The following is a 249,734-nucleotide window of genomic DNA, read 5'->3' on the forward strand; positions in this document are numbered from 1 at the left end:
TGGGGCAGGGGAGAGGGAGAGAGAGAGGGAGAGAATCTCAAGCAGGCTCCATGCCCAGCACACAGCCGGACCTGGGGTTCCAGCTTATGACCCCCAAATCATGACCTGAGCCAAAATCAAGAGTCATACTCTTAACCCACTGAGCTATCCAGATGCCCCTTATTTATTTGAGAAAAAGAGAGAGCAAGAGAGAACACACAAGCACATGCAAGTGGGGGAGGGGCGGGGGGAGGGAGAGAATCTCAAGCTGATTCCCCACTGAGCGTGGAGCCTGACACCGGTCTCGATCTCACAACCCTGAGATCATGACCTGAGCAAAATCAAGAGTCAGACATAAAACCAACTGAGCCATCAGACACCCCTCTAGAGGACAATTTGACAAGTGGTTCCCATGGGACTGCAGAAGGAATAATATCCGTCCTTCTGCCCCCACCTCAACTCAGCAGCAAGGAGACTCTGTTATAATCCAAGACGCCTCATGGCTCACATCTACTCCTCTCCCCAGGACCCTCCAGGAACTCCCAGCTCCCTGAGAGTAAACTCTGTCCATGTCTCTCTGGGTCTCTGCCTTTAGCGATCTTGTCCCACCACAAAGGGACCTGAATACCTATCCCCAAGACCTTGTATGACCCACTCCCAGTCACCTCCCCACCAGTCCCACTTGCTGACTCCATTCCAGCCACACTGGCCTGCTGGCTCACACACACACACACACACACACACACACACACACACGACACACTCTGGCTTCAGGGCCCCTTCTGTTCCCTCTGCCCCGCTGGCTCTCCCTCCAGATCTCCCCGGGGCTTCCACCTCTGCTCACCAGCACAGCCCCTCCAGGGCACTCAACAGAGCATTGCCTTCCTGCGCCATCTAGAACCTTGTGTCTGGCTTGCTCATGGCTGGGTCCAGCCTGCTAGTTTTACTTTCCGTCTCCAGGAGTGCCCTCAAAGCCTGCTAACACCCCGAGTCCCCTTTCCAAATGCCCAATCTCTCCTTCAGCACCACAGTCCCCACAATGCCCAGCCAGAGCCCCCGATTCCTCCCGGAGGCCCCTGTCCCCCCTAAGACACACACAGACAAGACCCCAGCACTGGAGTTTATTGCCTCCATGGCAGAGAGGAGGCATTCTGGGGCCAGTGCCCTCAGGTGAGTCAAGGGCAGGGGTGGGGGGGTTGGGGTGGATTTCTCTACGGTGTGGTATGAGGCTGGGATGGGGCATTGAGGTGGTGGGTGGAGGCTCCTGGAGGCTGAGCTTGGTTTGGGAGCCCCTCCCTGGTCTGGGCTGGGTGATTTTACCAGTGAGAAACGGATTGTTCACTCACCCTTGGGGTCTACGAGACCCCTGGGGGCAGGGTGGGAAGGGCTGGGAGGGGCTGCAGTGTCTTGGAGACGTTGACCTGGTGGGTCCCTGAGAGCTCAATGGCAGAGGGACACGGGTGCGGGCGTCCACTCCCCGCAGGTCCAGACAGGGAGGGGGGGCCTGGTCACAGGGGGCCCCTCTTCAAGTCATCCCCTGGGGCTACAAGGCTGTAGCACACACATGGGGGGGTGGGCTCACAGCTCATCGTGGTGGCGTGTCAGGTCCTCGCCGTAGTTGGTGGCCTGGCTGCCCACAAACATGTTCCAGTTACTGAGGATCTCGGCCTTGCTCAAACGCCCATCCTGGAGGGTCAGAGGGCAGCAGGAGTGAGCAGGGGCCCTGCCTGGAAAACTCATCTCTGAGCCTTAGTCTGCCCCCCATCCGCGGGGGGGTGGGGGGGGTCTCTGTCCACCACCCCTTCCCCCCCACCACCCCTTTCCTCATTCGTCCCTGGTCCAGCAGGACCTCAGGGCAACTCCAGGTCAGTCCGGCCACGCCCGCACAGCAGCTCCCTATGCGCACCTTGTCCGTGTCACTCTCATGCAGCAGGTGGTTGGCCTCCACCAGCGGCTGGTCCTGGGCGGGGGGCAACACCCAGTGGCCCACCTCACTGCCATCCAGCCTCCCGTCCTTGTTCAGATCGCGGAAGTCCCGGAACTGCTCCCGCTCCGTCTGCACCCAGGCGGGCTCCTCCTCCCCGGGCTCGGCCGAGTACAGATCCGCTGCGCGGGGCGACAGGGGCGATGTCAGGCTGGGTTCGGGGCCAGCGGGCACCCCCGGGCTCGGTCCCTGCCCCGCCGCCTCCCGACCGCAGGTACCCCCCGCAGCCCAGTGCCCCTGCTTTCCGGCCTCAGGCTCCTCCTCTGCCGGACCAGCAGGGGTAGGGTGAAAGGGACTGGACGGGTTGATCATTTCCTTGACCGGCTGTCAATCTGTTTGCCTGGGACAGGGGCCTGGGCCTGGTGAGGAGATACTAAAAAGCCACCTTTCGAACCGCTCACTCCACTTTAAGAAGCTCCCTTGGGACACCTGGGTGGCTCAGTCAATTAAGCGGCTGCCTTGGGCTGGGGTCATGTGGGGTCATGATCTCAGGGTCCTGTGATGGAGTCCTGCATTGGGCTCCCTGCTCTGCGGAGAACCTGCTTCTCCCTCTCCCTCTGCCTGCCCCTCTGCCTACCTTGCTCTCTCTCCCTGTCAAATAAATAAATAAAATCTTTAAAAAAAAAAAAAAAAAAAGGCGGCTGCCTTCTGCTCAGGTCATGATCCCAGAGTCCTGGGATCAAGGCCCACATCTGGCTCCCTGTTCTACAGGAGCCTGCTTATCTCTCTCCCTGTCCCTCTCCCTCTGCTCTTCCCCCTGCTTGTGCTCTCTCTCAAATAAGTAAAATCTTTATTTAAAAAGACTTATTTGACAGAGAAAGAGAGAGAAAGAGAGAGCACATCCATCCAGAACATTTTCATCCTCCCAAAGGAGACCCCTTTCCCACTGAGAAGGGACCCCCCCTACACCACCACCCCCACCCCAGCCCCAGTCCATGAATAATCTAATTCCTGTCTCCATACAATAAGAGTGTGGCCCTCTGTGTCTGGCTTCTTTCACTTGGCACAGTGTTTTTATTTTGTATTCAAGTGTAGCTGACCACAGTGTTACATTAGTTTGGGGTGTCATAGGTTTGGGGTGTGAGAACTAGTTGACTAGACTTACCCACACTGTAGCCGATGAGTACTTCCTCCCCTTTTATGGCTGAATAACATCCCATTGTACAGCTCTCCTGCCTTCCACTTAGCATTCATCCCCCAGGGGCATCTGGGTTGACCAGAAGTCATTATAGGAGCTGGGTACTCTACTCCCACCATTTTTAAAATTTTTATTTATTTATTTGTCAGAGAGAGAGAAAGAGCACAAACAGGGGGAACAGCAGACTCTCCACCAAGCAGGGAGCCTGATGCGGGGCTCTCCCAGGACAGTGGGATCATGACCTGAGTCAAAGGCACATGCTTAACCTACTGAGCTGCCCGGGTGCCCCCTCTACTGCGGCCTCTACAGGTAAGTACAGGTTGAGGAACTCATTTCCGGACCCATGGCTGGGAGGTGGCAGGTGGGAGACACAGCACACTTGTTCTAGAACCTACACTCTTGAGCACGGTGCACCCCCACCTCTCCCACCTTCCCGGACACACCACCCACCTGCTCTCCCAGCTGGGGTCAGAGCCCAGGACGCCCCCTCCATCCTCCTGGCTCATATCCTTCCCTCTATCATCCAACGGTTGTGCAATTACATTACTCTGGGGAGTTCTGAGGTGCGGCCTATGTCTGTCTCCCCAGAACCCCACAGGGAAAGGAGAGGCCCAGGGGGCAAGGGTAGGACCTCCGTCTCTGCCTGCTGGGACTGCCATCCTGCTCCACCTCAGCCAAGTATCTACCCCTCAGGCCTCAGCTTCCTCATCTGTGAAAAGGGGTGATAACACCCCTCTTGTCGGTTGCCACGGGGATGAAACCAATTTTCAAGCTGCTCGCCACTTAGGACAGAGCCTCGCCTGTGGCAACAAGGTGTGTGACTCAGTGATGATCCCTGAATTTTTTCTGACCAAAAAAAAAAAAAAAAAAAAGACTTTTATCTTTCTCACAGATGTAAGGAAGATAAATTATGCTTAAATAAAAATGTTCTGCCTGAGGGTTTGTTCCATAAAAACAGGCCATAGAAAAGTGTTTTCCAGCTCGTACAAATATCCATGTTTAACAGCTTTCCCCTCAACCAAATTCTTTGCCCCCAGAGGGCAGGGGTAGAGGCAGGGCCCAGGGGAAATCTGGGGGTGTTGTGAGGGGCCTCCCAGTCCTAACAGGAGACACATTCTTTGCTGTGCAAATGCCAGACTCAAGACAATCTCCTCATCCCCAGCCAATGTAGCCTCTGAGGCCTAATGCTGCAGATAATCCAGACTCTCCCAGAAAGGAAGCCGGTCTGTGACATTCTCTGAGACATTCTCTGCTGTGTCCTCAACCACAAACATGCAGTATTTGCTCAATACATGTTTCCTGGACCTGGCACACAGTGGGCGCTTAATAGTGGTTTTTTTGGTCTGGCCCACAGAAGGTCCTGGATAAATGTTTCCTGGGCCTGGCACAGAGTAGGTGCTTGGTAAAGATTTGCTGGGCCTGAAAAATATACATACTCAACCAATGTTAAGTTAGCAGGGCCCCCCACACAGTGGGTGATCGATAAATACTTTTAGGGCCCAGCACACAGGAGGTGCTCAATTAATGTTTGGTAGCTACCAGAACTAAAGCAGCGTCCCCGCTCCCACTTCAGAGGGCTGCTGCTCTCCTATGGGTGGTATACTCTGGGCTGCCTGGGGGAGGACACGCGTCCTCAGGGAGGGATCGGCTTCCACTCACCGATATACTCATCCACTTGGACGTAGCCATCCTTGTTCTTGTCCAGATCCTCCAGGGTTTCCTGGGGGAAAGAAAGGCATTGGGGCTGGCTCCTGAGCAGGGCTGGGCCCCTGGGGCTGGGATGTGAAGTTCTCTCAGGGAATCTGGCTCGGGCTTGGCTGTATGGGCAGGCGTCAGAGCAGTCTCAGTGGGGTCTACCTGTCCCGGGTAGGGGTAGAGGTTGGGTGGCTTTCTAGGGCATATAATGACATGGGTTCTACCTGCCCTTAGTGGGTGAGGGTCAGAGAACCCAGATATCCTTGCTTCCACCCAAGAAGACCTGTCCTGCCTCCCTCATGCTTTCCTCACACCCAACAGCAAACGCTCTCCAAGGGCAGGAGCCCCTTCCTGTTTAGCAGAGCCCAGACCCCAGCTCCATTTTACGTCAGAGCAAGACACACTTGGTGGCCCACTGTGACCCAGGCTCAGTACCTCTCTGCTCTCAGTTTTCTCTCCACTTCTTGAGCAAACAGCTTCTGTTCCCCACTTTTTAAGATGTGTTTGTTTATTATTTGGGAGAGGGAGTAAAGGACAGAGGGAGAGAGGAAGCAGACTACCCACTGAGCTGGGCCTGAGGGAGGGGCCGATCTCATGACCCTGAGACCTTGACCAGAGCCACAATCAAGAGTCAGATGCTTAACTGACTGAGCCACCCAGGCGCCCCTGTTCCCCCACTTTTATATTCAAACTCACTGTAGGATGGGGTAGGGTCTAACATGCCACTATGCCTTCCTCACAAAGAAAGCTCCAACATTTTAGGGTTGTCAGAAAAAAATGCAGGATGCTCACTTATGTCCAACTTTCAGAGGAACAACTAAAAATTCTTTATCTTTTTTTAAAGCTTTTATTTATTTATTTGACAGACTGAGATCACAAGTAGGCGGAGAGGCAGGCAGAGAGAGGGGGGGAAGCAGGCTCCCCCCGAGTGAAGAGCCTGATGTGGGGCTTGATCCCAGGACCCCGGGGTCATGACCCGAGCTGAAGGCAGAGGCTCAACCCACTGAGCCACCCAGGCACCCCAATAATTCTTTAGAATAAGGACGCTCCACACAATATCCAGAACATACTTATACTACTGGGTACAGTTAATTTGAATTTCAGGTATTTTTTTAAAACATAAGTATATCCCAAATGTTGTGTGGGACATACTTATACTAAAAAAATTGTTTACATTACTTGTTACATATTCAAGTATAATTGAATGCCCTTTGTTATTTGGTAAAGCTGGTAACTCTGTAGCACTTATATATTGAAATTCTTGTTATTTTTTATAAGTGATTTTTGTTGTTTATTATTACTTTTTTTAAGTAGGCTCCATGCCCAGTGTGCCTCTTGAACTCCTGCCTCTGAGATCAGGAGTCACATGGTCTGACTGAGCCAGCCAGAGGGCCCTCTAAGTGACCCTCGATATAAACGAATGCAAAAGAGGACAGCAGAGTTTAGACAAGGGCTCAGCAAACTTTTCCCAAAAAGGGCCGGAGAGGAAATAGTTCTGAGTTTGTGTGCTGTATGGTCTCTGTTGAAATGACACATCAGCTCTCTGGTTGTGGCACATGGAAGCCTAGGATCGTGGCCATGTTCCAATAAAACTTTATTAGCAAAAACAAGTTGTGGGCTGGATTCTGCTATGGGTTAGATAGTTTGTTGACTGTTGGTGTGGATCATGGATTCAATTGCCAGGGTTCAAATCCGAGCTGGGGTACTTCTGGTCTGGGTGATCTCAGGCAAGTCTCCCCATCTCTCTGTGCCTAGGTGTCCTCATCTATAAAATGAAGATGGGAGGGGCGCCTGGGTGGCTCAGTGGGTTGGGCCGCTGCCTTCGGCTCAGGTCATGATCTCAGGGTCCTGGGATCGAGTCCCGCATCGGGCTCTCTGCTCGGCAGGGAGCCTGCTTCCTCCTCTCTCTCTCTGCCTGCCTCTCAGTGTACTTGTAATTTCTCTCTGTCAAATAAATAAATAAAATCTTAAAAAAAAAAAAAATCCAAAAGCCTGGGTGCCTGGGGGGCTCAGCTGGTTGAGCCTCCAAATCGGGTTTGGCTCAGGTTAAAAAAATAAATAAATTAAAAAAATAAAATGAAGGGACGCCTGGGTGGCTCAGTTGGTTAAGCAGCTGCCTTCGGCTCAGGTCATGATCCCAGCGTCCTGGGATCGAGTCCCACATCGGGCTCCTTGCTCAGTGGGGAGCCTGCTTCTCCCTCTGCCTCTGCCGGCCATTCTGTCTGCCTGTGCTTGCTCTCTCCCCCGTCTCTCTCTGATAAATAAATAAAATCTTTAAAAATAAAATAAAATAAAATAAAATAAAATGAAGATGGGAGGGTGCCTGGGCGGCTCAGTTGGTTAGGCGTCTGCCTTTGGCTCAGGTCATGACCCTGGGGTCCTGGGAGCCCCCACATCGGGCTCCCTGCTCAGCCAGGATTCTGCTTCTTCCTCTCCCTCTGCTCCTCCCCAACTCATGCGTGCGCGTGCAGTGGGCTCTCTCTCTCTCTCTCTAATAAATGAGATCTTAAAAAAATAATAAATAAAATGAAGATGTTAGCCCACCCCCATATGGTTGCCATGAGGATTCACTCAGGCTAATACTTAGGTCAAGGTGTTACCACGGTGCTCCTGGTACACAGCACATGCTGTCAGGGTCTGTTAAATAATCTCAACTCAGGGGGCCCCTGGCTGACTCAGTCAGTAGAGCACGTGGCTCTTGGTCTTGGGGTTGTAAGTTCAAGTTCCACGTTGGAGGTAAAGATTACTTAAAAAACAAAATCTTAAAAGAAAAAAACCTCGACTCAGGGGCGTAAAAGGTATTTCAACATTAGCTGCTATAAAAAAAGGACTTTGGGTCTTGGAGGGTGGGGAGTCTAGTGGGTTCGAAAAGGCTGGGTTAATGACCTCTCTCCTCTCTGGATTGTAGTCACCTCTGGAATGGGCCGGAAGGACCACCTCAATGGTGCACACATTGGGTCAGTAAAATGCCTGAGAAATATCGGAAGCAACTGCAAACACACATCCCAGTGGGAGCAGGGATTCTACTGCTGGAAGTTTTCTCCCATAGCTATACTGACACATGTATGCAAGGTGAAGTAAGGAGCATTTATCACCAGTTTTGTAGGTTTATGTGTATTAACTCATCTAGTCCCTACAACCAGCCCTGATGTAGGAATAGTTATCAGTACCACAATTTTACAGATGAAGAACAGGCCCAGAGAAGTTAAGTAACTTGACCAAGGTCACACAGCCAGGAAGCTGCAGGGCTGGGACTTGAACCCAGGCCTCCTAGCCCCAGAGCCCTTGATTCTAACAGGCTTGCCACAGACCCTCACACCAGCTGTGGAAATGGAGCCACAAGAGAGGGGTTTAGGGATAAGGCCGAGGAGATGGGAAAGGTAGAGGGTTATCCAGTTTTCTGGGGTCCTTTGGGCATTTAAATACATTAGTATGTTAGCTATTTTATGAACCTTGAGAGCTTGTTTGGAGGTTCTAGCAGGGGAGCGCAGCTACTCGTATACCCTTGACCGAAGAACGGTCCTCTCCTCTATCGGGGAAGGTCGTCCTCTTCGACCGAGCGCGCAGCTTCGGGAGAGACGCACATGGAGCGGTGAGGGAGGAAGGGGACACCCGCCTAGCCAGCCAGATCAGCCGAATCAACCCTGGCGATCAGTGGGGTGACAGATGTCGTAGCCAGATCGCCCTCACATCCAGTATGTTAGCTATTTTAGACATTCAACTACATTATTTTTTTTTAAGAATTTATTTATTTATTTGACAGAGAGAGATCACAAGTAGGCAGAGAGGCAGGCAGAGAGAGAGGAGGAAGCAGGCTCCCTGCTGAGCAGAGAGCCCGATGTGGGACTCGATCCCAGGACCCTGAGATCATGACCTGAGCCAAAAGGCAGAGGTTTTAACCCACTAGGCCACCCAGGCGCCCTCATTTTTTATTTTTTTAAAAGATTTTATTTATTTATTTGAGAGAGAGAGAGAGCAGAGGGAGAAGCAGACTCTCTGCTGAGCAGGGAGCCTGACGAGGGCTTGATCCCAGGACCCCCGGGGTCATGATCAGAGCCAAATGCAGATGCTTAACCAATTGAGCCACCCAGGTGCCCCAAAACTACATTTTAAAAATAATTTTTAAAATAATAATTTTGGGGGACGCCTGGGTGGCTCAGTTGGTTAAATGTCTGTCTTCAGCTCAGGTCATGGATTGAGTCGTGCCTCAGGCTCCCTGCTCAGTGGGAAGCCTGCTTCTCCCTCTCCCTCTGCTTGCCATTCCCCCTGCTTAAGTGCTCTCTCGCTCTCTGTCAAGTAAATAAATAAAATTTAAAATAATAATAATAATAACAGTCAGTGAGAATTTAGGCATGGTAGAAATGGGTGTAAATCCTTCCACAGAGAGTGAACCCTCATGTGAACTATGGACTTTGGGTGGTGACGTGTGGGTTTTGGTCTGTCCACTGTATCGAGAGTCCCACTCTGGTGCACGATGTTGATGGGGGGAGGGTGTGCATGTGGGGGCAGGGGCGGTGTGGGAAATCTGTGGACCCCTTGCTAATATGGTCTCCTGGACCTAAACCTGCTCTAAAAATTAAGGCCTGGGGCATGTGGCCGGCTCAGTTGGTGGAAAATGTGACTCTTGATCTTGGGGTTATGGATTTGAGCTCCAGATCAGATCTGGAGATTATTTAAAAATAAAATCTGGGGCGCCTGGGTGGCTCAGTGGTTTAAAGCCTCTGCCTTCGGCTCAGGTCATGATCCCAGAGTCCTGGGATCAAGCACAACATGGGGCTCTCTGCTCAGCAGGGAGCCTGCTTCCTCCTCTCTCTCTCTCTCTCTCTCTCTCTTTTTTTTTAAAGATTTTATTTATTTATTTGATAGAGATCACAAGGAGACAGAGAGGCAGGCAGAGAGAGAGGAGGCAGCAGGCTCCCTGCTGAGCAGAGAGTCTGATATGGGGCTTAATTCCAAGACCCTGAGATCATGACCTGAACTGAAGACAGAGGCTTAACTCCCTGAGCCACTCAGGCGCCCCTCCTCCTCTCTCTCTGCCTGCTTCTTTGCCTACTTGTGATTTCTGTCTGTCAAATAAATAAATAAATAAAATCTTAAAATAAATACATAAATAAATAAATAAGTACACCTGTCCAGCTCAGTCGGTGGAGCATGGGACCCCCTTAAAAAAAAAAAAAAAGAGTCTGCCTTCAGCTCAGGTCATGGTCCCAAGGTCCTGGGATCAAGTCCCGAGTCAGGCCCCCCCGGCTCAGCAGGGTGCCTGCTTTTCTCTCTCCCTCTGTGTGTACTCTCTCACTCTCTCTCAAATAAGTAAATAAAATCTTTAAATAAATATAAAATAAAATAAAACCTTTTAAATTAAAATTAAAAACTTAAAGTCTGTTGGGGGAAAAAATGAAGGAGAAAAAAATCCTTCCACTACTGGGGAAGTTGGGTGGCTCAGTTAGCTATGTGTACAGCTCTTGATTTTGGCTCAGGTTATGATCTCCAGGTCATGAGATCGAGCCCCAAGTCAGGATCCACATTGGGCATGGAGCCTGCTTAAGATTCTCTCTCCCTCTCTCTCTGCACCTCCCCCCTTTCTCTCTAAAAAAAAAAAAAAAACAAAAACATAACCTGCCACTATAAAACGGAGAAGGAATTGGGGTTGGCACAAAAATTATAAAGGAATAAGAAGATAAAAGGGGTCAGCAGAAATGGCCCCAGAGCAGACACTCCATGTGCGGGGTTGGGGTTTTTCAGGGGTTTGGCCAGGATTGGGGCTCCCCGAGGCACTTCTGGGGAATGTGTTTTCAGGCCGGGGGCCTGGACTTCAAACGTGAGGAAAGGAAGGGGAAGGCAGACCCAGGAGAGATCAGACATGAGGAGGTCAGGCGATGGGCAGGGGAGAGGTTGCCCTCCACGGATCTGTTTGCAGGCTAGGTTCCCTGGGGAAGGTGCTTGAAAACCAGGAAAACACTGGTGGGCTGGGCCTGACCTCAGAAGCCTGGGTCCCAGAAGGTGGGTGGGAAGTGGAGAGCCATCTCCTTGGGCCCCAACTCACAGCAATCACGATGTCCCGCATGTGAGGGAACTCCTCGGGATGCAAGAAGGCTGTCAGCTCCTCCCTCGTGGCCATCGAGTCCCCATCCTGGTCCGCCACCCGGAAACGCCGCTCGTCCCGAGCCAGCATTTTCTTGTAGGTCTCCGCGTCCTCCACGTCATGAAATTCCTCACCTGGGGAAGGGGACAATCTCTTTCAGCTGTGTTTTACTGGAAAGAATACCAGTCAGGTTGAGGGAAAAGACAAAGGATTCAGCTCAGTAGAATCAGGGCAGGAAGGCCCCCACAGAACTTGTAATAATTAATATATATTCATTGTTTACTTATATTAGCAACGTTGTCATGAAAGCTTATTATATGCAAAGCTCTTTCCCTACAAAATTGCATTTAATTCTCACAAAAAGTAAGTCAAGAGTCTTTTCATCTATTCTCACTTTATGAAGGAGAAAATGGATTCCCACAGAAAAGAAATAACCAGCCCGAAGTCATGCAGCCAGGAAAGGAGCTCTGAGCTGACACTGGCCCTTTGGGCCCCAAGGTCACCCTCTGGTGCTTTAAGGTATACAGACTCGGGTTATAGGACAGAGAATAGGAGAAGGGGGTTTTCAAGAAAGGAAAGGGTATGAGCATAATGTGGAGGTTTGAAGAGCTCCTGAGTTCAGGGAAACTACAGAAGGTCCACTTTGCTGGCCAGAAAATGCAGAAAAACACAGCCAGAGGGGTGGGCCAGGCTGGGCTGAGGAGCTGGGTGTCTCTTCTGGAGACCCGGGGGGAGCCATGAAGAGCAGCGAGCAGGGGAGAATTAGGATCAACTCCATGGGTGGGAAGACCCCTCTGTGATATATGAGGGACAGACTGGAAGAGTGGGGAGGGAGTGTTCACAAGGAAGAAAACAAGAGCAGTGGGGGTAGCCGGGCTGGGGCATAGGGACAGACAAGAGGGAACGCAGTCGGGGCATGGGGTAAATGGATTTGAGGTTTTTTGTTTTTTTTTTTTTTTAAGATATTATTCATTTGATAGAGAGCAATAAAGCATAAGCAGGAGGAGCAGCAGATGAAAAAGGAGAAACAGCCTCCCTGATGAGCAATGAGCGTGATGCAGGACTCGATCCCAGGACCCCAGGATTATAACCTGAGCTGAAGGCAGATGCTTAACCTACTGAGCCACCCAGGAGCCCCAGGATTTGGGGTTCTGTCAAGAGATCAGCGGTCAGGATGACAGGGCATGGGAGGTAGATGTCCCTGGCAAGGATCCCCCAGTCACGGTAACAGAGGTCGTGGATGCCATCACGAATGAGAAGCCAGAGATCAGCGATTGGGAGTTTCCGGTGATGGAGTACTGGAAGTGGGTAGAACTTGATCAAGGGTTAGAAGCAAAGGTAAGGGATTCTGTTTCGTAGGCTAAAGGTTCTCAGAATGAGGCTGTCAAAAAGGTCAAGGTCACAGTGTGTGTGTTTTCGGGGGAGCAAGAGTCGGGATCTCGCCGCATACCCGGCGCGTAGTGGCCATAGGTGGCGTTGCGCAGCTCCTCCCAACCCACGCGCCCGTCGCGGTCCGTGTCGTACGTGTTCCAGGCCGCGGTCACCGAGTCCCGTATGTGCCGCTGCTGCGTGTGAGCGATCCAAGCACGGAGCTCGGCCAGCGACACCCAGCCGTCCCCGTCCCCTGCACGATCCATCCGGTCCACGATGCGCCTGCGAGTCGGGGCGGGGCACATGTCAGTCGCAGACTCCGCCCACCAGGAGACACGCCTTCGCCAGGCTCCGCCCCGCACACGGAGCCACGCCCCCATCGGAACACCAACACCCCTCCGCCCCCAATATAGGGTTGATAAAACGGTCCCAGAGCTGCCCGCGCACGGAGGGGAGACACGGGTCAATCCCGGGCCACGCCCAGGAAAGAGCTCCGCCCCCTCAATCCAGGCGCTGCGGTCCTCCACACACCCTGGTTGGGGGAAGGACCTAAAGCAATCCAGAGCCACACCCGTCACCCCGCCTCCGCGCCTGGGCCCTCACTTGCTCCCCTCTCTCATTTGTCCGAGTTGGGGTGGGGGCAAGGAGGAGGTGCCACAGCGCACCCCTCGCCCGCCGGTCCCCTAGGCCAAGACTCTCTCTGAACTCTTTTTTTTTTTTTTAAAGATTTTATTTATTGGGGCGCCTGGGTGGCTCAGTGGGTTAAGCCGCTGCCTTCGGCTCAGGTCATGATCTCGGGGTCCTGGGATCGAGTCCCGCATCGGGCTCTCTCTGCTCAGCGGGGAGCCTGCTTCCTCCTCTCTCTCTCTGCCTCTCTGCCCACTTGTGATTTCTCTCTGTCAAATAAATAAATAAAATCTTTAAAAAAAAAAAAGATTTTATTTATTTATTTGACAGAGAGAGAGATCACAAGTAGGCAGGTAGGCAGGCAGAGAGCGAGGAGGAAGCAGGCTCTCCGCAGAGCAGAGAGCCCGATGTGGGGCTCGATCCCGGGACCCTGGGATCATGACCTGAGTCGAAGGCAGAGGCTTTAACCCACTGAGCCACCCAGGCGCCCCTCTCTCTGAACTCTTGATGGCCACGGCCACGCGCACACCCGACCCCTCGCCCTTTCAGGCGCGTTGGGTCTTCAGGTCATCCCTTCCAACCCCCCCCCCCCCACCGCTGCCCCGCCCGCCTGGCTGCGCGGGCCTATTTCAGGCCCCTCTACCTCCCGCCCGACCCCGTGCTGTGTCCCGCCCCTTCCCCCACTTCCTCCAGACAATCTCAGGCTTCGCCCGAGGACCATCACCCGCAACACCACCATCAGTTCCTTCCTCCTGCTTCGGCCGGATCATGGGCACCATGCGGTCTATGAAGCCGCTGAAGGCCGTTCCTCGCGCACCTTCTCTCGGGCCGCTCGGATCTGCTCCCAGGCCTCCTCCCCCGTCCCCTGGCCACTCCCGCCACCGGTTTGGGTCCTTACCCAACCGCTCACAGAGCCCACAAGGAGCGCTCCTCTTGGTCACCGTCCTTAAACCCCGCAACCCAGTTCCCAGGGTCGACTCCCACACGGCTGTGCCCAGATCGCCAGCCCCTGCAACCCCCGCGCGACAGGCTGTGTCTGCTCTGATCAGTCTGGAGCTGGAGTCCCGGGATTCCCATGCTGTCCTGAGGTTCAAGCTGTTGTTAAGACCGTGGGCTCCACGGCAAGATATTTTAGGTTCAAATCCTATCGCCTCATCTTGCTGGCTGTGTGACCGTGGGCAAGCCACTGAAACCTCTCTGTGCCTCAGTCTACCCCTCTGTAAAAGGCAGATAAATGATAGAACCTACCCTTAAGTCTGGTTGTGGGGATTAAAGAAATTAACCCTTGTAAAGCACTTAGAACAGCACCATGCATTGCAGCAATGCTACGCCAATAGTGAAGCCTGTTACGCTGCCTTTCTTCCTCCCTCCTTCACCCAGTCCCATCCACGCACAGTCTCCCAGCCAGCAGTCAGCACCACTCTCTCCATCCTGATCTAGTCATCATCCCCTCCTGTCTTCCAACTGCACCGCTGCAGATGCTTCCTCACCTAGTCTGTTCCCCAAAATGCAACCAGAAGGATTCTGTTGAAACCTAAGTCAGCTCACACCCTCCCTCTGCTTAGAGTCCTCCCATGGCTCTCATCTCCCTCAGAGAAACGCTGAAATCTTCACTGTGGCCTGAAGGCCCTGACCTCTTTTTCCCTTCTCTGCCATCACCTTCCGCATTCTCCTCTTCAATCACTGGGTTCCAGCCACGTGGGCATCACTGTTCTGCAAATATCAGGCCTGTTCCTGCCTCAGGGCCTTTGCACTTACAGTTCCCTCTGCTTGGAGTGCTATTCCCCCGTATATCCACACGGCTCAAATATTACCTTCTCACTGAAGCCTCCCTTCACTTCCCTGTTAAAAATTACAACCCTGAATCCTCCCCTCCGTCTCTCTCCTACCCCAGACGCGCTTGGCTTTCCTCTGGGCTGAGCTGGTCGAATTCCTTGGCCACTTCTCGTCCCAGGAAAGCCTCATGGTCGTACTGGAAATTCCCGTGGGCGTCATCATGAGGAGCCTCGCTTAGGGGGGCCGCCTGGTGTACCCTCCCCTGGCCATGAGGGCCTGCATCAGGGGATGGCTTGCCCTGGGCACCGCGCCTCAGCAGCAGCAGCAACAGCAGAAGTGATGGTTGCCACATCATCAGTCCCTAGGGAGCAGTGGAGGCTAAAAGTCAGGGGTCACAGGAAAAACAATAGAGACAGGACAGGAGAATGGGGGTTGGGGCGGAGAGACCGAAGACAAGACAGAGAGATGGTAAATGGCCACAAAATTTAGGGCTCAAGAAGGGCCGGGGGTGGGAAAAAGGGGGGCAGGGTTCTCAGAGGTAAAAGCAGAGGTAGTGACTGAATCTTCTGAGGGAGTCCCAGACGGGTCCCGGAGCTGCTGGTGGGGGGTTTCCAAGCGCTAGACGTGGCGCACTTCCCACGCACACTGCGGGGCGGGGTCGTGTCCAGAGAGCAATCATGCAGGCCCCCAGGCCTTATTTGCAGCCCGGACCCACTTTCCCGGCTCGAAAGAACCCGGACCGTCCTCCCTGGGCAAGCCACCCGCCCTCACCTCCCTTTACCAGTTTAGCCAGCTTCACTTCGCTCTACACAGTGGGCTCAGCTTTCTCTGAAAAGATGCCCAATTTAGCGGCTCTCTAGCGAGGCCCCACCTCCAGCAGCGCAGAGACCCCGCCCTCCTACCAATGAGCGCTCAGAAGGACCCCAAGGGGCGGGGCCGATGAGCTCCGCGAAGGCCGCGGGCCCCGACGCCACGTCCACAGAGAAGAGCGCGGCCCCAGAGGTTCCGCCCGGCTTCCCAGGGCAGGCGGGTGGGCGGCCCGGGAGAGACGCGGATGCCCAGAACTACAACTCCCGGCAGGCGTCGCAGCGCCCAGCCAGACCACCGACCACATCCAGCGGTACTATTTCCCCAAGCCTCTTGGGAGGTGGTTTGGGGCTTTTTGGAGGTTGGGGTTGTTTTGTTTATTTATTTATTTATTTAAGTACTCTCTACACTGAGGGCGAAGCTGGAGCTCACCACCCCAAGATCAAGAGTCGCATCCTCTTCCGACTGAAGCCAGGCGCCCCGGAGGTGTATTTTTATCTTTTCCTTTGTGAGCACGGTTTAAGAAAGAAGGGAACCAAGGGGCCGGAGGAGGCATCCCCTTCCCTCAAAGAGGGAACAATGCTTCTCTTCCGCTCCACCCAAGGTGACAGGTCCAACTCCAGCCAAGAATTCCTCAAAATGTGTGGCACAGTGTCGGCATTTGGTAAATATTGGTGAAACTTATGAGTGAAAAGATGTGACTTGGTATATAAAATTGGCATATTCCACAACTGGCAATTGCCTCCGGAGAGATATGAAGCCCAGGGCTTATGTTCTTTATCCCTACCCCCTTACGAGACACACACACGTGTTCTCCTAACCTCACCCCCACCCCAAAAGTCGAAATGATAAGAACACAATAATTCGGGCCCAAACTCGTGTTTATATGTGGAGGTGGAAAAGAGCCATGATCATCAGGAGGGGAAACTGAGGCAGATCACACAAGAGGCGAAATCCAGAAGATCATTGGGCCCAGAACTCTTTCTGGAGGCTCAGAAATACCAGGATTCCAGGAGGTCTCACAGCATGATAGGGGCCTGACTACATTAGCTGGTGGTAGCCAGGATGGAGGGTGATATCAGCGGCTGAGAATGAATTTACGTGCTATGAATCGGCATCCTTGGGCACGCCGGGAGCGGGCAGGAGGGCCCCAACATCATCGTCCCCACGGAGAGACATCCAAGGGGCTGAGGGAAGAGGAAGTGGGTGGGGGAGGTCATGAGAATCTCTGAAATCCCCTGGGGTTCCTGACTGCCCCTCCCCCACGTGTGTCTGTCTGTCTTTCCCAGTCTCTGTCCTACTCCACAGGTTTCTGTCCCCCCTCAGAGCCTCTGTTTCCTCCCTCCCATCCCACTACCTCCCGTGTCCCTGTTCCTTTCTGTCTAGATCCGTGGGCCCCCCCGCCCCCACTCCAGATCTGTCCCTCTCTGAGTTCTTTCCCTCTTCCTGCTCCACACCTGGAAGCCCCTTTCTCATCCTCCTCCACAGCAGAGCTCCTCCTGCGGCCACTGCCATGAGCAGTAAGAAGCCAACAACGATTCCGATCACGGGCACGGAGGATCTGGCTGGTGATTCTGCAGCCAGAGAATGATGTGAGATGCAGAGGGAACCCTCCGGCCCTTCTGAGCCAGGGCCAGAGCCTGGGGATTCTCAGTCCCTCCCAACCACACAGATCACAGCATCAGGTTTTTGGGGAGAGGGTGTGGACAGAGGGAACGCTGGTCAGCTGATGTTCTAGATCTGTGCAGAACGCCCCCGCTTTGCATAGAAGAGTCAAGATGGGTCCCAGCCCCACTGGCCAAGGGACCCAGAGCAGCAGGGTGCATGGTATTCTGACTAGGATAGAGGAAGGGTGGTCACAGAGCAGTAGCCCATCAGATTCACAGAGGACCGGCTATGGCTGAGGGACAACTGGCAGCAGCAGACAATGAGTGGTCAGACTAGCAGCAGCAGCAGAGAAGGCAGACTGGCAACAGTGCAGTGGGGCAGAAGGCGGTTGCAAGGCAGCCAGAGACAGAGTATCAGGCCTCCCCAGGACCTTACCCAGCTCCACGGTGAGGGGCTGCGGCAGCCCAGCATGCTGCACCACGCAGCGGTAGTGGTGCTCGTCACCACTTTTGACCGTCAGTGAAGACCAGGCATGGAAGGAGCCGTCACCATTGGGGCCAAAGTCACCTTCTCCAGAGCCCACAGCCAGCCCGTTCCGGAGGAACCGCAGTTGTAGCTCCGGGGGATAGAAGGAGAAGGCACTGCAGGTGAGCACAGAAAAGCCAGGGCTCCCAGGTCGGGCCTTCAGGCGCATGGAGGGTGGCTCTGCGGACAAACAGGCAGATAGACCTAAGCCCTGAGCCCATGAACCCCTAGCGCCAGACCTGGTGAGGGCCGGGGGAGGACGTACAGAAGCCTCCATTCCTTCCACCATAGCCAGCAGGCCCCGCCCTGTCCCCCACACTGTGCTGAGCCTGGAGGACAGAGTGGCAAAGGTGAAGGGACATTCCTGAGGGGATGGGACCCCCACCTATCCACAGTGAGGATATCCACCGCTCATCCATTCCTTCCTACAACAGACACACACTGAACATCAACCATGTTCAGTGCCAGACACTCTTCTAGGCACTCAGGACACAGCAGTAAAGACGGACAAAGGTTCCTGTCTTGGGGTGCCTGAGTGGCTCAGTCAGTTTAGCATCTGCCTTCAGCTCAGGTCATGATCCCAGGGTCCTGGGATTGAGTCCTGTGTCCAGCTCCCTGTTTGGCAGGCAATCTGCTTCTCCCTCTCTCCCCCATTAGTGCTCTCTCTCTTTCTCCTTCTGTGTCTGTCTCAAAAAAATAAATAAAATCTTTTTAAGCAAAAGTCCCTGTCTTCGTGGAGCTCATGTTCTAATGAGGGAAGAGAGATAAATATTTGTGTCCAAATAAATGAAAAGGAAACAGACCGTGAAAGTGTTGTGATGAGAGAAAATAAGACAGATCCTACGGTCGTTAAAGGATAGTAAGTAGGGCGCCTGGGTGGCTCAGTGGGTTAAGCCACTGCCTTTGGCTCAGGTCATGATCTCAGGGTCCTGGGATCGAGTCCCGCATCGGGCTCTCTGCTCAGCAGGGAGCCTGCTTCCTTCTCTCTCTCTCTCTGCCTGCCTCTGAGTGTACTTGTGATTTCTCTCTGTCAAATAAACAAATAAAATCTTAAAAAAAAAAAAAAAAAGGATAGTAAGTAGACGTTACCGTCAAACCAGTGCATTTGAAATTGAAATGAACTGGACAAATTCCTAGGAAATGCAACCTTCCAAAACTGACACAGAAGAAATAAAAAAACTTGAGTAGTCCTATAATGATTGAATAATTTTAACCCATAACTTAAAAACTTTCCAACAATAAAAGTCCAGGCCCAGGTGACATCATTGGTGAATTCTTTTTTTTTTTTTTAAGATTTTATTTATTTATTTGAAAGACAGTGATCACAAGTAGGCAGACAGGCAGGCAGAGAGAGAGGAGGAAGCAGGCTCCCTGCCAAGCAGAGAGCCCGATGCAGGGCTTGATCCCAGGACCCTAGGATCATCACCGGAGCCAAAGGCAGAGGCTTTAACCCACTGACCCACCCAGGCGCCCCTCATTGGTGAATTCTTAAAACAAACAAACAAATAAACAAACAAAAACAAGTAGCATATCTACACCTAATTTAGGAAAAAGGCATCCCTGTAATTCCATGGAGGAGACAGGAAGGTGGTCTTGCAACAAATGATGCTGGGTCAACTGGAGATCCTCGACGGACAAATGAACCTAGAACCCTTACCTCACACCCTCACATGCAATTACCTCAAGATGGATCACAGTTACATGTAAAAGTTACTTATCAACCAAGCTTCTAAAAGACCTAGAACCTTCATAGCTTTGGGAGAGGAAAGATTTCCTGAAGAGAACACACACAAAAGCTATAGAGAAAAGATGGATGGGTTGCTCTTCATTAAAATTGTTTCATCAAGGGCACCTGGGTGGCTCAGTGGGTTAAGCCGCTGCCTTCGGCTCAGGTCATGATCTCAGGGTCCTGGGATCCAGTCCCGTATCGGGCTCTCTGCTCGGCAGGGAGCCTGCTTCCCTCTCTCTCTCTCTCTCTCTCTCTGCCTGCCTCTCCATCTACTTGTGATTTCTCTCTGTCAAATAAATAAATAAAATCTTAAAAAAAAAAAAGGTTTCATCAAGAGGGTGAAAAGACAAGCTGCACAGCAGGAGAAGTTATTTCCAATAGAACCATCTGACCTAGCCAAAAGATTCATATCCAGAATATATCAGGAACTCTAATAAGAAAAAGAGATAAAAATTCCAATTAAAAAAAAATTCCAATTAAACAATGGGCAAAAACTCTCACACAGCCACTCCAAAAGAGTGGACACTCCACTGTCAATAACATGAAGAAGTTCCCCGTCACTAGTCATCAACTTGCTGACTTGAATTTTTTAAAAGATTTATTTATTTGAAGAGGGAAGGGAGAGAGGGAGGGAGAGAGAGAATCCCAAGCAGACTCCCTGCTGAGCACAGAGCCCAGTGCAGGGCTCGATCCCATGACCCCGAGATCACAACCCAAGCTGAAACCGAGAGCCAGAGGCTTCACCAACTGAGCCACCCAGGTGCCCCTCACTGTTCTGATTTTGTCCGATTTTGCCAAATCATGTATATGATGCTCATTTATCATCAGAGAAATGTAAAATGCTTCACAGTAAGACACCATCATATACCAACTGGAATGCTTCAAACTCAAGACAGACGATATCAAAGTTTGGCAAGCCTGTGGAGCAACTGGAGTTCTCAAACACAGCTGGTGGGACTCTGAAATGGGCTTAACCCCTTTGAGCAAAGTGTTTAGCTCTACCTGCTATAGCTAATCTGGGGCCTATACGCAAATGGGCTCATGCTTAAGGTCATCTGAAGTTCAAAATCAGTCAACACCATGGTGATAAAAATTGGGTCAGCTGTTGCCCTTGGGAGGTATGGAATGGGAGGGGACACAAGGAAGTCTTGTAAGGTGCCAAAAATGTTCTAGATCTTGGTACACAGGCATCCATTAAACATAATCAATGAACTTTAGGTAGGTGAGTTATACCTCAATGAAAAAGAAAAAACAGACACTGTAGTGAATAAATGGACAAAACAGTGGCATGGGACAGGGTGCCTGGATGGCTCAGTGAGTTAAAGCCTCTGCCTTCAGCTCAGGTCATGATCCCAGGGTCCTGGTATCGAGCCCCACATCGGGCTCTCTGCTCAGCAGGGAACCTGCTTCCCCCCCCCCCCCGCCTCTCTCTGCCTGCTTCTCTGCCTACTTGTGATCTCTGTCTGTCAAATAAATAAATAAATAGATAGATAAATAAATAAATCTTTTAAAAAAAAAAAAAAAACAAAACAGTGGCATGGGAGACAGTAATGGGGGTGGTATGGGGACACACTTTAACCAGGGTGATCATAGAGGACCCAGTCATGGCAGGACTCCAAGGAAGAGAACTGTAAGCAGACAGGACAACGGGTGCAAAGGGCCTGAGGAGGGCAAGAACCTGACAGTTGGAGAAAGGGAAAAGAGAAAGCCAGCATGGCTGGGGTGTTGTGGAATTATAGTGATGGAAAACAGCCAGGCCCAGCCACTGGCGGGGATGGGTGGGCCACAGAGTAGAGGCAGCATTGTAGAGTGAGAATAGAGAAAAGCTAATAGTTTTAGGTAGTGGTGGGCTAGGAACTCATTTATGTTTGAGAGCATTCCTCTGGCTGCTAGGCAGAGCATGGTCTCTGGATGGAAGTTGGGATTGCAAGATGGGGACAATGAGGACAAAAGAGCCCCCGAGAATCCCCCGGCCATGCTCGGAAGTACAGCTGGGACGTTTCTGTGTTTAAGCGGGGGGGTTTGGGGGGGTGTGTGTGTGCTCGAGGGTCAGGCAAGGCATCATGGGGATCCAAAAGAGGCAAGCATAAAGCCTCTCGGGCTACAGGAAAACCTCCCCGGCTGTGACACCAGAGGAGCAGATAGACAAGGGCAGAAGTGGAGAAAGGGGAGGGCTGATGTAGGCTCAAAAAACTCTGGGTGATTGTGTCTGCCTGAGCCAAGCAGGTGCAGGCTGAGGGGAGGGACAGAGGCCACTGCCCCTTGGGGACTCCAGGCCAGGCTGAGGGATTCGGCTCTGTCCAGAAATCTCTGAGCTCCAGGGGAGGGCTGTGTGTGGGAGAGCAGAAGGGACAACTCTGGGTGTGGAAAGACCCTCTGAGACATGTCAGAGAGGGCTGCAGTGGGGAGAGTGGAGGCCAGGAGGCCAGGAAAGAGGCTGGGGGAAGAGGAGGAGGCCAAGCCTGGGGGTCTGGGGGCGGAGAGCTCCATGGGGACCAGGGATCCCTCTGGAGGTTGCTCACCCTTCCACTCCAGGTTCCCACGGCCCCTCTCCAGATGGCCCAGCAGCCGCTGGGGGCAGGAGTTGAGCAGGAAGGTCCTCTCCTTGCTGACCGCCCCCGCGTGCTGCATCCACGTCTTCTGAATGGTCTCAGTCTCAGGCCAGTCCCCATCCCAGGTGCCCAGCTTAGGGTCGAAAGTCATGAAATCCTCGCCGTTCAGAGCAAACTTGGCCACGGGCACCGAGGCGTTGTCGGGGCCCAACTCACAGCCCAGCAGGCCCTGCAGGGTGTAGGGTCCTGGGGTGCCCACATACAGGTAAGCAGGACCCAAGAGCAGGGGGCCTGGCCCCTCCACGCTCTGACCCCGGGAGTCCGGTTCTTACCTCCTTTCCCCAAGGCTTTGAGACCTTCAAGAAATAGCTCCTGCTTGCTCCGCAGGTCTGTCGTCTCTTTCTCCCAATACCAGGAGACCTGGTTTTCCCAGACCCAAGCCCCACATGGCTCGGCCTCCGTACGCAGGTTATTGTAGCTCAGGTACTGCTGGGGACCCAGCCAGCCGGACACCCAGAAGGCAGGGGCCCCAGGGGCAGGAGAGGACACCGCGGTGAGGTGGTACAGGAGCGAGAGATTGCTCTCTGCAGGAGGGAGACAGAGGCCAAGAGAGCAGATGCGGGGAGGACCTAGACTGGGAGCAGGACCAATACCCTAAAAGAGAAAAGACTCAACCCCAAAGAGGAAGGACAGACCAGACAGTGGGAGACAGCCTGGGGGCGACAGGGACATGGGACAGACGCAGAGAGGAAAGGGGCAGACTGGGGAGGGACAGACCCAGAGAGAGGGGCCGGGGCCACATTCAGAGAGAGGGGACAAGCTTGGTGGGGGACAGACTCCCAGAGGAGAAGAACAGATCCACGAGAAGGACAGATCCACGAGGAGGACAGACTTGGGGCGGAGGGGACAGAGTGGAAGCGGAAGACGCAAAAAGGACAGGAACAGACCCAGAGAGGGGGGGCGACAGACTCAGAGAGAAGCGACCAGGTGGCCCGCAGACGCAGCCACGGAGGAAGAACAGCGATAAAGTGACTCTCGGTGAAGGTCGGGCCAGTCCGAGTGAAACCTCAGATTTCGCTTCGCTTCCCTAGTCCCTTCCCGGCCGCCGGCGCCTCCCTCCTACCCCGCAGCCGCCTCCCCTCACCTGCGCGCACCGTCGGCAGCAGGAACAGCAGGAAACCGAGCCCCCAGGACCGAGGCCGGGGGACCCACATCCTGAGCGGGAGACCTGGGGCGGGAGGGGGCGCGTGACTGCTCCGACCCCCGCCCCGCCCCCTCCTCCCCCAGCTCCCGAGGGGCTCGGCCAGCACGCGCACCCGCGCCTGGGGGCCCCGGGGCTCCGCGACCGCGGCTGGCCACCCTGCCCTCCACCCCGGCGAACTTTCACCCCTTCATTTGATCTTTTTGGGTTAATTAATTACAGAGCTTGGATAGGCTGAGAGTTCTGTCTCAGCGCTCGGCTCCGCCTCTTCCTCCTCCCTCAGACCCTGGAATCCGAGCCCCAGCTCCTCCTCCTCAGACCGAGAGCGCGGGCCCTCGGCCCCTCCTCCCTCAGACCTGGGAGTTCAGGCCCCCCAGCTCCTTCCTTTCTGAGACCCAGGGGTCCGAGCCCCCAGCCCCTCCTCACTCAGACCCAGGGGTCCAGCGCCTCCAGCCGCCTCCTCCCTCAGAGCCAGGAGTCCTCACCCCCAGATCCCTCCTTTCTGAGACCCAGGGGTCCGGGCCTCCAGCCTCTCCTTCCCCAGACCCAGGAGTCCCCAGCCCCCTCCTCCTTCAGACCCAGGGGTCCAGGGTGCCTCCACTCCCGCGCCACTCTTCCCTCAGACCCAAGAGCCCCTGTCCCAGGGCCCCTCCTTCCCCAGACCCAGGAGTCCAAACCCCCAGCCCCCTCCTCCTTCAGGCCAAGGAGTCCAGGGCCTCCAGCCCCTCCTCCCTCAGACCTGGGAGTCCAGGCCCCCCAGCCTCTCTTCCCTCGGATCCGGATCCGGGAGTCCAGACCCCCAGCCGCCTCCTTCCCCAGACCCAGGAGTCCAGGCCCCCCAGCCACTGCTTCCCCAGACCCGGAAGTCCAAGTCCCCAGTCCTCTCCTCTCTCAGACCGAGGTGTCCAGGCCCCTTCCCACCGCCCACTCCAGCCCCTGGCACCCTCCTCCCTCAGACCCGGAGTGCAGGACCCCAAACCACTCCTTCCTCAGATCCATGAGTCCCCACCGCAGCCCGTCCTCCCTCGGCCTGGGCCCCAGCTCTGCTCACAGCAAGCGAAGTTCCCTTCCAGCCTGCAGCCCGAGCTGGCTCCCGTGACAGGAGACCCCAGTTCCTCTCTCACATCCTGTCCGGAGACTGCTCCCTGACTTCGGGAATATCCAACCCCGCCCCCCAGCTGCAGGGCACACCCCAGGCCAGGCGCCCAGCCTCTGAGTATTGTCTCTGCCTCGCTCTTGAAAACTTTTTTTCTTTGTTTCTTTTCCTTTTGGTCTTTCTCGGTTGCTCCCTGTTTGTTATTTTGTGGTGGGAGCCACCCAGCAAATGCATGACACAGTTGAGAGACTGACACTGTCCAGACTTGGGAGTTTCAGGGGGTCCTCTTCTTACCTCCTTGTCCAACCACCCCCACCTCCCACCCCTTCACCAGCTCTTGCTTCCGTGAATGTTCCCCAGACCCCTTCTAAATTTCCTCCTTGGAACCCGTCCCCTAAGTGTCCCCTTAAAATGCCTTTACACTTCTTTAGTATCTTCTGGATTCAGCGTCAATAACATAGTCCCAAGATACATTGTTGTCTGTCGAGGCCCCTCCAGTCCCCCGCCCCCTGCCCACACCGCGGCCGCTCTGCCTTCATTACATTGGAATGTTGTGCATACATAGAAAGAGACTTATTTTAAGGGATTAGCTCTTGTGACAATGCTGGCTTAGCAAGTCTAAAATATGATAGGGGGTGACTGGCAGCCTGGGGACTCGGGAAGGAGTTGCGGGTCCCACAGCAGGAGGCTGGAGAAGCAGGGAGAGTGGATCTTGCTCGGGAAAGTCTGAAGGCAGTCTGCCCGCCTGGGGGAGCTCCGTTTTGTCCTTCTCTTCAGGCCTCCAGTCGATGGGCTGCAGCCCACCCACGTTCTGGAAGGGCAGTCTGCTTTCCTCCAAATGCCCGGACTTTAGTGGAAGTCTCATCCCAAAACATCCTCATAGAAACCTCCAGAGTAATGTTTGACCCAACAGCTGGGGCCCAGACCCTGCCAAGTTGACACACGAAGTTTACCGTGACACATGGTCCATCTGTATTCAGCTTAGCTCTGGATTTCTTTTCGTTCCTCTCCTTGGTCCTGTTAGAAGGCCCACTAAGATCCACCCTCGGGGCCTCTAATGGTGCTGAAGAATCCTGTGTTCATGCCCCCACAAATCCTGTTACAGCACCCTCTGTTTTCTCCTCAAAGCCTCCAAGGAAACTGCCAGCCCCAGCTGTCCCCCTGCGTCCCTAGGGATCTGGCTATGTCTCTAGGGGACCGTTCCAGCAGCCCTGGGGCTCTCATTTTAGAGACCTCAAGACCAAAAACAAGCAAAGTGAATAATAAAATAAAGGCTCAGGTCCTTCTTGTGATGTTCCTTGAACCCTGGTATAAAAGGGCCAATGTCTTGTGACAGTGCGCCCCAGGACCCTGCTTTACTTTCCCTTGGAGCCTGGAAACCATCGCCCACATGTCCTGTAGGACCCTGGCCAGAGGCCTCTCCTTGGCCCCAGGACTCTGATATCTCAGGTCCCCACCCCCATGCCCTTTGGGTCCCCTGATAGAATCCTGAGGCCCAGACATAATGTCTGCAACAGCTTCTGCTAATCTCATTCTTGGAATTGGCCACCCCACCCCTGGGATCCTGCTAAGCCAGTCCTGAACGTTCTCCCTGGTGTGACCCCAGAGGGGCCTCAGCCCCAGGCCCTTGTCCCCTGCTACAACGTTCCTACCAGCAGCAGCCCTCCACATTTCTCAGGGACTTGCCATCAGGCCTTTCCCATACCTCCTCATCAGCTAGATTGTTGCTCCCTCACCCAAGAGGGAACCACCCTCAAGGGCCTGGGGACCCCACTGAAAAGGGGCTCTGAGGTCTTGCTATGTGTGTCCTCTTTAGGTCCCTGAGTCCTACTCTACTGGTTAAGAAACCTCCACCCACCCCACACAAGGGATCTTCTCTATAGTCTATATCCCTAAATAATGCCATAAGGGACATGCCCTGGGTTCCTGCCACAGTGCTCCCGGGACGCTAGGACATTGTCCCTGGGGCTTCCATAACACTCACGTTTTGCCTGCCTTTCCTTCAGCTCCTTCTTTACCCCTCTCCGGGTATCTGTCTCCTCTGGGTGTCTTCAGTCCTGGTACAATGTCCCATCAACTGTCACTGCCACACCTGTCAGAACACTGCTCTAATATTCACTGGGTCCTACCGAAAAGTCTTTGATGGTGGCGGGGGCCAGGGGTTGCTGGGTGGCTCATTTGGTTAAGCATCTGCCTTTAGCTCAGGTCATGATCTCAGGGTCTTGAGATCAAGACCCACACTGGGCTCCCAGCTCAGCGGGGAGTCTGCTTCTCCCTCTCCCTCTGCCTGTGCTCTTTCTGTCTCTCTCTCTAATGAATAGATAAAAATCTTAAAAAAGAAAAAATAAGAGTGTCTCCTAGCTCTACCATGAAGTCCTGCTTAAACACTCCAAGATCCAGCTAGTCTGTGTCCTCCGGACTCTGGGAAAATTCCCGCAGGGTTTTCCCCACGTGTCCCAGGGTCCTGCTTCGGTGGCCGCCGCCCACGGCCCTGGATCATTGATTTCCCACTGCTGCTGTAATTCAACCATGAACTCAGCAGCTCGAAACCACACAGATTTTTGATCTTACACTTCTGGAAGTCAGACATCTAAAATGGTCCACAGCTCTGGTTCTTTCTTAAGGCTCGAGGGGAGAATCCGTTCTCCTGACTTTTCTGGCTTCTGGAAGCTGCGTGCAGTGTCATGGCCCCTTCCTCCAGCTTCAAAGCCAGCAACACAGCTGCTTCTCTCCCTTCTGACCTCTGTGTGCGTGCGGCCATCCAGCCTCAAATCTCTCTCTGACTCTGATCTTCCCACCTCCCTCTTATTTTTTTAAGTTAATTTTTATTAAGCGTTAAGAACGACTATGTTTCTCAGCCTGTGTGGGGAGCAAGCCCACAACGGTGGTGTTGTGTCATATTCTACCCAGCTGAACTAACCAGCCAGCCACTCGGCCCCCATCTTCCTCTTACAGGTATTCTAGGGATTACATTGGTCCCCTGGATAATCCCAGATCACCTCCCCATCTCAAAACCCTGAATTTAATTGAATCTGCAAAGTCCGGCTTATCATATGAAGTAACAGATTCCCAGGTTTCAGGGGATTACGGCATTCATATTTGGGGGAATGTCAGCCTACTACAGTCAGGAAGGATGCCCTTCTTTGTCCCTGACCTCCTCTGCCAGGGTTGGGCAGTGAGGGCTCTCAGTCAGCCAGAACATTCCCCATAACATCCCTCCTTCCTGCTACAACAGAGAAAGCCTTCAGGGTCACTTAGGACACACTGGGACTCCCTTCTAGGTGTTCTAGGGTCCTGTTTGTTTATAGCAACTCCTGGGTATCCCTTCTCATCTTCCCAGAGTCCGTCTCTAACGATCCTAACTGTGCCCTCCAGAGCCCCTGGGCTCCTGCTGTTCTCCAGGGGCCCACTATAAAGAAGATGAAGCCCATGGCAGGACCAGTTACGTAATTTGCAGGGCTTGGGGCAAACGAAAATGTGGGGCCCCTCGTTCCAACTTCAAGACGGTTCTAGCAGAGCACTGAACCATTGAACCCAGGGTGGGTCCCTTCTGAATGAGGTCTGAAGCCGCCTTGGCCCTGGGGACTGTGCACTAGGATCGCGCCCTCTGCACCTGCACCAGTAGTGCCCCCTACTGATCCCGAGAGGTAATCTCGCCTGAGTTCAAAACCAAATTCTTCTTCCACGTTGGTTTTTCCGAGCCCTGTTTTTTTATCTATCAAGTGGGGATAACGATTCTGCCAACCTCAGGAGAGAGGCTTCAGGGAGTCAAGGACTGGGCATGGGGCAAATGTAGGGCATAACAGTAACATGTTTCCTTTAATGTGCACCCCTCCCTACCCCCGACTCCCAGCTGCTGTTAGGGTCCCAGGGATCTGAGACGCCATGTCCCAGATGTCTTGGCTCCCTCTTGCATCTGCAGGGGCCAGCACAGTAAATATTGGTAGAATGAATGATGGCAACCACGAAGGACCTTGGGCTGGTTTGATAAGCCCCTAAACCTCTTCTAGAATAGCTTTGATGTCCTGCTAGAACATTCTAGCAGAATCTCTGCTGGAGCCCTCTGTGATAATGTATAACAGAGCTGGGATCTACCAGAATGTTAGACTCCCAGGGATTTGCCATGATAGACTCTGGGATGTTGGGTAAAATGCCCCCAAATGGGGCAGCAGGATGGCTCAGATACATACAAAAGCTACTTCAAGTTCCCCAGACTCCACTCACAGACCTCGGGACCAGACCAGACCAAATGATTTCAGGTGCCTGCTCCCACAAGTCCTGCTACAGTAGAATACCACAGAGGCTGCAACAATGATTGCCAGGGGAGGGGGCCATCGTCACCTGCTAATGAGCAGCAGAGCTGGAAATCAGCACAGAGCCTGTGGTCACCATGCTGTCACTTGGAGGTATCTCTTCATGTTCCGCTGAGCTCCAAGGACAGGCCTGCCTTGTGGGATGCAGGATTTAACTGTTTACTCCCCTGAACACGTATGGGTGCTTCCAACTTGTCCACGTGCTGGGGATGCGGAGCTCACCTTCCAGCGGTTAGCGGGTAAACAAACACGCTCCATCACAGGGGTTTGTGCAATAAACATACAAATACACAAGAAATGGGGCTTCATCTGTCTCTGCAGGGCAATCAAGCCAGGAAGGGCGGTTGGGCAGCTTGGGGGTTTGGCTGGATGGCAAGAGGCTGGGGAGCACTACAGCCGAGGCAAAGAAGGAGGGAGCCAGGTGGACACCTGAACGGAGAGCTGCCAGGCAGTGGGCACAGCCAGTGCGAAAACTCAGAGGGAGGGAGCAAGTCTGCTGGGCGCTGCCTGCTAAGCAGTGCGGAGGGTGGAGGGCAAGCGCTGAGGCTGTGACAGTCTGGACCTAGGAGTGGTCTCTGGCTGTCTCCTGACTCTAAAAAAGGGTAGACTCGGTGGTCACCTCCCTCCAGGCACAAGTGGCGTGGCCCCAGGGCGTCTCTCCTTGGTCTTTGCCACATGACCCACCAGACCCAGCACACACCAGTCAGGGACCCCACCTGCGACTATGTACCCTAACACAGTGGGGTGCCAAGGAGACACCCCAAGACCACTGGGAGGGAACAAGGTAGCTGGGCTGCTGTCAACAGCGCAGCCCCACCCCAAACGGAAACACCTGTGGTGGGGGGGCTCCTAGGGCCACCTCAGAGCCCTTCTGGGTCCCAGGCCCCTCCCTCGGGGTCTCTGCCCTCCAGCACGGGTGGGGTGGGGCAGGCTTACAGGCTGAAACTCCGGGGCGGTGCCCCCTTCTGACCTGTCCCTGCCCCTTCCTGCCCCCTTTGATGCGGCCCCACTTCCTCTGGCAGGAACCCCCGCCCTCACTGGGTCTGGGTAAAAAAGGAGCCGCAGAGCCGGTCCAGAAGCAGTGTCCCTGGAGGTAGCAGCTCCTCTCTCCTCTCGGCCCTGTCTCCCAACCCTTGTACCAGTGCTGTGCCTCAGTCCCTGGTACAGGTATGGGGGGCAGGGACCTGGGGATCCCAGCAGCACCAGGCCCCGAGGGCTGAAGCCATCAGGTGCCTCCTTCTCCCCTGGCTGCCAGCTTCAACGACGGTGAGGGTCTTTCTACAGCTTCTAAAAGCCACCCCCCCCCCTCAATCCTGCCACCTTGTTGCCCCCCAGGTCTATCATCTTGAACTTGATTTCTTGCTCAAGATCTGTCTGGTCTTGTTCTGAAATCTGAGTCTGTCACTACCTGTGGTCTCCAACCTTGCTCAGAACCCAGCTGAGTCCCTTTCTGGGTCTCTAACTGATCCTTTTTCCCTACAAGACTGCCTTTCACTGTTAGGATCAAACTCTCTCCCTTTCCCACATTTTCCTGACACTCCGCATCACCATCTGGCCATGTCAGAAGGCTATTTCCCTGACCCTGTCCACATTTCTCTCCTCCCACAAGGCCACCCCGACCTGGTCAGTCTCCCTTCCAGGGCCTTTCCTAACCCACGTCTAGCAGCCTGCAAGCGGGTGCTGCTAAGGTGGGTCCCAGGCTGGCTCCAGCTTGCCTCGCTAGGGGAGGGACCTTCAAAGCCAGTTTCCTTGGACTTTCAGGCAAAGTAAGTTTCTAGAACCTGAGTGAGACCTGGAGCTGAGCTGCTCACCCAGGGGAGAACCTGTTGCGACAGATGAGTTTGCTCATCTGCAAAGGGGCATGGTGCTCACTCAGGAAGGGGCAGCGCGGCCTGGGGCTGGAGGGGGGAGCTGCCTGGCCTCCATGCTCCACTCCTCTACTGTCAGGGGGGAGACAGAGAAGCCCAGGCTGAAGTCAAGACCCCTGCAGCTCAGAACCAGGTAGCACAGGACTCCACAAGCCCATCCACCAGCCCCCTGCCTCCCCCTCCCCCACTTCCCCAACCGTAGCCAGGTCCAGAGGGCCCTCCACCCTCACTCACTTCCTCCCAAGAGACTGGGGGGTGGGGGGCACACCCCACCGCCAGGTAGAAGGGCTTACTGACAACAAGAGGTAGCATGGACCAAAAGGAGACGCAAAAAGGGGAGCAGTGTCTCAATACAGGTTCCTATCTTCACCCAGAGATGTGAGGACAGGAAGGATGTGGCTCCCGGTCCCTCCTTTATACTGGGGTCCAGAGAATGAGAGAACCCCATTTTTTGCCATCAACCCCATTCCACTCCCATGAACAACCCCTCTGGCAAAGGAGCAGATACCCTAGGCCAGGTTCCCGACTGGGAAAATAACTTTATTTTCTTCAAGGGTGTGGACAGGTGTCTAGTCTCAGAATTTCTGGAACTGCTTCTTGGTGCCAGCGGCCTTTGTGACTTTGAGCACGTTGAAACGCACTGTCTTGCTCAAGGGCCGGCACTCGCCCACTGTGACGATGTCGCCGATCTGGACATCTCTGTGGAGGTGGGCAGGGGCTGTGTCAGAGGCTGGCCTGTCCCATGCAGGCCACTGGAGGCCGGGCCTCTCTGCTTTGCTCCCCACCCCCCACCCTACCCAAGTTCCAGTTTCACCTGTCCCCGGTCATTATTTATTGAACACAAACTGTGTCCCAGGTACCAAACCCAAACTGGACAGAGGGCACTCCAAACCTTTCAGAGGTGTCTTGGGGCAGAAGACCTCCATCGATCCCCTCCACTATACCCAGACTGGAGGCTCCTGAGGACATGTGCTTGGCTGCACCAGTGTTCTCACACCATCGCCAACAATTTAGTACCCACACAGTGGCCAGGTCCTGTCACTCAGCCTCGGGGGCACACCGCGCCCGCCTCTCTGCCTGGGAACCTGAGGGCCCACTGTGTTCACCTGAAGCAGGGCGAAAGGTGGACGGACATGTTCTTGTGGCGCTTCTCAAAGCGGTTGTACTTCCGGATGTAGTGGAGGTAGTCTCGGCGGATGACAATGGTCCTCTGCATCTTCATCTTGGTCACCACACCTGGGGGGAGGGGACAAACTGTAGGTCGGCCCCACGAGGAACGGGGGCTTTGGGCAGCCCAGAGTGTGCTGGGAACTGGGAGCTACCTAGGTAGGATCCCAAGCCCTATTGCTGACATCAGCTGTGCCAAATGACCTTCTCAACATGCCCATGGTGGGTGTCTGAAGACCATCTTGAAAAGACATCTGCCAGTGCCCCCGTGGAACCAGGAGTCCGCCCATCCCCTCCTCACCCAGGAATCTGAGCAACCCCGGGCTCATCATCCCTCAGATCCAGAAATCTGAACCCAAGCACCTAGGTGCCCTCACTCACCAGATAGAATCCTCCCTCGGATGGAGACATTACCAGTAAAGGGGCACTTTTTGTCAATGTAGGTGCCCTCAATGGCCTGAATAAGGGAAAGAAACGAGCCTTAAACAAGGACTTCCTGAAATAACCAGGGGGTGTGGCCCCGGGTCGGGAACTACATTTCCCACCAGCCCAGGGACCAGCCACCCAGCTGTGGCCAAGGTAACTGGTTTGCACACACACACGTGCAGGAACCCAGGGGTCTCCTTCCTTCTGAGGATAGCCCCCATACCTCCTTGGGCGTCTTGAAGCCCAGACCGATATTTTTGTAGTATCGGGGAAGCTTCTCCTTGCCAGTTTCTCCAAGCAGGACCCTCTTCTTATTTTGAAAGATGGTTGGCTGCTTTTGGTAGGCACGCTCAGTCTAGATGGACGAGGAGGCAGCTGGTGAGCCTGGAGACTGCAACTCGGCCTGGAAGCCCTCCCAGAAACCCCAGAACCCATCCTTCCTAGCATTTACTCCCCAAACGACAGACTCCCAAGCCTCGATCACTACCACTGAAAACACTCACCCCGAGTCTCTTGAGTTGAGATTCAACTCTGAACCAGCGTTTACTTCAGCATTTATGCTCTAAAACACCTCCCGTCACCTGCAGCACTCATTCCTTAAAACCCAGGCGCACAAAATCATTTCTCTAACAACGTGAACATCTTTCAGCAACTACTCTCCAAGCCACAAGGACACCCACCCAGGATTCTCTCCGTATATATAACACATGCGATTTCAGAAATAAATACCAAAACCACGGGCTTCCTGGATTAGCCCTTAGGGCTCAGTTCTCACAGGATTAACCCGACGGCCCAAGGCCTCCGGAAAAACCACCCAGTAAACCCTGAGTTTTAAGAAGATAACTCCAAAAAGGCCTGAGCCGCCACTAAACCCCACGCGGGGAGCCCCCGGGACTTAGGACGCGCTTATCTAGATTAATTCAAAGACACGAGCCCCCGAGGTAAAGCCTGGGAAATCGAGGTCGCCTGGTATCAATCCTCAAACTGGGGCGCGGGGTCTTTCTCTCCGGGACGCGCCCCTGAGGCCGAGGGTGGGCCCCGCAGCATCCATGCCAGCCCCGAGCCCGCACCTGAATGTCCGCCATCTTCCCGGCCGCCTCAAAAAAGGAAAGCCGGAAAGGCGTCCGGGTTTCCTTATCGACTGCACAGGGGCAAAGGAGGAAGTGATGAAAGGGGGCGGGAACACGGTTTGGGGCGGGGCTTCGGGCGCGACTGTGATTGACGGGCGTCCCAAAGCCAGCACGGACGCCCCACAGGATGAAAGGCTGGGGGTCGGAAAGCGGCGGAAGCGGTCTCGCCAAATTCACGCCAGGAATGCTCTGGTCCTGCTAGTTCACGTTGGCAAGGCGAGGCCAGCTTCTAGCCCCCTAACGTTATCGCGAGAGTTATAGAGAGGCGGGCATGTTTCGACGGGGCTAAGATCACGTGGAGTATGGAGACCTCGTGGCTGTGCGCCTGCAGAATTCAAACGGGATGCGGTGGCGGCCATCTTTTTGCGGGGCGGTCGGCGGTCTTAAGAGCATGAGCCGACGGCGCTGCCATTTTTGTGAGGGGCGGGGGTGGACCATGAGTTTTTTTCCCCCGAGTAATGAAGTTGTGCTTTTATACCCTGTTTCATCCCCAGACCGTGGTGGTTTAGTGAAAAACAAAACAAACACCCCCGTGCTGATTTTTTGTCTGTAACAGCACTGTCCATTTGAACATTCCGCAGTGATGAAAATGTTCTATTATCCGGACTATCCAACACGGTAGCTGCTTTCATTTCAAATGTATATGAGACTGAGGACCTGAATTTTTTTTTTTTTTTAAAGATTTCATTTATTTATTTGACAGAGAGAGATTATAAGTAGGCAAGAGAGGTAGGCATGGAGAGAGAGGAGGAAGCAGACTCTCCGCGGAGCAGAGATCCTGATGTGGGGCTCGGTCCCAGGACCCTGGGATCATGACCTGAGCCGAAAACAGAGGCTTTAACACACTAAGCCACCCAGGCGCCCCAAGGACCTGAATTTTTAACTTAGTTTCATATTATTTAACTTAAATTTACACAGCTACATGGAGCTAACTAACATCTATAGCATTGGGCGGTGCAGGTCTATAACTGGATACAAATTTGTTATTTTGTCACTTGTTAGAAAGCAAAGTCTTAACAAAGCACAGGTTTTAATATTTTTTATTCTTTTCGATTCGGCTGACAAAAAATTGATCTCCCAGGGTCTGAAGGCTCGTCTCAATTTGTGTACTTATCCTGTAGCATGAGGCACTGGTGCACAGGCCACATTTAGTGATGAGGCGCTTCCATTTTTTTTCTTAACTGCAGAAAGCTCCTCCTCTCCTTGCTGCTTCTAAAACTTGTAGATCCATCTGGGCCTTGGGACTTTTCAACTTGCTGTTTCTTCAACTGAATTCTTTTTATTTATTTTATTTATTTTTTTATTTTTTAAGATTTTATTTATTTAGGGGCGCCTGAGTGGCTCAGTCAGTTGAGCTGCTACCTTCAGCTCGGGTCATGGTCCCAGGGTCCTGGGATCGAGCCCCACATCGAGCCCCGCATCGAGCTCTCTGCTCAACAGGAGGCCTGCTTCTCTTCCTCTCTCTGCCTGCCTCTCTGCCTGCTTGTGATCTCTGCCTGTCAAATAAATAAATAAAATCTTGTTTTTTTAAGATTTATTTATTTATTTGACAAATGGATAGAGACAAAGCACAGGTAGACAGAGTGGCAGGCAGAGGGAGAGGGAAATGCAGGCTCCCCACTGAGCAGGGAGCCCATGCGGGACTCGATCCCAGGACCCCAGGATCATGACCTGAGCTGAAGGTAGCAGCTCAACTGACTGAACCACCCAGGCGCCCCTTCAACTGAACTCTTTGTTCAGCACCTCACCTCTCAGGCAGGTTCCCGAGGAAACTAACCCGCCCCTCCCCCCAGATTCCACACTGGTGACCCACTATGAAGAGGGTGAGATATCTGGGGCGATTGGTGGCTCAGTCAGTTGATCGTCTGCCTTCCACTCTTCCACTTGGTTCACCGACACCCCCCCCCCCCATGCTCTCCCCAAATAAATACATAAAATCTTTTAAAAGAGTGTCGGGTGTCCATAGCTCTGCTCTCAGGCTGGATTTTACATTTATCCCGTTTCCCTTTCTCCACTAGAAGGAAGGCAGGAATTTTTACCTGCTTTGCTCTCCAGGGCTTTCTGGCAGCTGTCATGTGGTTCAGTGCTCGATTCATACTTGTTGACTAAATCATCAAATGAATGAAGTTTGGATTGGGATATGCCAAAACGCCCACCCTTATAGGCAGCTCTATAAATCAAGGCATGTCTCCACCACGGGATACTCTGCAGGCAGTTAATAAAGGGGAGGGAGCTCGATCGATGGGGAAATGAAAAGATTGCCAAGCCGTATTTCATTGTTTTAAATGTGCAGTTGGTTCTGAATAGGTATTTCATGCCCACGGTGCAAAATTCAAAAAGTACAAAAATGAATGAATCTTTCTCCCACTCTTCTCCCCAGACACTGATGCCTAGTTTCCCTCTCCAGACACAACCACTGTCATCCTGTTAGCTTCCAATGGGTCTTCAGGCTGTTTTACCTTGGGTTGAATTTGTACATGGACAAAGTAAATTGCAGAACAGAAGGCATACTATGACCCATCTATTTTTAATATTTATTGATAGTCTGTGGGATGACTGCCTTTTCTTTTAAATCTCCTTATGTGATATAAATGTGGACTTTATAGATTTCAAACACTGTGTTGTTCAGTAACTTAGCCAGTAGTTATATGTGATTTTTAAAAATATTTTATTTGACAGAGAGAGAGAACACAAGTAGGCAGAGTGAGAGAGTGGGAAGCAGGCTCCCTGCGGAGGAGAGAGCCCAATGTGGGGCTCGATTCCAGGACCCTGAGATCATGACCTGAGCTTAAGGCAGAGGCTTCACCCACTGAGCCACCCATGGGACCCTATATGTGGTTATTTAAATTGAGTGACAGGGTGTAGCTCAGTGAGAGAGCCCATGCTTTGCACTATGAAACCCTGGCTTTGAGCCCTGGCACCTCCAACCACTGGCTTTTCATTCTTTAAGAGATACATTAAATTTAAATTGATTTTAAATTAAATTTAAATTGAATACAATTTAAAATTGAATTAAATTAAATTAAAATTCAATTAAATTGAATACAATTTAAAACTCAGTTCTTCAGTCACCTTATTCAAAGATCAAATGCCCAGAAGCCAGATGTGGCTTCCATATTAGAAAACATTCAGAGTATTTTTTTTTTAAGATTTTATTTATTTGAGAGAGAAAGAGAGAGAGAGAGAGAGAGAAACCTGAGCAGGGGGAGGAGCACAGGGAGAGGGAGAAGCAGGCTCACTGCTGAGCAGGGAGCCCAACACGGGGCTCCGTCCCAGAACCCCAGGATCATGACCTGAGCTGAAGGCAGACATTTAACTGATTGAGTCACCCGGCACCCTGACTCAGAACATTTTTATCAACACAGAAAGTTCTCTTGGACAATGTAGCTATAGAGTAGACTGTTCATATGTATATGGTGTCTTTTATTTTTATTTATTTATTTTTTAAAGATTTTATTTATTTATTTGACAGAGCGAGATCACAAGCAGGCAGAGAGGCAGGCAGAGAGAGAGGAGGAAGCAGGCTCCCTGCTGAGCAGAGAGCCCGATGCGGGGCTTGATCCGAGGGGCTTGATCCCAGGACCCTGGGACCAGGACCTGAGCCCAAGGCAGAAGCTTTAACCCACTGAGCCACCCAGGCACCCCTGTATATGGTGTCTTTTAAGTTGTACTAACTTCGAAGATGTAAATGCTACTAACTTACAAAAATAATTCGAAAGTTGAATTGCTTAAATTTCTTTCACACTTAATAGCTTTGTGAATTCTTTTTTTTTAAGCTTGTGAATTCTGAAACATTGTATTATTGTGTCAGCATTCTCTACACCTACTGTGGGGCTCAAACCCACAACCCCAAGATCAAGAGTCTCTCTTGCTCTGGTGACTGAGTCTGCCAGCCTCCCCTGAATGAAACATTTTTAAAAAAGATTTTATTTATTTATTTGTATTTATTTGACAAAGAGATCACAAGTAGGCAGAGAGGCAGGCAGAAAGAGGGGGAGAAGCAGGCTTCCTGCTAAGCAGAGAGAGCCTGACTCGAGGCTCGATTCCAGGACCCTGAGATCATGATCTAAGCCGAAGGCAGAAGCTTAACCCTGAATGAAACATTTTTAACTGTAATTGCTTCAGTCCCTTTGGGGGTACCATTCAGAGGGAAGGACTTTTCATTTTTCTTTTTTTTTTAGTTAGTTTTTTTTTTTTTTTTTTTTGACAGACAGAGATCACAGGTAGGCAAAGAGGCAGGCAGAGAGAGAGGAAGCAGGCTCCCTGCGGAGCAGAGAGCCCAATGTGGGGCTCCATCCCAGGACCCTGGGATCATGACCTGAGCCAAAGGCAGACACTTTAACCCACTGAGCCATCCGGGTGCCCCGACTTTTCATTTTTCTGTTTTAAAACCTTCTATGTCTCCCCCACCCCCGACCTTGTAGTAGCTTTATTTATTTATTTTTTTAAATTAATATTTTCTTTATTTATTTGACAGGCAGAGATCACAAGTAGGCAGAGAGGCAGGCAAAGAAAGAGAAGAAAGCAGGCTCCCTGCTGAGCAGGACGCTGGGCTCATGACCTGAACAGAAGGTAGCGGGCCTTAACCCACTGAGCCACCCAGGCACCCAGTAGCTTTATTTTTTGAAGACATAAGTAATTTCTGGAGTTTTTGAACGACTTGATAAGGATTTATGATATTTAGTTTAAAAAAAAAAAAAGGCAGGGCCTATAGCTGTTACTTGCAGCGTGTGCTAAGCTAACAAAAGTGACTTAGAAAAAAGCCTGGAAGGAAATGCATGACTTTGCCCCCGTGGTTTGCATCTCCAGGTGGTGAGATTAGGTGTGATTTCCTCTCTGGTTTTTAAAATGCTCGGTATTTTGCAAATGGCTCAGAATAGCTGGTGAGATTTTGATGATAAGGGAAAGCAAAAAAATATATATTGCTTCACAGTGAAGGGGGATATGGGGGCAGTTTGGAGATATTTGGGCCCACAGCTTTTAATGACCACAACCCACAGTAGGAAATATGGTTGCATCGTGACCAAACACCTGTTTCTCTCTCTTCTTTTTATTAAGTTTACTTATTTAAGTAATCTCTACACCCAACATAGGGCTTGAACTCATGACCCTGAGATCAGGAGCTGTATGCTTTCCCAGCTGAACAAGCCAGTTGCCTCCTTCCTCTTGCTTTCTAACTCAACTTTCTCCTTTCCTTCCTGCAATATACTGATTTTTCTCCTTTCTGTTTCTATTCAGGTTTGTTATCATTTTGAGGCTGGTTACAACCTACCACATCGACTTTCTGCCCCACAGGGTCAGATGGCCTTGACGCCCAATAATGAACTCCAGCCAGTTCCAGGGATGACCACTTGACAGTGTTTCTGGCCTCTGCGGGATTTCAGACGTACTGAACCAGGGTTTCACGACCGAAATGCAAATGATGGTTGACCTGGGGAAGCTCACGTTGCCATGTGCGCCCAATGCTTAGCAAGGTTAAGACCCTCCCTTGGGCCCTGCTATGGACCAGGATGGGAAGGTGTGCTAGAGCTCCTAGGGAGGAGTTGGAGATGCGCTAGGCCCGCCCACGTGCTGTGGGCGGGGCGCGAGACAGAGCTTCGAAAATGTTCCTGCGACTGACCGGGAGGTTCTGAGCCTCAGTGTCTGCCCCCGAAGGGGGGATGACTGGCTGATGATGAACAATGTTGAGCACCTTCTAACATGCTTATGGGCCATTTGTGTATCTTTGATGAAATATTTCTTCAAATTCTTCCCCAATTTGTAGTTGGTTTTCCTTATTATGGAGTTTGGAGGTTTTTGTTTTGTTTTGAATTTGAAAGAGAGGGAGAACACAAATGGGGGCAGGAGCAGAGGGAGAAGCAGACTCCCCACTGAGCATGGAGCCTGATGAGGTGCTCCATCCTGGGATTCCAGTATCATGACCTGAGCCAAAGGCAGATGTTTAGCTACTGAACCACCCAGGTGCCCGTTTTTCTGTGTATGTGTGTGTGTGTTTAAGATTTTATTTATTTATTCGACAGAGAAATCACAAGTACGCAGAGAGGCAGGCAGAGAGAGGTGGAAGCAGGCTCCCCGCTGAGCAGAGAGCCCCATGTCGGGCTTGATCCCAGGACCCTGAGACCATGACCTGAAGGCAGAGGCTTAACCCACTGAGCCACCTAGGTGCCCATTTTTTGTTTTTGTTTCTTAAGATTTTATTTATTTATTTGACAGAGATCACAAGCAGGCAGAGAGGCAGGTAGAGAGAAATGAGGAAGTAGGCTCCCTGCTGAGCAGAGAGCCCGATAAGGGGCTTGATCCCAGGACACTGGGATCATGACCTGAGCTGAAGGCAGAGGTTTTAACCCACTGAGCCACCCAGGCACCCCTGTTTTGTTTTTTAATATATCCAGGAAACAAGTTCTTCAAAAGGGGTGGGGTTGGCAAATATTTCCTTCCAGTCCGTGGCTTGTTTTTGAAGTGGAAAGTTTTTAAGTTTATACAGTGAAATTTATCTTTTCAAGGGATCATGTTTTCAGGGGACTATATTAGTGCTGCTTTAACAAGCAGTTTTGCTAAACTTAATACTTGATTTTGGCCACTTCTGGAGGCAGCTCCTGTGGTGAGGGGGAGCCCCAGGACGGGTAAACACAGCACCCATTTGTTAAATGATTCTGAGAAAACAAGTCGCTGTGGCATCTTGGGCATTTTGGGAAGACTAATCGTGACAGATATGTGAGTTGTCATCTGCCCCCTAAATTAAAAGTAAAATGCCCTGGGGAGCCTGGGTGGCTCAGTGGGGTAAGCCTCTGCCTTCGGCCCAGGTCATGATCCCAGGGTTCTGGGATGGAGCCCCGCATTGGGCTCTGCTCAGCAGGGAGCATGCTTCCTCCTCTCTCTGCCTGCCTCTCTGCCTACTTGTAATCTGTCAAATAAATAAAATCATTTAAGAAAAATGCCCTGGGGCACCTGGGTGGCTCAGTGGGTTAAAGCCTCTGCCTTCAGCTCAGGTCATGATCCCAGGGTTCTGGGATGGAGCCCTACATTGGGCTCCCTGCTCAGCAGGGAGCATGCTTTCTCCCCTCTCTCTGCCTGCCTCTTTGCCTACTTGTGATCTGTCAAATAAATAAAATCTTAAAAAAAAAAAATCCCTGTTATAGTAAAATGTGTATTACATTCATCTAGTTTCTCTGTGTTGTTAGGCATTTGAATATTGAAATTCTAAATTATAAACTTCCAAGTGGGAGGTGCCTGGGGTGGGGGTGGGGAGGAAGTGTCTGCCCTGGGATGGAGTCCCACCTCTGGTTCCCTGCTTGGGGGGGGGGGGGGGGGAGACTGTTTCTTCCCCTCCAGCTCACCCCTGCTTCTGTTCTCTCTGTTGCTGTCAAATAAAGTCTAAAAAGAGATTTATTATTGCCTACTAATCTACAAGGGCAGTATGAAACAGGTGATGGCAGAGAGCTTGGTACCTACTCAATGCTCCCTTTACTCTTCCAGATCGAAGTCTAGTTTCAGGGTCACCTCAGGCAGGGAAGCTTTGGACTCCGTTTCAGCTTAGGTCATCCCAGGGTGGACTGAGCCCTGCCTTGGGTTCTGTGCTGGGCATGGAGCCTGCTTGATTCTGTCTCCCCCTCCACCAGGTCTCTAAAGTCTAGCTTTCCTCTTCTGAAGCATTAGATTTCACATTCCCATCCCCACTGCCTAATGCTACTCACCTCCCTGTTTCTTCACACAATGCCCAGACCACTGGATGTGGCACAAGACCAGAACAGCCCACCTACCCTTCAAGGATGGGACTGGTTTTAAGATGACAATTCCATACTTTGCAGCTGAATTAGTGAGAGTTAAGGTCCACTGGGCAACCTCAGGCCATGACGGTTTTGAGAAACAAACCTATACAGGATTCTGAAGGAAATTCCTTATGTGGTAGATAAAAACTCCACAGACAGGTCATAATCCAACCACTGCAGAAAGTGACCCGAGCAGGGCTCCCTTTGCTTGTTGCCAAAGGCCTGCCTCCATAGCAGACACACACAGCAAAGACGCCAAATTTCTTTAAAAATAATTTATTAGTTTTGGATCACAAAATACAGGGAAAGCACAAGGGCAGTGCCTGTGAGCCCTTGGCTGTACTTCCCAGGCTACGCGTCTGGAACCACCGCTGTACAACCCTAGGCTTGGCCCCAGCGCCCTCACACCCTAACAGCTGCAGAGTATTAGCACCCAAGCCTGCGGCAAGTTCAAACACACCCACATTCACAATGCAGGGCTCCCCTCCAATCATTTTCCAATCTCTCTAAGCAAACACTGAAATAGTTGTCAATTTCATTGAACTGTCAGGAAGGAGTAGGTCACAGGCAATTATGCCTCAAAGCTCTTAAAGAGGTTTTTTTTTCCTCCACCTTTTAAGAAAGCTTTTCTTAACAGAAATGACTAAAACCCTTTCTGTGTTCCCAGCACTCTAAGCCCCAGGCTGCCTGTGGCTTGAGGACAGCAGCCCTGGGGAGTTCCCCATATCCTAGGGCGGCGATGGAGGAAGGGCAGGCCAGGCCAAGCATGAGGAACAAACAGTCAATTTTATTGGGCTCAGACCAGGAGTCCATGGGTCTTGAGAACCTCTGTGTATTTGTCAATTTTCTTCTCCACATTCTTTTCGGCCTGTTTCCGTAGCCTCTGTGGGGTGAAAACGACAGATGGCGGTCAATTGCTGCTGCCCGGGAACCCACTTGTGCTCTCTGCCCCAAGCTGGGCCTCAAGCGGAGGCCCCTTGGACCAAAGACACGGTGTCCAGAGAGTTCACCCGCAAGGCCCTGCCCAGGAGTGTGGTGCCCTTAGGTTCTGGCCCATCCTTACCATGAGCTGCTTCTTCTTCCGATAATGCATCTTGGCCTTCTCCTTTCTCTTCTCCTCCAGGGTGGCTGTTACTGCCTGGTACTTCCAGCCAACCTCATGAGCCAAGCGCCCCAGGTAAGCAAACTATGGGGGAGGGAGCAGAAAAGCTGTCCTATAGGACCCAACTTTCCCCAGCAGAGACCCACCCACCCACAGAGACAGTGCCCCTGCTGGCATCAGCTGAGCCATAGGCATTATCGGCACCGCCCACAGTGGCATCCGCAGACCATCGTGAGAAAGAGCCATCATCTGCCAGTCTCGGGCCTCAAGGCTGCCCCCTAGCAAGACAACGTGGTGAAACCTGGAACTCACCTTCCGTGTAGGCTTCAGGCGTACCACCTTGAGGGCAGCAGGAACCACCATCCGCTTTTTCTGTTGGAGAAGGAGAGGGGCTTAAGAGCCCTGGAGTAAGGGACAGGCAAGGCAGAAGGCTGGCTGGAGCAGCGTCTCAGCCAGGGCTGTTCTCATGAGGGTCAAACAATGTAGGTACAACTGCAACATCACGGACGCCAGACACACGAATGCTGCGCAGCCGGCCGTCGAGCTCACCTTGTCGTAGGGCGGCGGGATCCCATCGAACACCTTGAGGCGGTCCAGGGCAGCCTGGCCTCGCTTGGTCTTGTGCGGCAGCATGCCTGTTGGTGGGAGGCACAGCAGGCTCGCTCTGCGGGGCTCACAAGGACCCCACCTCACCCCCCCAAACAGGTAGAGGGGTGGCCTCAGATGGTAGTGCATGTGGAGTCATCTCATGGTCTGGGAACTCGAACACAGGTGGGAGAAGTCCTCATCACTGGCCACCCATCCCACCGCCCCTTGCAGTCCTCAGGCCCAGCTCACCTCGCACGGTCCGCCAGAAGATGCGGCTGGGTGCTCGGAAGTGGTAGGGGCCGCGGGATGGGTTGGTGTTCATGCGCTTGCGGAGAAAGGCCAGGTACTTCACTGGGGAGAGAGAGCGTGCGAGGCCTCAGCCCCCAGCCACATGCTAACTTCTTCAACACACACATCCATACTCCCAAGGGCCTGTTAGGGAACGCAAATGAGCACTTCCCACCACTAGTGGGCTCACTTTTGGAGCCAATGAAGGCCAAGAATCTCCCAGGTCCACCCTCTCCAGCCCTTCTCCCAGGACCTAACTTACACTTGTTTCTGTAGAAATTGCCAGAAATGTTGATGCCCTCACAGCGCACAACTACAACCTTCCGGCCTAGAGGAAAAGGAAAGTGAGGCAAATAAGGACAAAGACTTGGAAGCCACCCAAGGGCTCTACCTACAAACTGGCCACCATCCATCTGCCCAACTACTGCTGTGAACCACAAACAGGGTTTTGCCCGTGTGGAGCTGACCACATGCACAAGAAACCCAAGACCCCAGCAGAGCTCGATTTGTGCTTAAATTAACAGCGTGATGGAAAATAATTTTCCATCTCAGAGCCCTAGATCCCAGGAGAGGGGGTAGCTGCCAGGTCTCAGAGCGGTGCATGGGATTGATCTCACAGTCGTGAGACTCAAACGAAAGATGGTGATTGTTGCTCATCACTGACCGCTGGTTGGGACTCATGACCAGGGGAGCTGAGGACAGAGCAGACTTACCTAGAAGCACCTGTTTAGCCACGATGGCCGCCAGGCGGCCCAGGAGATGGCCTCGGCCATCGAGCACCAGGACCTGGTGGAAATAAAGTAAACTGCTTAGATGCAACCTCAGGTCTTACTCCCCCCCAACCCAAACCAAGCATGGCTTTTTACTTGTTTCTTTCACCATATCCCTCAATGTACCTCTTACCCATGAACAGCCCTGGAAACTAGGACTCAAGGTCCACTGTACAGATGTGGCCAAGAAAGTGAATGGCTGACTCACAATTTCAGTGAACGGACTAAAACAAGGGCCTTTCCGCACATCTCAGCTGCCTGAAGGGCCGGAATTCTTAAGCCCCAATTATATTCAAGGGTGAGAGGATGCGCTGGAATTTGAACAAAGGTTGGCAACACTCTGTCCTTCGATCCAGCTAGAATGTGTAATCCCTGATCCAATTTGTGGAATCCTAACAGGCTAATTCTCTCAAGAGTATTAGTTTCCAGCACAGAAAGATCAGTAAAGGAACAGGTTCAGCATAGGTGAGGCCCTGCAGAATAGCTCGGAGCATCTCCTCTACCTTACGCTGTATTCAGCTCTGGATCCCTGACGAACTGCTCAAAACCAAATCCTCAGCTTCCTCACGAGTCATGTCCCCACTCTTACCCAGCGCTTGTTAAATACTTGTGATTGTTGGAAGGCAGAAGGGTACAGAATCTAAAGCCAGAATTCCTGACAATGTGACTTTGGCTAAAAATCTCCAGCCTCCTCACCTGGAAGATGAGGATAACAGTATCTGCCTCAGGAACATTCTGCTAAGTCAACCGAATGACACCAAACAAAGCCAACTGTACCAGGTACTCAGTGAGGGCACAGAACACGTGTTCCGAGAACTCTACCACCTTCCCGACTCCACTGTCGTGCCTCTTCCTTCGTCTACCGCTGGGCCTCATTACACCCAATTCCCACGGACACCCTTTTCCCCAGCCCTCCCTTCCCCTGCATGGAAGAAATCAGACGAGGAGTCCAGGAACTCGGAGCCAAGCTTCTGCTGCTTGCAGAAGCAGCTTGGGGTAATTACCCACCTCGAGGGCCCCCAAGTAATTACGGGCAGTGCAGCCTTTTATCAGCTCTCTCGCCTTTAAAGCATCCGTCAGCCCCAACGAACAAGGGAAGACTAGCAACGCGTTCCTGGTCGTCCTGTAGGCAGGAACTCGGAAACCACCGGGTAAGATCTCCCACCACAGCGACCAGAGCTGCAGGGCACGGACCAACACTCCGCGGGCCTGGGGCAGGGCGGGAGCGGCCTCCATTTTGGCCGATCCTCGGTCTACTTTATCACCTCAAGGCCGCCCAGGCGCTTCCCGCGCGCTTCCTCGCTGCTGTGGACACACGGGCCCGATTCAACCAAGGCTTGGCTGAGAAAAAGGCAAACGAGGCCTAATTTTAAAGTAACTCTCCTCGTCTTGGGAACCCCCACAGTCGCCCGAGGAAGAAATGATGCCGCGTTTTAGCCAGCCCCGGGTCAAAGAAAACGTCGCGATATTTTCCTATTCCACTGCTACAGACTTCTTTTAGGCCCAAAGCCTCACTTTTCGCTCAATTATCGAGTTTAGGTTTCAGAACGCACCTACGAGGGAAAAGAGGGCCCAACCTTGCTCCGGCCTGGAACCCACCCCGCCCCACGCCTCCCCGGCCCGCGCGGAGCCCGCACCTGCCCCTCCGCCATCTTCGGCAGCCGCCTGGGAAAGGAGGAAGGTTCGGCGCAGGGTTTCTTATCCCTTGAAACAGGGGCGGAGGAAGTGACGCCGTAGGGGCTGTACGGGCAGCTTTCCGTCTTCTCATTGGCCCAAGTGTCTCGCGCGTGCGCAGAGGGGCCCCGCTAGAAGGCGGTTCGTCTTCTAATTGTCCAATCCGGGTTCAATCCTTCTCGTCGGCTCTTAGGTGTCCATTGGTGTGCCGGGCGAGAGATCACGTGGGGTAGGAAGCGGCTCTACTGAGGCGGGGCTGGCCCGCCTTGGCCGCCATATTTTTGAGGGGCTGCTAATCTCTCGGGGGTTGCCGGGGTGTCTCCGGTGGAGGGATGAGCCGTCACTCGCTAAAGCGACAGCAGGCTGCAGGGCTCGTGGTGGCCCGCAGGGGGCAAGTGGGCTCTCCCTTCAGCGCTCAGTCTGGGCTTAAACGTCTGGATTCTGGTGCCTGCGCTGCCTCCTCCTGACCTGGGCGAACCCCGGCCCTGTGTGGGGCTCAGTATCCCCACCTGTAAAACAGGTGGAAGTAGGTTTTCCTATGAGATCTAAGAGTGTGCGAGGGAGTGACTTCCAGATGACTGCTGGATCTTCTCTTCGACTGTACCCCTTGCCTCGGATGGCCCCCCTCCAGCCCTACCTTCTCAGATCTGACCTCTCACAGTCCCAGGACTTTTTGGCTCAAGAGTCCTTTCCTCCAAAGCGCGTCCTGGGATCTCGGGCTGGGTCAGGTCACCCACCGCGGGCTCCCGGAGTGCCTGGACTGCTGACATTAGAACGTGTGTCCTGCTCAACCGCAGCTCCCTGGGTTGCGAGTCTTCTCCCGCATAGATCAGGAGCCCCGACAGGCCAGCTTCTGACCCGGTCAGGGTCAGCGCTGCAACGCACTGGCTCAGGCCCCTGTCGGGGGTCTCTCGGTACCGGATGAAACTTTGCATTAACAGAAAAACCAGGACTCACACCCCCTGTCCCATCTACAGACAGTACCTGGCCAGAGCTGGTAGAAAAGGATGATTTATATACAGTTTCCTGGGGACAAGGACTTTGTACAGATGGGGATAGTTGGGGCTGGGGCTGTGGGCTGGCGTTGCCTCCATCCTGGGGAGAGAGTGAGCGGGGCAGCGCTGTCGAGGAAGGGACCAGTCTCTAGCTGACTTCCTCGGAGTTCCAGCTCTGTGTCCTGTGGCAGGTGACTCGTCTCGCTGGGCCTCAGTGTCCTCCTCTGTAAAATGGGATGATAGATGTGTCCATCTCATTGGGCCCTCTGGGGATCCGTGGACAGAGGAGAGCACCAAGCTCAGCGCTCTGCACAGACTCAGTACTACAAACAATTCCATTTCCAGTGAGTGCCCACTATGTGTCGTGGCATCACTGTCCAAGAGAACTTTGCAGAGTTCTGCAAAGATGGAACCTGTGAGATCCGCGCTCTCCCACACAGCCACCCAGCAGCCCTGTGGGAATACTGAGCACTCCAAATGTGCCCACGGTAACTAAGGAGATGAGTTTTACATTTACCTAATTTAAACTTAAACTGGTAGTGTGCTTATTAGAAGAGCAGGGAAGCAGAGTGGACAGGAGCAAGGATATGAGGAAAACTTCCCAACTGGCTACCCTTTCCCAAAAAAATTGTAATAAAAATTACTGTACAGAAACAAGTGCTGAAATGAAAAATCACTTCAACTTAGAAACTGATCCTGGGGGTCCCTGGGTGTCTCAGTCAGTTAAGCATCCGACTCTTGATTTTTTGGCTCAGGTCATGATCTCAGTGTTGGGGGACTGAGTCCCACAGGTGTGGAGCCTGCTTAAGATGATCTCTCTCTCTCTCTCTCTCTCTCTCTCTATCCCCTCAATCCCCCAAAGGAAAAAAGAAACTGATCTTGGGTACTTGGAAAACTTGTTTCTTTCTCCTTTTTTTTGAAAACTTTTGTTTCAAAACTTGAGCAGGTCAGTCTACTTTTGCAAATGTAAATTTCAAGAACTCTAAGTAGAGGGGAAGTTATTTGTTTTCTTTGTTTGTTTGTTTAAGTAGGCTCCACATCCACTGTAGAGCCCAAGGCAGGCCAAACCCATGACCCTGAAGTCAAGACCCAAGCTGAGACCAAGAGTCAAGACGCCAACTGATGGAGCCACCCAGGTGCCCCTGGGGAATTTTTTTTTTTTTTTTAAAGTAATCTCTATGCCTAACGTGGGGCTTGAACTCACAACCCTGAGATCCAGAGTCACATGCTTTACTGACTGAGAGAGCCAGGTGCCCCAATTATTCTAAAGTTTTCAACAACATATATGGCTTGTGATTATTTCCGTTGTGTTCTCTTTAAGGGCTTTGCATGCACTTAAACTTCCAGATGGCTCTATGATAGAAAGACTATTATTAGAGTCTTTTGTATAGATAAGGAAACTGAGGCAGAAGAATGAAAAGTTTAGATTTCCAGAATGCCCAGAGTCAAATCCTGGTTCTGTCACTCATGTGCTCAGTGACTTTTGGCAAATTGTTTACCTCTCTGTGCCTTGGTTTCAGCCTCTGTGAAACAGGATAATCATGGCACCAGCTTCTCATTTAAATTAATTTGTAGAAAGCCCCAGCGTAAGGGCTGTATCACTGAGGCATTGTATGTGCCAACAATTATTGCAAAATGTTTCTTGTTAGAACCTTCTGGGCCCATCAAGAGCCCACTAGGGCCTCTCCAACTTCCTCCTTCCTGGCCCACCTGCCTCCTGCCTCCACACCTGTCTTCCATCACTCACCTCCCCTACCTCCCTGCTGCCCTGGGCAGGAAGTCCCAGCTCCCCTGCTTGATGTTTGAGGCCTAGACTTTTCACACCCACACTCACACCCACCCCGGGCTGAAGTTACTGGAACACCCAGAGCTTTATCACACCTGGAGAGCTTTGCAGAGGTGGTTCTCTCCGCCTGCTTCAGGAGGCCACTCTCTTCAGGCCTGCAGACTCCTGTAGCCAAATAGCTCCCCTGGGGACCCTCACAACCTTCCCCATCCCCACTGAGCTCACCCTCTTTCCCTAATCTCTCTGCTCCCCCCCCATTTCCCACTGGGCCAGACCCAGGGTCATCTGTGCCACCTGCCCAAGCCTATCAGTCTCCAGCCCTGTCCTTTTTTTTTTTTTTTAAGATTTTATTTTATTTATTTATTTTTAAAGGCTTTATTTCTTTATTTGATAGACAGAGATCACAAGTAGGCAGAGAGGCGGGGAGGTGGGGGGGGGGGGGAGGAACCAGGCTCCCCACAGAGCAGAGAGCCTGATGCAGGGCTCAATCCCAGGATCTTAAGATCATGACCTCAGCCGAAGGCAGAGGCTTTAACTCACTGAGCCACCCAGGTGCCCTAAGATTTTATTTTTCTTTCTTTTTTTTTTTTTTTTAAGATTTTATTTATTTGACAGAGATCACAAGTACACAGAGAGGCAGGTGAGGGGGTGGGGAAGCAGGTTCCCTGCAGAGTGGAGAGCCAGATGCGGGGTTCCATCAAGCCTGGGATCAAGCCCTGTGTTGGGCTCTCTGCTCAGCAGGGAGCCTGCTCCCTGCCCCCTTGCCTGCCTCTCTGCCTACTTGTGATATCTCTCTGTCAAATAAATAAATAAAATAAAATCTTAAAAAAAAAAAAATAAGAGTCATATACCCCACTGACTGAACCAGCTGTGGATCCTCCAGCTCTGTCCTTCTTGATCCCTGACCCCTGACTCTGCCTGACCGTCCTCTCCATCCACATGATGCTGGTCCTAGCCCTGACTCAGGCCTTGTCCTCTCACCCTGGACCCTTAGCCAGCCTCCAGTCTGTCCTCCCTCCTGGCCCCAGCAACCCTCACCCCCAACGAAGTCCAGGGTTCTCAGCCTGCTGAAGGGTTCACCAACACGAGTCCACACTCCACGAGCCACAGGGGCAGGATATCCTGGAGACTGGAGGCACAGGTCACCTGTAGCTGCCAGCCCCCAGACTTCCCCATGCCCTCTGTCCACCTGCAGACTCACCTGCTCCCCAGGGTAGGCTGTCCTCTGCCTCCTTCTCTGCCAGTGCAGGCACCAGGCAGCAGCCATCAGCAGGAGAGCCACGGGCAGCGGCAGCAAGAGCAGCAGCAGGGGGGCCTGAGGGGCTGGCAGGGCTGTGGCCTCCAAGGCCCCGGGACTCCTTGGGGGCAGCAGTGTGGAAGAGTCTGAGGCAAGAAAAAGAGGCTGGGTGACTGAGGAGAAGGTCTGGGCCAGACAAGGGAAGGAAATAAAAGCAGGCTTGGTGCTGGCTGTGTGACCTGAGGTGGGCCACCTGCCTCTCTGTGCCTCAGTCTCCTCACCTGTAAAATGGGGGTGTTCATTATACCCACTGGGTAAGGTGGTCACAAAAATTAAACGAGTAGCCACACAGGAAGTTCTTAGAACAGTGTGGCACCAGTCAGTTTGCATTTTCTTTTACAATTTGACATATGTATTTCTAGTGCTTATGTATTGACTAGTTTATTCCTTTTTCCTTCAGTGGGCTGTGAGCTCCCTGTGGGCTCTGGGGTCTTTGTGCCCTCTATACCCCCACCCTGCTACTCTCTCTTCCCCTCACTTGCCAGACTCCAGGCACATGTGCCTCTTCACTGTTCCCTAAACATGAAGGCAGGTTTCTGCCTCAGGGCCTTTGCACTGGCTGTTCTCATTTTCCCAACCCTCAGCTACGTTCTAGCCAACCACCTCACGCCATGATTCGATCACCCTGCTGTAATTTGCCTGCATGGGGCTCAGTACACTCAGATCTTTTCCTGTTAATTACTTGGTTGCATGTTTGTTGCCTGTTGCCTCAATTAGCATGTCAACCCTACAAGTGCAAGCACCTGGGTCTCATTCTGAGCTGTGTCACTGGGTACCCAGGAGGTGCCTAAGAAAATGTGGTCGAATGAACAAACAGTCATAAATGTAAGTACAAATGAGCAATGAAGCTTAATATAGAGGGCAAGATGATCGGAATTATGGGGAGACAGTAAGAAAATTAGAGGGGAAGGTTTTTAAATATCTTTCTCAGGGGTGCCTGGAAGCTCAGTCGGCAGAGCATGCGACTCTTCACCTCACGGTTGCGAGTTTGAGCCCCACCTTGGGTGTAGAGATTACGAAAAATAAAAATAAAGATGAGAACTCGACAGATGCAGTACCAAACACAAGGACAGAAAGCTTCCGAATAATACCAGGGTAAGGTGGGGAGAATACGTTCACACAGACTCAACCCTGATCCTGCCAAGAAAATTAATCTCATTTTTTCTTTTCCTCCTAAGACAGGGTCAGTTATAGAACTTGTTATGGACTTGGCCACAAAAGTAAACTTTTTTTTTTTTTTTTAAGATTTTAGGTACTTATTGGAGAGAGAGAGAGAGAGTGTGCGCGAACACACGAATGGGGGTCCAGGAGAGGGAAAAGCAGGCTCCCCGCTGAGCAGGGAACCCAACGCAGGACTCGATCCCAGGACCCCGGGATCATGACCTGAGCCAAAGGCAGAAGCTTAACCAACTGAACCACCCGGGAGCCCCAAAGTAAACCTCAATATGCTGGGCCAAGTCAAGTATCCACAGCGCATAGTCTCTCACACACTCTGATGACATCATTTCTCATTGATCCCTTAGAGCCGTGGTCTCTGTTGACTCTGAATTCCCACGTGCCATCCTTGTTAAATACACACCTGTGAGAGAGACTTAGTAGGGGATAGAGGATGTAAAATATCTTACTAATTAAAAAAAAATACTTTAAATCTTTAAAACAAAACAAAACAAAATAGAATCGAAAACACAGTATCAGGTATGTGTTCAAATAGTACTGCTTTGGAGACATTTGGTTAAATATGATTTGTGATTTCAATGATGAATTTTTTTTAAAGGTTTTATTTATTTATTTAACAGGGAGAGAGATCACAAGTAGGCAGGGAGGCAGACAGAGGGGGGCGGGGAGCAGGCTCCCTACTGAGCAGAAAGCCAGATTCAGGGCTTGATCCCAGGACTCTGGGATCATGACCTGAGCTGAAGGCAGAGGCTTTAACCCACTGAGCCACCCAGGCGCCCCTGTGATGAATTGTTTATTTATTTATTATTTTTTAAAGATTTTATTTATTTATTTGACAAATAGAGATCACAAGTGGGCAGACAGGCAGGCAGAGAGGAGGAAGCAGACTCCCTGCTGAGCAGAGAGCCCGATGCGGGGCTCGATCCCAGAACCCAGAGATCATGACTTGAGCCGAAGGCAGAGGCTTTAACCCACTGAGCCACCCAGGCACCCCTCAATGATGAATTATTAAGAATAATTTTAAAGGGGCATCTGGGTGGCTCAGTCGGTTAAGTATCTGCCTTTGGCTCAGGTCATGATCCCATGGTCCTGGGATCAAGTCCTGCATTGGGCTCCGCGGGAAGCCTGCTTCTCTCTCTCCCACTCCCCCCTGCTTGTGTTCCCCCTCTTGCTGTGTGTCTCTCTGTCAAAAATAAATAAATAAGTCTTTTTAAAAAAGAATAATAATTTTAAAATTATGAAGCCAATAGCATCGTTCTAAAGGACTGATTTGCTGCTGTCCAAGGCTAAGGGTGGGAATTATTCAAAGGGGGTCAAGTTAAGTCGTGGGATTGCAGTGGGGATCACAAGAAGCCACACGTATGATAAAATTGCAAAGACATCTATGCTTTTAAGGAGTGAATTGTGTCCCTCAAAATTCTTACATTGGAATCCTAACGCGACCTCATTTGGAGATGGTCTTTACACCGATAATCAAGTTATAATGAGGTCATCAGGGCGGGCCCCTCAGCCCATATGACAGGTGTCCTTATAAAAAGGGGAAATCTGGACACGGAGGCGTCCACAGAGGGAGAAAGCTAAGTGAACGTGAAAATGGCCATCAGCAAAGCCCAAGGAGAGAAGCCTGGAGCAGAACCTTCCCTCTGAGCCTTGGGAAGGAGCCAATCCTACCGACGCTTTGATTTCAGACCTCTGACCTCCAGAATCTGACATAATGTACGTCTGTTGTTTCGATCACCCAGTTCGCGCTACTTAGTCCCGCCAGCCCTAAGGTACCAACACGCGCGGGCACACAAGTGCGCATGCGTGACTCGTAAACTGGGCATCAACTCTGGACTATAGGGCGGGACTGTACCCTGCCGTATTTCTGGTGTGGCTATCGTGCTATCAGGAATGGGAAGCATGGGTAAAGGGCGTCCAGGACCAGCCCCCCACCCCACCCCCTGTACAATTTCTTTGTACCCTCCTTTAAATCTGGAATGATTCCAAAAGAAAACGTTTTAAAAACAAGACCATTTTCTACAAAAGTAACGACCGTGAACATTCAATTGGGGGTGGGGTGGGGGAGTGAATTCACTTAAAAAAAAAACAACAAAAAAAACCCCCAAAACCTTTAAAAACCTTGGTCGTTAGAGGGACCCATGGATGGCTCGTTGGTTAAGCCTCTGCCTTCAGCTCAGGTCATGGTCTGAGGGTCTTGGGATAGAGCTCCGCATCGGGCTTTCTGCTCCGTGGGGAGCCTGCTTCCCCCCCACCCCCACCCCTGCCTGCCTCTCTCCCTACTTGTGATCTCTCTCTGTGTCAAATAAATAAATAAATAATCTTTATAAAAACCAAAAAACCTTGGCTGCTAGAGAATCTGCACTTACACAAGCGGTTGCAATGTTTCTACAGGACAGGGCTGCCTTGGAGAAATAGGCAGGGGTTATGGTTCCCTTGTCAGAGGTGAGGAAACTGAGACCCAGCTAAAGGACCGAACTTGGGGGAACACGCCCAAAGTCACACAGCCAGTGGGAGCAGAGTGGGGTCTGGGCTGGCCAGGACAGGGTATGTGAGGGGCTGTGGGATGGGGGAGGGGAGGGGGGCTGGGGGATGCTGGGGGGGCTTTTACCCGGCTGACACTGCAGCTCCAGACACCCAGAGAAATTCCTGCGGGTGATCCAGGGTTTCAAGGCTGCCAGCTGCTGGGAGGTGTCCTGCAGGAGGTGGGAGATGTTGGTCTGGACGAAGCGAAGACAGCTGGGGAGGGGCTGGGGGCAGGGGAGGGAGACGTCACCAGGGCTTCGCCCCCACAGTCTGCTCAGGCCAAGGGCCTTCCCTGCCTGGCAATGCCTACCAGGGGCCCTCCCTTGGAGGCCTGGGTCACAGAGGGAGTTCGGACCACTGCCCCCCGGGGTTGCTAGGGGGAGAGAACCCCTCTGCAGCGCCCAGCAATAGAACCTGAGAAATAAACTCGGAATCGGTGCACTGGGCCCAGGACTCCCGCCCTCATTTAGTCTCTGGAAAAGTGTTAATTCCAGCAAGGGGATTCCCAGGGGGCCGGGGGTTCAAGCCCCACCTCCCCTGGGTTGCTAGTCAAAGGAAATCTTCAGCAAGGTCTAGCATAGCTTGGCTTCCAATCCCCAGGAAGGCAACTCGCTCCCCTAGCTTGTCCCCCAAGTTCAGGGCTTACCTGGAAAGCACATAAAGTGACAAAGTGTATTTCCGTGTTGACGTTCTCCAGTAGAATTTGCATGTGGGTCCCGGCCACAGCCTTGAGCCGTCCTATCCAGTGCTGGGCCAGGACCAGGCGCCAGAAGGCCCCGCAGAGCTCGTCCTGGGAGAGACAGCCCCAGCTCGGGTCCGCCCGGCAGAGGTGGCTGGGGGCTTGGACTGGTGGGGCAGGAAGGGTGAGGGGCTGGGGCTGGGAGTCCTGCATCCCCGGGATGGGCGGTGGGGGAGGGAGAGGAGGAGGAGGAGGAGGAGGAGGAGGAGGGGACGGCAGCCGGTCGGCCTACTCTTCCCCCCGAGGGGCGGTGCTTCTCAAGTTTCTCCTTCCCACCTCAGCCCTAGCCCCGCCCATCGGTGACTCACGTCCTGCAGGTTGGAGGCGACGGTGACTGGATAGTCCTGAAGCAGGTAATCAGACTGCGGGAGAAAACAGGGTCAGGCCGGGCTGAGGACGGGAGAAAATAGAACTATGGGGACGCAGAGGCAGAGAAAGAGGGGGACAGTGAGCCGAAGGGGACAGAGACCCACACACAGAGGGGACAAATGAAGAGAGCCAGGTACAGGGACTCACAGAGAGGGGGACAGTGGGCCAGAGGGCGGAGGACAGGGACCCAGAGAGAGGGGGACAGCGAGCCAGAGAAAGTGCGGGATAGTGAGCTGAGGGGCACAGAGACCCACAGAGAGGGAACCAATGAAGAGAGTATGGGACAATGACCCAGAGAAAGCAGGACAGCAAGCCAGAGGGACACAGACACAGGACACAAGGACAAGGACACAGAGAGTGGGGGACAGGGACCCACAGAGAGAGGGGGACAATGAACCAGAGAAAGGGGACAGGGAACCCTAAAGAAGGACACCTAGACGGGGAGGTCGGTCCCAGTGACGGAGCCGGGGCCTCAGGCAGGCGCCCGGGGAGGCCGGGACATGCCCCTCACCAGCTTGTGGATGGTGGCCGAGAAGGTGGAGGAGATGGGGCTGTGGCTGAAGGAGCAGTCAGGGGTCCCGCGGAGGCCAGGGCTGAGCAGCAGCAGCAGCAGCAGGGAGGTCTGGGGGCGCGACACGGGGCGGGGGCGCCCTCTGTTGGCTCCACACGCACCCCTCGCCTGCGCCCCCCCAGCCCCCATCTGTCTCTCTGCCGTCTTTCTCCTTTTCCAGGTCTCATTCCTTCCCGTCCAGGGCTCGGCCCTCCTCCTTCTGGCTTCCGTGTCCCTCTGAGAGCAGCCTTCCCGAGTCTCCTCTCTGCCTCTAGGCTGGCCCTTCTGGCTCCTCTCCCCATCTGCCAGCTGTGCCCGAGGCTCCCATCTCTCCTTGCCTCAGCCCCAGGCTTTCCCTCTCTGCTCCTCTCTCCCGTTTCTCTCTCCGCCTGTGTCCTGCCTTCCCGTTAGTGTCCACCTCCCTCCATTTCTTTCCCCCACCCCTGCCCATGTCCCCCTCTGTCCATGCCCCTCTCCTCTGTCCATGTCCCCCACCCCTGCCCATGTCCCCTACTCCTGTGCTGTGCACATACCCTGCCCTGTTCGTGTCCCACCCCGTCCATGTTCCCACCCCTGCCCATGTCCCCCCTCCTCTGTCCATGTCCCTTTCCCCTGCCCGTGTTCCCCACCCCTGTGCACGTACCCTGCCCCACCCATGTCACACCCCTGCCCATATCCCCCACCCTTGACCATGTCCTCACCCCGTGCATGTTCCCCTGCCCTGTGCATGTGCCCCACCCCTTCCTTCTCTCCCTTACCCCTGTCCTTGTCCCCCTCCTCTGTGCATCTGCTCTCTCAACTCCGCCCACCTTGGTACTGCTCTGCCTTTCCCCCGCCTTGTCCCCCAGGTATACGCACTGTTGGGCTCCCGGCTGGCGCCAGCACTATCATCTCGGCCAGAGGCCCCTCATGCCTATGGCCGGATCTTGGAGGGGACAGAAGAGGGAGTCTCAGACCCTCACACCCCAGCCCCTTCCTCACCCGCCCCTTCACCTCCCCACCCCTCCCTTGGCTCCTTGATGTGGCTAAGTTTCCGCCTCCTACTCCCTCGGGCTTCCTGCGTGAGCCCCAGTTATGGTGAAAACTCATCTCCCCTTCTAAGAACCCCGACGTCCGGTCCTCGGAACCCTTCCCAGGCCAGGGACCCAGCGACCTGACCCCCATCCCTCCTCCCTCATCCAGGAGAGGGACCCCAGCCCCGCCCCTCGGGGACCCAGAGTCCATTTCTCCTCACGCACCAGGCTTGCCCCGGCTGGGCGTGGAAGGGGCCAGACCGGGTGACAGCCAGAGATCGAAAGCGAAAGGAAATTTTGGGGGGCGACAGTGAGCTGGGGTGGATCTGGCTGAGGCGAGGGGCGCCACCTGGTGGTGACAGGTGGCGGCCGACTCGCACCCCCAGAGTCCTGAGCTGGGTGGAAGCTCGGCTGTGACACATGACAAAGGGGGAGCTGCCCCCAGCCGGAAGCAATGCCTGCAGGGCAAGGAGGCGGCCAGCCTGGGGACTTCATTCTTGCCTTGTATAGGGAAGACTGGTCGGAGATGGACAGAGGCGCCAGGAGGAGGAGGGCCGGGCACTGGACGGAGTGGATTGGAACCTGGAAAGAGAGAGACAGAAGGGGGTCCAGGCGGGGTGGGGGGATGGCAGGTGAAGGGTGCGTGCGGGGCCAACAGGGCATCCCCACCCCGAGCCCACAGACCTCCCTGCTGTTGCTGTCCTGCCCTGGCCTCCGGGATTGCCCCTTGTGACATAGCCTCATCACCATCTTGGATGTGTGGGCTAAGGGTAGTTTCTGGGGGGCTCCAGGGATCCTTGGCTTGTATCTGCATAACTCCATCCCCAACTCTGTCTTCACCTGGCCTTCTTCTCTAGAAGTGTCTCTCCTCTGGGTGTCCCTTGTAAGGACACTCGTCATGAGATGTAGGGCCCACTTGGATAACCCAGGATGATCTTTGCTCAAGATCCCCAACTTTATTATATCTGCAAGAACTGTTTTTCCAAATAAAGTCACATCCATAGGTTCCAGGGGTAAGAATGTGGACATATCTTTTGGTTGACCATTCAAACCACTAAGTTCTCACCAGGCTGTTTCCCACCTCTGGGCCTTTGCACATGCTCTCCTCTGCCTGGACTGCTCTCTAGCCACATCAGATCCTCATGGTCCTTCTGGATACAGTGCACGCACTCATCATCAGGGAGAACCAAATCACACCCACAATGAGATCACCACACACCAGTTAGGACGATCACCATCAAAAAGATGGAAGTGTTAGGGGGCCTGGGTGGCTCAGTCGATTAAGGTCTGGTGGCAATGTAAGTGGATGCAGCCACTATGGAAACTGGTATGACGCTTTCTCAAAAAAATACTGTGAAAATAATAGAACTACCCCATGATGCAAAAATCCCACATCTGGGTATTTGTCCCAAGGAAATGAAATCAGTCTCTCAAGAGGTATCTCTTTGTTCACTGCAGCCTCATTCACAATAGCAAGATAAGACCTAAGGGTCCACTGATGGATGGGTGAATGGAAAAAGAAAATGTGGTATACACACACAATGGAATCTCTTTCGGCCATAACAAGAAGGAAATCCTGCTGTTTGCAACGACGTGGATACATCTGGAGGATGTGATGCTAAGTGAAATAAGCTAGAGAAAGATGAATCTTGTAGGGTATCACTTATATGTGGAATCTAAAAAAGGCAATTCAGAGTGCGAGTAGTCCCAGCCTGGGGCTGGAGTGTGTGTGTGCAGGGGAGATGGGGAGATGTTGGTCAAAATTCACGAAGTTCTGAGGATCCAATGTACAGCATGGTGACGATAAATAACAATACTCTATTGGGGCGCCTGGCTGGCTCGGTTGCTTAAGCATCCAGCTCTTAATTTCGGCTCAGGTTACGATCTCAGGGTCGTGGGATCGAGCCCTGCATCAGGCTCTTCACTGGGCGTGGAGCCTGCTTGGGATTCTCTCTCTCCCTCTGCCCCTGCTCCCTCTCTCTCTCAAAAAATAATAAACTCTAAACAAAACCAAAAAATCAATACTGTATTGTCTATCTGAAATTTTCTAGAGGTTGGTTTTTGCTTTGCTTTTGGGTATATCTGAATTTTGTTTCCAGTTTGATTAAGACAGTGTTTTCATCAGGCACAAAAAGGTAACTTTGTGAAGCGATGGGTGTGTCCATTAACTTGATCACCATAACCATTTTACAATGTATGGGTATATTAAGTTACCATGTTCCATACACTTAAAAACCATGTTGTATATCTAAAACATATATAATCTTTCCTTGTCAATCATACCTTAATAAAGCTGGAAAAAAGCTTCAACACTCATGGCAACTTCCTCTGGAAGGTAGCCAACACACATCTTTCCCTCCCTCATACACACACACACACACACACACACACGCGCGCGCGCGCGCGCGCTCACGTAGTTTGGGCAGGGTGCCATCTCCAAGCACTCCACGTGCCCTGAGTTTCCTCTGTTATTATAGTACATGTCACTTTACCTTCTGTCTTCCAGTCAGAGCTGAGCCTACCTCTTCTCTGCTCACACACCTTCTGTGGCTCCCTATTGCCCTTATGACAAATTTCCAGCCCTTCTGCCACAGGGCCCACTTTCCCTTCATCTCTTCCCTTCACCCCCGGCCCCGTATGATAAGATCCTCAGTCCTTAGCTCCAAATCCAGCCTAGAGCGAGGGCTCCTCTGGGTCCCCCAGTGTCCTGCGTCCCCTCTACAGATGTACAGATTATGGGTTCCCAGCACAGGCTGGGAGCTTGTTGGATTGCTGGGTCTGACTTTTCTTTGGGTTTCCAGCTTTGCCCTGCCAGGGCCAGGCACACAAGAAGACCCAGGAGATATGTCTCATCACGTCAGGCCTGGCAAGAGTCGCTTCCAACCCTGGCTGGGTCATTGCGGGAGCTTGGCCAGCCCCTTATCCTCGCTAAGCCTCAATTTCTTCAACTCTAAACCGAGGGCTGAGGTGGTAAAAGAAAATATGAAGTCCCCTCCACATCTGTGCGTCTGGGAATCTCTTGCTTGGCTGTCCTTCCTTGTCCTTCCTTGCACCCTGCTGGGGGGGGGGGCGGAGAACCTCAGGCACGGTCACGTGACTCATTTTGCTCAATGAGAGTGAGAGTGAGGACAGTGACAAGCTCACTTCTGCATGAGATTAACGGGGCAGGGAGTGGATCTTTAATGGCAGAAACCACGTTGAATCCGGCCTCTGTCAGCCCAATTCACGTGAATCACGTCAGCAGAGCCTGCATGGCTCTGATGAACAGAGGGCCCCTGCCACCCACAATGGACAGCTAGTGTGAGCAACCAATGAACTTGTGGTTGACGACCACAGAGGTCTGGGGGTTGTTACTGCAGCAAAGCCTCGCCTGTCCTGTTACACCTGCTATCTCTGCTCCCTGCCCTCTTCACTTCACGTTCAGCCTGGCTTAGCTCCCTTGTTGCACTGAACAGATGCTTCTTTTTTTTTTTTTTTTTTTTAAATTTTTTTTTATTTATTTATCAGAGAGAGAGAGGGGGAGAGAGCAAGCACAGGCAGACAGAATGGCAGGCAGAGGCAGAGGGAGAAGCAGGCTCCCTGCTGAGCAAAGAGCCCGATGTGGGACTCGATCCCAGGACGCTGGGATCATGACCTGAGCCGAAGGCAGCTGCTTAACCAACTGAGCCACCCAGGCGTCCCTGAACAGATGCTTCTTGATTATTCATGTGCTTTCAGTCTATCTCCTCTTGGGGTGGGCAGGATACCTGGCCCCGGAGAGGTCCACTGGAACCTCTGACTGTTCCCTTGCATGGCCAAAGGGCCTCTGCAGATATGACTTTGTTAATTATCTTGAGATGGGGAGATTATCACGGGTTGAGTAGGTCGAGTGTCACCACAGACGGATTTGGAAGGGAAGGAGGGAGGCGAGAAGATCACAGTCAGAGTGATGCCATGAGAGAAAGACTCTAGTGGCCACTGTTGGCAATGAGAAGTGATGCAGGGGGTGCCTGGGCAGCTCAGTTAAGCGTCTGCCTTTGCCTCAGGTCATGATCCTAGAGTGCTGGGATCAAGGCCCACAGTGGGGTCCTTGCTCAGTGGGGAGCCCCTGCTTCTCCCTCTGTCCCTGTTACTCTCCATCCCGCTCATGCTCTCAAATAAATAAATAAATGAATTCTTAAAAAAAAAAAAAGTGTTAGGCGGTCATGCACCAGGGAAAGTGATTCTCCCTCCCCTTGGGCTCTAGCTAGCAATGCAGTCCTGCTGACACCTTGATTTTCTCTCAATGAGACCCACTTCAGACGTCTGACGTCTAGGACCCTAAGATAATACATTTGTGTTGTTTTACTTAAGCCACGAACTTTGTTACAGCAGTGACAGGAGCCTAATACACCTGTCCCCTGCTAGCACATAGGCTCCTGCGGCCGGTGGTCTCGCCAGCACCTAGAACAGCGCCTCACTCACAGCAAGCGCTCACTGGGTATTTGTTGCCTGATTGGAGTCTGCACAGACTGGGTCCTCCTGCCCACCCCCCCGGAGAGATGATTGGCTCAGAAGCCGAGGCCTGACCCAAGCTGGCCAATCAGATTTTCTCCCCCTGGAAACAGCGCGGACACTTGCCTGGGCTCTGGGCTGGGGGGTTGTGGACCTGGCTGGCGGTCACCTTCTGCTGGTTAAATCAACAGGATTACTAGGAAGGACACTGAGGCAGCCCATGGGATCCTGGGGGGAACTGTCAAACCACAGATGGGAACAAGAGCCTTCCAGGGACTTCCCTCCAGCTCTCTCATTCCTTTCTTTTCCAGACGTCCAGATCCTGGGAGAGGTAATTATTCTGCCCAGCCTTAGTCAGAACCTGACAGGAGGCTGGCTGCCTATTCCCATTTGCCTCATGACAGAATTAACCTCTAACAAGCAGCAAGCATTCACAAAGCATGTCCCGTGTACCCACCGGGTCAATCAGTCTGGTTGGAACTATTAGTCCCATTTTGCAGATGAGGAAACAGGCGCAGAGCAGTGAAGAAGCTTTCCTAAAGTCACATCGCTGTAAGAGGTGACAGAAGAAGACAGGTAGGGACAGAAAACTCCAGAGATGGGACGCCTGGTTGGCTCAGTCAGTGGAGCATTGGACTCTGAATGTCAGGGTCATGGGTTCAAGCCCCATGTTGGGTATAGAGATTATAAAAGAAAATGAAGCTAGGGGCACAGGCGTGACTCAGTGGGTTAACCTCTGCCTTCAGCTCAGGTCATGATCTCAGGGTCTTGGGACCAAGCCGCGCATCAGACTCTCTGCTCAGCAGGGAGCCTGCTTCGTCCTCTCTCTCTGCCTGCTTGTGATCTCTGTCTGTGTCAAATAAATAAATAAATAAAATCTTAAAAAAAAAAAAAAAAAAAAAAAAAAAGAAAGAAAGAAAAGAAAAACCCCAGACAGAGTACCTGGGTGGCACATGGTTAACCGACTGCCTTTGGTTCAGGTCATGATCCTGGAGTTCCAGGATCGAGTCCCACATCCGGCTCCCTGCTCAGCAGGGAATCTGTTTCTCCCTCTGAACCTCCCCCTCTCATGCTCTCCCTCAAATAAATGAATAAAATCTTTTCTTAAAAAAAAAAAAATACTATTAAAAAGAAAAAGAAAGAAAGAAAAGCCCCAGAGATCAAAGAGAAAGAAGGAAAAAGAAAAGGAAGAAGGGAAAAAAGACCCCAGAAATCATTTGCCTCCAAGAAAGGACCGGTCCTGGTTCCTGCGTACTTTTGGTTTCTCCAGGACCTGGGGCCCCTCAGATGCATGTCTTGCCCTGTTTTCTGTGGGAGGTCTCTGCAGCCTTCCTGAAAATTCCCTCTTATCCTAAGCTAGCATGAATGGGGTCCTGGCATCCCAAAGAATTCTGAAATGGGCACTGTGCCAGAGCCACTCAGGTGGGTTCATGGGAATGGATGGTTAAAAATTCAGGAATTTTGTCAGTCTGTTTGTTGTTCAGTCATCTGCACGGGAAATCTGACATGGTGGGAGCATGTCCCAGTTCCAACGGGAACCTGCGAGTGTTACTTACCAGGCCTTTATCCTACTCCTGAGAGCCACTGTGCTTTTACTCTGTACCAGCACCCCACGGATCCTGAAACGACGCATTGGCAGAGCAAGTCAAAGAGTGAGAGCCTTAGGATGGAGAAGACCCGGGGGAAAACAAGAGGCCCTGGGGTCCTGTCCAGGGCTTCTCAGAGTTCCCTTTATCTGTTTGACAAACACTGTGTTGTACCAGAGCCAGCCCACTTGGCTGCTGAGTCTCTGAACTCAGATGGCCTCGAACAGACCAGAAGTTGTTACTCCCCCACTTCCTCCCCTCAGAAGCACAGCCAAGGTTGGTTAGAGTTTATTGGAGGACATGGAAGTCCTAATAAAAGAAAGTTCCAGGCTTCTGGTGTCTGTCAGAGTCCATCTCTCCTCTGTCCAAGGTGGAGCGGGAGGCACTCGGGCATCAGTCTCCCATGGGCAGCCACAGGGCCTTGGTCCGTGCTGCCCGCAGCCCCAGCTCTTGGCCTGCCCCCTGGGCCTCCTGATCCCAGGCGCGAGGGCAGCCCCGGTTCACCCACACCGGCTTCAGGTTTCCAGCTGAGGCCCACTCCACAAACTGGGAGCCCTGGCACGAGAAGAGGGGGATCAGGACTTCTGCCAGCTGGGATGCCAAGCAGCTGTGTCTTATTACTGAGGGGCCTGACGGCTTGACCTAGGCTCTGTTTCAACAATGCTCGGTCTGTAGTCCACAGACCTTCCAGATGCTGAGGGAAACAAGGCTGACCTTTGCGGCTAGGGCATTTCCTCCCCATTAACAGCCCACATTGAAAGGAATGGGGCCTGGGTTCTTGGTGACAAGGAGTTCCCCTGTTATCATCAGGAGGGTGGACAGTGGGCCTCTGGTTCTGCTACTAGGGTGTGGTCCTTAGCAATGGGTCGTCCAATGAGATGAAGTTTTTGGGCCCTTGTTGCTATGCTAAGGAGATTCTCTTACTTAGCAACCTGGACTCTAAAAGGGCAGGCAGGACCTCCTAACCCGGTTGCCGAGGAGTCTGTGCTCCCTAGTAACTGGAACTCTAAGGTGGCAATGCCCTGATTCCAGAAAAGGGAGAGGCTGTCGGTGAGGTTCGAGATGGCAAAAAGACAGCAAAGCAAAGGGTACCTTGGCAGATCCAAAGTACCACAGGGCCTGGACATCCTGGTGCAAGGCCAGGCAGCGGGTCAGGTGGTCCCGGTCGCCAGTCACCACATTTACCAGGCCTGCTGGCAATAAGGCGGCCATATCCTAGGGGACAGTAGAGAGGATTGGGCGGGAAGGGAGTCAGAGACCGGGAGGCAATAGACTGGGTGAGGAGTGAGCATCGGGGAGAGCCCTTGGGGCTCCTGGAAGGAACGGGACGCAGGTCATGAGTGGCGAACGCTTGAGGCCTGGACAGAACGGTCCCGGGGTGGATGAGCAATGCAGGCTTGGATGTAGGCTTGGATGGGGGTGGGGTGGGGGTTACCATGGTTACCAAGGGGGTGGGGTGAGTGCAAGACCGGGGCACCTCCCATTCACCTGCTGCCCCAGGGGCTGCTGGGAGCTGCAGCAGGAAATCGGGAAACTGTACCTGACAGACCTCCAGGGCGGGGATGGGACAGGCCCCGCTGGGCACCAGGACCACAGTGTTGCCATGGGCCAGGGCAGCAGCCAGCAGGGACACGAAGGCAAGCAGGGGCCACTCGTCAGGGCAAACAATGGCCAGCACGCCCAGTGGCTCCCGCAGCCGGAGCACCGGGCCTTTCAGCTCTGCCACCTGCGGGGACATGCAGGAGGTCAAGGGCTGGGCACAGGAGCCTCATCGTCTGCCCCATTCCTCCTCTCCCCACCTTTCCTTTTCTGTAACAACGCCTGTGATGATTCATTGGGTAAAAGTGCAGAGCCGACTGGAGCCAGGCTGTGGGCTCTACCACTCACCAGCTGTGTGATCTCGGGGGAGTTACTTTACCTCTCCTGGCCTCAGTGCCCCATCTTTCAAATGAGCCAAATGGTGCTTCCCTCAGAGGTTTGTTGTTGAAATGAAATAAATTGTGTGCAGAGAGCTCAGAACCTGGCCCGTGGGTTTGTTTCTATGTGCATGTGTATAATTTTTTTAAAACTTTATTGAATATAATTGACATTCACTAAACTGCATGCATTTTAAAGGTCATAATTTGTTATTTTTTCTTTTTTTTTTTTTTTTGAGTAACTTTATGCCCAACATGGGGCTTGAGCTCATGACCCTGAGATCAAGTTTTATACTCTACCAACTGAGCCTGCCAGATGCCCTCAAATCGCTTGAAACCATCACTACAATCAAGATAATGGACTTCACTCCCCCAAACCTCCCTGTGCCCCTTAGTGATCCTTTTCACCTGACTCCACCTGAACCCTCTCCCTCCTCAACCACCCCTCTGCTTCTGCTCACTACAGTTTGTCTTTTCTAGAATTTTCTAGATACAGAATTATATAGGCTGCACTGTTTCTAATTTGGCTTCTTTCACTCTTCAGGGTCCCTTTGAGATTCACCCACAGGACGCTGAGCAGGGTCCCGCTGTTACGGGTGAGACACGCTTTGTTCGTTAACCTCCCAAGGGACGTTTGGATTACTCCCACTTTTTGTTTTATTTATTATATTTATTTATTTGTTTTAAAAATAAACTCCAGGTGCCTGGGTGGCTCAGTGTGTTGAGGCCTCTGCCTTCAGCCCAGATCACGATCCCAGGGTCCTGGGATCGAGTCCCGCATCCGGCTCTCTGCTCAGCGGGGAGCCTGCTTCCCTTCCTCTCTCTCTGCCTGCCTCTCTGCCTATTTGTGATCTCTGTCTGTCAAATAAATAAATAAAATCTTTAAAAGAAATAAAAATAAAAATAAATAAATAAAAATAAACCCCATGCCCAAAGAGTGGCTCAAACTCACTCCCCCTGAGATCAAGAGTCACGTGCGGTATGGACGGGCTGGGCATGAGACCGTTTCCAGTCCTCAGCTATTAGGAATAATGTCATTATAAAATTGGGGCATAAATCCCATATGGATACATGTTTTCACTGTTCTCAGATTAAAACCTAGGAGTTAGGAGTACCTGGGTGGCTCTGTTGGGCTTTCAACTCTTGGTTTCGGCTCAAATCATGACCTCAGGGTCGTGAGATCGAGCCTCCTGTTGGGCTCCTCGCTCAGTGCAGAGCCTGCTTGAGGGTCTCCCTCCCTCTGCCCTCCCGCTCGTGCTCTCTCGCTGTCTTCCCGCAAGTCCAGCTCACTCCCAGATCCTTGCTCTGACTCCCACCCCAAGCTGCCCTCGCTGTCTGCCGGCTCACACGACCCTCTCACCTGCAACACATGGCCCTGGGCCTGGGCACGGGCGCCCCAGGCCCGGAGCTGCCTGGCGCTCAGCTTCACCTCCGCCTGGGCGTCCTTGAGCGTCACGCCATGCCTCTCCAGCCTCGAGGTGAGGGCAGACTCCCGGCGCTCCAGGGCAGCTGCGAGGGCCCACAGCAGGGTCGCCCGGGTCCCTGGCGACTGGCCTACCCAGCTGGGGGGAAGGGGACACAGTGCAAATTAGGGTCAGCTTTCTGGTCCTGGATCCTTCCAGATATCCCTCCTCTGTCCACAGTCCTGATGATGGGGCTCCAGGCCCCATAGCCTCATCTGCCTGCAGAGGGGAGTGAGGGCCATGACCCGTATCCTGTCAGCCTTGGGAGCTTGGACCTCACAGCCCACCAGTTCCAGACCCCATACGCCCGCAGCCCTTGGGGGTCTCAAACCACTCTTTCTAACGCCCCATTACCTCTGGGTTCTCCCACGTGACTTCCTTACCCAGGGGCAGCCTGGTGAGCAGCCTCCACAGCCCCTCGGACATCCTTGGCTCCGCCCTCAGCCACGTAGCTATGGAGATTGCCTTGCAAATCCTGGATGGGTCTGGAGCTCCGGGACCCCGGAGCTTGGAAACGGCCGCCAATGAAGAGCCCATAGGGGGCTGCCGGGCTGGAGGAGGGTGAGGCGTGGGTGTGGGTCCTGGGGTCACGTCTCCTCAGATCCCATGCTCCACCCCGCTGTGCCTCTGGGAGAGCACAGTCCTTCATTCAGCAGAATGGGGACTCTCCTTAGAAGAGGGAGTCAGAGTGGAGCCACACACGGGGACCCCTCAAGACAGCTCTAATGAACCCCCCGCTCCAGCCCACGAGGAGCCAGCCCCAACCTCCCGTCTCCCCTTCCCCACCCCGGGGGGATTCTGGGAGTTGCAGCCCCTGAGACAGCTCACCTGGGTCCTGTTTCAGTCCCTGCTGGCAGGGTGGAGGGGACAGAGAGGCCAAAGGTGTCATAGTTCAGATTCTCAGAAAAGTAAGACAGCCGGGCGGGGGTTCCTGAGGGCCGCAGATACTCATACAGACCCTGGGGGAGAGGCAGTGTCAGAAGGATGCAGGAGAGGGCGTGCAGTGGCTGAAGGGGGTGACGATGGGGCGGAGGAGGGGCGCACTCACGTCGGGGCCCCCGTGCCAGGAAGACCCACTCTCCTTGCAGCCGCCTGCGGGCACCTGAGTGTTTCGCAGGCCGTGGGCATTGATCCAGACGGTGCCCATCTGGAGCCTGTGGGGAGAGAGGGGGATGGGAGCAAGAGTGGAAGGTGGCGGGGGGCCTGGAGTCAGGGAGGAGGGGCGGGCAGAACTCCAGAGAGAGGGGATAGAGACCTCAAGACTGAGAAAAAAAAGCAGAAGCTGGGCGCCCCCCAACAGGCTGCCCCCTGTGGCCCCCACAGGTGCCGACTGACCCCCAGCCCAGCTCCAGGGCCTGCCCTAGTCTCTCGCTCCACACACTGGCACTGGCTCCTCGGGGCGTCCCGTTGGCCACAGCCAGGGCCTCCTTAGCTGTGCGGAATGGGGAGGCCACGACCACGGGCCAGGGCACCTGGAAGGGTTGAGGATGGAGCTCAGGGGGCCCGGCCAGCTTCTCTCCCCAACATCCATTAGGGGAGCAGCTTCCAACCGTAAGCAGCCCTCGGACCCAGACCCAGGGGTCACCCCACGGGGGCCTCGGCAGGCGGAGTCTTGCTGCTCAGGTCTGGCCGCAGGTGGGTGGCTGGAATAGGATCTCTGGGGCCTTGGAGGGCTCACCTCTGCCTGTGTACACGGGGAAGCTGGGGGTAGGTCAGAGACCAAAGTCGGGGGGAAGAACGGGCTGTCTGAAGGCACATCTCCAGCCTGGAACACCTGAAGAGAAGCAGATCAACAAGTTCACTTCTGGCGCCTCCTCCCTCAGATCTGGGAGTCCAGACCTCTAGCCCCTCCTCCCTCAGCCCCAGGAGTCCTTGCCCCTTGCCACTCTTCCCTTAGACCTGGGAGTCCTGGTCCCAGCCCCTCCTCCCTCAGCCCCAGGGGTCAGGTCTCCAGGTCCCTCCTCCCCTGGCATCCTGGAGTCTGTGGCCCTTGCTCACCTGTGCGCCCTGACTTTGGGCCTCATGCACATAGCGCTGGGCCAGGTCATGTGCGGCCACCCCTCGAGCCCCCATGTCCACGGCCCCATCCAGTCCTCGACCACCCCGAAGCCGGGCCATCCGCTCCCGGAGCCGCCTCATTGTCTCGTCCCACACAGACTCCTGGATGAGGAGCCTGAGTCCCCCCTGCGAGGGAAAGGGATGTCAGGGAGGGCAAAGCAGGGCCCACCTTTAGGGGACAGTCCCCCACAGAGGGTCGAGCCTTGCTCCCCCCACAGAGGAGTGTCAGGGAGGAGTGACTGGGGAGCCTAGACACTCACCAAGGCGCCACAGTCAGGGAGGGGGGCAAGTTACAGAAGAGGGTGACTCAGAGTGAAGACAAAGGTTGGAAAACTAGGGACATGCACACTCAGAAAAGTGCAGAGAACCTCTAAGAACAAGAGACATGAGCCCCTGCAGAAACAGGAGGGCCGGGACGGGGAGATCCAGGAATCTGAGGCGAAGAGGAGCCCTGTGTTCCTCTTGTGCTGACACAGAGAGAGAACATGCGACCCAAAACACTGAAAATTACAACTGGTGGAGAGACAAGAGCCCCTGAGGTCTGGAGACGGACAGGCATGACCCCCAGGACTCAGGGGAACCTGAGCACATGGGCCTTACTGCATTGCGGTCGGACCAGGCCGCATCCACGACACCCTCCACAGCTGAGTCCACATCTGCCGCCTCCGTCAGCACCAGCAGCGACTCGGCCCCCAGGGCCAGGCCCAGCTCAGCACCCCTGCCTGCCAGGCTCCGCCGAAGGGCACGTCCTTCCTGCAGGATCCCCACCGAATTCAGCTGAGGGAGGGGCCTTCCGGCCTCCCAGCCACGTCCTGTCCCCCTCCCAGCACCGAAGATACCTCGACGGTTCCACAGAAGGTCACCTTCTGGACTCTAGGCTGGGAGGCTAGGACGGGGCCCAGGGAGGCAGGGCCACTGACCACATTGAGGATTCCTGGGAATGAGTCTAGCTCCCCTGCCAGCTGGGCCAGGAGGAGGGGTGTCGGGGAGGCTGGTGGCACGAGGACCACTACAGTACAACCTGGAAAAGGTGGGTAGCTCAAAAACCCTGGAGTCTGAGCCCCCAGTGCCTCCTTCCTCAGACCCTAGAGTCTGGGGCTCCAGCCCCTCTTCCCTCAGACCCTGGAGTCTGGGCCCCCAGCTCAGACCCAGGAGTCTGGGCCACCAGCCCTCCTCCCTCAGACCCAGCAGTCCAGGCCCTCAGTCCCCTGCTCCCTCAGACCCAGGGGTCCAGGCCCCCAGCCCCTCCTCCTTCAGATCCAGCCCATCAATTACCCACAGCCAGGGCTGGGCAAATCCTCCACATCATCTCAAGGAAGGAGAATGTAGGTGGCAAGATGAGACCAATCACTCCTGTAAGAATAAATAAGGGGACTGGGGCAGGTACTGCTAGGTCATGGGGGAGAAAGGGGCTGGGGGCCAGGACTCCTGCTTCTCACCCATGGGTTCCCAGCCTGCCAGCACCTCCTCCTGGGTGGACGCCTGGATGGCATGGTACTGGAGCAGCTGCTGGGCCAGCGGGACATCCCCATCTCGAACCTCTCGAATGGCTCGCCCAGAAACCAGGGACTCCAGGGTCCATAGCAGCCTCTGGTGTTTCTGGATCATTTTGGCCAGCCTGCAGAGAAAGCCGGGGACAGTCATTTCCCTCTGCCCCTCAGTCACACAGTCCTGGAACACCCGCTGTGTACTTGGACTATAATCCCTATGATCTCCTGGGGGCATCCCTATCATTTGCCAGGGGTGGAGAGCACCCCCCCCCCCAGAGATTTATGGGAAATGTAGTCTGAGCAATTGTTCTCTTAGAAAGTGCAAACTTTGTCTCTAGTTGCCCCAAATAAGAGAAAATGGAAAATGGGCATTGGGGTGGGGAAAATGGGAGGCTCAGTGAGCCCTGGGGCTATTCTGGAGAACAGAGCTTTCTCATATTAGCCCTGGTGTATGGGATGTTTTAGCTGCTAGAGGCTTGAGGGCGTGGAGCCCACAGGAGCCTTAGCATGCAAGTAATTCAGCAAGCTAGAGCTCTCGGGAAAGAGAGTCTCTGTTTCCACAGTCTCAAGTAGATGCTGGGGGATGGAGTCCTTCCCCACGTCCCGAGACCCACGCCTCAGCTGCGTCACCTGACTAGGTGCTGGGCCCGAGAGGCTCCAGGGAGTCCGCTCCAGGTATCAAACGCAGTCCCTGCTGCCTCCACGGCTGCCACCACATCTTCAGCCTGTGCCTGGAGGCAACTGGCCAAGCTCTCTCCTGGGGAGATGAATGGAGGGATCCCAGATGGGAAGAGTGGGGGAGCCCGTGTAGAGCTGGAGGGGGCTGAGATTTCCAGAGCCCGGGCGCACCCCAAGGCAGGAAAGCTAGTCCCCAGTTCTGTGATGACTCTGTTGGTCATTGCTCTGACTGTCTCCAGTAATCAAGGAAGGGATCTTAGTAGAGAGTGACTTCAAGAAGCATCCACACGGGCTTGGAGCAGTAATTAGGATGACCATGACCAGAAAGAGCCAGAAATCTTGGCTTTCCCCCACTGTCTATACCCTGCCCTCAGAGCCCTGAGCAAAGGGAATGGGGCATTGTTGTCGGTCCAGCTGGGGGTGTAGATGCCTCTCCCTCCCATAGCAGCTGGGGGACACCTCATACCTGTGATGGGATCCTGGCAAGGCACTGAGTTCCTGTGTTCTGGCTTCAACCACTTCCCGTTTACATAGTGACCCAAGTGTCGGTCCTGGGTGTCCAGCCAGGCCTGTGGGAGATGAAGACAGTTTGGAATGGGGTCTGGAGGCAGCTGGGGGAGCTCCATCCCTGCCTAGAATCCTCTGGGAGAGGACACCTGCACCCCTCTGCCCCCCTGCTCATTCTTTTCCTGTGTAGAAGGAAAATAATCCCTAAACATAAGATACATTATAACCCAAAACTCATCATGTTAAGAATTGTAAAGGATACAGTTCAGCAGCATTTAGGACATGCCACCATCACCAGGATCTCCTTCTAGAATACTTCCAACCCCTTGCAAGGAAACTTTGTTCACACTGGGCAGTCACTCTTCCCTCCCCCTGTCCCTAGCTTCTGGCTACCACTGATCTGCTTCCTGTTTCTGTGGATTTGCCGACTCTGGATATCTCACAGAAAAGGAACCTTACAATCTGTGACTTTTTTTGCCTGGCTTTTTTCATCCAACACCCTGTTTTTAGGGGCATCTGGCTGGCTTGGTCCATTAAGCATCAGACTCTTGATTTTGGCTCAGGTCATGATCTCAGCATCATGAGATCGAGCCCTGCACTGGGCTTCGTGCTGGACATGGAGCCTGCTTGAGATTCTCTCCCTCAGTCTCTCCCCATCTTCTCTCCCTTTTTAACAACAACAACAACAACAAACTTATTTTTTTTTTTTTTACACGCCTATACAATATTCCATTGTCTGGATAAGCCACATTTTGTTTCTCCATTTATCACCAGTGGATGCGGGTTCGATCTGTCTCTGCCTTCTAGTTATTGTGAATAGCGCTGCTTGGAACATGCACACACGAGTTTTTGTTCCATCACCTGACTTTACTTCTTCTAGGCATGTGGACCCAGGAGGATCACAGGTCAACTCCACGAGTAACTTATGGAGGAGCCCAGCAAGCTGTTTTATGTTCTCACCAGAGATATACGAGGGCTGGCCTACTGACTTTGCTTTTTTTTTTTTTAAAGATTTTTCTTTTTTAAAATTCACTGGACAGAGAGAGAGAGCATGCGAGCCAGCACAGGTGTGAAAGCTGGAAAGAGGAGGGAGGAGCAGAGGAAGAGGGAGAAGCAGACTCTCTGTTGAGCAGGGACCCATAACTGGGGCTCGATCCCAGGACCCTGGGATCGACCTGAGCTGAAGGCAGTCGCTTAAGCCACTGAGCCACCCAGCCGCCCCTGTCCTATTGACTTTGAAATGTGGCTTAATAAAACCCTTTCTCCTCCATGGAGAAACGACCTGGGCGAGCTTCCTGTTTCTCAGGAATCCTAAGATAATTCCACAGCATCACCAGGAAACAATGACTCCTGAAGGATCCACCACACCTGCCTGGGAAAACTGGGAACACTCCATAGAAATCCAACAGGAGGCCCGAGCACTGGGGCTTTCTGGAGCACCCTACGTTCCTGAGATTGGGCACAAACCTTGTCACAACCCTGGAGGCAATGCCCGTGGCACTGTTATCAGGCAGTAACGGGTTCTATTTGGAAGGCGGGGTGGCTAAGCCAGGTGGCTCCTGCACCCAGCGGCCATCACTTCAAGGGGCAGCTCAGACCCCCGCTGTAGACACAGGCTTACCAGGTGCAATTTATTTGGCTGCGATGTGTCTACCTGAGCCCAGGGCAGAGCGGAGAGGCACTACAAACGGTACAGTGTGGTGTGGAGTCTCTGGGGCTAGGAGACTGAATCTTGGCTCTAGTATTTATTGTTCAACGTCAGCCGGGGTGTAATAGTACTTTGGCCATCTGGAAAATGGGGATAAGCACAGCCCCTTGCTACTTCACGGGGCTGTGGCAAGGATTAATTAAATGCATCAATGCACATCAGACACTCAGAGCAGTGCTAGGTAGGATTTCCTCTTAATCTCACTGCACCTCGCCTTCTATATCTGCACCATGTTTCTCTCCCTGGTCCTGCCTTCCCTAGATCCTGGCGAAATCCCAGACCTGCTTTCCACTCTTTCCTTCTACAACTGCTCTCTTCTTCTTAGCATCCCAAAGCCACATTCTCCCGATTTTCCTCTTACCCTGCCAACTGGCCCTTCTGCTTTTTCTCTGAAGTCAAAGGGTGAGTCAGAAGTTTCCCACTCAAATACCCCCAGGGAAAGACACATTTTGGAAATAGTTGGAGGTGCACGAACATGAGCTGGGCATTGGATGATATTAAGCAATGAGCGCTGGGATGCCTGGGAGGCTCAGGTCATGATCTCAGGGTCCCGGGGTCAAGTCCCACCTCAGGCTCCTTTCTCGAAGTTGAGCCTGCTGCTCCCCCTGCTTGTGCTCTCTCTTTTCTGACAAATAAATAAAATCTTAAAAGGAAAAAAAAAAAAAGTGACTGCTAATGTGAAGTGTGAAAAATGGCTAGGTGGGGTTGCCTGGGTAGCTCAGTCGCTGAAGTGTCTGACTCTTGATTTTGGCTCAGGGTTGTGAGATTGAGCCCCTTCTTGGGCTCTGTGCTGGGCGTGGAGACTGCTTAAGATTCTGCTGCCCCTCCCCCTGCTTGCACGCTCGCTGGAGTGCTCTTGCTCTCTCTCTTAAAAAAAAAAAAAAAAAAAAAAAAAAAAAAACCAACTTAAAATGGCTAGGTGATTATGTTACAAAACTAGTCTTTATCTGTTAGAAATGAGAATTCAAATATTTCTTGGAAGCTAACAGGACATCGGGGATTTAAATCGTTCCAGAAAAAAGAGAAAACAAAAGAATGCAACACTGGACCACATGTCTGGCAATTCCTGAAGCTGAGGGATAGGTAAGTAGCAGTATTAAGTATTCTGTGGAAGTTTGCAATCTCCACCCCACCCCACCAACCACCGTTCCCCGCCCAAGAAAAACAAAACCATAAAAGAATGTCCACAGGGCCCTGGGAAGTCATGTTAGTGTGAGGGGCTGGTGGAGATAGGGAACTCATAACTTGTCTAAAGAGAAAGTCACTATTGAATCCAGATGATTTTTGTCAGGGAATGTGAGCCAAACATTGCCAAATTTGGGTTTTTATTTTCAAAAGAAGCTGGACTCCTCCTGGATGTTTACAGGGAATGAGTTGACCACTAATTCACATTTTCAAAAATAAAATGCGGGCCAAAAAAACAGTTTGTTGGTTGACTCTGGCTCACACATTGGAAGGTTGAGACTTTTGCTTGGGAGGCGGTGGGGGAACCATGGGCTGTGCAATCCTAGGGCTTAGGTTCAAATCTCAGCTTCGCCTCTTTTAAACTGTGTTAACAGTGGGCAAATTACATACCCTTTATGCCTCCCTGTGCTATGGCTAAAATAATGACAATAATCCCCTCTCACAGCTGTTCTGGGGATTAAATTAGATCACACTGAGCACAGAGGCTGGCACAGAGAGCTCCCAGTGAATATAAACTATGATTACTATTATTGCTATGATTACTATTAGCTATTATTGCTATTTCAGTATATTCCATCTCTAGCCAAGCTCCAAGTGTGGGAATGCTCTGTCCTCTGATCCAGATCCTCACTCCCTCAGTTCAACTATCTTTCCACATTGATGACTCCCAGGTCCCTGTCTCCAGACCTGAAGGCTTGGGCCCAAGTAGCATTTGATGCCTTCACAAGGCCAAGGCTGTCCAGGGTCCCTCACACCCTCACCATGTGATAACCAAGCTCAGGCCTATCTGCGAAGCCCCAGTCCTCCTGGGTTCACCACTAGTGGTGGTGGTGGTGAGGGATGGGGGAGACACGACGACAGAGACAGCCAAACCCGAGACACTGCCTTGCCCTCTTAACTCCTGACACTGGTCCTCCTGTATCTCTGCCTCATCCCCTCCTATCTATCTATCCACTTCCACAACCCGCTCCAGGCTCTGGCCTCATCTTCCACTTGGACCACTGTCTCAGCCTAAGCTTCGCATTCCGGGGTGCTAGAGACCCTGTGGGATGAGGAGAGCCCATGAGAGGAGTTCTGAGGAGCCTGGATAATTATAGAATATGCGAGGCACCCACAGGAACCACAAGAGGTTCTGGGGGACCCGGAGGGATCCCAGGAGGACTTGAAGGGACGCTTTAGAATCATGGGAGCCCCACGAGGGTATTCTGAGGGGCTGTAAGAGATTACAGTTAAGTTCTGAGGTATCCTGGGGTTCCCAGGATACTAGGAGCTCCGCAATGATTGATGGGGGCCCTGAGAAATTACGGGGGACCCACAGGAGGTCGGCGGGGTGGGGCTCAGAGAGCCACGCAAGCCACAGGATGTTCTGAGGAATCACGGGAAGTCCATGGAGATTCTGGGGGTCCTTGGAAGATCAGGGGTGCCCTACAGGAATTCCGAGTCCCTGGGATTCAACGGAGGTCCGGGAAGGGGAGGCTGAAGAATCACAGGAGGCCCTTTGGGGGCTCTGACGCATCGGGGAAACACTGCCGCAGAGCGGAGGTACGAGACCGGCTCCAAAACAAGAGAAAAGACTCAAGGGTTAAGAGGCAGCAGCCGCAAAGGCTCAAGGGAATGCCCTTCAAGGGTGGGTCCTAAGGAGTAGCCAGAGTCACCGGAACCGAGAAGGGCGGACCTGCCGCGGTGGATCACGGGAGTCCGCGCGCCAAACAAGACCTGGAGGCCTGGGGAGGGGGATGGGCAACAACGAACGGCAGGCCCTCACCAGTGCGCATGCGTGGCTCTCAGGCACCGGTCCGTACTCCAGCGTGGCGAAGATCTCTCGGGCGCTGGGCCTTGCACGCGTAGCAGCCATCACCCTCCCGGGCCGCTTTCCACCAAGAAGTGCCGGGCGCTCTACCCAGAGGAACCTTGAGGTCGAAGGGCGGCACCGCCCCCTCTAGTCCAGGGGGCGGGACTACGGGAGATAGAGCGTAACCCCGCCTTAGACCCAGTGGCCCCGCCCACACGCTCCAGCTGGCAAAGTGGTTTGGAGCATGCGCAATCCTCAGAGCGAGGCGGGGTTGGGGACGGGGACAGGACAAAAATGTGTGTGTCTTGCAAATAGGAAGGCTCCAGATTTAGAAGCGTGGCCGTATTTGTGTATCTCCTTTCCACCCTGTTCATTCTGAGGGCAAGGAGTTCAGCTTTTAGTCCGAAGTAAATTTACTAGAGAATCGACTCTGGGACGAAGCGATAGTTTAGAGGTCAGAAGGGAGTCTTTTAGGATGGACGTTTAAATTAAGGTTTTGAGTGTGCCGGTCTGGACTGCCCACCCAGAAGCTTGGCCAGATGTAGTCGGGAAAGAGGAGAGTTACCGCTTTAATCGACCCAGGAAGTGTAGCATTCAGAAATTAGGTTCAGGGTTTAAAGTTTTGATTGGTTGGAGTGAGAGGCGTGGCTCCAGCCTTAGACTATGATTGGCCGGAACGTAGTGGGCTCCCCGGATTGGTGTCTGAGCGTTTGAGGGGGACGGAAGCCTGGTCGGCTGAAGTTCTTAGTTACAGAGGCTGGGAGTGTGGCTGTCGTATACACGTTCGGCACATAGGGCTTAGAGAGCATCTAGAACTGTTGTCTCCAGCAGATTGGACAGCCGTGTCTGGCATGAGTGGAATTGTCTCAAGCCCAGATTCTTAGATTTCATACAGAATAGTGGGTGTCGGGCAGCAGGCCACGGAGTTCTGATCCTGGCCAGGGTCCCTCCCCGCCCCCCGCCCCGCGCACGTCGGTGTTGCTGAGGACGCCTAGGTCTCTTCTTCAGGGCCATGGCGGACTCGAAGCTGCTGGTGCCGGAGCTAAGCGAGGCAGAGAAGATGGGCGCTGAGACCGCGCGTTTCGAGAAGCTGCTGCTGCAGGTGAGGACTGACCGACTCCATGGTTCCTGGGTATTCGGGGGATTTGTGTGTGTGTGTACGCGCGTGTTCACGCACACGTGTATGTGCACACCCGAGGGTGCTCAGGGATGGGACTACATTCCCAGAACGCACTACATGGAATTGTAGTTTTTTAACTCCCAAGTTTTCCAGGCTCTGGAAGAAATCCAAGTGGGGTTGGGGTTGTTTTTAGCGGTCCTCAAAGGAGGAGCGGGACATAGTATGTCCTATTCTGTGTACATCTCATATGCATAAAATTTCTCGACAAACCTTTGAAGAACAAAGGAGGGTCTGATGGCCCAGATGCCAGCATGAAGGTGGTTGTTTTCCTTCACACAGGCCTCCAAGGAGCTCCAGCAGGCCCAGACAAACAGACCAGAATCTACACAGATCCAACCACAACCTGGTGAGAAAGGCAGAAACCCAGAGAGAGGGGGATAGAGTTGCAAAGAGAGTGGACAGGGGCTAGGGGTATGGGACACAGAGATAGGAGGCAGGAGAGAGACACAATAATGGGAGTACACAGGCCTTGGCGGGGGTTGTGACAGAGATCCAGAGAGAGCAGGGAAGGGACTAAGATCTAAAGAGAGGAGGAGGACAGGCATGACTAGGGGGAGAGAGACTCAAAGATAGAGAGTTACAGAGGGGGCGCCTGGGTGGCTCAGTTGTTAGGCACCTGTCTTCTGCTAGGGTGATGGTTCCGGGGTCCTGTGAGTGGGCCCCGCATCGGGCTCCCTGCTCAGTGGGAAGCCTGCTTCTCCCTCTCCCACTCCCCCTGCTTGTGTTCCCTCAAATAATAAATAAAGATAGAGAGTTACAGATCCCATGGGTGGGGCGGGGAGCAGATTCAGAAAGCAGAGGACTGATCAAGAGAAGGGGACAAAGAGGGGACAGATCAACAGAGACTGAGGAGGGAATGAATGGAAACCCAGATGTATGCAGAGGCACACACCTCAGGACAAACCTACTTCCACCAGGTTTCTGCATAAAGACCAACTCCTCCGAAGGGAAGGTGTTCATCAACATCTGTCACTCCCCTTCCATCCCTCCTCCGGCCGACATGACAGAGGATGAGCTGCTTCAAATGCTGGAGGAAGACCAAGCTGGGTTTCGCATCCCCATGAGTCTGGGAGAGCCTCATGCTGAACTGGATGCAAGTCAGTGCTCTTGGAGGACCCAGGGATCTAGCTCCCTAGGTCCTTTCTTCCCAAGGATCCAAGATCCAGGGCTTGGGACCCTCCTCCCTTAGGACCCAGAAATCTGGCTCTCCTGACCTTATCCTTTTCTCTGTGATATATGCCTAGCCTCCTGGGCCTCCACTACTTGCTACACGGGGTGGTCCTGGTCCTGCCCGCCTGGCTAGGCTGGCCCTTCTCCCTGCCCTACCCCATGGTGAGGGAGCTGGGCAGGTGTCCTCATTAGCTGGCCGGACCAGCTCTCACTCTTGTTCCTGTTTCCTTCCTCACCCTTCTCCCTGTGTCTCTATCTCTCAGCCTTGTCTCACCTGTCTCTGTTGAGTTTCTTTCTCTATATGCTTGTCTTTCAAATCACATATGTTCCCCTGAAGCCTCCTGGACCACGTTTTGGGCAGTGCCCTGGGGAGGAGGGACTGATAACCCAGAACTTGCCCTTGAGACACTCCTAGTCTTAGGCGACGGTGGTGGGGACAGATGCGATTGCAATATGGTATGATTTGTGCTGCTCTGGCAGGGGTAGGGGAGGTGGGGGGGGGAAACCTTCTTGGAGGAGGAGGTGTCAGATCTGAGATGTCAAGGAACTGGAGGAGTTCATCGGGCCAAGACAGAGAAGAGGGTTCTAGGCAGAGGGGAGAGAGGAGTCCAGAAGCTGGAGAGTGATTGAATTGGATTGATTGGTTCCGTCAGTCATCGGGAGAGACTGGAAGAAATTTAAACGGACCAGGTCCCCAACAGAGAAGTGAGCTTCTCTCCAGGTGGGAGGAGCAGACCATACAGGGTCTCCAGTGCCACGCGGAAGGACACGTACCTTCGTCTTGGGGCTGGGGAGCTTTGCAAGGGCTGTGTGCAGGGAAGGGGCAAGGTCAACGCTGGGATGTGGTGGGAAAAGACACGAGGGAAAGAGACGAGGGTGGTGCGAGTCTTGAGCCATTACTTTCTAATTGTCTCCGGGTCTCTCTGGTTCTTGCGGCTTCTGGCCTTTATTGGTTTTGCCTTGTCCCCACAGAAGGCCAGGGTTGTACCGCCTACGACGTAGCCGTCAACAGCGACTTCTACCGGAGGATGCAGGTTGGGGGCGGGGCTGCGGGTGAGGCCTGGGCCGGGGCCTCTCCCTCCACCCGGAGCCCTTCCGCAGTCTCCCTCTCTTACTCCTAGAACAGCGATTTCTTGCGAGAGCTTGTAGTCACCATCGCCAGGGAGGGCCTTGAGGACAAATACAGTCTGCAACTGAATCCAGGTGAAGGGCGGGGCCTGGGCCAGCGGGGACTAGAGGGGCGGCAGCAGCTTGGGGACAGCCCTTGGGAATGGTGGAGCTAGTGTGGGCAGGGATTTCCTTGGTCCCTAGGCTGTTGATTACGAGGAGAAGGCGGGGCTTCCCGAGGTTGGGGGCGGGGCAGGGGCGGGTCGTATCAAGAAACCAGATGAAGGGCGGGAGTCTGGATAGCCAAGGGGTGGAGCCAGTTGCATCTCTGGGCGACAGATTGCAAAACAGGTTGGCTAAAGTGGGCCTATTTCCTAAAGCCAAACTTGGGGGTGTGGCTGGATCCCCGGCTTCCTCCGAGGGGCGGAACCTTTCTCCTGAGGCTCTTGCTGTCATGACTCCTAAGGAAGCAACGGGAATCCCAACCCTACCACCTTTGACCCCGAGCTTCCTACCCGCAGAGTGGCGCATGCTGAAGAATCGGCCTTTCCTGGGCTCCATCTCCCAGCAAAATATCCGCTCCCAGCAGCGTCCTCGGATCCAGGAGCTGGGAAACCCGTACACCCCTGACTCCCTGAGACCCGAGGAAGGGTGGGCCTTCGATGGGTTCTCTCTGTCACGTCTCTCCCTCCGCATAGGAAGCAGTGTCCTGGGGGCTCTAGGAACCCAGAGAGGGGAGAAGCAGCACTTCCACCCAGAAGGCTCCCTGAGGCAGTAGGGCTCAGAGGCGGGAGAAAGGGAAGGATGAGCCCTGGCGAGGACCTGGTAGGTGCTCCTCAGTTTGGGGTTTTGTTCTTTCCCAGCCCCGAGAAGCCACACCTGAGCCTTTGGCTGGAAGCCCCTGACCTCCTCTTGGCTGAAATTGACCTCCCCCGACTGGTGAGTGCACGCTTGACCAGAACCAGAGAAAGGTCTGGAAGGGTTAGGATCTCTGAGGGGGAGTGAGCGGGGCTCGTTGCCAGACCTGTGGGAGCCTGGTTAGCACTGCCCCCTGAGTATAGCTGCCTGCCGTGGGTCCTTCAGGCCCACTTTGGGAGCCGTCCTGAGGGTGCTCTGGTCATTGTAAGTGCTCAGTCACAGGGACTTGCAATTATGGTCTCTCATCTTTTTCCTGGAAGGCAAGACCCTTTTCATATGGTATCCCAACACAGGAACCTTTTCTCCCTGGTCCCCGTGATTATTGCCCTGTTGCTGGGAAGGGAAGGGTGAGCTTATTTCTCTCTATTCCCAGGACGGAGCTCTGGGGCTGTCACTGGAGATCGGGGAGAACCGCCTGGTGATGGGGGGCCCCCAGCAGCTGTACCATCTGGATGCCTATATCCCCCTGCAGATCAACTCTGAGGAGAGCAAGGCAGCCTTCCATCGGAAAAGAAAGGTACCTGGGGAGATGGGGGGAAGTGTGCAGGGAGTTGGGGCACTCTGGGGGGCCAGGACTCCTTGTCCTGAATACTTATTCTGTTTTTTCCTGTCTCTCCTCAGCAACTGATGGTGGCGATGCCCCTTCTGTCAGTGGCTTCTTGATTGGATTTCTTCTTTCTGTGCTTCCAAGTGGAGGAAGAGGCTGGTGGGGGGCTTCTCTGAAATTGAAATAAAAGATTTTTGCCTTTGTTCTGTGTCTGGCTAGGAGTACATGAGGAATGGGAGGGAAGAGGGACATTGGACTGGGTCCTAGAGTCACAGAGAAGTCACTGCCCCAGCTGTGGCCTCAGCCTCTCCCTCTCCAGATCCTCTCCCCGGGCTCCTGGTCTCCAGTCTCTCCCCTCTTATCCCACAAGGTCCCATAGCTGACCCTCCCTTCTCTTTTTCAGATCCCCTCCTTGGCTCCCTAGTGCCCCAGGAGAAGGTCCCAGGCCCTCAGCCTAGCACCCCAGGCATGTTTGGTGTGGCCCCCTTGTCGCTTCTTTTTTCTTTTTTATTAGAGCACAAGCAGAGGGAGGACTAGAGGGACTCCCTGCTGAGTAGGGAACCCAATGTGAGGCTCTGTCCCAAGACCCCACAATCATGACCTGAGCCAAAGGCAGATGCCCCTATGCCTCATTTTATTCCCGTCCTTACTCTCAGTCTGTTTCCTCCAGTAAAACCCAGGAAGTGTCTAATTGTCTTGCCCTCCCAGGGGACCTTTCCTGAGTCCGCTGGTCATCTGATGTGTGCCATCATCTCTAGCCTCTCTTACCTCTCATCCTGACAAGCTTCCTGTTCCTGGAATGGTGCTTCAATTCACAATCCCACCAAACTATGTCTCATTTCATGACTCTGCAAGTACTGTTTCCTCTCCTGTGGGCCCTCCCTCCGCCCCCTCCCAAGTCATCCCTTTCATTGAGCTTTCTCTGGGAAACTTTTCAAACTTCAAGCTTTCTCTGGCTGAGTTAGAATCTGGCCGTGTCTGGCATCCAGGGTTACCTCGTTGAATGTATGCCCCTGTGGTGTGATAATGCTTTAGAATTAGAAGGAACTCAAGAATGTTGAGTTAATGCATGATTGACACCTCTCTCCTTCCATGAGTCCTAGGAGGATAGGTAAGTGGAGGAACCTCAGTGGTAAATGTTGGAAGAACAGCGAGATTTGTGTCGTTAGAAAGGACTGAACTGGGTAGGGAAATAGGAACAGATAGATGGTGAAGAGGTGGAAAGGTAGGGGGATAACCTCCAATGTGGGGTCTTTGGACCTATGAAGGACCGAACGTGGCGCTTCGTCCACCAGAGGGCGTCTCGCAGTCTCGGCCTGGTGTCTCAGAAAACTACAACTCCCAGCGGCCCTCGGAGAGCGCGGCTCTTCCGAAGCAAACGGTGAGCTCCAGTGGCCACTGGGACTTGTAGTTCGCACGGGGACCCTCCGTGGGCGGCCGAGGAACTCATTCCCAGGTCCCAGAAAAGTGTGGAGCTGGGTCCTTTCAGCCTTCTTTGGTCTCCATGGTGATGATTCCGGCGAAGGCCCGAGATTTGGCAGCGGCCGGCGCCCCCCTCCTACTCCCTCCTCTTCACCATCTGCTCCACCTTCACACCTGGCCCGGAGCCGCGGCCGCCGCCTCCGCACCCGGGTCGGGAATTCTGCTGCCACAGGGTGGTGCTAGTAGACGGCTCCGCGGGCTACTCTTCCTCAGACCCAGGAGTCCAGGTCTCCAGCCCCTCCTCCCTCAGACCCTGTGGTCCCAGCCCCCAACCTCCCCCTACCCGGGAGTCCGGGGGTTTCGCAAACATAGGCAAAACGGAGACCCAGAGACCCAGCGGGACAAGGCGAGAAACGGGAGGCCGTGGCGGGCAGTGGCTGCTGGGCCACCGGGTCCGTGGCGCCCGTCCGCCGCGCCGGCTGCTCCCTCCCTACCCCCGTGAGAGCTTGTGCCACATCATGAAAATTTAATCCCAAATGCATTTGCGGCCCGACTCAGGGAGGCGGTGAGGAAAGGAGCACCCTCCCGGGGCTTGGATCTGGAGGTGGACTCAGCGTCGGGGAGAAGGGCTGGTCTGGCGAAAGGAGCAGGGGCAGGACCTGGGCGGGAGAAACAGTCCGGGTTCAACCCCAAAGGGGCAGGGCTGGCAGAGATGGAGTAAGAAGGCGGGGACAGACTCCAGCAGGAGGGGACACAACTCAGGGGGCGGGGAAAGAAGTCAGTGGGTGGGGACAGAACTCCGACGGAGCGATTCCAGGGGGAGGGGGCAAAAATTAGGGCAGGGACAGATCTCAGGGGAGGGGACCGAACTCAAGGGGCGGGAAGAGAACTCGGAGGGAGTAGGCACGGAACTCAAAGGGTGGGATAGATTCCAGGCTGGTTGGGAATTAAGGGGGTCGCTAATGGGGACGGGCGTGTAACTGAGAGATGGAACTCAGAGGGGAAGGAAATAGATGAAAGAATCAGGAGGGGCATGCGCCCCGAGAGGAAATAGAATTGGAAGGGGATAGAATTAAAAAAAGGAAAGATGGAAACAGTGGATGGAAACCAAGAGGGAAGAAATCGGTTGGGGGAAGAACTGGAGGGGACAATGGGTGGATCGAAATGGGGGTCGGAATTCAGGGGGAAAGAATTCCCTGAATGGGAAAAGCACCCTCTGAATGAGGAAGTTAGAACTGAGGATGGCGAGGGATGGGGATGGAAATCGGGGGGGCGGGATGTAGAACTGGAGGGCACAGAAACTCGCAGGGATGGGCTGGGAGGATGAAAACGCAGAAGATGGAACCGTAGGGGACGAAAAGCAAGGACGAAATTAGGGCGAACTAAAAAGGAGAGGGAAACCTCAGGTGAGCAAAGAGAACTCGGGAAGAGAGCAAAGAAAAGGAGCTGGGGGGATGGAACGGGGAAGTAACTCTGGGAAGCGATAGAACTGGGGCGATGCAACTCAAAGGAGCGGGTTCAGAGCCCAGAGGCGTGGTCTTGGAATGAAAGGGCAGGGGCAGAACGGAGCAGGAGGGCTACGAAAGGGGGCGGGACTAGAACTCAAGAGGCGTGGTCTATCGGGGATGGGCGGGGCATCGCCACCGCCCGCCCCGCCCCCGACGCTGAGTCCAGCTACTGCCCCTAGGCAGCCAGCACACGCAGCCTCCTTCCCCCCGAGCGGAGCTGCGGGGCCGGCCGGGCCGGGGCGGACCCCGGGAACCCGGACGCGGCTGCCCGGGCCCGCGGGCGGGGGGATCGGCGGGGGGACCGGCGGGGGGACCGGCGGCAGGGGCAGCCACCATGGAGTTCCGTCAGGAGGAGTTTCGGAAGCTAGCGGGTCGTGCCCTCGGGAGGCTGCACCGGTGAGCGTGGTGAGGGTCCTGGGCGGGAAAGAGCCCGAGGGTCCGCGGAGGACGCACATTCCCACCCGGGCCTGGACAGACAGATGGACGGGCGATACCCGTGGGTGGGGGTTCCACCCATCTGTCCGGTTTTCTCCCTCCTTTTTTCGTGGTCCCCTCTCCTTGGTCCAGTCTCATCCATCACCTCGTTCATTTTTCCGTGCCCCACCCCACCCCAGACTTTATCCTTTTTTCCTCTCCTGGGTCTCTGACCCTCCTCCCCACTTTTGCTCTCCGTTTACTTATCTTCACTCTGCCTCCTTTCTTCGGATCTCTGCCCCCTTTTGGGTCTCTGTCCCCCACCCCCCAAGTCTCTGCTGCCCTCTCTCTAGGTCTCCGACTCTTTCCTTTTGGGTGTCTGTCCCCCTTGCTTTGGGTTTTTAATCACCCATCTTGTGTGTTTCCATCTCAATGTGTCTTCTCAGTTTCCATCTCTCAGAGAGTTTAATCTGAAGCTAAAGCGGATTGGGGCCCATTGGTCCTTGTCCTTGAGGAGAGCTAAGCTGGGAGGAGAAGCCAAGGTATCCTGGGTTTCTGGGGGAGAAAGAAGTTGCAGGCCAAAAATGAGGCTCCTGGGCGATCGTAGACTTCCCAAAGGATATAGACTAGAGCTAGGAAGGACTTCCTTTCATCCAGGGAGATGACTCCAGTGACCTGAGTGTCTCCAGGGCAGTCTGGACACCTCCCCCCAGCCTCTCACCCCCAACCCCAGCCCTGGCTTCAAATCAGAGAAATTACTCAGCTGCGGAGAAGCCTAAAAATATCTGGCCATAGTGCGGGGAGGAGAGGGCCCCATCAGCACCATGCCCCTGCTGCCGTTCCCTCCAACACTGTCCCCTTAGTCCTGACCCTATCTTTAGTTGACCCTCAGTCCATCTCCTTAGGCTGTGCAAGTCCTTTTCTAAGACGAACACTAGTCCTGCTCGCCGCAGGTCACCTCCTAGCCCCAAAGGTCTCTCACCCTCTAGGAACTGGAGAGATGGGAATAAGGCTGGACAGAAGGGAGGGGGCAGGAAGATGGTGCAGTGAGGGGAGGGGGAGCTGAGATAACCTCACCCCTTCTTTTCCCAATCTTCCAGCCCCTCCCCACCCTTTTTCTCGCCTCCTTTCACGAGTTTCTCAAAATACATCAGTGCGAAGTCAGGAGAGGGAGAGAGACGTGCTGACGGAGGGGGCTGGAAGGGGGGGGTGGCAGGAGGGATGTGCTCCGCAGGCCCCCTCCCTCGGTCCCTGCTTCTCATCTGTGTCTGGGTTTTTCTCAGTCTGTCTGTGCCTAACTTTCACCTCTCTGAGCTGCCTCCTGAGCACCCCCCCCCCCAACCCACAGACCCCAGAGCTCAGAGCTCCCACCAGGACACTCACCAAGGAGGTGGAGTTTGAGAAGATCACTGCATCTGAACCCTGGGGTTGCCCCATATCGGGCATAACTCCCTGATTCCATTCAATCCTTTAGACAAAACTGGGGAAACTGAGGCTCAGTTCAACAAGGGGAGAAATCCACAGATAAGTACAAGTGCTATCATTTGAACCCAGGGCAGCCCCTCCCAAGCTGGGGATGGAGGCTACAGTTTCCTCGAGATGAGATGAGTGATCCCAGAGTGGGTGGGGAACTCCCTCAGCCCAGGAAACAGGCAGTAACCCAGAGTGACTTGGGGCAAGGATGCACGAGGAAGGGGGATACAGGAGAGACAGGCACCAAGGTTTCTCCTTCTTGAGAGCCAGGCCTTGACTGGGGCGATCCCGGGGGCCAGGAGATGATCAGGACCCATAACTACTCTGGTGTGTGACCTTGGACATGCTATTTCTGCTTTCTGAACCTCAGTTTTTCCTTAGCTGTGCAATGGGAAGACAGTACCAAGGGATATAAGGGAATAGAGGCTTGGGGCAGCAGGGGAGCAGACAGAGAACCCCAGAGAAGCAAAGACAGAGACACAGAGAGGGAGACTGCGACATCGTCTTCATTTTGGTGAACTGCTTCCTAAGGGCAGCTTCTTCCTCCTCCTCAAGTCCTCAGACCTGAGTTCCAGGCTCCCAGAAAAGGGAGGAGGATCTCCCTCCAGGCTCTCCCCTCTCTCTGGTGGGGAGGGGAAGCACTTGGGTCATGTCATCTCTGAGCCCCTGGTTCTCCTATCCTGAGATGATCAGTATCACTTGGAGGTTCCCTCTCCGTAACCTCACATTCTACCCCTGCTCCCATTTTCTAGGTGTGGGAGCCCCCACCACATCCCATTTAGAAAGCCTTGGTCATGGGGTGCGTGGGTGGCTCAGTCAGTTGAGCGTCTGTCTTCTGCTCCGTTGTGATCTCAGGGTCTTGGGATTGAGTCCCGCATTGGACTCCTTGCTCAGCGGGGAGCCTGCTTCTCTGCCAGCCGCTCTCCCTGCTTGGATTCCCTCTCTCTCCCTCTTTCTCTCTCTGACAAATAAATAGATAAAATAAAATTTAAAAAATAGAAAGCCTCGGTCAGAGATCCGGACACAATGGAGTATTAGACTGAGTATCAAATTTCAGGGGCTATGAGCACCTCCTGAGTGTCAGGGTCAAATAGCAACCACAGGGTTCTGGGTCAAAGTCTAATCGCATTGGCTGGCACGTTCTGAGTTCTGACTTGGGGTGGTGGGCGGTCCCCACCCCGCGGTGGGTGGGGACCGCCCACCACTCTGCACTGTCCTTCTGGGGCATTTATTCCCCCTCTCTCTGGCTCTCATTCCTCTACCCTCCTGGGTTCTGTCCACTCCCCGAGGCTCTTTCTCCCACCCCCGTTTCTTAGCGCCCCCCCCACCTCCTTAAGTTCTAGGATGGGGAGGGTGGCTGTGTTCTCTCATCTCTTCCACCCGCCTCCCCCCAGACCGTCTGGCTGTTCTTTCCTCCCCCGTCCCAGTCTCCCTCGCCTCCATCTGTTCTAGCCCCTTCCTGGGATCCAGCCCGATCCCCTGGCTGCGTACCCGCCTCAGAGATGGGCCGAATCTCACAAATCACGTCTCTCCTCGGTCTCCCAGTCTCTCCATCTTTCTCTCAACGTTCTGGTCTCTGCATCTGTAGCCTCTCTTTTGGGTTTCTGTCCCCACCTATGTTTGGGTCTCTGTTCCCCCTCCATCTCTGAGTTTCTGTCCCCTTCCCTCCTAGGGTCCCTGTTCTGTTCCCTCTTTTCTCTCTGGTCTCTGTCCCTCCATCTGTATCTCTGATCTTTTTGTTTCTGCCTCTGTCCCCCTCCCATCTCTGTCGCCCTCCTTTTGGGTCTTTGCACACCTGTCTCAGGGCACCTCTCTTTCCCGGCAACCTCTCTCTGGGTGTGAGGTGGCTCTCCAAATACGCTATCCATCATCACAGACTCAATCCCCGTTCCAGAACGGGCGGGGGCGAGAGCCACGCTGGGGACTGAGCCAATCCCCCTACCAGGGCCATCTGTCCCTTGCCAGGACACCACCCGCCACCCCCCCTCTTCCTATCCCCTAGCTGACAGCCTGAACTCAAGGTTCCCCAGGGATGACTGGCTGGGCTGCTGGATTCTAGGGACCCTGACTTCTCCCCCGCCCCAAGGAATGGGCTTCTGGTGTCTGAAGGGCATCAGCTGGAAGTCAGCCCCACACCTGGGGCCTGGAAGCCGGGAAGGGCACGCCACTGGGGGCAGGGGAGGAGGGCGGGCGGTATATATAGCAGACGTGGCTGAGAAGCATCTGTTCTTTTGACACCTTTGCTGAAGCATCTCCTTAGCGCCTTTTGCTTCCTCAAATAGACTCATATCTGGGAGAGGGGGCTGGAAAGAGTCTCTGGGCCTCATGGTGGGGGCTGGGGGCACAGACTCTTGGATTACCAAGTGTAGTTTGGGGTCTAAAACTCCCGAGTCCAGAGATAATGGGACTGGGGGAAAGGGGGATTGAGGACCTCCACACCTGAGTCTGCAGGAGAAGGGGGCTGGCAGCGTGAGTTTCTGGTCTGAAGGGGATGGAGAGAGGGGGTCCAGCTTCCTGGATCCCGGGGGTGGGGGGAAAGGAAGCTAGAGAAGTTCCTGGACTCCTGGGGAAGGAGGGACTGCGGGCTTAGGATCTTTAGGATCTTGAAAAGCAGCAGGTTTTGCCCTGGACTCCCGTGTCGTGGGGAGGAGGTGGCCAGAGGCTACCTGGACTTACGAGAGTGTTGGACTCTTGCTGCCCCTCAGCCTTCTGGAGAAGCGACAGGAAGGTGCAGAGACGCTAGAGCTGAGTGCCGATGGGCGCCCAGTGACGACGCAGACCCGGGACCCGCCTGTAGTGGACTGCACCTGTTTCGGTCTCCCTCGTCGCTACATTATCGCCATCATGAGCGGTCTGGGCTTCTGCATCAGCTTTGGTATCCGCTGCAACCTGGGCGTGGCCATCGTCTCCATGGTCAACAACAGCACGACCCACCGCGGAGGCCACGTGGTGGTGCAGGTAGTTAAAGGGCGTGGCCTGGCACGCGGGCCCACCTAGCTCTGCCCACGCCCTCTGATGACGTCACGCTCCCCCGGACGAAGCCCTGGCCAAGCCCCTTCTAACCCCAGCCTGAGCAGCCCCGCCCATCTGCGCGTCCCCCTATGGCTGGCTCCCTTCTGCCTCAGGGCTCTCCCCTTCCTAAGCCTTGCCCCAGACCTAAATGAAGCCCAGCGCCTATTTAGTTCAGGCCCATGATTTACAAATGCAGACTCAGCGCCGGTATTGGGGTTCCTGCATGTTGCCCCTGCTCCCTTGTAAAGCTCCTAGCAACTTTGCTCCACCTGCCACCCACGCCTGTCCCAGCGTCACAACCTAATCCCAGTCCCATCGGGGGCCCCACACTGAAGTTTGATCCTGGCTTTTCTGAAGTTCTGTCTCCGCTACATCCTGCTTCATCTGCTCTGGCCTTTACCTGAAGGCCGCCTCACCTCAGACTTTCTCCCTATTTTTTTTTTTTTTTAATGTAACCTTTACACTCAACCGGAGGCTCGAACTTGGAACCCCAAGATCAAGAGTTGCATGCTCTACGGAGCCAGCCAGGCGCCCCACTTTCTCCCTATTTTAACTCCGGTGTAGGCCGTGCCCCTACCTTAGGAAAAATTCCCGACTTAGGCACGGGTCTACCTCGCACCTTCACACCTTCAGCTGCTTCTCATCCCTGACTAGACCCCCACCCCCGCCCCAGTCACTCCGCAAACAGTTCGTAGGTTGGTTAAGAGAAGTAAGTGGAGACACAGTCCCCACCCCATTGACGGGCCCCCAGACATTCAGAGAAGGGGCCCTGGTCCCGGGAAGCAGGCAGAGCGAGGGTTCCAGGCAGGGACAGGCCTGGCTGCTAACTGTAGTGCAAGGATCCCTCTGGGTCCTTGTTGCTGATTGGCTGAGGGAGTAAATCTATCTGTGCTGATTGGTGGAAGGTCAGAGCCTGGGCCACTGGTTTGACATGCCTTTTGGCCCGCAGAAAGCTCAATTTAACTGGGATCCAGAGACTGTTGGCCTCATACACGGCTCCTTTTTCTGGGGCTACATTGTCACCCAGATTCCCGGAGGATTTATCTGCCAAAAATTCGCAGCCAACAGGTACATGGCTGGGTTCTCAAGGTGGGCGGGAACTACTTAGAAGGTGTGGCCTGGCATTTCCGGGCGGGAGGGGGGATAGGAGGGGCCTGGGTTGGGGGCGGGGTCTTAGAGAAAGGCGGGGTTTGTGGTTGTGGGAGGTAAGATTTGCAACGAAGGTGGGGGCGGAGGTTCTGGGGGATCACAAGGCCTGGCCCTCCGCGGTTAGAAAGAATAGAATCCTAGCTTTGGTGGGATCGCTGGACCCCATTCTTGTACTATGGACTCTTCCCACCAGGGTTTTCGGCTTTGCCATTGTCGCTACATCCACTCTAAACATGCTGATCCCCTCTGCTGCCCGAGTCCATTATGGCTGTGTCATCTTCGTGAGGATCCTGCAGGGGTTGGTAGAGGTAAAGCCCTGCTCCATACTGCCCTGTGCCTGTTCTCACTCCGCCTCTTCTCGTTGACTTTAGCTTTCTCCTTCCTAGGGGGTCACGTACCCTGCCTGCCACGGCATCTGGAGCAAATGGGCCCCTCCCTTAGAGCGGAGTCGCTTGGCAACAACAGCCTTTTGCGGTGAGCAGAAGGGGCTGGGATCTGGACATGCGGGTCTGAGGGAAGAGGGACTGTGGCCTGTACTTCTGTGTCCCCGGAAGGCAGGGCCTGGGAGGCCCCATTCCCAGATCTGAGAATAGATGAGCCTGGTCTACACATTGCGTCCTCCCCCTCAGGTTCCTATGCTGGGGCGGTGGTCGCGATGCCTCTCGCTGGGGTCCTGGTGCAGTACTCAGGATGGAGTTCTGTGTTCTACGTCTACGGTGAGGGGCCCCGAACGCCTTGGTCTGGGTGGCACAGGGGTGGAGCGAGGCCGGTCGTCACCTCGCTTCCATCCCTCTCCTGACCCTCCCCAGGCAGCTTCGGGATCTTTTGGTACCTGTTCTGGCTGCTCGTCTCCTATGAGTCCCCGGCTCTGCACCCCAGCATTTCGGAAGAGGAGCGCAAGTACATCGAGGACGCCATCGGCGAGAGCGCCAAACTCATGAACCCGGTCACGGTCAGGGCCCAAGCCTGCGGGGGCGGAGGCGCCATGGGGCAAGGAGAGATATTCAGGCAGGGAGGCAGGAGAAGAGGAGGCTTCGAACCTCCACAGTGTGTAGACCGTGGTGGGTTTCCCTAGACTCTCAGAGGAGACCAAACTGGGAGGTGCGGTGGGCGGGGCTAGAACCTAGGAGGCGGAGCTAAAGCGCGGAGAAGAAAGGATTAGCAGGTGCTGAGGACAGAACCCATGTGGGGCGTGGTTAAGCCAGCAGAAGCGGGCTTGAATGTGGAGGATTCACTCAGACCTTGGGATGAGTGAGGCTAGAATTAGGCGGTATAATGGAATGGAAATAGATTCCCGGGCTCACATTTACGCGTCCCTGAGGGTCATCGTGGGGTCCGGACACCTATGCACCTGTGGGGCACTGCAGAGGCGGGACACCTGCATGAAGGGATCTTCATGAAGGGTCACTATGAAGTGTCACTGTGAAGCTAGGATGCCGAGGTCCCCACAGGGACATGGTCAAGTTGGCGCCCCTGCGCCCGTGGAGGTTTTGGTGAGGTCGGGAAACCTGAGTCTCTGTGGGACTATGATTGGGTACCTGAAGAGACACGGAGATAGCCCAGCCCAGGTCTCTATCTTAGCGACCTCTCCTCTCCACCTCCCCGACCCTCCACAGAAATTTAACACACCCTGGCGGCGCTTCTTCACGTCCATGCCAGTCTATGCCATCATCGTGGCCAACTTCTGCCGCAGCTGGACGTTCTACTTGCTCCTTATCTCCCAGCCCGCCTACTTCGAAGAGGTGTTCGGCTTCGAGATCAGCAAGGTTTGGCCCAGGAAGGAAAGGCAGGGGGCGCAGCGGGGGGAGATGGAGCAGCGGGCCTGGATCCCAAGAGGTTGGAACGAGGGGCAGGGAGGAGCCAAAGGTACAGGAATCGGGTGGAGATGCGGGCCAGCCGCCCCTGAGCCCTCGCTCTGTATGCTTTCTGGCGCAGGTGGGCTTGGTGTCAGCGTTGCCCCACTTGGTCATGACCATCATCGTGCCCATCGGCGGCCAGATCGCGGACTTCCTGAGGAGCCGCCGAATCATGTCCACCACTAACGTGCGCAAGTTGATGAACTGTGGAGGTGAGTGGGGCGGGGCCCTGCGCACCGTCTGGGACAGTCGGGGCGGGGCGGGATCCCCCGGAGGTCGGAGGTGGGGTCAGGGGCGTGTCCAAGAAGGCGTAGACCGGGTGAGGCCCATCTTGGATGAACAGAATCTCCAGCGGCCCTCTCGAGGCCCACCAGGTGGAAGGACAAGGCGGGTGTGACCATCGGGTGGAGCCCCGAGGAGACCAAGTTCGGTCTGGCAGGGCGGGGCCTACACGGGCGGAGCAGGACGGGAACTGGGCTATCTAGAGGGGTTATGAATGGGGGACCTGGAGAGGTCTGCGGGGCGTGCTGCCCAATCAGTGAGAACCGAAGAAAGGTGGGGAGGTGCACGGGTGGGGTTTGGACCCTGCGTCTTCAGCGCGCGGCCTAGGTAGGCAGTGGGGCCATGGAGGGCCTAGCCGGGGCCGTGGTGGCTCTGGGGCGCGTGGTCGCGGACGTTAGGGAGGTGAGGTTTTGGTTAGGACGGGCGCAGGCGGAATGCTACACAAAGAAGGCTGAACGGGACAGGCATGGAGGTGGTGGCCGGCCTGGGGCTGGAAGGGCGGTGTGAGGCCGCCGACGCTCAGAGGACACGGCCCTCCGGCCCTCTAGGCTTCGGCATGGAAGCCACGCTGCTGCTGGTGGTCGGCTACTCGCACTCCAAGGGCGTGGCCATCTCCTTCCTGGTCCTCGCGGTGGGCTTCAGCGGCTTCGCCATCTCTGGTGAGAACCGCGAGTCCGCAGCTTGGCGGACTCGGGACAGTTCTGCAGGGAACTTCCTGGCTCAGGAAGGGGACCTCCCAGCCTGGCAAAAGGCAGCCTGGAAAGAGCAGGAGGGACGGGGGAGGTTGCGATGGGAGGAGGTGCGTTTTGGCGGCGGGAAGTCTCCCGAGTGTGGTTCAATGGGGAGTGATCTGGAGTGACGCCTTCTGGCTGCCTCCCCAGGGTTCAACGTGAACCACCTGGACATCGCCCCGCGCTACGCCAGCATCCTCATGGGCATCTCCAACGGCGTGGGCACGTTGTCAGGCATGGTGTGCCCCATCATCGTGGGTGCCATGACTAAGCACAAGGTCCGTGCGCCAGTCCTGACCCACTTGCCCTCCCAGTTTGTGTATGGGACCTCCCTGACCGGCTTCACCGTCGCTGGCCTCCATCCCTGCCCTCTCCTGGTCTCTCTGCTTCCCTCTGGATCCCTGCCTCCCTCTCTGTGCACTCGGGTTGTTTCTCTGTCCTCTGACCTCACCTCCCCTTTGTCCCCCCACAGACTCGGGAGGAGTGGCAGTATGTATTCCTAATTGCCTCCCTGGTGCACTACGGGGGTGTCATCTTCTACGGGGTCTTCGCTTCCGGGGAGAAGCAGCCATGGGCGGAGCCTGAGGAGATGAGCGAAGAGAAGTGTGGCTTCGTTGGCCATGACCAGCTGGCTGGCAGCGACGAAAGCGAAATGGAGGATGACGCTGAACCCCCTGGGGCTCCTCCCGCCCCCCCTCCTTCCTATGGGGCCACACACAGCACATTTCAGCCCCCAAGACCCCCACCCCCTGTCCGGGACTACTGACCATGTGCCTCCCACTGAATGGCAGTTTCCAGGACCTCCATTCCACACATCACTGGCCTGACTGACTGTCAAGGAACCCCAGTTCTCTCTGTCCTGCTGCAGGCCTAAGAAGCATTTGCCCTCTTCCCCAGTGCGGTCAAGTCCTCTTCCCCTCCCAATCGCGCCTCTCAGGGGTAGTGAAGCTGCAGACTGGCAGTTTCAAGGATACCCAAGTTCCCTTCAAAGGTTTTCCTTCTCCACTTGTTCTGCCTCAGTGGTTTCAAATCTCTCCTTTCAGGGCTCTATTTGAATGGACAGTTCAATCTTTTACTCTCTCTTGTGGTTTTGAGGCACCCTATCCCGGCTCTTTCCTTTAACCACCCCCCCAACTCTCGGGCTAACCCCCACCCCCACCCCCAGACTACTCAGCCTTCCTCGCCTTTCAGAAACATTCAAGGTCTTCCTCTAGAAGTTACAAACCTCTCCCCATTCCATTTTGCATTTTCCAGGTTGGATTAACCAACCGCCCATCCCCGCCATTCTAGGGATCGATTCTCACCAGCGTTTCTGAGGGAGAATGGCGGTTTCAAGCCCCCTCCCCCCTCCCCGCAACCCTCTCCCTTCACCAGCAGGTTCTGCTGAAGCACCAAATTCCCCAAGACCTTCTCCCTAGCTTAGCACAATGTCTAGGGAAGCAAGATGACGGTTTTAACACTATGCCTCTCTCCACCCCCACGCACCTTTTTCTGACATGTTTTCAGGTCTGAATAGTGGCTGCTCAAGACCATCAACTCAATGGTGTGAAGCCACCATCATTGAACTTCCCTGTGGTGGTTTCCAGATGCCCCTCTTCCCCTTAATTCCTTGCACTTTATTCTCCTGGGTGGTTTCGAACTACTCTTGTTTTCTCAGTGGCCATTTGTTGTGTCCCTCAGGGGCTAAACGACTCAAAATCTGGGATCCTTCCCTTCTCAGACTCCCCTCTTTCGGCTTAGAATTTGGGGACCATATGCAGGAGGAGTCATGGAATCCCAGAAAGGGAATGGGGCTGGGAGAGAGGGGTGTTTTCCCCTGGAGCAGGGTTGTGTCTTTGTGTCTCCGTCTCTGTGACTGTAAACCCTGCCTCACTCCCAATAAAATGCTTTGGTGTACACACTCAGCCGTCATCGGCCTTGGCGGTCAGAGAAGCCTGGGCCCCCAGCTCCCTCATCCAGTCAGACCAAGAGTCCCGGGGCCCCAGTCCCGTCCTCTCCCAGGAAGCAGGCCAGAGTAGGGGTCTAGTCAGAGGAACACTTGATTTATTCGGCCTCAGAATGTGTTCTCCGGTCACAGCGAAAGCATCTCAGTGTGTTGAACGTCCTATCCGAGAGGACTACTATGCAGCAAAGCGTGCCGGGAGGAAAGGACCTCTGGGTCCTATCTCCGTGCGGGGTGGCGCGGGTCTGGCAGGACGCGAGTGGGGCTCACACGAAATTGTTGGGGAGCGTGGCGGGGGAGAGCGGCTCCAGGCTCTGGGGGCGGTTCCCGCGGGGCGGCGGGGGCAGCTTGGGCGGCAGCGGGGGGGTGGGCGGTGGCTGTTTAGTGGCGATGTGTGAAGGGACCCAAGCATCCGGGGCATAAAAGTAAAGGTCGTAGGGGTCCTTCGGGGCTTCCAAATGCATAACTGTGGAAGCAAAGGGGAGAGGGCATCACTAGGCAGACAGGGGTCCTGTCCCCTCTGCTGCGCCGCTGGCCAAGGAGAAGGCGGGAAAGAGGATTCCGATTGTTTTCTGGGCTTGGGTTTTCAAATTAAAGGGCGATGCCCCCCAGAATCGAAGAGGGGTGCGTGGCGTCGGAGCAGCAGGGCGGGGCCTGCAGTGGAGAGGGCGGGGTATACAGGGCTCCTCTGGGAGGGGGGAAGGGGCAGGGCTTGTGGGGATCCAGGGATCCCAGCCTGTTGCAATTCCCAGCTGGACTGGGAGCGGCGCTGGACGTGTCGCCGGGAATTGCGGAGAATTGGGGGGCAGAATCATGGAAGGGTCGGGACTTCTATTGACCTTGGTTGGGGGACCTGAGTTTTGGCAGGGCGCCCTAAAGTGCCAGGCAAAACCGCGTTAAAGAAACATGCAGTCATTCAAGGAGAAGGGCGCTGTGAGGGGTCGCTCACCAGGTTCATCTCCGTCGTTTGGAAGTCGGTGGTGTGTGAAGGGCCGGTGTCGAGCCGCCCGGCGGTAGAGACACCAGAGCAGCAGGAAAATGCCGATCAGCAGTCCGGTCCCCGCGAGGAAGAGGCAGAGGGCCCCGCCCGTCGCACCCCGGGGGCGCCCCACCAGAGTCACGCCTGAAGGACCAGGGTTCAAGGATTGAGCAATCTAAACTCCTAGCCTCTACTTCCAGAGACCCAGGAGCCCCGGCCTCCCTTCACCCTCACATCCCCAGACGATCCCTCAGTCGCCTCCTGCCTGGCACTCAGGAGTGGGAGGCGGTGGGGGAGGGAGGGAGGTGTTCCCTAGGCCGCCTTCCCTCAGACCAGGAGTCCCGACCCCCAGCCCCCTCCTCCCTCCGACGCAGAAGTCCAGGTCCTGGCCCCTCACCGGTCTCCTCCACTCGTTCCACCACGATGATAGTGCTGACTCTCTCACCTCGGCTACGCCGCTGGGGGGCCCGCGGAGTGGCAGGGGCCGGCTGACTGGGGGAACCCAGAGGAGCAGGGGGGCCCGCAATCCGGGCTGAGGGAAGAAGGGCATCATGCCCTTTCAGGCTAGCGTTCTGGGAGGCCTTCAGCTCAACTGTCCCAGGAGAAACTGAGGCGGGCAATTTAAGGGACTCAGGCTGGGTCACTGCAGGGGTTTCTGGTTTGGGACTCAGGGGCAGCTCATTTGGGTCAGTAGCTTTGACCTTGAAAGGTGTAGTCGATTCTGGGTGAGGACTGGCGGAGATCTCAGGGTCAGAGGTCATGGGGTTCTCTGTGGCATCTTGGTACTGGGGTGTGGGGGATTCTGTTTGGGGCATTTCAGTGGGGCCGAGGTTGTGAGTTCCATGGGATTCTTGGTGGGGGATCTCAGTAGAGTTGGGATGGAGGGTCTGGAGGAATTCAGAGTTTGGGGTTTGGGTGGTGTCAGGGTTATGGGTTTCTGGAGATTTGGGGTGAAGAATCTTGGTGGGGCCAGGATGTGGGGTCTCAGGGACTTCTGCAAGTGAGACTTCGGTGGAGTTAAGTTTGGGAATCTCTGGGGATTCTTGGTGTGGAGTTTGGGTAGGGTCAGGGCTTGGGGTCTCAGGAAATTCTGGATATGAGGTTTTGGAGGGATTAGGTTTGAGGGTCTCAGGGGATTCTGGGTGTGGACGGTCAGTCGCGTCAGGTTTGGGGGTCTCAGAAGGTTCTGGATCTGTCATTTCGGAGTGGTTAATTTTGGGAGTCTCCAGGGAGTCTGCTATTGAGGTATTGAGTGAGTTAAATTTAGGGTTCTCAAAAGACTCTGGGTGTGGGGTTTCTCGGAGGTCATGGTTGGTAGTCTCAGTGAAGTCAAGGCGGGAGGGCTCAGGGGAAACTGCATGAGGTGATTTGGAGGGTTCGGGGTAAGCAGTCGCAGGGGAGTCTGGGTTAGGCAAGTCTCTAGTGGCATTCTCAGAAGCAGGAGGGGAGGTCTGAGAGGGGTGGCCCATCTCAGGGAAGTCGAAGCCTGTAAGCGGCGAGGCCGAAGGGTCGGCCTTGGAACCCAGCCGGGCGAGGAGGAAGACGAGGAAGAAGAGGATCGGTCTGAGGGATTTCATAGTTCTGGGAGACGCCTATGGCTGCGGGGGAGGGAGAAGAAAAGGGTTAAGATTGGAAGCCTGCCGGGAACCCCGGCCCACTCCCAGAGGCCACGCCCACCGATGAGACCACGCCCCGTTCCCCAGGTGGGCGGAGATCCCTCAGAGCTCCGCGCCCAGGAAAGGAGAGGAACCCAGCTGCAACTCCCTGAAGGTTATGGGGCCATATCTGCCGTAGCTAAGGGAGACAGAGGCGCGGGGCTTCTTGGGAGTCGTAGTTAATTTCCTTATCTGTTTCCCCGAGGGGGTCGCAGAAAAATTGGGAAGGACCTCAGACCTCACCGGCCTCAGACTTCCTCTACTTCTATTTCAGACGGTGTAGACCTCCAAGGGGACATAGGATCCCTTCCTCTCCCATGGCTGCGGACACCTTCACCACACAGTTGTTTACACCAGAGGAGGCTCAGAAGGGAATGGCTGTGGGCTGCGGGCCCGACAGGCATGGATCTGAGGGAGGAGGGAGACTCCTGGGACCTGGGAGAGAAGACTGCTGGGGGTTCACCCCAGTTTCCAGAGGGTGGATGGGCATTGTGGGTCTAAATTCCTAGGTCCTTAGGAGAGCCCTGAAGGTTCAGATGCCTAGAATTTTGAGGGATTAAGATTAGGGGACCTGGATTACAGGGTAGAAAGGAGACTGGAGGGACGCCTGGGTGGCTCAGTTGGTTAAGCAGCTGCCTTTGGCTCAGGTCATGATCCCAGCATCCTGGGATCGAGTCCCGCATCGGGCTCCTTGCTCGGCCGGGAGCCTGCTTCTCCCTCTGCCTCTGCCTGCCATTCTGTCTGCCTGTGCTTGCTCTCTCGCCCACTCTCTCTCTGATAAATAAATAAAATCTTAAAAAAAAAAAAAAAGAAAAGAAAAGAAAAGAAAAAGAAAGGAGACTGGAAACTCCGAGTCTTTGGCCCTCAGCAGACAGGGGTGTAGGGTTCTGGATGGGGCAGGACTCTGGTCACTCTGTTTATTGAGGATGGTGCTGAGATCCCAGACTCTCAGGATTGGTCTGGGGCAGACACCTAGGTTTGTGCTCAGGTGGAGGTGGGGGTGCCAGATACCTGGGTGGGGGTGCCATCCCCAATGGGGCCTGGGGTCTCTTACCTGCTTAGTGAGGTCCAAGATAACAGCAGATGAGCAGAGCTGGACGCAGAGATCGGTGAATGCTGCAGAATGGCTCCGGGAGGGGCAGCAGGAGGTAGGGTCCCAGGGGCGTGGGTGACGCACCTGACCCTGTCTCTGGGGATCCTGGGAACCTGGCTACAGCCTTGTGTTCTTAAAGGGACAGAGATAAAGAACATTATCTCTGGAACAGGCAAGGGAGTTGGGATTGGATCATCTATCTGGTGGAGGGATATGGGCCAACTAAACTATCTTCTCTTTGAAACCAGGCGTCCAGGGGTGCCTGGGTAGCTCAGTTGGTTAAGTGTCTGCCTTTGGCTCGGGTCAGGATCCAAGGGCCCTGGAATTGAGCTCTGAGTCTTGCTTGTGCTATCAAATAAATAAAATCTTAAAAATAAAATGAAGAAGAAGAGGAAGAGGAAGAAGAAGAGGAAGAGGAAGAGGAAGAAGAAGAAGAAGAAGAAGAAGAAGAAGAAGAAGAAGAAGAAGAAGAAGAAGAAAAGAAACCAGGGATCCAGGACATCTGCCATCTCCTACATGCAAACCCAAGTCTAGAACCATGGGTTCTTACTTGAAGACCCAGGAGTCTGGGCCTCCAGCTGTCTCCCTGTAGATTCAGGAATCCAGGTTCCCAGGCCTCTCCTCTCTGGGGAAATAAGAGTCCAGGGTCCCATGTCTTGCCAGTCATGTACCCAGATTGCTACTGCCCTTTAGGACTTCTGAACCTTGGTCCACCTCCCCCCAGTGTGTAGAGAGCACCCTCTTAAGAGCCAGTGTGAGGGGACTGGGCCTTCACAAAGCCCCCAAACTCCTCCCCAGGAAGGCTTAGCCTCATGCACAGGGTAGCCTAGGGGCCCTGGCCTGTCTTTCCCCTCTTTGCAGATTTGCCTGTCACTTCACCTGCCTTCAGCCCCACCCCCAGCCCCCATTACATTTTGCCTTCTTCTGCCTTTCTCCCCCTCCATCTCGCACTCTGTTTTTTTGGTTCTCTGCTGCCTGGATTTCTCTCTGGGCATCCTTGTGCTAGCTGGCTGCCTTTCTATCTCAGGGCTTTCTCGGAGCCCCTTCCCTCCATCTCCAACTGGCTCTTTCTCTCCCCTCCCCCACTTCTTCTTTCCTTCCTCCTCTGTTGCTCCCTTTCTTCCCCTCTGTCACTCTGTCTTTGTCCTTCCCTCTTATGGTTACTTCATCTATGTGTCTCTGCTTCTCCCTATCAGTCCCTCTGTTGCTTTCCCTGTCTCTTTCTCTGTGTCTCTGGCTTCTGCTCTGATGGTCCCTCTGCCGGTCTCTATTTTTATCCCTCTGACACACCTCCTGTGTCCACTTCTCTGTCTGTCTGTCTCTCCCCCTCCTGCTTCCCCTCAGGTCCCAGCTCCTGGTCCCAATTAGTTGGTGGCTGCCAAGGCAGAGGCAGGGCCCCCACTCCTGGCTCCTCATTACCGCTGGCGGCTCCTAATGAGCCTGGTGGGGGGAGTTGACCCAGCGCCCCCAGCCCCCTGGTCTGCGTCACTGCCCGCTGCGGGGGCTGTGGAGGCGATATAAGGGGGCTGCTGCCTGGCTGTCCGAGCCCACTGCGCGGTAGCGGGCCCTGCAAACGGGCGCAGGAGGTGGGTGGGTGGTGGGATCCGGGGTTCTGGGCCAGGACGTGGGCCTCACTGAGCTCTTTCCTGTCTCTCCACAGGTGATGGAGACCCACCAGGTGTCCAGGAGCCCCCGGGTGCGGCTGCTGCTGTTGCTGCTCCTGCTGCTTTTGCCCTGGGGCGACCGCACAGCCTCAGGAGTCGCCCTGCCCCCAGCTGGGGTTCTCAGGTACACGCGGCGCCCGGGACACCCAGGGAGGGGCGGGGATTCAGACAGGTGGGACCAGACCCAAGGAGAAAGGGGCACAGAGCAGAGGAGGATGGAGAGGAGGAGGACGGAAAGGAGGACGAAGACCAGGGGTGGAGAGAGGTGGAGTGTGGACAGGGAATCAGCGCGAGAAGAGGTACAAGAAGATTCTGAGGAAAGCGTTGAGAGATTTGAGAGGAGCCGAAGCAGCAGCGATTTGTTCCTTGAGCGAAGTTTACTGGGTTCTTAGTGTGCATCAGGCCGGGCGCTGAGCGCTGGGGGTGGACACAGGCATCGACTCCGACTCTGTACTCGGGGAGCTTCGAGCCGGAGGCAGGGGGACAGAGGACAGACGCCGAGCCACTCCACAGACAGTGCAGGGACAGGGCTTCGAATTAGACCGCGGGAGGTACAGGTGGCGGCGGGCGGGGGTCCGGGACCCGCGGTAACCGACTCTTTTGGTCTCCTCGCAGCCTCCGTTCCCCCGGCCGGGCCTGGGCGGGAACCGCCACCCAGCTGTCGCGGCGGAGCCTGGCCCTGGCGGACGACGCGGCCTTCCGGGAGCGCGCGCGGCTGCTGGCCGCCCTCGAGCGCCGCCACTGGCTGAACTCGTACATGCACAAGCTGCTGGTGCTGGATGCGCCCTGAGCGCCGCGCCCGCCCCACTTGAATAAAGATCCTGCAGTGTGCTCTGGTCTGCGTCTCCTTCCTGCGCCCGCGGTGTGCGTGCGGGATACGCGGGCGGGGCTTGCGTCGCTACTCCGGTGTACCTCATCTCCCCAGTCCCCTCTCTCTTTTCTTCCCACCTCCTCCTTCCCCAATCATCTTTCCCTCCCTCCACCCCTATTCTCTGTCTGCCCCCTGCTCTGGTCTCCCTCCATGCCCCAGCTCTGTCCCCTCCTCTCGCTCTGGGCTTCTGTCCCTCCCCACCCGCGTCTCTGCTCCCACCCCACTTGCGGGTCTCCGTCCTCTTCTCTGGGTTTCTTTCCCCTTCTCTTGTTCCCTGCAACCTACCAGGTCTCTGGTTTCCCTGAGTCCCAGTCCCCTTCTCTAGGTCTCTGTCCCTCTCTGGGTGTCGGTTCGCCATCTCTCTGAGTCTCTGCACTTCTGTCTCTTTTCACCCTCCCGGCTTCCTAATCCTCTGCCTCCTCTCTCTCCTCTTCTTTCTGCCTCTTAAACTCTTCCTTTCATTCCTAATCGCTTTCTTTTTTCTCTGCCTGATTCCCTCAGATCTTTTCTTTCTTCTGTCGTTTCCCTCTCTCCCTCTTCCAGCTCTTTCCTCGAATGTCACCTTTTCCGCTCTCTCCTCACTTCCCGACTTCGCCCTGGGCGCAGTGGAAAGATGGGGCGGGGGTTGCTTCTGGGGCGAGATGAACCTACAATTCAAGACCAGGTTCCCTCAGACCTCTCTGTGTGGTATTGGGAAGGGCTGCTTAACCTCTGAGCCTTTTTTCCCTCATCCGAGGATTAACCGATACACCATGAGACAACTTCAACCCAGCGCCCGCGAAGCAAAACGCGTTTGTTAGAAAAGGGTTTCTGCACCTTTAGCAGCAGCCTCCAGAAGTTTGTTCAGGGTTTTGACTGCGCCCGTCCCAGGAGACCGCTGGGGCGGGAGGACAGGACAGAGGGGACCAGGCGTCAGGCTCCCGGAGGCACAGGGCTGAGGCGCTGGTGAAGCGAAGCAGCAGCCAATCAGAATCCGTCTCCTTTTCTCTCTGTCTCGCTCCCTGGCTGCTCCCGTCAGCCCTTCAGTCCCAAAGCTCAATGGTGACCATGGCAACCCACTCTGAGGGGTACGCAGAGGGCTCCAAAGAGCGCGCCCTGGGCGCGGCTCGTGCGGATCGCGCGCTGATTCGTCTAGAGAAGAGGGCGGGGCTGGGCGCGTGGGCTCGCGGGAAGGGGGCGGGGCTGGCGCCGGGTGAGTGGCAAGCCGTCGTGTGGGTTGTCTGACTTGGAGGCGGACCGCGCCCTAATTGGCCCTTAGGCTGTAGGGGTGGGCCTGCTTCTCACTCAGAAATACTGAATCATGTAGTAATAACTGTATTCCTCAACACCATCTAGAGTTGGCCAAACTTCATAAGTAAGACTCTGAAAGTCAAGAGTAATTTCCCCAAGTTGCCGGCGCCAGTAAAGGACAAAAGGGTAATTGGAACGCAGATCTGTGTGACTTCTAGTCTAGACCTTGCCATTACTCTCCTGGAGAAATGGGAGTAAGGTTATGAGCAGTTACCATGGCCAGGCCCCCGTCTAAATCTTGCACTCCTCCTGGCTCTCTGAGCCAGCCTCACAACAACCCCGTGAGGAGCTTCACGGCTTTTGGCTGGAGGGCCTGCTAGCTGGGTCTTTGCCTGAACTCCTCCCATATTTCCTCCCTAGATGTCTTCTGTATGTTCGAGGCTTTTCATAAAATGGTGCCTGGAAGCCCTTCCTACTCCACTCTACTCACCTCTCCCCAAGGAAATTTCAGCAATTCCCAACAGGCAGAACCCCATCTCCAGACTGTGGGCTCAAGCCTCAGGGCTCTAGCCACTTATTAGAACACTGACATTCACCCCATCTCATTTGAGCTTGGTGTTCCCCCAAACCTACTCCTTCTCATGGGTTCCCATTTTGGAACCAGTCACTGGGTCAGATCGATGTGCTGTCCTTGCCCCTTCCTTCAGCATCCTCCTTCACAGCCATCAATCTCTGGCTCTGTCCTTCCTGCCCTGCCTCTCTCTGCCCTTCCTCTTCTTCCCAGCCACATGCCCAGCTCAGCTCAGGCCTCATCCTCTCCCAGCTGGACCAAGCCCCAGCCTTCTCCCCACCTCCTGCCTCCTTTCATATTCATCCCCCATGCAGGCTCAGAAGCTCTCTTCCCAATCCTCCTTGCCCAAATCCTCCTCTTTTAATCCCAGCAGCATGGTGGTTTCTATGGCTCTTGGCCCACAGAGGTGCTTTCCCACCACCTGGTCTTCACACTCACACACACACAAACACACACTATTATCTCTGCCCATGACACCCTCCTTTAGTCCCTGCTCAATGTAACAAACTTTACTCATATTTAAAGACTGCACACAGATGTTACCTAATAGGGACAAAATCCCTATCCTTCCAGGACAGGTTAAGTGCATTTTCTGGGTTCCTATGGAACCTACAGTTACCTCTATCACTATCTGCCTTTATTTTTTTTAAAGATTTTATTTTATTTATTTGACAGAGAGAAAGAGATCACATGTAGGTAGAGAGGCAGGCAGGGGGGGGGGAAGCAGGCTCCCTGCTGAGCAGAGAGCCCCATGCAGGGCTCAATCCCAGGACCCTGAGATCATGAGATCATGACCTGAGCCGGAGGCAGAGACTCAACCCACTGAGCTACCCAGGTGCTCCCACCATCTGCCTTTAAATAGGGGTGACTCTGACCCTCCCTTGCTCAAAACTCTCCCAAGGAACCCTCTTATGGTGCTGAAATTGTTCGTATCTTGACCCGGGTTTTGGTTTTGTGGTTGTTTGCATATGTGAAAACTCATGCACCTGATACTTTGATTTGTCCATTTATCTGTATGGTTCCATTTTTAGTGTATGCACTACTGAAGCGAGCATATCCATTTATCTGTATAAAAGTTGTGTCTCAAAGCATAAATAACAACAACAACAAAAAGCAATAAAATCTCTGAAGTCTCCCATCATCCTCAGGAGAAAACCCGGGCTCTTCAGCCCGGCATTGGAGGGCCTGTTTTTCTACAGATTTATCTTCCTTTCTTTAACAAATAATAAATTTTTGAAAGATTTTATTTGAAAGAGAGAGAGCATACAAGCATGAGTGGGTGAGGGCAGAGGGACAAGGAGACTCCCTCCTGAGTGGGGAGACCTTGCAGGGCTCCATCCCAGGACCCTGAGATCATAACCTGAGCCCAAGTCAGACGCTTAATGGACTGAGCCACCCAGACACCCCCACAGCTTTATCTTCTAAGGTCTAATCACGGCACATGAATGAACAGTAAGTGATGAGTAAGCTACTGGCACACGGGTCCACTTCCTGCTGGCTGTTTACCCTGCAGGGGACATCTGTGATGTATGCCTGGCCCATGTGTCTCTTTCCCTCTTTCTGCCAGGAGAGCAGAGAGGAGCTCAGTCTCCCAGCCTCTCTTGCAGCTAGGAGGGATCATAAACACTTCTGGCCAATGAGACATGAACACAGGTCTGCTGCTGGCTCTGGGAAGGCCACGTCTTTTCTTTATAAAGAAAGGAAGGGACAAGTCCCCTTCTTCCAACAGATGTGATGTATGAAGCCACACCTGCCAGCTCCTGAGCAAGACGGAAGGGCTGAGAGGATCACAGAGAATCATCGTTCCCTCATTCCCCAGGCTGTGGAGACTCTGAGCTATGGGCTCATAGCTGCCCTCCTCCAGACTTGTTTTAGGAGAAGGATAAACCCCTAGTATTTAACCCATTGTTGGGTGTGTTTTGCTATTGCTCAGAAATGTAGTTACCAGTGTTACAAAACCAAAAAACTTCACATAAAAACTCAACACAGGACTGTGGATCCTGGAGCACTGTATCTAGCGTCCCTGAACCGGAGCCCTCCCAGCTAACGGCACAACAATGGTAATAACAGTAGGATTCCCCGGGAATTCTCTGACTAGACCTTGCTCTGAGTGGCTCACACTGGCGGGGGCTGGAGGTAGCAGAGCTGGAGGTGGGGCCAGGTGGGTGGCGGGGACTGGCCCAGCAGCAGGACGGACAGCAGCAGCAGCAGCAGCAGGCCCAGGACGGGGGCCGGGATCAGTGGGGGCCGAGTGATCCTGGTGGGAGGCAGCCCAGCGCTCAGGGAAGGCCCCAGGGCGGGGGGCTGCTGGGGCTGTCTCAACTGGGGGCAGTACCCCAGCGTGTGCCGGCCACCTTCATTCTGGAAATGCCTCGGGGCGCACCTGAGTGGCTCAGGCTGCAGGGAGGGCAGGCAGAGCTGGCCCCATCTGGGGCTCCTGATTGGGACCAGCTCTCTGGGCACAGGCACCAATGCTTGCTGCGGCTGGGGCTCGGTGGGGCTGCTGGACAGAAAGGAGGGCGAGGCAATCACGCTGACCTTTTCCTCCGCCTCCAGGCCCCTTCCAGTCCAGGTGAGTCCTGTTACCTCTCAGGAGGGCTTCCCAGAACATCTCCATGATGCGGGTCCGCCAGAGGGCTGGGGAGATTGGCCTGGAGGGACAAAGGAAACAAACTTGAGACTAGGTCCTGGATTGGGAGAGGCCCTTGGTTCAAGCCACTGGACAGAAGTGACCACATGGAAGGGGGTGGAGTGCAGTGTGACACCCCACAGGGTTGGGTTCCCAGCTCTGATGCCTACAGCTCAGGAGAGAGATCATCCATCAAGTCAGCTGTGAGGAAACTGAGGTGGGTCCCATCTCCTTGGAGGGAAGGGGGAGGTAGGCTTTGGGGTCAGGCTGCTCAGAGAGACCATCTTGGAGGGTTTGGACCCCAAAGGGGCCCAGATGCCTGGCACACATTCAGGCTCTCATATTCCTACCCTGAGGACCCCGGGCTCCCTGCCTCTCCTCCCCGAGCTTCCCTCACTTCCCCTGCCTGAGAATGGGGACGGGCACCCGCAACCACACCTTGGGGCTTTGAGGAGCACAGCAGCTGGTGTGAGTGGTGCCAGATGGGGGAGCTGTGACAGGCGCTGTGCCCCAGGGAGTTCTGGGGCTGGCTGGGGCTGGCTGGGGCGGGCCCACCCCCTTCCTGTGCGTGGGCGCATGTGCGTGTGCATTTTCGCATTCCGGGGGTGTAGCCACGTCTGTGAGGCCTGGGGCTTAGCCGTTGCGGCCCTTTGTGTGTGCTTGGGGGGTCCCCTGGGAACATTCTGGCCGCCCACTGGCCCGAAGGCCTCCCCACACGGCGCTGTCCGCTCTCATTAGCTATAGCAAGGGCCTTGTTATCTCTCGGCCAAATGATTTTTCTGTCTGCTGGGGAGAAGAGGGGGTGTGGGTAAGGGCTGGGAAGAGCTGCCATTGTGTCACCCTTCTCAAGACCCCAGAGTGGGTGGGGACTGGGAGGGGGTGCTGGGGACTGCCTACCATGATCTGGGGCACTGCTTCCTCCTCTTCCTCTCTTCTGGGCAACCTGGGGGGGATAACAGAGTCACTGCAAGCATCTTGCTTCGGCCTGGCTCCTGTTCGCCCACTGTGGGGCTGGATGAGCCTTTAAAGCAGGGGTCTTAGTGGGGAGTGGGCATCACGGATGGGCCTGGGGGTGTCCTGGAGCCCCATGAGCAAGCTGTTGTGCATATTTGGCAGGGGAATTGTCAACAAACTCTCAAAAGAGTGTGTGACCCCCAAAAAGGGTAAGAGGCTCTTTTGATTTTCTCTTCCGCTATCTGATGCTACAACTGGGAGCTGAGGCTTCTGCTCTCTTACTCTCCCAAACACCAGAGTCTCAGAGCAGAGACTCAGGGCAGGTGTAGACCCGCCCCCCACTTCGTGCCTGTGGGGTTGTGCCACTTTCATTGAGTGTCAGTCTTACTGGGACTTCCTTTAGGACCGAGATTCCAGAAGCCAACTATGTGAGCAAGTTGCCCTACAAATCATTTCTCTTGGGTGGACAAGCCTTCAGCTTCTAACCCTCTGAGGGTTGCAGCTGCCCGAGCCCCTGAAATACCTCTCTGGCCCATCCCCGACTCAGACCTCAAGCTGCCCAACCCAGATGCCCCTTGGAGACCTGGATGTCCATACCACAGGCTACCACCATCACTGGGGACCAGGGGTCCAGCCCTCCAGCTGCCGCCATCTGATACCCTCAGGACACAGCGCCCAGCGCCTCTCAAGGTCCAAGCCCTCACCCTGGTCAGGTTTAGGGGTCATCGGTTTCACCTCCTCCTTTGCTTCCAGCTTCCAGCTTCCCAGTCTGTGGGTCATACTGCCCTGCTCCTGGGAAATTCAAATGTCCAGCCCCCACCCCCGCTGCTGCTAACCCCCTTCTCCCTTCCCTTCCCCAGTGACGCAGGGTGGGGGGGGGTCCTGCCCAATCTCAGCTTTCTTAGACAAGTCCAATTAGAGGCCAGTGGCAGGCGGCTCATTAGTTGTTACAGCCGAGAGCTTGAAGGGGGTGCAGTGGGAGGCATTACAGGAAACCACAGGCCCCAAGGCCAGGCCTGAGGAGGATAGGCCCAGACATCTCATGCTTTCTCTCTCCCCAGAGGCCTGCCGCTGAGCTTCCTAACAATCACAGGGCTGGGGCTCTGGACAGTAATGCTTACAGCACCCCATCACGGGATTTGAACCCAGGCTGTCTGATTCCGGAGTTGCCGACTGTCTCCTAACTACCTGGGTGTTCTCCCTGGGCCAGTCTGGGCTTCCTTCATCCCAGGATTCCTTGGGGGCTTTGGGAGAGGTGTGTTCAGTGACAGTGACCCAGTGACTGAGCTGTCCCATCAGCCAGACAACTGTCTTCTTGTCTAAGAGTCTCCTATATGAGTACTGCTCCTATGGGGCCCCATTCAAGGCATCATGTCCCCAGAAAGCCTTCCCCCAGTTGGCTCGAAGTGCCAGATGTCCTCCCAGAATAGCCTGGGTCAGAATCTGTCTCCCTCTAGACCAGGAGATGCTGAAGGCAGGGCTGGGGGTGGCTCATCCTGGTTCACAGGCCAAGGATCACTTCAAGGGGAGGGAATGAATGAATGAAGGAGGGAATGAGGTGCAACTCCCCCCCCCCCCAGGGCTTTTCCAGTCTTTGCACAATGTCCAAGAATGTGGTGTCACCCCAAGCCAGGGGGATGGCTCTGGAAGGAACAAGCTTCTTACCACATTGATCGCTCCTTCCTTCCTCCCTGAAGGTGCACTATCTCTCCCTGCAAGTGTCTCTGTGGGAAAAGGCGAGGGTAAGTCTCCTGCGCTGTGACCCCTGCAAGAATTACCCACCTGCTGCTAAAACCTGCCCTCCTCTTGGGCTCCCTCCCTGGGTCGGGGGGGGGGGCTGGCTCTACATCCCCTCAGGCGTAGAAGCCAGACTCCTATTTCCTCAGCACCCAGAACTCCAGGTTCCCCAAACCTCTCACACTCCCACGAGCTTCTCTTACTCATGTGGACCGAAAGGAAGCCCGGCATTTCCTTCCTGCATCCCCTTCTCCTCCCAGGTTCCTGGTCTGGGGGCAGCCCTCCCCTCCTCCCCCCGCTGCCCAGCTGTTCTCTCTCAGGACCCAGGTCCTAGTTTCTCCTCCTTCCCTGCAGCCTCAGTCGCCAACCTGACACTGTTTCCTACATACATCCCTGAGCTCCAGGCTTGTGCCCCCACTGACCCCAGGTAGCTCCCTGGCTGTCCCTCAGGATCCCATCTCACTAGGCTGCAAGGCAAGTTGTTGTTGTTGTTTTTAAGATTTTATTTATTTGTCAGAGAGAGAGAATGAGCACAAGCAGGAGGAGGGGAAGAGGGAGAAGCAGACTCCCCGCTGAGCAGGGAGCCTGATGTGGGACTCAATCCCAGGATGCTGGGATCATGACCTGAGCTGAATGCAGATGCCCAACCCACTAAGCCACCCAGGTGTCCCTGCAAGTTGTTTGATGTCTCTCTGTCTTCTCCCTTCCTAGCACCCATCTCTCCTACCCCACTTCTCTCTGCCCATCCCTCCTCCTCTGTCCCAAGGCCCTGGCCTGCCTCAGGCTTTATTCCTCTGGACTCTTGCCCCAGCCTCCTTCCTGGCCTCCCTGCCTCTAGTCAGTCCCCATGCTCTCCATATAGGCTTCCCACTCCCCCGCCCACACCAGGGATCTTTCTAGAGGGATCTTTCTATATTGAGAGCTGACCATACCCCCTCCCTGCCCTCAGTCATCCTGGGACTCGATGGAGAAAAGTACAATCTCCCTGCTTGATTTATAGGTAATTCCTGTTGTGATCGGGCCCCATGGCTCCCCAGCCACCCGCCACTCCCTCTGCTGCCCAACCGTGTTGTATGCTTTCATGCCCCACATCATCGTGTGTGTGCTTTCCCCTGCCAGGAAGGCTTCTCTCTCCTGACACCGCTCAACTTCTCTCTCTTCTCCGAAATAAACTCAAGTGTCGGTTTCCCAAGTGACACCTCTCCCAGTCTCCCACCTGACCCAGGTCTTCCCTTTGCTGGGCTCCCTCAGGGCCTGGCCCCCACCTCTGCACACCCATCACCCTGCATGGGGATGGCCCATTCGCATGATCTCCCCACCAGGCCCCGAGAAGCTTTACACCTTAGTTCTAGGACCCAGAGCTGGTAGCACCCTGAGGCCTGGGTCAGTGCTCCTTTGGATGGGGTGTCGAGCGCTCCCAGAGGAATTCACTCTGACTCACACTTCCTCAGAAGGATGTGACTCTGCCACCCATAGGCTATGTGACTGGGAACGTGTGACCTCTCTGAGCCTCAGTTTCCCATGGGTAACAGGATGAGGAGTGAGAATGCCTACCTTGCAGAGATACTGGGGGAGGTAAATGAAAAATCAGGGGCGCCTGGGTGGCTCAGTTGGTTAAGCTGCTAAGCATCTGACTCTTGGTTTCTCCTCAGGTCATGATCTCAGGGTGGTGAGATGAAGCCCCCTGTTGGCTCCGTGCTCAGGGTGGAGCCTGCTTGAGACTGTTTCTCCCTCTCCCTCTGCTTCTCCCCCAACTTGTGCTCACACGAGCTCTCTCGTTCTCTCCAATAAATAAACAAATCTTAAAAAAAGAAACCAAACAGCACAGGCATTGAAGGGAAATGCAAAAGCTTCTCTCAACCCAGGGAGAAGGTGAGCAAAGAAATAAGTTTCTCCTTTAAGAACGGTGAACAGTATAATTCTGAAGCAGTCTTATTTTTAAGACAATGCAGTTACAGAACTGTTAACAATATTTCCTTTAAAAAAAAAAAAACCAAACTAGACAGACAGAGAGGCTTCTGGCACTAAAAGATTAAAACCTCACTTTTCTGTTGTGGACACTGAAGATGAGTTGTCTTGGTTGTTTTGAAGGATGTGGAAATACTGCTCAGGTAATTACAGAAGTCATAAAACAACTTCCATGGCTGAGTTCAAGATTTCCACATGGGCTTTCTAAGCTGTTCTTATGGTGCCTTCTATCCCCAAAGTAAAAGCTTAATGTATCTTTATGGTGTCCGGAGGAATGATTCACTTCGTGACTTCCCCCCGCAGGACCACTGTAAACGCAGGGCTTCCTGACAGTGCTTTCTCAACGACAAAACTACCACTGTGCAGTTTGCATTCGCTTTGTTTGCTCTTGTCTACTCCCCTGGAGGGCCAGTCCCTAGAGGGCAGGGATGGTGTCCTGCCTGGCTCGGGCCTGTGTCCAGAAGGCCCTCGGTCAATGTTTGCCCATGGAATGGGCAGCAAGCTCATGGCACATGGGAGTCCCAGGGCCCTCTCCCAGCTCCTGGACTCTGGCGGTTTCGGACCACCCCCGCCCCCAACCCATGCTCACCAGTGTACCAGCTGGGGCTTCAGGCAGAAACTCCACTTCCTCATCTGTCTCAGTGATGACCTCCTCCCACTGCCACACTCCACACAGAGGGCTGGAGAGAGCAGCGGCTGCCACTTCTTGTTTCTGGGAGAGGAGAAGCTGTTTCTGAAGTCAGGAGGGCCAGGTGAAGGCAGAAAATGGGTCAGAGATGGGGATGGACACGTGCTGAGGCAGGGGTAGGAGAAGCCAGGTTGGGGGCTGTGTGGCGGGGGTGAGGCTGGGCTGGGGAGCAGGTGGAGGCAAGATCTGGGAAGGGTTTGGCAGCAGGACCAAGGATTGGGGTAGGAATGAGGTAAAGTACTGAGATGGTCCTGGGGGGAGATGAGGTGGGTGAGAATTAGGGCTGCGTCATAGCTGTGGCCGGCAGTGGGTTGGGATGTTCCCGAGGAGCCAGGCCTACCTGCCGTATGGCCTCGATCTCCACGCCCAGTGACGGGGGCAGCAGCCTGGTCCAGCCCACTCTTCTTGCCTGGGCCCCTTCCAGTAGCCTGGCCACATGGTCAAGAAGGGATGGCTCTCTCTGCGCCTGCCCCTACGGGTCAGTCCACCCACTCTAGGGTGGCTGCTCTGCCCACCCTGTGGCTGGAGGTTGGGGGCTCCCTGCCTTTGGGCTCCCCTCCTGCCTCCTTTACTGATGTTCCTGATGTTCCACTCACTCATCCGGCCCCTCATGGGTCTGACTCAGCTGCTCCTCCAGATGTGAGATTTCCAGCCTCAGTTCCTGCAAAGGAGGGAGTGGGGGACCCCTGTCTTTCCATTCTTCTCTATCTCCTGGCCTTGGGCTCCTCTTACAGTCAATTCCACTCCCCTGACTTCTTTGGGCTCCTCCAGACATATAAGCAGTGACAGAAACTTAGGGAGCCAAAGAGAGACAGAGAGCAGCAGGAGCAGAGAACATAAGCCAGCAGCCTGGGAAACTAAGAACAAGAAACATGGACGGACACAGACTCAACAGAGAGGCAAAGACATGCGAGGGGCAGGAGACACCTAATGATCAGGGACCAATGGAGGGCAGAGTCACCCCTGGAGACAGACAGACTAAATCAAGGAAAGGCAGACACACAGAGAGATGGGCAGGGGAAATGCATTGACAAGACCCCCACAGAGAATGAAAACGGACCGGAGGTGGAGATACACAGGGTGAGAGACAGAGAGAGAGAGAGAGAAAGGAACAGAAGACAAGTGAAAAGGCCAGAGACACACACACTCCACAAGACAGGGGCAGAAAGAGGCAGCGAATGCAGAGATAGCAGAAGAGCAGGGCCAGGCAGCGGGCCGAGGGCGAGAAGGCAGCAGGCTACCTGGGTGGTCGTTCTGTACTCCTCCAACGTCTTGGCCAGACTCTCCGCATGGCGAGTGCGCTGAGGAAGCCCAAAGCCCAGTAAGAGGAGGCCCAGCTCCGCCAAGACGCAGAGGCAGGGGTAGGTGAGATGGGCAGGGTGAGCTTGGGGGAGGAGCTATGGCCTGAGGGAGAGCATCAGGTTTCTAGGCCCTGCAGGGACAGGCTTGCCAGGCCAGGGGAACCCTCTGACCTCTCTGGGCTGCTTATCCAGGGATAAGACCCAGGCAGGACTCCCACACCTTAGGGCAGGAGCACATGGAAGGCAAATGTCCCCTTGCCACCCCCGGGCCCCTCACCTCTGAGAGGACGGCATCTCGTTGGCAAATGAGGCGTTCACACTCATAGAGCTGCCGCTGCCGAGGAAGGAGTCCGTCCATCTGTCCAGCCTCCCAGGACTGGCCTCAGCGGGTGCTGCCCTCCCCAGTCCACCCAGCTCTCCCGAGCCCCACTCCTCAACCTCCTGTGATGTCTCTGGACATCAGCCACCCAGAGAGGGATTTCAGCCGAGCTGCCTGGAGCCCTGGGAGCCTGATGGCTCAATGAAGGAAGGGGTGGCACCTTCAAAACCTCCTTCTCCGTGGCCAGCTCCTCACTCCTCCTTTTGACGCCATCCCGCTCCGCCAGCAGCTTCCCGTTCTGGAAGAAGGAAGGACCAGTTAGGCCAACAGCAATGTTAGCGCCCGCAGCTGACATTTCCTGATCACCTGACCGGCAACAATGAGCCTAGTGCTGAGCACGTTATGTATTTGGGTCCATTGAATCCCTCCACGCCCCCTACGAGTTCTCAGCCGGGATTTCTCTGTGTGTCACGGGTGCTGGTCTGAGGAGACAGGACCCACTTCACGGAGCTCATAACAGTATCTGCGAGCACGTCTGAGCACCCTGCCCGTGTTACCTCATGTCTCCTCTCCCATCGTGCAGATAAAGGCAAGTGGGGCACAGAAAGGTTGAGCCCTGCGCCCCCAGGCTGTACAGGAGGTAATTCATTGCAAACACACACTACTGTATGTTAATAAGCACAGAGCATTTAGAACAGTGCCTGGCACACACAAAAATGTTCAGAAAATACAAAATATATATTTTAAAGATACTTTCAAAACTTCACATTCTAAATATTTTCACACACATGTGAGTAAAAATACCAGTATAATGGACTCCCACTGCCCACCAGCTAGCTTCAATAATTATTTATATATTTTCCTAGTTTCTTCCCTATTCTCCAAGTTTTTGTTGTTGTTGTTGTTTAACATGACTCTAAACCAAACGCCAGGTAGCCTGTGATTTCTGCCTAGAACAACTCTGGCATTTTAACTTCCTATTTAAATAATTGTTTACTTTACCAAACTCACACCACCATGATCACGCTTAACAAAAGTAATAATTCCTTAATCTTTCCTATATAATAATTTCTATAATCTTTTATCAAACTTGTGATTTTTCTTTGCTTTTCTTTTTTTCCATTTTGATTGTCTCGCAAAGGTCTTGTCACATTTAGTTTGTTCGTAGGAGGATCCAAACAAGGTTGACTGTGGCTTTCGGTTGAAATGTCTCATTTCTTTTCCTCTGACAATGGTCGCCCACCTGTCCTAATCCAGGTACTTTTGGGGGCACGTCTTTTGGGGAATAAATCAAGTTATTTGTCCTGTATAATTTGTGCATTCAGATTTCGCTTCCGGAGTTCTCATTCCCTCCATAGGACGTTCATCATATTTGTCCAACCTCTTCATTGCCTTGAAACTGGTGGGTAGATCCAGGACCCTGTCCAGGCTCCTGTTCAATTTTTGGGGGGAGGAAGATTTCCCAGGTGCTGCTGGTCACGTTGTGCCGTTTGGGAAGAATGTCATGTCTGGGTGTTAATGTTTTCATTGGCTTCACCTTCTGTTTTTACAGAGGAAATTGATAAGTGGAGAGGCTAAGAAACTTGGCCAAGGTCACCTGGTGAGAGAGTGGACTCACCAAATCTGACTCTCTCTGGGGTGAGATGCAGCCCTGGGTGAGAATGGGGAACAGCTTCATCTCTGGCCTCAGGGAGCTCATCGCTAGAGGTGGGGACCGGTGCCTAAGCAGATGATAACTCAGGAGGCAGACTCTGATGAGGCCTAGGGCCTGGGCCCTGTGCAGCCTGGATGAGGGGCTTTCAGAAGTGGCAGGGCTGGGCCACCCTGAGTCCTCCAGGGGGAGAATTATCAGAGAAAACAAGGGGGCCAGGAAAGGGGCAGCCCATGCCAGCTGTGAAATGGGATCTGAAAATAAAATGGCCCCCAATCCAGTTGAGAGTTTCCAGGCACCAAAAACTTAGCAACTTGTGCTGACTTCGATGTGTAGCAGCCATGGGCAAAAGCATTTCAGGGCTGGGAGGCAGTTGGAGTTCCCTTGCCACGCCCCTCCTCCCCAGGCCCCTGGGGACACCAGGGCCAGTTCCGCCCTCTCTCCAGCTGGCTGGCTGGGCTCCAAGTCCTCCATCAGCCATCCTTCCTCCTTGGTCTCCTCAGGCCTGGGCTGCCAGGTGAAGGGCAGAGGAAGGACAGGCCAGGAATGCTGTGTCAACATCTGTCCACCTGGTGGGGATTTGGAGGCTGGATTCTGGGCTGCCCAGCAGGGAACCTGGTTACTCAGCCTCTCCTGCCTTCTTCTGCAGTAACCCAAGCCCTGCTCTGAAGATTCTCTGTAGGAAAGCCGAGTATCCCGAGTGTCCCTTACACCAGCATTATTCTCCTGTAACTTGAGAACTCGATCTATAGATGCTCTGTAGGCTGCTGTGGGCAGGGGAAAGGTAGGGAGGGAGGCAACCAAGAATAGCTCCGGTTTATCGAGCGCCTAGGATATACCAGTCGCTGCTCAAGGCACTTGACCTGGCAGCAGGCCTTCTGCACTGGGAGGAGGCAGAGATTGCTGGCTGCAATTCACCCTTCCGAGTCCTTCTGCTTTCTTTGGGGGTGCACTCTCCAGGTGGGCAAGTGGGTCCTAGTCCCACTCTGGAGGGGTGAATAAGAGGAAGATTCGGGAGATCTCGGCAGATTCAGGAGAACTGACTGGTTAGCTAATCCAGCAGCCATTCTCGCCCCCTCTCTCACTTGCTCATCTCCCACTCCAGAGGCAGAGAAAGGTCAAATATTCTCCCAGCATCCCTTGCAGCTGGGGATGTCATGTGATCCAATTCCTGCCAGCGTGATGGAAGAGAGGTATGCTGGGATGGTGGGTATAGTGGGGGTGCTTTTCCCTCTGACGAAAGGAGAGCCATGGGAGGAGCATTAGCTGGGCCCGCTTGCCCCTCTTTGTCCTGCTTTGAATAAGACCACGAGGGTGGAGCTGTTGCAGCCATATGAGATCATGAGGCCATAGGCCAATGAACAAGCCCAAGTCACCAAACCAACATGGAGAACTTCAAAGTCTCTTGTTAAGGAAGTGAGTGTCCTTCGGATTGAAGCCACCATTTCCTCAGTGTTCTCTTCCTTGGAGCTGAAAGTGTTTTGGCCCATCCAGGATTGGAGTGCCCATACCAGGGAGCGGTTTGGCTATAATCATATAATGTCACTTTGGCCAATAAGATATACGAGGGAGGTTCTGCTCTGGGGCTTTAGGGAAAATTTCTTCTTGTTCTTTCTTTTTCGAGCTTTAGGGAAAATTTCTTCTTGTTCTTTCTTTTTCTTTAAGATTTATTTATTTATTTGTCAGAAAGAGAACACAAGCAGGGAAAGCGGCAGGCAGAGGCAGAGAGAGAGGCAGCCTCCCTGCTGAGCAAGGAACCCAATGTGAGACTCGATCCCAGGCCCCTGGGTGGGGTTATGACCTGAGCAAAAGGCAACAGCTTAACCGACTGAGCCACCCAGATGTCCCATCTCCTTGTTCTTAAAGAGAGATGTTCTGGAAGAAAACAGTCACATCCTGCCTGAACCCCATGCCTCGCACTGTGGCAGCCATCCCATGGTGAGATTCCCGTCATCCCAGTGGACGGAATTTTCATGGAAGAGCCAGAGAACAATAGTGGAAAATTTTGGATTTAAATGTAAAACCCAGGGATGCCTGGGTGCCTCAGTTTGTTGGGCATCTGCCCTGGGGTTCTGGGATCTAGTCCCACACTGGGCTCCTTGCTCTGCGGAGAGCCTGCTTCTCCCTCTCCCTCTACCTCTGCCTGCCAATCCCCCTGCTTGTGCTCTCTTTCACTATCAAATAAAATCTTAAAAAAAAAATAGTAAAAGCCATAATACAGATGTAGGACAAAGAGATTTGGGGGGATCGGGCAGAATCAGTATCATTGTCTGGACTGGGCAGAGATCCTTAGGGCAGGGGAGGGGTGGAGGAGGGTCAAAGAAGAGAATAGAGGGAAAACAGGCCCTGCGCCAGCCCCAAGCCCCAGGTTAGCTGCGAGGGATGGAGAGGAAGGTTGCAGTTGAACCACACTTCTGCTGGGATGTCTGGGAATCCGAGAGGGAGCATTTCTCAGCTCAGTCTCAGAACCAGCAAGGCCTGTGTAACAGAATGGAGATGGCTCTGTGAGGACTGGAGGCAGAGAGGCCCAACAAGCCCCCTTGTGGCCACAAAGTCTCAGGAAATCAGCTAAGCCTCTTCTATGGCCCTGGAAGGGTGTGGGAGGGGCGGAGGGAGTACCCCAGAGGCCCTCGTGTCTTGGTGGCTCCAGAGGGCCACCGGCAGCAGATGCAGTGAGAACTGGATGTCCAGAGACCAGGGCAATGCCAGCCTCCCAGGGGACGCCAGCGTGTGGTGGTGACTAAGGCTGAGGACCAGATGGGATGATGAGCGTCAATCTTGTGACCAGCAGAAAGAACAGACGTTGAGGGAGGACGGCAGCCTCCTGGAGCACTGAGATGCCGTGTGGGTCTTCAGCCACTTAGATGGCACCTCGCAGAGGGGTGGTGATGAATTTCATCGACAGATGAGTTTCAGTTTCCACCTAAAAAGGACTAGGTGGGCCCAGATGTACTAAGATCATGTCCTCTGTGTCAGAAGAACAGGGCTCGAATCAGACACGTGGTTGAACTGGGCCATTGCGGACACTGCGCTAGTCCCCTGGCTGAGCACTGTCATTTGTTTCTAAGACAATCCTGCCGAACAGATAGTCTCCTCTCCTTCTCAGAGAATAAAACAAAGGCTCGGGAAGGGGGAGTCACATGCCTAAAGATGGCAGAGATGGGTTGTGAACTCAGGGCTGACTTCAAAGCCTGTGTTCTTTCTACCATAAAAAAATGCTAACATATGAGCAACAGGGGTAAACTTCCAGCGAGCACTGCCCATGGGTCCTGCCTCGTGCCTAAGACTACAAGCATCTCCGTGTTTAAATCCCTCACCACCCAACGAGGGAGATTATTTTGGCCACTGCTACAAGTACAGAGAGATGGACCGACCCATGCTTACGTAAGCAAACCCAGCACAAGCCCAGGCAGTCTGTCCCATGCCCCACAGTCTTACCAACCAGGGCACGCAGCGCTGTGACTTTCAGAGACACTTGTACATTACTGGGATTCTGGAATCTCCCTCTACAGACTGTCAGGGTATTTGGGTGCAGGCCGCTGGAGGTGTCTGGGGCAGCAGGGGTAGGGCGGGAGATCCCTGGGACTGGGCTAGGTGTAGAGGTGGGCACTGGGCCTCAGCTCACCTCCTCCTGCAGAGTCTCCATCTCGGCCACCAGATGCTGCTGTTCCTTTTCCTGAAAGACCCCAGAGGACAAAGGCTTCTATTTGGGCCTCCTAGCCTTCTCCCTTCTCCCACACCTGGGAACCCATCCTGGGTCTGGGTCAAGGAGGAGCAAGGCTGGGAGGATGGGTCTGACAGCCCTGATGGCTCCTGTTGTCCCCTCTGTCATGAGAGGGGTGGCAAATAGATATGGATCCTGAGTCTGGGGAAAGCAGAACCTGGAGTCAGGGAGGAAGCTGGGGTAACCTCTACCCGTTCCCATTCGACTGTCAGGCTCTGTTGCTCGGACTCTAAGAAAGGGGGAAGGAAGATGACACCTTTGTACCCTTTGCCCGGAACCCACCGTCTGCCGGGCCTGGGCCAGGAGGCTGCGATTCTGATCCTCCAGGCCCTTGGCCAGCGTCTTCAGGTCCTCCAGCTCCTCATCCACGGCCTTGGCACACTGCAGGGCCTGCTGGGTGCTGAGGGGGGCCGCACGCGAGGGAAACAGAGACCAGAGAGACAGAGCCACTCAGGGAGTCAGAAGCAACAGAGAAATCCTGACAGGGACCTGGGGGGTAGGGGGGTGGGGCACGGAAACCCAGAGGGAAAAGCGGGGAAAGAACCTAGTACAGGACACAGAGACCCCGTTTCTCCCTAAAAAACTCAAGGGGGTGGGACAGAAACCTGGAAAGAGCAGGAGATTAAAATAAAGGGAATGTGACAGATACGAGAAAGACCACAGGGCAGGCATAGGCTGCAGATATGGAGACACAGAGAAGAGTAGAGAGGGGAGTCTGAACCCAAGAGGCTGAGAGACGAGAGTCAGGGAAACACAAAAGAGAAAGAGGAAGAGAACGGATGGGACAGTGCAGGGTGGAAGACAGGGCAGAAGGTGCAGGGAGAGCACGTGGAGAGCCCACCTGCGAAGCTGCTTGCGCAGGGTCGTGATCTCCTCTCCGAGGCGCGTGGACCCCTCCTCGGCGGTCTCCAGGCTGCGCTGGAGCTTGGAGTTCTCCCCGGCCAGCCTGCGGTTGCTGAGCTCCAGGTCCTCCAGGCTGCTCAGCAGGTCAGCGGTGGTGGGCCTGGGGTCAGGGAGGGGCTGGTCACGGGTCACAGCTCCCACCCACTTCCCTTCCCAGGTGGGGGTGGCGGTGGGGGGGGGAAACAAGGCTCTTCTGGAGAATGAGGAACAGGAGAGAGACTACCCTGCTCTCCCAGGCCTAGCAGCACAGCCGCCCCCACAACCCGTCCCTCATTCCCTCTGAAGGACCCCACTAGAGCCCTATGGCAGGGAGGCTGGAGGACATGGGCTGTGGGGAGGTGTGGGGGGGCATAGGTACAGCTCAGCTCTGGGGTCTTCGCCTCCAAAGCTCTCTAGGTTGGCTGGCTCTTCCGCTTCTGGGCATCCTGGAGGGAGACAGACAGAGGGTGGTGGGCTCCTCGGTGACCTTGGGTGTCGGGGAGCCCCAGGACTTGGGCTTGGCCTCCATTAGCCTCTCCCTCGCATTTGCCCTGGGTCATCTCATCTGCTCCTGGGGCTATGATTATATCCATTGTCTGAAAGGCCTCTTGCTCACTGATACCCTGAGCTCAGGCTGGAACTCTCTTGAAGCCCTGAATTCATCACAGCACTGGGCAGCAGCACCTTAGCTACCCCCAAACCTGTTCCCCTCCCCGATTTCCTTCCCACCCACTCACCTGGTCACTGGGCTGTCCTGGCTCCCTTGTTCCTCCTCATCTCCACAGTCCCCCCGATTCCAGACCCTCATCTTCCTCCCTGAATCTTCTCCACGCTCCTTGCTGTCTCTGCCAGTCCTAGCTCAGGCTTCTCCCTCTCCTCCTGGACCCATACCACAACCTCATCCCCAACCTCCTGGCCTCCAGCCTCCTCGTCCTGTCCCTTCCCCGACCCAGAGGGGTGTTTCCCTTGTCCCTTGACCTTGCTGAAAGAGGTCCAAGGGAACATCAAGAAAGCTGTGATTATTATTATTTTGCTTTTGTTTTGTTTTTGTAAGGTACAACAGGAACACTTTTTTATAGAGCACCTCGTATGTGTGAGGTCCTGGGGATAAAATGGGGGAAAGGATCAACTAATCAAACAGCAGGACAGGGAACTGAATCAGATGGTCAGATTTCTCCAGGAGAGGAATGCGGGTTTGTGAGTGAGCCCGGACAGCCAGGGACCACGGCCCGGGGCATTCTCTGGCTTCCCCAGGTGTGGGAGGTTTAGGGTTCTGAAGAGCGCGGTGGGCAGGCACCTGGTGCATTCCAGGCTGAGCCAGGAGGCCAGAGGGAGCAGAGACTAGAGAGTAGGCAGGAGCCCAGTGATGCTGACAAGAAGTAGGCAGGGCCTTGCAGGCCTCTATGATAGGGCTGCAGTTAGGAAGAGGACTTGGAACCAGCCCCTGAAGAAAAAAAAAAACCCCAAAGCTCAGGGAAGGTGGGGAGGGAGCCATGGAGGTGCCTAGAAAGCCAAACTCACAGCTCCAGGAGAGAGCAAATGTTCCAGGGGTCCCACCCAATGTCCCTGGCTCCCATCCCCAGGTGGGAAGTCCCTCCCACTGTCTGACCCTGGGCCTGCCTGCTTCGTTCTATATATAGTAGTCTCACCAGATGGCGGTTGCTGGGAGGTCAGGGCCCCCTTGAAGGCTGTCTCCTCTTCCAGCTCTAATCCCCTGTATCAAAGGGATGAGGCTTAGAGCCCCCTGCAGCCACCCCCAATCCCGACCAGCCATGCAGGGGGATTGCTGGTGACGGGAGGAGGGGCCAGGTCAGGTGAGAGCAGGAGCGCTGGCAGCACTGCGGTGGGGAGGAAGGTAAGGCCAGATGGCAAGAGCCCTGAGCCAGATGGAAAAGCAGGAGGGGCAAGGACTGGGTTTGGAGAAGGGATGGGGAAGGGCCTTTATCAGCCCCCCAACTCCCCCACATCTTCCCTTTCCTTTTTACTTCTGCCTCCCCATCCTAGGAAATTTGTCTTCAGACCCTCCACCCCATCCCCCAACCCTATCTCTTCACTTTTCTCTCATCCTCCTTCAAACACAGTGGGTCCCTGTGCCCAAAGGATGCTGGCTGCAGTAGGCAGGTGTGAGGTTAGATCTTAGGAAGGACTTTCCGGGGGAGGGTTAGAGGTGCAAAGACCCACCCATCCAACTGACAGGCAGCGATCCAGTCCCTCATGACGGTCAGAAAGGTGTCCAAGTCCACAGTGGCCTGAGGGCCTTCCCCATTGGGGTCCAGGTTGCAGGCCAGTGTTTGGAGGCGTGCATCCTGGGGGTCCTGTCCTGTCACAGCCTCCAGGTACGCTAGTACGTGGGTCACAGCCACAAGGCCTGGGGACAGAACATGCCTTGAGGGAGTCTGGGGCAGAGGCAGGTGATGGCTTGAAAGTAGGACACCAGTGGCTGGGCTGGTGGCACCACTGTACCACAGCTTAATCCAGACAGTTTGGGCAAGTCCTTCCCCTCCTCTGAGTCAACCTTTTCACCTGGAAATGGAGCCCGGCCATCGTCACTCACAGGGTGGAGCACGAGGACCTGCTGTACCCCATCAGGCCCACAGTGGCTGCTTTCCCTCCCTCTCCCCAGGCCATACACTCTTCCATTAATGTCCTCACCCTGAACGGCCTCCATCACTTTATCTACTTCCTTACCGAAGCTTCCCACAATCACCCACCTCACCCTGCAGGCACCCCAAGAAGAGCCCCTTTTCTATGGTTCCCCAGTTCCCAGCAGCCCCCTCTGTCCCTTATTACTCCTCGTGTCTCCCAGGCCCCTGCTGCCTGGCCCCCATCCTGCACCCCCCCAACCTGTCTTCTGGGTGTCACAAGCTTCGAACGTAGAGTTGAGTATTTGCTCCTCCAAGCTCAGCAGCGTCCCGAGGCTCCCCTCCTCCAACTGGTCCCAGAGGTACACTGGGGAGACAAGAGGGTCAGCCCACCCGTGAAAAGAGGGCCAAGAAAGAGTGACCCTAGGCCCCCTGCTCCTGCAGAGGGGAGGGAATTTATTCTGAGTTACTTGGGAGTTGGGGCTGATGGGGAATAGCAGGAAGCTTCGGGCGCACAGGGACAGCAACTTAAGGGTCTCTGAGTGGCTTCCTCGCCCTGAGGATGTGAGCCCCATTTTTCATGCCAGGAAGTCCCCCCTGCTGTCTAATCCTTTGTGTCCAAGCCACTCAGGAGCCCAGAGGACAAAGGCTCTGAGATCACCCTTTCCTCTTCTCTTCCCCTGTCGCCAGGCTCTGCTCTGCGGGGGGCTAGGAGCAGAGGAAGGCAAAGAAGAGAGGATTCTGGGAGGAGCTGAGGGTGAAGAGGGGCTCAGGAGCCAGGAACAATCCAATAAGGCGCGGGCAGCCTGGATCGATTCTGCCAGCCACATCTCCCCGCCTGCATGGGGCGGGGGAGGGGAGGCAGGTCTCTCCTACCTGAATCCCCAGGCCAGGCTAGCATCATTGGCGCCCACAGCCAGGGGCCTGAGATGAGAGGGGGTGGGTGATCTAGCCCAGCCACAGGACTGTGGGCATGTCAATTCTCCTTTCGGAGCCTCAGTTTCCCCACCGGTAAAATGGGCAGGTAGTGATCCTTTCCTACCTTACCAGGGCTGGGAGGGCTGGGTTTGTATATGGGAACGGCCCTCCTGACATGAACATGAACCCCACAGCAGTTGGTTTATTGCTGTATCCACAGCGTCTGTATATAGTAAGCACTCAATAAATGCTCCAAGATACAGGAGATCCCAGGAGTCGCTGGGACTGGAAGTGACCTTCCAGACTCCCTGCCCTGCCCTTGAACAACTGGGTATAACAGCAGGCCCGGCACAGGTTGCAGGGTCTGACAGACCCAAGGGGAGGCCTGAGCAAGGAGCATAGACTCTCTGAGCCAGTTTCTTCCTCTGGAAAATGGGGGTGTTCCCTCCCTCCTAGGGGACAACTGAGATAAAATCTAGAAAGGCCCTGGGCGGAAGGCCTGGCAGGTGGTGGAGGCTCAGTCACAGAGCTGAATATTTATCTAGCAGTTAGTAGATATCCTTCCTCTTCTGGGGCTTTTCTATGAACCATAGTAGCTGCTATTATTAGCCACTCGTTACAGATGAGGAGACTCAAGGCACAGAGAAGTTAGGAACTTGCCCCAGGTCACCTGTTCAACATATGAATGCTTTTTTTTTTTTTTTTTTAAATATAGGCTCCGTGCCCAATGTGGGACTTGAACTCACGACCCTAAGATCAAGAGTCACACAGTTTACCAACTGAACCATGCAGGAGCCCATAGGCCCTCTAATTCCTTCTGCTCTCTGGGGTTCTTTGTAGAGAGCTAAAATTCAGCCCCTCAGGTCTGAATGTTTGAACCCATGCTCTTAGGGAAGGGGGGAGGGGACCCAGTTAGGGGACACCAGGGTCCCTCCTGGGGCTTTATCTCTTCTTGCTGTGCTCCCCATGTTACCCAGGAGGACCGGGAGCCCAGTAAGCTCACTCCCCAGGGCTGCTCAGCCAGGGAGAGCGGAGCCAGAGTCAGCCCTGGACTGTCTGGTGCACGGGCTTTACATGGGTCTACGGTCCCTTCCTGGGGCCCCTCAGGAACATGTCACTGCTTCTCCTATTCTCTTTCCTTCATTTCCATTCTCAGTGTCTGTCCCTCTCTCTGTATGTCTCTGCCCTTCTCTAGTTTTCTCTCTGACTCCTCCTCTCCATCTTGCTCCCCATACCTCTCTTTCCAGATCCCTGCCTCTCTATTTTCTTCCTCCTCATTTCTCCATCTCCAGGTTCTCTTCCCATATCTTGGTGACTCTCCCTTCCCAAGCCTCTGTCTCCTTCCGCCACTCCCTCCGCTTCTCTCCCTCCCACCCCCAGCCCTCCTCTGTCTTCATCTTTCCCCGGTATGTCCTTCCTTTTCCTTCAGGAGCCACCCAGAGCTGGCTCAGTCCGCACCCACGGGAGCGGTGGCCGCACGCCCTCTGCTGGTGCCCACGAAGTTGCCATGTTAGTCACTCTATCCACCTGCCCTTGGGTCCTGACAACCAGGTGTCTGCCCTCCTGCCTTCCCCTCTGGAAAGCCTCCTGAGGCCAGAGTCCAGGCCTGTGGCCTTGAGAAAAGATGCAGGCTCTACTGCTGGACACTGGGAGCCTCGAAAAAGCGGCCCTGCCTCTGCCCTAGGGTGGGAGCCTCCTCCCCCATCACAATGAGCTCTCCCACCTAGCAGGTGAATTTCAGAGAAGGCCACCCAGTGTCTTGTCTCCCTGCCGCTTCCTCTTGAAGCTGGTTTTCACGCGGCTTTGGTTTGCATCCATCCAAATAATCAGGGATTATAACTGAGCACCTACCAGTTGGGATATTGTTTTAGGGCAGCCACTTGCCACATGCGGTTCTTGAGTATTTGAATTGTGGTGCGTGTGAATTGAGATGCTCTTTTACTGTAAACTACACACCAGGTCTTAAAGCCCTGGTATGAAAATCAAAAGACTATCTCCAATACATTCTTATATTAATTACATGCTGAAAGGATACCATTTTGGATAGAGTAAGTTAAATAAAAATCTATTGTTCCCGTTTTGCCTGTTTCTTTTTTCTTCTAAATGTGGCTACTTGGGGCGCCTGGGTGGCTCAGTTGGTTGGGCGGCCAGGTCTTGATTTCAGCTCCCATCATGATCTCAGGGTCCTGGGATCAAGCCCCGTGTTGTGCTCTGCACTCAGTGGGGAGTCTGTTTGCGGGTCTCTCTCCCTCTGCCCCAACCCCTCCACTCTCTTCCTCTCTCAAATAAATATGTAATTTTTTAAAATAAAAAAAACCCCTAAATGTAGTTACTAACAAAATTTAAAATTACATTTACGGCTGGCATGTTGGACAGAGCTGCTCTAGGGACCAGGAATACCAGAGTGAATAAAACAGACCCCACCTCATGGAACTCAAGTTCTAGTGCGAGAGACGGAGATGAAACAGACAAACAGATGTCCGTGCTATGAAGAGAGGCAGGAGAGGGGAGAGAATGTGAAAGTAAGCATTTCGAAGGAAGCAGAGATCTGAATGAAGTGAGGACCGAGCTGGCAGGTTGTCAGGGAAGGGTGTTCTGAGCAGAGGTTTCTGCTCTAGCTGCCCCAGAGCCAGTGAGATTCACAGTGTCCAAACAGCAGGTCCCTCAATGACAGCTCGCTCCCCGACTCCCACCTTGTGCCAAGGTGGAGGCTCAGACATCCAAGCCACCTCTCCCAGGTCCCCGAAGCACAAGCTGGCACCTGCTCCCCCACTGCTCCCTCCTCATTCTCCCACGGGGCAAACAGAGGGCCAAGCCACCTACTTTTTGCAGTGGGGCCACCCGCGCGACTCTCTGGCACATCCATGGGCCACCCTGGTTGTTCTGCAGCTGCTGGAGAGGCTAACAGCCTGCCTCCATCACCGGGAGGGGCTGACAAAGGCTCACCGACTCTGAGAGCTCCTGGAAGGACAAAAGGGAATGGCCTCCTCAGACCAGCCACCCTGCCCCACCTGTGCCCCAGGCCACTCTGGGTTCTCAGAACCTGTTTGCCCACCCCTACTGCGACCAGAGCAGCTCCCGCTCAGACCTGTTTTATGGACTGGAGGTGTGGGCTGGGAAAATGGGAGGCCGAGGAGCGGGCAGCAGAGATCAAAGAGGGGGGCTAGTGAATGGGGGTCATTGCTTCCTTGCTTCCCCCCTTCCACCCTTTCTCCCCACAGCCCGTCAAGTCCCCAACCTTGTCCTTCCTGCCCTATGACTCTACCCATCCCCTCCTCTCGTTTCCTACAGTTCTGGGCCAGGCCCCATCCTCTCCCCCTGGACCCTCATCCCATCCCTCCTCCCTCACCTCCCAGTCTCAAGGATCTCCCCTCCAGTCCATCCGTGCTGGGTCCCAGAGTGTTCTCCCTTGGCTCCCCAGCACCCCAGGGACTGAGCCTAGACCCTGGATCCGGCATCGAAGGCCGTGGATGGCCTGGCCCTGCCTGCCTCTGTGCCCGAAATCACTCTTGCAGTTCCAGGAGCTCTGAACTACATGCTCTCTCCCAAACTGGCCTGGCTGTTCCCACCTCTAGGTCTCTGCCTGGGATCCTCCTTTCAGCCCTTCCAGTCTTGGCTCACACGTCCTCTCCTCTGGGAAAATGTTTCTGAATGAGCTACTGTCCCTGGGCTCCCACACCACCCTGGGTGATAGACATTCTGCCCTATCAGCCTGTATTTGGAACTGTTGCCCTCTTTTGTGAGTTTGACCCCATCTTTCTCCTACTCCAACTCCTGCCATGGATCCCTGGGGCCCTCGGGACTAAGTCCCAGCCCCCCTGGCTGGTGTGGGACAAAGTGCTCCCTGCAATTCCTTGACTCATTTTGTCACTATGCTCCCCATTGGCTGACCTCCAGGTCCCTCACACTCATCATAGCCATAGGAACTCTGCATCTTTCCACGGTCTTCCCAGGCCCAAATCACATCACACACACCACCCTCACCTGTGGCCGCTTCCCTGAGCCCATGGACCAGTTAGGGACTTCTTCCTCTGTGCCCTGACAATGACCTGTCCTGCTCCCCTCATAACCAGGTTGACTGGTTGTCCACTATGACTCATTGTCCCAAGTCCAGGGCACTTTTAAGGGTGAGAAGGGTGTTATTAATAATTACACTGGACAATTAACTGGGCACCCTGTGGCACATGGTCAACACAGGATCGCCTGGGGCCTGTCTGTCCTCACCCCACCTGCTCGTCACCCCTTCCCTCACCAAGTCCTCCCCCGACTCTGATCTCCCTGGCACCTGCTGGGTCCACACTTCTTGGCAGCTTTTAGAATGTCCTAGAAAAAGTGGCCTTTAAAGGGAGACGGGTCCAGGGTTTGGACAATGGGTGATGGCTGTGGGGCACCAGTGAGGGAGGGTCTGGCACTGGGAGCCCTGGACAGGGACGGGAGGGTAAACTCCTGGTGAGGGAGTGAGGGAGGGTCTTTGACAGGCAGGTTGGAGCAGGAGGGGGCTAGAGGCAGGTTTTAAGGGGGCCTGGATCTTAAAGGGTCTCTGACCAGGTTTCTGGATTTCTGGGGTGTCTGGCTGGATTTCAGAGGTCTCTTGAGAGGATCCAGGAAGGAACTATGACAGGAGTTTTGGTGGGTTTGACGAGATTTCTGGGGCCCTCTGAGAGGACTTCGGGGGAGAGAAGGGAGCGTAACAGGATTTGGGGGGGTAGTCTGGTAGGCTCTGAGGGAGAAGTCTGACAAGGTTCTGACAAGATTTCAGGGGTCATCTACGGACTTCTTGCTGAGTCCTTTTCAGTATTTCTGAGGGTATCTGGTCAGGATTTCAGGAAAATTTTAACAAGATTTGGAAGGCCTTGATATTGGGGACGCTCCCCCACGATGGGGGCTCTGAAAGGGTTTCTTTGGGGAACCTCGCCACAGCCAGGGCGTACCTGGGTCCGCGTCCCAGTCCCGGGACACCGCGGGGGACCACGACTGACCAACGGCAGTTGCAAGGAAAGAAGACGCACGTGCGCCGTCCCCGCACGGGAAAACGCGAGAGAGCGTGGGGCGGAACCGAGAGCGCGCACGGCCTCTAAACCCCGCCCCACCTGGGCTCCTCCCCGCGACGCAGGCGCGACCCGGGGGAAGGCTCGCTCTAGTCTGGTCGGTTACCTGCCACCACGAGGCTGCGCATGCGTAGGGCAACGAGGGCGCGCACCTCGCCTAGTGGAGCGGGCGCATGCGTATTGGCCGAGCGCGCCAACGCTGGAGGAAGCTGTGCTGGTGGGGGAAGCTAGGGGTGTCCGCGTCCAGTGTGCTGGGGTCTTCTCTCCCGCCTCAAGCTTGGGTGCAGTGGGCCCCAGCAAGGGAGATTTGGATTGAGGGACCCTTGTCCATCCCCCCACTTCTTATTAGCTACTAAGTCATGCCCTTTCTGCAGTTTGTTCTGTGCCAGCTCACCGTCACAATGTCCTACTCTCTTGCTCTATTACTCCTACGCGCTCTGTGGCTCTGGTCCTGGAAGGATTCTTTCTCAAACCGTTTCAATCATTCCTTATAAGAGAGTGTGGGGGTAAAATATTCCCAGTTTTCCAGGCTAGAGGAGAGAATTAATCCAAAATCGATTCCCAAGAATAGGGATTTGGGGGGCGCCTGGGTGGCTCAGTGGGTTAAAGCCTCTGCCTTCTGCTCAGGTCATGATATCAGGGTCCTGGTATCGGAGACCCTCATGGGAGACCCTCATGGGAGCCCCTCATTGGGCTCCCTGCTCAGCAGGGAGCCTATTTACCCCCCCCCCCTTCCTACTTGTGATCTCTGTCAAATAAATAAAATCTAAAATAAATAAATAAATAAATAAAAATAACCTAAGGATTTGGGGCACAAGATGTCCCATCTACACCTTTCTGCTAGCGGAGACACAGAAAAGGAGTCCTGCATCCTCCCGTTCACGCCACCATCATTCATTCAGTTTTCACTTCCTCAGAGAGACCTTCCCCTGCCACACTGCATTAGGCCCCCATCTCACTAACCACACTTACTGTTTCTTAGTGGTCCTGATGGGGTGTCTCACAACGTGATATATTGTATATCTGTGTACCAACACCCCCACTGGAATGTGAGCTATATGCAGTAAGAAGCTTCTTTGGGGCTAGAACATGTCTGGCTCAGTGTGAGTGCTCAAAAAAAAAAAAAAAAAAAAGTTGAATGAATGAGTGAACCAATGGATGGAATCCAAACTGCTTAACTCCTGGGCAGTACAGACTTTATGACAAGGCTATGGGCCTGGCCTGGAGGCAAACGTTTTTGGGTTTGAATTTTGGTTCCATCTCTTCCTTGGCACAATGGCTTACCTAGTCTGAGCCTCAGGTTTCTTCCCAGAAATGGAGCTAGTAATTGCTTCTTAGGTTACCTTGAGGACTTAAGGTGGTAATCATTTGCTAATTGTTATTATTATGGCTATTAGACGGTGACTTGTCATAAGGCCTGGGAAAGAACCTGTTTGACAGGTGATGTGATCAGTGGTTGAAAGTGTGAGATATAGAATCGGACAAAACCAGTGCCATTGCTGTATGACTTTGGCAAGTGACCTCACCTCTCTGAACCTCAGCTTCTCTAAAATGGGAACAAATAGTACCCATCTAAAGGGGTCTTGAGAGTTCAATAAGAATGTTTGCCAAGTGTTCTTTAAGCACAGGCTGTCTAGTGGTGGACTCCTTGACTTTATTAGTATAGGTTCATTGTGTTTATTTCTTCAGTATTTATCCCTTCCCCTTTCCCTCCCTTTCTTCCTTTTTGATGTGTGGATAATTTTGTAAGACCTAAAAATAAAAAAAAATTATAGGGGCGCCTGGGTGGCTCAGTGGGTTAAGCCGATGCCTTCGGCTCGGGTCATGATCTCAAGGGTCCTGGGATCCCCGCATCGGGCTCTCTGCTCAGCAGGGAGACTGCTTCCTCCTCTCTCTCTCTCTGCCTACTTGTGATCTCTCTCTGTCAAATAAATAAATAAAATCTTTAAAAAAATTATAGTTGTAACATACATAAAGTGCTAAATCTTAAGTTATAGCTCAATTAAATCTGTATAGAGTAGGGCGCTTGGGTGGCTCAGTCGGTTAAGCATCTGACTTCTGCTCATGTCATGATCTCAGGGTCCTGGGATGAGCCCTACGATAGGCTCCATGCTCAGCAGGGAGTCTGTTTCTCCTTCTCCCTCTGTCCTTCTCACTGCATGTGTGCTTTCTCCTTCTCTTAAATAGATAAATATTAAAAATTTGTATAGTGCAGTACATTAATGGAACCACCCACATAAAACAAGAGAGCACTGTCCACAACCCAGAAGCCTTAGTCACATTTTCCCCTAAGCATTACCTTCCAAAGGTAACCACTTTGGATTATGGTTTCTTTTTTTTTTTTTTTTTTAAAGATTTTATTTATTTATTTGACAGACAGAGATCACAAGTAGGCAGAGAGGCAAGCAGAGAGAGAGAAAGAGGAGGAAACAGGCTCCCTGCTGAGCAGAGAGCCCGATGCGGGACTCGATCCCGGGGCCCCAAGATCATGACCTGAGCTGAAGGCAGCGGCTTAACCCACTGAGCCACCCAGGTGCCCTGGATTATGGTTTCTTTTGCTGAACATTATGAGATTCATCGAATAGCAGTGGGCTATTCTTTTCACTGCTATATAATATTCCAGTGATGAATATGCCACAATTTTACCATTTCGCTTGGTGGGCATTGGGTTGTTCCTGCCTCCTGGTGATTATGAGTATTGTTGCTTTGAATTATTTATTTAGATCTTCTTTAATCAGTTTCAGTAATGTTTCATAGTCTTCTGTTGGGAGACCTGGCAAATCTTTTGTTAGGCTTATTTCTAGGTATTTTATTTTTTTTATGCCAACATGAATCATATTTTTAAAAATTTCATTTGGACTTTCTTGTTCTAAATGTTTAGGGGTATAATTGATTTTTTAAAAAAAGATTTTATTTAACAGAGAGAGAGAGAGACAGTGAGAGAGGGAGCACAAGCAGGGGAGATGGGAGGGGGAGAAGCAGGCTTCCCGTTGAGCAGGGAGCCTGACGCAGGCCTCAATCCCAGGACCCTGGGATCATGACCTGAGCTGAAGGCAGATGCTTAACCAACTGAGCCACCCAGGCATCCCCAAACCTAAATTTTCAAAAGAAAGTTCACTTTTATTTATGCCCATGCATTTCTAAGTTCTTGAGTGCATTGGGTCTGTGGGTGGGGTGATCTGACCCTGAGCCTGGGCTTCAAGGGAGAAAACTCATGTCATGTCTATATCCCTCAGAGGACTCAGCACCCAGAGGATCCTGATGTGTCTTCTTTTTTTTTTTTTTTTTAAAGATTTTTGTCAGAGTGACAGAGAGAATACAGGCAGGCAGAGTGGCAGGCAGAGGCAGAGGGAGAAGCAGGCTCCCCGAGGAGCAAGGAGCCCGAAGTGGGACTCGATCCCAAGATGCTGGGATCATGACCTGAGCCAAAGGCAGATGCTTAACCGACTGAGCCACCCAGGCATCCCCTGATGTATCTACTTCATGAGAGGTCTTGTCTCAGAGGGAACAGGAGACATGGTGGGCATGGGGACAAAGTGGGCATGGGGACAAAGTGGACAGGGCACCCAAGACAGGGTCTGTGAACTTCCAGGTTTGGCTGAGGCATCAGGCCTGGCTGACAAAGTTGGTGTGTCAGGAGTTGGGCATGGACAGACAGAGGGACAAAGGGAGAGACAAACAGCAAGTTGAAGATGGAGTCAGCTTGTAAGTCAAGAGTCAGGGAATGTTGGGGCACCTGGGTGGCTCACTGGGTTAAACCTCTGTCTTTGGCTCACATTGTGATTCCAGGGTCCTGGGATTGAGCCCCGAATCGGACTCTCTGCTCGGGGGGAGCCTGCTTCCCCCCTCTCTCTGCCTGCCTCTCTGCCTACTTGAGATCTCTGTCTGTCAAATAAATAAAATATTTTAAGAAAAAAAAGTCAGGGAATGAAAAGATAAAAATAAGAGTGTGCAGAGATGCCCTGGGGGCTCAGTTGGTTATGTGCCCACCTTGGATTCAGGGCATTGATCCCAGAGTGCTGGGATCAAGTCCCACATCAGCATCCTTGCTCAGGGGGAAGCCTGTGTCTCCCCCTGGTTATGCTTTTTCACTGACCAAAAAAAAAAAAAAAAAAAAAAAAAAAAAAAGGCAGATTCTTCCTGCATCTTTCAGCTAAGAACCCAGCAGGCCAACCCCTTGATTTTGACCTTGGAGACCCTGTGCAGAGGACCAGCTGAGGCATTCTGGATTTCTGACTTGTAGATCTGCCAGGAGAATACATACGCATTCTCTGCTGGTTTGTGATCACTCGTTGGGGCAGGGATAGGAAACAAATACAGACATTGGGAACAGGAGGACAGATAGGACTGGAGGTGATGAGGTCGGCAACTGAGGGGATGGGTGGGGCTGGAGGTGACAAAAGTTGGTCGATGAGCAGGCAGATGTCTGAGTGAGAAAACTGAACCTGGAGACCTTGGCAAGAGCCAGTAGCACAATCAGATGTTATTCTTAAGGCTGGGATTGAGGGGGGGACTTGCCATGATCCAGTCAGCTGAGGCCTGGGGACAGATCCTGAAAGGAGAAAGTGCTGCTAGATGTAAGAACTTTATTTCTATATGGTGCTTGGGGTGGGGTCTGGTGGAGGGTACATGCAGGTGTTCCCTTGATCCCACCCCTATAGCTGCTGGGAGGGCCTGAGGATGTACAGGAAGTGGGTCTTCCGGGCAGGCAGCCTTGAGTGGGAGGAGCCCTGGGTCCCCTCTTCGAGGCTGTCCTCGTGGGTCCCCTCTCGGAGCCCGTCCCGGATGGCCTGCAAGCGGTGTCGCTTCTCGCTGAGCCAGTGGGTGCCCTCCTGAACATCCTGGTGGGACCTCCGCCTTGGCAGCTTCATGATCCAGAATGCCACTCGGGGATGGGGTTCTGGGTGGAAGCTGTCGACGGCTTTTGGGAGTGGCACCAAGGCCTCCTTCTCCTCTATCTTGGGTACCTGGGGAGGAGGGACAGAGAGGTCTCAAACTCCAAATGACAATCCCAAGATGCTACCTCCTCACTGGCATACTCTGCCCAATTTGCCGCTGACAGGGCAGTTTTGGAGTTTAAAGCTCATTTTGTGGTTTACAAAGCACGGGGCTTACAAGTGTATTAGAATAAAAAATACTGAGATTTATAGAATACTCTGGGATTGAAAGCACATTTCCGAGGTTTCAAAGCATTTTAGGATTAAACATACTCTGAGGTTTAGAAAGCAATTGGAAATGTGCAAATCACTTTGGGATTAAAAGCTCCTGGCTTTCCTGATGCATGACTACAGTTGCAACATGGGATCCTCAGTCAAATCCTGGATCAAAAACCAAATCAGCTCTTAGGGACAGCTTTTGGTCCTTCTTTTGGGACATTTGAGTACGGACTGAATGTCTGTTTGGTCCTTGCTACTCAAAAGTGTTGGCTGTGGGCCAGCAGCATTAGCAACATTTGAGAGCTTGTTAGAATATAAAAATTAGCAAATTATACATCTAGAACTACTGAATGAGAGGCAGCATTTTTCTGAGTCCTGTAGAAGATTGTTACGAGCTGAATTTTGTCTCCACGCCCCCACCCTCTTTCGTATGGTGAACTCCTAATTCCCAGTACCTTAGAACGTGATCTTACTTGGAAACAGGGTCACTGCAGACTTCGTTAGGACAAGGTCATTAGGATGAGCCAAATCTAATGCAACCAGTATCCTTATGTCAAGGGCAAAATTTGGACATAGAGGTGCACATGTCCAAAATTTGGACATAGAGGAGACAAGGCCATGAAAGATGAAGGCAGGGTTGGGGGTGTGGGGAACGCTTCTGCATTTCAAGGAATGTCAAAGATTTTCTGCAGACCACCAGAGGCTAGGGGAGAGGCGTGGAACGGATTCTTCGTCACAGCCTCAGAAAGAAGGAACCCTCGTGACACCTTGACCTTTAATACCTTGAATGCCTCCAGAACTGGGAAGCAGCATTTCTGTTGTTTCAGCCGCCCAATCTATTCTACTGTTCTACTTTGTTCTCTATTAGTTTGCTAGGCAGCCCTAGCAAACTGATAGAGATAATGGTGTGATTTTCAATGTTAAATTTCTCGGGTTTAAAAATGGTACCATGGGGCGCCTGGGTGGCTCAGTGGGTTGAGCCGCTGCCTTTGGCTCAGGTCATGATCTCAGGGTCCTGGGATCGAGTCCCGCATCCGACTATCTGCTCAGCAGGGAGCCTGCTTCCCTTCCTCTCTCTCTACCTGCCTCTCCATCTACTTGTGATTTCTCTCTGTCAAATAAATAAATAAAATCTTTAAAAAAAAAATGGTACCATGGTGGGGCACCTGGGTGGCTCAGTGGGTTAAAGCCTCTGCCTTTAGCTCAGGTCATGATCCCAGGGTCCTGAGATCCTGCATCGGGCTCTCTCCTCAGCAGGGAGCCTGCTTCCCTTCCTCTCTCTCTGCCTGCCTCTCTGCCTACTTGTGACCTCTGTCTGTCAAATAAATAAATACAATCTTTTAAAAAAAATGGTACCGTGGTCGTGTGGGAGAATGCATTATTCTTTGGAGATACCCACTGAAGAATTTAAGGGTGGAGTGTCGTGATGTCCGTAATTTACTGTCACAGATAAAACTGTCAAAAGTGAAAAAGTAAAGAAAAAGTAAATGTGGTAAAATGTTCACAAATGGTGTATCTAGGCCGGTCGTTCTCAACGGAAGTCTGCAGATGGTTTTGGTTGTCACAACTGGTGGGGGAGGGGGCGCGACTTCCATCTGGCGGGTAGAGGTAGTGTTGCTTATAAACATCCTGCTGGGCATAGGACAGCCCCTACAACCAAAGAATATCCAGCCCCAAATGCCAATGGTGCCAAGGTTAAGAAATCTTGCTCTATGGAAAAGGGAATACAGGTTTACTGCATTATGTCTTTTTTCAACTCTTCTGTTGATTCGGAAATTTAAAAATATAGACCTGGGGGGTAGTGTAGAAGACCCTTATGGGTTTGCCAAGTGCTTGGGGGTTCTTAAAACGTTTTAGGATAAGAAAATAAGCACTTTGTGGCTAGAATCTCCCTTAAGAAGTTTATAAAGGTGAGCAACGCAAAGCATTTGGGGTTCATCAAACACTCTGGAATGAAAGATCACATTTTGAAGTTTATGAGAGAGAGATCTGCCTAGCCCTTTGGGACAGATTAAAAAATCTTGGAGGTTTGCAGAGTACTTTGAGATAAAAACACACTTTGGGGTTTACAAGGGTGAAGATTACCCGGCATGCAGAATTAAAGGCACTTCTTGGTTTACAGAACTCTCTGGGGTTTACAAAGTGAGTGGGAAATATACTGAGGTTGTAAACCTCATTTCTGAGAGCTCGTTGGTCCCTTTGACAGATGATAAAACTGAGGCTCAGGGAGAGAAGGTGCTGAGCAGTTGGAATGGAAGTGTCATCTTCTCCTAGACTGCAGAAAATGTTTGGGCTTGGACGTTTTTGTAAGGGGCATGTCCTAACCTTCCAGTCACCCTCCAAACTCCCCTCTCCTGGCTCGATGGATGCCACCACCTGCTCAGAGATCAGCACCTCTCCTGTCTTGTTGTCTGTCACCTGTGAGAACAGGAGGAGAGAGTGAGAGCAAAACCGCTTCCTGCCTCTGCCCTCCTCCCCACTGATACTGCAGAATGAGGGATTGTGGGGAGACTCCAGGAGGGACTTCCTGGCACAGGCACCTTGTCAATCTGGAGGTGGCTAGAGAGCGTGTTGTTCCCCAGCCGGTGCTCCTGGTTCTCTTCTTGGTGGTAGTTCCTGGGGAGGCCCCGGAAGTCCATGGGGGCAGAGAAGAAGCTGTCCATGCCCCGCAACAAGTCATCCTTGGGCCAGAGGAGGGACCATTGATCTGCTGGGCCTCAAGACTCCCCAGTAAAGCTGCAGCCCTACCAGGATGTCCTTGAGACCTTGCCCCACATACCACCCAGCTCCTTCTCTCTCTGTCCTCTGACCCTTAGCGCCTAACTAGGTCACCTTCTGCCCCATCACCCACCTGTCCTGGGCTCTGTCTCATTACCTTCCTATTTTTGCTCCCTCCTCCCCGCCCTCAGCCTACTGTCTCTGTGGCCCCATCCCCTTCTCCTTCTGAGTCTCTCTCTCCATCAGTCTTTGTCTCTGTCCCATCTCCCTCTCTGTTTGATTTCCTCCCTCTTTTCCTATCCCTCGGTCTTCCTGTCACTCTCTATTGATCTCTCTTGGTCCCTTTGACTCCTTCTCTTCCCGCCTGGACTCAACCCGTCTTCCATTCGGTCTCTCCGGACCCCTTCCATCCCTCAGTCCCCATCTGCCCCCGTCCCTCTCCTCTTTACCTCTTCTTACCCCCAACCCTTGCCATTGCTCACTTTCAGGAACAGCCGGGTGAAGCCTTGGATTAGGCTCTGAAGGCCTAGAAAACCTGAGGAGCTCTCCTGGGCATCAGCATCGCGGATCGGGGCTGCAGTGGAGGGGGGCACCAGGGCAGAAGGGACCAGCAGCAGCAGGACTAGAGGTTGCCACATTGCGGGGCGGGCCGGGAGGCTGTGGCAGCGGTAGGGGGTCAGAGTCCCCGCCCCTAAATGGTCACGCCCCCACCCAAGACAAGCATTGCTTTCCCATCATCCTTGGCCCCAGCAATTCCTCACACCCCGCCCACAGCCCCTCTTCCGTCCTTCTGTCCCCTACCGCCTCCATCGCGTCAGGCCCCGCCCCTCCACCCAGGCTCGCTCCTCAGGGTGCTGCCTCACAAACGGATCTCATTCCTCTTCTTCGCCCACATTCATACCCAGATCTCATTCCTCACCTTCTCCCACGCCCCGCCCCTTCTCCTGGGTCCCGCCTTATGTTAGACTACAGTCCGGTCACCGGACTCAGACTCCGGCCGTCGGTCCACGGACTGTTAAATCCAAACAGTTCTGGCCTCGAGCCCAGGCGGGATACCTGGAGCGTTGGGTGAGCTCCGCGAGCCTTAGCCTCGCCCCAATTATCTGACCACGCCCCATCTGCTGACCTCACTCAAGAGCCAGGTCCTCTATTGGGTGGTCACGCCCTATGACCACGCCCCAACCGTTAACCACACCCACCGTCAGACCATGCCCCTGCCGGGTGACCCGGGCCTGAAGACTTAGTGTGGCCTGTATTCTCGGATCTTGGCCCTTGTGCCCCACTCCAGTTCAGATGGCAATGCCCTTTGATTTAGAGCCGTGCCCCCACACGTGGGCCAGTCCTCTGTGCCCCAGGTCTCGCAGCCAGACCCCTCAGTTCCATTCTTCGGCTCCCAGTACCCAAGTCTGAACACTGTGGTTCATCTACCCTCGATTTGTATTTTCCTCTGAATTTTTGGGATTTGAAACGATTTCTGCATTCAACAGAGTGCCATGTCGGGACGCTGAACGGGAGCCCTCTTCCGTTCCACTAAAAAGCCCACCCTCCCTGGAAACTTAAATTTAGCCCTGTGTTCCACCTTCCAAGGAGCCCGGAATCTAGGCTCCCTTCGCCTTAGGGTCCCAGAGTCCGGACCCCAGGCCCCTCTATTTCCCTGAGTTTAAACATCCAACACCTCCTCTTTAAGGGACCCAGGAGTCGGGGCCCTAGCTCCTCTCCGCTCGGGCTTCGACGGTCTCTCCTGGTTTGGGACAGCTGCCACCCCAGTCCACTGACCGCGTGTGTTTGTTTGCAAGAATCTGCACTCCCGTGGCGCTCCAATAAACTCCCGGTCCTCTCGCCTGCCTCTCAACTCTGGCAAAGTCACGGGAAGCCCACCCTCACATACCTTAATCCTCAAAACTATATTTGAGGCTGAACAGAAAAGATCTTTTGTGTTCTTATCATTCTCACATCCCCAACATACAAACACACTAGAGAGCAGTCAAAAGTCCAGGCTCCCAGACTCCTGCTCCTTCAGACCTACGTTTCTTGGCCCCCATCAACCTCCTCCCTGGAATCTGGGAGTCCGGATCCCCCATCTCTCTCCACTCCAGAGACGCAAGCATCCGAATCCCGAAGTTCCTACCAAGCCTAAGCTAGACTCCACCTTTGCCAAGCAAAAATCCTCCTCCAAACTGTCACCCTCGGATCCCCCTTCCCTGTGTCCGGCGCCCGGGCCCGCCCCCCCCCTCCGGTCCCTCCCACTTTTCCCAAACAAAGCTCCCGGGCAACTTTCTCCTCGCAGAGCCCCGCCCGCCCGCGGCTCCCCAGCCCCAGGCCGGGAGGTAGGAAGGCGCCGGCGGGAGTCGGGGATCCAGCTTTGGGGTGTGTGAGTTGGGGTGGGAAGCTACGAGTTATGAGTTGAGGTGTTTGCGGGAGGGTCTGTGAATTGCTTGGCGCCCTCTTTTTGCCCGCGGGCCCGAGTTTGCGCTTGGGACCGAGTCTTAGTGAGGTGTTGGAACTTTCGCCGGAGTTGGGGTGTCTCTTGCTGGGTCTGAGTTTGGGATTGTGCGCTCGGGAGTGGGTGAGGGCTGGGGACTTGGGCGGCTGTGTCCGGTGGGTGCGAGTGTATGCGGCGGTGTGGGTATGAAGTGAGAAAGGACCCCGTGCGTGTTTCTGACCGAGTTGGTTTCTGTGTGTCATTTGTGGACGCCTGATCCTCCTAATGGAGAAAGGAGGCCTCCGGGGTGGCATAGGGCCGGGCTACAGTGCTTTCTGGATCTTCAGTCTTGTCTCTTCGGAAGTTTGGGGCCTGGGGCGGGAAATTAGTAGGGATCTTTCTTACCCGGCTCCTCCGTCCCTTTGTCTGGCCACATGGGGGAGAGCTGGGCTGGGATTTGGGCCTACGGGGGTCCTGAACGCCTCAGCGCCACTGGACTCGGCCTGGGGTCTTTGTCTGTCTCGGCCTGGGCTCCAGGGTCCGAGAGAGGAGGGGGATGGGAGCCTGGACTCTGGGGTCCTGGGAAAGCTGTGGAAGACGTGGAGCCGCCCGGGAGGCGGGATCTGACTGTATTGGAAAAAGTTTTCCCCTGTTCCTGGCCTCCGGAAAGTCACTGGGAACTTGAGTTGGATCCGAGCCCACGGCGCAGGGGGAGGGGAGGGAAGGGGCGGGGCCGAGGGCCAGAGGGGAGGCGCCCTTGCCGGCCAGCCCCTCCCCAGATGGGGGTTGTGCGAAACTGGGGGAGGGGACGCCTGGGCCCTTTGTTCTGGCTCTCCTGATGGCAGGGCGCCCTTGCCCCCCAGTTTGTGGTTCTGTGGGTCTTTCCTGGTCTGGGCTTGAGTTTCTGCCCTGAGTCTCTGTCCCTCCTCTCACTGGCTCTCTGTCCCCTTCTCTCTGGCCCTCTGTCCCCCTCTTTCTCTGGGTCTCTCTGCCTCCACTCTCTGGGTGTCTGTCCCCCGATACTGGATCTCTGTCTCCCCATCTCTGGAAGTCTGTCTCGTGATCTCTGGGTCTCTGTCCCTCTCTCTCTGGACGCCCCCTCCCCCTCAGTCTTACTAGGGCTGGGGCCCCTCCTCCTTCTTTTCTGGCAGCTGCTGTTCACATCCTAGCACCTGTTCTTGGGGTGGGACTGAGAAGATCTCATCCACAGCTCCTTTCCCTGCAACTAGGCCCCGACTCCTGTCTTCTTTCAAACCAGTAATCCATACCCGAAGCTTCGGCCCTCATGTGCCATGCGCCCCAGGCATTACTTGGGGGTCTTCAGGACTTCACCACACCCCAGGCTCCCCTGGAAACACAGAGGACACTCTCGCCCTCAGCTGTCCCTAACCCTAATCGAGCCCCCTTCTGCAGGACTTAGGAGTCCCGGCCCTCAGCCTCCTGCTTCCCTCAGACCCAGAAATCCAGGCCCCCTCACCCTCTCCTCCCTCAGACCCAGCAATTGGAGCCCTCACTGCCCTGCATCTCTCTGTGGTTTGGGGGGGGCGAGGGCGGGGTGGGGGGAGGCACCTTGCTGAGCTCTGTGTTCCTCCAGGCCCAGATGGGGGAACCCCGGGCTGGGGCCCCCCTGGACGATGGCAGTGGCTGGACAGGAAGTGAGGAAGGAAGTGAGGAGGGCACCGGCGGCAGCGAGGGGGCTGGGGGTGATGGGGGCCCGGATGCAGAAGGAGTGTGGAGTCCGGACATAGAGCAGAGCTTCCAGGAGGCCCTGGCCATCTACCCACCATGTGGCCGTCGGAAAATCATCCTGTCTGATGAAGGCAAGATGTATGGTGAGTCAGCCCCTCTCTTTTTCCCTGGCCCCCGCTGATTAAGACTCAAGTAGCAGCTGGCATCGCTGTTGGCACAGATGAGGAAACTGAGGCACAGAAGGGTAAAGTGGTTTGCTTGAGCTGGGATTTGAACCTGGCAGCCCGGCTCCAAAGCCTGCGGCAGGAAATCTCCCACAGAGCTGGGATGATCTGTAGGCTGGCTTGCTTGCAGACCTCTGGCAACTGTTACTTCTCCTTCCCTGGTGTGGTGTGTGTTGAGAGGTCCCATGAAAGTCTAACTCTGTCCCGTCTTTGACTCTTCAGGTCGGAATGAGCTGATTGCCCGTTACATCAAGCTGAGAACAGGGAAGACCCGAACTCGCAAACAGGTGTCAGGACTGACTTGTGGGCCTCTCTCTGGGGTGGGCTTGTCTTTTTGGGGTGAGGGTGGGTGAGCATCCTGTGATGGGCAGGTTCAGGTTCAAGGAGGATCTGGTTCATGTTTTTTTGTCTGTCTTGTTGGCACCTCTGTGAGTTTGCTCTGCTGTGCCTGTTTCGGTCTGGATCTCTTAGCAGCTGTGTTAGCAACAGGGACTAAGGTAGAGAGACTGAAAGATCCAAAGAGAGAAGATGAGGAAAGGAAAGGAGGCCTGGATTTGCTGGGTCTGGGGGAGATCAGTTGTGTAAGTGGCTAGAAGAGACTAGCCTCTGTGGACACGTCTGTGTTAGCATGTGCCTGAGATAGCTAACTTGTTCTGTGCGTTCGTCATCGTTCATGTTCTGGGAGCTCTGGGGGCCATCTGGAGGGTGGGAAGGCAGAGGGAATTCAAGGGGCCAGTGGCTCTGTCCTGAGTCTGCTTCTCTGTCACTACCCCCAGGTCTCTAGTCACATCCAGGTTCTGGCTCGAAGGAAATCAAGGGAAATCCAGTCCAAGCTCAAGGTATGGAGTGAGGCAGACACACCCAGAGAGAGCGGGCAGAGACCCTGAGAGTGGGGGACAGAGAGAGGGATACAGAGACCCAGAGAGAAGGGGACAGAGATCCAGAGGAGAGGTCAACAGAAATCCAGAGAAAGGGGGACAGAGAGGCCCAGAGTGGGTAGCAGAGAACCAGAGATGGGTACAGAGTCACATGGAGATGTAGACAGAATGAAGAAGTAGAGATCCCAGTCGGGGGCCGGTGGTTAGTGGCCCAGCAAGCTGGGTGGATAGAGGTCCTGGGAGAGGAAGAGATTTGTAGAGAGAAGGGGACAGAGATTTAGCTCAGGACAGGCAAGAAGGATAGGGTGTTGGGCCTCTCCTCTGGCTACTGCTGTCTTCCTTCTCCCTCTCCTTTCCTCTCCTCCTCCTGGTGTCCTCCCTTTCCCCTCTTGTACAATGAGGACCTCCTCTTCATCTCTTTTTGGCTCATCTTCCCAATTTTGGTCCCCACGTGGCTTGCCTGTCATTTCTGTGTCCAGAAATCTTCATTTTGTTTGGCAATTTTCACATCCTTTTTCTTCATCTGCTGGATTTCTGGTTTCCTCTTGGCCCGAGACCCTCATTTTCTTCCCCACTAGGGTGTGGGGTCTTCTCTGCCTATTCCTTCTCTTCTTTTGGATATGGGGACCATGACTTCCTGTCCCCCCCTCTTTTTTTTAATACTCAGAAGCCTTCCTCTGCTTTCTCTCCAGATCCAAAAAACCTTCACTTCTGGTCTTTTCTGGACCTCATGGTCCCATCTCTGTCCTGTGTGGGCTAGGAAGTGTCCACTGTGTATCCCTCTGGGTCTGAAGTTCTCACTTCCTGTTGCCTACATATCCAGAAACCTTCACTTCCAGCTCTTTTTTGGACCTAGAAACCCTTATACTGTATACTGTCCTTTATTCTGGGTATAGGAACTCCTTTTCCCCTCTAGGCTTGGGCCCCTCTACTTCCTGTTCCATATTCATCCTTGCTTCTCCTTCCTCCCATTTTTCAGCCCAGGATGGTGAAACTATAGGGTTTGGGAGGGCAGGAAGGTGAGAATCCAGGCCTCACTTCCTAAGTCGTGTTTTCTTTCCTCCTCTGGCACCCTCCCCCACCCCCACGGGCAGGCCTTGAATGTGGTAAGTCCCCCTGCCCCTCCTCCCACCCGCTGCTTTACCCCAGACATGCCTGAGGGGGCCAGGAGGGGCAGGGGGCCACAGAAGAAAGATTTGCGCCCTCCCCCAATCCTTTGCCTGGACTCCCCATCTCTGCATCTCCCCATGCTTGCCCTCCCTGGCGTTGACCCACCCTGCTGTGTCGACTGGGATTCCCCATTAACATGGACCTCAACTTCTCCTCTAGGACCAGGTTTCCAAGGACAAGGCTTTCCAGACCATGGCCACCATGTCCTCAGCCCAGCTCATCTCAGCACCTTCCCTGCAGGCCAAACTGGGCCCTGCTGGTCCTCAGGTGGCTGAGAGATTGTGGGGCTCAGAACTGGAGGGGGGTGGGCTGTGGTTTCAACAAGGCACTGAGTGACCCCCCACTCCCCCTTTCTTTGTCTCTTTTCCAGGCTTCAGAGCTTTTCCAGTTTTGGTCAGGGGGCTCTGGCCCTCCCTGGAATGTTCCAGAGTGAGTACTCTCTATTTTGGCTCATCACCCCCATTTCCCCCATTCCCTCTAGAGAGACATTTCTTAACCTGCTTCTGTAGGCAGCTATCTGGATTTGAATCCTGGAGAGGAGGCTGGGGTGAGGGTCTGGAGAGGAGGACGAGGCTTGACTTGGGATACTAGGGGGTGGGGGGGCAGGACATAGAGAGTCCAGAGAAGGGGTTTCACGGGCTGAGAAGGAGTGGGGAGGCAAGGATAGTGCCCAGGGTCTGGTGGTGACTGGGATTGGTGACAGTCTGTTGATGGGTGACCTGGGGGAGGAGCAGGTTTGGAGAAGAAAGGAGCTTAGTGTGGGACTGGGTGAATGTGCGGGGACGGGAGGATGTCCGTGGGGAAAATGGCATTCCAGTGAGATTTGGTGGTCCCAGAGGCTCATGGGAAGGCGTGTTCTCATCCTGTAGGGATGTTCTTAGGCCTGAGGGGAGAGCAGGTGTCTTCCCTCAGATTCAAAAGGAAGGAAATGGGTCCCCGAGGTACATGGGAATGTCCATTTCAGCCCTGAGAGAGCCCTGAGGGTGACAGAATGTGTTTGTTGCCTGGAAGAAGAGAAACAGGCCCCAGAGACTCATGGGAAGGGCAGTTTTCAGTCCAGAGAGGAGCCAGTGGATCCAGGCGGGGCGTTGGGGGGGCCATGTGGCCACAAGACCGTGAGGAGTGGTGTTGGGGGTGACAAGTGAAGTGACCATGCTGTGGGATCCAGCTTCCAGGGAGGGAAGAAATTTCCCCTATGAGGTGCTGGGACTCAGGAAAGGGTCAGAACAAGTCCCCTAGGCAGAAGGAATTGGAGGCTTGCAAGGAGGGGGCTAAGCTGGAAGGAGGGGTGGGTCAGCGAGCACTGCTCTGGGCACTGGGGTCCCACCTGTAGGGGAGCTGATAGCCAAAAGGGAGAGATGAAGGTTAATTAAATCATCACCCACCTAAACACAAAATGAAAGAGAATGTGATGTGCTCTGAAGAACTGCAACAGGTTCTGGGCTAAGGGAGAGAATCCTGGGGATTTCTGTGCAGAAGTAATGGTGAAGGCAGAATAGGACGTGGCCAGGTGAAGAATGGGGGTTGGTAATATTTTAGGCAGTCAACACAGCATGTGCCAAGGCCCTGAGGTAGGAAAATTTGGTGAGTTTCAGGAAATGAGAAAATGTATTCAGCCACTGGCCAGTCAGTTGAATGTTTATTGAGAACCTATTAAGTGCCTGGTCCTCTGCTTACACTGGAACACAGGATTAAACAAGTTAGACAGGATCCCTGCCTTCATGGATCTTCCATATTTGGAGCAGGGTCCAGGAAGGGGGTGGGTGCGCAGACCGACAATAAACATATAAACAAATAAGCATTCATAAGAAAAGAATCAATGTGGGAAATAAAACAAGGTGTTTGTGCCCTCTTTAGTCAGGGGTCAAGAAGGGCCTGTCTGAGGAGGTGGTGTTTGGCCAGCAGCCTTGATGATATGAGATTAAGTCAGTAGGTAGGGTCCTGGAATTTAGATTTCAGAATGGGGATGCTGAGTACGAGGGCAAGGCCCCTGGGAGTGAGGGGTCTGAAAGTCCCTGGAATTTGTGTCTTTTTCTGATTCTGGTCTTTTGACTCTTTTTTTTTATTTTTAGGTTTTTTTTTTTTAAGATTTCATTTTGCTTTATCTTATTTTTATTTATTTGAGAGAGAGAGAGAGAGACTCTCAGGCAGACACCATGCTGAGCAGGGAGCCCAACATGGGTCTCCATCTTATGACCCATGAAATGATGACTGGAGCCAAAATCAAGAGTCAGACGCTTAACTGATTAAGCCACCCCAGCGCCCCTTAAGATTTTATTTTTTAAGTATTTTTTTTTAAGATTTTATTTATTTATTTGACAGAGAGAGAACACAAGCAGGGGGAGCAGTAGGCAGAGGAAGAACGAGAAGCAGACTCCCCGCTGAGCAAGGAGCCTGATGTGGGGCTTGATCCCAGAACCCTGGAATCATGACCCAAGCTGAAGGCAGGCACTTAACCCACTGAGCCACCCAGATGCCCCAAGATTTTATTTTTAAGTAATCTCTATACCATATGTGGGGTTTGAATCCATAACACTGAGGTCCAGAGTCTCAGGTGCCCCTTGTCTTTTGATTCTTGACCTCTTCCTGACCTCTGACCCCAAGTGTTGTCTCCATGGCCTCCGACCTTTCAGTCTCAATCATCTCCTCAGCTACCCATGGCTAATTGGCCTCTAGAGCCGGGCTGTCAGATACCACGGTCCCTAGCCTCATGCAGTCACTGAATTTTAAGTCGATTAAAATTAACTTAAAAATTCAGTCCATTGGGCACTCTAGCCACATTCGTGCTCAGTAGTCACGTGTCATGTGTTTGGTGGCAACAGGTGGCTAATGGCTACTGTACTGGACAGTGAAGATACGGAACATGTCCATCACTGAAGGAAGTTGGATTGGACAGAGTCTAGATTGGACATGTAGACTCTGTTACACTGCTTCCCCACCCTGGACATTGGACCGATGTCCCATCTCGTAACCCTTGGTCATTTTCTCCTTACCCTCCTCTTTCTCCACATTGGCTCTCCCTTGTGTTCTTTCCCCACCTCCTGAGATCCTGTTTCTCTTCTCTTTCTGCCATTTTGTGAGAGGCACTGAAATGTTGTCAACAAGACCACAGGTTCTGTAGTAGGGACTGACTTGGATTTGAGCCCAGGCTCCTCTGTGCCCCAGCTCTGTGATGGTGTGTGCCTCAGTTTCCTCCTATGCAAAATGGGAAGAGGAATAATTGCACCTAACCTCCTAGGGTGTGAGGATTCTGTGAACTTTTGCACATTACGTGCTAGCAAAGGATCTGGCATGGTCCCTGGTAAACCTTAGCTGGTACAGTTATCTTCCTACCTTGCTGACCCCCAGCTTCCTTTCTCCCTCAGCGTGAAGCCATTCTCACAGACACCGTTCTCCTTGTCACTGACCCCCCCATCTACTGACCTCCCAGGTAAGAGTCTGCTCTATACCTGCCTTGTCTCCCCTCTCTCCCCAACCCCAACTGCTTTTTTCTTCACCTTCCACTGATCAGGGCACGCATTTCTACAGAGGTCCAGATCTGAGGCAAATCTTGCAGGGGGTATGGAAAGATGAGTGATAGAATTTGTAGTGGTTAAGATCATGGCCTCTGAATTCAGACACACTGGATTTGTGTTCTGCCGCGTGCTAGCCTGGAAGACATGGGGAAGGTGTATTTGTCAAGATTCTTTCAGATGCAAGTGCAGAAAATCAAATCAAGCTCAATGACTTAAAAAAAAAAAAAGGAATTTACTGGTTTAGGTAACTGCTATTTCAGGAGTGGCTGGACGGCTTCAGGCATGCCTGGATCCAGGGGCTGATGTGGTCCTAAGAACACACACTGGTGAAAGAGAACTTGAGGGTTCCACAGATTTCATCAAATCGCAGTGCTTTTGGCTACAAGTAACAGAATGCCCAAAGTAATAGTGCCTTAATTAATAAAGGCCTTAATAATTTCATATAACAAAGAGTCTGGACGCGGGGTGCTCTTACGCTGTCTCAGCAGCTCAGCGATATTGGGACTGGCATTTGTATAGGTCCCTTGGTCTCTTTCTTAACGTCCCAAGATGGCTGTTGTGATTCCAGGCATCATGTCTCAAGCAGGACTTGACCAGGGCCAAAAGCTTTCTCCTCCCAAAGTTCTGTCTTTTTCATTCAGGAAGAAACTCCTTCTCAGAAGCCCCTCAGCAGATTTCCCCTAACGTCTCATTGGCCAGGACTGTGTCACATGGCCATCTCTAGTTGCAAGGGAGGCTGGGAAAGTGAGTATTTAGCTTTTTTAGCTTCTAAGCGGAGGCAGGCAAGAGAGAAGAGTGCTCTATGTATTCAATACACATTAAGGATTTTTGTCCTTTTTTTTTCTCTCTTTCTAGGGTACGAGCCCCCCCAAGCCCTGTCACCCCCTGCCCTGCCCCCACCTGCCCCATCACCCCCAGCGTGGCAGGCTCGGGCCCTGGGCACTGCCCGGTTGCAGCTGGTGGAGTTCTCAGCCTTTGTGGAACCTCCTGATGCAGTTGATTCTGTGAGTGCAATTTTAGAATCATCACTGGCCGGGGAGGGCAGGGGCTGGAGGTTGGAATACAGAGGGTGATAGGAAGGGAAAGGGTAAAGCATTGGTTCTCAAACTTTAGCATGTCTCAGAATAGCATGGAGGGCTTGTTGAAACATAGATTACTGGGCCCTACCTTCAAATTCTGATTCGATAGGTCGGCATGGGGCTTGAGAATTTGCGTTTCTAACGTGCTCCCAGGCGATGTTGATGCTGCTGGCCTGTGGACCACACTTTGAGAACTGCTAGCGTGGAGGAACTGGATGGTCGTGGGGTCACGGTTGGGAAGGTCAGAGAAACTTGCCAGGTCATTGCTTGTTCATTCAGTAAACGTTTTTGAGGGCCTGCTGTGTGCCAGGCATTGTGGTGGAGACTGGGAACCTGGAAGAGTAGATCCTGTTTCTAGACTTGAGCGTTTCCTGGGCTAGGATAGAGCTAGATAGCATATTAGTCATGGTGGGTTGACTGTTCGCAGAAATAACCTTAACTTTCAGGAAATGAATGTAACACCAGTTTCTCACTCATGTAACATTTCCGTGTAGGTGTTCAAGTAGGAGCCTTCCACGCAGTGATTCAGAGAATTCGGGCTCCTTCCGTTTTGTGGTTCTGACGTTTTCTAGGGCTTCAGAATCTGCTGCTGGATTCCCTGCATCTGGCCAGCAGATGGTGGAAGGGAGAGACCAAAAAATCCTGCAGACTTTTTATGGGTCTGGGTTGTAAGTGGCAACTATCAGGTTCTGCTCACATCCCATTGGCCAGAATTTAGTCATATGGCCACACCTCACTGCAAAGGAGTCTGGGAAGTGTAGTTTAACTGTGGGAAAAGGAATGGGGAGTTTGTGAACACTTAGCAGGCTCTGCCACAGCCACATAAACACCAATTGCTGTGTATGGTGGTCCTAAAAAACCCAAGTTGAAACCCTCTCATTTCACTTGGAGCAAAGGTAAAGTCCTTTCAGTTGCCCACAAGGCTCTACATGATCTGATTCCTATTCCTGCTCTGTCCTCACCTCCTGCCCTTATATCCTTGCCCACTCTCCTCTGGTCACACTGGCCTCCATGCTTTTTCTCAAACACTCCATGCTTTTTCTCAAACACACATCAAGGCCTTTGCATCTGCTGTTCTTGCCACCTTGAATATGTGTTCACAGATACCGCCACTGTCTCTCTCCATTCATTCAGGCCTCTGCTTATCTTCTCAGATTGGCTTTCCCAGACTGTTTTATGGAAAATAACCACTGCCATCATGCTCTACTTCTTTACTATTCTTTTTTTTTTTTTTTAAAAGATTTTATTTATTTATTTGACAGAGAGAGATCAGAAGTAGGCAGAGAGAGAGAGAGGAGGAAGCAGGCTCCCTGCTGAGCAGAGAGTCCAATGCGGGGCTTGATGCCAGGACCCTGGGATCATGATCTGAGCCGAAGGCAGAGGCTTTAACCCACTGAGTCACCCAGGCGCCCCTGCTTTACTATTCTTTATTGGGAATTTTTTTTCATAGCGTTCATCACTCTGAAATTTATATTATCTGTGGGTTGATTTTTATTAAAATTACCTATCTTTGCGAGTAGACTCCAGGAGAACCCCATCCCCATGATGTTAGGGACTTTGTCTTCTAGCCCTATGGCCCAAAATAGTGTTTGCACACAGTAGGTCTCCCAATAGATGTCCATTGAACAATGAGTATGTGCTGGGATAGGGGAAGCTCAAGTTTTTGTGGGTGTAGAGAGGAGACTTTTTTTTGTTTTTAAATTTCTGTTTATTTATTTTCAGAGCATAAGCAGGAGTGTGGGCAAAGGGAGAAGCAGGCAAGGAGTCCATTGTGGGACTCATCCCAGGACCTTGGGATCATGACCTGAGCCCAAGGCAGACGCTTAACCTTAAACTGAGCCACCCAAGCATTCCCCAGAGGAGTCATTCTGCCTGGGAAGTTAGTCAAGGCTTCCCTGAAATGACAACATTTGAGTTGGGCTTTGAGGGTTATGTAGGAGTTTGCCATGTGCTGAACTTTATATTGCAGGTACAGAGATGAAAGCAGCATGAAGTATTCAGGGAAACACATAGTCCAATAACGTATGGGAGCTGGTGCAGCTGCAGATAGGTGGGCAGGTGCCAGTTCTGGAGGAGCTGGCATTGCCAAGTTGAGGGATCTAGGCTTTGTCCTGAGGGTGATGGGGAACTATAGAAATGAGAAGTCTCATCTGATTGTGATCAAGTGAGGCTTCCAGGAAGAGGCAGATTTGCATAGACTTGGGCCTTGGAGGATGGAGGGAAGATTTGTAATGCAAAAGAAGATGGGGAAAGTATGAGGATTTTAAAATCTGGACAGAAAGTGATAAGATTGGGGACAGGTCGGGGGTCTTGTGGGCTAAGTGGATTCCATCCATCTATCTAACCATCCATTGATTGAACATTTGGGACCACCTATTCAGTGTAGGGCCAGGTTAAAGGAGTGTGGGGTTTGTCCTAGGTGCTCTGGGGAGCCACAGGGAGATTGTGAGCAGGGGAGGTCCACGGTCAGCTGTGGGGATCTGTGAGGGATGACCGGAAGAGTGGAGATTGGAGCCTGGGAGGCCAGGGTGGAGGCTGGGGAGAGAGTGGAGAGGATGGGGCTGTGGGGATGGAAAGCAGGGGACAGGACTTGGGGACTAAGGTGCCGTGGGACAGAAGGGAAGGGCGACAGTGCTTGGGAGTCAGGCCCAGTGTCTGGGTGGACAGTGTGAATCTGCTCGTGGGAGCTGGGGGCAGTGAGCACCCAGGGTGCAGCCCATCTCCCACTCCTCACCCATGGCCCACTCTTCTCAGTACCAGAGGCACCTGTTCGTGCACATCAGCCAGCACTGCCCCAGCCCTGGAGCACCCCCCCTCGAGAGTGTGGACGTCCGGCAGATCTATGACAAATTCCCTGAGAAAAAGGGTGGCCTGCGGGAGTTGTATGATCGTGGGCCTCCTCATGCCTTCTTCCTGGTCAAGTTCTGGGTGAGTTCTGCTGCCGAAACAAAGTGCCTGCAAGTCACGTGGTCTCCCATGGAAGGGGATGCTCAGAGCGTAAGCCCCCTTTGGAACAGGGAACAACAAGCAGTTTTACCCCCAGGATGGGATGGATAGGACTTGGGCCTCCAGGCCCCTTTGCTAGGGAGTAGCCACTTGCCTTAACGACCAGGGTCATGAAGGGGTGGGGAGGGGAAGGTTACTAGTGAGTAACCTGCCTCCTTAATAACCAGGGCCTTGGAAGGGGCTGAACTCCCGAGTTGGGGGCTTCAGGAGAAGAAAATTGAATTCTTGTTCTCCTCTGTTGGGAGGACTATTACTGGAGAGAGAGGGTCAGGACCATTTCAGGGAGCCAGGCTTCTCTAGTACCAATTGAAGGGTGGGTGTTTTCCAGAAACAGGCCCATGGATACACCGGGCTTTGAATGCAGAGGAGGGGTAGGCAGCTGCAGGGCTGGTAGGCAGCTGCAGGGCTGTGGGGGAAACCAGGCCATGGAGCAGAATTCCCACTTGAGAAGAGTTCCCATCATTTATAAGGAATCTACCTGTGCCTCCCCACCCCCCAGGCGGACCTGAACTGGGGCCCGAGTGGCGAGGAGGTAGGGACCGGCGGCAGCAGTGGAGGCTTCTATGGAGTGAGCAGCCAGTACGAGAGCCTGGAGCACATGACCCTCACCTGTTCCTCCAAGGTCTGCTCCTTTGGCAAGCAAGTGGTGGAGAAGGTGGAGGTGAGGCTGGAGGGGTGGAGCTCTGGGCAGGTGAGCGCCCAGACACATGCCACTTTTGGGGTACAGACTGAAGGGATCAGAGCCACAATAGCTCCTGCACTTGGGGTGGGGAGTTGTCCTATCATCTTTGGGGTTTTCATTCATGCATGGGCTTAGAGCTGATATTGTGTCCCCAAGTCACATGTAGGGGCTATTTTCAGGGTTCAGAGATGATGTGTGGTACGGAGATTTATAGTCACTAAGATTCAAAAGGGTCTTATGGGTATAGAGGAATCTGTAGGGCAAGGAGGTTCGGGGGTCGCACTGAGGGATCGCTGAGGGCCTGAGGGGTCTTGAACTCAGAGGTCAAGTACAGTTTGGAGACCTAGTGGAGGGGAGGGTCTTTGGAGGGTGTGAGGGTATCTTAGGGCCTGGGGGTCAGAGCAGTCCAGAGGTCTCAAAAGGGTCAGAGCACAGTTTTGAGAGGCTGGAGGGGTCCCTCGTTTGCAGGCTCAGGGATCCCAAATCGAGGACCCATGGGTCCAGGTCCCATCTCTGCCATACCACAGTTGGAGTGATGGTGGGGATGACGGTAGTGGGGAGTGGGCATGGCATTGGAGAGGCACAGAGTGCCTGGGGCAAGCCCTGTGTCTCTGGGTCACTGCCCTGCCCACTCTGCGCCCCCCACCCTGGTTCAGACGGAGCGTGCCCAGCTGGAGGACGGGAGGTTTGTGTACCGCCTGCTGCGTTCACCCATGTGTGAGTACCTGGTGAATTTCTTGCACAAGCTGCGACAGCTGCCTGAGCGCTATATGATGAACAGCGTCCTGGAGAACTTCACCATCCTCCAGGTGAGGCACTGGGGCTGGGCCGAGCAGGGCAAGCAATGGGGTGGGGAGTGCCTACAATGGCCCCTTGGCCCAGGGACCCTTGCATGGGGGCGGGGGCGTGACACAGGGGGAGCCTACAGTTGAGCCTTTGTTTAGGGGACCCCTTTACCCAGGAAACTGATGTGGTGGGGAGTCCACAGCACTCTCATTTAGGGGGATTCCCCCTCACTGGGGAAACGGACTTAGAGGGCATCCCACGGTGGATTCTTGGTTTAAGGGACAAGCCCCCGTTTCACAGGGAACCTAACCTTAGCCCAGGGGACATGATATGGTGGGATCCCCCTGAACTCTGGTTAACTTTGGAGATTTTGAGAGAGTTGAAGAGAGAAGGGAGAGAGAATATGAAGTAGACTCCACCCTGAGCACAGAGCCCAATGTGGGGCTCGATCTCAGAACATGAGATCATTACCAGAGCCGAAACAAGGAGTTGCACGCTTAGCTGAGTCGCCCACGCACCCCTACTTTGGTTAACTTTGCTATGCCATCCAATGGGAGGCCCCTCACTGCCGACGCTCAGATGGGGAATTGGACATGTCAGGCATCCCCTTGACCTAGGGAATGTGATATGGTGGGGACCTCTTTCCTAGGTATCCTGTGGTACCTCTTTCCTAGGTATCCTGTGGTACCCCGGGAAGGGCACAGTAGTCTCTGCTCTCCCTTTTGTGCACAAACCCTTTCTCTTGGCCTCCTTGGCAGGTGGTGACAAACAGAGACACCCAGGAGCTGCTGCTCTGCACCGCCTATGTCTTTGAGGTGTCCACCAGTGAGCGGGGGGCCCAGCATCACATTTACCGCCTGGTCAGAGACTAAAAGGGGACCCAAAAATGACTCACCCCCCAGATTACCCTCCTCCCAGGAAAGACCTCCAGCTTACTTCATGCTCATTTGGGGAGGGGGCTGCTCTGTGTTAGAGAGGACCTTACAAGCTGGGGGGTGAGTTGAAAAGATGGATCCTGATATTGGGACCTCACGGTGGTGTCTGAAAAGGACAGATGGCTCCAGATCATCAGGGACTGGGGACAGAAGTGAGACAGCCCCGAAGTACAGCACTGGTTTCTCAGTCTCTAACAGGCGCCCTCCCGCAGCTTGGTTCTGGATGTTTTTGGATGGTCTTAGAAAGTATGTTGGTTTGTCCCTCTGTTTTTTCAGCACCCCCCTCCCCTTTCCCAATCTGCCTCTCTTTACCAAACCTAACCCTGTGACCTTGAGATCAAATATTGAAGGTTAACCCTTTGTGCAGGAGCAGAGCCAGGTGGGCCCTGAAAATATTTTTTTTTTTAATATAACAAGAGATATTTATAAGTGGGTATTAGGGTCGTGACTTTTTCTCAGCTGGACAAACAGTGGGGTGAGGCTTTTAAATCTCATCCTCTCTTCTCAACAAGATGTAGGCTATATACTGTGTTGCCTCCCCTCGCCCGCAAAGTGTGTTGGTTTGTGTTTTGACAGAGGATAAAACTATTTTACCAAAACGCAGGGGATTTATTTGGGGTTTGGGTGAAAATAATCCTGTGGGAGGTGGTAAGCCAAAAGATGAGGCAAGGAAATGAGGTATCTTTGGGGACAGGAAGCTGGTGGCCGGAAGCCCCAGGTCCCGCGGGAGAGGTGACAGCAGCTGGGCAGGCAGACATCTGAGTCCCCCAGGGAAATGAGGAGGTGGAGGATTCAGCAGTTGGGGCAAACTGGGGATTGAACAAATATTTACAGACCACAGGGAAGCCCCTAGGGCACTTGAAGGGGACGGGGCAGGGCTTTGGGAAGAGACTGGGGCCTAGCGGTACCGAGCGAGCCGGTCGTAGACTTGGTCCAGGTTTCTGCACAGGAATATCGAGAGCGTCATGAAGCTGAGCTATAGAGAAAGGAGACCTGGTCAGAGAGGTCCACAGGGTCCGGCGAGGGGTACTGGGGTAGGGATGGTGGGTGTTCCGAGGGAGAAAAAGGGGGTAGTGCCAGGGGAAGAAAATTAAGTGTGGAGATTCGGGAGGGGCGGAGAAAGGTGAGGTTAGAGGGGGAGCTCAGCCAGGTTGAGAAAGGTGGGTCAGGGATGGGAATTTGGGGGCTTGGGGTAGACTACCAAAGATGCGGGGGGTGGGGAGGATGGAAAGAAAGGGAACAGGGTGGGGTAGGGAGTATTCAGCTGCGTCTAGCGCAGGTTCAAAGTTTGGGAAGGAGTGAGATCCGGAGCTAGCCCAGGGTACTTTATTCTGGAGGCTCATTTGTCTTTCTCACTGCTCGGCTGCTAATTCCACCTCGACCTCCACCTCCTCGCCCGCGCTCCCGGTCTCAGGTTGTTCCTCGTCTTGATCCCAAAGCGGCCAGGGCCCCAGGGCCACGGGCAGCTTGCCCTGTGGGGACTTGTCCCCCCAGTTGGGACAGGCATCCGCCATGCCCCAGCCACCCCACAGACCGCCGCTACGCCCGCTGCTGCTCAGTGCACCACAGCGCCCGCCGCCGCCATCAGCACTAGGTCCAGGCCCGGGGCTCGAACCACAGGCGCCCAGCACCTGCCGCTGGCGTTCCCGGCGGAGCGCCCTGCGCAAGAGTAGCAGGCTCAGCCCCGCCACACTCACCTGCAGGGAAAGGGGAGGGATATTGCGGCCACGAGCAGGGGGCAGGATCGCTAAGGAGGGCCAATGAGAGCTTCGCAAGGGCGGGAGGGAACGCCTACTTCCTGCGTGCAGCCAATCGGGGCTTGCAAGGGGTAGGTCTCCCGCGTGCAGGCGGAGAGGCAGGAGAATATGAATGGGCTGATGCTCTAGGCTTGCCCCTTTCCCAGGTGTTTGGGGTAGGGCCATCTAGGGATTGTAGGGCCAATTGCGAGTGGGGGCTGGACCAAATTACCTCAAGCAGACCGACACCTAGACAAATGCCCACTATGGAGATGAGGTTGTTGTGCAACCATTTTTGGAGGCTCCGCGCGCAGCCCTGGGAATGTGGGATAAAGTTAAAAGTAGGGTCTTTCTGGGATTCGCCCTCAAGCCCGTGCCCACTGTTCTCCTTAGCCTAGCCTTCACCCCTCTTTCAAGCGACGCCTCTCATTCTAGTTAGTAGGGTTCTCTAGTCTCCAACTCGCCTGGTCCCACCCTCCTCGCCTTTTCTTTTAGGCCCCGCCCCTACAACCCGGGTCCCTCCTAGGGCCCCCCCACCCCTCCTGATGTGCCCCTTTCTCATAGCCCCACCCTTCAGACCCTTCCCTAGTCCAGCGGCTCCGTCTCCCGGGGGAAGCAAGCCCAGACCGCAGCCCTACCCCCGCAGAGGGCGCTCCCCTTTTTAGCGGGCTCCAAGCCCTCCCCACCTCGCTGTAGATATTGCTGTTTGCAGGAACCACGCAAAGGTCAGTACTGTGCCGGGGCCGCGCCAGGGGTCCGGGCCGGCTGAACTGGGGGAAGGAGAGCTTATCGAAGACTGCGGAGTCATTGGTCGCCGATGAATTATAGCAGGAGCAGGGCACGCGATGCACCTCCGACTCGTTGCTGATGAGGCTGGGGATACTGAACCAGTCCCGAGGAGAGTTCCAGCCGCAGCAGCGCAGCTGCGAAGAGGGACGGGAGTCAAAGGGACAGGGACTGGAGGGATTCAAGATGATTTGGGGTTTCAGGGGACTGGATGATGTGTATGAGGTCGTGTTGGGGAGCAGAGGGCTAGATAGTGGGCACGGCGGGGGGATGGCGGGCTAGGCTTGGGGGCATTAGGGGAACATGGGGTTGGGAGAGACGAATCACGGGCCACCTGGGGCTGTGGGAGGAGCTGCAGAAGACTGGTGGGCAGTGCAATTCAGCCTAGGTAGGGGACATTTTGATGGGAAGGCAGGGCCACGTGAATAACCAGGGAATGGAGTCTCACGTGGGCCGGGTCCCCTGGGGCCAGAGTCACTAAAGATCAGGGAGTTGGGTCACGCTAGGGCCTTGGGACTGAGGGCGAAGTCTTGTCGGGGCAGAAAACGGAGCCTCTCCAGGGTCTGGGAGCTGGAGGGAAATGGCCACACGAGTCTGTTCGGCTATCTTCTGGGGGCGGGGTGACATTGGGGGTGCGGTAGGGTTACCAGAAGGTAACCCTACCCCACACCCGCTTCGTTGGGGCAGGGGGCAGAGCTACGTCAGAATCCCAGAGCTAGAAGGAGGGATAAGCATCTGGGCAAGCGGGGACCTCACGCACCTGGAACTGCACGTAGTCCCAACTCTCCTCCGCCGCCGACTCCTCCGGACGCGAGCGGTAGTTCTGGATGGTCTCCAGCACGATTTCCTTCACCCTCCGCTCCAGCTACGAGGCGGAGAGTGAGGCTGGATTGTGAGGCTGGGTTTCCACCCGGGTTTGCCCCTACCCAGTCCAGCTACTTCCGGGCTTTCTCAGTCCCAAGGGGTCCCCGAGCGGTTTGAAGGCGCTCTCGATTTCTCACTGAATGGCTAGCTAGGTCTCTGTTCCTCAAAATCTGCCCGTTTCTACCGTCCTTCTGTTCCCCCGCTATCTCCCACGGTCTCTCATTAGGTCTCTGTCTCTCTGGGAGGCACCCGTTTTTCCCCCCATTTTTTTTTTTTTTCTGTTTGTTTCCCCTTGGATCTCTGTCTGTCTTGCTATGTCTGTTTTCCTCCATCCGCGTCGTCGTGATCTTGCTTTGAATCTCCTTGTCTCTATCTTCCTGTGCGTCTTCTCTGTGTCCCTGTCTCTCTCTGTCTTCCTCTGCCTGTCACTGTTATTTCCCTTTGTCCTTGTCAGTTGTGTCTGCTTTTGTTTCTCTCTTTTTCCACCACCCCCATACATTTGGGGGGAGTGTGGGAGGGGAAGCCAAGCTCACCCGCATCCGCTGTGTGGAGATGAGGATTCCCAGGGTGATCTGCGTGGCAAACAGGAGCAGAAGTATCCCAAAATACTGGTGGGCAGAGTGGAGAGGTCAGACTGAGCGCCCCCCCACCAGGATACAGAGGCTGCCAGGGCTCTGTTTGAGGGGGGATGTGGACAGGGGACTCACCAGGCCCAGGAGGCAGCGGAGCTCCTTCAGGGACCCCACACAGCCCAGGAGAGCAAGGCCCATGGTGAGAATTCCTGAGATGGCCAGGGCCTTGGACCAGATCTGCAGGGGCACGAAGGACAAGCCTGGGGGAGGTGAGAGGTGGTGACATGGTGCTCAGGCGCACAGCTCCAGGAAGCCCCATTTCCCACCCACACAGCCATTCAACTGGGGAGCAGTATTCTGGGGAACTCTGTGGGTGTCTGTCCCTGCCACATGTTGAGTCTCTATTCCTCTCCTTCTGGGATTCTTTGTCTTCTTCTCTCTGGGACTCTGTCCCTTCTGAGTCTCTGCGCCCCCCACCCCCCTGCTCTTTGTTTCTGCTCTGGATCTCTGTCCCCTTTCTCTCTGGAGGCCGTTTCTTCCTCTTGCTCTCAGTCTCTTTCCTCCACCTGCGCCTCTTCACCCCCAGCAGTTTCAGTCCCATCACTTGATCTGTGACATTGGATCACTAAAACCTCCCTGAGGGCCAGGAAAAGATCTCTATTCCTTAGGGTTATTTTAAGAGACACATGGGAGGCACGCGTTCAACACTGTCCTCAATACAGGGCAAACACTTATTAAATCTGAACCATTAGGATCGTGACTATTATTCTATTACGACTCTCCTATTATTATTAGTGTTCTTTCTGCTTTTCTACTTCTTTGCTGTGTAACATCCAGTAAATGACATCCCCTCTCTGAACTTCAAGAGAGGGGAAGGTCTGTGGGAGGGTCTGATAGTCATCTGCATGAGCTCCACCGCCTAGGAAGTGCCTGAGAAATGGCTATTACCATTTTTTATTATCATTCATATGCACAATTCATTTGCCAGAGGAAGACTGCAGGGGCTAAGAGCAGTGGCAGGCTGTGAAACAGAACCTGGGACAAGGGAGACCCCCTAGGACGTCACCTGGGAGCAGACCAGGTCATGCTTGCTCCAGGAGGCCCTCCCCGATGGCCCTGGCCCCCTCACCTACAAAGGACACGAAGCTGGTCTTGTCAATGAGTATCCAGATGCCAAAGCAGAAAATAAGGCTGCCTAGGACCTGGCAAGAGGAGATGGGAATATGGCGGTGGGCAAAGGCGAGGGGGACTGGGGAAGGTATATCAGGTCAGGGGGCTGGGGCAGGGGCTGGGGCTGGGTTGGGCAGCCATGTGGCAACTCACGAAGAAGAAGAGGTTGAAAACGAAGAGGAGGTATTTGATGAGGCTGAGGCAGCTGTCCTGGGCCGACATCTTCACCTAAGAGGGGTCAGCAGCCCGTGGGAGGGACAGAAGAGAAGAGGTGTTGGGCCCGGAGGAGACGAGCAGAAAGACAGAAGCTGTGAGAGACAGAGAGGGAGAAAGGAAGAACACAGAGAAAGAGGAAGTCTCTCCGCGGCAACCCCCCCACCCCCCCCACCCCCCGCCAGCAGTGGAGCCCCACCCCCTCCCTCTACAGGCGAGGTGGCTTTCTGGTCTGTTTCTGTGCCCCCCCTGCCTCCCTCACCTGCCCCACTGGGACACACACCTGTGCTGGAGGGGCCTTGGAATTTTTGGGCACCAAGGACACGCTGGGTACTCCCTCCCAGGTCTCCATGGTTCAGGCTGAGCTCCTTGCATCCACCTACTCTGGGCACCAGGACCCCAGGCCAGCCCTGGACAGCAGCCGACCTCACAGACACTCTGACCTCACTGCCTGCTAAGCTCTGCCGTCTCTGCATCTCTCTCTGTCCCCCCACCCCACCCCTTCCCAGCCCTCAGCCTCTTGTTCTCCCTTTTCTGGGTCTCTGTTCCCTTCTGTCTGGGTCTCTGTCCCTCCCTGCCCTCCCTTCCCCGCAAACCGCACCCACCCCCCCGCATCTATCTCCTCCCTCTCTCTGGCCCCTTCTCTCTGCAGGCCAGTCCTTTCTCTGCTTATGTGCCCCCACCTTGTCATGGGCCCCCTCTCAGAGTCTGCATCCTGTTCTTGGCAACAAGTGTAGAGTGCAGTGCTCCCGCATGCTAGGGCAGGGCTTGGGCACCTGGGGGAAGTGAAAGTGCTGCAGTGCCCCCAGTGGGAAGGTCCCTGGGAGTAAGGGGGGAGTGGTGGCTGGGCAGTGCCTAAACACCCAGAGAGGAAGCTGAGCCTCTAGCAGTACTTCCTGCATCTGCACTGGGGCCCCAAGAGGGGGAGGCTGGGGAGGAGTTAGGATTGAACCCGGGACCTTGACAGTTAGATCTATGTCTGCCCCTGCTTGCTTGTCTCCAGACCTGAGCCGCACACCCCGAAGCCTCTGAAAGTGCCCCCTGTTGCCCCATGGCCTACTCTTGTCAAGCCAGATTTCCATGTTTGGGGATGTTCCTGTCATCCTGACATCCACCCAGGCCTTGGAAAACCAGTGCCTCTTAGAGACTCAGCACCCTCTCTTGCTGAGAGATCTCATCTACTTTTTTTTTTTTTTTTTAAGATTTTATTAAAAAAAAAAAGATTTTATTTATTTATTTGACAGAGATCACAAGTAGTCAGAGAGGCATGCAGAGAGAGAGAAAGGGAAGCAGGCTCCCTGCTCCATCCCAGGACCCTGAGATCATGACTTGAGCCACCCAGGCACTCCTCCACTTTTTTTTTAAGACTTCAAATGCAGAGGTACCTGGGTGACTCAGTTGTTAAGTGTCTGCCTTTGGCTTGCTTGGGTCGTGATCTGGGGGTTCCGGGATCAAGTCTGGAATTGGGCTCCCTGCTCAGTGGGAAGCCTGCTTTTCCCTCTCCCACTCCTCTTGCCTGGGTTCCCTCTCTGGCTGTCTCTCTCTCTGTCAAATAAATAAAATCTTTTAAAAAAAGCTCCAGGGGTGCCTGGGTGGCTCAGTGGGCTCTCTGCTCTCTGCTCAGCGGGGAGCCTGTTTCCCTTTCCCTCTCTCTGCCTCTCTCTTTGCCTGCCTCTGCCTGCCCGTGATCTCTGTCAAGTAAATAAATAAAATCTTTAAAAAAAAAAGCTCCAAATGCAATTTATTTTCTTATTAATGTCATAAAAATCAATTCATATTAATAGTTTTCTGATGTTTGGCACTGGACGTTCTATTTTTCCATTACTGAGGAATAATTGATGATTTTAATTGTACATATTTCAAGTGTACAACATGATGATTTTTTTCTTTTAAGATTTTATTTACTTATTTGACAGAGAGAGATCACAAGTAGGCAGAGAAGCAGGCAGAGGGAGAGGGGTAAGCAGGCTCCCTGCCAACCAGCGAGCCCGATGTGGGGCTCCATCCCAGGAACCTGAGATCATGGCCTGAGCCGAAGGCAGAGGTCCAACCCACTGAGCCACCCAGGTGCCCCCAACATGATGATTTTTTAAAAGTATTTTATTTATTTATCAGAGAGAGAGAGCACAAGCAGGGGGAGTGGCAGGCAGAGGGAGAAGGAGGCTCCCCACTGAGCAAGGGACCCTGATGTGGGGCTCGATCCCAGGACCCTGGGATCATAACCTGAACTGAAGGGAGACACTTAACTGCTTGAGCCACCCAGGTGCCCAACAGGGAGATCTGATAACATATACACTGTGGAATGATTACCAAGCTCAAGATAACACATTCATCATTGCACAGAGTTAACTTTTTTCTTCTTTTGGTGGTGAGAACCCTTAACAGATATCCTCAGCAACTTTCTAGTATGCAATACTGAATTATTAACTATAGTCACCATGCTGCACATTAGATCCTAAGAATGTGTTCTTCTTTTAACTGAAAGTCTGTGCCCTTTGACCCACATCTCCCCATTTCCCCCATGCCCTAGCCCTGGACAGGCACCATTCTACTGAGTCTATGAACTTGGCTTTTAAAATTTTGGTTTTTGAGATTCTACATTTAAAATTTATATTCTTTTTTTAAAAAAGTATTTATTTATTTATTTGACAGAGAGAGATCCCAAGTAGACAGAGAGGCAGGCAGAGAGAGAGAGAGAGAGAGAGGGAAGCAGGCTCCCTGCTGAGCAGAGAGCCAATGTGGGACTTGATCCCAGGACCCTGAGATCATGACCTGAGCCAAAGGCAGCAGCTTAACCCACTAAGCCACCCAGGTGCCCCTGAGATTCTACATTTAAAAATTTTTTTAAAAATTTTATTTATTTATTTGACAGACAGAGATCACAAGCAAACAGAAGGCAGGGAGAGAGAGAGAGAGGAGGAAGCATGCTCCCCGCGGGCAGAGAGCCCAATGTGGGGCTCGATCCCAGGACCCTGAGATCATGACCTGAGCTGAAGGCAGAGGCTTTAACCCACTGAGCCACCCAGGCGCCCCGAGATTCTACATTTAAATGATCCTGTGCAGTATTTCTCTTTCTGTGTCTGGCTAATTTCACTTAGCACAATGCCCTCCAGTCTCAACCATGTTGCAAATGGGAGGATTTCCTTCTTTTTCATGGCTAAATAATATTTCATTCTCTCTCTCTCTCTCTGTGTGTGTGTGTGTGTGTGTGTGTGTATGTATGTATTTTTTTGTATCCTTCTTATTTTTTTTTTCTCCTCTGACTGGAAAATATCAAGAGATCTGTCTTCAAGTTCACAGATTCTTCCTTCCTTGGTGGGCCAACCCCTGGGTGGCTGCCCTCATTCTCTCTCTCCTTTCCCATACAGCACATCATTCCCTAATCTAATCCTTTCTGCCTCTTGCTTCTCTACTTTCTCCACTTTTCTCTGTATGATTGAGTTGGGCTGGCTTAGGATTTGTGCTCTCCCTCCTGGACCCAAACCTCATGCTCCTCCCTGGTCTTAGTCTCACCCCTCCATCCATTCCCCACATGGCCTGAAAGGGTCTTTTGAAACCTAGACTCGGTTTCTATAACTCTAAGTCCAAATATCACTCAGGACACTGGTCCCTCATCCCTTACCCCTCAGCTCCCCTTCTAAGCCAAATTTAAGTCCTCTATGTTCTACTACTAACACACATTTCAGATCCATCCACTTGTCTCTTAGCCACCATCCTAATCTAGGCTCTCATCATTTTCCACACAAATAACTACCATTACTTCTGTACTGATTGTAGTGGGTTGAATGGTGATACCCTGCCCCTCCCCTCTCAAAAGTTATGTCCATGCTAAAGCAGTCTTTAAAAAGAAGTATAAAAATCTCAGACTTCAAGATACATTACAAAGCTGTAGTAATCAAAACGGTATGGTACTGGCACAAAAATAGACACATGGACCAATGGAACAGAAGAGAGAGCCCATGGGGTGCCTGGGTGGCTCAGTCGGTTAAGCATCCAACTCTAGGTGTAGGCTCAGGACATGATCTCAAGGTTGTGAGACTGAGCCCTGCACTGGGCTATGTACTCAGCAGGTCTGCTTGGGATTCTCTTCCTCCCCCTCAGCTCCTCCCCTCCCTCATGCTCACTCGCTCTCAAATAAATAAATAAATGGTCCCTGGATGGCTCAGTTGTTAAGCATTGGCCTTCAGCTCAGGTCATGATACCAGAGTCCTGGGATCGAGCCCTGTATTGGGCTCCCTGCTCAGAGGAAAGCCTGCTTTTCCCTCTCCCACTCCCCATGTTTGTGTTCCCTTTCTCATTGTCTCTCTCTCTGTCCAAAAACAAACAAACAAACAAACAAAAAACACAAAAAAACCCCTTAAAATAAATAAATAAATCTTAAAAAAAAAAAAAGAATAGAGAGCTCAGAAATAAACCCATGATTATATTGTCAATTAATCTTTGACAAAGGAGGCAAGAATATTCAGTGGGGAAAAAGATAAATGGTGTTGGAAAAACTGGACTGCTTTCTCATACCATATGCAAAAATAAACTTTGGTACTACATCAAAATGAAAAGCTTCTGCACAGCAAAGGAAACAATTGACAAAACCAAAAGACAACCTACTGAATGGGAAGAGATATTTGCAAATGACATATCCAATAAAGGCTTAGTATCCAAAATATATAAAGAACTTACACAACTCAACACCCCACCCAAAAAAATAACCCAACTGAAAATGGGCAGAAGACATGAAAAGATATTTCTCCAAAAAAGACAGACAGATGGTGGCCACAGACATATGAAAAAGATGCTCAACATCACTAATCATCAGGAAAATGCAAATCAAGACCACAATGTCATATCACTTCACACCTGTAAGAGTGGCTAAAATTGTAAACATAAGAAACAACAAGTGTTGATGAGAATGTGGAGAAAAAGGAACTCTCAGGTACTGTTGGTGGGAATGCAGACTGTTGCAGCCACTGTGGAAAACAGTATGGATGTTCCTCAAAAAAAAAAAAAAAAATTACCATATGATCCAGTAATTCCACTACTAGGTATTTACCCAAAGAGTACTAAAACACTAATTCAAAGAGATATGTACCACTATGTTTATGCAGCATTATTTATAATAGCCAAATTATGGAAAGAACCCAAGTGTCCATCAATAGATGATGGATAAAGATGTGATATATAAGGGAATATTATGCAGCCAATAAAAATCATGAAATATTATCATTTACAACAACATGGAAGGATCTAGAGCATAGTGAAATAAGTCTCATATGTGGAATTTAAGGAAAAAAGCAAACAAAGAGGAAAAGAGACAACCCTAAAAACAGATTCTTAACTATAGAGAACAAACTGATGGTTACCAGAGGGTAGGTGGGTGGGGGGATGAGTGAAATAGGTGAGGGGGTTTAAGAGTACGCTTATGATGAACACTGAGTAATGTATACAATTGTTGAATGTATATAATTGTTGAATATATTGTACACCTGAAACTGATATAACATTGTATGTTAAATTATTGGAATTAAAAAAATATGTTCATGTCCTAGAATCTGTGAATGTGACCTTATTTGGGAAAAAAAGGCTTTTCACATGTAATGAAGGATCTGGAGATGAAATCAAACTGCGTTATCTGAGGGAGCCCTAAATTTAATGAGTGTCCAATATTGTAAGGGACACACAGAAGACACAGAGAAAAGAGAATGCCAGGCGAAGGAGGAGGCAGATTAAAATTATGCAGCCACAAGTTATTTTAGGAAACTTTTTAAAAAAGATTTTTAAAAAATTTGACACAGAGAGAGAGACAGTGAGAGAGGGAACACAAACAGGGGGAATGGGAGAGGGAGAAGCAGGCTTCCTGGCCAAGTGGGGAGCCTGATGTGGGGCTTGATCCCAGGACCCTGGGACCACCACCTGAGCCCAAGGCAGACAATGACTGAGCCACCCAGGTGCACCATATCTTAGGAAACTCTTTGACTATGGCTCACAATTTGGCCTTGGTCTAGGGAACATAAGAAATTTGGAGTTTATTTGGCTCCTCGGAGGACTTAACTTTAAAAGGGGCAGGTTTGGGGCACCTAGGTGGCTCAGTTGGTTAAGTGTCTGACTCTTGATTTCAGCTCAGGTCATGATCTCTGGATTGTGAGATCAAGTCCTGCATCCTGCTTACGAACCCAGCTCAGAGCCTGGTTGGGATTCTTTCCTTCTCTCTTAAGATGTTTCCTGCCCCAAAGAATAATAAAAAAATAAAAGGGGCAGGTTTTCATATATTCAGGAGAGGAGGGAGATGGAGAGAGTTTCAGGAAAAGGGAAGTTCAGTGCAAGAATTAGAACCAGGGAACAGTGGATATAGAGGAGATGGGGACTGTGCAGAGGAAAAAGGCATGAGAGGTTGCCGAGTGTCTTGAGATAAAAAGAGGTTGGGGGCAGGGAGGAGGAAAAAGAGGCTTGAGAAGACATTCTTCTTTCAATTGTTCATTTGTCTCAGTTAATTTATGGGGGTGCCTGGGTGGCTCAGTGGGTTGGGCCTCTGCCTTTGGCTTGGGTCATGATCTCAGAGTCCTGGGATCAAGCCCTGCATCGGGCCTTCTGCTCAGCGGGGAGCCTGCTTCCTCCTCTCTCTCTCTACCTGCCTCTCTGCCTACTTGTGATCTCTGTCTGTCAAATATATAAATAAAATCTTAAAAAACAAAAACAAGGGGTGCCTGGGTGGCTCAGTGGGTTAAGCCGCTGCCTTCGGCTCAGGTCATGATCTCAGGGTCCTGGGATCAAGTCCCGCATCGGGCTCTCTGCTCAGCAGGGAGCCTGCCCCCCCCCACGCCTGCCTCTCCATCTACTTGTGATTTCTCTCTGTCAAATAAATAAATAAAATCTTTAAAAAAACAAAAACAAAAACAAAAAATAACAAAAACATTTGTCTCAGTTAATTTAGAAATCATATTTTGCAAAGAGGCATATTTAGTATCCTGAAAACATTTGTAAGCCTCAAAGTACCGATTATAATAGGCATTCAGGTTTTTGTTTGTTTTGGGGTTTTTGTTTGTGTTTTTGAGCTGTAGTTTTCTAATTTAATTTTGACTAAAACAACTTTGGAGAGATTGGAAGTTCCCCATCATTGCTATTGTAGTTCTGAAACACTTTTGGTCAAGTCATTCCATTTAGTTAGAAGTGTGCCAAAATACGGACCAGGGTCCCAGAAGGGGCAGAGCGGCCTCAAAGTGTTTGGATGACTGGGAATCCCATTTCTTAGAGGTTTCTATTTAGAGCAAAGAGAAAAATTCCTAGACAAGACAGTTGCAACAAGAAGAAGCCTAGTTCCAAACCAGAGTTGGAACAATGTCCAATAAATAGTCTTAGAGAGAACAAAGTCTTAAAACAGACCCTAAGTAATGCCTAGAGAGCTGAAAACACAGAGAGTGGAGCTTGAAATCCAGGAGAAAAACTTACCCTCAAACTCCAGGGTCCTCAAGAAAGCAGTGAACTCAACTGGCTCTGTGGGTACTGGCATGTGTTTGCTCACCAGCTTTGGAGTTATTGGGGGTGAGGTGGGTTGTCTTCTCTGGATCCTACTTCTGATCATCAAGTATTCTTTTTTTTTTTTTTTTTTAAAGATTTTATTTATTTATTTGTTTGACAGAGAGAAATCACAAGTAGATGGAGAGGCAGGCAGAGAGAGAGAGAGGGCGAAGCAGGCTCCCTGCTGAGCAGAGAGCCCGATGCGGGACTTGATCCCAGGACCCTGAGATCATGACCTGAGCCGAAGGCAGCAGCTTAACCCACTGAGCCACCCAGGCGCCCGATCATCAAGTATTCTTAAAGACAAAACTATTAGTGATTTTACCAGCAAAAAAAAAAAAAAAAAAAAAAAAAGAGTTTCTTTTTTTTAGGACAGTGAATTGCAATTCAGGACAAGCAAGCTATGGCAAAACCACAGACAAGTCCAAGAAAAAAGGGGAAAACTACTTTTTAAATTTTTTTAAAACAGATTTTATTTATTTATTTGACAGAAAGATCACAAGTAGGCAGAGAGGCAGGCAGGGACAGAGAGAGAAAGGAAGCAGGCTCCCCGCAGAGCAGAGCAGAGAGCCTGACGAGGGACTCGATCCCAGGACCCTGAGATCATGACCTGAGCCGAAGGCAGAGGCTTAACCCACTGAGCCACCCAGGCACCCCAAACTACTTTTTTATAGAGGAGGGGTAGGAGTTGGGGGTCTTTTGTCAACACAGATCTCCATTGGAGCCACGTGGGAGTTTGAAGTGTAGTGACTTTTCATTGGCTGAGTTGTGACAGTCTCTCTTTGGCTGGAGTGTTGCTGGGTAGGAGAAAACCTTTCTTTCTTTCCTTCTCTTGGAGGGGTAGTCAAGTAGTATCCACCTGAAAGTTATGTTTCTTCCTGTTGGGTCTACAATTGACTGGGGTGGTAGGGTTTGAGAGCTCCCCTTTCTGGCCTCCAGACTCAATTTTTAGTGGGGTTACCCTTTATTAATATTACACATCTGCAATCCCAGTGGGGTTCTGAGCTCTCTGTAGGCAAAGTCCATGTCTGTCTTCTTGGACACATATTTGGGGTCTGGGTAGTAGCAAGGGAAGCTTAAATACATACCAAAAGTTTGATAACAAGAAAAATAACTGGGAAGAACAAGCTTCCCACCTCACCCCTCATCTCCACCTCACCCAGGGCAATGGAAGCAAAGTGCATGCTCCAGACCAGGGATGAGGCTAAAAGCTTGACCTCAGAAGCGCGCTTAGGTGGAAGGGTGTTCGGCTCAAGGTCTAAACAGGTAACTGTCGGAGGTGGGCTGGCCAGGCCGCTCACACACCGGAAACTGAGTGGGGAAAGCGCGCATGCACAGTGTCGAAGGTTGTGCTGGAGCAGAGGGGCAGAATCCCCGGCTTGATCAGTAGAGGGCGCGCCCAGGGCTGTGGCGCATGCGCAGAGGAAAGGCGGGAAAGGTTACACGTGAGGTCGAGCGAGTTGTGAGCTGACTTGACGAGGCTTGAAGGGTTCGGTAAGTTTCTCAGTTGAGGCTTCTTCACGTTCATTTTTATCCTAACTGAACACACATAAGAGCACGGGGCCTCCAGGCTGGGAAGAGGGGGACAGCCCAGGGAGGCCTGGAAATTCACAGGTACGGGGTATGCTGGGCGTTGCTCCCGAGCTGGGGTTCTTGGACGTCCTGGGATCTGCCGAGCCGAGGGCTCCAAGAGGCCCGAGAGGCCTCCCCACCCACCCCCGCTTTTTTTCTCCCCCAGGACCCAGCGTACAGGTTTCGGCCCCTCCACTGTCTGAATCTTCCTTGGGGTCTTGGCTGTGGGTTTCCACCCTTGAGGAGGCCCAGCTGGTCAAGCGTCCCGGCAGTGGAAACCCGGGCGGAAGCCATCTTCCCTCGGCCTATTAGGCACAATTCTCCCCTGCTCCTTGAACCTGACCCCGGCTCCCTCGTTTCCTTCCTGGAAGTTGTAGTTCCAGGGAAGGAGGTATACCGAGGGCCCCCTTCCCAGAGGGCATGGGCCTGAGGGAGTGGTTGCTGGGAACGGTGATGCAGGGTCACGTGTGGGGCTCACCAGCGCCGCTCAGCCCGGACGGAGGGTCTGCTCAGTCCTCGGGGCTGAGTAGGGGGCACAGCGGGCCGGGGTGGGGGTCAGTTCACGGTGTCTCTGTTTGCCAAAACTCACTGCTTTCACGGAAGGGTCCAGTTTATTACTCATTTGCCAGAAAACTTGTTTGAAGGAAGACCCTTCCAGAGTGTGTTCTAGAAAGGTGGCTGTAGTTTTTCATGGATGAGATTTTCCTTCCTCCCCTGCAGCTGGAGGAAGGAAGATTGGGATTGGGTGTCAACATGGGATGAGGAGAGTCAAGTGCTCCTTGTTATTTCTTTTCTTTTCTTCTTTTTTTTTTTTTTTAATTTATTTATGATAGAGAGAGAGCGAGAGTGGGAACACAAGCAGGGGGAGCTGGAGAGGGGGAAGCAGGCTCCCCACTGGGCAGAGAGCCCGATGCGGGGCTCGATCCCAGGACCCCGAGACCACGACCTGAGCCGAAAGCAGACACTGAACAACTGAGCCACCCAGACGCCCCTGCTCCTTGTTATTTCTGAGGTATGTTACATTTCAGCTGCGGCCCGAGTATCGTAGCAGTGGGCGTTTGGGCTTAGGTGGGCTGCCAACTCTTACAGAAATGTCTCCAGCCTCCTCCACTTGGTTGACTTTTTTTTTTTTTTAAAAGATTTTATTTATTTATTTGACAGACAGAGATCACAAGTAGGCAGAGAGGCAGGGAGATAGGGGGAAGCAGGCTCTCTGTTGAGCAGAGAACCTGATGCGGGGCTTGATCCTAGGACCCTGAGATCATGACCTGAGGCGAAGGCAGAGGATTAACCCACTGAGCCACCCAGGCGCCCCTACTTCATGTATTCTGAGATTTGTTATGTTATGGTTGTATACATTTGTAAATATTGACTTCATAATGAATGGACCTTTTTTTTTTATCATTAGTGAATATCCTTCTCTATATCTGGTAATACTTATCTCAAAGCCCATTTTATATTACATTAATAAGGCCACTACAGCCTTCTTATGCTTAATTTGCAAGATAAATCTTTTCCTATTAAGTTAATTTCATTTATCTGTGTAAAATTAAGGTGCATCTCTCCAGAGGCTTATAATTGGGTCTCTCTTATTCATCCTGACAATCTTTGCCTTTTAACTGTAATGCTTAAATTGAAAACATTTCATGTAATTATTGTTATGATTGGATTTGGGTCTCCAGTTTTTGTTTTGTTTTCTGCTAATTTTTTTGGTTCCAGTTCACTCATCTTTTTTTTAGATAGCTTGAGTAATTTTTAGTATCCATTTTAATTTATTGTCTTGGTAGCTATAACTCTTTTCAAGGTTTAGCAGTTTTTCTAAGGATTACAATTTATATTATTAACTTTTTTAAAAAAGATTTTATTTATTCATTTGACAGATAGAGATCACAAGTAGGCAGAGAGGCAGAGAGAGAGGAGGAAGCAGGCTCCCTGCTGAGCAGAGAACCCGATGCGGGACTCGATTCCAGGACCCTGGGATCATGACCTGAGCTGAAGGCAGAGGCTTTAACCCACTGAGCCACCCAGGTGCCCCCATGTTATTAACTTTTTATAGTTTATTTAGTATTAATATTTCATCAGTTCACATACAAATGTAGACATTTTACAACCATGTAAGTCCAGTATTTATGCCACCTGCTGCTTTTAATATGTCTTACCTCTAAAGTTTAGTGTAAAACCTACAACTTATAACTTTTGTTTTAATATTGAATTCTCTTCATTTTTCTTTATTGGCTTAAGTTTTTATTTCATCCTGTTTTCTTTTTTTTTTTTTTTAAAGGTTTTATTATTTATTTGACAGACAGAGATCACAAGCAGGCAGAGAGGCAGGCAGAGAGAGAGAGGAGGAAGCAGGCTCCCTGCTGAGCAGAGAGCCTGATGCGGGGCTTGATCCCAGGACCCTGAGATCATGATCTGAACTGAAGGCAGAGGCTTTAAACCACTGAGCTAGCCAGGTGCCCCGTCATCCTGTTTTCTTGAAGGATATTTTTGTTGATTATAGAATTTCTGCTTTCTTTGCTTTAAAGAAGTTATTCATCTCTCTTTTGGCCTTTGTAATTTCTTTTCTTTTTTTTTTTTTAAAGATTTTATTTATTTTTTGACAGAGAGAGAGATCAGAAGTAGGCAGAGAGGCAGGCAGAGAAGAGGGGGAAGCAGGGTCCCTGCTGAGCAGAGAGCTCGATTCGATTGGGGGCTTGATGCTTCAGGGCTTGATGCAGGGCTCCATTCCAGGACCCTGGGGTCATGACCTGAGCCAAAGACAGAGGCTTTAACCCACTGAACCACCCAGGTGCCCTTGTAATTTCTTTTCTTTTAATTAATTATTTTTATTAACATATAATGTATTATTTGCCCAGGGGCACAGGTCTGTGAATCATCAGGCTTACACACTTCACAGAATTCACCATATCACATACCCTCCCCAAAGTTCATTGGTCTTTGTAATTTCTGTTGACAAGTATGCAGTATTTGGTCTTGCTCCCCAGTATGTAATCTGTTCTTTTTCTATTCTGCTCTCAAGATTTTTCTCTTTATCTTTGCCAGTTCTTTCATTGATACATTCTTTCTGTTCTAGGAGCCGATCAATGATCTTACATCATATTTAGTTGTTAAATCTCCTTAGTCTCTTCTGCTCTGTGAGTTTCTTAGAGTTTCCTTGTTTTCCTCGACTTTCAAAGTTTTGATGGGCACTGATCAGATAACTGGCAGAGTCCCTTAATTTGGGTTTGTCTGATGTTTTGTCATAATTAGACTGGAGTTAAGGGTATTGGAAAAATACCACCAAAGTGAAGTAAGTGCCCTTCTTATCACATCACATTAGACCGTGATTCTCTCTCTTCCTCTGCCCCCTCTCCTATCCTCTCTCTCCCAAATAAATAAATATTTATTATTTTTATATTTATTTGTTTGGGGGAGAGAGAGCACGAACAAGTCGGGGGGGGCAGAGGGAGAGGGACAAGTAGACTCTGCACCGAGTGCAGAGCCTATTGTGGGACTCAATCCTCTGACCTGAGCCGAAATCAAGAGTTGGATGCTTAACCAACCAAGCAACCCAGGCACCCCACTAAATAGATCTTCAAAAATTAAAAAAAATTATTTATTCATTTGAGAGAGAGAGTCAGCAAGCACAAGAGTGGGGGCAGGAGGAGAGGCTGAGGGAGAGGGAGATGCAGACTCCACACTGAGTAGAGAGCCCTGACTCGGGGCTCTATCCTAGGACCCTGAGATCACTACCCAAGCTGAAGGCAGACACTTAACTGAGCCACTCAGGGGCCCTGAAAATAAATAAATAAACCATTAAAAAAAGACTCATGATATCCACACGACATCACTGGTGATCTTAACACTGATCAGTTAGGGAGTGTTTTCCTTGTTTCCCTACTGTATGCTTTGCAGGAAGTTTCCCCCTTTTTATATATATCACAGGTTTTCCAGCTGTACAGTATAATGATTACAACTGATGTTTAATGCAACTGTTTGGACTGAGTCAAGGGAAGAGACTGGAAACAGGGAGGTCCAGTTACTTACTATGGCTTTTGTAGTAGTTCAGGTGAGAGATGATAGTCATCTGAACTTATAGTGGCAATGGCAGTGATGCATGGAACTGGCAATGGAAGGATGCATTCAAGCATTTATGGGCAAATGGGTTGCTTATGGTAGCCTTAAAAGAAACAGGGCACGTGAAAGCCATAGTGAAATACTACTTTACACCCATGATGATGACTCTAATAAAAAATTCAGATAGTAAGTGTTACTGAGGATATGGAGAAATTAGAATACTCATATACTACTGGTGAGGTTAGAAATGGTGCAGTCACTTTGAAAAATAGCTTAGCAGTTCCTCAAAAAATTAAACTTAAAAATTTTTTTTAAAGATTTCATTTATTTGACAGAAATCACGAGTAGGCAGAGAGGCAGGCAAAGAGAGAGGGGGAGGCAGGTTCCCTGCTGAGCAGAGAGCCAGATACAGGACTCTATCCCAGGACCCTGAGATCATGACCTGAGCTGAAGGCAGAGGCTTTAACCCACTGAGCCACCAAGGCGCCCTTTAAAATTTTTTTTTAAAGATTTTATTTAAATTTTATTTATTTATGGCAGCCTTAAAAGAAACAGGGCACGTTATTTGACAGAGATCACATGTAGGCAGAGAGAGGGAGGGAAGCAGGCTCCCTGCTGAGCAGAGAGCCTGATGCGGGGCTTGATTCTAGGACCCTGAGATCATGACCCGAGCCAAAGGCAGAGGCTTAACACACTATGCCACCCAGGCACCCCAAATTAAACATTTTTATCATTTGACACTGCAATTCCATTTCTAGGTACATACCCAATAGAAATGAAAACATACATACAGAAAAACATACATGAATATTCATAATAACATTATTCATTATAGTCAAACAGTGGAGACCACCTAACAGTCCACCAACTGATGATGAATGGATGAACAACATTTGGCTTAGTGGAATATTATTTGGACACAAAAAGGGATGAACTATTGATACACCCTATAGTATCAATGAATTTTGAAAATATGCTAAGTGAAAAAAGCTAATCACAAAAGACCACATATTACCATGATTCCATTTGTATGAAATGTACAGAATAGGCATATCTGTAGAGGCAGAAAGTAGATTAGTAGTAGTGGTTGCTTAGGGCTTGAGGGTAAGCAGTGGTCCTGGAGCTAATAAGCCATGATGAGCAGATGGTGCAGAATTTCTTTTTTGGGGTGATAAAGATGTTCTGGAATTGTGATGGTGGTTGACCAACTCTGTGAATATAATAAAGGCCCTTGGATTGTACAGTTGAAATAGGTAGATTGAGTATATGATCTGTATCTCAGTAAGATTATTACCAAAAAATCAGGGAACATATGGCAGGGGAGCTACACTAGTTCAAACTGCACTTTTTCAAATTGAAGTACTGGTGGGACATCCAGGTACAAATGTTGTGCAGCTGAGAAGTGAGTTGGGACTAGACATATGGCACTATAAATCATTAACAGAAAGTATTCATTCAACAGAAAGCACTATAATCTATTCATTTGGTCCAATTTACTAAACGTGGTAGCTCAGTGGAAGGTTTCAAGCAGGCACTTTTAATATTTAATCACACTGAGTTTGCCGTGTAACTGAGGACTGATCCCTTCTTTGGCATTTAAGACAATAGTAATAGTATGTTATTGGTGCTAGCTGATGTCCCTCCTAAATTTCAGTTTAACTGACTTCAATAGGAATTGTTGTCACCTCCTAAAATAAAAACCTTTACAATAAGTGGCTATGCCAATATCCCTTGAGTAGTTTTCAGAGTATTTGGGGATGATGAAAGTTGAAATTTAAGGTCATATTAATTTAAAATAAATTATTTTGGTATAATTTACAATCTAAGTGTATTTAGAATTAGTTGATCTCCTCACTGAAGATAATGAGTCAAGCCATAAAACCTAACTGGCTATACAGTTCATCACAGTTATTTTGTAACACCCTCTGTCTACACTTGCCACCTCCCTATCAATCCCCAGATTACTTTGGGGTAAACAGAAATTCCACAGTAAGGAAAATAACTGTCAAAGGGAGAAAAGAATTAATGATTCCACTAACTTTTAATGATCATGCATCCCTTGTTTACTGTTAATAAATGCTTAGTTTTAAAATCCCCCAAATGAGATACTTCTTAAATTACAGAAGATGTTGGGCTCTGTTTGCTCTTTTAATTCATCAGAATATATGTATTTTTAAAGTAGGCTCCGCACCCAGCACAGAGCCCAAAACAGGGCTCGAACTCATGACTGTGAGATCAGGATGTGAATTGAGATCAAGAGTAGGACACTCAACTGACTTAGCCACCCAGGCGGCCTTTATCAAAATCGTTTCTTGTAGGGAGTGTCAAAAAAGTAATTAATATGGCATACTGTGAGATAGCTAGTAAATCTTTAATAATTGACCCAAGGTTTTATTTGGTAGGTTTAATACCTGACCTTATGGCTCTGAAATTCCAAGTTCGAGCTTGATTATATGCCTAAACGAATAGGCATTGACTAATGGCAATGACCAGTAGGCAATGACTATGACCAATAGTATGTACCATTTAATTTTTATTAATAAAACAAAGCCAAACTCAGAGTTTGGTTTGTTCTTGTATCTAGTCTGACCATATATGGGGGAAAGGATTCTTTTTATTTTTTATGTTTTTTTATTCGACAAACAGAGATCACAAGTAGGCAGAGAGGCAGGCAGAGAGAGAGGGGGAAGGATTCTTTATAAGAGAACTTACATGAGAACTATCAGTACATCAGTTCCTTCAAAAGTTGTTGACTGGAATATCTAAAATTAGGTAAATGAAATTGTAAAAAAGCAAATTAGGAGTACCTGTGTGGCTCAGTTGTTAAGAGTCTGTCTTCGGCTCAGGTCATGATCCTAGGATCCTGGGATGGAGCCCTGTGTTGGGCTTCCTGCTTGGCGGGTGGCCTACTTCTCCCTCTCCTACTCCCCCTGCTTGTGTTCCCTCTCCCACTGTCTCTCTCCCTGTCAAATAAATAACTTCTTAAAAAAAGATCAAATTAAATATTAGAAACTATAGAACTCTCGCCCTCAAAAATCAGGGTCCTTTTTAAATAATTTTCAACATAGCTCATTCAAAACCAAAATCAGTCATATTGTACCACCCCCAGAGGAAGAAGCTTAGGGAACTCATGGGTAATTTTCACAGTTTCACTATAAAGTTCAAGATCAAAAGGATGGCTGGTTATCTTTTTTTTTTTTTTTAAAGATTTTATTTATTTATTTGACAGACAGAGATCACAAGTAGGCAGAGAGGCAGGCAGAGAGAGAGAGGAGGAAGCAGACTCCCTGCCCAGTAGAGAGCAGGATGTGGGGCTCAATCCCAGGACCCTGGGATCATGACCTGAGCCAAGACAGAGGCTTTAACCTACTGAGCCACCCAGGTGCCCCTGGTTATGTTCTTTTTAAACTGGATATAAGACACACACATGATAGTTGCTTTGGCTGTTAGTCTTCCAGCTAATTCCGTGATTCAAGAGATTTCTTCATCCTGGGGCTCTATCAAGTCAGCGTTTCTATTTTTCCCAGTGGATGAATCTTTCCCAAACTCCAGTGGGCCAGTTGATGAACTGAGCTGGAGTGCTGGCGTCGATGCAGGGCCTGAGCAACTCCCTCACATCTGCCATGGTTGTGGTGGAAGCTGTAGCTTTAAAACCCTACTCAGGGTTTTAAAAATACTATATTTGTTGCTAGAAAGTTTAGTAGACATTCCCTAAATGATTTCTATTAGTATTTTTCTGTGCTTATCACCAGGCCATTTATGTCCTAATTATTATTTTGCTTGATATCTTAGTTGACTTTGTGATTTTTTTTAGGAAGAGTGCATGTACATTAAGATCCAAATGTTTCTTTCTTTTTGTCTTTGGATAAGACAGATTAGTTCTACTTTGCTTCTGGTCTAAAATTGGTGTGGCATTACATTTCTTTTTGTATTGCTGTTGATCATCTGATTCTTGGTGTAGAATTAGCTCTTCACAGATCTCAAACTTGAAGACTTGCTAACTAGATTTATATTACTGTTGAGTAATTTAGGTGCCTGATGGAGAGGAGGGGGGAGTGGGACCATGACTAGACTTAACTCTTCATCTCTATAATGTTTCCCAATTTTTTTCCTTTTAACTAAAAATACTGTGCCAGAGATTGGTTTCTTTACCTAATTTTTTCTTCATCTCTGAACACTATGGTTCAAATTAATGTGGTTCAAATTAATCTCCTAATGCTGTAGCAGCACAGTTTGTCTCAGGGAGAGACTTACTATCTCTTTCACTTTTTCTTTGCAGTGGCTCACGTATCTTTGCACCCTCTAGGAAACAGCTTCTGGAAGCTGTTGGCTACCTGGAGCAGAAAGGCTCTGTTTTATTTCTCCCACAAGCTGCCTGGAAAATTATAACTTACTTCTTAAAACATTGAGCAACTTCAGGAAGGATAGATGTGAATTAATTCCTTAGTGACTACAGTTTGGTTCTATCTATTGCATATGTAGCAGAATTTTCTCCATTTTTGACATGAAGATGGAAACTGTTTTTAGAAATGATGCAGATATCCCCATTTAAAAAAAAGATTTTATTTATTTGAGAGAAAGAGAACATGAGCAGGGGGAGGGGCAGAGGCAGAAGCAGATCCCTGCCTGACTCTGGGCTCCATCCCAGGACCCTAGGATTATGACCTGAGGTGAAGGCAGACACCTAACTGACTCAGCCACCCAGGCACCCCCAATATTTTGAAATCATTTACTTGTTTTTCGGGGGGGGGGAATGGGGAGATGGTGGGTAAGTGTGGACATTGGTGTTCATGTAACCAGGTCTCCTAGAAGGCACTTCATTTTGATGGTAAATGGTAGGATTGGCAGGGAGCTTGCCAGTAGTTTTTTTTTTCCATATGTAAGACTTTATTTTTTAAGGGCAGTATTAGTTTCACAGCAAAACTGAGAGGCAGGCACAGAAAGTTCTGAAACACTCCCTGTGCCTACACATGGAGGTTTCTCCCCCATTAGGAACCTCCCCCCATCAGAGTGGTACTTTTGTTAAAGTTGATGGAGCTACATTGGCACATTATAATCACTCAAAGTCCATCATTTACATTAGAGTTCATGCTTGTGTTGTTCATTCTGTGTTCAAACAAATGCACAGTGACATGTATCTACTGTAATAGTATCATACAGAGCTTTTCACTGCCTTAAAAATCCTCTGGGCTCCACCTGTTCATCCTTCCCTCAGAAACCCCCAGAAATTACTAAACTTTTTACTGTCTCTGTATTTTTTCATTTTCCAGAATGTCATATAGTTGGAACCACACAATATTTAGCATTTATGGGTTGGGCTTATTTCACTTAGTAATATGCATTTAAGGTTCCTCTACTTATCTTTAGGCTTGATAGCTCACTTCCCTGTAGTGCAGAATATTATTCCACTTGGTTGTACCACAGTATATTTATCCAACATGCTGAAGGACATCTTGGTTGCTTCCAGGTTTTGGCAATTATGTATAAAGCTTCTATATATTCATGTGCAGGCTTTTGAGTGGGCATTAGTTTTAGCTTTCTAGGATAAATACCAAGGAGCACAATTTCTGGACCATATGGTAAGAATATGTTTAGTTTTGTAAGAGACTGCCAGACTGTCTTCCAGAGTAGCTATACCATTTTGCATTTCCACCAGCAATGAATGCGAGTTCCTTTTGCTTCACATCTTTGTCAGTGTTTGGTGTTATTAGTGTTTTGGGTTTGGTAATTCTAATAGGTGTATAGTGCTATCTCGTTTGAGTTTGCATATTTCCCTGACATACGTTGTGTGGAGCATCTTTTCATACTGCTATCTGAATATTTTCTTTGGTGAGGTATCTATTAAGATCTTTGGCCCATTTTTAATCAGGTTGTTTTCTTACTGCTGAGTTTTAAGAGTTCTTTACACATTTTGGATAACACTCCTTTATCAGATGTATCTTTTCCAAATATTTTCTTAGTATGGGACTTATCTTCTCATTCTTTTGATAGAATTTTTCACAGAGCAGGATTTTAGTTTCAAGAAGTTTGCTTTCCGTATCAAGACATATCAGTTCTTTTGATTTCTCTCCACAGATGATCATAACATCTGTGAATAAAGACAGTTTCACTTTTTCTTTCCAAATATATATGCCTTTTATTTCATTTTCTTGTTTTACTGCATTAGCTAGGACTTGCAGAATCATGTTGAAAAGGAGTGGTGAGAGCAGACATCCGTGGCTTCTTCCTGCTCTTAGTGGGAAAGTTCCTAGTTTCTCACCATTAAGAATGACATTAGAGGGGTGCATGGGTGGCTCGGTGGGTTAAGCCTCTGCCTTCAGCTCAGGTCATGATCTCAGGGTCCTGGGATTGAGTCCCCGCGTCGGGCTCTCTGCTCACTGCTTACCAGAAAGTCTGCTTTTCTCCCTCTTCTCTCCCTCTGCCCCGCCTCTCCCACCCCTGCACTTGCACAGGTTTGCTCTTGCCTCCTCTTTCAAAATAAATAAATAAATAAAATCTTTAAAAAATGGAATGACGTTAGCTGTAGGTTTTTTGTAGGTATTCTTTACCAGGTTGAGGGAGTTGCCTCTCTATTCTTAGTTTACTGATAGTTTTTATTGTGTTAGATTTTGTCAATTTTTTTTTTTTGCATCTTTGATACAACTGTGATTTTTCATTTTTACCTTGTTGTTCTGATGGAATACATTAATTGATTTTTGAATGTTGAACCAGGCTTTCATATTTGGGATAAATCCCACGATCTTGGTCATGTTGTGTAATACTTTTTATACATTGTTGGATTGGATTTGTTAATATTTTGTTGAGGATTTTTGCTTTCTGTGTTCATGAGAGATAATTGATCAGTAGTTTCCTTTTCTTGTAATGTCTTTATCTGGTTTTGGTATTGGGGTAACTCTTGTCTCATAGAATAAAGTAGGAAGTGTTCCTCTGCTTCTATCCTCTGCAAGAGATTATAGAGAATTGGGGTAATTTTTTCCTTAAATATTTTATAGAATTCACCAGTGAATGCATCTGAGCCTGGTGCTTTCTGTTTTGGGAGGTCATTAATTATTATTTTTTTAGAAGGTTATTAATTATATTTTTCAATTTCTTTAATAGAGACAGGCCTATTCATAATTCTTCTTGTGTGAGTTTCAGAGATTTTATCTTTCAAGGAATTGCTCCACTTCATCTAAATTATCAAATTTATGGACATAAAGTTGTTCATAGTATTTTTTCATTATCTTTTCTTATTTATTTGTTTATAAAAATTTTTATTTATTTAATTGACAGAGCAAGAACAAGCAGGGAGAGTGGCATGCAGAGGGAGAGAGAGAAGCAGGCTTCGCTCGATTCTAGGACCCTGGAATCATGACCTGAGCCAAAGGCAGACGCTTAACCCACTGAGCCACCAGCACCCCTTTATTATCCTTTCAGTGTCCATTATGGAGACTTTGTGAGGATCTATAGTGATGTCCCCTCTTTCATTCTGATATTGATAATTTGTGTCCTTTTTCTTTTTTCTCAGCCTGAGTGTAGGCTTACCAATTCTATTGATCTTTTCAAAGAACCAGCTTTTGATTTTAATGATTTTTCTTTATTGACTCTCTGTCTTCACTTTTTGCTCTAATTCTTGTTATTTCTTTTCTTCTGGGTTTAGTTTTCCATTTTTCAAGTTTCCTAAAATAGTAACTTAGATTATTGATTTTAGAGCTTTTAAAAAAAATAATATATATATATATATATTCAGTGCCATAAATTTCCTTTTAGGCCCTGCTGTGTTGCATCCCACAAATTTTGGTAAATCTTGTTTCATTTTCACTTAGTTAAAAATATTTACAGATTTCTCTTGAGATTTCTTCTTTGACCTATGTATTATTTAGAAGTGAGTTTTTGTTTGTTTGTTTGTTTGTTTTAAAGATTTATTTAATTATTTGACAGACAGAAATCACAAGGAGTCAGAGAGGCAGGCAGAGAGAGAGGAGGAAGCAGGCTCCCTGATGAGCAGAGAGCCCCATGTGGGGCTCTATCCCAGGACCCTGGGATCATGACCCCAGCCGAAGGCAGAGGCTTTAACACACTGAGCCACCCAGGTGCCCCTGTTTTCTTTTTTTTTTTTAAAGATTTTAAAATATTTGACAGAGAGACAGTGAGAGGGAACAGAAACAGGGGGGAGCAGCAGAGGGAGAAGTAGGATCCCCACTGAGCAGGGAGCCCAATGCAGGCTCAATCTGAGTAACCTGGGATCATGACCTGAGCTGAAGGCAGACGTTAATGACGGAGCCACCCAAGCGCCCCTAGAAGTGAGTTGTTTAATCTCCATATATTTTGGGATTTTCCAGTTATCTTTCCGTTAGATTTCTAATTTAATTCAATTGTGGGCTGGCTCAGACTTTGTATGACTTTTTGTTTTTTGAGTTTGTTAAGGTGTTTTATGGCCCAGCATGCCATCTTGGGAAAGATGTGTGTTCTGCTGTTACTGGATGAAAGTGCAGATGTCAGTTATATTCAGTTGATTGATGGAGTTGTTGAATTCCATTCCATCCTTAGTGATTTTCTGCCTGGTGATGTTCAGCCTTTGTTGTCTTTGCTTTTTAATTTTGAAAGTTTCTGTTGAGATACCTCAAACTCAATAATATTTTCCTCAGTGATTCTTTCCATGTCCAGTCTACTAGTAAGCCCATCAAATGTATCCTTCGTTTTTGTTACAGTTTTTTTTTTTTTTTTTAATATCTTTCAGGGCTTTTTGTTTTTTTCTCAGGATTTCCATCTCTGTTTGCATTGCCCATCTGTTCTTGCATGCTGTCTCCTTTATCTGTTAGAGCCCTTAGCACATTAATCCTAGTTCTTTCAAATTTCCAGTCTGATATTTCCAGCATTCGTGCCATGTCTGGTTCTTATGCTCACTCTGTCCCTTCAAATTACATTTTTTCCCCTTATGGTTTGTCTTGTAAGTTTTTCTTGAGAGCTGGACATGATGTATTGGGTAAGGGAACTGCTGTAAATAGGCCTTTAGTAAAGTGGTGGTAATAAGGAGGGCAAGTGTTCCATAGTACATCTCAGTCTTGTTAGGAACAGAGTGCCCTGGAGTGTTTCAGTACGGTTCCTGGAAGCATGAGGGGATTTTTATCTGATCATTCTGTGAAAAACTGGTCAATCTCCTGGAGGTAACAAAAATGTGCTCCATCCTCATGACTGGGTCTCCCTGAAGTTTTTAACTCTCAGATTGTCCACACTGAGCCTCCAGCAATTTGTTAGTTACAACTGAGCTTTTCCTTCTCTGGCACTGGTTCCATGGTGGTTTTTCCTCCTGAGTATGTCTGTTCTGGAGTCTTTGGATTTGCCATCTGTCAATCTTGAGGGCAGTGGTTTGCCCCTACCTCCTTTAGGGATCCAAGAAGAGTTGTTGATTTTTCAGTCTGTTCAGCTTTTTACTTATTAGGATTATTAGGATGGAGTGGTGACTTCCAAGCTCCTAGCATGTGAACTGGAAACTGGAAGTCCAACCCAGCTGTTTTTCAAGTTCCAGTATTAACTTCTTATTTTCACATAGGTTCAGACTTACAATTGTAATTTTAATCTTGGCAGTTCTTCCATCTCTCCTTTTCTTCACGACTTTGTCATTCTTAATGAATACAAGTTTAATGAATACAAGTTATTTTATAGAATGTCCCTCAATTTGTGTTGTCTCATGATTAGATTCTGGTTGTACATTTTTTGCAGGAATGTTACTGAAATGATGGTGTTCTTTTCTGTGCATGTATCAGTAGACTTTCATTTCTTGGCTTAGGTAGTGTCTAATACGATAAAGGTTCTGTTTTTCTGGGTTTTTTTGGGGGGGGAGAGAATACGTTAATTAATACTGGGCAATTATTTATTCCCACCAAACTTCCTTGTGTTAGCAACCATTGATGATTCTTGATTGAATTAGTTATTACTCTCAATGGTTTCCAAATGACGACTTTCTAATTCCATCATCATTCCTCATATATTTATTAGCTTGTATTTTGCTGTGAAGCAGAAATTTTCCTTTTGCTTATTTATATCAGCATGGATTTCTGGATTCCTATTTTATTCTGTAGATTCTCATCTGTTACTGTTTTAATGTATGTATGTATGTATGTATGTATGTATGTTATTTATGTAGAGAGAGTGGGCACATGAGTGAGTGGAAGGATGGACAGAAGGAGAGGGACAGAAAATCTCAAGCAGACTCCACACTGAGTGTGGCAGAGCCCGATACCAGGCTTAATCCCCGCTCCTCCCCCCAACCCTGAGATCATGACCTGAGATGAAGTCAAGAGCCAGTTGTTTAACTGAATGATCCACCCAGGTGCCCCATATTGTTGTTTATTTTGATGCTTTAATTGTCCCATATATGGGTGAAAGGAGCTCCTTCAATTCAACTTCTGTGCCTAGTATTTTTTTTTGTTTTTAATTTTTATTTATCAATACATATTTTTCTTGATTTTTTGAAGTAATACTTCTTTCAGACAATTGAATAAAATAAAATCAGAGAAAAAGATATAAAAATACCTGTATCCTATTGTCTATGTATTGACATATTGTCTTTCAGCCTTTGCTTTCATTACACTTTTCTTTAAACAAATATCTATATTTTTAAGTTTTTATTTAAATTCTAGTTAGTTAACATAGAGTGTAATATTAGTTTCAGTAGTAGAATTTAGTGATTCATCACTTACATACAACACCCAGTGCTCATTACCCATTTAGCCCATCCCCCAGCCACCTACCTCCAGCATCACTCAGTTTGTTCTCTATAGATAAGAGGCTCTTTTATGGTTTGCCTCTATTTTCCCCACTATGTTCATCTGTTTTATTTCATAAAGTCCACATATGAGTGAAATTGTTTTTTCACATGAGTGAAATTATGTGGTATTTGTCTTTTCTGGCTGACTTCGCTTAGCATAATAAACTTTGGCTCCATCCACCTCATTGCAAGTGTCAGGATTTCATTCTTTTTGATGGTTGAGCAATATATATACACACAACAGAATATTACTCATTGCATTTTTAAATGTAGTAGAGATAGAACTAAAGACAGAGATTTGCATCTCAGTTTTTTTTTTTTAACTTGTCATTTAATTAGAAGCATTTCTTGAGCTACTAAGAACTCTTTCAAAACAGTATGTCTCGGGGCGCCTGGCTGGCTCAGAGGGTTAAGCCACTGCCTTCGGCTCAGGTCATGATCTCAGGGTCCTGGGATCGAGTCCCGCATCGGGCTCTCTGCTCGGCAGGAAGCCTGCTTCCCTCTCTCTCTCTCTCTCTCTGCCTGCCTCTTCGTCTACTTGTGATCTCTCTGTCTGTCAAACAAATAAATAAAATCTTAAAAAAAAAAAACAGTATGTCTCATAACTGATTATCTCTGTGACCCAGATGCACCAGTGCTGCCCTGATTCCTGCCTGTTGCCTCTGCTTTTGGATGGCATGCTCCTTCACTGTCTGGAAGAAAACTCCAGTTCCCTCTCTCTTCCCCTCTTCCACATCCTGTTTGTTTGTTTGTTCTTCTTTTTCAGCACATTCCTTGTCCATTCTCTTGTAGAGCATTTGCGGAGCCAGCAAAAGGTCAAAGTGGCAGAAGCACAGAGAGCAGAGAGGAGAGTGACCTCAGATATGAGGTAGAGCGCTGTCCTCTTGCTAGGGATAGAGCAGTTGGTGGTGGGGTGGAGGGCAGAGATAGACAATGACTAGATGAGAAATCAGTAGATAATCACACCAGGAGGTAGAAAATGAAAGGGAGTAGAATGGAGAGAATATAGGGGGTGGGTAACCACTATTTTATTTTTTAATTTTGTTTTTATTTTATTTTAAAGATTTATTTATTTCAGACAGAGAGAGCACAAGTAGGGGAAGGGGCAGAGGGAGAAGGAGAGAGAGAAGCAGATTTGCCGTTGAGCATGGAGCCCAGTGTGGGGCTGGATTCCAGGGCCCGAAGATCATGACCTGGGCTGAAGTCAGAAGCATAACCAACTTAGCCACCGAGATGCCCTGGTAGCTGCTATTATAGATAGGCAGGCAGAGAAGACATCTCTGGGGAGATGATATTTGAGCAAAGACCAGGTCCTTTATAGATGAGAAAATTCAGAGAGGTGAAGCAACCTTCCTAAGGTTATAAGGAAGATGTAGTATTAAATTTCTTTCTTTCTTTTTTTAAAAGATTTTATTTTTTTTAAGTAACCTCCACACCCAGTGCTCAAACTTAACGACTCCAAGATCAAGAGTCACATGCTCTTCTGACTCTTATTTGACAGAGAGAGACACAGCGAGAGAGGGAACACAAGCAGGGGGACTGGGAGAGGGAGAATCAGTTTCCTGCTGAGCAGGGAGCCCAGTGCAGGCTCAATCAGAGGACCCTGGGATCCTGACCTGAGCAGAAGGCAGACACTTAATGACAGACCCACCCAGGCACCCCTCTTTCTTTATTTATTTAAGTTTTTTTACTATAATGTAAGCTTTTTTTTTTTTTTTAAGATTTTATTTATGTATTTGAGAGAGAGACAGTGAGAGAGTACTTGAGCGAGGAGAAGGTCAGAGAGCGAAGCAGACTCCCCATGGAGCCGGGAGCCCGATGTGGGTCTCTATCCCGAGACTCTGGGATCATGATCCAAGCCGAAGGCAGTCGTCCAACCAACTGAGCCACTCAGACGTTCCTACTAATGTAATCTTTACATCCAGCATAGGGCTTGAACTCACAACCCCTAGATTAAGAGTCACACACTCTTCTGACTGAGCAAGCTAGAGGCCCTTAACTTTGTTTCTTGATTCAAAAGCCCACTATAAAGGGTACTTCCCTCTGTAGGGAGTATATCTCAGTGTTTCCGGAAGTGCTTTGAGTGCAATTCCCAGTTGTTAGCTTGGCTATCTCAACCCTTATCCCTTGCACCAAAACATTTCTAAGGGGTGAAACTTATAAAGATTTTATTTATTTATTTATTTGTCAGAGAAAGAGAGAGAGAGAGAGAACAGGCAGGCAGAGTGGCAGGCAAAACCAAAGAGAGAAGCAGGCTCCCTGCCAAGCAAGGAGCCCAATGCTGGACCTGATCCCAGGACATTGGGATCATGACCCAAGCCGAATGCAGCTGCTTAACCGACTGAGCCACACAGGTGTTCCAAAGAGGTGAAACTTATGTAAGAGATTGTGTGCTTTGAATTTCAGTGGTGGTAGGAGCAGAAAGGTTTGCTTTAAGGATGTGCTGAGGATTGTTTTGGAAGTTATTTCTTAACTCTGAAATCTAAATCTAAGTTTTGGTGTTTTTAAGGTCCACTCAAGAAGGTGAGTACTCCTTTGAAAAAGCTGGAGCTGCTCTAGAGAGTCTGCCTGAAATGAAGACAGAGGCCCAGGCTTCAAAATCTTTGCTGACGAACGTCTTATTTGCTGAGACAGAGCTTTCTGAGGCTTTCCTCGGAAGCCAGACTTGGGAAGACAGGAGCACAGCTAACTGGCCTCCGATGGTCTGGGTTTCAAAATCCCAGGATTTGGAGGCCCGGATCACAAAGGCTCTGGCCTGGGAGATTCAGGCTGCTGAGGCCCAGCACAGAGCCAACCAATGTAAGTAAGCCAGTCAATGAAGTGGAGGTGGAAGCTACCCAGGCCCTGAACCAGAAACCCTTACCTGAGGTGCAAGTTGCAGAGGAGGAAAAGCGTGAGGTCCTCTTTACCTGTCCATGCTAGTCCAGTAAGGTTGAGTACATCCTGACTGAGGTGGGCTACTCCATGAAGATAAGCAGTCACTGGCGTTTTTTCCTCCTGTGGCTTCACAATGGAGGTTATAAATCTAGGGACCGGGAATCATGGATCCACAGGGGGCTTTAAACTCCAAGGATTTTGGGATTTGTAGAGGCTGGAAGCTTGGCACTATGAGAATAGGAGTCAGGTGCCTGAACACCTAGGATCATGAGAGTGAGAGAGGCACAGGTTATCAGAATATGAGGATGGTGGGGTTGGAGACCTTGGTCAGGGAGACTGGGGTGGAAACTAGGCATCTGGGTCTTCCTGGGGCTATGAGGGATGTGGAAACAGTTGAGCCCTGATGCGACCCTGAAGGAGGTCACTGGTGGGGAACGTGTTTTCCCAGACCCCAAAGAAGTCCAGGCACTGATGAGCCGGGTGGTTCTCAGAGCCCCTCCTGACCCCCTGCACAGGCAGTTGTCTCATCATCTACATCCTCATGCTGTTCTTGGTCGGGGTTCCTCTTCTATTCCTGGAGATGGCAGCTGGTCAGAGGATACATCGGGGCAGCATTGGTGTTTGGAAGGTCATCAGCCCCTGGATTGGTGGTGTGGGGTACAGCAGCTTCATGGTAAGGAGTCCTGGGCTGCCCAGGCCTACCCTTTATGCCCCGCTCCCACCCCAGCAGTTCCTTGTCCTGGGAGGGGTCCCATGGCTTCACTTCCATGGGTTGAGTCCCTTCAAGTCTCCAGTCCTCTGTCAGATCCCTCCCTTTTGCCTCTCCTAATCCTTCCCCCTGCCAGCCATCTCCTTCTTGGCCCCCACGTGTGCTTCATCACCAGCTTGTACTTGAATGTGGTTAATGCCTGGACCCTCTTCTACTTGGGTCAGTCCTTCTACTCTCCAGTTCCATGGGAAAAATGTCCCTTATTGGGGAAACTCCAGTGACTTTGGTGAGGAGGAAGCGAAAGAGGAGGAGAAGGGGAAACAGCTGGAGGGGAATTTGGAAGAGGAGAAAGGAGTGAAGAGGGTTAGAGAAGAGGAAAATAGTATAAAAAGAAGAAATGGGAGGGGTAAGGAATAGTGGGAAGTGGGAGAAGGGCTAAAGAGGGGAGGGGTCGCCCTGTCTAGCAGGTGTGTCTAAAACCAGGTCCCCTCAGATCCCGAATGTGTTTGGACATCACCCTCCCTGTACTTCTGGTCCGGCTGATCTTGAAGGCCTCAGACAGAATTGAGGATGGTGGGTCACCAGTCTTCAGTCTGAACCTGCCCTTATTGGTGTCCTGGTGTCTTGTTGGTGCTTTCATGATTAATGGGCTCAAGTCCACAGGGAGGGTAAGCCGTCGTTGACATTCTTGGATGCCTTCGACCTCCTCCAACGTTGTTCTCACTGATCTCCCAATGTCTCATTCCTCTGGTCTTCAGCTCCCACTAGCCCTTGACTGTTGCTGAAAATTTTCTTTTAACTCTTCATTTCTGACTCACCCTAAAAAAGGATTTATTTATTTTAGAGAGAAAGAGAGAGAACACATGAGTGAGGGGAGGGGCAGGGGGAAAGAGAGAGAATCCTTAGACTCCCCACTGAGGGTCGAACCAGATATGGGGCTTGATCCCAGGTCCCTGAGATCATGGCCTAAGCTGAAACCAAGAATCATACGCTTAACCACTTAACTGAGCCAGCCAGGTGCCCCCGATTCAGGTGTACCAATGGGGTCTACCAACTGTCAGTTGGTAGACCCCATTGGTACATGGTTGCTGATATGCCCCATTCTCAGTTCAGGTAATGTGTGTCCTAGTGCCAGCCCCCTATTTCATCATCCTCTGTTTCCTCTTCCGGAGTCTACGGCTGGAAGGGGCAGCTTTTGGCTTTCAGCATTTGTTGCTTGCCAAGGTAACATAAGTCTCCCTCATTCCCCTACCAGGCCTTAGGAGATACCTACTGTCTATTGTTAGGGCATCTTTTCCCCATTACTTACTTGTGTCCTTCCCCCCATTTATGTTAAGATTCTCCTCTCCTTCTTTGATATTTCTCCTTATACTGTCTTCTCCTTTTTAGATCTCAGCTATGTACAACATGAGTGTGTGGTATCAAGCAGAAAATCAAGTCTTGTTTGCCTTGGGTCTAGGCTTTGGTTCTGTTGTCTCCTTATCTTTGCATGTGCACCCATCCACCAGCTGTCTCAGTGATGCGTTTCTTGAGGCTCTGGTCAACCTGTTCTCCATGCTGCTGGTCACTTCTACCTTCTGTATCCTGGGCTACTGGGCTACAGTCATCACACACCACTGCAATGAGAAGTAAGGGTAGCCCCTTAGGGAGGGTCCCAGCCCCAGGGAACTACAAAACCCAGACTCTAACTTTCAAGGTGTTGCAAGACTCCTATTCACACTTAACAACCCCAGATGCACTTGCAAGCCTCTACTCTCCCCTGGAGCAAAGAACAGAAACTGTAGAACAGTAGAATCCCTCTCACATATTTTCTTGCTCTGGGCCCTTTCTGGCCCTAGAAATCTTTAAACCTGGAGATTGCTACTATCCACTTGAGATTGCCAACCACAGAGATAGGTTAAAAGTGGCAAACATTTGGGGTGCCTGGGTGGCTCAGTGGGTTAAGCCTCTGCCTTCACCTCAGGTCAAGATCTCAGGGTCCTGGGATCGAGCCCCGCATTGGGCTCTCTGCTCATTGAGAGGCCTGCTTCCCCCTCTCTCTCCGCCTGCCTCTCTGTCTACTTGTGACCTCGCTTTCTGTCAAATAAATAAATAAAATCTTTAAAAAAATAAAGTGGCAATCATTCAAGATCTGGAGAACTTTCCATTTCCTGAATGCCCTCACTTGTAACTTTCATCTCCTAAATTTAGAGATTTCTGTCAATCTATCATACTTAAATCCCAAAGAGACTCTCAGAACTAGAATCTTTATGGTCTGCTTACCCCTGTTTTTCATTCTTTAGGCATTAATTTCAAAAACACCTATTGGACATTTAGAAAGTATTCTTTGTGTACCACAGAGATGTGGACAGGTGAATCAGACCATAGTTCTTGTCTTCATTGAGTTTTCAGTTTTTGAGGGAGGGGGCAGGGGAATTACATAATTAGATAGTTGTAAACTCATGGTAACTAATAGCAGGGATGTTGAGGAAGACTGAAGACAGAGCCAGTAATTCTAATGGGGCCAATCAGAGACTCCCAGAGGTGGCACACCTCAGCTGAAATTTTCCTGGTAATCCTAACCTGTGTAGATAACCACCATTTTCTTCTAGAATAAACCTGGGCATATACATGTGCATATGTGTGAGAGTTCTCTTAGGGTGTATACTCAGGAATGGGATTGCAGGGTAGAGGGTACACACCTTCAGTTTTACCGTATACTGTCTCATTACCGAAGTGGTTTATGATGTGTGAGAATTCCATGTATTCTACTTTCTGCACATTTGATTAGATTTGGTCAGACTTTTTGCCAGTCTGGTGGAAGTATAATGGCACTTTGTAATGTTCAAAAACATTTTATTATGACATATTACATACATAAAGAAACATACAAAAAACAAAAAGTGCAGCATAAATAACTATAAAATAAATATCCTCCATGTTATGGACTAGAATGACCCTAGACACTCACTATGTATCTGATTATAACCTCTTTCCTCCCAACTACTATCATGGCTTTTATGATAATTAGTTCTTTGTTTTTCTGTATCTTTTATTATCTATGTATGCGTATTTAAGAAATATAGTTTTAATTTTTTTTTTTTTTTTTTTTGCTGCGGAAAGTCTCTTTATTTCCACTGCAGGCCCACCTCCAGGGCTCCAGGCCCCAAGCTCAGCAGCAGAGAGTTTATAAATACATAAGTTATAAAAGCAGGTGGGGAGCAGCCCAGACAGCCCTCCCAGGGGCTCGGGGCTCAGTGCTCGGTGAGCGAGAGCTGCAGGATCCTCTCTAAGCCCTCTAGTTTTAAATTTTTTTTAAAAAAAGATTTTATTTATTTATTTATTTGAGAGCGAGACAGAGATAGCTATAGAGAGCACGAGTCAGGGAAGAGAGGGAGAAGCAGGCTCCCCACTGCAAAGAGCCCATTGTGGAACTCGATTCCAGCACCCTGGGATCATGACCTGAGCTGAAGCCATTAGCTTAACTGACTGAGCCACCCAGCTGCCCCTCTGAGCAATATAGTTTAATTTGTACTTCCGTGGGGCTTGAACTCATGACCCTGAGATTGAGCATTGCAGGCACTACTGACTGTGCCAGCCAGGTGCCCCTATAATATAGCTTTTTTTTTTTTTTTTTTAAAGATTTATTTATTTATTTGACAGAGAGAAATCACAAGTAGTCGGAGAGGCAGGCAGAGAGAGAGGGGAAGCAGGCTCCCTGCTGAGCAGAGAGCCCGATGCGGGGCTCGATCCCAGGACCCTGAGATCATGACCCGAGCCGAAGGCAGCGGCTTAACCCACTGAGCCACCCAGGTGCCCCTATAGCTTTGTTTTTAAAGTAACTTTTTTCTTTTTCTTTTTTTAAAGTTTTATTTATTTAAATAATCTCTACACCCAATGTGGGGCTCAAACTCAAGACCCTGAGATCAAGAGTTACATGTTCTTCTGAGTCAGCCAGGTGCCCCTGTAAAACAATATAGTTTATGTAGTTTCATTTTTTCATTTATATGTACATTCTCTTGGTATTCTTTTGTGTTTTTCTTCTTTTATTCAACATATGTTTGTAAAATTCATGTTGTGTGTAGCTCTAGTCTGCCTTTAATGCTGTAGAATGTTTAGTTTATTAACATGTCACAATTTATTTATCCATTCTACTGTGGAACATTTGGAGTCTTACTAGTTTTTGGCTACTAGAACAGTTCCCTCTAAACATTTGCTTTTAAATATTTTATTTATTTATTTATTTATTTATTTGACAGACAGAGATCACAAGTAGGCAGAGAGCGAGAGGGAAGCAGGCTCCCCGCTGAGCAGAGAGCCCGACTCGGGGCTTGATCCCAGAGCCCTGAGATCATGACCTGAGCCAAAGGCAGAGGCTTAACCCACTGAGCCACCCAGGCGCCTCTGCTCTAAACATTCTTACACATGTTGCTCATTTCCTCCGTGTGTGCACGTTTGTCTAGGGTATACATCAGTGGGTGAGACTGTTGATGCAGTTAGTTATTAACGTGTAACAGAGCATTCCAGAAGTAACTGGTTGAGCCCAAGAACGATTTCTAATTTCTTATGATTTTGTCGATTGGCTGGAAAATTCTTCTGTTGGGCTTGCACAAGTTACCTCACAGTTCTGCATTTAGCCGGGCCCAGCTGGGACTGCACTGCTTTGTTACGTGCGGGTGTAGGCTGGCGCACTCTAGTGCTCAGTCAGCTGGTGGGTCTGCAAGGGCTGCTCTCTTCCAGGAGACCTCTCCATGCTGTTAGCTTGGGCTTCCTCACTTGATGATTCACGAACACAGATGGAATCTGTAAAGCATTGAAACCTAAGCATGGGAATGCTCCTGGTGTTGCTGCTGCCACAGTGCTTTATCAGAGGAAGTCCCAAAGCCACCTCAGGTTCGCAGGGTGGAAAAATAGACTTTACTGCTTGATGGGAGGAGATGCAAGATACAATAGCTGTGTTTCTACCACATGTATCTGTAGCTTCATTAGATCCTGCCAAGTTACTTTCCATAGTATTTTTAGGATTGTAGTGATTTCTTTTCCCCTCTTTCTGTCGCTGTTTCTGTCTCTTTCTCTCTCTCTCAAACACACACATGCATAATCTCCACGGTAGAATGCACAGCAAATAGTTAAAGATTTCTTAGCTCATACCATTGCAAAAACAAACATACTAATCCCAGGGTTCAGTATTTGTTAACACCTTTTGTCTTTGTCCTGAATTTTATAATCAAAATACTGTATTCAAAAATCACTTGGGTTAATTCTTTTTCCTACATTCAGTATGATTGTTACTCACGTGAAATACAGTTATGTTCATTTATTTCTGTTTGTATGGAATTTTAATATCTCTCCACACTTTTATTTTAGTGTTAAACATTAACATGGTTTCAAAAGACAAAATTATATAAAAGGATACTCAGAGAAGTATCAGTCCTCCACCATCACTTCAGCCCAGTTCCTGTCCATCCTCTGTAGGTAACCAATCTCATTCTTTTTTGGTTTATCCTTCTTGTGTTTGTAGAAATAAGGAGAAAGATGTATATTTTCTTATTTAGCCTTCTTTCTTACACAGTAGGTAGCCTTTTCCTTTTTCATTTACTAATATATTCTGGGAATCACTCTTCCATATTCATTCCTTTCTTAGATGTTCTGCCTTAGGCCTGGTGGTAGTGCCTGCCATTCTCTGTATCTGTGGTTCCTTGGTGTTTTACAGTTCTCATCCCCCTTAGTAGGTGAGCCCTTGGTATAGTTAATAATTGGGTGCCGGGCACCTGGGTGGATCAGTCGGCTAAGAGTCCAGTTCTTGATCTTGGTTCAGGTCATGATCTCAGGGTTGTGAGTTCAAGCCCTGCACTGGGCTCCCTGTGGGACATGGAGCCTACTTAAAAAAAAAAAAAAAAAAATTGGATGGGGCACCTGGTTGGCTCAGTGGGTTAAAGCCTCTGCCTTTAGGTCAGGTCATGATCTCAGGGTCCTGGGATTGAGCCCCGCATCGGGCTCTCTGCTCAGCAGAGAGCCTGTTCCCCGCCCCAACCCCAGCCTGCCTCTCTGCCTACTTGTGATCTCTGTCTGTAAAATATATAAATTAAAAAAAAATTGGATGGGGCACCTGGGTGGCTCAGTGGGTTAAAGCCTCTGCTTTCGGCTTGGGTCATGGTCCTAGGGTCCTGGGATCTAGCCCCGCATCGGGCTCTCTGCTCAGTGGGGAGTCTGCTTCCCCCCACTTCTCTGCTTGCCTCTCTGCCTACTTGTAATCTCCATCTGTCAAATAAATAAATAAAATCTTTAAAAAAAATTGGATGCCTTAAAAATTCAAACCATTTTCTCTTTGAAAAGACATACTCATTAAAATAATGAAAATGCATGTCCCAAAATTGGAGAAATGTATATATCTGTACATTTATATTCAGAATATGTAAAAAACTCCTAAAACTCACTAAGAAAACAACCCAACAAAAGTGAACACTTAACTTTCTACAGTTTACTTAGAATTATTATTTTACACTCTAAGTGGAATATAAAACCTTTCCACCCTACATGGCCCTTTGTCCTCCAACCCTTTGTGATATAGTTGCCATATGTACTACGTTAACTTATATTGAAGACCCCATCAAATAACGTTAAAACTTTTGCTTCCGATTAATGTCTGTTTACTTTCAACTGACACATATTCTAAAACTTAAGAGGAGGAAAATTTCCATTATTTTTAACCTAGAAACCTAACATTTTTGTTGGTCTTTCGTTTCTGAAGTTTGGGAATTTTCCCTCCTGTATAATTTTTATTCCATCTGAAACCTTCAACTTTTTTTTTTTATATTGGCAGGTTATGTTGTCAGTGAATGTTTGGAGTTCCCTTCATCTGAAAATGCCTTAATTTACGTTCATTCTTTTTTAAAAAAAATTAATTAATTAATTAATAATTTTTAAAAAAGATTTTTTATTCATTTATTTGACAGAAAGAGATGATGAGCAGGCAGAGAGGCAGGCAGAGAGAGAGGAGGAAGCAGGCTCCCCGCCGAGCAGAGAGCCCGATGCGGGGCTCGATCCCAGGACCCTGAGATCTTGACCTGAGCTGAAGGCAGCGGCTTAACCCACTGAGCCACCCAGGTGCCCCCCTTTTTTTTTAATTTAAATTCATTTAGCCAACATAGTACATCATTCATTTCAGATGTTGAGTTCAGTAATTCATCAGTTGCATGTAATACCAGTGCTCATCATATGACCTGCTCTCTCTAATTTACCTGCATTCTTGAAGGATATTTCCTTTGGATGAAGAATTGTAGGTTGACAGTCCATTTCCTTCAGCACTTAAGAAATGTACTGTTTCTTGCTGGACTCCTTTTTAAAAATGATTTTATTTATTTCTTTGTCAGAGCATGAGCTATAAGCAGAGGGAGAGGGAGAAGCATCTGAATCTTTGTGTGTGCCAAGTTTTTTTTTTTTTTTAATTGTATCTGGCACATTGTAGATGTGGTGTGGGGACTCTGGATTTTGTAATGTTTCTCAAATGTGTATTGGTTTTGTTGTAATTGTTTTACTAAGCAGGCAGTTAACTTGACTAAACTCTAAGCGGAAACTTTCTTTCCTGTCGTATGTACCAACTGAATGTTTCAGCATTTTTATCTTCCATTGGACAGCTTGGAGTTATTTAGAGGTCAGCTGGAGATTAGGGCAAAGCTTATACAGAGAATTTGGGGCTCCCTTTCTGGCTCTCTTCTTCCCATGGTCTGCGAACTTTCATTGTGACTGTTAGGCATTTACTTGTCCGTGTGGAGGTAATCTGTCTTTTCCTCAAGCTCGTTTTAAGATTGCTGCTCTTTATTTAGTTTTCTGCAATTTCATTATATCTCAAGGGGGAATTCTTCAGTTTTGCTTGGGATTCTTTCGGCTCCTTGTATCTGTGAATTACTGTTTTTCACTACTTCTGAAAATTCTCCACTTTTACTTGTTCACATATTACCTCTGTCTCATTGTCCATCTTATCCCATTTGTCAGATTTTCCCATCATACCATCCAGCTCTCTTGAACTCTCATATTTTCCATCTATGTTTTCTGTACCCTGGCCCCAGTCAATTACTGATCTGTTTTGTATCACTATGGATTATATTTTTCTTTTCTAGAGTAAATGGATTCATAGTGCATTCTTATATCTGACTTATTTTACTTAGCATAAGGTATTTGTCTTTTTTTCGTCTATATTGTTGGAGGGGGGCACCTGGGTGGCTCAGTGGGTTAAAGCCTCTGCTTTCGGCTCAGGTCATGATCCCAGGGTCCTGGCATTGAGCCTCGCATTGGGTTCTCTGCTCAGCGGGGAGCCTGCTTCTCCCTCTCTCTCTGCCCGCCTCTCTGCCTACTTGTGATTTCTGTCTGTCAAATAAATAATAAATTTATTATTTATTAATAGGTGTTTTGGATTGTCTCTTTTTATTGCTGAGTAACTATTCTGTTTTATGAATATACCACAATTATGTTTAATCATTTTCCTGTTTATGGGCATTTGAGTTGGTTCTGATTTGGGGCTGTGATGAGTCGAAATGCTGGGGGCATTCATATATAAGACTTTGTGTGAATACATTTTCATTTCTTTTGGGTGAATACTTAGGAGAGGGTGATATGGTTACTGTATGTTTAACTTCATAAAAAAACCTGCTAAATTGTTTTAGAAGTTGTTTTTACCAATTTTACATGTTTAGTAGCAAAGTATGGGAGTTCCAGTGGCTCCACAACCTTGCCAATACTTGGTAATATCAGTTTTTTAAATTGTATCCATTCCAGTAGATGTGTACAGTGCTGGGTCATTGTGATTTTAACGGCATTTCCCTAATGACTAATTATGTTGGCCGTCTTTTTTTTTTTTTTTTTTTTAAGATTTTATTTATTTATTTATTTGACAGAGAGAGAGATCACAAGTAGGCAGAGAGGCAGGCAGAGAGAGAGGGAGAAACAGGCTCCCCACTGAGCAGAAAGCCTGATGTGGGGCTCGATCTCAGGACCCTGAGATCATGACCTGAGCCGAAGGCAGAGGCTTAACCCACTGAACCACCCAGGTGCCCCGATCTTGGCTGTCTTTTAAAGTGTTGTTGGCATTTTACATTTCTTCTGGCCTCTCTTTTCAAATCTACTGCCTATTTTCATAACCTTTAAAAGAAACCCCATTAGCTGTCATGTCCATTATTCTCCTCTGAGCCCCTGGAAACCAGTAATCTACTTTCTGTCTCTATGGATTTGCCTATTCTTGACATTTATTATAAATGGAATCAAACAATATGATGGGAGCTTTTGTTTTTTGCTTCTTTCACCACACAGCCTTTTTCATTGTGTTTGGTGTTTTTTTGTTTTGTGTAGTGACTATGGCAGCATTTCTTTTTTTTTGTCATCATGGTTAGTGTACTCCTTAATCTCCATCACCTATTTCACCTATCCTCCACCCACCTCCCCTCTTGTAGCCCTTAGTTTGTTCTCTATAGATAAGAATCTGTTTCTTGGGGGTGCTGGCGGCTCAGTGGGTTAAGGTTCACTCATATCTCAGTTCATGGTCTCAGGGATGGGATCGAGCCCTGCATTGGGCTCTCTGCTCATCAGGGAGCCTGCTTCCTCCTCTCTCTGCCTGCCTCTCTGCCTACTTGTGATCTCTGTCTCTGTGTCAAATAAATAAATAAAATCTTAAAAAAAAAAAAAGAATCTGTTTCTTGGTTTGTCTCTCTTTTGTTCTCCTGCTTGTTGTTTGTTTTGTTTCTTAAATTCCACATATGAGTGAAATCATATGGTATTTGTGTGTCTCTGACTGACTTAATCTCATTTAGTATTATACTGTCTAGTTCCATCCATGTTGTTGCAAATGGCAGGATTTCACTCTTTTTTATGGCTGAATAATATTCCTCTGTGTGTGTGTGTGTGTGTGTGTGTGTGTGTGTACCTGTACATGTGTGTACGGATCACATCTCTGTCCATTCATCTCTTGAAAGATGCTTGAGCGGCTTCCATTAATTTGGCTTTTGTAAATAATGCTGCAGTAAACATAGGGGCATGTATTCCATTTGAATTTGTATTTTTGTATTTTTTTGGTAAATACTGGTAGAGCAATTACTGGATCATGGGGTAGCTCTATTTTTAACTTATTGAGGAGCCTCCATACTGGTTTCCACAGTGGCTGCACCAGTTTGCATTCCCACCAAAAATGCATGAAGGTTCCTTTTTTTCTGCATCCTCGAGGACGTCTGTTTCCTGTGTTGTTAATTTTAGCCATTCTGACAGAGGTGAGGTGCTATCTCACTGTAGTTTTGATTTGCATTTCCCTGATGATTAGTGATGGTGAGCATCTTCTCATATGTCTGTTGGCCATCTGGATGTCTTCTTTGAAGAAAGGTCTGTTCACGTCTTTTGCCCATTTTTAGTAGCATTTTTTGATTAGAAAAAACACGTAACATGAAAGTTACTAAACCATCTTTAAGTATGCAGTTCAGTACTGTGAAATAGATTTACACTGTTGTGAAATCGATCTCCAGAATGTTTTCATTTCACAAAACTGAAACTACACCATTTAAACAACATACTCCCTTTCCCCTCTCTCCTCAACCTCTGATAAACATCTTTCCACTTTCTGTTTCTATTGGTTTGACTATTTTAGATTACTTATTAATAAGTAGAAGCATGTGGTATTTGTCTTTTTTCATGTTCTCCTAGGAGCTTTACAGTTTTAGCTTTTTTTTTGTTGTTCACATATCCTCTATTTCTTTTTTTTTTTTTTTTTTTTTTTTTTTTTTTTTTTAAAGATTTTATTTATTTATTTGACAGACAGAGATCACAAGCAGGCAGAGAGGCAGGCAGAGAGAGAGAGAGAGAGAAGGGAGCAGGCTCCCTGCTGAGCAGAGAGCCCGATGCGGGACTCGATCCCAGGACCCTGAGATCATGACCTGAGCCGAAGGCAGCGGCTTAACCCACTGAGCCACCCAGGCGCCCATATCCTCTATTTCAAGTAAATTTTTGTGCAAGGTGTGGAGTAAAAGTCAGGGTTAATTATTTTTACCTTTTAGATACCCATTTGTTCCAGCACCATTTGTTGAAAAGACAATCTTTTCCTCATCAAATTGCCTTGTTATCTTTGTTGAACGTTGATTGACCATAGATGTTTAAGTCGGATTCCAGACTATCCTAGTCAATTTACCAAGAGCATCCTGTTGTGATTACTAATATATTATAGTAAATCCTATTTATTAAAAGATTTTATTTATTTATTTGACAGACAGATCACATGTAGGCAGAGAGGCAGGCAGAGAGAGGAGGAAGGAGGCTCCCTGCTGAGTAGAGAGCCCAGTATGGGCTCTGATCCCAGGACCCTGGGATCATGACCTGAGCCAAAGGCAGAGGCTTTACCCACTGAGCCACCCAGGCATCCCTATTATACTAAATCTTAAAATCAAGTTTTGTAAATTCACCAATTGTGTTATTATTTTCCAAAATTGTTTTGGCTATTGTGTATCTTCACTCTGCATGTAAATTTTAATTTACATTTTAATTAATTTAAATGACAAGAATTAGCTTGTCATTTTTTTTTTTACAAAGATAAAATCCTACTATGTTGTTAATTGGGATTGAATTATTGATTGGATCAACAGATCATTTTGAGAAGAATGAATAATTAGCAAAACAGTGTCTTCTGATTCAGGAACATGGTGTATCTCTGTTATTTGGATGTTCCTTAATTTCACATAGTAATACTTTGTAAGTTTCAGTATATAAGATGTCTTGCACATATTTTGTAAATTTTATCCCTAATGATTTCATGTTTTATATTTGATTGTAAATAATATCCTTAAACTTTAATTCTCATTCTTCATTGTTTAGTATATTGAGGTACAACTGATTTGTGTATATTAATCTTGATAAACTCATCTTTTTGTAGCTTTAAGTTTTCTACATATATAATCATGTAGATTTGAATGAAGACTTTTATTCCTCCTGCTTATCTTTTAGAGGTTATTTTACTTGCTTTATGGCATTGATTGGAATCTCCAGTATGTTTTTTTGTTTTTTAAAGATTTTTTTGTTTTATTTTTTTTTTTTGACAGACAGATCACAAGTAGGCAGAGAGGTAGGCAGAGAGAGAGGGAGGAAGCACGCTCCCTGCTGAGCAGAGAGCCTGATGCGGGGCAACATCCCAGGACTCTGCGATCATGACCTGAGCTGAAGGCAGCGGCTTTAACCCACTGAGCCACCCAGGTGCCCCTCTTTTTTTTTTTTTTTTTTAAGATCTATTTAGGGGCACCTGGGTGGTTTAGTCAGTTATATTAACATGTCTCCTTTCAGCTCAGGTCATGATCCCAGGGTCCTGGGACTGAGCCCTGCATCAGGCTCCTTGCTCAGTGGGGAGCCCGCTTCTCCCTCTCCCTCTGCTACTCCCTCTGCTTGTGCTCTCTTCCTTTTTTACAAAAAGGTCTATTTATTTGAGAGAGAGAAAGACTGTGAATGGAAGGGGTGGGGTAGAGGCAGAGGAAGAGAGAATCCCTAGCAGACCCCCATGCTCCATGCAGACCCTGACAAGAGGTTTGATCCCAGGGCCCTGAGATCATGGCCTAAGCAAAAATCAAGAGCCGACATCTAATCAACTGAGCCACACAGGTACCCCTATTTGTGGGAATTCTTAAGGCCTAGAATGAAGGTGCATTCATCCAAATAGGACTTTTGTTTCTACCTGATGCAGGGGACATTAGAAAGAGATTACTTGAATCTCGGTTCTCAGCCTGAGTTCTTGAGTTGACCAGAGTCAAATATTTGGGCTGCAAATCCAAGGTAGGGCTGGCTTGTGCTTATGACATGCCAGGAACTTTAAATATTTCCCTTCATTTTGCTCATTTTTCTTCTTTTTTTCTTTTTTTTTTTAAGATTTTATTTATTTATTTGACAGAGAGAGATCACAAGTAGGCAGAGAGGCAGGCAGAGAGAGAGGGGGAAGCAGGCTCCCCGCTGAGCAGAAAGCCTGATGTGGGGCTTGATCCCAGGACCCTGAGATCATGACCTGAGCCAAAGGCAGAGGCTTAAGCAGGCTTAAGAGGCTGAGCAGAAAGCCTGATGTGGGGCATGATCCCAGGACCCTGAGATCATGACCTGAGCTGAAGGCAGAGGCTTAACCCACTGAGCCACCCAGGTGCCCCATTTTGCTTATTTCTGAAGCAAACTTCTTTGCATTCCCTGTTTTGTGGAAGGCTTGGGTGTGAATTTCTAGTTCTTTTTTTTTTTAAAGATTTTATTTATTTATTTGACAGATACAGTGAGAGAGGGAACACAAGCAGGGGGAGTGGGAGAGGGAAGCAGCCCCCTCCTGCCAAACAGGGGGGTCAGTGCGGGACTTGATCCCAGAACCCTGGGATCATGACCCAAGCTGAAGGCAGACGCCCAACAACTGAGCCACCGAGGCGCCCATCTAGTTCATTTTTATACTGAAGGTGTAGCCCTTTGAGGTGTGAAGTTTAAGGGAAAACCTTTTACCCTGATTCTTACTTGTGCAGACTCTGGTGCTTTATATCTGACCTCCATGGTCTTTTTATTTCTTAAAGATCACAAAATAGGAAACTACAGGTATAGTTTGCTATATTTGACTTTTACTTCAGGAAAAAGTTGTTTTGGATGTCCCCTTTCCCCATTGTTTTTGTCTGTACTTGAATTTTTGTCTAGTAATCCCTCACTTTTTCAATATTTTAATTCTTTTAAGAAGATTTAAAATATCTTTCAGACTTTTAAGTTACCTACAGTGAGAGAGTTGATCCAAATATTTAAATTGCCTATTACCAAGAGGGCATATTTTATTTTCTAAGATGTGATCGAATAATTATTATTTCCCTGCACCTTGCATTTTGCTCTTATCACTAAGTATTTGGAATAGAGCAACAAGCCAAGTTGTTTGCTCTTAACACTAAACAGTTGGTAAAGAGCAACAAGCCAAGTTGTTTTATTTTTGTTTTTTATTAAACAAGCTGTGGCTAATTTTGTTTTTTCCCAAGATTTTATTTATTTATTTGACAGAGAGAGATCACATGGAGGCAGAGAGGCAGGTGGAGAGAGAGGAGGAAGCAGGCTTCCCGCCAGGGCTTGATCCCATGACCCTGAGATGGTGACCTGAGCAGAAGGCAGAGGCTTTAACCTACTGAGACACCCAGGCACCCCTGTGGCCAGTTTTATTAAAGAAAAATTCTGCATGATTTACTCTTCACTGGTCTGTGTGGTATGCTTCTAATGTTATCAGAATCACCTGGACCAGTAATAGTGTGTATATTCTTTGTAATTCCCATGTGCTGTGCCCAGTTCAGTATTATTGCCACTCTAGTGATGGACACCAGTTTTGGCTGACATGGCATAATATTCTATTTCAGATTTCCTCAAGGCTGGGCAATTGTTGGTGAGGATGACCAGTTTTGCTTTGCCATGTCTGATCATTTTCAGAGTCTGCTTGTACCCCAGCACATACTTTCCACTTTTCATAACAAGCTGGAGCCTAGAGTTGGTCGACTCCCACGACTTTTTTATCTTCTTTGGGGCCACCATCTTCCCACCTTAGGTGCGGATGGCTCCAACCAAGAGCCACTGCCAAAATGGCCAGGAGAGAGAAAGGCTGACTTGAATTTTTAAGGATTTTTAGGAATTAGTCAAGTGCAGAGTGGTAGCGGGGGTAGGGTAGGTCTTGGGCATGAGAGAGTATGGCCAACCCTGAAACTGTAAGTGGTTGAATCTGATTAAAGCATGAAATGTGCAGAGGGTCATGGGAAGAAGGTAAAGTTAAAGAGGTCAGCAGGGCTCGGATCTAAAGGTTTTTAAGAAGCAGTTTCTCCAAGATGGGATGGGAGGGAGACAAACCATAAGCGACTCTTAATCTCACAAAACAAACTGAGGGTTGCTGGGGGGAGGGGAGTGGGATTATGGACATTGGGGAGGGTATGTGCTTTGGTGAGTGCTGTGAAGTGTGTGAACTGGCGATTCACAGACCTGTACCCCTGGGGATAAAAATGTATTATATGTTTATAAAAAATAAAAAATAAAAAATTAAAAAAAAAAAAAGAAGCAGTTTCTCTCACATAGCACAACTCCATGGGAGCATTATGTAGGTGGTAATCTAAGTAAATGGTGCTCACTGACATTTGTAATGCAAATCCTAGAAGATTGCCTTTTACCCACTAGTCTAAGAAGAGAGAAAGGGAAGAGGTAGGTGGTAAATCAGAGACCCCACCACTGCAGCACGTACCCCAGAGTCCCCGCAGAGACAATAGAAAACCCTTTTTCCAGGATCATAAATTCTCTAGGCTCACACAAATTCATGATCATGGAGGTGGGTACCTTCTAGGTTTTATCCCAGGCTCTACCTTACCTAGATCAGTAGTGCTAGGTTAGTGGTATACTTTCTTTTCTAGAAGATAAGGAAAAAGGAGACCATTTCTTAAGGAGCCAAATGTTCTATGTGATTCGACTCCTCATCCCCAGGAATGCCGAAGCACTTGCAAAGCTGGTAACCCTGGGGAAACTGCCTGTTGTGGCCCATCCCCCTCCCAACCTGGTTGATAACCCAACCTCCATTTTCAGCTCCTGGCTCAGCAGCCTTCCCCGGCCCATCAAGAGCATGGTCCTCAGCTATGTGACTGAATGCAACTTAGAGAAGCAGTTTTCGAAGGTCAGTAAAAATAGGTGAGGAGAGCTTAGAGTTACTCAGAGCCTTCAGTGAAACAGAAATTTCAGCTTTTGTTAGCACTAGAAAAAAAAAATCTCAGAAGCAGCAGGATAACCTACAGCCCTGGTAATGCAAAGAACTATAGCCTGCAGAATGCCTTCTGTGGATGCTATTAGGTGGCTCGGTTTTCCTCATCAGAGGGTCAGCCTGGAGATCTGATCTTCTCAGTGACCCGCAGCTTTTAGAGAGTTTCCTGGGGAAGATAGATAGTACCCTTGTCTGTATGTTTGTGTTAAGTTCAAGGACACTTTAACTCCTGCCCTCTCTTTCCTTAACAGGTTAAGGCGGGCCCAGTCATTGCCATTCGTGGCCTTCCTTGAAGCCATGTCATTCATTCCTTGGTCTGTCTTCTGGTCCATCCTCCTCCTCCTGCTTTTGCTGACACTGAGGCTGAGCAGCATGATAGGGCTCATGCAGGCCATCCTTACCCCACTCCAGGACACCTTTTCTTCTTTCAGGAAATATACAAAGCTGCTTACAGGTACTCTGACCAGTGCCCAACTCCCACCAATGGCCCTGAGTTCTCTGAGACTTTTACCCAGTCCAGGTGTATAACCTCTGCTTAGCCCTTGTCTTCCAACCAGACCTCTGACCTTGATCCAGATCCAGTGTTTCCTCCAGTGATTGTCTTTGTGTTCATGTTCCTGTGTGGCCTCTTCTTCACTCAACCTTCAGGCATCTACTACATGAGTCTGCTGAATGAATACTGGACGGTCTTCCCCATAACCATCATCATCATACTTGAAAATGTAGCTGTGAGCTGGGCCTATCTGGCCAGGAGGTGATAGCTTGGGTCTATAGGGAAGGTTGACCCCTTTCTTGTTGCCTCTCTTATCACCCAGCTAGAGTGACATAGGTACTCTTAACTTCAGGGCCTTCTGAAAAACCTGTTTGTTCATTCATTCAATACTTAACATACTTATTGAGTGCTTATTACGTGCCAGGCACTGTTTTACTTAACTAAGGTTATTGAATAAAACAAGCATCCCTGTCCTTAAGGAATTTATATTCTAGTGGTAGTAATAAGCAATAATCAGATGAACATATAAAAAGATCAGGTGCTGATAATTGACAGGAGAAAATCTAAGGGTAAAGTAAGATGATCAAGAATATGCATGGGTGTTAATTTAGATAGGATGGCAAGGAAGGCCTTCTGATAAAGTGACATTTGAGCAGACTCCTGAGTGAAATGAAGGAAGGAGCCATGACAGATTTTGAGGAAGTGTTCCAAGAAGCAGAGGAAACACTTTAGTACCGAGGCAAGAGGAAGCATTATGCCTGGAATTTCTGAGGAAGGAGATCAGGTTGGAGTAGGTTGTTGGTAGATGAAGCCAGAGAGAACAGGAGATCATGTAGGACCTTCTAAGCCTTTGCAGGAGTTAGCTTTTATACATTACTTCAGGGGTAGAGGCACTGAAAGTTTTGAGTAGGGGAGCGGCATCATCAGATTTATTTATTTACTTTTAAATATACATAAGACTGCTGTGCAGAAAATAGACTTGAGGATTCAAGAGTGAAGCAAGGAGAGCAGATAGGTGTTATTGTAATATTCCAAGTGAGAGCTAACAATGCCTTGGGCTAGGGTGGTAGAGGTGTTAAGTTAAGAGATGTCTTCTAATGCTGCAAGGAAAAGCCACCAGAGAAGAGGGAACAAGATAATCAGGGACTGATAGACATAACTGTGCAAGGAAGAGTGGGAAAATCCAAATAAAACACAAAGGACTCCTGAGCCTGGCTTTTAACAGGCTGGTGTGTAGACATCCAAGTGGCATTATTCAGAAGCAGAAGGCTTAGGTGGCAGCATTTTCAGATGAGAGTTGTTCACACATTCAAAAAAATTTCTTGAGGCTTTCTCTGTGTTGGGAAGGCCTTGTCATTACTGGGATACAAATAAATTAGAGTGAGTTCCTTCTTTCAAAAAACACAGACACCAAAGAGGAAGACATATATAAGCAGATAATCCCAGTCCAGGTGGTAAGTCTATAGTCAAGGTAGCCAGGGACACTCTAGGGGGACCTGGAGAGACTGGGAAGGCATCATAAAGGAAAAAATGGTTGAGCATCATCCAGAAAGATGAATAGGTAGACAAAGAGAATGGCATTCTAGGCCAGAGAACCCACTTGGATATTTATTATGATTGAGAACCTGCAGTAGAGGAGGCTGTATCCATGGGCTGGAAGAAACTAAGGAAAGTTCCCAGAGGGTCAAGTGTTGCCTTTTTTTTTAGTTTGCATTGTTCAGCATGGATACCCAGCATGTAGAAGAGTCCCTCGCACATCATGAACACTTTCATACTCTTGGAATGAATGAAAGGACTAGACCTTTATCCTGAGGGCATTGGGTACCCATGAAAGGTTTTTTGTTTTTTTTTTTTTAAAGATTTTATTTATTTATCAGAGAGAGAGAAGGGGAGAGAGCAAGCACAGGCAGACAGAATGGCAGGCAGAGGCAGAGGGAGAAGCAGGCTCCCTGCCGAGCAAGGAGCCCGATGTGGGACTCGATCCCAGGACGCTGGGATCATGACCTGAGCCGAAGGCAGCTGCTTAACCAACTGAGCCACCCAGGCATTCCCCCATGAAAGGTTTTGAGCAGTAAAGGGATGTTTAAAAATATTTTCTTCAGTTGGGATGCAGGACTGACTAGGGAGAAGATAAGAGAGGGTGAGGCTTGAGCTGAAGCAGAGGTTTGGAGGTGAAGTAGAATATTTGAAAGATGCTAAGGTCTGGCTGGCCTCAACCTCCAAGTCTGGGTGAGGCCTGACTAGGCCTCCCACAGTCTTGTGGCCCTTTCTTCCAGGTTCCTTGAAGACTTGGCAATCATGTGGGGACCCCCTGCTTCTCTCATCATTCGTGGGCTGTGGTGCTTTCTGTCTCCATTTGTGCTGCTAGCCCTGTTTGTGATTACTGTGATTCATCTGTCTCAGAGGACTATCACCTACGTGGCCTGGGACTCAAACAGTGTGAGCCTCCCTCCCCTGACACCCGACCTTCCTAGGGAGTGGGGTTAGATTTTCAATCTACCCGTGGCCTAAAGACCCTATCATCTCATTCCCTGGCTCCCTAAAGACTCCTTAGTCCTCCGCCCTCCTTGCCCTCCTTCGCCTCCCACCCTTCCCTTCTACAGTCCTTCCTTTTCTGGGAACTTTGATATTCTGAGCCCCTTTCCCATCTTTCCACAGTCAAAAGAGGTTCTTCAACAATACCCATCATGGGGGCTGCTTACGATTATTGCCCTTTGTCTCATGGTCATCCTCCCCATCCCCACATACTTTGTAAACTGTCTCACCTAAAGGATTTCCTTCAGCTCCACAAGCCAGGGCAAGCCTGTGATATCCTCCAAGTGCTTACCCTTAATCCAGCCAGCACTTACTACAGAGGTCCAAAAGGAAGAAGTCCTGTAAGCTGATAATCAAGTTGCTGGTTAACCTGTTGGTGATTGCCCAATTTCATTCATTTGACATCACACATTCCTTGAAACAGCATAATGGGCAACTCTTAATACCAATGTGCAACTGTTAATGTCCCCAGATGCAGAACTGCTTTTACTCCCAAGAGAAAGGCATTATTTGGTTGACTCATGGGGCCTGGATTTGCAGCCCCCTCCCAGAACCCATCCTCCCTGGTTACCACTGTTACTGTGTTTTCCCCATCCCTTTCCTCAGAGAGAGAGAGAGAGAGAGTGAGAGAGAGTGTGTGTAAATACACACACACACACACACACATTGTCAGTAATGCCTAACAAATCTGCTTCTTGTCTTTTCTGTTCAGCTCCTAGAAGGGAGCTGGAGGAGTAATACTGTTGGTCAATAAATCAGTCCATTGGGACTCCAAGTACTTGGTGTCAGCAGACTTTTTTTCTATAAATGTCTTTTCCCCAGGAGTTCTTTCTTTTGAGAGCCAGATGTCCAGCCCAGAGTTCCTGCCTTCTTGCCATGGCAAATTCAGAATCTCTATTACTAACCTTGCTTTATCCAGAGATTGGCCTTTAGCCTAGACAAACATGGGAAATGGTGGCTTCAGCAAGGATGGAAAGACTATAAATGCATTTGCTAATGGGACATGGTAATCCTATATTGAGTCTAAAAATTAAAAAGAGGTTCCAAGACTGTGAATTGACACACACCAGTTTAGGCAACTACCAATCTAAGTTGCTGAGCCCGCCAGTGTCCCATGTCTGTGTGGTAGAAGACATGGCAAGTTTTTTGTTTTTTTTTTTAAGATTTTATTTATTTGACAGAGATCACAAGTAAGCAGAGAGGCAGGCAGGGGCGGGGCGGGGGCAGGGGTGGTGGAAGCAGGCTCCCTGCTGAGCAGAGAGCTCAATGACCTGAGTCGAAGGCAGAGGCTTTAAGCCAGAGCCACCCAGGCACCCCTACATGGCAGTTTTACTGCAGGGCTAAATCGAATGAATTTGCCTAGTGGGTGATGGCTGAGTAGGGATCTCAGGACTTGTGGGAGGAACCACTTCACAACTGAGCTGAATTATTTCCCAAAAGGAGATGGGGTCCGTCAGTTAGCGACTGGGGTTGGGAGCTGTGGCGGAAGGTGGTTTGGATTCCAGAAGATCCAAGGATTGTGTTTCCAAATGTCCTCCATATCTTGGATTGCTTAGCTACCATTGGGTGGCTGCTTCTCGGTAACTTTCTGTGACAAAACCCAACCATTGGCGGGTGGGACCCTGAGGATGGGTAAGTAGGAAGAGGTGAAGGTCGCAAGTCTCTGGACCGCTTAAGTTTCTCGCTGGGCAAGCTCTGGGGATTGGAGGGCTTGACTGGACGTGAACCTCTGGCTCATTGCCTATTGGTTCCTGTGCCTTGTAGCCCCGCCTCTCACTCTCATTCGCCCACCCCCCACCCCCATCCAAACGATCTGTCCGCCGGAAGCCCGGTGCTATTGAGTCTGGTAAGGAGAAAACCCAAGAGGAGGCAGTCACCTTCTCACTACCTGATGGTCTGAGTTTTAAACCCCCTTCCTTCAGGGAACACGGGTGTTCATCCTCCTTTCTGCCTCCCCGTCCAGTTTCAGCTTTGGGAATGGAACGTGTAGGAGAGGGATTAAGAAGGAGGGGTTTACTGGGTAAACGGATGGGCGTGGAATGAAGCTGTTGGTTTGTCTCTCCCACTCTAAATTTTTATCTTATCTGGACACTTGTTGAATGTCCTTTGGCGTCTAACTGCAAGGCTATTTGAATTGCCACTGACTCAACGTTGCTGTGGGGGCTACTGATTGTAGATAGAAAAACCGATTCCTATTGTAGGTTCTTCTCTCCATAGCTGTGGGGGTCCTTACTGTCCGAAGTCCGGTTTGGTAGCCCCTTTGTGTGTGATGAGCAGATTTTCTTTCGCATTGCTCTTGGGAATCTCTGGCCTTGGACAAAATGGAGCCCCGTCCCTTGGTAGGGTACCTTACTACCTTAAACATATCGTCACTTTCCTCACAAGAATGGTATGAGATATGGCTCTTGTCATCCTTAATTTTCATCAGGAGACTGGGAAGAAAGAAGGGTTCCCACAGTGAGTCAGGGGTAGCTTGATAAAGATTCTCGTCTTGTGGCTTCTAGCCCTTTTATTTCGGAAATGTTCAAACACATACGAAAGAATAACAATGAATACCTTTGTATTCATCACCGTCTTGTAACCAATTCATGACCAGTCTGGTTTCATTTTCCCTCCTCCCACTGCAGACCTCCCCATTATTTTGAAGCAAACCCCAAATTTGTCCTTTCATCTGTAGATATGTCCGTACTTACCTCTAAAAAATAAGAACCCTTTAAAAAAAACCTGACAAAACTATTATCACTATTTTTAAAATAAGTAACAGTAGTTCTTTAACACCATCAAATAAATACCCAGTCAGTAGTCAGATTTTCCTGGTTGTCTCATTTTTTTTTTTTTTCTGGTAGCTTTATCTTAACAGCTTTGTGGCTTTCTTTAAACTTTGATGTATTTATTTTTTTTTAAGTAATCTCTACACCCAGGGTGGGACTCAACCCGTGACCCCAAGATCAAGAATCACATGCTCTACTGGCTGAGCCAGCCAGGCACCCCTTAACAGCTTTGTTGAGATACAAGTCACATACTATCCAATTCACCCATTTAAAGTGTGCAGTTCAGTGGCTCGTAAATCACAGTGTCGTGCATCCATCCCCACAGTCAACTTCGGTACATTTCCATTACCCTCAAAAGAAACCCCTCTCCCTTTTGCTGTCACCCCAACTACTCCAGCCTCCAACCTCAGCCTTAGACAACCACTGATCTACTTTTGGTCTAAGAGATTTGCTTATTCTGGACATTTCATGTAAACGTGATCATGCAACACATGCAGTCCTCTGCGATTGGCTTCTTTCAAAACATGACATATTTTCAGACTTCATCCATGTGTAGCATATATCAGTATTTTATTTCTTTTTATTGCTGACTGTTCCACTGTAGAGTTCTACATTTTATTTATCCAGTTCCCAGCTGATGGACATTTAGGGTTGTTTCTGCTTTGGGGCTATTATGAGTAATGCCGTTATGAGCATTCATGTAAAAGTTTTTTGGGTGAACATATGTTTTTATTTTTCTTGGCATATACTTAGGAGTGGAATTGCTTGATCATATGCCAGCTCTGTCATATGTCAACTATATGAGACACTGTCTCATAATTCTTTTATATTGCTTAAATCATCATCCAAATAAAATTCGTATGTGGCAGTTTGTTGCTCTATCCATTGGGGGACCTTTTAATCTATAGATCTCCCTCTCTCTTCTTCCCCTGCAGTGCATTTACTGATGAAACTGAGTTATTTGTCCTGAAGTTTGTAACCATCTGGAATTTGCTGATAGCCTCCCAGTGGTGACCTTTAAGATGCTCCCTGTTTCATGGATTTTCTTTTTTTTTAATTTTCTTTTTTATTTTTTTAATTAACATATAATGTATTATTAGCCTCAGGGGTACAGGTCTGTGAATTGCCAGGTTTACACACTTCATAGCACATATCTTCCCCAATGTGCTTCATGGATTTCTTATATATTGGTAGTTAGGTCAAGAAGTTGGTTAGTTTTAGGGTCGATATTTTGGCAAGAATACTTCACGAATGGTATTATGTACTTCTAGCAGGAGGCAAAAGATATTCTCTCTTTTTGTGATTTGAGCAGCCATGAATGGTTGTTCACTAGATATACATACTCATTAGAGATTATAAAGTGATGGTATTCTAACTTTAGCATTCCTTCTTCTTCTTTTTATTAGCTTAATACTTCTAGAAAGAGAAACTTCCAATGACCAAACATTTGTTACCTGAGTGAACAGTTTGTATGAGAAAAGCAAAGTAAACTTTGATTCTTTCTGCTTATTTATCAGAATTAATTTGTACATTTCATACCCCAGTTCTGAAATCAGCTATTTTTCCAAGGATATCTAGTTCATTTTGATGGGAAATGATATTTAGAGATCACAGTTTTGCGCTAGGGGTGTTCATTGCTACTGTCATTGTTCCTAGGCCTTTTTAATTGATAACAGCTGGGAATTAGTTCTCTAAGATAAAATATATTATAAAACTCATGTTCATTTTTTCAATTCAAATTCAGGATTATGGGGATTTTTACTTAGCTTCTCAGATCTTTCATTTACATATTTTTCTGTCATGTGGTCTGATGCTCTTGGTGTTCTTTTCTCAGCTAGAAGTTGGTGTCCAGAAGCCCTCAGCCTCATTGTTTCCCAGAATGAGCTCAACACTGTCTCCCATTAGTTTTCCCGTCCCCAACCCACAAATCATCTGTGTTTCCACCTAGGGCATAGGACAGGTGAACCTGAAGTCTAGGCAGGCAAACTGAAGCAAAATCTCGGTCTTAGGAATTTGTGCAGTAGAGTTTGTAGACATCTGATATGGAAGTGCCCACATGTCTTCTCACTGATTTAGGTGTCCGTGGCAGCAAGACTAATCCCAGACCCACTCAGTGGTAGAAGTATCGTTATAGCCTCTGTCTTAAGGGGCTTTCTGGCCCAGTGGGAAGAACATAGCATTGAAGACAAAGAATCTGTTTTTATTATATCAAACCCTTAGGTAATTCTGTGACCCTCAGCAAGTCACTTTCTCTCTTTAGTCTTAGCTTTCGTATCTGTCAAATGGAGATGGGGAAATAATCCCACAAATTTCTTGGGGAATTAAATCATTAAGCATAGGGGAATGATTCTAAGATTAGAGAGCTAGTATAGATGATAGGATGCAAAGATTCTATAATTTTCCCCTAAATCTATGCATTTACCCAAATTTCATACACAGATGTTAGAAACTCAAATATTCCCCACTATATAAGATATTTTAAGTTACTGAATCTAAGCTGTACTAGAAAGTAGGCTCTAAGAAGGCAGGAATTTTATTTGTTTGCTACTGTGTCCATATACCCAGAACAATGTCATTTGTGCTTCCAGGCCCAAGTGGACAATCAAATATTTGTTCAATGGATAGATTAATCCAAGAAGCTGATATTTTATTTATTTTTATTTTGTCAAGAAGTTGAATTTTTAAATAGGTAAAACAATTTTATTTTAGGTCTGGGTGTGAGAATTCTCCACTTCATATGTTATTTCTCCCTTAATTAGAAAAAAATGCCCAGGGCACCTGGGTGGTGCAGTGGGTTAAGCTTCCTGCTCTTAGTTTGGGCTCAGGTGATGATCTTAGGGTCGTGAAATCAAGGCCCACAGTGCAAAGTTGGCTTGAGATTCTCTTTGCTTCTCCCTCTGCCCCTCCCACTCATGCTCTCTCTCTTAAATAAATAAATAAAAAGAAATACATGTTAACACACACACATAACCTTTCAAATAGTCTGATGTGGTAGAGCACAGATATGAGCAGCTTTGTTTTTCCCCAAGCTCTGTGCCTGCCCTCGTATTATTGACTTGATCTTGCCAAGTTCTAGATGCCTTAACTTCCAATCATTTCCATTCATTAAAAATCCAGTCTAACATCTACTTTGAAATTCCAATCTCATCTGATTCAAAGCTGCTTCACTCCCATTCCTGGACAAGCTACTGTCTCAAGGGACCTGAACTGGAAAAGAGGTGGTCTCTTCTTTTATTCTTCCTTCCCCTTTGACTCATCACCTCCCCCTTTTCTTTTTTTTATTTTTAAAGATTTTATTTATTTACTTGACAGAGATCACAAGTAGGCAGAGAGAGAGGAAGGGAAGCAGGCTCCCTGCTGAGCAGAGAGCCAGATGGGGGACTGGATTCCAGGACCCTGAGATCATGACCTGAGCTGAAGGCAGAGGCTTAACCCACTGAGCCACCCAGGCGCCCCTCCTCCCCCTTTTCTAAACCTGTTTTTCACCACAAGTGCTCCAGTGTTTTCAAACTTAAGACCCCTCCTTTCTTCAAGCCTAAGTCTTTATGGAAGAAAATAAAGGACAGTCATCTCCAACTTTGCTGGAGATAGAACTACATTTGTCCCTTGGTGGTGGTCTCTGCTTCTCTGGGGGCACGCAGCCTCGCCTTGGATTCCCCAGAGTGTAGGAGGAATCTGAACTGTGACTTTCTTGTGGAGGCGTATGTGTGACTTCTCCCTGGACAGCATGCTTTGCTGACACAGGAGATTTGACTCTAATGTAACCTCTTCTACCTCTCATATCCTCCTCCAGAAGTCAGCCTCTGTAAGTAGTGTACCTACTGGGGTGCCTGGGTGGCTCAGTGGGTTAAAGCCTCTGCCTTTGGCTCAGGTCATGATCCCAGGGTCCTGGGATCGAGCCCCCCCCCCTGCCCCGCGCTTCGAGCCCCGCATCCCATCAGGCTCTCTGCTCAGCGGGGAGCCTGCTTCCTCCTCTCTCTCTGCCTGCCTCTCTGCCTACTTGTGATTTCTGTCTGTCAAATAAATAAAATCTTTTTAAAAAAAGAAAAAAAAGCAGTGTACCTGCTAAGGAGTTTAAGCTGAATTGTTTTCGATGGTGCCTACTTGACTCATATGGAATGCAGACATGCTTGTCACCATGACCCTGGTCAAGAATCTATATCCCCTAAGGTCCCATGTGCCAGTAGCCCAACACCACTGTTTTGCTCCTCTCTAGAGGAAATCAATGTTCTGACTTATAGGGTAATTATTTCCTTGCTGATTTACTGTTTTAGAACCTATGTATGTATCCCTATATTGTTTTGCTTTACCTGTTTTGGAGATTCTCTCTCTCTCTCCTGTCTGCATAAAGTTACAGTAACTAAGACAGCGAGGTAAATATGCAAGGATACACAAAATGACCAGTGAAATAGAACAAAGAACCCAGAAACAGACCCAAAGATATATGGAGCTTTAATAAATGGCAGAGTTGACACTACAAATAAATAGGGAAAGAAAATTCTGTTTAATAAATTGTGCTGATGGGATGCCTGGGTGGCTCAGCTGGTTAAGCCCCTGCCTCCGGCTCAGGTCATGATTCCAGGATCCTGGGATGGAGTCCCACATCCAGCTCCTTGCTCGGCAGGGAGCCTGCCTCTCTCTCTGCCTCTGCCTGCTTGTGCGTACGTGCTCTCTCTCTCTGATAAATAAATAAAATCTAAAAAATAAAATAAAATAAATGGTGCTGATACAATTGGATATCTATATTAAAAAATAAATTTAGAGTCACCCTTCACACCTTATAAAAAAATCAATGTAAGATGGATTAAAGTCTTAAGTATTACAAAGCAAAAATCTGGGTGGCTCAGTCAGTTAGATGTTTGCCTTTGTTTTGGGTCATCATCCCGGGGTCCTGGGATCGAATTCCACATTGGGCTCCTTGCTCAGTGGGGAGTCTGCTTCTCCCTCTGCTGCCACTCCCCCTGCTCATGTTCTCTCTCTCTCTCTCTCTCTCTCTCGCTTGTGCTCTCTCTCTCTGACAAATAAGGAATCTTTAAAAAAATGAAAATTTCAGACAATATATAGAATATAAATAAGGGAATTATCCCAATATTAAAGAGCTGATATGTATAAACATTTAGATATCTGACATCTATCTATGTAGAGATTTATATCTGTTTTAGTTACTGCAGCTTTGTTATAAATCTTGATATTTTAAAAAGATTATAAATCTTTAAAAATACCTTCATTTAAAAATCTTTTTTTTTTTGAAGGTTTTATTAATTTGTTTGTCAGAGAGCGAGAACAAGCAGGGAAAAAGGTGAAGGCAGATGCTTAACTGACTGTGCCACCCAGGCATCCTTTAAAATCTTTTAAAAATTGAAGTATAATTGAAACACAAGGTTTTCATTATTTTTTTAAAGATTTTTATTTATTTGACAGAGATCACAAGTAGACAGAGAGGCAGGCAGAGAGGAAGGGAAGCAGGCTCCCCGCTGAGCAGAGAGCCTGATGCGGGGCTCAATCCCAGGACCCCGGGAGCATGACTGAACTGAAGGCAAAGGCTTTAACCCACTGAGCCACCCAGGCACCCCTTAATTATTTTTTAATTTAAATTTACATATAGTAAAATGTATAGTGTATAGTTCTATGGCTTTTGACATATACATATAGAGTCATGTAACTACCACCACAGTTGAGATACAAAACAGCTAGCTCCATCACTCCCAGATTTCCTTGTGCTGCCCCTTTATAATCAAACCCTATCTCCACCTTTAGCCTGCCGCAACCAGTGATGGGTTCTCCATCACTATACTTCTGCCTTTTCCCCTGTGTCGTTTAAATGGAATCATACTTTATGTAGCCTTCTGAGTCTGTCTTCTTTCATTTTGTGTAATAGATAAGAAATTCATGGATGTTGACTATCAATATTTCATTCCTTTTTACTACTTATTGCATTCTATGAATGTACCACAGTTTATTATTCAGTAGTTGAAGGATATGTGGGTTTTTCCAGTTTGGGCAATCATGAGTACAGTAGCTATAAATATTGGCATACTGGTTTTTGTAAATGAAACTGCTTGGGAAAATAGCTACTAATGGTATTTCTGGGTTATGCAGAAATGTAGTGCAGTTGGTTAAGCGTCTGCCTTCAGCTCCGGTCATGATCCCAAGGTCCTGGGATCGAGCCTTGCATTGGGCTCCTAAGAACCCTGATTATCCCTCTGCCTACCTCTCTCTCTCTGACAAATAAATAAAATCCTTTAAAAAAAAAAGTGTATTTTTAACTTTTAGAAGAAACTATGACTCTCTGTAGCTATACCATTTTGCATTCCATTTTTTTCAAATTTTTCTATTTTGGTAAAATACACATAATGTAAAACTTAAACCATTTTAACTAGTTTTAAGTGTACAACTTAGTGGTATTAAATATATTTATAGTGTTGCACACCATCACCACCATCTGCCTCCACAACTCTTTCCTCTTGTAAAACCGGAACTTTATATACATTAAACAATAAATTGCTATCACCCACCCCCACAGGACCTAGCAATTACCATTTTAATACTCCTTACCTCCATTTTGATTATTCTGAGTACCTTATATAGGTAGAATCATACAGTCTTTGTCTTTTTGTGACTGGCATTGTTTCACTTAGTATAATATCCTTAAGGTTCATCTGTGTTGTAGCACATGTCAGAATTTCCTAAATTTGTAGGGCCAAATAATACCTCATTATATGGCTATACCATCTTTTGCTTATTCATTTATCCCTCAGTAGGCACTTGGATTGCTTACACGTTCTAGCCGTTGTGAATAATGCTGCTAGGAACATGGGTGTATAAGAATATCTTTGAGACCCTGCTTTCAATTACCTTGAGTATATAACCAGAATTATATGATAATTATATTTTTAATTTTCTGAGGAACTGCCTTACTGTTTTCTACACAGCAGCTATACCATTTTTTACATTGTCACCAACAGTGCACCGGGGTTCCAATTTCTCCACATCTCCACCAACACTTGTTCTTTTCTTTTTTTCCAGTAGCTGTATGAAAATGTGTAAGATAGTATCTCATGGTAGTTCTTTGCCCATTTTTGAATCAGATGTTGAGTTCTCTATGTATTCTGGATACGAATCCCTCGTCAGATAACATGATTTCACAAATATTTTCTTTCATTCTGTGGGTTGCATTTTTACTCTGCTGACATTATCGTTTGATATACAAATTTGAAAAATTTTTTCCTTTTTCTTTTTTTTTTTTTTGAGATTATATTTATTTGTTTGACCGAGAAAGCAAGAGAAGGAAAATAAACAGGGAGAGCTGGGGAGGGAGAAGCAGGTTCCCCCAACAATGCAGTGCTTGATCTTAGGACCAGGATGGTAGGATCAGAACCTGAGTGGAAGGCAGATGGTCAACAACTGAGCCACTCAGGTACCCTGAAAATTTTTCATGATACCTAATTAGTCTACATATTTTTTGTTGCCTGTGCCTTTGGTGTCGTATCCAAGAAATCATTGCCAAATTCAGTGTCACGAAGATTTTGTTCTGTGTTTTCTAATAGTTTTAGGTCTTTGATCCATTTTGAGTTAATTTTTATATATGTTGTCAGGTAAGGAAGGGTCCAACTTCATTCTTTTGCATCTGGATTTTCCCAGCACCATTTGTTGAAAAGATTATTCTTTCCCTATCAAATGGTCTTGGCAGCATTGTAAAAAATCATTTGACAACGTATGCAAAGGTTTCTTTCTGAGCTCTCCATTCTATTGTATGTCTGTCTTTTTTTTTTTTTTTAAGATTTTATTTATTTATTTGACAGATCACAAGTAGGCAGAGAGGCAGGCAGAGTTGGGGGCAGGAGTAGGGGGGAAGCAGGCTCCCTGCTGAGTGGAGAGCCTGATGTGGGGCTTGACCCCAGGACCCTGAGATCAGGACCTGAGCTGAAGGCAGAGGCTTTAACCCACTGAGCCACCCAGGAGCCCCCTGTTGTATGTCTGTCTTAATGCCAGTCCCACATTGTTTCCATTAGTGTACTGTTTTGAAGTCAGCTCAGGTATGAATCCTCCATCTTTGTTCTCCCTTTTTAAGATTGTTTTTGGCTATTCAAGACCCCTTAAGATTCCACACAAATGTTTTATATATATTTATATTTTTTAAAAGTCACTCGGATTTTGATTGGGATTGAATTAAATCTGTAGATTGCTTTGGATTGTATTAACATTTTAACAACTTTGTCTTTCCATTCATGAATACGAGGTATGTTTCCCTTTATTTATGTCTTCTTTGTTTCAGTGATATTTTATAGTTTTCAATACGCAAATCTTTTACTTCTTTTTGTTTATTCCTAAGTATTTTATTCTTTTTGATGCTACTGTAAATGGAATTTTTTTCATAGTTTCTTCTTTGTTCCATTCATTAAGAGTATGTTGTTTAATTTCCACAATTTTTTGTATTTTCCAGTTTTACTTTTGTTATTGATTTCTATTTTTTTTGTGAATTTTTAAAAGACTTTATTTGAGAGAGCAAGCAAGAGAGAACAAGTCAGGGGCGGGGAACAGACTACCCACTGAGCAGGGAGCCCCATGTGGGTCTTGATCCCAGGACCCTGGGATTAAGACCTGAACCAAACATAGCAGCTTAACCAACTGAGCCATCCAGGAACCCCTTGTTACTGATTTCTAACTTCATCTCTTGTGGTCAGGGAAGACATTTCAAATGATATCTACCTCTTAAAATCTGTTGAAACTTAATTTGTGACCTAACATTTGATCTACACTGGAAAATCTTCTATATGCACTTCAGAAGACTATATGTGCTTGTTGTCATTAAACTGTATTCTGTTTGTTTATGTATTAGATCTAGTTGGTTTATTGTCTTGTTTAGGATCTCTGCTTCCAGATGGTAGGTAGTCCTATCTGTTACTGAGAGTCGGGTATGTAAGTCCCCATCTGTTACTGTAGAACTCTTTCTTCTTTTAGTTCTATTTATTTTTGCTTTATGTATTTTAATCTGTTATTAGGTATGCAAATACTTAGAATTGTTATATATTCTTGCTGCTTTGAACCTTTTATTAATACATAATGTCTTTCTTTGTCTTTTGTAAACTATTTCAGTTTAAAGTCTGTTTTTTCTGATACTAGTTTAGCCACCCTTGCTCTCTATTTTTATGGTATATCTTTTTCTATCTTTTCAATCTATTTGTGTCTTTGGATCTAAAGTGAGTCTCTTGTAGACAGTATATAATTGGATCATGTGTTTTTATCCATTCTGAAAATAACCTGTCTTTTGATTAGATAAGTTTATCTATTTACATTTAAAGTAATTAATGATAAGGAGAGATTTACTGGTGTCATTTTGTTATTTGCTTTCTATATGCCTTATAGTCCCTCCATGCTTATTCCCTTATTACTGTCTTCTTTGGTGTTTGGTTTTTGGGTTTTTGGTTTTTTTTGTAGTCCAATGTTAAAATTCCTTTCTCATTTCATTTTCTGTATATTTGAGAGCTATTTTCTTTGTGGTTACCATGGTGATTACATAAAACATCCTAACATTAGAGCACTCTAATTTGAATCCCTACCAAATTTTCAATAACATATAAAAATTCTACTCCTTTATAGCTCTCTCACCACTCTTTCTGGTTGGTGATGTCACAAAATTACATGTGTGTTCCCAAACACAAACTAATAATTCATTTCAATGCACTAGTATCTTAACTTCTATAGAAAACCAAATGTGGAGTTACAAACATAGGTTACAATAAAGCCAATTTTTAAACTAATAATTTTTTAAAATGTATTGGTTTCTTGAAATTATCTCTTTTGGGGCACCTGGGTGGCTCAGTCAGTTGAACGTCTGACTCTGGATTTCAGCTCAGGTTATGATCTCAGGGTTGTGAAATTAAACCCCGTGTCAGGCTTGAGATTCTCTCTCTCCCTTTCCCTCTGCCCCTTTCCCTGCTCACTCTCGCTCAAATAAATAAGTAGATCTTTTTAAAAAAGAAATCCTCTTTCATGTAGAAAATAAAATATGGAGTTAAAAACTATTGTTACATAATACAATTTTTATAATCACCCATAATTTACCTTTTGAGATCTTTATTTCTTCATATGGCTTAAATTAACTTCTAGTGTCCTTTCATTTCACCCTGCAGAATATTCTTCAGCATTTCTTGTAGGCAGGTCTAGTGGTAATAAACTCCCTTAGATTTTGTTTATCTGAGAACGTTGGGATTTCTTCTTTTGTTTCACTTTTCCAATGTGAGCATTGGTGATAATAAATTTCCTTTTAAACATTGCTTTAATTGCAATACAGAAAATTTGACATGTTGTATTTTCATTTATGTCTAGTGCAAATATTTTCCAGTTTCCCTTAACAATTCTTCTTTGACCCATAGATTATTTTTAAGTGTGTTGTTTTACTTTCAAACATGTAGGGGTTTTAAGGTATCTTTGTTTTTTTTGGTTTTTGTTCTTATGAATTTATTTATTTGAGAGAGAGGGAGATAGTAAGAAAGAGCACGAGGTGGTGGGAGAAAGAGAAGTGGGCTCCCAACAGGCAACCCAACCCAGAGCTTGATCCCCGAACCTCAGGAACACGACCTGAGCCAAAGGCAGATGCCTAACGGACTGAGCCACCCAGGTGCCCCAGGTATCTTTGTTTTTTACTTCTAGTTTAATTCTATTATGGTCAGATAACATACTGCGTATGATTTTATTTTATTTATTTTTTATTTTTTAAAGATTTTTTATTTTTATTTATTTGACAGAGAGAAATCACAAATAGGCAGAGAGGCAGACAGAGAGAGAGAAAGAGAGAGAGAGAGGAGGAAGCAGGCTCCCTGCTGAGCAGAGAGCCCAATGTGGGACTCAATCCCAGGACCCTAGGATCATGACCTGAGCCGAAGGCAGAGGCTTAACCCACTGAGCCACCCAGGTGCCCTGATTTTATTTTTTATAATTGTTAGGACTTGTTTTATGAGCCAGGATATGATCTTTCTTAGTGGATGCTGCAGGCATTTGAAAATAAAGTATATTCTGCTGTTGTTGAAGTATTCTAGAGATATAAATTAGATTATGTTGTTGATAATGTTATTTAGGTCTTTTATGTTCTCATTGATTTTCTGTCTGCTTGGTCTGTGAATTATGCAGGAGGAGTGTTGAAGTTTCAAATTGTAATTGTGGGTTCTCTGTTTCTCCTATCATTTCTATCACTTTTTGCTTCATGTATTTGGATCTCTGTTTCAAAGTGTATATATATTCAGGGGTGTTTTGTCTTCTTTGTGGACCAACTCTTTTAACATTATGTAATATCTTTCCTTAAACCTGGGAATTTTTTTTACTTTCTAAAATCTGCTTTATGTGTTATCAACCCAGCCACTCTAGATTTGTTTTGATATTGCATAGGACATATTTTCCATCCTTCATTTTTTAAAAAAGATTTTATTTATTTATTTGACAGATCACAAGTAGGCAGAGAGGCAGGCAGAGAGAGGGGGGGGGGGGAAGCAGGCTTCCCGCTGAGCAGAGAGCCCAATGCAGGGCTTGATCCCAGGACTCTGATATCATGAACTGAGCCAAAGGCAGTGGCTTAACCCACTGAGCTACCCAGACACCTCTATCCTTCATTTTTAAAACAGCTTTACTGAAAGAAGTCACCCAGGTGCCCCAGTATTCCATTTTTTAAAAAGATTTTATTTATTTCACAGAGAGAGACACAGTGAAAGAGGAAACACAAGCAAAGGGGAGTGGGAGAGGGATCGACCTGGGGGTCGATCCTAGGACTCTGGGATCCTGACCTGAGCTGAAGGCAGACGCTTAATGACCGAGCCACCCAGGCACCCCAGGATTCCATTTTTAATGTATTATAATTTTTTAGTTATATATCTTTGAATTAAGTTTTTTAATGGTTGTTCTAGAACTGATTTTTTTTTAAGATTTTATTTATTTATCAGAGAGAGAGAGAGGGGGAGAGAGCGAGCACAGGCAGACAGAATGGCAGGCAGAGGCAGAGGGAGAAGCAGGCTCCCTGCTGAGCAAGGAGCCTGATGTGGGACTCCATCCCAGGATGCTGGTATCATGACCTGAGCCGAAGGCAGCTGCTTAACCAACTGAGCCACCCAGGCGTCCCTAGAACTGATTTTTTAAAAATTTATTCATGAGAGAGAGAGAGAGAGAGGTAGAGACAGAGGGAGGATGTGAGACTCGATCCCATGACCCCAGGATCATGACATGACCAAAGGCAGACACTTAACCGACTGAGCCACCCAGGCACCCTAGAACCAATGATATTAAGCATATCTAATTTCACACAGACTACTTGAGCTAAAATTTTATTACTTCAAGTAAATATAGAAGCCTTATAACCTTAAGAAACCCTTCCCCTTTAAATTATAGTTGTCACTTATATGATGTTTATATACATTGAAAGCCTCCCCAATCATAAGTGTTTTTTTGTTTTCAACTGCAGACATTTTATTTTTTTAAATATTTTATTTATTTATGTATTTATTTATTTATTTTGAGAGAGGGAGAGAATGAGCATGCAAATGGGAGGTGGTAAGGGACAGAGGGAGAAAGAGAATGGAGCCCAACATGGTGTTCTGTCTCATGACCCTGCAATCATGACTGGAGCCAAAATCAAGAGTCGAATGCTTAACTGACTGAGCCACCCAGGCACCCTTAAAGATTTTATTTTTAAGTAATTTGTGTACCCAACATAGGGCTCAGACTCACAATCGTGAGATCAAGAGTCACACACTCTACCAGCTGAGCCAGCCAGGCACCCCACAACTGCAAACATTTTAAAGAAAGTCTATAAAAGGAAGGGGGAAAGTCCATTTTACTTATTGCGGAATTTATCCTCTCTTATTTCTGATGTTCCTAGCTTTCCTCGGATGCCATTTCACTAACACCCAGAGAACTTTCCTTAGCCTTTCTCTTAGAGCAGGTCTGCTAGTGGGGGATTTTCTTAGTTTTCCTTTATCTGAGAATGTTTTTATCTCATTTCATTCCTGAAGGATATATATCTTTTATGGATATAGAATTATGTGATGATACCTTTTTTCCTGTTCTCACTTGAAAGCTACTGTTCCCCTTATTTCTGGCTGCCATCTTTTCTAACGAGAAATCCACAACTATTCTGATCTAGCCTTTTATGTAATCTGTTGTCTTTCTTTGTTTACCTTACAGATTCTTCCCTTTGTCCTTTTAGCAGTACAGTTATGATATGCCTGAACATGGCTTTCTTTGAGTTTTTTTTCCTATTTAGGATTTGATGAACTTCTTGAATTTATATATTCATATATAATATATATATATCACATATATTCTGTGAATTTATATATTTTGCCAAATTATTTCTTCAAATATTTTTTCTTTACCCATCTCTTTCTCCCTCATTCTTGGACTTTTGATATTGTCCTATAGGTCCCCAGACTCTGCTCATTTTGTTTGCAGTTTTTTTCTCTCAGTTCTTCAGATTGGACCATTTCAGGTGCACCTGGCTGGCTCAGTCTGAAGAGCATGGGACTATTGATCTTGGGGTTGTGAGTTTGAGCCCCATACTGGGTATAGAGATTACTTAAAATCTTTTTTTAAGAAAAGATTTGATCATTTCTAATGATCTGTCTTCATGTTCCATCTAATGAATTTTTAAATTTCCATTTTTACTTCTTGGCTGTAAAATTTCCGTTTGGTTATTTTGTTTGTTTGTTTGTTTCTCTGCTGAAAACTTCTATGTTCCATTAATTTCAAGAGTTTTCACCTTTACCTCACAGAGAGTGAGGTAATTTAATATCTTAAATATAAAGATTTAATATCTTTGTCTAGGGTTTTTTTTTTTCCCCCTAATAAGCAAAATGGTGGAATAAGAGGTCCCCAGCTCACTTTCCCCTACACATAAAACAATCTGGGAGCCATCCACAGACAAAAGTGCCTTTGTGGGAGTTGTGGGATTCTGGTAGGAGGTTGTGAAATCCCAGGAAATTCCAGGACTAAGGAAAACTGCTTTGAGAAGGCACTGGCCCTGGTGGCAGGCCAACCAAATATGTATCTGGGTGCAGAATGAAAATCACTCCATCTCCTTATGGACTTAGCTGCACGCCCACCTGGCTACAGTCCTGCATCCAGTTCCATCCATCAAGGCTCCAGGAGGAGCCACGGTCATCCGTGTCCCAGTGTCAGGCCTGCTAACCATGGGTCCAGTTGCAGATCCTTGAAGCATCCCTGTGATCCAGCTCCAGCCCCACTCTGACTGCCAGTCTAGGGTCAGACCTGCCTCCACAGGGGCCCTGTGGGAGACATCATCCTGGTAACAGTCCAGCCAATGTTGATTCTGACTTTGGATCCTGAAGCAGCTCTGTGACCTGGCTTCAGCCCTGATCTCCGTCCTGCCTATGCAGGGATCCAGCACTGCCCGTCTGTGTTCCTCATAGCAGGCTTGCCAACCTCAGTCCTGATGTAGACCCTAAAGTCAGTCCCAGCTATGTACCTTGAAATGGCCCTGGGATTGAGTGCCAACCCCTCTCTGCCATGGTTGGGAGCAGTTCTGACCACCCAGAGAAACTGGTGAGAAACTGCCCCTCTGAGCTGCAGAGGCCAGCCCAGAATTAGGCTGACCTAATTCTTGATGGCAGAACTTGAAGCAGTCCTGTGATCCAGCTCCAGCCCACTCTGCCACAATCTGTCTTCCCACTCGGGGACTCGTCCAGAGACATGGTGCAAGTGCAACCAGGGATTGGCAGGAGCTACAGCCATCTAGGCCTGTTAACAGACCTGCTGTCTATGCACTTGACTGGGGACTCATTTTATGAGGCCTGCATTACCTGATACCAAAGCCAGCCAAGGAGACTATAAGAAAGGATAATTATAGGCCAAATTTTCTGATGAACGTAGATGCAAATATCCTCAACAAAATCCTAGCAAATTGAATTCAACAGCCCATTAAAGGGATCATATACCATGATCAAGTAATATTTATCCCAGGGATGCAAGCATGATTCAACTTATTCATATCAATAAACATTATATACCACATTAACAGAATAAAGGATAAAGCCGTATGATCATCTTGATAGATGCAGAAAAAGTATTTAACAGAATTCAACATTATTTTATGATAAAATCTCTCAACAAATTAGGTATAAAGGATGTACCTCAGCAAAGGCCATATGGGACATGCCCACAGCTAACATCATACTAAGGGGTGAAAAATTTAAATGTTTTCCTCTGAAATCAGGAACAAGATAAGGATGCTACCTCTCACTACTGTTATTCAATATAGTACTGGAAGTCTGAGCCAGAAAAATTAAGCAAGAGAAAGAAGGTATCCAATTTGGAAAAGGAGAAGTAAAATTGTCTCTGTCTGCAGATGACTCCTCAAAAAAACTGTTCGAACTAATAAACATATTCAGTAAAGCTACAGGATACAAAATCAACATGCAAAAATCAGTTGCATTTCCATACACTAACAACCATCTGAAAAAGAAATTAAGAAGACAATTCCATTTACATCAAATAGAATAAAATACTTAGGAATAAATTCAACCGAAGAGGTAAAAGATCTGTACACTGAAATGTATGAAATGTTGGTGAAAGAAATTGAAGAAGACACAAATAATTAATACTGTGTTCATGGACTGGAGAATTAATAACAAATAGTATGTGTCAACATGTCAGTATAACCCTACACAGTCTACAGGTTCAATGCAGTGCCTATTTTTATAGGTATTATATTTCCAATGACAATTTTTCAGAGAAACAAAAAAATCCTAAAATTCATATGGAGTCACAAAAGATCCCAAGTACCTACAGCAATACTGAGCAAGAAGAACAAAGTCAGAGGCATCTTACTTCCTGATTTTAAATCATACTACAAAGCTACAGTAATAAAAACATAAAAACAGACACAGGGATCAATGGAACAGAATAGAGAACCAAGAAGTAAACCTACACATGTTCAGTCAACTAAGGTGCCAAGAATACACAATGGGGAAAAGGATATTCTCTTCAATAAATATGTTGGGAAAACTGGATTTTCAAAGGCGAAAGAAAGAAATTGGAACTGTGTCTCATGCCATACACAAAAATCAACTCAAAATTGGTTAAAGTCTTAAATGTAAGACCTGAAATTCTAAAACTCCTAGAAAAACACATGGGAAAAGTTTGACATTAGTCTCGACAATGGTTTTTTGGGTTATGACACTGTTATGCCCCAATAATGGGTCCGTGATTAAAGGAGCGAGACTGATACAAAGCGAAGGTCAAGCAAAGCTTTATTTCGCGCCAAGCATCAGGAATCTAACGGAACGTTCCAGCCGCACATCTTACAAGAGAGGGCGACCCTTCTCCGTTTCACAGGTTAGCTTTTAAGGGCAAAGGCCATGCGGTCTGGCCTGGCCACGCACAGGTGGCCAGTGAGATTGTAACACACACAGGAAGCTCCACAGTGATGCTAGGTGACCAGTTGAGTTACAATTTACCCTAGTAGACATTTGAACCAGCCTATTACACCTTGATGGGGTTGGCGCCAAAAGGGCTCCCAAAGGGCGGGGCCCATACTCCTTGGTAACCAGGGAGACAGTATGCATGCCCCCTCACTGATTGGATGTCTCCACCTGGCCTGACCCACCTTTGTATCTGGACTTTGTTACCTGTAAATCCCCTGGGGGAAGGGGAGCAGGGACAATTTCTAAATAGGTCCTCACTACACCAAAAGAGCACAGGCACCAAAGGAAAAATTAAACAGGAGGGGCTGCATCAAATTAAAATACTTCTGCACAGGGGTGCCTGGGTGGCTCAGTCATTAAACATCTGCCTTCCGCTCGGGTCATGATCCCAGGGTCCTGAGATGGAGTCCCCCCCCCCCCCAACCCCTTTCGGGCTCCCTGCTTGGCGGGAAGCCGGCTTCTACCTCTCCCACCCCCCTGCTTGTGTTCCCTCTCTTGCTGTCTCTCTCTCTGTCAAATAAACGAATCTTAAAAAAAAAAACAAAAACAGTTTTTGCATGGAAAGTGAGTCAACAAAATAAAAAGGCATCCTATAGAATGAGAAAATATTTACAAGCTGTAAGGTATTAACAGCCAAAATACATAAAGAACTCATACTACTCTGTGGCAAAAGAAAAAAAAATGAGCAAAGCACCTAAATAGACCTTTTTCTAAAGAAAACATACAAATGGCCAATAGGTGTATGAAAAAGTGCTGGACATCACTAACCATCAACGAAATGCAAAATCAAAACCACATGAGTCTCATACTCTTAAGATGGCTGTTATCAAAGAGTCAAAAGATAACAAGCATTGGCAAGGGTATTCAGAACAGGGAACACTTACACACCGTAATGTAAATGGAATATAAATCAGTACAACCATTATGGAAAACAGGATGGTGGTTCCTCAAATAATTAAAAATAGAACTAGTATAATCCAGAAATTTCACTTCTGAGTCCACGGCCAAAGGAAATGACATCAGTATCTTGAGGAGATACCGGCACTTCCATGTTCATTGTAGCATTATTCACCATAGCCAAGATTTGAAAACAACCTAAGTGTCCCATCAACAGATGATTGGAAAAAGAAAATGTGATGTATATATACATACAATGGAATATTATTTAGCCTTAGAAAAGAAGGAAATCCTGCCATTTCCAACAACATGGGTGAACCTCAAGGACATTATACTAAGTAAAATAAGCCAGGTACAGAAAGACAAATAAATACTGCTAATCTCAATTATATGTGAAATTTTTAAAAAGTCAAACTCCTAGAAAGAGGGTAGAAGAATGGTTACCAGGGGATGGGGGGAGGGAGAAAATGCAGAGATGTCTGTTGGTCAGAGGGTACTAACTTTCCATTATAAGCTGAATGAGTTCTGGAGACCTGATGTGTAGCATGATGACTGTAGTTAATAATAATGTATTGTCTAATTGAAAATTTCTAGGAGAATAGATCTTAAATGTTCTTAACACACACACACACACAAATAATAGCTGTGAGGTAAGGGATAAATTAATTAACTTCATGGGGTGACATATCTCACTGTATACATATATCAAAACATTACATGTTATGCCTTAAATATATACATTCTTGTACATAATACCTCAATGAAGCTGGAAAAATATATGCAGTTCTAAAAATAATAAAGTCTTTAAAAATAATAAATTTCACCGTCTGGGTCATCTTAGAGTTGACATCTGTTAATTGTCTTTTCCCTTGAGAAATGGTCAGATTGTTCTGTGTGTGTAAGTGATGAGTAATTCAGGATTTTATCCTGGGAATTTTTAATATTATGTTGTGAACTCAGGATCATGTTAATATCCTGTGGAGAAAAAACAATTTTTTAAAAATCCTGTGGAGATGGGGCATCTTGGGTGTCTCAGTGGGTTAAAGCCTCTGCCTTTGGCTCAGGTCATGATCCTGGGGTCCTGGGATGGAGCCTTGAGTTGGGCTCTCTGCTCAGCAGGGAGCCTGCTTCCCTTCCGCTCTGCCTGCCTCTCTGCCTGCTTGTGATCTCTGTCTGTCAAATAAATAAATAAAATGTAAAAAAAAAAAAAAATCCTGTGGAGATGTTGAGTTTTGTTTGCTTTATTTGTTTTAGGAGGCAATCAGCCTGGGTAGGTTCAGAGAGCAGGTTTTGCCATATCTTATGTGGGTGCTGGTAACAATGTTAGTTCAATCTTCAAATCCTTTGCTGTGCTTTTTGTATTAGCATGTGCCGCCCTGGAGTCAGTCTATGACTCGGGCAGTGGTTTATATTGTTCAGTTGTCACAACCTTGTTGCACTTCTTCACATCTGTTCTGCTTGTGTAGTTCAGGGTGAGCCTCTGAGGTGAGAAGGGAAAATTGGTATTTTCCCCCGCCCCCCACTCTCTGGTGCATAGAAGCTCACTTTTCCTGGTCCTTTGGAAATAGGAGACTTCTCCTGGAGTTTCTGCTGTTGGTGCTTGTTGCACAGTTATGTGGTTTGGCTTATTCTTGGATCAGGAAAAAAGAGGGGAAAGAGATACGAAACTCACCCCCCACCTTGTAAGTCATTATTAAGGCTGTAACTTAATTCCCCAATCTGCCTTTTTTTTTTCCTCCAGTTTGCTTTTCAAAGCTCTCAGGTTGTTGTTTCTTATATTCTGTTTTAGCTGTTATTGGTGAAGAGACTAGTTGCGTATCACTATGTTATTCCATCTTGGCCAGTGACAAAGAACTTAGTGGCAATCTCTTCATTATTTTCAGCACATTATTCTTCTATATAAATTGTAAAATCTTGTTAACTTTCATGAAAAATTATGTTGAGATTTTGATTGGAATTGCATTAATCTATAATCAGTTCATCATATCAATCTATAAATTCATCAAATGAATCTACAAATCAATTTTGGGGAGAAATTCTATCCTTTTACAGTATTGAGTATATTCATGAACATGGAATCTTTTTGCATATTTGAGGTCTCGGTTTAATGTTTCGGTTTATTTCTTGATACCATAGAGTTTTTGTTGCTGTGTGAGTGCTATCTTTCTTTTTTAAAATCTACTTTCTGTTTATTATTACTATATAGAAATCCAGGGGTTTTTGTTGGTTTGTTTTCCAGTGTTTCTTTTTTTTTTTTTTAAGATTTTATTTATTTGACAGTGTGAGCCCACAAGCAGGGGGAGCTGCAGAGGGGGAGGGAGAAGCAGGCTTCCCGCGGAGCAGGGAGCCAACGCTGGGCTCCATCCCAGGACCCTGGGATCATGACCTGAGCCAAAGGCAGACGCTTAATGGACTGAGCCACCCAAGTGCCCCCAATGTTCATTTTTAAGATAAACTTTCTTTTAACTAAGCTTACAACCCAGAGATCAAGAGTTGAATGCTCGGGCGCCTGGGTGGCTCAGTGGGTTAAGCCGCTGCCTTCGGCTCGGGTCATGATCTCGGGGTCCTGGGATCGAGTCCCGCATGGGGCTCTCTGCTCAGCGGAGAGCCTGCTTCCTCCTCTCTCTCTCTCTCTCTCTCTCTATGCCTGCCTCTCTGCCTATTTGTGATCTCTCTCTGTCAAATAAATAAATAAATAAATAATCTTTAAAAAAAAAAAAAAAAAAGAGTTGGATGTTCTACCAACTGAGCCAGCCAGGCACCCCTAAGATAAGCTGTCATTAGAGTATCACATTCGAAGTATGTTCAAATCATAATTATAAGTAGATAAATTATCACAGTGTAAGTACACTATCCTGGCCTCTGATACCATGAGTCTGTCTTGCCTGTTCTTGAACTTCATATAGCTTCTTTCATTCAAAGTAATATTTCTGAGATTAATCCACGTTGTTGTGCATATCGGCATTTCACTCTTTCCATTGTTGTATACCCATTATATGAACGTACTGTCTCCGGTCTGTTCTGCTGTTGAAGGAGATCTGTGTCGTTTCCAGATTTGGACCGTTAGGAATAGCACAACTGTCAGCATTCTTGGACATGGGTTTTGTTGTACTTAGATATATACTTCTCTTAGATGATCACTTTGGAGTGAATTATAAAACAAGAAAGTATTTAAGGTATATAGTTTTGTTCAACTAGTTTTCTGAAGTAATACCAATCTATGCTTCTACCAACTGTGTGTGTGAATTCCAGAAGTTTCCAAATGTGCCATCATTTGGTTTAATCAGACTTTTAAATATTAACTCATCTAGGGGTATATAGTGGTCTCATTGTGGTTTCCTCCCAACATTTTATTATGAAAAAATCAGCATACAGGAAAGTTGGAAGATTTATAAAATAATGACCACCATTTCCAATCGTTATCAATTTGTATATCTTTAGTATATGAGTAAGCTTGTCCAAGCTTTCTCTTCCACTTAAGAAAATTTTTTTAATTTAATTTAATTTAAAAAATTCATTTATTTGATAGACAGAGATCACAAGTAGGCAGAGAGGCAGGCAGAGAGGGGCGGGGAAGCAGGCTCCTGCTGAGCGAAGAGCAGGTGGGTCGTGGGGCTCCATCCCAGGACCCTGGGATCATGACCTGAGCTGAAGACAGAGGCTTTAACCCACTGAGCCACCCAGGTGCCCCTTCCCTCCACTTTATAACTTGTCTACTTTTTCTTATTTATTTGTACGTATTTCTTTGTTACAGATATTGTTTAGGAAACAACCCTTTTTTGGTCATATATTTTGTTAGTTTCCTACTTTTGCTCTCATAATAACTACAAACTTAGTGGCTTAAAACAACATAAATGTGGGATGCCTGGGTGGCTCAGTCATTAAACACCTGCCTTCCGCTCAGGTCATGATCCCAGGGGTCTGGGATCCAGCCCCGAGTCAGGCTCCCTGCTCAGCGGGAAGCCTGCTTCTCCCTATCCCACTCCCCCTGCTTGTGTTCCCTCTCTCGCTGTCTCTCTCTCTGTCAAATAAATAAATAAATCTTTAAAAAAAAAATAAAACAACATAAGTGTATTATTGTATTGTTCTGGAGGTCAAAAATCTGAAATCTGTTTCACTGGGCTAAAAGCAAGGTATTAGCATGCTTGTATTCCTTAAATAGGACCCAGGAGAAAATCCATTTCCTAGCCTTTTCCAGCTAGCATTCCTTGAGTCATGGCCCCTTCTTCCACATTCAAGGCGCATCACTTAACTTCTGCTCCTGCCATCTCATTTTCTCCTTGGATTCTGACTCTCCTACCCCCTTTTCCCATAAAAGGACTCTATAATTACATTGCATCCATCATAGATAATCCAGGATCATCTCATTTCAAGATCTGTCACTTAACCACATTTAAAAAGTGTTCTTCACACAAGGTAACATATTCACAGGTTCTAGGGATTAGGATGTGGATATCTTGGAGAAGGGCATTGTTCTGTCTACCACATACGTTGTAAATATCTTCCTCTGCTCCAGGGATTGTCTGTTTACTCCCTTATTTTTTTTTTAAAGATTTTATTTATTTATTTATTTGAGAGACAGAGATTTCGAGAGAGAGCACGAGTCAGGAGGAGAGGGAGAAGCAGGCCCCCTGCAGAGCAGGGAGCCTGACACAGGGCTCAATCCCAGGACCCTGAGATCTTGACCTGAAGTGAAGTCAGATGCTTAACCAACTGAGCCACCCAGGCGCCCCTGTTTACTTACTTAATGCAAAGTTTTCATTGAAGAATTTTCTCCTTTTAATTTAATCCACGGTGTCAAACTTTTCCTTTATGATGGGTGCTTTTTATGTCCTTTTAAAATTATTTTTGGTTTTCATTTGTTAGCACAGTAGTTTTTTTTTTTTTTAAGATTTTATTTATTTATTCGACAGAGAGAGAACACAAGTAGGCAGGCAGAGAGAGAGGAGGAAGCAGGCTCCCTGCTGAGCAGAGAGCCCAACATGGGGCTTGATCCAGGACCCTGAGATCATGACCCGAGCCGAAGGCAGCAGCTTAATCCACTGAACTACCCAGGTGCCCCTTATGTCCTTTTTGATATTCTTCCAAGTTTTTTATCTGGAAGTGTTACTGTTTTACCTTTCACATTTAGAACTTCAATCTCTGAATATATTTTTGTTTAATATGTGAAGTTGGGGAGGGCAGAATTCGTTTATCTCTGTGTAGATTTCCAAGTGCTCTAATGACCAGTGTTCATTGAAAAGAATGCCCTTTCTCTACAGCTTTGCAATGCCATCTTTATTATAAATCAGGCGTTCATATTTGTGTGTTTCTGAACTCTCTCCCAGAGGTATCCACAGAACTTTCTGTGGTAATGGAAATGCCTGATATCTGTCCTTCCAATGTGGTAGCCATACAGCTACTGAGCACTTGATAGACATACAGGTAGCCATACAGCTACTGAGCACTTGATATATGGCTAGTATGACTGAGGAACTAACTTGTTAAAGTTACTAATTTTAATTAATTTAAATAACCATATGTGCCTAGTAGCTACTGTATTAAACAGTATAGGATATTGATTTATGGACCTATTTGTGCCATAGATCCCTGTGCCAATACCATACTCTCTTAATTATTATAGTTTTATAATTAGTCTTTACATTGGGTTCTCTTTTGTCAATATTGTATTAACTATTCTAGGGCTTTTGCTTTTCATGTACATTTTAGAGTCAGCTTGTCAATTTCCCCCAAACCCTGATGTGATTTCAATAAGAATTGCATTGAATTTATAGATCAAATTGGGGATAACTGACATTGTTATACTTCCATTTCGCAAACATGTTCTATCTCTTCATTTTATTTTCTCTCAGTAATATTTTAGTGTGTGCACTTGTGTGTGTGTCTAAAGACCTTGCTCATCTTTTGTTAAAATTATTCCTAGACCTTTTATGTCTTTTGGTATTATTGTAGATAGTATTATTTTAAAATTATTACCTTCCAGAGTCATGCATGTCCTTGGTATGTTTTCAGAGGTAGAGACTTCATGTTCTTCTCACATAAGGATGAAAGGGTTTGGGAGGCCTCAGTGGTTCTTATGGGATGAGTCTTGTCTTTCCTTAGCTCATGTGTCTGAAGTCTGTAGTTCTTGATGTCCTTAAGGTCAACAAAGAAGGAACCCCATCCCTGCAGAAGCAGGAACTAGAGTCCACCCAGGATGACATCTGTTAGTGAAAACACGGAGGCCCAAGATGAGAAATCCCAGATTTCTAGACCTTTGGATTCCAAATCCCTGATTGCTACTACCTCAGCTTCCCAGCTCTTAAAGCCTGATTTGGCTATTGAGGAACTGATGGCAGAGGAACAGAAGTGTGACACGGTGTCATCATACATTTGGTCTGATGAAGATAATGATGAAATACTGGAGACCATAAACAAGGATGAGCCAAAGGAGGAACCCCCCACCAATCGACCATCTTGGGCCAATAAAATTGAGTACCTGCTGGCCCACGTGGGCTTTTCTGTGGGACTGAGCACCATCTGGCGCTTTCCTTATCTGTGTTTTCACAATGGAGGTGGTGAGCCTGGGGACTAGGAATCATGGACCCAGAAGGGGGTGGGGAGCCAGACGACTATCCTAGCTACTCTGGGGTCTCTGAAATATGTAGGGGTGGGGGGATTTGGGAACCTGACTAGGGCAGAAACCAGGTACCCGGATGGCAGCTGTGCTCACCACTGTACCACCAATGCTGGAGCCAGGTACCTGAACACCTAGCGTGTTAGGTGGGTGTGAGCAGGATATCGGAACACTTAGGCTCGTGAGGATGGTGGGGCTGAAGGCCGAGATTAAGGGAGGGAGTGGAAACTGGGCCTCTGGTCTTCCAGGAACTGGGGACTTAAGGGACACTTGAGACTATGAGGGATGTGGAAACAGTTGAGCCCTGATGCTGGTGGCTCTGAGGGAGGTCACTGGGGGGGGGGGGGCGTGTTTTCCCAGTCCCCAAGGAAGTCCAGGTACTGAGGAGCTGGGTGGTTCTCAGAGGCCCTCCTGACCCCCTGCACAGGCAGTTTCCTCATCATCTACATCCTCATGCTGTACTTGATCGGGGTTCCTCTTCTATTCCTGGAGATGGCAGCCGGTCAGAGGATGCGTCAGGGCAGCATTGGTGTATGGAAGGTCATCAGCCCCTGGATGGGTGGTGTGGGGTACAGCAGCTTCATGGTAAGGAATCTTGGGCTGTCCAGGCCTACCCTTAATGCCCCGCTCCAACCCCAACAGTTCCTTGTCCTGGGAGGGGTCCCATGACTTCACTTCTGTGGGTCAAGTCTCTTCAGTCCCACAGTCCTCTGGTCAAATCCCCTCCCTTCTGCTGGCCTTCCTTTCTTCTCCTGTCTCCAGAACTCTTCATGGTCCCTAGGTGTGCTGCATCGTGGGCTCGTACTACAGTGTGCTCATGGCTTGGAATCTCTTCTATTTGGTTCAGTCTTTCCAGTCTCCACTGCCTTGGTCAACGTGCCCCTTACTGAAGAACTCCAGTTCTTTTGGTGAGAAGAGAGGGAAGAGAAGGGCAAGTGGGAGGGCTGTAAAAGGTTAGAGCAATGAAGAAGGAAGAGGATCACTGAGAGACTAGGCATGAGCAGGAAGATGATGGAGATTGAAGGAGCGGGTGGAGGGGGACTGGAAGAGGGAGGCTTGTGGTCTTGCAGTTTCCTCCATGGCGAGTTCACCTCAGATCCTGAATGTGAGCGGACAACGTCTACCACATACTTTTGGTACCGGAATGTATTGAAGGCCACAGATGAAATTGAAGTGGGTGGGCTACCCATTATGCACCTCAGTGTCTCTCTCTTTGTTACTTGGTTTATTATCTGCGTCTCCATGATCAAAGGACCAAAGTCCACTGGAAAGGTGAGCCATCCTCTAACTTAAAATCCGATAGACTCCTTTCTTTCTGAGACCCCCCTTATATTCTCCTAACTTGATGCCTGTAGGTCTCCCAACTTCTAACTCCTTCTAGTATGACCTTTGACTCTCAGTAGTCTTGGATCCCACTGTCCCAGCTTCTGCCTTTGCTGACCTCTATTTCTGAATCATACTTCCTACTCAGATGCTGTATGTCTCAGTACTCCTTCCCTACTTCATCCTTTTCTGTCTCCTAATCCGGAGTCTCATGCTGGAAGGTGCACATTTTGGTCTCAAGAATTTGTTGGCTGCCAAGGTGAGGTGTTCCCTGCCCTTTGATCCTCTTATCCACATGGGGGTGTCAGGGACAGAATTGTTGTTTTTCTGATAGAGGCCCTCGGGGCTCCCTCCTTCAGTGCCTTCTCATCCTCCATCGCATCATGGTTTACCCCATGGTTTACTTCCCTTTATATCCCAGTTTACACAGTACTTCTCCTCAGTTGCCAGCCCTGTACTCTGTGGAAGTGTGGCGCCGGACAGGGAACCAGCTCTTTTTATCCATGGGCCCTGGCTTTGGCAGCTTCACTGCAATCAGCTCATACATCCCTCGGGCCAACAACTGTGTCATGGATGCCTTTGTTGTGGCTCTTCTCAACTTGACTGCCTCGCTAACTGCCACCGTGTTTGTATTTGCCATAATGGGCCATGTGGCCACAGAGAACACCGAAAGATGTTACATGAGGTGAGACCAATCTTTCATGTGGAGATCATCAAAAAGACCAAAGTCTGAGAAATAGCTCAAGAAATTCCAGTCTAAGCCCCCATCCTTCAGGGCTATTGGCTCAGTCAATATGGGACCCTCAGACAGGAGCCTCCTGAAGCTTTGAAACACCTGAATCACTCCAACTCTATCTCTTTCAGATCTGCCTTTCTAAACTAGGGAAGCCCTCAAACTTGGAGGTTTTCAAAGTTGTGTTCACCCCATTCTTAACTGGGGTCTGCCATGGAAAATTGGGAGAATGGCTTCAGTGGAATCATTAGATAAGAAAAAATAATAAAGGAGCTACTGCCCCACCAGAGTCCCCTTAACCCATTCCTGATTTTCTTCTCCTGTGAGATTCATTCTAAAAATACTCATCAGACAATTATAAAACATCTGTCTGACAACCCTGTGTTTGTATTGGGTTCTGGGAACACAACCAGTGGTGAAGCAGACCATTATCCCTGCCCTCGGGAAAATCAGTCTTTTGAAGGAGATACTAAATAGATAATGACAAGGAGATGAGAACTGTTAGTAGGAGTGATGAGAAATGCACAAGAGCAAGCTGTTAACATCCTGAGGCAGTCAGAGAAGACTTCCTCCTGGAGGCACTTCCCAGTTCAGTGTGTCTCCTGACAGATAACCACAGCTAGTGGTCTTTCAAGTGTTTCCCATTCCTAGACCTACATAGAGAAACACGTTATTGAAAAAACTGGATGTCGGGGCGCCTGGGTGGCTCAGTGGGTTAAGCCGCTGCCTTCGGCTCAGGTCATGATCTCAGGGTCCTGGGATCGAGTCCCGCATCGGGCTCTCTGCTCAGCAGGGAGCCTGCTTCCTCCTCCTCTCTCTCTCTGCCTGCCTCTATGCCTACTTGTGATCTCTCTCTGTCAAATAAATAAATAAAATTTAAAAAAAAATAGTATCTGTTGAAAAAACTGGATGAAACCATACTACTTTCCTGCAGCTTGTTGACTTGCCCTTATGGAAATAGATCTTGAATAGCTTTCCATGGCAATAAATAGAGTTCAGGGAGTTGAGTGAGCGTTTGTAGGAATTTGCATATGGAGAACAGTATAGTGGTAGAATTGGGGGAGACTGAGCAGGAGCAGAGTGTGGGTGGTTCTAGGCAGAGATAATGTCGTGTGCCAAAGATCTGGGCATGCTGGAGAGCATGGCTGGTTGCAGCAGCTCGAATAGTTGAGTGTGGCCGAAGTAGAGAAAGTGAAGAGTTATACTTTAGGAGACTAGAGAGGCCAGTTGGTCAGAAAAGTGGAGAAGATTTAACATTGTCCTAAGATTGTCTAGTAGGAGGTACACGTCCTAAAGCCCTCCATGATGTATGAAAGCTGTATGAAAGACCAGCTCCAGGGCCCCACGTGAGTCAGAAAAACTCTGGCCTCGGCAGACGCCTTATGAAAGTAGGTGTCCAACAGGTAGCACTAGGACCCTGGAGACCTAGGTTGCAGTGCAGTTCAGAAACTCTAGACTAGTGGTTTTCCTTCTCATGTAGAAGAGAAGAGAAGTTATCTTAAAGGGCCATAATGGTTTTATGTGATTCTACCTCTGTCCCCAGGAATGCCGAGACAGTGCTGGGTCTGATAGCTTCCAGGGTGCTGCCTGTCGAGGCCAGCCCTCCAGAGAGTATATATCTTCATCCAAGCTCCATCTACTCCAGGTGGCTCAAGAGCCTCCCTCAACGACTCAAAGACATGGTCCTACCCTATGTGTCCACTTGCAGCATAGCTCAAGAATTGAAGGAGGTAGGTAAGGGCTGGGGATGGGGTCCTCATGTTCCCCTCAAAGCCCCTCCCCAGTGCACCAGAAACTTCAGCTCTGCAGAGATGTCTCTAGAATCCAGAAAGACAATTCTTGGCAGCATCCCGGACAACCAAGACAGAGGTTTACCATACGCTATTGCAGTAAGGCAGTTGTAGCCTCTGTAGCACCAAGCACTGGAGTTCACATAAGCCTGTTCATACCATCCCAAAGAGTTGCCAGACCAGCAGCTGTTGCCGGATGAAGTCCTCATGCCTCAAGGCCAGATGAATTCAACAATGTCTATTAACAGAGCTACAGATGGTTTCCTAGGGGAGGGGGCAGGAAAGCAGTTAGGATTCTACAGAATGAGCTCAGAGCCCTTGCTCTTCCTCCCTTCACTCACAGGTTATGGAGGGTCCCGGTGTGGCCATTGTGGCATTTACTGATCTCATCTGTGTGTTTTCCGGGTCCACCTTCTGGGCCATCACCACCTTCATGTTGCTGGTGAGCCTGGGGCTGAGCACCATGACCGGAATCACGCAGGGCATCATTACCCCGCTCCAGGACACTTTCTCTTCCCTCGGGAAATACAGAAAACTGCTCACAGGTACTCTAATCTATGGTCCCACTCCTACCTAACACCATTGTTGAGTTTAACCCTACTGGGACTCTTACACAACCTAGTTTGAATTCTGAACTTGATCCAAATCTGATGTTTTCCCTCAGTGGGCGTCTGTGTGCCTATGTTCCTGGGCAGCCTCATTTTCGTGAGGCCTTCGGGCAGCTACTATGTGAACCTGCTGGATGATTACTGGGTATCTCTGCCCCTCTTCTTCATTATCATCTTGGAGAACATAGCCATGGCCTGGATCTATGGGGCCAGGAGGTGATGCCCCAAGCCCTGGATCTGCAGTCACGCATCCACACAGCGACAGCCTCTAGGGAGTACTGCCCTCCTGCTCTCACTGTCAGGCCTCTGACCCAGGCTTTTGGAGAGCCCCCAGGGGTGGGAAGGAGAAAGCATGGGCTAATTCCTGGAGAAAACAGGTGGAGAATGAAAAAGTGGTGGACAGTCCATATCAAGTCCTAGTGGCTCCTGAACCTTAATTTTAACCAGGGTAGTGTGGGCAGGTAATCCCTTGCTTCTCTAAGTGTGCTCTGGAACAGTAGCATTGGCATCACCTGGGAGTTTAAAAGCAGACCTTCAGGCTATACCCCAAACCTTTAAATTTGTATCTACATTTTAATAAGACCCCCAAGTAAATGGTATGCACACTAACATTTGAGAAACAGCATGTAATCCAAATGTGGCGGTGTTTCTAGGCGATAGTGGCTCTTGGCATCAGTTTGCTGATTCTACACTCACTCTCACATATTACCCAGGTGTGCCCAAGCAGGCACACCAGGCAGGCCTTGTGAGCACTGAGGATACTGGGATAAATTACATTGAGTTTTCCGCTCTCAGAGTTGAAAGAAGAAGACATTAGGTAGATTTGGGGGCAGGATAGTAAGCCTATGATAGAGGCAGCCAAGGGCACTCTGGGAACACAAATGGTTATCTAAAGAAGGCAAGGAGGGGGTGCTTGAACAGAATCTAGACAGGAAGGGGAGTTTGTCAAGGGAAAGAAAGGAGGACATTCTAGGCAAAAGAAACCCGATGTGCATCCATGTTGGGGCTAAGAAGGTGTACCAAAGAAAGCTAGATATGTGAACTTGAAGAAACTACATTTAGAAACCAGATGTATTGACTTTGATTCTAAAGGTGATGGAAGAGAGAAGTGTTTAGGGGTTTTGTTTTTTAAAAAATCTTGGGACTGGGACAGAAATCAGACTGAAAGGTGATGAATTAAGAGGCAAGAAAACTGGTTGTGGAGGTGAACAGAAAGGTTTAAGAAATGCGAAACTTTGTCTCCCGGGCTGGGTTTGTATTGACCCCTCCCCAAGGCTGGATAAAGCCTGAAAAGGCCCCCCAAAGTCTTGTGGCCCTTCCTCTCAGGTTCCTTGCAGACTTGATTACCATGTTGGGCCGCCCCATATCCCCCATCTATCGTTGGCTGTGGGGTTTTCTGTCTCCGTTTGTGCTGCTAGTCCTGTTTGTAAGCACCCTGATTCATCTGCTTCTGAAGAACCTCACCTACTTGGCCTGGGATTCGAGCATTGTGAGCCTCCCTCTAAGACCCCAGAACCCCCTAGGGAGTGGGTGAGGACGTTCCAATCTCCTCTGGCCTCTAGGACTCTGTCGCCTTATTCCCTGGTTCCCTTAGAGATTCAGTTATCTAGTCTCTGGCCTTGGTTCATGACCTACCCCGAACCTCTACAGCCTTCCATTTCAGAGAACCTGGGTATTCTAAACCTTCCCTTTCTCCACAGTCCAATGAGGTGATCCGAGTTTATCCATCATGGGCTAAAGTCTTGCTCATCATCCTCATCGCCATTACCATCTTGCCTGTTCCTGCCTACTTCTTGTACACACTCATTGGTGTGGATTTCACAGTCTCCATGATTCACAGTAAGACAACAGTTATCTTCACACCGGAAGCTAAAGGGAACTCACTGAAGTCCCATCCATGGCTTCAGGTGAGGAAAAACCAAAAGAAGGTTAATATGTTGAATAAATAACAGAAAAACCTCTCTGCCGTGTGAGTAATTCATCTAGGAAATAAGGACTTGGTTTATTTGGCCAAACACTTCTTTTTCAAAGTGGAACTCCCTGGCTGGCAACTTGACATTAGAAAAGGTAAAAGTGCACTTGCTAATGTAAGTGGACCCAAGACATTTTGTTTTCCTGGATTAGGAAAGTTTTTTCTGGCCAGGTGGAGGTTAACACAGCAGTCATTCTCTCCATCTCCTATAGTTGCCTTCAGCAGACACATAATGATGGTGTTCTTTGACTTCCAGTATTTGGTTGATGGTGACTGCTGACCCTACTTCTCCTAGGCGGCCTTCCTCTTGGAACTGGTCTGTGTCAGGTCTTATCCCTATGAAACAAAGGTAAAAATGGTGCTGGTAACTACATCAGTGGAACTTTGCTTTTGTCATAAAAAAATGTATAACTCCCATTCTTAGTTTCCATTAATTGTTCAATTCAAATGCTGGAATCCCAGACCTTCTCTGCCTGTTCCTTCCTAACCAGATAGAGACAGTTTTCTCAGAATGCAGTAGATTCGCTAATTATGGCAAAGCAGTTAATAACTGGTGACTTTTTCATGTATCTCTTAAATTCTTGGAATAGTTGATTACTTGTACCAAGTCTACCAAGGGACTTAAAACTTTACACATTATATATTTTTACTCAGTTGGTCTAGGAGCCTGATGGAAGGATATTTGGCAGGGAATGACAAAGAATAGAGGTTAGCTGCAGGGTTTGAAGACCCATGGAATACTTCATTTAGGGCAAGGTGACAACAAAATGAGACGAACAAGACACACGGTAGTAAAAGACACCTAAAACATACCATAAAATATATTTCAACAATCCTCTGTAAATGCGTAGATGAACTTTGAAGAAATTAAGGGAAATCTTTAAGAGGCCAAAAATTAAACTTAATTAAGCTTGAATTCAGCTAGTGTTAAAGCTAGTGATTGCTTTGGGATAATTGCCCTGAAGGGTTATACTCTCCATGAAAGGGTTAGATGGCAATAAAATGTATGTCTTGGTTCTTTCTCTAATAGCAAGCAACTAATGTCTTTTCTTTTCTTTTTCTTTCTTTTTTTTTTTTTTTTTGAGAATTTGTACCCAAACCCACTCTCTTGTGGGATTTTGGTTCAGATTCACACAACATGCATAGTCTGAAAACCCCAAGTTGAGATTAATATAGAAGGTGCTTGGTGGATAGCAGTTTGCCCCCCAGCACCGGTCATTAGTAAATATAAATAATCTCTGGGGGAAACAGAACCTCCCTGCCAAACCTCATAGAACTCCATGAACATGAGCTCAGAAAAAGAAATTATAAAATGTGTAAGGCAAAAGGTACCCCAAGGGAGGATTCGCAGAAACAACAAATAGCAAGAATCACGGCTCAAGGACCTAACGTGCTGGAATTATCAGATGCATAATATAAGCTAAAATATGTTTAATATATATTAAAGACAGGGGTGCTTGGGTGGCTCAGTTGTTAAGCGTCTGCCTTTGGTTTGGGTCATGATCCTGGGGTCCTGGGATGGAGTCCCGTGTTGGACTCCCTGCGTAGCTGGAAGCCTGCTTCTTCCTCTCCCAATCCCCCTGTGTTCCCTCTCAGAAATGATTAGGGTATTCGTAAAGGAACCAAAAAGAACTCTTAGAAATGAAAAAAAAATATCAGATTATTTTTGTTAATTGATGGGTTAAACAACCAATTACAGAACCAGGAAGAGAAAATCTAAAAAATTACCCAAAATATAGCACAAACTACAGTATTAAAAATATGAGATTAACCATATGTGAAATTTAAGAAACAAATGAACAGACAGACAAAAAAATAGACTTAAATACAGATAGGAAACTGGTGGTTGCCAAAGGGAGATCAGTGGGGTGATGGGTGAAATGAAGGGGATCAAGACTGTACTTATCTGGGGCGCCTGGGTGGCTCAGTGGGTTAAGCCTCTGCCTTCGGCTCAGGTCATGATCTCAGGATCCTGGGATCGAGTCCCGCATCGGGCTCTCTGCTCAGCAGGGAGCCTGTTCCCTCTCTCTCTGCCTGCCTCTCCGTCTACTTGTGATTTCTCTCTGTCAAATAAATAAATAAAATCTTAAAAAAAAAAAAAAGACTGTACTTATCTTTTTTTTTTTTTTAAAGATTTTACTTATTTATTTGGGAGAGAAGGAACATGAGTGGAGAAGAGGCAGAGATAGAGAATCTCAAGCAGACTCTATACTGAGCATGGAGCCCAACTCCGGGCCTGATCTCACAACCCTGAGATCGTGACCTGAGCTGAAACCCAGAGTCAGATGCCTAACTAACTGTACCACCAAGGAGCCCCAGTATTACACTTACCTTGATGAGGATTGTGTAGAATTTTTGAATCATTATATTATACACCTGAAACTAATATAACACCATATGTTAACTATAGTTGAATTAAAAATGTTTAAATGTTTATGAGACATGGAGTAGTAGGAGAAAGTCCAGCATATGTGTAATAGGAACTCCAGAAAGAGATCATTGGAAGAATAAGGGAGAGGCAATTTGCAAAGAGAAAAAAGCTGAACACTTTCCAGAAACAATCTGTAATTTATGTATTAGTTATGGTAAATAATAATAGCTTCTCTAACAGTTTCAGTACAAAAATCTCAGTGACTTTATACAACCAGGCATCAGAATATTCTACAGTGTAGGCTAGAACAAGGGTGGGAGTGCCCTACATTCAGTCATTAAAGATCCAGACTTCTTTCACCTTGGTGCTCTTCCCTTCTCTAGATTTTGGAGTTTTTGCCAGCGATCTGGTGGACAGGGAAAGAGAATGAGTTATAAGCCAGATCTGAAAGTGGAGTACATGACTTCTGTCCACATCCCACTGGCCAGAGTAAAAAGGCTGGAAGAACAGAGAACAGTTATTAGAAAGCACTAGTGGTTTCTGCTACATTCACAGATCAGCAGAGTGGAAAAAAAAAATCAAGGAAAAATCAAGAGAATGTGAAACAAAATATAAAATATTAGTGTAAAAAAAGTTGGACAAGAAGAAGATAAAGTATTATAAATCCACATATACTAATAATAGGTATTACAATTATTTACAAATGGACTAAATACACTAGTTAAAAGGCAAACATTGAAGACTGAACCGTTTTAAATCCAGCTCTCTTCAATTGATGTGAGACACATCTGTAACATTAGGACACAGGAAGATTTAGAGTAAAAGGAGGAGGAATCCATACCTGCCAAATACTAACCAAAAGACAAAATCATTATGGCAATAAAATATTTTTTGAGATAAAGAGGTTGCAAGGTTACATTTATGAGAAGGATACAAAGGTTATAAATTGCGTGGACCTAATAATACAGGTTCAAATGTATAAAACTGATGGAATTGTAAGGAGAAATTGACAAATTCAACATTTTTGTTGAAAACTGACACAATTTTAGCAGAAAAACAGTAAGTATGTAGGTTTTAAAAATTTATTTATTTATTTGACATGGAGAGAGGCAGCAAGAGAGGGAACACAGGCAAGGGGCATGTGAGAGGGAGAAGCAGGCTTCCTGCTGAGCAGGGAGCCCAATGCGGGGGTTCTATCCCCAGATGTTGGGATCATGACCTGAGCCAAATGCAGAGGCTTAATGACTGAGCCACCCAAGTGCCCCAATTATGTACATTTGAACACAGTTAACAAGTTTGACATAATGGACATATATGTTGAACACTATATTCAATAATTAGAGAATACGTATCTTCTGAAGCACACAGAATATAAAATTGATCACATAGTAACCCATAGTACAAGCCTTGACAAACTGCAAGTCATTATACAGACCGTATACTATGACCACAATGTAACCAAGTCAGATATGAATAATGAAAATACAATAGAAGGAAGTCATATAATTAGACATTTTAAAAACCACATTAAAAAAATTCATGGGTCAGGGCGCCTGGGTGGCTCAGTCAATTAAACATCTGCCCCTAGCTGGGATCATGATCTCAGGGCTCCCTGCTCTGTGGGGAGTCTGCTTCTGCCTCTCCTTCTACCCCTCCCCCCATACTATCTCTCTCTTTCTCAAATGAATAAATAAAATCTTAAAACAGCAAAGTCTCGGGACGCCTGGGTGGCTCAGTTGGTTGGACGACTGCCTTCGGCTCAGGTCATGATCCCGGAGTCCCGGGATCAAGTCCCGCATTGGTCTCCCAGCTCCACGGGGAGTCTGCTTCTCTCTCTGACCTTCTCCTCGCTCATGTTCTCTCTCACTGTCTCTCTCTCAAATAAATAAATAAAATATTTAAAAAAAAAAAAAAAAAAAAAAAAACAGCAAAGTCTCCTTATTTTATTTTATTTAAAGATTTTATTTTTTTGAGGGAGAAACAGAGCATGAGAGTGGAGAAGGTCAGAGGGAGAAACAGACTCCCCATGGAACAGGGAGCCCGATGCAGGACTCAATCCCAGGACCCTGGGATCATGACCTGAGACAAACGCAGTTGTTCAACCAACTGAGCCACGCAAAGTCTCTTTAAAAACAAATTTATGGGTAAGGGACTACATCATGATAGAAATTAGAAACTACATAAAAGTAAGCAATAAGAACTGTATATCAAAATGATGGGAGGGAGCTAATTTGGTAAGCATGTGTGTGTGTGTTTGGCCTGTCCTACATCCAAACCTATTTTCCATTTAGGAGAAATCTGCATTGTTTGAGTCTTGGTGGGAGAAGCGGATGCACTAAATTGGTAAATTAATTTCAAATTATTATAAAAGAAGGCTGAAAATTGATTAGCTAAAACATCCAATTTAAGAAGATGGAAAAAGACCAATAAATCTAAAGTAAAAGGAAGAAAATAAGCAGCAGAAGTTACTGATACAGAAATACTGATACAGAAAATAGAATTTTTATTCCCAGGTTTCAGCACTGACAACCCCCACCCCCCAAAAGAAAACAGGATGGACAAACTCAAAAGCTGAGTCTCAAAAAACAAAAATCTGTGTTTTGGGTTTTTTTTTAATTAATTTATTTATTTTTCAGCATAACAGTATTCATTATTTTTGCACCACACCCAGTGCTCCATGCAATCTGTGCCCTCTCTAATACACACCACCTGGTTCCCCCAACCTCCCACCCCACACCCCTTCAAAACCCTCAGATTGTTTTTCCGAGTCCATAGTCTCTCATGGTTCACCTCCCCTTCCAATTTCCCTCAACTCCCTTATCCTCCATGCTATTCGTTATGCTCCACAAATAAGTGAAACCATATGATAATTGACTCTCTCTGCTTGACTTATTTCACTCAGCATAATCTCTTCCAGTCCTGTCCATGTTGCTACAAAAGTTGAGCATTCATCGTTTCTGATGGAGGCATAATACTCCATAGTGTATATGGACCACATCTTCCTTATCCATTTGTCTGTTGGAGGGCATCTTGGTTCTTTCCACAGTTTGGCGACCGTGACCATTGCTGCTATAAACATTGGGGTACATACGGCCCTTCTTTTCACTACATCTGTATCGTTGGGGTAAATACCCAGTAGTGCAATTGCACGGTCATAGGGAAGCTCTATTTTTAATTTCTTGAGGAATCTCCACACTGTTCTCCAAAGTGGCTGCACCAACTTGCGTTCCCACCAACAGTGTAAGAGGGTTCCCCTTTCTCCACATCCTCTCCAATACATGTTGTTTCCTGTCTTGTTAATTTTGGCCATTCTAACTGGTGTAAGGTGGTATCTCAATGTGGTTTTAATTTGACTCTCCCTGATGGCTAGTGATGACGAACATTTTTTCATGTATCTGATAGCCATTTGTATGTCTTCATTGGAGAAGTGTCTGTTCATATCTTCTGCCCATTTTTTTATATGATTGTCTGTTTTGTGTGTGTTGAGTTTCAGGAGTTCTTTATAGATCCTGGATATCAACCTTTTGTCTGTACTGTCATTTGCAAATATCTTCTCCCATTCCATGGGTTGCCTCTTTGTTTTGTTGAATGTTTCCTTTGCTGTGCAGAAGCTTTTGATCTTGATGAAGTCCCAAAAGTTCATCTTCACTTTTGTTTCTTTTGCCTTTGGAGACATATCTTGAAAGAAGTTGCTGTGGCTGATATAGAAGAGGTTACTGCCTTTATTCTTCTCTAGGGTTCTGATGGATTCCTGTCTCATGTTGAGGTCTTTTATCCATTTTGAGTTTATCTTTGTGTACGGTGTAAGAGAATGGTCGAGTTTCATTCTTCTACATATAGCTGTCCAGTTTTCCCAGCACCATTTATTGAAGAGACTGTCTTTTTTCCACTGTATATTTTTTCCTGTTTTGTCAAAGATTATTTGACCATAGAGATGAGGGTCCATATCTGGGCTCTCTACTCTGTTCCACTGGTCTATGTGTCTGTTTTTAATGCCAGTACCATGCTGTCTTGGTGATCACAGCTTTGTAGTAAAGCTTGAAATCAGGTAACGTGATGCCCCCCAGTTTTATTTTTGTTTTTCAACATTTCCTTAGCGGTTTGGGGTCTCTTCTGATTCCATACAAATTTTTGGATTATTTGCTCCAGCTCTTTGAAAAATACCTGTGGAATTTTGATCAAAATGGCATTAAAAGTATAGATTGCTCTAGACAGTATAGACATTTTAACAATGTTTATTCTTCCGATCCAAGAGCATGGAATGGTCTTCCATCTTTTTGTGTCTTCTTCAATTTCTTTCATGAGTGTTCTGTAGTTCCTCAAGTACAGATCCTTTACCTCTTTGGTTAGGTTTATTCCCAGGTATCTTATGGTTCTTGGTGCTATAGTAAATGTAATCAATTGGTGCTATAGTAAATGGAATCAATTCTCTAATTTCCCTTTCTGTATTTTCAGTGTTAGTGTATAAGAAAGCCACTGATTTCTGTACAGTGACTTTGTATCCTGCCACGTTGCTGAATTGTTGTATGAGTTCTAGTAGTTTGGGGGTGAAAGAATCATCAGAAGTTATTATCAACAGTTATATGCCAATAAGCTAAGCAACCTAGATGAAATGGATGCATTCCTGGAAAACTATAAACTCCCCAAAATCTGGTTTTTACAAATGCAGCAGAGATTCCAAAAAGTCAGTAAGAGAATTGAATGAACAACTTTCAGCCTCAAAATTTTTGAATAAACATAAAGAAGTGATAGCTCCTGCCTGGAGATCTGGGGTTTCTGATTGCCTAAAAATTCCAAGTGGGTTTCCCTTGAGACAGTTGTGGGACAGTGGGTGAATTTGGAAGTTTGGGGTGGCTCATCAGAAAAGAACTGTGGTACAAGGGGCCATTTTATCTGGATTTCCTCACTCGCTCTTGCTGGTAAGAGGAGGTCAGTTGTCAGTTATGGAGGAGTTCAAAATTTCTGCTCACTTGGAGGGTGTGCTTCTACTTGCTGATACCCACTGGGTTTCCCTCCTTTCTTGCCCTGCCCACTGCTCCTCCTCCCGGCTTCACCTCTCAGCAGTAGAGTGAATCAGGAGTTGGATGCCCCCATCTCCCTTGTCTGCCCTCTTTTCACAGAGTACCCAAAACCCAGTCATTAATTCCCTCGGCTATCTATGTTTGCCTGCCAAGCTTCCTTTTGTACAGAGACCTAAAATTTTCTTTTACAATAGCTTTATCGAGATACAATCCATATGCCATACAGTTCGCCTATTTTCTTTTTGCACAATGCCACTTCTTTGCAGCTTACAGTTCGGTATTTTTTAGTGTATTCATAGAGCTGCTGGATTTTGCCAAGTGCATTTTCATCTTGTTGATTTTTTTTTTTTTTCCTACTGAACCGGTGCTGTGGAGCCAGTCCTTCTTAGTCATGATGTATCCTCCTTTCCATAACTTGCTGGGTTCCGTTTGCTAGTGTTTGTTTAGTTTGTTCACCTTGTTGATGCAGATGGTTTTTCCCCTACTGTCTTCTTCTAAATTTTGGTATTAAAGTGATGCTTTAGGGGCACCTGGGTGGCCCAGTGGGTTAAGCCTCTGTCTTGGGCTCAGGTCATGATCTCAGAGTCTTGGGATCAAGCACCGCATCGGGCTCTCTCTGTTCAATGAGGAACCTGTTTCTCTTTCTCTCTCTCTCTCTCTCTCTGCCTACTTGTGATCTCTCTGTCAAATAAATGAATAAAATCTTTTTTAAAATGTGATGCTTTACTTCATAAAGTAAAATAAGGAGCTCTCCATCTTCTTCTGTGATTTAAGCCAATGGTTCTCAAAATTTAGTATGCCTAAGAATCATCAAGAGAGCCTGTTAAAAAACAGATCCTCCCACCCTGAGAGTTCATGATATCTTGGCTAGGTAAAGTTTCCTTGGGTTGCAGTTTCTTTTATTATCTCTGTAGATGCTGTCTCATACTCTTCAGCCTTCTACTGATAAAGCTGAGAAGGCCAATGCCAATCTGATCCTTTTTCCTTTGTAATTTGTTTTTTCTGTCTGGAAGCCTATAAGATTTTTCTCTTAATTTCTGGAGTTTACAGATTTCACCAGGATATGCCCAGATATTTTTTTTTTCTCATCAAAACTGCCTGGAACTCAGTGAAGCCTTTAAATTTGTAAAAATGGATTTTTCTTTAGGAGGATGTTAATTTCTAGTATTGGTTTGCTTTTTGCCTCTTGTCCATCTATTCTCTTTGCTTTGGGGCCCACTGTTGTTCATATGCCAGTACTGTATTTCTTCAGCTTTACTGAGGTATAATTGGCATATAACATGTCAGTTTAAAGTATGTAATGTGATGATTAGATATACAGATCTATTGCAAAATGATTACCATAATAGAGTTAGTTTACACTTTTCATTCCCTCACATAATTACCTTTTTTTTTTTAATGTGGTGAGGACATGTTAGATCTATTCTAGCAGCTTTCAAGTATGTAATATGGTGTGTTGAGGTGGCCATGTTATATACTGGAAGTTTGTACCGTTTTACCAATATATCATGATTTCCTCTACTCCCTAGCACCTGGTAACCACCATTCTACTGTATTTCTATGAGATAAATCTGTTTAGATTCCACATATGAGATCAACAGTATTTATCTTTCTCTGAATTATTTCACTTAGATAGTGCCCTCAGGGTCCATTTGTATTTTCACAAATGGCAGGATTTCCTTCTTTCTCTTGGCTGAGTAACATTCCATTAGTCTACATATAATATTTTCTTTATTCATTCATCCATAGGTGCACCCTTAAGTTGTCTCCATACCTTGGCTATTGCAAATAATGCAGCAGTGTCATATCTCTTTGACATATCTCAGTGACATATCTCTTTGAGAGAATGATTTCATTCCCTTTGATATATGCCCAGAGGTGGGTTTCTGGATCATAATATAGTGTATATTTTATTTCTGAACTGTCTCTTCATTTTGTATGCCCATTTGTCTATTGGGTTGTTGATCCTTTTGTGGAATTTTATTTTTTTATTTTTTTTTAAAGATTTTATTTATTTATTTGACACAGAGAGATCACAGTAGGCAGAGAGGCAGGCAGAGAGAGAAGGAAGGGAAGCAGGGCCCCTGCTGAGCAGAGAGCCCGATGCGGGACTCGATCCCAGGACCCTGAGATCATGACCCGAGCCGAAGGCAGCGGCCTAACCCACTGAGCCACCCAGGCGCCCACCTTTTGTGGAATTTTAAAAGTTCTTGGCATATTAGGGAAATTAAGCTCTTTGTTATAAATGACTTTTTATGACTTTGATGCCTTTTAACCTATTTTATTTTCTTATAATTTTGCCCTACAGAAGTTTTATTTTTATATAGTTGAACTTAATCAAACTTTTCCTTTATGGATTCTTGTTTTTATGCTATTCTTTGAAAGCCCTTCCCTGTGCCAAGATTATAGAAATGTTCACCTATCTTTATTCCTGCTGAATTATGTTTTCACTTTTTACATCGTGATCCTTGACCCATCTGAAATGTATTATGATGTAAGGAGCATAATCTATCCCAGATGCCAACTGTTTCAACCCAGTCACTGAATAATTCCTGTTTTGTCCATCAATTTTAAATCCCACTTTGTCACATCCTGATTTCCATCAGTAGCCAGGTCCTCTAGACTTTGTATTCTTTGCCATTAATTTACTTGCAACTCTGCTCCAGAACCACCCTTTTAGATACTGGAGCTTTACATTGTGTTGAATCTCTATGTTGAATAGCACAGTGACTAAGAGCATGAACTCTGAAACAGCCCCCCTGTGTTCCTATCCAGCTAGGTTCTCTCCTTCTCTCAGTCCACAAAATGTGTTAACCATGAAGTCTACCAGCCAGACTAAATCTGCATGGCAACCAGTGACCTCCCTCGGCCCACCGAATCCGGCAGGTAGCCCAGCATCTTCCCGGAAGAGAAGATCTTCCCAGAAGAATAAACTCGGAGAGAAGACGCTCCAAGCAGTAAGGGATGGGGGTGGGGTGGGGAAAACTGAATGGTGCTTGCTTCACACTTAAGTACGCAGATGGTCAGATTTCTGGCCTTGGGAACCTCGGAGCAGACGGCATCCTACAGAAGATGGGGCCAAGACGTCGGCAGTAGTCTGTGGGCTGTGGATCCGGAGCCCAGACGAATGGATCAACGTGCGCACGCCTACGGGCTGGGCCCCGGTGTGCGCATCTCCAGGGTGAATTGCCGAAATCACCTTCCGGCTGCAGCGAAATATTAAAATCGCCTCTGGCTCCAATAGCGGTGGTTCCCACAGACCTTCGGACCCTCGCGTGCCCAGGCCACTCTCCCCCCACCCCCACCACGCCCGCAGAAGCGACCGGTCTTCTCCAGACTCGCGCATCAGTGGCGGGTAAAGTGGGGGGTGCAGTGGTCCCTGCCCCCAGTTCCTGATCTCTCGGGGGAGCCAGGCATCTGTTACCCCCAGCCACCCACCCCCACCTTTGGACTTAGACCACTGAGCCTCCCCTCCCATCTCCCTTTCTCCCCAGGAATTTAGGAATCCAGGATGCCCTGACTCTGGAAGGGGCCAGTTGGACTCCTGACGCAGAGGGGCAGGGTAATAAACACCAGCTGGTATAACCAAAGTCCGCTGGCACACCTTGCCCCTTCCTCACTTCCCATCCCAGCTCCCCTCTCCTCCCCCTTTCTCTCTCCTTACTTAGGTCGCTGATGGGCCCACCCTGGAGACACCAACTTTCCCCAGCAGGTCACCTGGGCTGGTTTGTGGGGTTGGGATGCTGTAGGTGCTTCCTTCACTGACTGGCTCTGGACGTGGACTCCTGGGACTCTCCCATCTGGATCAAAGAGTTTCTGGGCTGGTCTTCAAACAGGTTGTTTCTCCTTTGATGCTCTGAGAGCCCAGCGGAGAGTAGAGAGTGCAGGGGGCCCAGAAGGCGAGAAAGACTGGGTGTGCATATCCAGGCGTGGCTGGACTGGTAACAATTAATCCCAGGCAAGTGCTGTCCCTGGGCTGACACTTCTGGGGGGTGGAGGCAGAAGGAGCATTAGCAATAGAGTGAGTTGCAGGTACAAAGCCTTGATAGGGTGACAAGGGGATGACCACAGCTGCAGAGTGGTCAGCTGTAGAGTGGGATTGGGACGAGCGGGAAGGAGCCACCCTTGAGGAAGGGCCGTGGGTGTGAAGCTAGACAGGGCTGAGTTCCCTCAGGAAGATCTGAGCCAATGATAGACTTGGTTGGGCTTATACAGTGATGCTGGAATATTAAGTACCCATTAAAGATCATATTTTTAAAGAATATCACATAAGTAAACACTCTTGACATATTGGAGATTATATGTAATCTATTGCAGATAATATTGGAGATTACATATAATCTCCAATTTGTAAGTAATGCCTAATCTGCAATTTGTAACTAATACCTAAACATATGTTCATTGAGAATCTATTAATATATATATAGCTAACATTATCCAGAACATAATATATATTAGTAATATCCAGTTTGTAAGAAATACGTGTGTGTAAAATACCCATATATACATATACTATGATAATACCCAATTTATAGAATTGGCTGTGCCTCCTTCCAAAACCTAAAGGGAATCCCAGCAAAAAGAAAGAAAGACTAAAGACAGCAAACACTTTAGATCATGGTGTCTTTTAAGATTGCATAAATTTTGCACCTGAATTTGCAACTAAAACCTCAAAACTTAAGGAGAGGCCAGATGGCCTGCTTACGAATAGCGTAGACCCTGAGCCGTCTTCTCAAGTCACCAGGCTGAACTGAGCTGGAGCATGTGCTGCTTTGGTACAGAAGCTGATGCTGGTGCCAGGACTGCCCACACAGGAAGACATTTGCTGGGCAGGGTAACTGACTGCCCCCCTGGCTGGAGTCTGGGCAGTGGGCTGTGAGAGGGGCCACACATTTCCAAACCCATAATTGGAAACTGGGTACCTGACAAAGAAAGGCTGTTCTAGTGAGAGAAAAAGCCTGGGGTTCGTGGAATTATTTTAATCAGGACATCCCCAGAAGGGGCTACTGGGGGGATTGGACTAGACATGCAAAAGGGTGTTTTTATGTATAAGATGTATTAAAACCTCAAGACACCTCTGGGGAGTTCCAACTACATAGTGGGCAACACAGCAGGAAAGTGGCAAAGGTGATCAAGGTTGTCTTCCTGGAGGAAGTGAGATCTGAGAGGAGACACCAGTGATGAGTAAAAGTTATCTGGGTGAGGGAGGATGGGAAGGGGCAGAAGAGGGGTGTTGCGTGAGAAAGAAAACCCAGAAAGAGTTCTCTATGCATTTACGTTCATATGTATGAATACTTAGAATGTGCCATTTTCTTTATATGGATTTTTTTTACATGATACAAATGGTATCATATGTTTGACATTCTGTGACTTTTCACCTACAAGTAGGTTTTAGAGACTTTATTATGTTCTTGCACACCTAAATACCTTTCTTTTTTATTATAAAATATTATACATATTCACAAAAGTATATAAAACTGAAATGCTCTACTCAATGACCTATAAAGCAAACATCCCAACTATCCTAATCAGAAAAAGAACATCAGCTCTTCCAACCCCTCCTGCCCCTCAGGTGGGAATCCCCACTCTTAACACTTAAGGTTGTCCCTTCTTTGTTTTTATTTGTGGTTTTACCACAAATGTGTGTGATCCTAAACGCTTTAGTTTTGCCTTTTTTGGTGGGGGAGGGGGATTTTGATAGAAACAGAATCCTATGACACGTATTCTTTAGGATATATCTTCTTTGGCTGAATATTAAGTTTTGGGGACTCATCCATGTTGTTAAGTGTAGCTGTAGCTCGCTTTTTTCTCCTTTGCTGTGTAGTATTCTTTTTTATTTTTTATTTATTTTTTAAAAAGATTTTATTTATTTATTTGACAGACAGAGATCACAAGCAGGCAGAGAGGCAGGCAGAGAGAGGGGGGAAGCAGGCTCCCCGCTGAGCAGACAGCCCAATGAGGGGCTCCATCCCAGGACCCTGAGATCACAACCCAAGCTGAAGGCAGAGGCTCAACCCACTGAGCCACCCAGGCCCCCCGCTGTGTAGTATTCTTTCATACTGATTATATCACTGCGTGTGTGGTGTGTGTGTGTATTTGGACTTCCTGATGGTTTCCTTTTAGGGTTGTTGCAGACAGTGCTGTTAAGGAAATTCCCGTATGTGTACTTTGCTGCACATGCAAACACAGTTTTGTTGCAATTATGCCTGGGACTGAAATTGCTGTTGTTGGGATAGATATACTTTTAATCTTAATAGAAAATCGCCAGCCCATCTCTCAAAAAAATAACTTTGTCAGTTTCCATCCCTACCAGCAGTGGGTACTATTCCCCATGGCTCCTCATTCTTGTCAATATTTGCTGTTCTTGGTCTTTTCGTTCTAGCCAGCCTGACTGGTATGGAGGAGTGACCCCTCAGTGCAGTTTTAATCACCATTTCTGTTTAAATAGCTCGAACCCTTTCAGATATTCACTGGCCATTTGGAGAACCACTTTGCTGAAAGAACCACTTTTTTGCACTTTACATTTTCTGAGCATTTTTCTACTGGGTTATTTATACTTTTCTTACTAATTTGTAGGAGCTTTTTATAGATTCTGGATTTGAAACAATACAAACCGTCTATTAGCTATATGTGTGGCAAATTTTTTCTGCTCTGTGGCTTTTGACATTTTTAATGCTGCTTCTTGATGTACAGATGTCCTGAATTCTAATGTTTACCTGTTGCTTCATTTATGGTTAGTGTTTTCTAAGTCCTGTTTCTGATATCTTTCCTAACCTGCAGATCATGAAGATACTCGCTCCTATTAACCTCTTTAGAAGCTTTATGAATATGCCTTTCTTTTTTAAATCTCATGAATTAATTTTTGTACAATGTGAGATAATGATCAAATTTCATTGTTTTCATATGAAAATACAGTTGCCCATCCTAGTTATTTAACACTGTCATTTTCATAATACTCTCAGTTGACATGAAATATCTCTCCATTTATTTAAAACTGTTACTTCTCTTAAAACACTTTTTCTTCTCTGTAATAATCCTTTATAGGTTTTGGTATAGAAGTCTCATCTTTCTGTTAGATTTATTCCTGAGCACTTGAAATATCTTAATGTTATTATAAATGTTACCTTAATTTTTTTTCATTATCTATTTATTTCTTGCTAGTATGTAGAAATGCTATTAATTCTATTCCATTAACTCTGGTACCAGCCACCTTGCTAAACTCACTTATTAGTCCTAAAAATGTATTTAGAGGTTCTGTTTTATTTTTTACATACACAACTGTATCTGTAAATAATGACATTTTTAATTCTTATTTTCCAAACTTTACACTTGAAAAAATCTTATTGCACTTGCTAGGACCTTGTACCAATTATCTGGTGCCACCAAAATGCTGCATTACAAGCCACCTCAAAATCCAGTGACTTAAAACAACAGGAATTTATTTTTATACCTCATGAGTCATTATTATACCTCAAAGCGCCATTAAGCTGGGCTCAACTATGTGAGGGAGTTGGCTGGCTGTTGACTGGTCTAGGCGAGCTTGTGCTGGGACCACTGGAGTGATTCAGCTCAGCTCAGATTTACATGTCTCGTTTTCCAGCAAATTAGCGTAGATATATCCTCATAGGGTTAGCA

General features: G+C 49.4%; 16 protein-coding genes and 5 non-coding genes across 46 annotated transcripts; 6 read left to right on the forward strand and 15 right to left on the reverse strand.

Annotated features, from left to right (window-relative positions):
• Positions 1-1,081: 1,081 nt before the first annotated feature.
• Positions 1,082-15,544, reverse strand: RCN3 (reticulocalbin 3). Of its 2 annotated transcripts, none has more exons than XM_059152012.1 (7): positions 15,434-15,544; positions 14,766-15,013; positions 12,329-12,531; positions 10,840-11,012; positions 4,761-4,821; positions 1,886-2,085; positions 1,082-1,665 (listed from the first exon to the last, which is right to left on the reverse strand). In XM_059152012.1, the coding sequence occupies exons 2-7, from the start codon at positions 15,005-15,007 to the stop codon at positions 1,558-1,560; spliced, it is 987 nt and encodes a 328-aa protein (XP_059007995.1). In that variant the 5' UTR covers positions 15,008-15,013; positions 15,434-15,544; the 3' UTR covers positions 1,082-1,557. The 2 variants fall into 2 exon arrangements, with proteins under 2 accessions (XP_059007995.1, XP_059007996.1); XM_059152013.1 differs by having other exon boundaries at positions 15,424-15,537.
• Positions 15,545-16,322: 778 nt separating this feature from the next.
• FCGRT (Fc gamma receptor and transporter) lies at positions 16,323-24,274 on the reverse strand. 4 transcript variants are annotated; one of them, XM_059152007.1, is made up of 7 exons: positions 24,126-24,274; positions 23,018-23,101; positions 22,206-22,457; positions 21,844-22,119; positions 17,503-17,772; positions 16,917-17,033; positions 16,323-16,646 (listed from the first exon to the last, which is right to left on the reverse strand). In XM_059152007.1, exons 2-7 carry the CDS (start codon positions 23,085-23,087, stop codon positions 16,564-16,566), a joined length of 1,068 nt encoding a protein of 355 aa, XP_059007990.1. In that variant the 5' UTR covers positions 23,088-23,101; positions 24,126-24,274; the 3' UTR covers positions 16,323-16,563. The 4 variants fall into 4 exon arrangements, with proteins under 4 accessions (XP_059007990.1, XP_059007991.1, XP_059007992.1 ...); XM_059152008.1 differs by having other exon boundaries at positions 24,084-24,201; XM_059152009.1 differs by lacking the exon at positions 24,126-24,274 and adding an exon at positions 23,190-23,274.
• A 6,596-nt stretch (positions 24,275-30,870) lies between these two features.
• On the reverse strand, positions 30,871-33,172 carry RPS11 (ribosomal protein S11). Its single transcript, XM_059152968.1, has 5 exons — positions 33,015-33,172; positions 32,168-32,299; positions 31,900-31,975; positions 31,458-31,587; positions 30,871-31,050 (listed from the first exon to the last, which is right to left on the reverse strand). The coding sequence occupies exons 1-5, from the start codon at positions 33,027-33,029 to the stop codon at positions 30,927-30,929; spliced, it is 477 nt and encodes a 158-aa protein (XP_059008951.1). The 5' UTR covers positions 33,030-33,172; the 3' UTR covers positions 30,871-30,926.
• On the reverse strand, positions 31,696-31,777 carry LOC131819016 (small nucleolar RNA SNORD35). Its single transcript, XR_009349020.1, has one exon. It is a non-coding gene; the product is annotated as a small nucleolar RNA SNORD35 (small nucleolar RNA).
• An 8,438-nt stretch (positions 33,173-41,610) lies between the features above and the next one.
• Positions 41,611-45,356, reverse strand: RPL13A (ribosomal protein L13a). The gene is made up of 8 exons (XM_059153725.1): positions 45,229-45,356; positions 43,535-43,607; positions 43,084-43,149; positions 42,783-42,884; positions 42,495-42,580; positions 42,258-42,317; positions 41,907-42,029; positions 41,611-41,726 (listed from the first exon to the last, which is right to left on the reverse strand). Exons 1-8 carry the CDS (start codon positions 45,241-45,243, stop codon positions 41,640-41,642), a joined length of 612 nt encoding a protein of 203 aa, XP_059009708.1. The 5' UTR covers positions 45,244-45,356; the 3' UTR covers positions 41,611-41,639.
• Positions 42,113-42,199, reverse strand: LOC131819015 (small nucleolar RNA SNORD35). The gene has a single exon (XR_009349019.1). It is a non-coding gene; the product is annotated as a small nucleolar RNA SNORD35 (small nucleolar RNA).
• Positions 42,387-42,457, reverse strand: LOC131819014 (small nucleolar RNA SNORD34). The gene has a single exon (XR_009349018.1). It is a non-coding gene; the product is annotated as a small nucleolar RNA SNORD34 (small nucleolar RNA).
• LOC131819012 (small nucleolar RNA Z195/SNORD33/SNORD32 family) lies at positions 42,659-42,743 on the reverse strand. Its single transcript, XR_009349016.1, has one exon. It is a non-coding gene; the product is annotated as a small nucleolar RNA Z195/SNORD33/SNORD32 family (small nucleolar RNA).
• Positions 43,405-43,488, reverse strand: LOC131819013 (small nucleolar RNA Z195/SNORD33/SNORD32 family). Its single transcript, XR_009349017.1, has one exon. It is a non-coding gene; the product is annotated as a small nucleolar RNA Z195/SNORD33/SNORD32 family (small nucleolar RNA).
• A 904-nt stretch (positions 45,357-46,260) lies between the features above and the next one.
• Positions 46,261-62,988, reverse strand: FLT3LG (fms related receptor tyrosine kinase 3 ligand). 6 transcript variants are annotated; one of them, XM_059153720.1, is made up of 10 exons: positions 62,868-62,988; positions 61,746-61,808; positions 56,218-56,298; positions 55,562-55,628; positions 54,665-54,775; positions 54,093-54,146; positions 53,692-53,835; positions 53,131-53,269; positions 49,248-49,429; positions 46,261-46,484 (listed from the first exon to the last, which is right to left on the reverse strand). In XM_059153720.1, exons 1-10 carry the CDS (start codon positions 62,900-62,902, stop codon positions 46,278-46,280), a joined length of 1,083 nt encoding a protein of 360 aa, XP_059009703.1. In that variant the 5' UTR covers positions 62,903-62,988; the 3' UTR covers positions 46,261-46,277. The 6 variants fall into 6 exon arrangements, 5 of the variants coding, with proteins under 5 accessions (XP_059009703.1, XP_059009704.1, XP_059009702.1 ...); XM_059153721.1 differs by lacking the exons at positions 56,218-56,298; positions 61,746-61,808; positions 62,868-62,988 and adding an exon at positions 55,942-56,131; XM_059153719.1 differs by lacking the exons at positions 56,218-56,298; positions 61,746-61,808; positions 62,868-62,988 and having other exon boundaries at positions 53,131-53,215; positions 55,562-55,920.
• On the reverse strand, positions 62,048-74,678 carry ALDH16A1 (aldehyde dehydrogenase 16 family member A1). The gene is made up of 17 exons (XM_059153716.1): positions 74,546-74,678; positions 69,847-69,949; positions 69,333-69,459; positions 68,652-68,830; positions 68,488-68,565; positions 68,052-68,233; positions 67,813-67,965; positions 67,153-67,338; positions 66,833-66,928; positions 66,490-66,626; positions 66,203-66,308; positions 65,983-66,113; positions 65,538-65,705; positions 65,052-65,253; positions 63,316-63,501; positions 62,868-62,990; positions 62,048-62,330 (listed from the first exon to the last, which is right to left on the reverse strand). The coding sequence occupies exons 1-17, from the start codon at positions 74,633-74,635 to the stop codon at positions 62,169-62,171; spliced, it is 2,409 nt and encodes an 802-aa protein (XP_059009699.1). The 5' UTR covers positions 74,636-74,678; the 3' UTR covers positions 62,048-62,168.
• Positions 74,556-79,696, forward strand: PIH1D1 (PIH1 domain containing 1). The gene is made up of 10 exons (XM_059153723.1): positions 74,556-74,696; positions 75,581-75,674; positions 76,032-76,098; positions 76,670-76,849; positions 77,895-77,956; positions 78,044-78,125; positions 78,551-78,680; positions 78,893-78,968; positions 79,321-79,464; positions 79,569-79,696. The coding sequence occupies exons 2-10, from the start codon at positions 75,585-75,587 to the stop codon at positions 79,608-79,610; spliced, it is 873 nt and encodes a 290-aa protein (XP_059009706.1). The 5' UTR covers positions 74,556-74,696; positions 75,581-75,584; the 3' UTR covers positions 79,611-79,696.
• A 2,994-nt stretch (positions 79,697-82,690) lies between these two features.
• Positions 82,691-93,245, forward strand: SLC17A7 (solute carrier family 17 member 7). The gene is made up of 12 exons (XM_059153717.1): positions 82,691-82,820; positions 87,017-87,269; positions 88,273-88,391; positions 88,666-88,780; positions 88,859-88,946; positions 89,102-89,188; positions 89,282-89,424; positions 90,089-90,238; positions 90,408-90,540; positions 91,159-91,269; positions 91,492-91,619; positions 91,814-93,245. Exons 1-12 carry the CDS (start codon positions 82,759-82,761, stop codon positions 92,105-92,107), a joined length of 1,683 nt encoding a protein of 560 aa, XP_059009700.1. The 5' UTR covers positions 82,691-82,758; the 3' UTR covers positions 92,108-93,245.
• A 167-nt stretch (positions 93,246-93,412) lies between these two features.
• On the reverse strand, positions 93,413-100,631 carry GFY (golgi associated olfactory signaling regulator). Its single transcript, XM_059152227.1, has 5 exons — positions 100,362-100,631; positions 96,972-97,142; positions 94,660-95,860; positions 94,233-94,406; positions 93,413-93,749 (listed from the first exon to the last, which is right to left on the reverse strand). Exons 3-5 carry the CDS (start codon positions 95,837-95,839, stop codon positions 93,550-93,552), a joined length of 1,554 nt encoding a protein of 517 aa, XP_059008210.1. The 5' UTR covers positions 95,840-95,860; positions 96,972-97,142; positions 100,362-100,631; the 3' UTR covers positions 93,413-93,549.
• Positions 98,674-99,470, forward strand: PTH2 (parathyroid hormone 2). Its single transcript, XM_059152228.1, has 2 exons — positions 98,674-98,798; positions 99,290-99,470. The coding sequence occupies exons 1-2, from the start codon at positions 98,674-98,676 to the stop codon at positions 99,462-99,464; spliced, it is 300 nt and encodes a 99-aa protein (XP_059008211.1). The 3' UTR covers positions 99,465-99,470.
• Positions 100,632-102,572: 1,941 nt separating the features above from the next.
• KASH5 (KASH domain containing 5) lies at positions 102,573-126,101 on the reverse strand. Of its 8 annotated transcripts, none has more exons than XM_059152891.1 (20): positions 125,854-126,101; positions 123,523-123,660; positions 120,044-120,148; positions 119,381-119,567; positions 118,849-118,913; positions 117,579-117,645; positions 117,159-117,320; positions 116,600-116,717; positions 116,219-116,269; positions 111,163-111,240; positions 110,901-110,957; positions 110,564-110,623; positions 109,919-109,983; positions 109,663-109,750; positions 109,224-109,346; positions 106,595-106,653; positions 104,873-104,918; positions 103,933-103,997; positions 103,730-103,846; positions 102,573-103,603 (listed from the first exon to the last, which is right to left on the reverse strand). In XM_059152891.1, exons 1-20 carry the CDS (start codon positions 125,873-125,875, stop codon positions 103,462-103,464), a joined length of 1,815 nt encoding a protein of 604 aa, XP_059008874.1. In that variant the 5' UTR covers positions 125,876-126,101; the 3' UTR covers positions 102,573-103,461. The 8 variants fall into 8 exon arrangements, with proteins under 8 accessions (XP_059008874.1, XP_059008873.1, XP_059008875.1 ...); XM_059152890.1 differs by having other exon boundaries at positions 103,730-103,849; positions 109,224-109,367; XM_059152892.1 differs by lacking the exon at positions 103,730-103,846 and having other exon boundaries at positions 109,224-109,367.
• A 4,215-nt stretch (positions 126,102-130,316) lies between these two features.
• On the reverse strand, positions 130,317-136,594 carry DKKL1 (dickkopf like acrosomal protein 1). Of its 2 annotated transcripts, none has more exons than XM_059151660.1 (5): positions 136,449-136,594; positions 134,104-134,278; positions 133,444-133,584; positions 133,229-133,321; positions 130,317-130,714 (listed from the first exon to the last, which is right to left on the reverse strand). In XM_059151660.1, exons 2-5 carry the CDS (start codon positions 134,257-134,259, stop codon positions 130,403-130,405), a joined length of 702 nt encoding a protein of 233 aa, XP_059007643.1. In that variant the 5' UTR covers positions 134,260-134,278; positions 136,449-136,594; the 3' UTR covers positions 130,317-130,402. The 2 variants fall into 2 exon arrangements, with proteins under 2 accessions (XP_059007643.1, XP_059007642.1); XM_059151659.1 differs by lacking the exon at positions 136,449-136,594 and adding an exon at positions 134,541-134,718.
• On the forward strand, positions 135,849-150,606 carry TEAD2 (TEA domain transcription factor 2). 4 transcript variants are annotated; one of them, XM_059151650.1, is made up of 13 exons: positions 135,849-135,948; positions 137,638-137,875; positions 138,179-138,243; positions 138,733-138,795; positions 139,929-139,940; positions 140,164-140,271; positions 140,375-140,433; positions 143,370-143,434; positions 144,375-144,523; positions 147,353-147,526; positions 148,104-148,265; positions 148,943-149,095; positions 149,831-150,606. In XM_059151650.1, exons 2-13 carry the CDS (start codon positions 137,644-137,646, stop codon positions 149,942-149,944), a joined length of 1,356 nt encoding a protein of 451 aa, XP_059007633.1. In that variant the 5' UTR covers positions 135,849-135,948; positions 137,638-137,643; the 3' UTR covers positions 149,945-150,606. The 4 variants fall into 4 exon arrangements, with proteins under 4 accessions (XP_059007633.1, XP_059007637.1, XP_059007636.1 ...); XM_059151654.1 differs by having other exon boundaries at positions 148,104-148,226; XM_059151651.1 differs by having other exon boundaries at positions 135,894-135,988.
• On the reverse strand, positions 150,596-156,181 carry CD37 (CD37 molecule). Of its 4 annotated transcripts, none has more exons than XM_059151657.1 (9): positions 156,032-156,181; positions 155,289-155,363; positions 155,095-155,167; positions 154,101-154,225; positions 153,927-154,001; positions 153,290-153,394; positions 152,430-152,666; positions 151,976-152,059; positions 150,596-150,983 (listed from the first exon to the last, which is right to left on the reverse strand). In XM_059151657.1, the coding sequence occupies exons 2-9, from the start codon at positions 155,355-155,357 to the stop codon at positions 150,906-150,908; spliced, it is 846 nt and encodes a 281-aa protein (XP_059007640.1). In that variant the 5' UTR covers positions 155,358-155,363; positions 156,032-156,181; the 3' UTR covers positions 150,596-150,905. The 4 variants fall into 4 exon arrangements, with proteins under 4 accessions (XP_059007640.1, XP_059007639.1, XP_059007638.1 ...); XM_059151656.1 differs by having other exon boundaries at positions 155,289-155,443; positions 156,032-156,173; XM_059151655.1 differs by lacking the exon at positions 156,032-156,181 and adding an exon at positions 155,632-155,829.
• Positions 156,182-181,811: 25,630 nt separating this feature from the next.
• Positions 181,812-201,804, forward strand: SLC6A16 (solute carrier family 6 member 16). The gene is given in 14 exon segments (XM_059151243.1): positions 181,812-182,006; positions 182,047-182,257; positions 182,631-182,788; positions 182,983-183,090; positions 183,092-183,110; positions 183,318-183,356; positions 183,359-183,492; positions 183,938-184,048; positions 184,214-184,452; positions 198,272-198,472; positions 198,800-198,996; positions 199,137-199,296; positions 201,312-201,474; positions 201,694-201,804. Coding segments are annotated over 14 exon segments (2,046 nt in total).
• Positions 201,805-227,794: 25,990 nt separating this feature from the next.
• Positions 227,795-234,687, forward strand: LOC131818326 (orphan sodium- and chloride-dependent neurotransmitter transporter NTT5-like). Of its 3 annotated transcripts, XM_059152668.1 has the most exons (11): positions 227,795-228,222; positions 228,709-228,866; positions 229,063-229,189; positions 229,378-229,553; positions 229,753-229,863; positions 230,048-230,289; positions 231,881-232,067; positions 232,471-232,672; positions 232,792-232,951; positions 234,062-234,224; positions 234,436-234,687. In XM_059152668.1, exons 1-11 carry the CDS (start codon positions 227,862-227,864, stop codon positions 234,682-234,684), a joined length of 2,136 nt encoding a protein of 711 aa, XP_059008651.1. In that variant the 5' UTR covers positions 227,795-227,861; the 3' UTR covers positions 234,685-234,687. The 3 variants fall into 3 exon arrangements, with proteins under 3 accessions (XP_059008651.1, XP_059008652.1, XP_059008653.1); XM_059152669.1 differs by lacking the exon at positions 234,062-234,224 and having other exon boundaries at positions 234,436-234,570; XM_059152670.1 differs by lacking the exons at positions 232,792-232,951; positions 234,062-234,224 and having other exon boundaries at positions 234,436-234,570.
• Positions 234,688-249,734: the final 15,047 nt, after the last annotated feature.

The sequence above is a fragment of the Mustela lutreola genome, chromosome 16 (genome assembly GCF_030435805.1).
Source record: "Mustela lutreola isolate mMusLut2 chromosome 16, mMusLut2.pri, whole genome shotgun sequence".
In the NCBI taxonomy this organism is placed as follows: domain Eukaryota; kingdom Metazoa; phylum Chordata; class Mammalia; order Carnivora; family Mustelidae; genus Mustela; species Mustela lutreola.

What these genes read in the sequence shown, in the direction of transcription:
- RCN3 (XM_059152012.1), bottom strand. Translation starts at nt 15,007, where the DNA reads ATGATGTGGCAACCATCACTTCTGCTGTTGCTGCTGCTGCTGAGGCGC. An exon ending in CCAAGTGGATGAGTATATCG is followed by an intron (nt 2,086 to 4,760) that starts GTGAGTGGAAGC and finishes CGCCCCGCGCAG; the next exon opens with CGGATCTGTACTCGGCCGAG. An exon ending in ATGAGAGTGACACGGACAAG is followed by an intron (nt 1,666 to 1,885) that starts GTGCGCATAGGG and finishes CTGACCCTCCAG; the next exon opens with GATGGGCGTTTGAGCAAGGC.
- FCGRT (XM_059152007.1), bottom strand. Translation starts at nt 23,087, where the DNA reads ATGTGGGTCCCCCGGCCTCGGTCCTGGGGGCTCGGTTTCCTGCTGTTC. An exon ending in GCTGCCGACGGTGCGCGCAG is followed by an intron (nt 22,458 to 23,017) that starts GTGAGGGGAGGC and finishes TCCCTCCTGCAG; the next exon opens with AGAGCAATCTCTCGCTCCTG. An exon ending in GATGAGAAAGGGGCTTCCAG is followed by an intron (nt 16,647 to 16,916) that starts GTGTGGAGCAGG and finishes CTCTTCCCTCAG; the next exon opens with CCCCTTGGATGTCTCTCCGT.
- RPS11 (XM_059152968.1), bottom strand. An exon ending in GCTTCAAGACGCCCAAGGAG is followed by an intron (nt 31,976 to 32,167) that starts GTATGGGGGCTA and finishes TCCCTTATTCAG; the next exon opens with GCCATTGAGGGCACCTACAT. An exon ending in CACCTTTCGCCCTGCTTCAG is followed by an intron (nt 31,051 to 31,457) that starts GTGAACACAGTG and finishes CCACCTCCACAG; the next exon opens with AGATGTCCAGATCGGCGACA.
- RPL13A (XM_059153725.1), bottom strand. An exon ending in GGCTAAACAGGTGCTTCTAG is followed by an intron (nt 43,150 to 43,534) that starts GTAAGTCTGCTC and finishes CTTTTCCTCTAG; the next exon opens with GCCGGAAGGTTGTAGTTGTG. An exon ending in TCCCGCCGCCCTACGACAAG is followed by an intron (nt 42,318 to 42,494) that starts GTGAGCTCGACG and finishes CTTCTCCAACAG; the next exon opens with AAAAAGCGGATGGTGGTTCC.
- FLT3LG (XM_059153718.1), bottom strand. Translation starts at nt 55,867, where the DNA reads ATGGGGGTCAGGTCGCTGGGTCCCTGGCCTGGGAAGGGTTCCGAGGAC. An exon ending in TCGCCTCCAACCTGCAGGAC is followed by an intron (nt 53,836 to 54,092) that starts GTGAGTCACCGA and finishes TGTCTCTCCCAG; the next exon opens with GACGAGCTCTGCGGGGCCTT. An exon ending in CAGCCTACCCTGGGGAGCAG is followed by an intron (nt 46,485 to 49,247) that starts GTGAGTCTGCAG and finishes CCCATTTTACAG; the next exon opens with AGGAGGACACTGAGGCCCAG.
- ALDH16A1 (XM_059153716.1), bottom strand. Translation starts at nt 74,635, where the DNA reads ATGGCTGCTACGCGTGCAAGGCCCAGCGCCCGAGAGATCTTCGCCACG. An exon ending in GGCAGGCTGGGAACCCATGG is followed by an intron (nt 68,566 to 68,651) that starts GTGAGAAGCAGG and finishes TTATTCTTACAG; the next exon opens with GAGTGATTGGTCTCATCTTG. An exon ending in CCTGGTCCGACCGCAATGCA is followed by an intron (nt 67,339 to 67,812) that starts GTAAGGCCCATG and finishes TTTCCCTCGCAG; the next exon opens with GGGGGACTCAGGCTCCTCAT.
- PIH1D1 (XM_059153723.1), top strand. Translation starts at nt 75,585, where the DNA reads ATGGCGGACTCGAAGCTGCTGGTGCCGGAGCTAAGCGAGGCAGAGAAG. An exon ending in AAATTGACCTCCCCCGACTG is followed by an intron (nt 78,969 to 79,320) that starts GTGAGTGCACGC and finishes CTCTATTCCCAG; the next exon opens with GACGGAGCTCTGGGGCTGTC. An exon ending in CCTTCCATCGGAAAAGAAAG is followed by an intron (nt 79,465 to 79,568) that starts GTACCTGGGGAG and finishes GTCTCTCCTCAG; the next exon opens with CAACTGATGGTGGCGATGCC.
- SLC17A7 (XM_059153717.1), top strand. Translation starts at nt 82,759, where the DNA reads ATGGAGTTCCGTCAGGAGGAGTTTCGGAAGCTAGCGGGTCGTGCCCTC. An exon ending in GAGGCCACGTGGTGGTGCAG is followed by an intron (nt 87,270 to 88,272) that starts GTAGTTAAAGGG and finishes TTTGGCCCGCAG; the next exon opens with AAAGCTCAATTTAACTGGGA. An exon ending in TCGGCTTCGAGATCAGCAAG is followed by an intron (nt 90,239 to 90,407) that starts GTTTGGCCCAGG and finishes TTTCTGGCGCAG; the next exon opens with GTGGGCTTGGTGTCAGCGTT.
- GFY (XM_059152227.1), bottom strand. Translation starts at nt 95,839, where the DNA reads ATGAAATCCCTCAGACCGATCCTCTTCTTCCTCGTCTTCCTCCTCGCC. An exon ending in GGAACGAGTGGAGGAGACCG is followed by an intron (nt 94,407 to 94,659) that starts GTGAGGGGCCAG and finishes CTGGTCCTTCAG; the next exon opens with GCGTGACTCTGGTGGGGCGC. An exon ending in AAACGACGGAGATGAACCTG is followed by an intron (nt 93,750 to 94,232) that starts GTGAGCGACCCC and finishes TTGCTTCCACAG; the next exon opens with TTATGCATTTGGAAGCCCCG.
- PTH2 (XM_059152228.1), top strand. Translation starts at nt 98,674, where the DNA reads ATGGAGACCCACCAGGTGTCCAGGAGCCCCCGGGTGCGGCTGCTGCTG. An exon ending in CCCCCAGCTGGGGTTCTCAG is followed by an intron (nt 98,799 to 99,289) that starts GTACACGCGGCG and finishes GTCTCCTCGCAG; the next exon opens with CCTCCGTTCCCCCGGCCGGG.
- KASH5 (XM_059152883.1), bottom strand. Translation starts at nt 125,875, where the DNA reads ATGCGCAGCCTCGTGGTGGCAG. An exon ending in TTGTGACACCCAGAAGACAG is followed by an intron (nt 119,568 to 120,043) that starts GTTGGGGGGGTG and finishes TTCTGTCCCCAG; the next exon opens with GCCTTGTGGCTGTGACCCAC. An exon ending in GAAGACCCCAGAGCTGAGCT is followed by an intron (nt 117,321 to 117,578) that starts GTACCTATGCCC and finishes CCCTGACCCCAG; the next exon opens with GCCCACCACCGCTGACCTGC.
- DKKL1 (XM_059151660.1), bottom strand. Translation starts at nt 134,259, where the DNA reads ATGTGGCAACCTCTAGTCCTGCTGCTGCTGGTCCCTTCTGCCCTGGTG. An exon ending in TCACCCGGCTGTTCCTGAAA is followed by an intron (nt 133,585 to 134,103) that starts GTGAGCAATGGC and finishes CTCTGGCCCAAG; the next exon opens with GATGACTTGTTGCGGGGCAT. An exon ending in GCCACCTCCAGATTGACAAG is followed by an intron (nt 133,322 to 133,443) that starts GTGCCTGTGCCA and finishes CTGTTCTCACAG; the next exon opens with GTGACAGACAACAAGACAGG.
- TEAD2 (XM_059151650.1), top strand. Translation starts at nt 137,644, where the DNA reads ATGGGGGAACCCCGGGCTGGGGCCCCCCTGGACGATGGCAGTGGCTGG. An exon ending in TCTTCCTGGTCAAGTTCTGG is followed by an intron (nt 147,527 to 148,103) that starts GTGAGTTCTGCT and finishes CCCACCCCCCAG; the next exon opens with GCGGACCTGAACTGGGGCCC. An exon ending in AAGTGGTGGAGAAGGTGGAG is followed by an intron (nt 148,266 to 148,942) that starts GTGAGGCTGGAG and finishes ACCCTGGTTCAG; the next exon opens with ACGGAGCGTGCCCAGCTGGA.
- CD37 (XM_059151655.1), bottom strand. Translation starts at nt 155,700, where the DNA reads ATGGAGACCTGGGAGGGAGTACCCAGCGTGTCCTTGGTGCCCAAAAAT. An exon ending in CAGCTTCGTGTCCTTTGTAG is followed by an intron (nt 154,226 to 155,094) that starts GTGAGGGGGCCA and finishes CACCTCCCCCAG; the next exon opens with GCTTGTCCTTCGTGCCCCTG. An exon ending in TCCGCTGCCTCCTGGGCCTG is followed by an intron (nt 154,002 to 154,100) that starts GTGAGTCCCCTG and finishes TCTGCCCACCAG; the next exon opens with TATTTTGGGATACTTCTGCT.
- LOC131818326 (XM_059152668.1), top strand. Translation starts at nt 227,862, where the DNA reads ATGACATCTGTTAGTGAAAACACGGAGGCCCAAGATGAGAAATCCCAG. An exon ending in GAAGAACTCCAGTTCTTTTG is followed by an intron (nt 229,190 to 229,377) that starts GTGAGAAGAGAG and finishes AGTTCACCTCAG; the next exon opens with ATCCTGAATGTGAGCGGACA. An exon ending in ATACAGAAAACTGCTCACAG is followed by an intron (nt 232,673 to 232,791) that starts GTACTCTAATCT and finishes GTTTTCCCTCAG; the next exon opens with TGGGCGTCTGTGTGCCTATG.